The following is a 246,393-nucleotide window of genomic DNA, read 5'->3' on the forward strand; positions in this document are numbered from 1 at the left end:
GAATAGAATGCACCGACTCCGTCAAGCTAAAGTTGGTATTTATGTAAAAATTTGCTGCAAAAAAAAACAAAGTAAATAAAATAAAATTATTTATTTGCCACAACACGGGTACAAATATCTGTCAATTTTTCTGTTGGCCAAAGTACACACTCACAGTGTAACTTTTTATCAATGTATTAGTTAACAACATTCTATTTGCTTTTTTAGCGTCAGTTCTCATGGATTAAAATTACTTCTAGCAAGCGGAGAAGATATTTTGTATATTTCTAATCAAACGACCACCAACCTTAATTCTCTTCCGGAGAGTTGCAAAGCTCCAGCAAATAATCCAGTTTTTCATTTCGATCTCAACGAATGTTCTCCAACGAAAAAGGTGTCTGTTTAGATTTTACTAACAGGTATTGCCCACCCAGGTTATGTTCAACAAAATTGCCATAAACTTCCCCTTTAGAAACTTTCTTCTTGACAGATTTTCGTTAACACATAGGGAATTGATTATGGAAAATTGTAGAATTGATGTTTCTCTTTTAGAAAACAAGTGGCACGTTCAGATTGGTTTACAAAGTTCGCAACTTCAAGTACAACAGCCAAGCAGTAAGTAGGATATCCTACCGATCTTACTGGGAGATATCTTGTGACTACTACGAGTCGGAAATGTTGAACAGAAATATTAAAGTGGATGCTGGATCTGTTTTAACTGAATTAGTGTAAGTGAGTGGGTTTTTACTCTCAAACCCCTACTTCTACATAACGCCAGCAAGCGGCCACAGAAATCACATTTGACATTGCTGTGACCTTGTGTCGTTTACGACTGAGTCAGCCTCTATTTTAAATGGGATGAAAATTACACAGATAGAAAAGGAGCCCAACAAAAAGTTACACGGTCCTCGGGTCTTTTAAATGTGAACCCTTCCTCTAATTCTCTGTTTCCACTTTTTATTTCAATAAAACTTAACATTACAACTCTCTGTGCAGAAAGGAAAGCTTTGTCGCTTCACGACGTGCAATACACCTCTTACATCAGAATCGATCGTCAGTGTTCCCGAATACGTCTACGGAAAGCTGAACCTATCGGCTCACAAAGAGTTAGATCTCCAGGTAATTTATCGCATTTCATCACATTTTCTTTAGTTGAAAAATATGTGCATTGATTATTTCCGAACTATTTGGCCAAATTGCAGATAAAAAGTTGCTGGGTTACAAACAGCAGCGGTGTTAAAAGTGAAGGCTACAGTCTCATTACAGAAAGGTAAGATATCTTGAAGTTTTCTGTAAAGCATGGAAAGTTTTTGCAAGGTATCTTTTACCTAGTGCACTACATTAGGTATATGGTATCTTGCAAAAATTTCACATAAAATCAAAAGGTGGGAATCACCCTGGAACTGAAAGACAAACCCAAGCTGAAAACCATTAATTCGCGCTTGCTTGTGTCGTTAAAACTCACATCAAAACCAAACATAAATCATAAGTAATGCACTAATTTTACACACCGAATCTTGATTACAAATCCTACATTAATATTTCAACCAAATCAACAGTAATATTTTATGCAATGGCATGACTAGCAGGATCGCCCCACTGCGCATGTCCTTGCTTGGCGATCACATCTAACGTATCGCGATCATGAGGTATGGGCTAGGCAGCGATGTCTGGGCTGCCAAGCCTGCAAACCTCATGATCGCAATCACGACATTGCATGAAATATTACTGCGTTATCTGATGCCGTGGTAAAGATCCCTTACGTATATGTGAAGGTTGCCAGGCAAGTAGTTTGCTCACGCACCTGTGTACCTTGCCCGAACTTACGAGATTGACCGGTGAGACACTTACAGTCTCCTGTGTATACTTTTTCCTACCTTCAACACCAGACAAATCTACCCTTGTCCAACTGGAACTTATTTTTATTGATGGATGACGTCATTTTTTGCCTCGTGGTCTTGACTGTAGTTCAGAAGGTGTAGCCTTTTGCCCCAAATACTTTATATGTGTTCAGTGAATAATTATCTGTTGTGACCAATGCACGAAATTCTTACCGAAAGTTTTGGCTTTCAGTAAAAGTATTTAAATTTCAGTTTGTTTCCTTACGTTTAGTTGCAAAGTTGTGCGCGAGGCAGAGGCGGAAGATGCAATCGTGATAATGAGGAATTATCAGCCGACTTTCGCAACCTTTAAATTTCGCTCATTCGTGTGGGTGAATAAGGATGTAAACCAACATTCCCTGTACGCTCACTGCTACTTGCAACTCTGTGACAATATTAATAATGATTGTCAAAAACCGGTAAGATTTGAAATTAGCTTCTCCCAGTATTAAATGACATTAGGTGAAGTCCCGATAAAATTGTTGTTTAGAATTGCAGAAAAAAACGTCAACGGAGATCCACGCGAGAAAGCTTGAATGAAGTTATCTCTGTTGGGCCTTTCCATGTTTCCACCCAAGACTTGTGTGAAAAGGTAGAAAAAAATCTTTTCCATTGAAATTTAACAATTTAAACCAGTGGTTTTCAAACTTTTCTGCGCCCTGAAAAAAAGTGATGCGAACAAACAGTCAACGTTCTCCGACTGAAAATTATGAACATAGAAATCACTCGTTGTCGTTGTGATTAATTTATCGTTGTTTTTTCGCAAATGCGACGAATATTTCCAAGTGCGTCACCCGCGAATAATATTGAGAAGCTCTGATTTAAACGTTTACATACTGCTAAGTGGTCCTGATTCCACCCTTGTTGTGTTTAATGACAGATATCTGACTCTATATCTCGTTTCCTTCTTAAAAACATATTTGTTTTGTTCAGAACAATGGGGAATGCTCAGATTTTTGCAACGTCATGAACGGGAAAGTCCATTGCTTTTGCTTCGAAGGTCGCTACCTTGGCAAAAACAAGAAAACATGCATTGGTAATTATGCTGCACTGTTAAATCGAGTCGTATAGTAACTTTGAAATTGTTTGTGGTTTCACAAAAGATGCGTCCTTGAGTCATTATAATAATACTCTTGGGTTACCATGGTAACATAATCCCTCACAGGCTTGTATCAGCTTTTTTATATACTCATGGAACCTGATAGCTATGACGAAAATGAAAGACACTTTTCACTATTGACATACGCGCTTGTATCGCGGAGACGATTTTGAACTCCAATATGATTTGGAACATTTTTCAAAGCAACGCCACAATGTATTTAAGAACAGAACTGACTATGATTTCTGTGAGTTTGCTTGGTGCATTCATGCGTGAAAACTTTTCTCATGTTTGGGTTGTGCGAGCTTGTAACGTTGTGAAAGTGTCCATCCATTGTAATCTGGTTAATCTTACGCTAGTTTAATGCCTTCTTGGCTGTAATAAGTTTATTCTATTTGAATAAGGTGGATCCGTGAAGGCATTTATTTTTGAATCGTGTCTGTTCTAGTTTATTCATCTGTTTGCTGTAAAACTGTTCACCAACTGCAAATTGGAATAAAAGGTTGTAGAATTGCACGCATACAAAACGTACACGGCAATTAAGGATCTGTATCCTACAATTTATTTGTGTTGTTGTTATTTTCACCACGGCGAGCATAACAATGTCGCCAGTGCGGAGTAAATTCTTATAATACAAAACACATTTAACTTTACATGCAGATGTAGAAGAAGCGTTGCAAAGCGAAGGTTTCCAGAGTTTGGAAGGTGTTTACATTGCAGTTGGATTCATCGTTCTTCTACTCATTGTTGTGTTGGGATTCACCGTTAGATATTTGAGACGTCGTTTCAACAAGAACGAATAATATGCTCACTATAACATCCAAAAATACTAACTGCATGTTTGCTTGAAACTTTAACAAAGTCACAGTGGTCCTATTTGTACATAAAAATACCCGTAACCCTTTTGTTGATTTCAATCTGGGATCGGCAACCTACAGTCCGCGACAACATCCGGCCAGCCCAGCAAAATCAACCAGCCCGCAGCCACTTTACAAATTGTAGTAGGCTGACTCGCCCAGTGCTAAGTTAGGTTACAGTTCAAAATTAAGAAACCTGTGTACAATGGTCTTAATTCGCATCGAAACAACATTAAATTGGAGGGAATGGAATAATTGGTGGGAAATGTTTGCCGACCTCAGATTGAAATCCACTGCAAACTTAATTTGTTCTGGTTACGGACATGAAGGTGCAAATATTGATCGTGAATGCGGAAATAATGTCGGAATACTTAAAGCGAACTGAATTATGCGACTCCACTTATAACTAACATTTATAACTAAACCTTCCATTTATAACTAACAAAAATTTCCGTGCATATCATGTAAGCTATAAAAACGAAATAAAAAATGCAGCAACATATTCATCCATACTGTACTGGGATTATTTTTAGCTGCAGTGGAAATCAAACACAGAGTTTGGCAATCATTGTTAGCATTAACGTTAACTCTGGATGGTCTATGATTTAGCCTTCTTTGGTAATTGCCTGGAGTTTTATTTTTCCACTCTGTAGCCGCCACTACTTATTGATTATAGAGTATAACTTGTCTGTAAACAGGTTTTGTAGTTGTTTGGTGTTCGTCAACCACACAATGTGACAAGAAACAGAACGAAAACAATGTAAAAGTTGACATCAAATTTTGCAAATCATTGAAAAGCTGCGTTAGCGTCGATGTATTCTAGAAACGAGGCTGCGTAAAAGCTTAATTGCTTGAGGCTACTCTTCAGGCGATTTTGTGTCTTTGTTTACGAGGTTGAATTGCTGCAAACTCAGCAAGAAATTTCCATCGTTGTTGGTCTGTGTAATGACGTCACACCACCAATAAAAAGGTTTCATTAATTAAGAAAAAATAACAAACTGTTTTTTTTTGTAATTCAGCAGCTGAATACTTATGCAAATGCGTAAATTTAGATACCCAGCAAATCCTCAACCACTATTTTACAACGGAAATAATTTTTAATCCTTTGGCCAAGGTCCAAACTCTCAAATAAACCTTACGGTTTTTCCATGGAATGAGTATTTAGCGTTTTCAAATAGTTTAAGTTAAAATTAAGTCCTGCAAAAGCTGCAAGAAGCCCAGCAATGACTAAGAAATGCGGTCTGACTTGAAACTTGTTTTTCTACATTTTTGTGGCTGTGACGCCAAATAAAGTTCTGTGTGTCTGAGTTTTTCAGCTCACTTCAGAAGCTGTTTGACGCTGCAGGTCGTGGTTGCATAAAAGCTGTTTTGCAAAAAAGCAATGTCTAAACGTTTATGTGTTATTCGCATAGATATGAACTGCATGTTAACATGTCTTGGCAAGGATGAAGGTTGATAGTAGATTGTGAGGCGCAGAAAGCAGATATTTGTTTGCAGAAAGGAAGTTTAAATCGGTTTGTTCTGTTTAATTCGAAGCAAAATTGTTGCTACAATGAAGTGGTTCAACAACATAGATCAATTTGTCGGTTTGATCTGCAAATTAAAACAAGATAACTTTAGCCTTCGGAACACGATATTTGGTGAAAAAGAGCACTAAAATATCAACGCGTCGTTGCCAAGGACAACGTAACGAATACTGCCCTCTTGCGCCATAACGTGGTGTTTTTACACCAAAGCGAGATTTGTAATTGAGTCAATAAAGTAAGTGATGCAGGGGCATGGCGAAGGTTGGTTACAGGTTGGTCATAAAATTTAAGAAAAACCAAACACAGATGTTTTTAAATTGGCCAATGCACAACCATAGGAAACCAGTTAAAATGTTCGCATATTTTAATCCCTAAATGCGTGGAAATATATTTAATTTCATAGGAAATATTAAACAGATATTTAAATCGGATTTGTGTGTTTTTTTGTCTGTTTGCACCATAGGATTGCGCAAAAAATATTTTTTATAATCACCAATTGCATTGCCAACAAGTCTCTGGTTTAGAATGTGTCGGCTATGTATATAGGTCGCACTTTTTGAAACAGAAATTTTATTGTTTTGTTAAACTTCACTTTGTCCCGGCATGAATTGGAAGTTTTACAGATCGGCCAATTCCATCCTGTCACCACTATAAATAAAACTAATTGTAAAACATCAAGTTGTGTTTCTCCTGCTTTAAACGAAAGGCTCTTTTGAAGAAATGCGAAACCGCAAGATGCAAATCGTCCTTCTACTTTGTATGTGGCTTCAAGTTTTGCCAGGTGACTACATAGATACCGAGTAATACACTGACATGATTTGTGTTCGTTGGATGAACCCAACTTCACTGAAATAATATTTTATGAACATTCACAGACTTCGTTCGTCGTATTTTGTGCAGGTGGAGGATCTTCCACGTGTCGACCTTCGGCTTATAGTGGAACCAGAATAAATTTTGGAATCCCCTCCTCATGTGAAAGTTATATAAGGGCGTACAGTACTGGAAGTTCTGGAACTGCTGCAATACACTTGTATTACAACTCACTCGGCAACAACATTTGTTCGGTAAAAATGTCTTACTTCTTTTGTTGACAACATTGACACTTTTGCGTTGTCAACGCCGATTACGGTGGTGCGTCATCCTCTACATTTATGTGGAGGTCGCATGGCAAGTTGTGCGCTTGCCCACCAGTGTACCTTGACCACAATATACCCCGTGAAACCACTGAGCTCCTGAAGCTCAGTTGGTAGAGCGTTGGGCCTGGTGAGCCCAGAGTCGCGAGTTCAAACCTCACTGGGAGCTTGATTTTCAGATCTCGCTCGGATTTGTTGGGAAAATGGCTGATCCAGCAAGGCCGCGATGCCAGTGAAGCTTTTGATTCTTTTGTAACAATAATGATTTTTGTGCTCTATTACTCTCATTGCAAACATTCAACTAATCATTGCAAACATTCAACTAATCATTGAAAGCATTTAAATGGAAAGGAAATTCAATGCAAAGAGAAACAAAATCCAATTTGCAATAATTACTTTTCAATTTTCTTCTTAAAGGGATCAAGAATTTGCTGACGAGTCACAAGTCGAACGTTTCCCAAGATGTTTCGCTTCACGCGAACTTTTTTTGTTCGATATGTTTCTGTGTTCATTTAATTATGTGATAGGTTTACCAAGGAAGCAACAAAAACGGAGTCTTGCTGGGGACTTTCGTTGGCAATGGAAGTGCGACAGGAATTGTGAAATCAAATACCGGTTCCTTGTATTTGAGTTGCCCCACGTTACGAGGCATTACTAACTATCCTCGCTTCGCGTTTATAAAAGGTAAATTACTCTGTCTACTGATTTCTGTGTAAATTTAATATTACTGATGAACTAAAATCACTCGTTATGACGAAACAAACATTTTTGTTCGACAATTAGGCGATTTTAGTTTATCAAGTTGAGTGATATTTCAAGCAGATTTTCTCTGTCGGCGTATACTTAGCTTGCATGGTTTACACTGACTTTGTAATTTAACTGTTAATAAAGCTACCGCACAGGGTGTTTCAACCGTGCATTGTAAAACCTATTTAAAAACACGCCAAGAATTGCTGCTGATTGACGACGAACGTCACTATATGTTGTTTAGTCACTGAGGAAGCCTCGTGTAACTTGGAGTTGGACGTGGAAGATCTTCCAACAACTCTCGTTCTCCCGACAAGTAATGGGAAGTTGTTGCAATACCTTGCTTGTAATTACACGGTATCAAGTCCAGTGAGGTGCAACTTTACAGTTACTGTGTCGTCAGGACTAACTTATAGCATATTGGAAAACATATTCGTAAGTTCGTATGAATAGTTCTAACGAATTTTGACATAAAAACTCCTAAATTAGCATTGAAATTGCCAGATCATGTCAATGTTGCATTTAAAATCACACCGCAGGCAGTATTTTGACATTTCAATGTATTTGGATTTGGTCTAGAATTAATTTCACTTTCTCAAGCAGATAAATAAATGGCAAAAATAATGAATACAAAAATTACCATGGCAGTGGTTGAGGCAAGTATTGGGGATTTCAAGTCACGAGCTTAGATGCAAAGTTGTTTCCATATGTAGGAGCACGCAAAGGGTAGGAGACATACGCAAACTTAAATGTGATTGGTTACAAATGTAATGTTTCTCAGATAATTAATTCCATTTCGTTACAGCGAAGTTCAACCTAAGTAACAATAAAGTGAAAATTAAACCTGCCGATAAGTTTCACGTGTCCTTTCATCGCAATTAAAGAATAACTAAAATAAATACAACGACTCTTTCAACATATGCTGAATTGTAAAATAATGTGGACCAAAGAGAGGCTTTGCCTATTTAAGAAAATATTTATTACATCACAGAAGTTGTTCAGAGCGAAGTTCGCATGAAAATTACCACAAGTTGTAACTTAAAAACTCAATAGCTTTCAACATTACCTAATGTCTGGATATGTTAAACTTGCATTTCAATTCGCACATCAGGTTGTATCTTGACTTTTCAAAGTATTTGGATTTGGACTAAAAATGAAATCACTTTCTTGAAAAAAAATACAGCAAAGAATAATGAATGCAAAAAATTACAACAACAGTACAAAAAAAGCAAAACATGAGTATTTAAGGAAAAATTAATCGTGTAAAAAGTCGTTCAGAGCGAAGTAGAGTAATTTAAATCACGAAACGTTTGTGTTTGGCTTTCTTTAGGAAGTATTATAGCGACCGTTTAAAGAAGAAATTTCCTTTAGATTTTATCAGACGATCCTTCCCATCCAGGAATCAGAATAATTTACTCTCAAAGAGATGAAATAGTCACAACGGTTCAAGCCCGAAGAGTCAACGTTCAAATATTTACATATTCTGCTCATTCACCTTCCCCAACCATTCACATTTCAGGTTTAATACATAACTGTTTGTCAACAAATTACCGCAATATTTCAAACCATGGAAAACGAAAAATTTAAGCTTGTTACTACAACAAACATAAACACAGAAACTAAACAAACTGCTTGATCTTAATCCCGCTCATAGAATAGGTAATAGTAGATAAACTAAAGACTTAACTCACATGCAAAAATAAAAAGTTACGCCAAACTACTCTTCAAAAAATTATCTCTTTCTAATTGAGACCACTTTACGCAGACTGCAAGTTGTTTGATGGAATAGAATGCACCGACTCCGTCAAGCTAAGGTTGGTATTTATGTAAAAATTTGCTGCAAAAAAAACAAGTAAATAAAATTAAATTATTGATTTGCCACAACACGCGTACAAATTTCTGTCAATTTTTCCCTAGGCCAAAGTAAAAACTTACAGTGTAACATTGTAACATTATTATGGGTATCAACATTCTTTTTGGTTTTTTAGCGTTAGTTCTCATGGATTACACTTACTTCTAGCAAGCGGAGAAGATATTTTGTATATTTCTAATCAAACGACCACCAACCTTAATTCTCTTCCGGAGAGTTGCAAAGCTCCAGCAAATAATCCAGTTTTTCATTTCGATCTCAACGAATGTTCTCCAACTAAAAAGGTGTCTGTTTAGATTTTACTAACAGGATTTTCGTTAACACATAGCGAACTAAATTACGGAAAATTGTAGAATTGATGTTTCTCTTTTAGAAAACAAGTGGCATGTTCAGATTGGTTTACAAAGTTCGCAACTTCAAGTACAACAGCCAAGCAGTAAGTAGGATGTCCTACCGACCTTACTGGGAGATATCTTGTGACTACAACGAGTCGGAAATGTTGAACAGAAATATTAAAGTGGACGCTGGATCTGTTTTAACTGAATTAGTGTAAGTGAGTGGGTTTTTACTCTCCAACCCCTACTTCTACATAACGCAGGCAAGCGGCCACAGAAATCACATTTGACATTGCTGTGACCTTGTGTTGTTTACGACTGTGTCAGCCTCTATTTTAGATGGGATGAAAATTATACTGCTAGAAAAGGAGCCCAACAAAAAGTTACACGGTCCTCGGGTCTTTTAAATGTGAACCCTTCCTCTTATTCTCTGTTTCCACTTTTTATTTCAATAAAACTTAACATTACAACTCTCTGTGCAGAAAGGAAAGCTTTGTCGCTTCACAACGTGGAATTGGAAACTTCACGATTAGCTTTGGGTTGTTTGGTGACGAGCAAATGCAAACACCTCTTACATCAGAATCGATCGTCAGTGTTCCCGAATACGTCTACGGAAAGCTAAACATTTCAGCTCACAAAGAGTTAGATCTCCAGGTAATTTATCGCATTTCATCACATTTTCTTTAGTTGAAAAATATGTGCATTGATTATTTCCGAACTATTTGGCCAAATTGCAGATAAAAAGTTGCTGGGTTACAAACAGCAGCGGTGTTAAAAGTGAAGGCTACAGTCTCATTACAGAAAGGTAAGATTTCTTGAACTTTTCTGTAAAGCATGGAAAGTTTTTGGAAGGCATCTTTTACCTAGTGCACTACATTAGGTATATGGTATCTTGCAAAAACTTTACATAAAATCAAAAGGTGGGAATCACCCTGGAACTGTAAGACAAACCCAAGCTGAAAACCATTAATTTGCGCTTGCTTATATTGTTCAAACTCACATCAAAAGCAAACACAAATCAGAAGTAATGCACTAATTTCACACACCGAATCTCGATTACAAAGCCTACATTAATATTTCAACCAAATCAACAGTAATATTTTATGCAATGGCATGACTGGCAGGATCGCCCCACTGCGCAGGTCCTTGCTTGGCGATCACATCTAACGTATCGCGATCATGAGGTATGGGCTAGGCAGCGATGTCTGGGCTGCCAAGCCTGCAAACCTCATGATCGCAATCACGACATTGCATGAAATAGTACTGCGTTATCTGATGCCGTGGTAAAGATCCCTTACGTATATGTGAAGGTTGCCAGGCAAGTTGTTTGCTTACGCACCAGTGTACCTTGGCCACAATATACCCCTTGAAACCACTGAGCTAGCTCACCCGTAGCTCAGTTGGTAGAGCGTTGGGCCTGGTTAACCCAGGTTCGTGGGTTCAAACCTCACCAGGAGCTTCATTTTTTACATCTTGCTTCGGCTTGTCAGGAAAAAATGGCTGATCCAGCCAAGCTTGACCGCATAAACCAAATCAAAGTTTTTTTGCGAATTTGCCCAAACTTACGAGATTGACAGGTGAGACACTTGCAGTCTCCTGTTTATACTTTTTCTTACCTTGAACAACAGTCAAATCTACCCTTGTCCAACTGGAACTTATCTGATTGATGGATGACGTCATTTTTTGCCTCGTGGTCTGGACTGTAGTTCAGAAAGTGTAGCTTTTTGCCCCGAATACTTTATTTGTGTCCAGTGAATAATTAATAGTTGTGACCAATGCACGAATTTCTTACCGAAAGTTTTGGCTTTCAGTAAAAGTATTTAAATTTAAGTTTGTTTCCTTACGTTTAGTTGCAAAGTTGTGCGCGAGGCAGAGGCGGAAGATGCAATCGTGATAATGAGGAATTACCAGCCGACTTTCGCAACCTTTAAATTTCGCTCATTCGTGTGGGTGAATAAGGATGTAAACCAACATTCCCTGTACGCTCACTGCTACTTGCAACTCTGTGACAATATTAATAATGATTGTCAAAAACCGGTAAGATTTGAAATTAGCTTCTCTTAGTATTAAATGACATTAGATGAAGTCCCGATAAAATTGTTGTTTAGAATTGCATAAAAAAACGTCAACGGAGATCCACGCGAGTAAGCCTAAATGAAGTTATCTCTGTTGGGCCTTTCCATGTTTCCACCCAAGACTTGTGTGAAAAGGTAGAAAAAAATCTTTTTGACATGAATTTAACAATTTGAACCAGTGGTTTTCAAACTTTGCTGCGCTCTGAAGAAAATGATGCAAACAAACAGTCAACGTTCTCCGACTGAAAATTATGAACATAGAAATCACTCGTTGTCGTTGTGATTAATTTATCGTTGTTTTTTCGCAAATGCGACGAATATTTCCAAGTGCGTCACCCGCGAATAATATTGAGAAGCTCTGGTTTAAACGTTTACATACTGCTAAGTGGTCCTGATTCCACCCTTGTTATGCTTAATGAAAGATATCTGACTCTATATCTCGTTTCCTTCTTAAAAACGTATTTGTTTTGTTCAGAACAATGGGGAATGCTCAGATTTTTGCAACGTCATGAACGGGAAAGTCCATTGCTTTTGCTTCGAAGGTCGCTACCTTGGCAAAAACAAGAAAACATGCATTGGTAATTATGCTGCACTGTCAAATCGAGTCGTATAGTAACTTTGAAATTGTTTGTGGTTTCACAAAAGATGCGTCCTTGAGTCATTATAATAATATTCTTGGGTTACCATGGTAACATAATCCCTCACAGGCTTGTATCAGCTTTTTTATATACTCATGGAACCGGATAGCTATGACGAAAATGAAAGACACTTTTCACTATTGACATACGCGCTTGTATCGCGGAGACGATTTTGCACACCATAATATTATTTGCAACATTTTTTAAAGCAACGTCACAATTTATTTAAGAACAGAACTGACTATGATTTCTGTGAGTTTGCTTGGTGCATTCATGCGTGAAAACTTGTCTCATGTTTGGGTTGTGCGAGCTTGTAATGTTGTGAAAGTGTTCATCCATTGTAATCTGGTTAATCTTACGCTATTTTAATGCCTTCTTGGCTGTAATAAGTTTATTCTATTTGAACAAGGTGGATCCGTGTAGGCATTTAGTTTTGAATCGTGTCTGTTCTAGTTTATTCATCTGTTTGCTGTAAAACTGTTCACCAACTGCAAATTGGAATAAAAGGTTGTAGAATTGCATGCATACAAAACGTACACGGCAATTAAGGATCTGTATCCTACAATTTATTTGTGTTGTTGTTATTTTCACCACGGCGAGCATAACAATGTCGCCAGTGCGGAGTAAATTCTTATAATACAAAACACATTTAACTTTACATGCAGATGTAGAAGAAGCGTTGCAAAGCGAAGGTTTCCAGAGTTTGGAAGGTGTTTACATTGCAGTTGGATTCATCGTTCTTCTACTCATTGTTGTGTTGGGATTCACCGTTAGATATTTGAGACGTCGTTTCAACAAGAACGAATAATATGCTCACTATAACATCCAAAAATACTAACTGCATGTTTGCTTGAAACTTTAACAAAGTCACAGTGGTCCTATTTGTACATAAAAATACCCGTTACCCTTTTGTTGATTTCAATCTGGGATCGGCCACATGCAGTCCGCGACAACATCCGGCCAGCCTAGCAAAATCAACCCGCAGCCACTTTACAAATTGTTGTAGGCTGGCTCGCCCAGTGCTAAGTTAGGTTACCGTTCAAAATTAAGAAACTTGTGTACAATGCCCTTAATTCGCATAGAAACAACATTGAAGTGGAGGGAATGGAATAATTGGTGGGAAATGTTTGCCGACCTCAGATTGAAATCCACTGTAAACTTAATTTGTTCTGGTTACGGACATAAAGGTGCAAATATTGATTGTGTATGCGGAAATAGTGGCGGAACACTTAAAGCGAACTGAATTATGCGACTCCACTTATAACTATCATTTATAACTAAACCTTCCATTTATAACTAACAAAAATTTCCGTGCATATCATGTAAGCTATAAAAACGAAATAAAAAATGCAGCAACATATTCATCCATACTGTACTGGTATTATATTTAACTGCAGTGGAAATCAAACACAGAGTATGGCAATCATTGTTAGCATTAACGTTAACTCTGGATGGTCTATGATTTTGCCTTCTTTGGTAATTGCCTGGAGTTTTATTTTTCCACTCTGTAGCTGCTACTATTTGTAGATTATAGAGTATAATTTGTCTGTAAGAGGTTTTGTAGTTGTTTGGTGTTCGTCAACCACACAATGTGTTTATTAATAATTCTACATTTCAACATTACAAGCTTTAAAACCTTTGCCTTTATGGATAATTTTTCCAAACAACAAACGGGGAAGGAATTTTTCGACAAAAACAGAACGAAATCAATTTAAAAATTGACATCAAATTTTGCAAATCATTGAAAAGCTGCGTTAGCGTCGATGTATTCTAGAAACGAGGCTGCGGAAAAGCTAAATTGCTTGAGGCTACTCTTCAGGCGATTTTGTGTCTGTGTTTACGATGTTGAATTGCTGCAAACTCAGCAAGAATTTCCATCGTTGTTGGTCTGTGTAATGACGTCACACCACCAATAAAAAGGTTTCATTAATTAACAAAAAAATAACAAACTGTTTTTTTTTTAATTCAACAGCTGAATACTTATGCAAGTGCGTAAATTTAGATACCCAACAAGTCTTCAACCACTATTTTACAAAGGGAATAATTTTTAATCCTTTGGCCAAGGTTCAAACCCTAAAAAAAACCTTACAGTTTTTCCATGGAATGAGTGTTTAGCGTTTTCAAATAGTTTAAGTTAAAATTAAGCCCTGCAAAAGCTGCAAGAAGCCTAGCAATGACTAAGAAATGTGGTCTGACCTGAAACTTGTTTTTCTACATTTTTGTAGCTGTGACGCCAAGTTCTGTGTGTCTGAGTTTTTCAGCTCACTTCAGAAGCTGTTTCAAGCTGCAGGTCGTGGTTGCATAAAAGCTGTTTTGCAACAAAGCAATGTCTAAAACTTTATGTGTTATTCGCATAGATATGAGCTGCATGTTAACATTTCTTGCCAAGGATGAAGGTTGATAGTAGATTGTGAGGCGCAGAAAGCAGATATTTGTTTGCAGAAAAGACCAAGTTTAAATCGGTTTGTTCTGTTTAATTCGAAGCAAAATTGTTGCTACAATGAAGTGGTTCAACAACATAGATCAATTTGTCGGTTTGATCTGCAAATTAAAACAAGATAACTTTAGCCTTCGGAACACGATATTTGTTAAAAAAGAGCACCAAAATATCAACGCGTCGTTGCCAAGGACAACGTAACGAATACTGCCCTCTTGCGCATTTTGCGCATTTTCTTACACAATCAGGCGCATAAAATCAAAGAGAAAAACAAACGTCATACCTTATTATTGTTCGAAATGTTTGTTTCGAGCTTTGTCCTTGATGGAGAACATCGAGAAATGTCTGAAAAACTTGTTTGACATGGTTAAAAATCAAAAGGTTTAAATGTCCGTTCAAATATCACGTCGGGGTCACCAAATTTATGTAGGGCGTTATTTAAAACGTCTACACAAAATACTAACACTGCCGTATATCTGACTCCTGATAAAAAGGCTACTATCTAACCCAAAGTTAATCTGTCGGTTTAATGCATAAATAACAGTCGCACGAATATTACAATAAAACGTTACAAACCACGCGTACTAAAATGTATGTCTGTTTGGCTTGAAAATTATCGACTTAATGTCTTGTCTTCAATGACTCTATGCGACTCTCCGTGACTCTATATTTCTCTATGTGACTCTTTATATCTCTCTCCCCCTATTACCCAAAAAATGTGTGGCTTATATAGAAAATGCATACAGGGTCGTTTGGGTTCGGACTGATACGTGACTCATTTAAAAAGACAGCTGTGTTGATGGAAGGGTCACGTAATTTGAATAGCCGGATATTTAGCTGTCTTCCGTGCATACAATAAACATCGCGTTATCCGCCGTATGTTGAAATGGGTTCGTGGCGTATTACTCGACGTTAATAAAAATACAGATGCCACGTAAACATAACATAACATACGAGAAATGTGACGTCAGATACACGCCATAACGTGGTGTTTTTACACCAAAGCGAGATTTGTAATTGAGTCAATAAAGTAAGTGATGCAGGGGCATGGCGAAGGTTGGTTACAGGTTGGTCATAAAAATTTAAGAAAAACCAAACACAGATGTTTTTAAATTGGCCAATGCACAACCATAGGACAACCAGTTAAAAATGTTCGCATATTTTTATCCCTAAATGCATGGAAATATATTTTATTTCACAGGAAATATTAAACAGATATTTAAATCGGATTTGTGTGTTTTTTGTCTGTTTGCACCATAAGATTGCGCATCATTTTTTTTTTAATCACCAATTGCATTGCCGACAAGTCTCTGGTTTAGAATGTGTCGGCTATGTATATAAGTTGCACTTTTTGAAACAGAAATTTTATTGTTTTGTTAAACTTCACTTTGTCCAGGCATGAATTGAAAGTTTTACAGATCGGCCAATTCCATCCTGTCACAGCTATAAATAATATTAATTGTAAAACATCAAGTTGTGTTTCTCCTGCTTTAACGAAAGACTCTTGTAAAGAAATGCGAAACCCCAAGATGCAAATCGTCCTTCTACTCTGTATGTGGCTTCAAGTTTTGCCAGGTGACTACATAGATACCGAGTAATGAACTGACATAATTTGTGTGCGTTGGATGAACCCAACTTCACTGAAATAATATTTCATGAACATTCACAGACTTCGTTTGTCGTATTTTGTTCAGGTGGAGGATCGTCCACGTGTCGACCTTCGGCTTATAGAGGAACCAGAAACTATGTCCAAATTCCCTTCTCATGTGAAAGTTATATATGGGCGTTGAGTACTGGAAGTTCTGGAACTGCTGCAATACACTTGTATTTCCACACACTTGGCAACAACATTTGTTCGGTAAAAATGTCTTACTTCTTTTGTTGACACCATTGACAATTTTGCGTTGTCAACGCTGATTACGGTGGTGCGAAATCCCCTACATATATGTGGAGGTCACATGGCAAGTTGTGCGCTTGCGCACCATTGTACCTTGACCACATATACCCCGTGAAACCGCCGAGCTCCTGAAGCTCAGTTGGTAGAGCGTTGGGCCTGGTTAGCCCAGGGTCGTAAATTCAAACCTCACCGGGAGATTAATTTTCAGATCTCGCTCCGATTTGTTGGGAAAATGGCTGATCCAGCAAGGCGGTTGTTCTTTTGCAACAATAATGATTTTCGTGCTCTATTACTCTCATTGCAAACATTTAATTGGGAAAACATTCAACACAAAAAAAATCCACTTTGCAATTAATACTTCAATTTTCTTCTTGAAGGGATCACAACACTGCTGGCGAGTCACAAGTCGAACGTTTCTCAAGATGTTTCGCTTCACGCGAACTTTTTTATGTTCGATATGTTTCTGTGTTCATTTAATTATGTGATAGGTTTACCAAGGAAGCAACAAAAACGGAGTCTTGCTGGGGACTTTCGTTGGTAATGGAAGTGCGACAGGAATTGTGAAATCAAATACCGGTTCCTTGTATTTGAGTTGCCCCACGTTACGGGCCAACTATCCTGCCTTCGCGTTTATAAAAGGTAAATTATTCTGTCCACTGGTTTCTGTGTAAATTTCATTTTACTGATGAACTAAAATCACTCGTTATGACGAAACAAACATTTTTGTTTGACAATTAGGCGGTTTTAGTTTATCAAGACGAGTGATATTTCAAGCAGATTTTCTCTGTCGGTGTATACTTAGCTTGCATGGTTTACACTGACTTTGTAATTTAACTGTTAATAAAGCTACCGCACAGGGATTTTCCACCGTGCATTGTGAAACCTATTTAAAAACACGCCAAGAATTGCTGCTGATTGACGACGAACGTCACTACATGTTCTTTAGTCACCGAGGAAGCCTCGTGCAACTTGGAGTTGAACGTGGAAGATCTTCCAACAACTCTCGTTCTCCCGACAAGTAATGGAAAGTTATTGGGAAAGCTTGCTTGTAATTACACGGTGTCAAGTCCATTGAGGTGCAACTTTACAGTTACCGTGTCGTCAGGACTAACGGCTAACATAGCAGACAACATATTCGTAAGTTCATACGAATAGTTCCAACAAATTTTGATATAAAAACTCCTAAATTAGCATTCAAAAAAACTGAAATAACAAACTACAAAATAACATTGAAATTACCTGATCATGTCAATGTTGCATTTAAAATAACTCCGCAGGCTGTATTTTGACTTTTCAATGTATTTGGATTTGGTCTAGAATTAATTTCACTTTCTCAAGCAAATTAATAAATAATAATGAATACAAAAATTACCATTGGGAGTGGTTGAGGCAAATATAGAGGATTTCAAGTCACGGGCTTAGATGCAAAGTAGTTTCCATATGTAGGAGCACGCAAAGGATAGGAGACATACGCACTTAATGTGATTGGTTACAAATGTAATGTTTATCAGATAATTAATTCCATTTCGTTACAGCGAAGTTCAACATAAGTAACAATAAAGTGTAAATTAAACCTGCCGATAAGTTTCACGTGTCCTTTCATCGCAATTAAAGAATAACTAAAATAATTACAACGACTCTTTCAACATATGCTGAATTCTAAAATAATGTGGACCAAAGAGAGGCTTTGCCTATTTAAGGAAATATATAATACATCGCACAAGTCGTTTAAAGCGAAGTTTGCATGAAAATTACCACAAGTTGTGACTTAAAAACTCAATAGCCTTCAACATTACCTAATGCCTGATTTTGTTAAACTTGCATTTGAATTCCCACATCAGGTTGTATCTTGACTTTTCAAAGTATTTGGATTTGGACTGAAAATGAAATCACTTTCTTGAAAAAAAATACAGCAAAGAATAATGAATGCAAAAAATTACAACAACAGTGTAAAAAAAGAAAACATGATTATTTAAGGGAAAATTATTCGTGTAGAAAGTCGTTCGAGCGAAGTTAAGTAATTTAAATCACGAAACGTTTGTGTTTTGCTTTCTTTAGGAATTATTATAGCGACCGTTTAAAGAAGAAATTTCCTTTAGATTTTATCAGACGATCTTTCCCATCCAGGAATCAGAATAAATTCCACTCAAAGAGATGAAATAGTCACAACGGTTCAAGCCCGAAGAGTCAACGTTCAAATATTTACTTATTATGCTTCATCACCTTCTCCAACCATTCACATCGATTCAGGTTTAATACATAATTTTTGTATTAACAAATTACCGCAATATTTCAAACCATGGAAAACAAAAAAATTGAAGGTTGTTACAAAACAAGCATTCACTCACAAACTAAACAAACTACTTGATCTTAATCCCTCTCATAGAATGGGTACTTGTAGATAAACTTTCACAAGAAATTTCGAATCAAAATCAATGCTGCAACCATTAGGCTATTTTATATAGTGGTGCAAGTAAGCTGAAATTGCTGTTTCTGTAAGATTACGACGGCTGGTGTGTTCCAAATAGTTACAAGAAATTAAATTCAGTAAATTTTTTACTTATTTTAAACATCTCGGCTAGTCGATGCAAAAGCGAAAGTTTATGTCTTTGTGAAAATTTGATCATTTCGGTTCGAATTTTCTATCACCACTGCTGTATTTTGATGTAAAGATTTAACTTACATGCAAAGTAGAAAGTTACGCAAAAAAATATCTCTTTCTGATTAAGACCCAAATTGCAAGTTGTTTGATGGAATGGAATGCACCGATTCCGTCAAGTTAAAGTGAGTATTTATAAAAAAAATTGCTGCAAAAACCCAAAAAACTTATCAAAATATTTTTTTGAATCAGAATACTTATTTGCCAAAAACACTTTTGTGTAAATTTTTTGGTGGCCAAACTAAACGCAGCAGTGTAACCACATTGTATCAATATATTGGGTAACAACATTCTACTTGTTAATTTGAAAACAAAAATGCCTTTTAGCGTCAGTTCAAGTGGATTAAACTTACTTCGAGCAAACGGAGAAGATATTTTGTATATTTCTAATCAAACGACCACCAACCTTAATTCTCTCCCGGAGAGTTGCAAAGCTCCAGCAAATAATCCAGTTTTTCAATTCGATCTCAGCGAATGTTCTCCAACTAAAAAGGTTTCAGTTCAATTCGTTGTTTTAGAGTTTGTTGCCAATATTCGTTCTGTCTGTCACTTAGTCTACCACTTATCACAAAAACAAATTGTTGTTAGTAAATTATGGCTGCTAATAATATTTATTTACTGAAATATTCAACAAACCAGTGTGACATGGACTCTGCTTCTGACAGACTAAACATTGACCAAAGAATAGGAAGCAAACACATACCAATTGTACTTAAATTAAAACCAAAGTTTTAAACGCTATTGGGTTGTTTCGTTTAAGTGTAGGCTACGTGTGTCTGTATGCTGGTGTGGTTCCTGTTCTACTTGCGTCAACGAGAAAGGGGTGTTTCTTTTAAAATCCACTGAATCAGATTATTTGTTTCTTTCCTTTCAGAAAACAAGCGGCATGTTCAGATTGGTTTACAAAGTTCGCAACTTCAAGTACAACAGCCAAGCAGTGAGTAGGATGTCCTACCGACCTTACTGGGAGATATCTTGTGACTACAACGAGTCGGAAATGTTGAACAGAAATATTAAAGTAGACGCTGGATCTGTTTTAACCAAATTAGTGTAAGTGAGTGGGTTTTTACTCTCCAACCCCTATTTCTACATAACGCAGGCAAGCGGCCACAGAAATCACATTTGACATTGCTGTGACCTTGTGTTGTTTACGACTGAGTCAGTCTCTATTTTAAATGGGATGAAAATTATACTGCTAGAAAAGGAGCTCAACAAAAAGTTACACGGTCCTCGGGTCTTTTAAATGTGAACCCTTCCTCTTGTTCTCTGTTTCCACTTTTTATTTCAATAAAAGTTAACATTACAACTCTCTGTGCAGAAAGGAAAGCTTTGTCGCTTCACAAAGTGCACTTGGAAACTTCACGATTAGCTTTGGGTTGTTTGGTGACGAGCAAATGCAAACACCTCTTACATCAGAATCGATCGTCAGTGTTCCCGAATACGTCTACGGAAAGCTGAATATATCAGCTCACAAAGAGTTAGATCTCCAGGTAATTTATCGCATTTCATCACATTTTCTTTAGTTGAAAAATATCTGCATTGATTATTTCCGAACTATTTGGCCAAATTGCAGATAAAAAGTTGCTGGGTCACAAACAGCAGCGGTGTTAAAAGTGAAGGCTACAGTCTCATTACAGAAAGGTAAGATTTCTTGGAATTTTCTGTAAAGCATGGAAAGTTTTTGCAAGGTATCTTTTACCTAGTGTACTACATTAGGTATATGGTATCTTTCAAAAACTTCACATAAAATTAAAAGGTGGGAATCACCCTGGAACTGTAAGACAAACCCAAGCTGAAAACCATTAATTCGCGCTTGCTTATATTGTTCAAACTCACATCAAAAGCAAAAACAAATTATTAGTAATGCACTATTTTCACACACCGAATCTCGATTACAAATCCTACATTAATATTTCAACCAAATCAACAGTAATATTTTATGCAATGGCATGACTGGCAGGATCGCCCCACTGCGCAGGTCCTTGCTTGGCGATCACATCTAACGTATCGCTATCGTGAGGTATGGGCTAGGCAGCGATGTCTGGGCTGCCAAGCCTGCAAACCTCATGATCGCAATCACGACATTGCATGAAATATTACTGCGTTATCTGATGCCGTGGTAAAGATATCTTACGTATATGTGAAGGTTGCCAGGCAAGTTGTTTGCTTACGCACCAGTGTACCTTGGCCACAATAGACACCTTGAAGCCACTGAGCTATCTCACCCATAGCTCAGTTGGTAGAGCGTTGGGCCTGGTTAACCCAGGTTCGTGAGTTCAAACCTCACCGGGAGCTTCATTTTTCACATCTTGCTTCGGCTTGTCAGGAAAAAATGACTGATCCAGCCAAGCTTGACCGCATCAACCAAATCAAAGTTTTTTTTGCAAATTTGCCCAAACTTAGGAGATTGACAGGTGAGACACTTGCAGTCTCCTGTTTATACTTTTTCTTACCTTGAACACCAGACAAATCTACCCTTTTCCAACTGGAACTTATCTGATTGATGGATGACGTCATTTTTTGCCTCGTGGTCTGGACTGTAGTTCAGAAAATGTCGCCTTTTGCCCCGGATACTTTATATGTGTCCAGTGAATAATTAATAGTTGTGACCAATGCACGAATTTCTTACCGAAAGTTTTGGCTTTCAGTAAAAGTATTTAAATTTCAGTTTGTTTCCTTACGTTTAGTTGCAAAGTTGTGCGCGAGGCAGAGGCGGAAGATGCAATCGTGATAATGAGGAATTACCAGCCGACTTTCGCAACCTTTAAATTTCGCTCATTCGTGTGGGTGAATAAGGATGTAAACCAACATTCCCTGTACGCTCACTGCTACTTGCAACTCTGTGACAATATTAATAATGATTGTCAAAAACCGGTAAGATTTGAAATTAGCTTCTCTCAGTATTAAATGACATTAGGTGAAGTCCTGGTAAAATTGTTGTTTAGAATTGCACAAAAAAACGTCAACGGAGATCCACGCGAGAAAGCCTAAATGAAGTTATCTCTGTTGGGCCTTTCCGTGTTTCCACCCAAGAATTGTGTGAAAAGGTAGAAAAAATCTTTTCGAATGAAATTTAACAATTTGAACCAGCGGTTTTCAAACTTTGCTGCGCCCTAAAAAAAATGATGAAAACAAACAGTCAACGTTCTCCGACTGGCAATTATGAACATAGAAATCATTCGTTGTCGTTGTGATTAATTTATCGTTGTTTTTTCGCAAATGCGACGAATATTTCTAAGTGCGTCACCCGCGAATAATATTGAGAAGCTCTGGTTTAAACGTTTACATACTGCTAAGTGGTCCTGATTCCACCCTTGTTGTGCTTAATGACAGATATCTGACTCTATATCTCGTTTCCTTCTTGAAAACGTATTTGTTTTGTTCAGAACAATGGGGAATGCTCCGATTTTTGCAACGTCATGAACGGGAAAGTCCATTGCTTTTGCTTCGAAGGTCGCTACCTTGGCAAAAACAAGAAAACATGCATTGGTAATTATGCTGCACTGTTAAATCGAGTCGTATAGTAACTTTGAAATTGTTTGTGGTTTCACAAAAGATGCGTCCTTGAGTCATTATAATAATACTCTTGGGTTACCATGGTAACATAATCCCTCACAGGCTTGTATCAGCTTTTTTATATACTCATGGAACCTGATAGCTATGACGAAAATGAAAGACACTTTTCACTGTTGACATACGCGCTTGTATCGCGGAGACGATTTTGAACTCCAATATTATTTGCAACATTTTTTAAAGCAACACCACAATTTATTTAAGAACAGAACTGAGTATGATTTCTGTGAGTTTGCTTGGTGCATTCATGCGTGAAAACTTGTCTCATGTTTGGGTTGTGCGAGCTTGTAATGTTGTGAAAGTGTTCATCCATTGTAATCTGGTTAATCTTACGCTATTTTAATGCCTTCTTGGCTGTAATAAGTTTATTCTATTTGAACAAGGTGGATCCGTGTAGGCATTTATTTTTGAATCGTGTCTGTTCTAGTTTATTCATCTGTTTGCTGTAAAACTGTTCACCAACTGCAAATTGGAATAAAAGGTTGTAGAATTGCACGCATACAAAACGTACACGGCAATTAAGGATCTGTATCCTACAATTTATTTGTGTTGTTGTTATTTTCACCACGGCGAGCATAACAATGTCGCCAGTGCGGAGTAAATTCTTATAATACAAAACACATTTAACTTTACATGCAGATGTAGAAGAAGCGTTGCAAAGCGAAGGTTTCCAGAGTTTGGAAGGTGTTTACATTGCAGTTGGATTCATCGTTCTTCTTCTCATTGTTGTGTTGGGATTCACCGTTAGACATTTGAGACGTCGTTTCAACAAGAACGAATAATATGCTCACTATAACATCCAAATATACTAACTGCATGTTTGCTTGAAACTTTAACAAAGTCACAGTAGTCGTATTTGTACATAAAAATACCCTTAACCCTTTTGTTGATTTCAATCTGGGATCGGCAACCTACAGTCCGCGACAACATCCGGCCAGCCCAGCAAAATCAACCAGCCCGCAGCCATTTTACAAATTATAGTAGGCTGGCTCGCCCAGTGCTAAGTTAGGTTACAGTTCAAAATTAAGAAACCTGTGTACAATACCCTTAATTCGCATAGAAACAACATTAAATTGGAGGGAATGGAATAATTGGTGGGAAATGTTTGCCGACCTCAGATTGAAATCCACTGTAAACTTAATTTGTTCTGGTTACGGACATAAAGGTGCAAATATTGTTCGTCAATGCGGAAATAGTGGCGGAACACTTAAAGCGAACTGAATTATGCGACTCCACTAATAACTAACATTTATAACTAAACCTTCCATTTATAACTAACAAAAATTTCCGTGCATATCGTGTAAGCTATAAAAACGAAATAAAAAATGCAGCAACATATTCATCCATACTGTACTGGGATTATATTTAGCTGCAGTGGAAATCAAACACAGAGTTTGGCAATCATTGTTAGCATTAACGTTAACTCTGCATGGTCTATGATTTTGCCTTCTTTGGTAATTGCCTGGAGATTTATGTTTCCACTCTGTAGCCGCCACTACTTATTGATTATAGAGTATAACTTGTCTGTAAACAGGTTTTGTAGTTGTTTGGTGTTCGTCAACCACACAATGTGACAAGAAACAGAACGAAAACAATTTAAAAATTGACATCAAATTTTGTAAATCATTGAAAAGTTGCGTTAGCGTTGATGTATTCCAGAAACGAGGCTGCGTAAAAGCTTAATTGCTTGAGGCTACTCTTCAGGCGATTTTGTGTCTTTGTTTACGAGGTTGAATTGCTGCAAACTCAGCAAGAATTTCCCATCGTTGTTGGTTTGTGTAATGACGTCACACCTCCAATAAAGGTTTCATTAATTAAGAAAAAATAACAAACTGCTTTTTTTTTAATTCAGCAGCTGAATACTTATGCAAGTGCGTAAATTTAGATACCCAGCAAATCCTCAACCACTATTTTACAACGGAAATAATTTTTAATCCTTTGGCCAAGGTCCAAACCCTAAAATAAACCTTACAGTATTTCCACGGAATGAGTGTTTAGCGTTTTCAAATAGTTTAAATTAAAATTAAGTCCTGCAAAAGCTGCAAGAATCCCAGCAATGACTAAGAAATGCGGTCTGACTTGAAACTTGTTTTTCTGCATTTTTGTGGCTGTGACGCCAAATAAAATTCTGTGTGTCTGAGTTTTTCAGCTCACTTCAGAAGCAATTTGACGCTGCAGGTCGTGGTTGCATAAAAGCTGTTTTGCAACAAAGCAATGTCTAAAAGTTTATGTGTTATTCGCATAGATATGAGCTGCATGTTAACATTTCTTGGCAAGGATGAAGGATGAAGGATGAAGGTTGATAGTAGATTGTTAGGCGCAGAAAGCAGATATTTGTTTGCAGAAAGGAAGTTTAAATCGGTTTGTTCTGTTTAATTCAAAGCAAAATTGTCGCTACAATGAAGTGGTTCAACAACATAGATCAATTTGTCGGTTTGATCTGCAAATTAAAACAAGATAATTTCAGCCTTCGGAACACGATATTTGGTAATAAAGAGCACTAAAATATTAACGCGTCGTTGCCAAGGACAACGTAACGAATACTGCTCTCTTGCGCCATAACGTGGAGTTTTTACACCAAAGCGAGATTTGTAATTGAGTCAATAAAGTAAGTGATGCAGGGGCAAGGCGAAGGTTGGTTACAGGTTGGTCATAAAAATTCAAGAAAAAACAAACACAGATGATTTTAAATTGGCCAGTGCACAACCATAAGTTGTTCAGTCAAAATGTTCGCATATTTTAATCCCTAAATGCGTGGAAATATATTTTATTTCATAGGAAATATTAAACAGATATTTAAATCGGATTTGTTTGTTTTTTGTTTGTTTGCACCATAAGATTGCATTTTTTTTATAATCACCAATTGCATTGCCGACAAGTCTCTGGTTTTAGAATGTGTTGGCTATGTATAGGTCGCACTTTTTTAAACAGAAATTTTATTGTTTTGTTAAACTTCACTTTGTCCCGGCATGAAATGAAAGTTTTACAGATCGGCCAATTCCATCCTGTCACCGCAATAAATAAAACTAATTGTAAAACATCAAGTTGTGTTTCTCCTGCTTTAAAGCTCTTTTGAAGAAATGCGAAACCCCAAGATGCAAATCGTCCTTCTACTTTGTATGTGGCTTCAAGTTTTGCCAGGTGACTACATAGATACCGAGTAATGCACTGACATAATTTGTCTGCGTTGGATGAACCCAACTTCACTGAAATAATATTTCATGAACATTCACAGACTTCGTTCGTTATATTTTGTGCAGTTGGAGGATCGTCCACTTGCCGACAGGCTTATAGTGGAACCAGAAACGTTTACGGAATCCCCTCCTCATGTGAAAGTTATGAATTCGCGTACAGTACTGGAAGTGCTGGAACTGCTGCAATACATTTGTATTACCACACACTCGGCAACAACATTTGTTCGGTAAAAATGTCTTACTTCTTTTGTTGACAACATTGACACTTTTGCGTTCTCAACGCTGATTACGGTGGTGCGACATCCTCTACGTATATGTGGTCGAATGGCAAGTTGTGCGCTTGCGAACCAATGTACCTTGACCACAATATACCCCGTGAAACCACTGAGCTCCTGAAGCTCAGTTGGTAGAGCGTGGGGCCTGGTTAGCCCAGAGTCGCGAGTTCAAACCTCACCGGGAGCTTGACTTTCAGATCTCGCTCCGATTTGTTGGGAAAATGGCTGATCCAGCAAGGCCGCGATGCCAGTGAAGCTTTTGATTCTTCTGTAACAATAATGATTTTCGTGCTCTATTACTCTGATTGCAAACATTCAACTAATGGAAAAAAAGAAATTCAATACAACGAGAAACAAAATCCAATTTGCAATAATTACTTTTCAATTTTCTTCTTAAAGGGATCAGGAATTTGCTGGCGAGTCACAAGTCGAACGTTTCTCAAGATGTTTCGCTTCACGCGAACTTTTGTTCGATATGTTTCTGTGTTCATTTACTTATGTGATAGGTTTACCAAGGAAGCAACAAAAACGGAGTCTTGCTGGGGACTTTCGTTGGTAATGGAAGTGCGACAGGAATTGTGAAATCAAATACCGGTTCCTTGTATTTGAGTTGTCCCACGTTACGAGGCATTACTAACTTTCCTATCTTCGCGTTTATAAAAGGTAAATTACTCTGTCTACTGATTTCTGTGTAAATTTCATATTACTGATGAACTAAAATCACTCGTTACGACGAAACAAACATTTTTGTTTGACAATTAGGCGATTTTAGTTTATCAAGTTGAGTGATATTTCAAGCAGATTTTCTCTGTCGGCGTATACTTAGCTTGCATGGTTTACACGACTTTGTAATTTAACTGTTAATAAAGCTACCGCACAGGGTTTTTCCACCGTGCGTTGTGAAACCTATTTGAAAACACGCCAAGAATTGCTGCTGATTGACGACGAACGTCACTATATGTTGTTTAGTCACTGAGGAAGCCTCGTGCAACTTGGAGTTGGACGTGGAAGATCTTCCAACAACACTCGTTCTGCCGACAAGTAATGGAAAGTTGTTGCAAGACCTTGCTTGTAATTACACGGTGTCAACTCCAGCGAGGTGCAACTTTACAGTTACTGTGTCGTCAGGACTAACTGCTTCCTCAGCAGACAACATATTCGTAAGTTCGTATGAATAATTCCAACGAATTTTAATATAAAAACTCCTAAATCATTGAAATTGCCTGATAATGTCAACGTTGCATTCAAATTCACACTGCAGGCTGTATTTTGACATTTCAATGTATTTGGATTTGGTCTAGAATTAATTGGACTTTCTCAAGCAAATAAATAAATAATAATGAATACAAAGATTACCCATGGCAGTGGTTGAGGCAAATATAGAGGATTTTCACGGGCTTAGATGCAAAGTTGTTTCCATATGTAGGAGCACGCAAAGGGTAGGAGACATACGCACTTAATGTGATTGGTTACAAATGTAATGTTTATCAGATAATTAATTCCATTTCGTTACAGCGAAGTTCAACATAAGTAACAATAAAGTGTAAATTAAACCTGCCGATAAGTTTCACGTGTCCTTAATGTGGACCAAAGAGAGGCATTGCCTATTTAGGAAAATATTTATTACATCACAGAAGTTGTTCAGAGCGAAGTTCGCATGAAAATTACCACAAGTTGTGACTTAAAAACTCAATGGCTTTTAACATTTTCTAATGCCTGATTTTGTTAAACTTGCATTTGAATTCGCACATCAGGTTGTATCTTGACTTTTCAAAGTATTTGGATTTGGACCAAAAATGAAATCACTTTCTTGAAAAAAAATACAGCAAAGAATAACGAATGCAAAAAATTAGAGCAATAGCGTAAAAAAAGTAAACATGATTATTTAAGGGAAAATTAATCGTGTAAAAAGTCGTTCGAGCGAAGTAGAGTAATTTAAATCACGAAACGTTTGTGTTTTGCTTTCTTTAGGAAGTATTATAGCGACCGTTTAAAGAAGAAATTTCCTTTAGATTTTATCAGACGATCCTTCCCATCCAGGAATTAGAATAAATTCCACTCAAACTGACGAAATAGTCATAACGGTTCAAGCCCGAAGAGTCAACGTTCAAATATTCACTTATACTGCTTCATCACCTTCTCCAACCATTCACATCGATTCAGGTTTAATACACACCTGGTTGTCAACAAATTACCGCAATATTTTAAACCATGGAAAATCGAAGAATTTGAAGTTTGTTACTACAACAAACATAAACACACAAACTAAACAAACTGCTTGATCTTAATCCCGCTCATAGAATAGGTAATAGTAGATAAACTAAAGACTTAACTCACATGCGAAAATTAAAAGTTACGCCAAACTACTCTTCAAAAAATTATCTCTTTCTAATTGAGACCACTTTACGCAGACTGCAAGTTGTTTGATGGAATAGAATGCACCGACTCCGTCAAGCTAAAGTTGGTATTTATGTAAAAATTTGCTGAAAAAAAAAACAAAGTAAATAAAATAAAATTATTTATTTGCCACAACACGGGTACAAATTTCTGTCAAAAAAAGTAAACACTTACAGTGTAACATTGTAACATTATTATGGGTATCAACATTCTACTTGCTTTTTTAGCGTCAGTTCTCATGGATTAAACTTACTTCTAGCAAGCAGAGAAGATATTTTGTATATTTCTAATCAAACGACCACCAACCTTAATTCTCTTCCGGAGAGTTGCAAAGCTCCAGCAAATAATCCAGTTTTTCATTTCGATCTCAACGAATGTTCTCCAACTAAAAAGGTGTCTGTTTACATTTTCCTAACAGATTTTGCCAACCCAGGTTATGTTCATCAAAATTGTCATAAACTTCCCCATTAGAAACTTTCTTCTTGACAGATTTTCGTTAACACATAGCGAATTAATTATAGAAAATTATAAAATTGATGTTTGTCTCTTAGAAAACAAGTGGCATGTTCAGATTGGTTTACAAAGTTCGCAACTTCAAGTACAACAGCCAAGTAGTAAGTAGGATGTCCTACCGACCTTACTGGGAGATATCTTGTGACTACAACGAGTCGAAAATATTAAACAGAAATATTAAAGTGGACGCTGGTTCTGTTTTAACCAAATTAGCGTAAGTATGGGTGCGTTTTGGAAAGCTGCAGACAGGGTGTGTACACGCACTGTTTCGACCTGTAAGTTCTTATCAGTGCAGCTGTTGTCTGTGGCACTGTGCTAGCTTTTGCACTAGCGGGCACACTAATTTCCACTTTGTGGTACCTTTCCGGTCAACGTCGATCCGTTGGGTACCTATACGGAGTGGGTTTTAAATAACATTTTTTACAACCACGAGTTTAAGTTAACCTCAAAACTGTTTGAACAGAAAAGAAAACATTGTCGCTTCACAAAGTACGGTTGGTAACATTACGGTCAGGTTTTCGTTGTTTGGTGACGAGCAAATGCGAAACCCACTTACATCAAATTCGATCGTCAGTGTTCCTGAATATATCTACGCAAAACTGGATATTTCGGCCTACAAAAAAATAGATTTATTGGTGAGTAATCATTCAAGTGTTTCTTGTGGGCGATGGCTGATAGCGTTTCTGTTTCTTCATCTTTCAATTTAGTTGAAAAGTTGTTGGATCACAAGAGACGTTGGAGGAAATAAAAGATATGAACTCATCAGAGAAAGGTGATTACCACGAGCAAATATTCAAACGATCCTTCTTCATTAGTTTGCAAACATTCATTTGTTTCTGATTTGTTTTGGATTTTTGTACAGACTTATTGCCGTGAATGTAGTCTATGAAGGTTACAAATTTACAAAAAAAAGCGTTCAAAAAACGTTGTTGGGGCTAATTTTTGCTTTTTTAGCTGCAAAGTTGAGCACGAAACTGAAACTGAAGACACGATTGTGGTGACGAGAAATTATCAACCGATTTACGCCACCTTCAAGTTTCGTTCATTTGTTTGGATCAACATGTCTGAAAACCAACAATCCCTGTACGCTCACTGCTACGTGCAATTATGTGACAACACCAACACCGTCTGTGCACAACCGGTAAGATAATATATTTTTCAATGAAAACCATGCATTAATAATTCTGCAAGTGCAAATACCTAGTACAACCGGTAAGATATCCATATTCTGTTATTTATCGCATTGTTCATGACCACAAATATTAGCTTAGATAACAACAATGCATGTTTTGCTTTCTTCCCACAGGATTGCTCACGTGGACGCAAACGTCGATCTGTGGTTCCGGGTTTAAAGGAAGTCATATCAGTTGGACCTTTCTATGTTTCGGTTCCGGATCTGTGTGAAAAGGCGAGTTTTATCCGTGCGACAACTTTACTGGAGAGACTAAACCGTATAAGTAGTCTTGAGTCGTGCAAGTTTATCATTGTATCTCGATATACAAAACTATGAAGCCATCAAGGAACCCCTTTTTCGATTTGTTTTGGGAACAGAAATATTTGGACACACAAATCGACTATTTCCGAATCCTTGCTCTTACAATATTGCTTACAGTTAATGCTTGTTTAGGAAAATGGAGGTTGCACTGACTCTTGCAACGTCATAAACGGAATCATAAAATGTTCATGTTTTGAAGGTCACGTCCTTGACGAGGACAAGAAAACGTGCATAGGTAAATGTGGAGGAAACTTAAGCTAATGAAAGATAAGATTGTCGTTGCGTTAATGGGCGAATTAAGAAAATATTGTTGCGCATCTGAAGTGTTGGTTGAATATTAGATAACAACCAAATAACTTTGATTCAACGCAATAACGATGTGAATAAAGAAGAACTGCAGAAAATCATAATGCTACTTGCTCTTAATTTATTGTAGGAGTGGAGCAAGCATTTGAAAGCAAAGGATTCCAGAAAATGGAAATCCTTTACATTGCTGTTGGAGCCATCGTTATTTTACTTGTTGTGGTTGTGGGGTTGATAATAATGCGTTTGAAACCACGTTCCGGTAATGGAGGGTTTACCCAGGGAGTACTTGTGCGTGGAAAGTAACAGACTGATTGCCTCCAGGTTTAAGATCTCAGCACAGCAATCGTTCACAACAGCTTATATTGAATGATTGCGAGTTAAACCTAATTGTACATACAGCTAACAAATTGCTTGCTTTTCTTGATTTGAAAGAATGTTCTAGGAAGTAAAATGTTTACAAACTTTGCATATTTTGCATTTATGTTAAAAATTAGGTTGGATTGAAATTCACTCCTTTGCGATGTAATTTGTGACCATAGTTGTAATCTCATCTCAGAAACGAACCCACCGTATTTGTTTGTGTATAATATATGCTATGCCAATTTCAAATAACAAATAAAAAAATGCAGCAACAAACTTTTACACACAAGATTTATGTTAAACTGAGGAAGTTAGAAGCAGTTATATTATGCGTATTGCATATGAAAGCTTCGGTTTCTATTGTAGTTTAGCTTGGTGAGCAGGAAATCATTAACAGAATTATAATGCTTAACATGATTGCCATGCTATGTGTGATCGAGTACCACTGCATTTAATTATAATCCCACACTTTTTTCGTTTATACAGCTTACGTATAACATACACGATATTTTTGTTAGTTATGAATGGAAGATTTAGATCAGGCGTATTGACAATCAATATTTGCATTTTTATGTCGTCAAACAAAACAACTTGGGCTTACAGAGGATTCATATAAGACATATTCCTGCTCGCAAACTCTGCCCTAACGAACCACGCTATTTTTCCATTAACAATTCCGCTCCCTTCAGTGTTTATGTTGCTTAGAGGAATTGTCGCGGCCGGATGATTTTGCTGGACGGGCCGGATGTGGCTGTGGTCTGTTGGTTGCTCACCCAAATTTAAATCAACAAGAAAAATCGGTTACAAGGGTGTTTATTTGTGCAAGTAAGACTATACTGTGACTTTGGTATAGTTACAAAAAATCAAACAGAAGTGAATCGGTGACAAGTGAGATCTGAGCTGAAAGCTGAGCGTGGCTTGGGCACGCAAGACAGAAAATTTACACAAAAAAAGGTAGATTGGCGCCTTAAATTTTATTGAATATTTGTCCGCGTAATTATCCAAGCGATTTTTTGTCAGTGATTACTTCAAAAGTGAGACCGTAACACAGATTTTTGACTCTCGTTGGAATTCCTATTTGTCATCGTCTTTATTTTGTTTTGGAGTTCAATAAATGCTTCCAACCAATTCTTTTCAGGGGCAACTGATGTTGCCGTTATATCATGAAAAATGGTGATATTTTTATAAATTCATTCAGGATATTGCACCAACGCTAATCATCAGTTTCTCTAAGATTTGGTCTTGAACAAAAGACGTTGTTACAAATATTTAGCTTCACCCCAAAAACAACCTTGTTATTTATATAAAGGACAAAGGTGTCCCATACCACAGTGGTAGAATGCTAAACAAATTACGTGGAAGGTCGCTACCTTGACAAAAACGAAAAAAACATGCATTGGTAGTTATGCTGCACATTTAAATCCAGTCGTACTGTGTCATGTAGTTGTTTGTGGTTTCAAAAAGACGCGTCCTTGAGTGATTATAGTTGGTTGCCATGATAACACGATCCCTAACAGACTTATGCCAGTTTTTTCTCATGGAACCAGATAGCCATATGACAAAAAGAAAAGACACTTTTCACTTTTGACATTCACACTTACATCGCGGAGACAATATAGCACTGTAGTAATATTTGCAATGTTTTTCAAAGCACTACTACAGTTTATTGCTGGCGTTGTTGCTGTAATTTGCACAACGGCGAGCTGGTACTCAACGATTACACTCATGTAGACCTTCCAGTGTCTATTGAAATTTCGAGTTAGTAGGGCAGGATTTTTGAATTCAAAATTGCAATTGTTTGAATCATAACGATGTCCCAAGTACGGAAAAACTTTTCATGAGTTTGTGACGTGCATCCTAGACTTAAATCTGAGCAGGTTCAAAATTTTCCAAAAAACAAAGGGTCCACGACTACTCTGACGTCATCAAAGTGGATTGGTCAGCACCAAAAGTTGGAGAACTGCTGCTTTCGTTTTGACAGAATCGTTATTGCATTTCTATGTTGAAGGCACAACCTTCACGCATGAGTGGTTCACGTGATTGGCAAATAGTTGCAATGTTTACAAATCAATGAACATGCAACAAAGGTCGAAAAGCGACATCACTTTGCAGTTTTAAACCACAAAGGTTACCTTGGCATGTTTTCCTTTGAGGTGGTTGTAATGCATCTGGATTTGGTGTTGCAACGATCTTGTAATAGTTTTTGGGTTTTCTTCGCAGAATGTGCTTGATATGAATTGAAGAATGTCAAAACGAATTTGTATCATTGGTGGTGGTGCAAGCGGACTGACAGCAATTAAATGCTGTCTGGACGAAGATTTGGAACCAGTATGTTTTGAAATGTCCAACGATATTGGAGGTAAACATGATGAAAAACAACAACATGATTTAAAAAATTAGTCAACCTTATTATATATATTAAATTCTCTTGTGCTGGACTGAAAGATTGCAATCAGTATAATCCAGAACAAGCAGATTTTTAATCCAAGAAAAGACTCTCAGTCACAGGGGGTTTTTGGGTACACGTATTTTATTGCTTTTTTTACTACTACTACGTAATTTTTGCTGAAACTGACGATGCTTACATAAGCGAAATCGATTTTTTACAATAAAATCTGCTGACTTCAATTCAAGGCTTGTTGCTTTATTATATATGCGAACCAAAGTGATTTGCTGTCGCAGATAATAAAACAATGCCTAACCGAGGGCTACATCAGATAACTTTTACCGGATTATATTTGAGGCTGGCCAACAGAATACGGAGAAAAATAAAAATAATCTATTTGTACACCATGTTTCTTTCCTTTTTGCACCACACGTTGGTGGACTGGAATATACATTATCTTAGAAAAAGTTGCTGATTCAGCTAGGTTGCGATGCTAGGAAACCACGTTATCACAGATATTGCAATAATTGTAAATGTAATAGAAGCACATTATTTTCTTCACAGGTTTATGGAAATATGTTGAGGAAAAAACAAATCGAGCATGTGTGTACAGATCAACAATAATCAACACCAGCAAGGAGATGATGTGTTTTTCAGACTTTCCGATTCCCAAACACTTTCCCAACTTCATGCATAATACTAAAATTATTGAATACTTCCAAATGTATGCAAAAGAGTAAGTAAAGCTTTTTGAAATGTAAAAAAAAATCGTTTAAGTTAAATTTTCCATGTTTTCAAAAATATTTTTATATGATGACAAATTTCATAGACAAATTGATTTAATTTCTAGGATATATCAAACTGAATTGTACCAATACTTCACAACGCCAGTAATGTTTTCGTATTCTGTTATAACATTTCAATTACACACATGAAAAAATTTAGGTTTAGTCTTGAAAAATACATTCAACTTCAAACTAAAGTCCTGTCTTGCAAATTTGCAAAGGATTATGAAACCACTGGAAAATGGTGAGTTGGTTTTCTATGGGTGAGACGAGCCATGTACTTGAATTTGCATGATTTTATGGCTCTTTTGCATCTTCATACATGATTTTTGTCATCAACAAAAACAGTAAATGTTTAATGAAAAAATTGTATATACCATAATGCAAAAATATGTTGTTGTTTTCAACAGTGATGTTTAGTAATGAGCGCCTGACTTGATAACCTTTATGGTTTTATCGGTGCCCATGCCATTTCATTTCCTTGTATATTGTTCTTGTATCACAATGCAAAAATATGTTGTTGTTTCAGACATATGTTGCAAAACATTGTTTGAATGTCATGCCACGTATTAGCTAAGATGCTCCTTAATTTTGTGTGTGTGTGCAATGTTAAGTCAGGCTGCCTGACTCAGGCATGATAACCTTTATATAGACATATAACAACTCTGGTTTGTATTGCACTGTTCATAACTGACTTGATGACATCATCTTGATGACAATAATGTTCTGCTATTTTGCAGGTGTGTTAAGCATAAAAATATAGAAACTGACCATGAGTCTGAATCTACATTTGATGGTGTTATTGTTGCTGTTGGACATCATGCTCTGCCATACTTTCCTTTGGAATCTTTTCAAGGTAGTTAATGGTCTTGGAATATTTAATGTCGACCACAACAAAACAAGAAATAAAACTAATAGTACACATTTTTGTTGTGAAAAAAATGAATTTCTTTTCAACAGATTTCAAGAAATTTAAAGGTGGATACATCCACAGCCATGATTATAGAAATCATGATGGGTTTGAAAAAAAACGTGTTTTAGTGGTTGGAATCGGAAATTCTGGTGGAGACATCTCTGTTGAACTGAGCAGAGTAGCAAACCAGGTATGCAGAAATCTGTATGTTAGGGCATAGTTTTACTTTCAAGCATGATTATTTTAAGATATGCAAATCTTTAGGGCCTGACGGCACTATTGGTTGAGCTTTACTTGGCCATAGTGTTTCCACCTTGTTTTCTCCGTAAAGTTGCACCTAGTTTGGTGCCCAACGGATGCCGGTGATTGTATAGTCACCACAAAGTGGAAGTCTTTGCTTGGCCGTTTGGTCAGCAAAGTCGCCTAAAAGTCACACCAGTTGCACTGGTGAGACCTTTTTGGTTGAAACAGTGGTCATCTGTATGCACCTTGCACAATGATTATTTTATCCTAACAAGTGAGGATTAACCTAGGTCGTTGCAATATCGCCCATGACACCTAGTTGTAAGAATATATATATTTTGCCCATAGCCAAAAATCATCAGTTTTCTTAAATCAACAGAGGAAATATTAAAGTTTAACATTCAGATTTTTGTTTTCTAGGTATATTTAAGTACTCGCAGTGGTTCGTGGGTTCTAAACAGAGTGAATGACAATGGCCTTCCACTTGACATTGTGAAAGTTAACAGGTCAGTACGATACAAGTTAATTTGGCTTGTTAATTGTGGGAGATTATTATTACCGACAGATGGATTGTTATATTGTAGGACATTCTCCGAGTGAACTGACTTGTTAACATAATGTATGCATGCACTTTTGTGGAATGGCATCCAAACTAGGAATGTTAATGCTTGTGTGAGCTCCAAAATTATACGTGTTTTCTCACTAAAATAAAGTTTGTTTTGCCATCCAAATTTTTAATGTATAAGGACTGCTTATTCACAATAGGTCAGAGCTCTTCCTCAAGATTTTGTTATGCTTGCATTATAGAGCATTGTATTGTGATTTTGTGTCTACTCTGTAACACTTTTTCTGGAAATTTTATTTATGTTAGCTGCAGAAAGATGGCCACTGTTTCGACCTATTAGTACATCTTGGTGTAACTATTGTAGACGATCTTGCCAGTCAAACAACCAGCCAAAATGCCTAATTTTCTACTTGTAATTTGCATTAGGTTGACCCAATTCATGTTGGACAAATTACCAGCATCTGTCACAAATGGTGTTGGTGAATGGTTGCTTAACAAAAGGTTTGATCATGAGTTATATGGACTTCGACCAAAACACAGAGTGTTTGGTCAGGTAAAATATTTTTATTGTCCACTTTAGTACAGATGTAGTTTTTGTGAACAAAATAAAACCTATCTAGTGTGTAAAAGTAAAATTTTGTGCTGAAATTGTTTTGTCTAAACATTTTACAAAAATGAAAACGTATTTATCATTCAAAGTAATATTTTTGAAGAATGATTGCCAAAATGACAAAAAGTACAATGTTTTTTGTTTAACAGCACCCCATGGTCAATGACGACATCCCAAATCGAATTTTAAGTGGAACTTTAATCATCAAAGGAAACATTCGAAACTTCACTGAAAATGGAGTTTATTTTGAGGACGGTGAATTCCAGGAAATAGATTTTGTGATTTTCGCCACTGGTTACAACTTTTCCTATCCATTTCTTGATGAGTCTATTGTTAATGTAAGTCTAAATAACCTTAAAATTTAATCATGGACAAATAAATTAGGCATGTATATATAAAGGTACATTTACCAATTATTGCAATCTGCTTCCTGTTAAAACTGTTTGCCGTCAATGCATGTAACTTAATTAATAGAAATTAGTTGTGATATGACTGTACTTAAAATTAATTTGTAAGCTTAGGATATCATGTATTGTAGGTTAAGAAGAACCAGGCTCCTTTGTACAAGTTTATGTGGCCTCCAAATGTAGAAAAGGGTACTCTCGCAATTATTGGTGGTATCCAGCCAATGGGTGCCATCAATCCCATATCAGAACTTCAGTGCCGATGGATTACAAGAGTGTTCAAAGGTATACTTGATATTAAAAGCAATGTAGTTTTGCACACAGTTTGTAATCAACTGCTCTTGTATCCCCTTATACAGTGGTTCTTAATTTCATGCATCCCTTTTAATCAATCTTTAAAGCCAAAATCACCCCTTTAGAAATTTAGTTTATGAAATTTTTAACTCCAAGTAATGAATTTGTGCAATTGCATTTTAAACAAAATTCCCCCTGCAAAACAAATTCACCTCGATTGATGACTCCTTCTCTGATTCTGTAAACTGCTTTTTGTAATTTGTAAAAAAAAATTTCATAAACCGCAAATTTGTTTCAAGAGCATTTTATCAGTTGTGATTTATGTATGCCAGTCATTTGTAAACCTGTTATCGGTTACATTGCAGGACTTGCAAAACTTCCAACCAAGGCAGAAATGAATGCTCACTTAATTAGAACTGCAGAAGCTATGAAAAAGAGATATTATTCAACACAACGACATACTGTCCAAGTATTACAACGCGTTTTTAATTTAGGGGGAAAATGTGGACAATTGTTTAAAAAATTAGTAATGTTTTTCAGGTGGATTATGTAAAATACATGGATGACTTAGCTGTGGAAATTGGTGTCAAGCCAAATCTTTTGAGGTTGGCGTTTACTGATCCAACACTCGCTCTCAAGGTGAATGAAAAAGAAATAAAATTGAAGAACTTCTTGCTTTTAATAGAGCAATGGATTCGAAAACTCTACAGTTGCAACATTGGGTATAACATCAGTAATTTTTGAGCAGCCCTTTTTTTCACTTGATGTTAAAATGACACTGGTTAACAGCGACAGCTATAGTGTGTATTGTTACATTTCTGATTCTTCTCGGTTGTTGATGGTTTAGAATTGTGACATTAACAATACCATATAGTGTTAGACTGTTTAATGTCTAGGTTTTGAAATCATTCCAATGTGTAGGTTTTGAAGTCATTCAGTATTCACATCAAATTTGTATTCTATGTGTACTAATATTTGTTGTACTTTCTGCAGGTGATATTTGGCCATGTACACCATACCAATTTAGACTGGAAGGCCCAGGAAAATGGTCCCAGGCTCGAGAAATGATTATGACACAGCAGGACAGGGTTCTTCATCCACTTAGAACAAGACCTAGTGTTGCTACCAGAAAGCCTGGCAAACTAGTGCAAATTGCATTAATTTTTAATTAATTATTGTTAAATAAATAATTGCAATAATTAATTCATTAAGTAAAATAAAATTATTAATTTGCCACAACACGGGTACAAATTTCTTTTTCCCTACGCCAAAGTACACACTTACATTGTAACATTATTATGGGTATCAACATTCTACTTGCTTTTTTAGAGTCAGTTCTTATGGATTTAACTTACTTCGAGCAAGCGGAGAAGATATTTTGTATATTTCTAATCAAACGACCACCAACCTTAATTCTCTTCCGGAGAGTTGCAAAGCTCCAGCAAATAATCCAGTTTTTCATTTCGATCTCAACGAATGTTCTCCAACTAAAAAGGTGTCTGTGTAGATTTTCCTGACAGGTTTTGCCCACATAGGTCATGTTCAACAAAATTGTCATAAACTTCCACTTTAGAAACTTTCTTCTTGACAGATTTTCGTTAACACATAGCAAATTATGGAACCTTGTAGAATTGATGTTTCTCTCTTAGAAAACAAGTGGCATGTTCAGATTGGCTTACAAAGTTCGCAACTTCAAGTACAACAGCCAAGCAGTAAGTAGGATGTCCTACCGACCTTACTGGGAGATATCGTGTGACTACAACGGTCAGAAATGTTTAACAGAAATATTAAAGTGGACGCTGGATCTGTTTTAACCAAATTAGTGTAAGTGAGTGGGTTTTTACTCTCAAACCCCTACTTCTACATAACGCCAGTAAGCGGCCACAAAAATCACATTTGACATTGCTGTGACCTTGTGTTGTTTACGACCGAGTCAGCCTCAATTTTGAATGGGATGAAAATTACACAGCTAAAAAAGGAGCTCAACAAAAAGTTACACGGTCCTCGGGTCTTTTAAATGTGAACCCTTCCTCTAATTCTCTGTTTCCACTTTTTATTTCAATAAAACTTAACATTACAACTCTCTGTGCAGAAAGGAAAGCTTTGTCGCTTCACAACGTGCAATTGGAAACTTCACGATTAGCTTTGGGTTGTTTGGTGACGAGCAAATGCAAACACCTCTTACATCAGAATCGATCGTCAGTGTTTCCGAATACGTCTACGGAAAGCTGAACCTATCAGCTCACAAAGAGTTAGATCTCCAGGTAATTTATCGCATTTCATCACATTTTCTTTAGTTGAAAATATCTGCATTGATTATTTCCAAACTATTTGGCCAAATTGCAGATAAAAAGTTGCTGGGTCACAAACAGCAGCGGTGTTAAAAGTGAAGGCTACAGTCTCATTACAGAAAGGTAAGATTTCTTGAACTTTTCTGTAAAGCATGGAATGTTTTTGCAAGGTATCTTTTACCTAGTGCACTGCATTAGGTATATGGTATCTTTCAAAAACTTCACATAAAATTAAAAGGTGGGAATCACCCTGGAACTGTAAGACAAACCCAAGCTGAAAACCATTAATTCGCGCTTGCTTATATTGTTCAAACTCACATCAAAAGCAAAAACAAATTATTAGTAATGCACTATTTTCACACACCGAATCTCGATTACAAATCCTACATTAATATTTCAACCAAATCAACAGTAATATTTTATGCAATGGCATGACTGGCAGGATCGCCCCACTGCGCAGGTCTTTGCTTGGCGATCACATCTAACGTATCGCTATCGTGAGGTATGGGCTAGGCAGCGATGTCTGGGCTGCCAAGCCTGCAAACCTCATGATCGCAATCACGACATTGCATGAAATATTACTGCGTTATCTGATGCCGTGGTAAAGATCCCTTACGTATATGTGAAGGTTGCCAGGCAAGTTGTTTGCTTACGCACCAGTGTACCTTGGCCACAATATACACCTTGAAGCCACTGAGCAATCTCACCCATAGCTCAGTTGGTAGAGCGTTGGGCCTGGTTAACCCAGGTTCGTGAGTTCAAACCTCACCGGGAGCTTCATTCTTCACATCTTGCTTCGGCTTGTCAGGAAAAAATGGCTGATCCAGCCAAGCTTGACCGCATCAACCAAATCAAAGTTTTTTTTGCAAATTTGCCCAAACTTACGAGATTGACAGGTGAGACACTTGCAGTCTCCTGTTTATACTTTTTCTTACCTTGAACACCAGTCAAATCTACCCTTTTCCAACTGGAACTTATCTGATTGATGGATGACGTCATTTTTTGCCTCGTGGTCTGGACTGTAGTTCAGAAAATGTCGCCTTTTGCCCCGGATACTTTATGTGTCCAGTGAATAATTAATAGTTGTGACCAATGCACGAATTTCTTCCCGAAAGTTTTGGCTTTCAGTAAAAGTATTTAAATTTCAGTTTGTTTCCTTACGTTTAGTTGCAAAGTTGTGCGCGAGGCAGAGGCGGAAGATGCAATCGTGATAATGAGGAATTACCAGTCGACTTTCGCAACCTTTAAATTTCGCGCATTCGTGTGGGTGAATAAGGATGTAAACCAACATTCCCTGTACGCTCACTGCTACTTGCAACTCTGTGACAATATTAATAATGATTGTCAAAAACCGGTAAGATTTGAAATTAGCTTCTCCCTGTATTAAATGACATTAGGTGAAGTCCCGATAAAATTGTTGTTTAGAATTGCACAAAAAAACGTCAACGGAGATCCACGCGAGAAAGCTTGAATGAAGTTATCTCTGTTGGGCCTTTCCATGTTTCCACCCAAGACTTGTGTGAAAAGGTAGAAAAAAAATTTTTCCAATGAAATTTAACAATTTAAACCAGTGGTTTTCAAACTTTGCTGCGCCCTGAGAAAAAATGATGCGAACAAACAGTCAACGTTCTCCGACTGAAAATTGTGAACATAGAAATCACTCGTTGTCGTTTTGATTAATTTATCGTTGTTTTTTCGCAAATGCGACGAATATTTCCAAGTGCGTCACCCGCGAATAATATTGACAAGCTCTGGTTTAAACGTTTACATACTGCTAAGTGGTCCTTATTCCACCCTTGTTGTGTTTAATTACAGATATCTGACTCTATATCTCGTTTCCTTCTTAAAAACGTATTTGTTGTGTTCAGAACAATGGGGAATGCTCAGATTTTTGCAACGTCATGAACGGGAAAGTCCATTGCTTTTGCTTCGAAGGTCGCTATCTTGACAAAAACAAGAAAACATGCATTGGTAATTATGCTGCACTGTTAAATCGAGTCGTATAGTAACTTTGAAATTGTTTGTGGTTTCACAAAAGATGCGTCCTTGAGTCATTATAATAATACTCTTGGGTTACCATGGTAACATAATCCCTCACAGGCTTGTATCAGCTTTTTATATACTCATGGAACCGGATAGCTATGACGAAAATGAAAGACACTTTTCACTATTGACATACGCGCTTGTATCGCGGAGACGATTTTGCACACCATAATAATATTTGCAACATTTTTTAAAGCAACACCACAATTTATTTAAGAACAGAACTGAGTATGATTTCTGTGAGTTTGCTTGGTGCATTCATGCGTGAAAACTTGTCTCATGTTTGGGTTGTGCGAGCTTGTAATGTTGTGAAAGTGTTCATCCATTGTAATCTGGTTAATCTTACGCTGTTTTAATGCCTTCTTGGCTGTAATAAGTTTATTTTATTTGAATAAGGTGGAGCCGTGTAGGCATTTAGTTTTAAATCGTGTTTGTTCTAGTTTATTCATCTGTTTGCTGTAAAACTGTTCACCAACTGCAAATTGGAATAAAAGGTTGTAGAATTGCACGCATACAAAACGTACACGGCAATTAAGGATCTGTATCCTACAATTTATTTGTGTTGTTGTTATTTTCACCACGGCGAGCATAACAATGTCGCCAGTGCGGAGTAAATTCTTATAATACAAAACACATTTAACTTTACATGCAGATGTAGAAGAAGCGTTGCAAAGCGAAGGTTTCCAGAGTTTGGAAGGTGTTTACATTGCAGTTGGATTCATCGTTCTTCTGCTCATTGTTGTGTTGGGATTCACCGTTAGATATTTGAGACGTCGTTTCAACAAGAACGAATAATATGCTCACTATAACATCCAAAAATACTAACTGCATGTTTGCTTGTTTGCTTGAAACTTCAACAAAGTCACAGTAGTCGTATTTGTACATAAAAATACCCGTAACCCTTTTGTTGATTTCAATCTGGGATCGGCAACCTACAGTCCGCGACAACATCTGGCCAGCCCAGCAAAATCAACCAGCCAGCAGCCACTTTACAAATTGTAGTAGGCTGGCTCGCCCAGTGCTAAGATAGGTTACAGTTCAAAATTAAGAAACCTGTGTACAATGCCCTTAATTGGCATAGAAACAACATTGAAGTGGAGGGAATGGAATAATTGGTGGAAATGTTTGCCGACCTCAGATTGAAATCCACTGTAAACTTAATTTGTTTTGGTTACGGACATAAAGGTGCAAATATTGTTCGTCAATGCGGAAATAGTGGCGGAATACTTAAAGCGAACTGAATTATGCTACTCCGTAACTAAACCTTTCATTTATAACTAACAAAAATTTCCGTGCATATCATGTAAGCTATTGCAAATCATTGAAAAGTTGCGTTAGCGTCGATGTATTCTAGAAACGAGGCTGCGTAAAAGCTTAATTGCTTGAGGCTACTCTTCAGGCGATGTTGTGTCTGTGTTTACGAGGTTGAATTGCTGCAAACTCAGCAAGAATTTCCCATCGTTGTTGGTCTGTGTAATGACGTCACACCACCAATAAAAAGGTTTCTTTAATTAAGAAAAAGTAACAAACTGGTTTTTTTTAAATTCAGCAGCTGAATACTTATGCAAATGCGTAAATTTAGATACCCAGCAAATCCTCAACCACTATTTTACAACGGAAATAATTTTTAATCCTTTGGCCAAGGGCAGTCCAAACCCTAAAATAAACCTTACAGTTTTTCCATGGAATGAGTATTTAGCGTTTTCAAATAGTTTAAGTTAAAATTAAGTCCTGCAAAAGCTGCAAGAATCCCAGCAATGACTAAGAAATGCGGTCTGACTTGAAACTTGTTTTTCTACATTTTTGTGGCTGTGACGCCAAATAAAGTTCTGTGTGTCTGAGTTTTTCAGCTCACTTCAGAAGCTGTTTGACTCTGCAGGTCGTGGTTGCATAAAAGCTGTTTTGCAAAAAAGCAATGTCTAAAACTTTATGTGTTATTCGCATAGATATGAGCTGCATGTTAACATTTCTTGGCAAGGATGAAGGTTGATAGTAGATTGTGAGGCGCAGAAAGCAGATATTTGTTTGCAGAAAGGAAGTTTAAATCGGTATGTTCTGTTTATTTTAAAGCAAAATTGTTGCTACAATGAAGTGGTTCAACAACATAGATCATTTTTTCGGTTTGATCTGCAAATTAAAACAAAATATCTTCAGCTTTCGGAACAAGATATTTGGTAAAAATGAGCACTAAACTATCAACGCGTCGTTGCCAAGGACAACGTAACGAATACTGCTCTCTTGCGCCATAAAGTTGCGTGTTTACACCAAAGCGAGATTTGTAATTGAGTCAATAAAGTAAATGATGCAGGGGCAAGGCGAAGGTTGGTTACAGGTTGGTCATAAAAATTTAAGAAAAACCAAACACAGATGTTTTTACATTGGCCAATGCACAACCATAGGACAACCAGTTAAAAATGTTCGCATATTTTAATCCCTAAATGCATGGAAATATATTTTATTTCATAGGAAATATTAAACAGATATTTAAATCGGATTTGTGTGTTTTTTGTCTGTTTGCACCATAAGATTGCGCATCATTATTTTTTTTTTAATCACCAATTGCATTGCCGACAAGTCTCTGGTTTAGAATGTGTCGGCTATGTTTAATGGTCGCACTTTTTGAAACAGAAATTTTATTGTTTTGTTAAACTTCACTTTGTCCCGGCATGAATTGAAAGTTTTACAGATCGGCCAATTCCATCCTGTCACCGCTATAAATAAAACTAATTGTAAAACATCAAGTTGTGTTTCTCCTGCTTTAAACGAAAGGCTTTTTTGAAGAAATGCGAAACCCCAAGATGCAAATCGTCCTTCTACTCTGTATGTGCCTTCAAGTTTTGCCAGGTGACTACATAGATACCGAGTAATACACTGACATAATTTGTGTGCGTTGGATGAACCCAACTTCACTGAAATAATATTTTATGAACATTCACAGACTTCGTTCGTTATATTTTGTGCAGGTGGAGGATCGTCCACGTGCCGACCTTCGGCTTATAGTGGAACCATAATAAGTTTCCATATCCCCACCTCATGTGAAAGTTATATAAGGGCGTTGAGTACTGGAAGTGCGGGAACTGCAGCAATACACTTGTCTTACCGCACACTCGGCAACAACGTTTGTTCGGTAAAAATGTCTTACTTTTTTTGTTGACAACATTGACACTTTTGCGTTCTCAACGCTGATTAAGGTGGTGCGACATCCTCTACGCATATGTGGAGGTCACATGGCAAGTTGTGCGCTTGCGCACCAGTGTACCTTGACCACATATACCCGTGAAGCCACTGAGCTCCTGAAGTTTAGTTGGTAGAGCGTTGGGCCTGGTTAGCCCAGGGTCGCGAGTTCAAACCTCACTGGGAACTTAATTTTCAGATCTCGTTCGGATTTGTTGGGAAAATGGCTGATCCAGCAAGGCCGCGATGCCAGTGAAGCTTTTGATTCTTTTGTAACAATAATGATTTTTGTGCTCCATTACTCTGATTGCAAACATTCAACTAATCATTGAAAGCATTTAAATGGAAAAGAAATTCAATACAAAGAGAAACAAAATCCAATTTGCAATAATTACTTTTCAATTTTCTTCTTAAAAGGATCAAGAATTTGCTGGCGAGTCGCAAGTCGAACGTTTCTCAAGATGTTTCGCTTCACGCGAACTTTTTTTTGTTTGATATGTTTCTGTGTTCATTTAATTATGACGTAGGTTTACCAAGGAAGCAACAAAAACGGAGTCTTGCTGGGGACTTTCGTTGGTAATGGAAGTGCGACAGGAATTGTGAAATCAAATACCGGTTCCTTGTATTTGAGTTGCCCCACGTTACGAGCCACTACCAACTATCCTGCCTTTGCTTTTATAAAAGGTAAATTACTCTATCCACTGATTTCTGTGTAAATTTCATATTACTGATGAACTAAAATCACTCGTTATGACGAAACAAACATTTTTGTTTGACAATTAGGCGGTTTTAGTTTATCAAATTGAGTGATATTTCAAGCAGATTTTCTCTGTCGGCGTATACTTAGCTTGCATGGTTTACACTGACTTTGTAATTTAACTGTTAATAAAGCTACCGCACAGGGTGTTTCCACCGTGCATTGTGAAACCTATTTGAAAACACGCCAAGAATTGCTGCTGATTGACGACGAACGTCACTATATGTTGTTTAGTCACCGAGGAAGCCTCGTGCAACTTGGAGTTGAACGTGGAAGATCTTCCAACAACTCTCGTTCTCCCGACAAGTAATGGAAAGTTATTGCAAGGCCTTGCTTGTAATTACACGGTGTCAAGTCCAGTGAGGTGCAACTTTACAGTTACCGTGTCGTCAGGACTAGCGACTAACGCAGCAAACAACATATTCGTAAGTTCGTATGAATAGTTCCAACGAATTTTGACACAAAAACTCCTAAATTAGCATTGAAATTGCCTGATCATGTCAATGTTGCATTTAAAATCACACCGCAGGCAGTGTTTTGACATTTCAATGTATTTGGATTTGGTCTAGAATCAATTGCACTTTCTCAAGCAAATAAATAAATAATAATGAATACAAAAATTACAATGGCAGTGGTTGAGGCAAACGTTGAGGATTTCAAGACACGATCTTAGATGCAAAGTAGTTTCCATATGTAGGAGCACGCAAAGGGTAGGAGACATACGCACTAAAATGTGATTGGTTACAAATGTAATGTTTATCAGATAATTAATTCCATTTCGTTACAGCGAAGTTCAACCTAAGTAACAATAATGTGTAAATTAAACCTGCCGATAAGTTTCACGTGTCCTTTCATCGCAATTAAAGAATAACTAAAATAAATACAACGACTCTTTCAACATATGCTGAAATGTAAAATAATGTGGTCCAAAGAGAGGCATTGCCTATTTAGGAAAATATTTATTACATCACAGAAGTTGTTCAGAGCGAAGTTCGCATGAAAATTACCACAAGTTGTGACTTAAAAACTCAATAGCTTTTAACATTTTCTAATGTCTGATTTTGTTAAACTTGCATTTGAATTCGCACATCAGGTTGTATCTTGACTTTTCAAAGTATTTGGATTTGGACCAAAAATGAAATCACTTTCTTGAAAAAAAATACAGCAAAGAATAATGAATGCAAAAAATTACAACAAAAGCGCAAAAACAGTAAACATGATTATTTAAGGGAAAATTAATCGTGTAAAAAGTCGTTCAGAGCGAAGTAGAGTAATTTAAATCACGAAACGTTTGTGTTTTGCTTTCTTTAGGAAGTATTATAGCGACCGTTTAAAGAAGAAATTTCCTTTAGATTTTATCAGACGATCCTTCCCATCCAGGAATTAGAATAAGTCGCTCTCAAACAGATGAAATAGTCACAACGGTTCAAGCCCGAAGAGTCAACGTTCAAATATTTACTTTATCTGCTTCATCACCTTCTCCAACCATTCACATCGATTCAGGTTTAATACATAACTGTTTGTCAACAAATTACCGCAATATTTTAAACCATGGAAAACGAAAAATTTTAAGCTTGTTACTACAACAAACATAAACACACAAACTAAACAAACTGCTTGATCTTAATCCCGCTCATAGAATAGGTAATAGTAGATAAACTAAAGACTTAACTCACATGCAAAAATAGAAAGTTACGCCAAACTACTCTTCAAAAAATTATCTCTTTCTAATTGAGACCACTTTACGCAGACTGCAAGTTGTTTGATGGAATAGAATGCACCGACTCCGTCAAGCTAAAGTAGGTATTTATGTAAAAATTTGCTGCAAAAAAAACAAAGTAAATAAAATAAAATTATTTATTTGCCACAAAGCGGGTACAAATTTCTGTCAAAAAAAGTAAACACTTACAGTGGAACATTGTAACATTATTATGGGTATCAACATTCTATTTGCTTTTTTAGCGTCAGTTCTCATGGATTAAAATTACTTCTAGCAAGCGGAGAAGATATTTTGTATATTTCTAATCAAACGACCACCAACCTTAATTCTCTTCCGGAGAGTTGCAAAGCTCCAGCAAATAATCCAGTTTTTCATTTCGATCTCAACGAATGTTCTCCAACTAAAGAGGTGTCTGTTTAGATTTTCCTCATAGGTTTTGCCCACCCAGGTTATGTTCAACAAAATTGTCATAAACTTCCCCTTTAGAAACTTTATTCGTGACAGATTTTCGTTAACACATAGCGAATTAATTATGGAAAATTGTAGAATTGATGTTTGTCTCTTAGAAAACAAGTGGCATGTTCAGATTGGTTTACAAAGTTCGCAACTTCAAGTACAACAGCCAAGCAGTGAGTAGGATGTCCTACCGACCTTACTGGGAGATATTTTGTGACTACAACGAGTCAGAAATGTTGAACAGAAATATTAAAGTGGACGCTGGATCTGTTTTAACCAAATTAGTGTAAGTGAGTGGGTTTTTACTCTCCAACCCCTACTTCTACATAACGCCAGCAAGCGGCCACAGAAATCACATTTGACATTGCTGTGGCCTTGTGTTGTTTACGACTGTGTCAGCCTCTATTTTGAATGGGATGAAAATTATACTGCTAGAAAAGGAGTCCAACAAAAAGTTACAAGGTCCTCGGGTCTTTTAAATGTGAACCCTTCCTCTAATTCTCTGTTTCCACTTTTTATTTCAATAAAACTTAACATTACAACTCTCTGTGCAGAAAGGAAAGCTTTGTCGCTTCACAAAGTGCACTTGGAAACTTCACGATTAGCTTTGGGTTGTTTGGTGACGAGCAAATGCAAACACCTCTTACATCAGAATCGATCATCAGTGTTCCCGAATACGTCTACGGAAAGCTGAACCTATCAGCTCACAAAGAGTTAGATCTCCAGGTAATTTATCGCATTTCATCACATTTTCTTTAGTTGAAAAATATCTGCATTGATTATTTCCGAACTATTTGGCCAAATTGCAGATAAAAAGTTGCTGGGTCACAAACAGCAGCGGTGTTAAAAGTGAAGGCTACAGTCTCATTACAGAAAGGTAAGATTTCTTGAACTTTTCTGTAAAGCATGGAAAGTTTTTGCAATGTATCTTTTACCTAGTGCACTACATTAGATATATGGCATATTGCAAAAACTTCACATCAAATCAAAAGTTTGGGAATCACCCTGGAACTGTAAGACAAACCCAAGCTGAAAACCATCAATTCGCGCTTGCTTATATTGTTCAAACTCACATCAAAAGCAAAAACAAATCATAAGTAATGCACTAATTTCACACACCGAATCTCGATTACAAATCCTACTTTAATATTTCAACCAAATCAACAGTAATATTTTATGCAATGGCATGACTGGCAGGATCGCCCCACTGCGCAGGTCCTTGCTTGGCGATCACATCTAACGTATCGCGATCATGAGGTATGGGCTAGGCAGCGATGTCTGGGCTGCCAAGCCTGCAAACCTCATGATCGCAATCACGACATTGCATGAAATAGTACTGCGTTATCTTATGCCGTGGTAAATATCCCTTACGTATATGTGAAGGTTGCCAGGCAAGTTGTTTGCTTACGCACCAGTGTACCTTGGCCACAATATACCCCTTGAAACCACTGAGCTAGCTCACCCATAGCTCAGTTGGTAGAGCGTTGGGCCTGGTTAACCCAGGTTCGTGGGTTCAAACCTCACCGGGAGCTTCATTTTTCACATCTTGCTTCGTCATGTCAGGAAAAAATGGCTGATCCAGCCAAGCTTCACCGCATTTTGGCACCACATTTTGGCTTTCAGTAAAAGTATTTAAATTTCAGTTTGTTTCCTTACGTTTAGTTGCAAAGTTGTGCGCGAGGCAGAGGCGGAAGATGCAATCGTGATAATGAGGAATTACCAGCCGACTTTCGCAAACTAACAAAAATTTCCGTGCATATCATGTAAGCTATAAAAACGAAATAAAAAATGCAGCAACATATTCATCCATACTGTACTGGGATTATTTTTAGCTGCAGTGGAAATCAAACACAGAGTATATGGCAATAATTGTTAGCATTAACGTTAACTCTGCATGGTCTATGATTTAGCCTTCTTTGGTAATTGCCTGGAGTTTTATTTTTCCACTCTGTATCTGGTACTATTAGTAGATTACGGAGTATAACTTGCCTGTAAAGAGGTTTTGCAGTTGTTTGGTGTTCGTCAACCACACAATGTGTTTATTAATAATTTCGCACTCTATATATCAATATTACAAGCTTTAAAACCGTTGCCTTTATGCATAAATTTCCGAACAACAAACGGGGAAGAACTTTTTCGACAAGAAACAGAACGAAAACAATTTAAAAGTTGACATCAAATTTTGCAAATCATTGAAAAGCTGCGTTAGCGTCGATGTATTCTAGAAACGAGGCTGCGGAAAAGCTTAATTGCTTGAGGCTACTCTTCAGGCGATGTTGTGTCTGTGTTTACGAGGTTGAATTGCTGCAAACTCAACAAGAATTTCCCATCGTTGTTGGTCTGTGTAATGACGTCACAACTCCAATAAAGGTTTCATTAATTAAGAAAAAATAACAAACTGTTTTTTTTTTAAATTCAGCAGCTGAATACTTATGCAAATGCGTAAATTTAGATACCCAGCAAATCTTCAACCACTATTTTACAACGGAAATAATTTTTAATCCTTTGGCCAAGGTCCAAACCCCAAAATAAACCTTACAGTTTTTCCATGGAATGAGTATTTAGCGTTTTCAAATAGTTTAAGTTAAAATTAAGTCCTGCAAAAGCTGCAAGAAGCCTAGCAATGACTAAGAAATGCGGTCTGACTTGAAACTTGTTTTTCTACATTTTTGTGGCTATGACGCCAAGTTCTGTGTGTCTGAGTTTTTCAGCTCACTTCAGAAGCTATTTGAAGCTGCAGGCCGTGGTTGCATAAAAGCTGTTTTGCAACAAAGCAATGTCTAAAACTTTATGTGTTATTCGCATATATATGAGCTGCATGTTAACATTTCTTGGCAAGGATGAAGGATGAAGGTTGATAGTAGATTGTGAGGCGCAGAAAGCAGATATTTGTTTGCAGAAAAGACCAAGTTTAAATCGGTTTGTTCAGTTTAATTCGAAGCAAAATTGTTGCTACAATGAAGTGGTTCAACAACATAGATCAATTTGTCGGTTTGATCTGCAAATTAAAACAAGATAACTTTAGCCTTCGGAACACGATATTTGGTAAAAAAGAGCACTAAAATATCAACGCGTCGTTGCCAAGGACAACGTAACGAACACTGCTCTCTTGCGCCATAACGTTGCGTGTTTACACCAAAGCGAGATTTGTAATTGAGTCAATAAAGTAAGTGATGCAGGGGCAAGGCGAAGTTTGGTTACAGGTTGGCCATAAAAATTCAAAAAAAAAAACAACACAGATGTTTTTAAATTGGCCAATGCACAACCATAAGTTGTTCAGTAAAAATGTTCGCATATTTTAATCCCTAAATGCGTGGAAATATATTTTGTTTCATAGGAAATATTAAAAAGATATTTAAATCGGATTTGTGTGTTTGTTGTCTGTTTGCACCATAAGATTGCGCATAAAATATTTTTTATAATCACCAATTGCAATGCCGACAAGTCTCTGGTTTAGAATGTGTCGGCTATGTGTATAGTCGCACTTTTTGGAACAGAAATTTTATTGTTTTGTAAACTTCACTTTGTCCCGGCATGAATTGAAATTTTTTACAGATCGGCCAATTCCATCCTGTCACCGCTATAAATAAAACTAATTGTAAAACATCAAGTTGTGTTTCTCCTGCTTTTAACGAAAGACTCTTTTGAAGAAATGCGAAACCCCAAGATGCAAATCGTCCTTTTACTCTGTATGTGGCTTCAAGTTTTGCCAGGTGACTACATAGATACCGAGTAATGCACTGACATGATTTGTGTTCGTTGGATGAATCCAACTTCACTGAAATAATATTTTGTGAACATTCACAGACTTCGTTCGTTATATTTTGTTCAGGTGGAGGATCGTCCACGTGTCGACCTTCGGCTTATAGTGGAACCAGAAAGTATTTTCAAATTCCCTCCTCATGTGAAAGTTCAAGTTTTACAAGGGCTTACAGTACTGGAAGTTCTGGAACTGCTGCAATACACTTGTATTACTACACACTCGGCAACAATACTTGTTCGGTAAAAATGTCTTACTTCTTTTGTTGACAACATTGACAATTTTGCGTTGTCAACACTGATTACGGTGATGCAAATCCTCTACGCATATGTGGAGGTCGAATGACAAGTTGTGCTATTGCGTATCAGTGTACCTTGACCACAATATACCCCGTGAAACCACCGAGCTTCTGTAGCTCAGTTGGTAGAGCGTTGGGTCTGGTTAGCCCAGGGTCGTGAGTTCAAACCTCACCGGAAGCTTGATTTTCAGATCTCGCTCCGATTTGTTGGGAAAATGGCTGATCCAGCAAGGCCGCGATACCAGTAAAGCTTTTGATTCATTTGTAACAATAATGATTTTTGTGCTCCATTACTCTGATTGCAAACATTCAACTAATCATTGAAAGCACTTAACTGAAAAATAAATTCAATACAACGAGAAACAAAATCCAATTTGCAATAATTACTTTTCAATTTTCTTCTTAAAGGGATCAAGAATTTGCTGGCGAGTCACAAGTCGAACGTTTCTCAAGATGTTCCGCTTCACGCGAACTTTTTTTTGTTCGATATGTTTCTGTGTTCATTTAATTATGTGATAGGTTTACCAAGGAAGCAACAAAAACGGAGTCTTGCTGGGGACTTTCGTTGGTAATGGAAGTGCGACAGGAATTGTGAAATCAAATACCGGTTCCTTGTATTTGAGTTGCCCCACGTTACGAGCCATTACCAACTATCCTGCCTTTGCTTTTATAAAAGGTAAATTACTCTATCTACTGATTTCTGTGTAAATGTAATGTTACTGATGAACTAAAATCACTCGATATGACGAAACAAACATTTTTGTTTGACAATTAGGCGATTTTAGTTTATCAAGTTGAGTGATATTTCAAGCAGATTTTCTCTGTCGACGTATACTTAGCTTGCATGGTTTACACTGACTTTGTAATTTAACTGTTAATAAAGCTACCGCACAGGGTTTTTCCACCGTGCATTGTGAAACCTATTTGAAAACACGCCAAGAATTGCTGCTGATTGACGACGAACGTCACTATATGTTGTTTAGTCACCGAGGAAGCCTCGTGCAACTTGGAGTTGGACGTGGAAGATCTTCCAACAACTCTCGTTCTCCCGACAAGTAATGGAAAGTTATTGGGAAAGCTTGCTTGTAATTACACGATGTCAACTCCAGTGAGGTGCAACTTTACAGTTACCGTGTCGTCAGGACTAACTGCTTCCGTGAACAACATATTCGTAAGTTCATACGAATAGTTTCAACGAATTTTAATATAAAACTCCTAAATCATTGAAATTGCCTGATAATGTCAACGTTGCATTCAAATTCAGACTGCAGGCTGTATTTTGACAATTAATTGCACTTTCTCAAGCAAATAAATAAATAATAATGAATACAAAGATTACCACGGCAGTGGTTGAGGAAAATATAGAGGATTTCAAGTCACGGGCTTAGATGCAAAGTTGTTTCCATATGTAGGAGCACGCAAAGGGTAGGAGGCATACGCACTAAAATGTGATGGGTTACAAATGTAATGTTTATCAGATAATTAATTCCATTTCGTTACAGCGAAGTTCAACCTAAGTAACAATAAAGTGTAAATTAAACCTGCCGATAAGTTTCACGTGTCCTTTCATCGCAATTAAAGAATAACTAAAATAAATACAACGACTCTTTCAACATATGCTGAATTCTAAAATAATGTGGACCAAAGAAAGGCTTTGCCTATTTAAGGAAATATATAATACATCGCACAAGTCGTTTAAAGCGAAGTTCGCATGAAAATTACCACAAGTTGTGACTTAAAAACTCAATAGCTTTCAACATTACCTAATGTCTGGTTATGTTAAACTTGCATTTGAATTCGCACATCAGGCTGTATCATGACTTTTCAAAGTATTTGGATTCGGACTAAACATGAAATTACTTTCTTGAAAAAAAATACAGCAAAGAATAATGAATGCAAAAAATTACAACAATAGTTTAAAAAAAGTAAACATGGTTATTTAAGGGAAAGTTATTCGTGTAAAAAGTCGTTCAGAGCGAAGTAGAGTAATCCAAATCACGAAACTTTTGTGTTTTGCTTTCTTTAGGAAGTATTATAGCGACCTTTTAAAGAAGAAATTTCCTTTAGATTTTATCAGACGATCCTTCCCATCCAGGAATCAGAATAAATTCCACTCAAAGAGATGAAATAGTCACAACGGTTCAAGCCCGAAGAGTCAACGTTCAAATAATCACTTATACTGGTTCATCACCTTCTCCAACCATTCACATCGATTCAGGTTTAATACATAACTGTTTGTCAACAAATTACCGCAATATTTTAAACCATGGAAAACGAAAAATTTTAAGCTTGTTACTACAACAAACATAAACACACAAACTAAACAAACTGCTTGATCTTAATCCCGCTGATAGAATAGGTAATAGTAGATAAACTAAAGACTTAACTCACATGCAAAAATAAAAAGTTACGCCAAACTACTCTTCAAAAAATTATCTCTTTCTAATTGGGACCACTTTACGCAGACTGCAAGTTGTTTGATGGAATAGAATGCACCGACTCCGTCAAGCTAAGGTTGGTATTTATGTAAAAATTTGCTGCAAAAAAAACAAGTAAATAAAATTAAATTATTTATTTGCCACAACACGGGTACAAATTTCTGTCAAAAAAAGTAAACACTTACAGTGTAACATTGTAACATTATTATGGGTATCAACATTCTATTTGCTTTTTTAGCGTCAGTTCTCATGGATTAAACTTACTTCTAGCAAGCGGAGAAGATATTTTGTATATTTCTAATCAAACGACCACCAACCTTAATTCTCTTCCGGAGAGTTGCAAAGCTCCAGCAAATAATCCAGTTTTTCATTTCGATCTCAACGAATGTTCTCCAACAAAAAAGGTGTCTGTTTAGATTTTCTTAACAGATTTTGCCAACCCAGGTTATGTTCAACAAAATTGCCATAAACTTCCCCTTTAGAAACTTTCTTCTTGACAGATTTTCGTTAACACATAGCGAATTAATTGTGGAAAATTGTAGAATTGATGTTTCTCTCTTAGAAAACAAGCGACATGTTCAGATTGGTTTACAAAGTTCGCAACTTCAAGTACAACAGCCAAGTAGTAAGTAGGATGTCCTACCGACCTTACTGGGAGATATCTTGTGACTACAACGAGTCGAAAATATTGAACAGAAATATTAAAGTGGACGCTGGTTCTGTTTTAACCAAATTAGCGTAAGTATGGGTGCGTTTTGGAAAGCTGCAGACATGGTGTGTACACGCACTGTTTCGACGTGTAAGGTCGTATCAGTGCAGCTGTTGTCTGTGGCACTGTGCTAGCTTTTGCACTAGCGGGCACACTAATTTCCACTTTGTGGTACCTTTCCGGTCAACGTCGATCTGTTGGGTACCCTATACGGAGTGGGTTTTAAATAACACTTTTACAACCACGAGTTTAAGTTAACCTCAAAACTTTTTGAACAGAAAAGAAAACATTGTCGCTTCATACAGTACGGTTGGCAACATTACGGTCAGGTTTGCGTTGTTTGGTGACGAGCAAATGCGAAACCCACTTACATCTAATTCGATCGTTAGTGTTCCAGAATATATCTACGCAAAACTGGATATTTCGGCCTACAAAAAAATAGATTTATTGGTGAGTAATCATTCAAGTGTTTCTTGTGGGCGATGGCTGATAGCGTTTCTGTTTCTTCATCTTTCAATTTAGTTGAAAAGTTGTTGGATCACAAGAGACGTTGGAGGAAATAAAAGATATGAACTCATCAGAGAAAGGTGATTACCACGAGCAAATATTTAAACCATCCTTCTTCATTAGTTTGCAAACATTCGTTTGTTTCTGATTTGTTTTGGGTTTTTGTGCAGACTTATTACCATAAATCTATAGTCTATGAAGGTTACAAATTTGCAAAAAAAAAACGTTTAAAATAAGTTGTTGGGGGCTAATTTTTGCTTTTTTAGCTGCAAAGTTGAGCACGAAACTGAAACTGAAGACACGATTGTGGTGACGAGAAATTATCAACCGATCTACGCCACCTTCAAGTTTCGTTCATTCGTTTGGATGAACGTGTCTGAAAACCAACAATCCCTGTACGCTCACTGCTACGTGCAATTATGTGACAACACCAACACCGTCTGTGCACAACCGGTAAGATAATATATTTTTCAATGAAAATCATATATTAATAATTCTGCAAGTGCAAATACCTAGTACAACCGGTAAGATATCCATATCCTGTTATTTATCGCATTGTTCATGACCACAAATATTAGCTTAGATAACAACAATGCATGTTTTGCTTTCTTCCCACAGGATTGCTCACGTGGACGTAAACGTCGATCTGTGGTTCCGGGTTTAAAGGAAGTCATATCAGTTGGACCTTTCTATGTTTCGGTTCCGGATCTGTGTGAAAAGGCGAGTTTTATCCGTGCGACAACTTTACTGGAGAGACTAAACCGTATAAGTAGTCTTGAGTCGTGCGACTCATGCAAGTTTATCATTGTACCTTGAAATACAAAACTATGAACGGTCGGGGAACCTCTTTTTCGATTTGACCACACAAATCGACCATTTCCGAATCCTTGCTCTTAGAATACGGCTTACAGTTAATGCTTGTTTAGGAAAATGGAGGTTGTACGGACTCTTGCAGCGTCATAAACGGAATCGTGAAATGTTCATGTTTTGAAGGTCACGTCCTTGACGAGGACAAGAAAACGTGCATGGGTAAATGTGGAGGAAACTTAAGCTAATGAAAGATAAGATTGTCGTTGCGTTAATGGGCGAATTAAGAAAATATTGTTGCGCATCTGAAGTGTTGCATGGTTGAATATTAGATAACAACCAAATAACTTTGATTCAACGCAATAACGATGTGAATAAACAAGAACTGCAGAAAATCATAATGCTACTTGCTCTTAATTTATTGTAGGAGTGGAGCAAGCATTTGAAAGCAAAGGATTCCAGAGAATGGAAATCCTTTACATTGCTGTTGGAGCCATCGTTATTTTACTTGTTGTGGTTGTGGGGTTGATAATAATGCGTTTGAAACCACGTTCCGGTAATGGAGGGTTTACCCAGGGAGTACTTGTGCGTGGAAAGTAACTGACTGATTGCCTCCAGGTTTAGGACCTCAGCACAGCAATCGTTCACAACAGCTTTTATTGAATGATTGCGAGTTAAACCTAATTGTACATACAACTAACAAATTGCTTGCTTTTCTTGATTTGAAAGAATATTCTAGGAAGTAAAATGTTTACAAACTTTGCATATTTTGCATTTATGTTAAAAAATAAGTTGGATTGATAATCACTCCTTTGCGATGTAATTTGTGACAATAGTTGTAATCTCATCTCAGAAACGAACCCACCGTATTTGTTTGTGTATAATATATGCTATGCCAGTTTCAAATAACAAATAAAAAAATGCAGCAACAAACTTTTACACACAAGATTTATGTTAAACTGAGGAAGTTAGAAGCAGTTATATTATGCGTATTGCATATGAAAGCTTCGGTTTCTATTGTAGTTTAGCTTGGTGAGCAGGAAATCATTAACAGAATTATAATGCTTAACATGATTGCCATGCTATGTGTGATCGAGTACCACTGCATTTAATTATAATCCCATACTTTTTTCGTTTATACAGCTTACGTAACATACACGATATTTTTGTTAGTTATGAATGGAAGATTTAGATCAGGCGTATTGACAATCAATATTTGCATTTTTATGTCGTCAAACAAAACAACTTGGGCTTACAGAGGATTCATATAAGACATATTCCTGCTCGCAAACTCTGCCCTAACAAACCATGCTATATTTCCATTAACAATTCCGCTCCCTTCAGTGTTTATGTTGTTAAGATGAATTGTCGCAGCCGGATGATTTTGCTGGACGGGCCGGATGTGGCTGTGGGCTGTTGGTTGCTCACCCCAGATTTAAATCAACAAAAAATCGGTTACAAGGGTGTTTATTTGTGCAAGTAAGACTACTGTGACTTTGGTATAGTTTTATACACGAAATCAAACAGAAGTGAATCGGTGACCAAGTGAGATCTGAGCTGAAAGCTGAGCGTGGCTCGGGCACGCAAGACAGAAAATTTACACAAAAAGAGGTAGATTGGCGCCTTAAATTTTATTGAGTATTTGTCCTCATAATTATCCAAGTGATGTTTTGTCAGTGGTTACTTCAGAAGTGAGACCTTAACACAGGTTTTTGACTCTCGTTGGAATTCCTATTTGTCATCGTCTTTATTTTGTTTTGGAGTTCAATAAATGCTGTCAAGCAATGCTTCTCAGGAGCAACTAATGTTGCCGTTTTATCAGGAAAAAAGGTGATATTTTTATAAATTCATTCAGGATATTGCACCAACGCTAATCATGAGTTTCTCTAAGATTTGGTCTTGAACAAAAAGACGTTGTTACAAATATTTAGCTTCACCCCAAAAACAACCTTGGTTATTTGTATAAAGGACAAAGGTGTCCCATACCACAGTGGTAGAATGCTAAACAAATTACGTGGAAGGTCGCTACCTTGACAAAATCTAAAAAACATGCATTTGTAATTATGCTGCACATTTTAATCCAGTCGTACTGTGTCATGTAGTTGTTTGTGGTTTCAAAAAGACGCGTCCTTGAGTGATTATAGTTGGTTGCCATGATAACACGATCCCTAACAGACTTATGCCAGTTTTTTCTCATGGAACCAGATAGCCATATGACAAAAAGAAAGACACTTTTCACTTTTGACATTCACACTTACATCGCGGAGACGATATAGCACTGTATTAATATTTGCAACATTTTTCAACGCTACAATTTATTGGCGTTGTTGCTGTTATTTCACAACGGCGAGCTGGTACCCAACGATTACACTCATGTAAACCTTCCAGTGTCAATTGAAATTTCGAGTTGGTAAGGCAGCATTTTTGATCTCAAAATTGCAATTGTTTGAATCATAACGATGTCCCAAGTACGGAAAAACTTCTCATAATTTTGTGACGTGCATCCTAGACTTAAATCTGAGCAGGTTCAAAATATTCCAAAAAACAAAGGGACCACGACTACTCTGACGTCATCAAAGTGGATTGGTCAGCACCAAAAGTTGGAGAACTGCTGCTTTCGTTTTTTAACAGATTCGTTATTGGATTTCTATGTTGAAGGCACAACCTTCACGCATGAGTGGTTCACGTGATTGGCAAATAGTAGCAATGTTTACAAATCAATGAACATGCAACAAATGTCGAAAAGCGACATCACTTTGCAGTTTTAAACCACAAAGGTTACCTTGGCATGTTTTCCTTTGAGGTGGTTGTAATGCATCTGGATTTGGTGTGGCAACGATCTTGTAATAGTTTTGGGTTTTCTTCGCAGAATGTGCTTGATATGAGTTAAAGTTAAAGAATGTCAAAACGAATTTGTATCATTGGTGGGGGTGCAAGCGGACTGACAGCAATTAAATGCTGTCTGGACGAAGATTTGGAACCAGTATGTTTTGAAATGTCCAACGATATTGGAGGTAAACATGATGAAAAACAACAACATGATTTAAAAAATTAGTCAACCTTATTATATATATTAAATTCTCTTGTGCTGGACTGAAAGATTGCAATCAGTATAATCCAGAACAAGCAGATTTTTAATCCAAGAAAAGACTCTCAGTCACAGGGGGTTTTTGGGTACACGTATTTTATTGCTTTTTTTACTACTACTACGTAATTTTTGCTGAAACTGACGATGCTTACATAAGCGAAATCGATTTTTTACAATAAAATCTGCTGACTTCAATTCAAGGCTTGTTGCTTTATTATATATGCGAACCAAAGTGATTTGCTGTCGCAGATAATAAAACAATGCCTAACCGAGGGCTACATCAGATAACTTTTACCGGATTATATTTGAGGCTGGCCAACAGAATACGGAGAAAAATAAAAATAATCTATTTGTACACCATGTTTCTTTCCTTTTTGCACCACACGTTGGTGGACTGGAATATACATTATCTTAGAAAAAGTTGCTGATTCAGCTAGGTTGCGATGCTAGGAAACCACGTTATCACAGATATTGCAATAATTGTAAATGTAATAGAAGCACATTATTTTCTTCACAGGTTTATGGAAATATGTTGAGAAAAAATCAAATCGAGCATGTGTGTACAGATCAACAATAATCAACACCAGCAAGGAGATGATGTGTTTTTCAGACTTTCCGATTCCCAAACACTTTCCCAACTTCATGCATAATACTAAAATTATTGAATACTTCCAAATGTATGCAAAAGAGTAAGTAAAGCTTTTTGAAATGTAAAAAAAAATCGTTCAAGTTAAATTTTCCATGTTTTCAAAAATATTTTTATATGATGACAAATTTCATAGACAAATTGATTTAATTTCTAGGATATATCAAACTGAATTGTACCAATACTTCACAACGCCAGTAATGTTTTCGTATTCTGTTATAACATTTCAATTACACACATGAAAAAATTTAGGTTTAGTCTTGAAAAATACATTCAACTTCAAACTAAAGTCCTGTCTTGCAAATTTGCAAAGGATTATGAAACCACTGGAAAATGGTGAGTTGGTTTTCTATGGGTGAGACGAGCCATGTACTTGAATTTGCATGATTTTATGGCTCTTTTGCATCTTCATACATGATTTTTGTCATCAACAAAAACAGTAAATGTTTAATGAAAAAATTGTATATACCATAATGCAAAAATATGTTGTTGTTTTCAACAGTGATGTTTAGTAATGAGCGCCTGACTTGATAACCTTTATGGTTTTATCGGTGCCCATGCCATTTCATTTCCTTGTATATTGTTCTTGTATCACAATGCAAAAATATGTTGTTGTTTCAGACATATGTTGCAAAACATTGTTTGAATGTCATGCCACGTATTAGCTAAGATGCTCCTTAATTTTGTGTGTGTGCAATGTTAAGTCAGGCTGCCTGACTCAGGCATGATAACCTTTATATAGACATATAACAACTCTGGTTTGTATTGCACTGTTCATAACTGACTTGATGACATCATCTTGATGACAATAATGTTCTGCTATTTTGCAGGTGTGTTAAGCATAAAAATATAGAAACTGACCATGAGTCTGAATCTACATTTGATGGTGTTATTGTTGCTGTTGGACATCATGCTCTGCCATACTTTCCTTTGGAATCTTTTCAAGGTAGTTAATGGTCTTGGAATATTTAATGTCGACCACAACAAAACAAGAAATAAAACTAATAGTACACATTTTTGTTGTGAAAAAAATGAATTTCTTTTCAACAGATTTCAAGAAATTTAAAGGTGGATACATCCACAGCCATGATTATAGAAATCATGATGGGTTTGAAAAAAAACGTGTTTTAGTGGTTGGAATCGGAAATTCTGGTGGAGACATCTCTGTTGAACTGAGCAGAGTAGCAAACCAGGTATGCAGAAATCTGTATGTTAGGGCATAGTTTTACTTTCAAGCATGATTATTTTAAGATATGCAAATCTTTAGGGCCTGACAGCACTATTGGTTGAGCTTTACTTGCCATAGTGTTTCCACCTTGTTTTCTCCGTAGAGTTGCACCTAGTTTGGTGCCCAACGGATGCCGGTGATTGTATAGTCACCACAAAGTGGAAGTCTTTGCTTGGCCGTTTGGTCAGCAAAGTCGCCTAAAAGTCACACCAGTTGCACTGGTGAGACCTTTTTGGTTGAAACAGTGGTCATCTGTATGCATCTTGCACAATGATTATTTTATCCTAACAAGTGAGGATTAACCTAGGTCGTTGCAATATCGCCCATGACACCTAGTTGTAAGAATATATATATTTTGCCCATAGCCAAAAATCATCAGTTTTCTTAAATCAACAGAGGAAATATTAAAGTTTAACATTCAGATTTTTGTTTTCTAGGTATATTTAAGTACTCGCAGTGGTTCGTGGGTTCTAAACAGAGTGAATGACAATGGCCTTCCACTTGACATTGTGAAAGTTAACAGGTCAGTACGATACAAGTTAATTTGGCTTGTTAATTGTGGGAGATTATTATTACCGACAGATGGATTGTTGTATTGTAGGACATTCTCCGAGTGAACTGACTTGTTAACATAATGTATGCATGCACTTTTGTGGAATGGCATCCAAACTAGGAATGTTAATGCTTGTGTGGGCTCCAAAATTATACGTGTTTTCTCACTAAAATAAAGTTTGTTTTGCCATCCAAATTTTTAATGTATAAGGACTGCTTATTCACAATAGGTCAGAGCTCTTCCTCAAGATTTTGTTATGCTTGCATTATAGAGCATTGTATTGTGATTTTGTGTCTACTGTAACACTTTTTCTGGAAATTTTAATTATGTTAGCTGCAGAAAGATGGCCACTGTTTCGACCTATTAGTACATCTTGGTGTAACTATTGTAGACGATCTTGCCAGTCAAACAACCAGCGCCAAAATGCCTAATTTTCTACTTGTAATTTGCATTAGGTTGACCCAATTCATGTTGGACAAATTACCAGCATCTGTCACAAATGGTGTTGGTGAATGGTTGCTTAACAAAAGGTTTGATCATGAGTTATATGGACTTCGACCAAAACACAGAGTGTTTGGTCAGGTAAAATATTTTTATTGTCCACTTTAGTACAGATGTAGTTTTTGTGAACAAAATAGAACCTATCTAGTGTGTAAAAGTAAAATTTTGTGCTGAAATTGTTTTGTCTAAACATTTTACATAAATGAAAACGTATTTATCATTCAAAGTAATATTTTTGAAGAATGATTGCCAAAATGACAAAAAGTACAATGTTTTTTGTTTAAAAGCACCCCATGGTCAATGACGACATCCCAAATCGAATTTTAAGTGGAACTTTGATCATCAAAGGAAACATTCGAAACTTCACTGAAAATGGAGTTTATTTTGAGGACGGCGAATTCCAGGAAATAGATTATGTGATTTTCGCCACTGGTTACAACTTTTCCTATCCATTTCTTGATGAGTCTATTGTTAATGTAAGTCTAAATAACCTTAAAATTTGATCATTGACAAATAAATTAGGCATGTATATACATACGTACATTTACCAACTATTGCAATCTGCTTCTTGTTGAAACTGTTTGCCGTCAATGCATGTAACTCGATTAATAGAAATTAGTTGTGTGGAGACTGTACGTAAAATTAATTTGTAAGCTTAGGATATCATGTATTGTAGGTTAAGAAGAACCAGGCTCCTTTGTACAAGTTTATGTGGCCTCCAAATGTAGAAAAGGGTACTCTCGCAATTATTGGTGGTATCCAGCCAATGGGTGCCATCAATCCCATATCAGAACTTCAGTGCCGATGGATTACAAGAGTGTTCAAAGGTATACTTGATATTAAAGGCAATGTAGTTTTGCACACAGTTTGTAATCAACTGCTCTTGAATCCCCTAATACAGTGGTTCTTAATTTCATGCACCCCTTTTAATCAATCTTTAAAGCCAAAATCACCCCTTTAGAAATTTAGTTTGTGAACTTTTTAACTCCAAGTAATGAATTTGTGCAATTGCATTTTTAACAAAATTCCCCCCTGTTGCAAAACAAATTCACCTCGATTGATGACTCCTTCTCTGATTCTGTAAACTGCTTTTTTGTAATTTGTTGAAAGAATTTTCATAAACCGAAATTTGTTTTAAGAGCATTTTATCAGTTGTGATTTATGTATGCCAGTCATTTGTAAACCTGTTATCGGTTACATTGCAGGACTTGCAAAACTTCCAACCAAGGCAGAAATGAATGCTCACTTAATTAGAACTGCAGAAGTTATGAAAAAGAGATATTATTCAACACAACGGCATACTGTCCAAGTATTACGACGCGTTTTTAATTTAAGTACACAGTGTGGACAATTGTTTAAAAAATTAGTAATGTTTTTCAGGTGGATTATGTAAAATACATGGATGACTTAGCTGTGGAAATTGGTGTCAAGCCAAATCTTTTGAGGTTGGCGTTCACTGATCCAACTCTCGCAAAGAAACAAAATTGAAGAACTTCTTGCTTTTAATAGAGCAATGGATTCCAAAACTCTACAGTTGCAACATTGGGTATAACATCAGTAATTTTTGAGCAGTCCTTTTTTTTCACTTGATGTTTGAGTGACACTGGTTAACAGCGACAGCTATAGTGCGTATTGTTACATTTCTGATTCTTCTCGGTTGTTGATGGTTTAGAATTGTGACATAAACAATACCATATAGTGTTAGACTGTTTAATGTCTAGGTTTTGAAATCATTCCAATGTCTAGGTTTTGAAAACATTCAGTATTCACATCAAATTTGTATTCTATGTGTAGTAATATTTGTTGTACTTTCTGCAGGTGATATTTGGGCCATGTACACCATACCAATTTAGACTGGAAGGCCCAGGAAAATGGTCCCAGGCTCGAAAAATGATTATGACACAGCAGGAAAGGGTTCTTCATCCACTTAAAACAAGACCTAGTGTGGCTACCAGAAAGCCTGGCAAACTAGTGCAAATTGCATTAATTTTTAATTAATTATTATTAAATAAATAATTGCAATAATTAATTAATTAAATAAAATAAAATTATTAATTTGCCACAACACGGGTACAAATTTCTTTTTCCCTACGCCAAAGTACACACTCACAGTGTAACACTTTATCAATGTATTAGTTAACAACATTCTGTTGCGTTTTTAGAGTCAGTTCTTATGGATTTAACTTACTTCTAGCAAGCGGAGAAGATATTTTGTATATTTCTAATCAAACGACCACCAACCTTAATTCTCTTCCGGAGAGTTGCAAAGCTCCAGCAAATAATCCAGTTTTTCATTTCGATCTCAACGAATGTTCTCCAACTAAAAAGGTGTCTGTTTAGATTTTCCTAACAGGTTTTGCCCACCCAGGTTATGTTCAACAAAATTGCCATAAACTTCCCCTTTAGAAACTTTATTCGTGACAGATTTTCGTTAACACATAGCGAATTAATTATGGAAAATTGTAGAATTGATGTTTGTCTCTTAGAAAACAAGTGGCACGTTCAGATTGGTTTACAAAGTTCGCAACTTCAAGTACAACAGCCAAGCAGTGAGTAGGATGTCCTACCGACCTTACTGGGAGATATCTTGTGACTACAACGAGTCGGAAATATTGAACAGAAATATTAAAGTGGACGCTGGATCTGTTTTAACCAAATTAGTGTAAGTGAGTGGGTTTTTACTCTCCAACCCCTACTTCTACATAACACCAGCAAGCGGCCACAGAAATCACATTTGACATTGCTGTGACCTTGTGTTGTTTACGACCGAGTCAGCCTCTATTTTAGATGGGATGAAAATTACACAGCTAGAAAAGGAGCCCAACAAAATGTTACACGGTCCTCGGGTCTTTTAAATGTGAACCCTTCCTCTTATTCTCTGTTTCCACTTTTTATTTCAATGAAACTTAACATTACAACTCTCTGTGCAGAAAGGAAAGCTTTGTCGCTTCACGACGTGCACTTGGAAACTTCACGATTAGCTTTGGGTTATTTGGTGACGAGCAAATGCAAACACCTCTTACATCAGAATCGATCGTCAGTGTTCCCGAATACGTCTACGGAAAGCTGAATATATCAGCTCACAAAGAGTTAGATCTCCAGGTAATTTATCGCATTTCATCACATTTTCTTTAGTTGAAAAATATCTGCATTGATTATTTCCGAACTATTTAGCCAAATTGCAGATAAAAAGTTGCTGGGTCACAAACAGCAGCGGTGTTAAAAGTGAAGGCTACAGTCTCATTACAGAAAGGTACGATTTCTTGAACTTTTCTGTAAAGCATGGAAAGTTTTTACAAGGTATATTTTACCTAGTGCACTACATTAGGTATATGGCATATTGCAAAAACTTTACATAAAATCAAAAGGTGGGAATCACCCTGGAACTGTAAGACAAACCCAAGCTGAAAACCATTAATTCGCGCTTGCTTATATTGTTCAAACTCACATCAAAAGCAAAAACAAATTATTAGTAATGCACTATTTTCACACACCGAATCTCGATTACAAAGCCTACATTAATATTTCAACCAAATCAACAGTAATATTTTATGCAATGGCATGACTGGCAGGATCGCCCCACTGCGCAGGTCCTTGCTAGGCGATCACATCTAACGTATCGCTATCGTGAGGTATGGGCTAGGCAGCGATGTCTGGGCTGCCAAGCCTGCAAACCTCATGATCGCAATCACGACATTGCATGAAATATTACTGCGTTATCTGATGCCATGGTAAAGATCCCTTACGTATATGTGAAGGTTGCCAGGCAAGTTGTTTGCTTACGCACCAGTGTACCTTGGCCACAATAGACACCTTGAAGCCACTGAGCTATCTCACCCATAGCTCAGTTGGTAGAGCGTTGGGCCTGGTTAACCCAGGTTCGTGAGTTCAAACCTCACCGGGAGCTTCATTTTTCACATCTTGCTTCGGCTTGTCAGGAAAAAATGGCTGATCCAGCCAAGCTTGACCGCATCAACCAAATCAAAGTTTTTTTTGCAAATTTGCCCAAACTTACGAGATTGACAGGTGAGACACTTGCAGTCTCCTGTTTATATTTTTTCTTACCTTGAACACCAGACAAATCTACCCTTTTCCAACTGGAACTTATCTGATTGATGGATGACGTCATTTATTGACTCGTGGTCTGGACTCTAGTTCAGAAAATGTCGCCTTTTGCCCCGGATACTTTATATGTGCCCAGTGAATAATTAATAGTTGTGACCAATGCACGAATTTCTTCCCGAAAGTTTTGGCTTTCAGTAAAAGTATTTAAATTTCAGTTTGTTTCCTTACGTTTAGTTGCAAAGTTGTGCGCGAGGCAGAGGCGGAAGATGCAATCGTGATAATGAGGAATTACCAGCCGACTTTCGCAACCTTTAAATTTCGCTCATTCGTGTGGGTGAATAAGGATGTAAACCAACATTCCCTGTACGCTCACTGCTACTTGCAACTCTGTGACAATATTAATAATGATTGTCAAAAACCGGTAAGATTTGAAAATAGCTTCTCCCAGTATTAAATGACATTAGGTGAAGTCCCGATAAAATTGTTGTTTAGAATTGCACAAAAAAACGTGAACGGAGATCCACGCAAGAAAGCTTAAATGAAGTTATCTCTGTTGGGCCTTTCCATGTTTCCACCCAAGACTTGTGTGAAAAGGTAGAAAATTCTTTTTTACAAGAATTTAACGATTTGAACCAGTGGTTTTCAAACTTTGCTGCGCCCTGAAAAGAAATGATGAAAACAAACAGTCAACGTTCTGCAACTGAAAATTATGAACATAGAAATCACTCGTTGTCGTTTTGATCAATTTATCGTTGTTTTTTCGCAAATGCGACGAATATTTCCAAGTGCGTCACCCACGAATAATATTGAGAAGGTCTGATTTAAACGTTTACATACTGCTAAGTGGTCCTTATTCCACCCTTGTTATGTTTAATGACAGATATCTGACTCTATATCTCGTTTCCTTCTTAAAAACGTATTTGTTTTGTTCAGAACAATGGGGAATGCTCAGATTTTTGCAACGTCATGAACGGGAAAGTCCATTGCTTTTGCTTCGAAGGTCGCTATCTTGGCAAAAACAAGAAAACATGCATTGGTAATTATGCTGCACTGTTAAATCGAGTCGTATAGTAACTTTGAAATTGTTTGTTGTTTCACAAAAGATGCGTCCTTGAGTCATTATAATAATACTCTTGGGTTACCATGGTAACATAATCCCCCACTGGCTTATATCAGTTTTTTTTTCATGAAACCAGATAGCTATGACGAAAATGAAAGACACTTTTCACTATTGACATACGCGCTTGTATCGCGGAGACGATTTTGCACTCCATAATATTATTTGCAACATTTTTCAAAACAACGCCTCAATTTATTTAAGAACAGAACTGACTATGATTTCTGTGAGTTTGCTTGGTGCATTCATGCGTGAAAACTTGTCTCATGTTTGGGTTGTGCGAGCTTGTAATGTTGTGAAAGTGTTCATCCATTGTAATCTGGTTAATCTTACGCTGTTTTAATGCCTTCTTGGCTGTGATAAGTTTATTCTATTTGAATAAGGTGGAGCCGTGCAGGCATTTAGTTTTGAATCGTGTCTGTTCTAGTTTATTCATCTGTTTGCTGTAAAACTGTTCACCAACTGCAAATTGGAATAAAAGGTTGTAGAATTGCACGCATACAAAACGTACACGGCAATTAAGGATCTGTATCCTACAATTTATTTGTGTTGTTGTTATTTTCACCACGGCGAGCATAACAATGTCGCCAGTGCGGAGTAAATTCTTATAATACAAAACACATTTAACTTTACATGCAGATGTAGAAGAAGCGTTGCAAAGCGAAGGTTTCCAGAGTTTGGAAGGTGTTTACATTGCAGTTGGATTCATCGTTCTTCTTCTCATTGTTGTGTTGGGATTCACCGTTAGATATTTGAAACGTCGTTTCAACAAGAACGAATAATATGCTCACTATAACATCCAAAAATACTAACTGCATGTTTGCATATTTGCTTTAACAAAGTCACAGTAGTCCTATTTGTACATAAAAATACCCGTAACCCTTTTGTTGATTTCAATCTGGGATCGGCAACCTACAGTCCGCGACAACATCCGGCCAGCCCAGCAAAATCAACCAGCCCGCAGCCACTTTACAAATTATAGTAGGCTGGCTCGCCCAGTGCTAAGTTAGGTTACAGTTCAAAATTAAGAAACCTGTTTACAATGCTCTTAATTCGCATAGAAACAACATTAAACTGGAGGGAATGGAATAATTGGTGGGAAATGTTTGCCGACCTCAGATTGAAATCCACTGTAAACTTAATTTGTTCTGGTTACGGACATAAAGGTGCAAATATTGATCGTGAATGCGGAAATAATGTCGGAATACTTAAAGCGAACTGAATTATGCGACTCCACTTATAACTATCATTTATAACTAAACCTTCCATTTATAACTAACAAAAATTTCCGTGCATATCATGTAAGCTATAAAAACGAAATAAAAAATGCAGCAACATATTCATCCATACTGTACTGGGATTATTTTTAGCTGCAGTGGAAATCAAACACAGAGTTTGGCAATCATTGTTAGCATTAACCTTAACTCTGCATGGTCTATGATTTTGCCTTCTTTGGTAATGGCCTGGAGTTTTATTTTTCCACTCTGTAGCCGCCACTACTTTTGATTATAGAGTATAACTTGTCTGTAAACAGGTTTTGTAGTTGTTTGGTGTTCGTCAACCACACAATGTGACAAGAAACAGAAGGAGAACAATTTAACAATTGACATCAAATTTTGCAAATCATTGAAAAGTTGCAATAACGTCCATGTATTCTAGAAACGAGGCTGCGTAAAAGCTTAATTGCTTGAGGCTACTCTTCAGGCGATTTTGTGTCTTTGTTTGCGAGGTTGAATTGCTGCAAACTCAGCAAGAAATTTCCATCGTTGTTGGTCTGTGTAATGACGTCACATCACCAATAAAAAGGTTTCATTGATTAAGAAAAAATAACAAACTGTTTTTTTTTTGTAATTCAGCAGCTGAATACTTATGCAAGTGCGTAAATTTAGATACCCAACAAGTCTTCAACCACTATTTTATAAAGGGAATAATTTTTAATCCTTTGGCCAAGGTTCAAACCCTAAAATAAACCTTACAGTTTTTCCATGGAATGAGTATTTAGCGTTTTCAAATAGTTTGAGTTAAAATTAAGCCCTGCAAAAGCTGCAAGAAGCCTAGCAATGACTAAGAAATGTGGTCTGACTTGAAACTTGTTTTTCTACATTTTTGTAGCTGTGACGCCAAGTTCTGTGTGTCTGAGTTTTTCAGCTCACTTCAGAAGCTATTTGAAGCTACAGGTCGTGGTTGCATAAAAGCTGTTTTGCAACAAAGCAATGTCTAAAACTTTATGTGTTATTCGCATAGATATGAGCTGCATGTTAACATTTCTTGGCAAAGATGAAGGTTGATAGTAGATTGTGAGGCGCAGAAAGCAGATATTTGTTTGCAGAAAAGACCAAGTTTAAATCGGTTTGTTCTGTTTAATTCAAAGCAAAATTGTCGCTACCATGAAGTGGTTCAACAACATAGATCAATTTTTCGGTTTGATCTGCAAATTAAAACAAAATAACTTTAGCCTTCGGAACACGATATTTGGTAAAAAAGAGCACTAAAATATCAACGCGTCGTTGCCAAGGACAACGTAACGAACACTGCTCTCTTGCGTCACAACGTGGTGTTTTTACACCAAAGCGAGATTTGTAATTGAGTCAATAAAGCAAGTGATGCAGGGGCAAGGCGAAGTTTGGTTACAGGTTGGCCATAAAAATTCAAAAAAAAAACACAGATGTTTTTAAATTGGTCAATGCACAACCATAAGTTGTTCAGTTAAAATGTTCGCATATTTTAATCCCTAAATGCGTGGAAATATATTTTATTTCATAGGAAATATTAAACAGATATTTAAATCGATCTGTGTGTTTTTTGTCTGTTTGCACCATAAGATTGCGCATAAAATATTTTTTATAATCACCAATTGCAATGCCGACAAGTCTCTGGTTTAGAATGTGTCGGCTATGTGTATAGGTCGCACTTTTTGGAAAAGAAATTTTATTGTTTTGTAAACTTCACTTTGTCCCGGCGTGAATTGAAATTTTTTACAGATCGGCCAATTCCATCCTGTCACCGCTATAAATAAAACTAATTGTAAAACATCAAGTTGTGTTTCTCCTGCTTTAAGGCTTTTTTGAAGAAATGCGAAACCGCAAGATGCAAATCGTCCTTCTACTTTGTATGTGGCTTCAAGTTTTGCCAGGTGACTACATAGATACCGAGTAATGCACTGACATAATTTGTGTGCGGTGGATGAACCCAACTTCACTGAAATAATATTTTATGAACATTCACAGACTTCGTTCGTCGTATTTTGTTCAGGTGGAGGATCGTCCACGTGTCGACCTTCGGCTTATAGTACAACCGGATACGCTTTTTATATCCCCTCCTCATGTAAAAGTTATATAAGGGCGTTAAGTACTGGAAGTTCTGGAACTGCTGCAATACATTTGTATCGAAACTCACTCGGCAACAACATTTGTTCGGTAAAAATGTCTTACTTCTTTTGTTGACAACATTGACACTTTTGCGTTGTCAACACTGATTACGGTGGTGCGACATCCTCTACGTATATGTGGAGGTCGCATGACAAGTTGTGGTATTGCGCATCAGTGTACCTTGACCACATATACCCTGTGAAACCGCCGAGCTCCTGAAGCTCAGTTGGTAGAGCGTTGGGCCTGGTTAGCCCAGGGTCGTAAGTTCAAACCTCACTGGGAGCTTAATTTTCTGATCTCGCTCGGATTTGTTGGGAAAATGGCTGATCCAGCAAGGCCGCGATGCCAGTGAAGCTTTTGATTCTTTTGTAACAATAATAATTTTTGTGCTCCATTACTCTGATTGCAAACATTCAACTAATCATTGAAAGCATTTAACTGGAAAAAAAATTCAATACAAAGAGAAACAAAATCCAATTTGCAATAATTACTTTTCAATTTTCTTCTTAAAGGGATCAAGAATTTGCTGGCGAGTCACAAGTCGAACGTTTCTCAAGATGTTTCGCTTCACGCGAACTTTTTTTTGTTCGATATGTTTCTGTGTTCATTTAATTATGTGATAGGTTTACCAAGGAAGCAACAAAAACGGAGTCTTGCTGGGGACTTTCGTTGGTAATGGAAGTGCGACAGGAATTGTGAAATCAAATACCGGTTCCTTGTATTTGAGTTGCCCCACGTTACGAGCCATTACCAACTTTCCTCGCTTCGCGTTTATAAAAGGTAAATTACTCTGTCTACTGATTTCTGTGTAAATTTCATATTACTGATGAACTAAAATCACTCGTTATGACGGAACAAACATTTTTGTTTGACAATTAGGTGATTTTAGTTTGTCAAGTTTAGTGATATTTCAAGCAGATTTTCTCTGTCGGCGTATACTTAGCTTGCATGGTTTACACTGACTTTGTAATTTAACTGTTAATAAAGCTACCGCACAGGGTGTTTCCACCGTGCATTGTGAAACCTATTTGAAAACACGCCAAGAATTGCTGCTGATTGACGACGAACGTCACTATATGTTGTTTAGCCACCGAGGAAGCCTCGTGCAACTTGGAGTTGGACGTGGAAGATCTTCCAACAACTCTCGTTCTCCCGACAAGTAATGGAAAGTTATTGGGAAACCTTGCTTGTAACTACACGGTGTCAAGTCCAGTGAGGTGCAACTTTACAGTTACTACGTCGTCAGGACTAACCGCCTACGTAGCAGACAACATATTCGTAAGTTCGTATGAATAGTTCCAACGAATTTTGATATACCAAACTACAAAATAACATTGATATTCCCAGATCATGTCAATGTTGCATTGAAAATCACACCGCAGGCAGTATTTTGACTTTTCAATGTATTTGGATTTGGTCTAGAATTAATTTCACTTTCTCAAGCAAATAAATAAATAATAATGAATACAAAAATTACCATGGCAGTGGTTGAGGCAAGTATTGGGGATTTCAAGTCACGGGCTTAGATACAAAGTTGTTTCCATATGTAGGAGCACGCAAAGGGTAGGAGACATACGCACTTAATGTGATTGGTTACAAATGTAATGTTTATCAGATAATCAATTCCATTTCGTTACAGCGAAGTTCAACCTAAGTAACAATAAAGTGTAAATTAAACCTGCCGATAAGTTTCACGTGTCCTTTCATCGCAATTAAAGAATAACTAAAATAAATACAACGACTCTTTCAACATATGCTGAAATGTAAAATAATGTGGACCAAAGAGAGGCTTTGCCTATTTAAGCAAATATTTATTACATCACAGAAGTTGTTCAGAGCGAAGTTCGCATGAAAATTACCACAAGTTGTGACTTAAAAACTAAATAACTTTTAACATTTTCTAATGCCTGATTTTGTTAAACTTGCATTTGAATTCGCACATCAGGTTGTATCTTGACTTTTCAAAGTATTTGGATTTGGACCAAAAATGAAATCACTTTCTTGAAAAAAATACAGCAAACAACAATGAATGCAAAAAATTACAACAAAAGCGCAAAAACAGTAAACATGATTATCTAAGGGAAAATTAATCGTGTAAAAAGTCGTTCGAGCGAAGTAGAGTAATTTAAATCACGAAACGTTTGTGTTTTGCTTTCTTTAGGAAGTATTATAGCGACCTTTTAAAGAAGAAATTTCCTTTAGATTTTATCAGACGATCCTTCCCATCCAGGAATCAGAATAAGTCGCACTCAAACAGATGAAATAGTCACAACGGTTCAAGCCCGAAGAGTCAACGTTCAAATATTCACTTATTCTGCTTCATCACCTTCTCCAACCATTCACATCGATTCAGGTTTAATACACACCTGTTTGTCAACAAATTACCGCAATATTTTAAACCATGGAAAACGGAAAATTTTAAGCTTGTTACTACAACAAACATAAACACACAAACTAAACAAACTGCTTGATCTTAATCCCGCTGATAGAATAGGTAATAGTAGATGAACTAAAGACTTAACTGATATGCAAAGATAAAAAGTTACGCCAAACTACTCTTGAAAAAATTATCTCTTTCTAATTGAGACCACTTTACGCAGACTGCAAGTTGTTTGATGGAATAGAATGCACCGACTCCGTCAAGCTAAAGTTGGTATTTATGTAAAAATTTGCTGCAAACAAAAACAAAGTAAACAAAATAAAATTATTTATTTCCCACAACACGGGTACAAATTTCTGTTGATTTATCTGTTGGCCAAAGTACACACTCACAGTGTAACACTTTATCAATGCATTAGTTAACAACATTCTACTTGCTTTTTTAGCGTCAGTTCACGTGGATTAAACTTACTTCTAGCAAGCGGAGAAGATATTTTGTATATTTCTAATCAAACGACCACCAACCTTAGTTCCCTTCCGGAGAGTTGCAAAGCTCCAGCAAATAATCCAGTTTTTCATTTCGATCTCAACGAATGTTCTCCAACTAAAAAGGTGTCTGTTTAGATTTTCCTAACAGATTTTGCCCACCCAGACAATGTTCAACAAAATTGACATAAACTTCCCCTTTAGAAACTTTCTTCTTGACAGATTTTCGTTAACACATAGCGAATTAATTATGGAAAATTGTAGAATTGATGTTTCTCTTTTAGAAAACAAGTGGCATGTTCAGATTGGTTTACAAAGTTCGCAACTTCAAGTACAACAGCCAAGCAGTAAGTAGGATGTCCTACCGACCTTACTGGGAGATATCTTGTGACTACAACGAGTCGGAAATGTTGAACAGAAATATTAAAGTGGACGCTGGATCTGTTTTAACCAAATTAGTGTAAGTGAGTGGGTTTTTACTCTCAAACCCCTATTTCTACATAACGCCAGCAAGCGGCCACAGAAATCACATTTGACATTGCTGTGACCTTGTGTTGTTTGCGACTGTGTCAGCCTCTATTTTAAATGGGATGAAAATTACACAGCTAGAAAAGGAGCCCAACAAAAAGTTACACGGTCCTCGGGTCTTTTAAATGTGAACTCTTCCTCTAATTCTCTGTTTCCACTTTTTATTTCAATAAAAGTTAACATTACAACTCTCTGTGCAGAAAGGAAAGCTTTGTCGCTTCACAGCGTGGAATTGGAAACTTCACGATTAGCTTTGGGTTGTTTGGTGACGAGCAAATGCAAACACCTCTTACATCAGAATCGATCGTCAGTGTTCCCGAATACGTCTACGGAAAGCTGAACATATCGGCTCACAAAGAGTTAGATCTCCAGGTAATTTATCGCATTTCATCATATTTTCTTTAGTTGAAAATATCTGCATTGATTATTTCCGAACTATTTGGCCAAATTGCAGATAAAAAGTTGCTGGGTCACAAACAGCAGCGGTGTTAAAAGTGAAGGCTACAGTCTCATTACAGAAAGGTAAGATTTCTTGAACTTTTCTGTAAAGCATGGAAAGTTTTTGCAAGGTATCTTTAATCTAGTGCACTACATTAGGTATATGGTATCTTGCAAAAACTTCACATAAAATCAAAAGTTTGGGAATCACCCTGGAACTGTAAGACAAACCCAAGTTGAAAACCATTAATTCGCGCTTGCTTATGTCTTTAAAACTCACATCAAAAGCAAACATATATCAAAAGTAACGCACTAATTTTACACACCGAATCACGATTACTAATCCTACATTAATATTTCAACCAAATCAAAGTTTTTTTTGCAAATTTGCCCAAAATTACGAGATTGACAGGTGAGACACTTGCAGTCTCCTGTTTATACTTTTTCTTACCTTGAACAGCAGTCAAATCTACCCTTGTCCAACTGGAACTTATCTGATTGATGGATGACGTCATTTTTTGCCTCGTGGTCTGGACTGTAGTTCAGAAAATGTAGCTTTTTGCCCCGAATACTTTATATGTGTCCAGTGAATAATTAATAGTTGTGACCAAGTAATATTTCATGCAATGGCATGATAGGCAGGATCGCCCCACTGCGCAGGTCCTTGCTTGGCGATCACAGCTAACGTATCGCGATCATGAGGTTTTCAGGCTTGGCAGCCCAGGCAATGCAGCCCAGCTGGATCAGCCACTTTTTTTTGTGAAGGTTGCCTGGCAAGTTGTGCGCTTGCGCACCAGTGTACCTTGGCCACAATATACCCCGTGAAACCACTGAGCTCCTGTAGCTCAGTTGGTAGAGCGTTGGGCCTGGTTAGCCCAGGGTCGTGAGTTCAAACCTCACCGGGAGCTTGATTTTTCAAATCTTGCTTCGACTTGTCAGGAAAAAGTGGCTGATCCAGCTGGTGCTGCATTGCCTGGGCTGCCAAGCCTGAAAACCTCATGATAGTTGTGACCAATGCACGAATTTCTTCCCGAAAGTTTTGGCTTTCAGTAAAAGTATTTAAATTTAAGTTTGTTTCCTTACGTTTAGTTGCAAAGTTGTGCGCGAGGCAGAGGCGGAAGATGCAATCGTGATAATGAGGAATTACCAGCCGACTTTCGCAACCTTTAAATTTCGCTCATTCGTGTGGGTGAATAAGGATGTAAACCAACATTCCCTGTACGCTCACTGCTACTTGCAACTCTGTGACAATATTAATAATGATTGTCAAAAACCGGTAAGATTTGAAATTAGCTTCTACCAATATTAAATGACATTAGGTGAAGTCCTGGTAAAATTGTTGTTTAGAATTGCATAAAAAAACGTGAACGGAGATCCACGCGAGAAAGCTTGAATGAAGTTATCTCTGTTGGGCCTTTCCATGTTTCCACCCAAGACTTGTGTGAAAAGGTAGAAAAAAATCTTTTCCTATGAAATTTAACAATTTGAACCAGTGGTTTTCAAACTTTGCTGCGCCCTGAAAAAAATTATGCAAACAAACAGTCAACGTTCTCCGACTGAAAATTATGAACATAGAAATCACTCGTTGTCGTTGTGATTAATTTATCGTTGTTTTTTCGCAAATGCGACGAATATTTCCAAATGTGTCACCCGCGAATAATATTGACAAGCTCTGGTTTAAACGTTTACATACTGCTAAGTGGTCCTGATTCCACCCTTGTTATGTTTAATGACAGATATCTGACTCTATATCTCGTTTCCTTCTTAAAAACGTATTTATTTTGTTCAGAACAACGGGGAATGCTCAGATTTTTGCAACGTCATGAACGGGAAAGTCCATTGCTTTTGCTTCGAAGGTCGCTATCTTGGCAAAAACAAGAAAACATGCATTGGTAATTATGCTGCACTGTTAAATCGAGTCGTATAGTAACTTTGAAATTGTTTGTGGTTTCACAAAAGATGCGTCCTTGAGTCATTATGATAATACTCTTGGGTTACCATGGTAACATAATCCCTCACAGGCTTGTATCAGCTTTTTTATATACTCATGGAACCTGATAGCTATGACGAAAATGAAAGACACTTTTCACTAATGACATACGCGCTTGCATCGCGGAGACGATTTTGAACTCCAATATTATTTGCAACATTTTTCAAAGCAACGCCACAATTTGTTTAAGAACAGAACTGACTGTGGTTTCTGTGAGTTTGCTTGGTGCATTCATGCGTGAAAACTTGTCTCACGTTTGGGTTGTGCGAGCTGGTAATGTTGTGAAAGTGTTCATCCATTGTAATCTGGTTAATCTTACGCTCTTTTAATGCCTTCTTGGCTGTGATAAGTTTATTCTATTTGAATAAGGTGGATCCGTGTAGGCATTTGGTTTCTAGTTTATTCATCTGTTTGCTGTAAAACTGTTCACCAACTGCAAATTGAAATAAAAGGATGTAGAATTGCATGCATACAAAACGTACACGGCAATTAAGGATCTGTATCCTACAATTTATTTGTGTTGTTGTTATTTTCACCACGGCGAGCATAACAATGTCGCCAGTGCGGAGTAAATTCTTATAATACAAAACACATTTAACTTTACATGCAGATGTAGAAGAAGCGTTGCAAAGCGAAGGTTTCCAGAGTTTGGAAGGTGTTTACATTGCAGTTGGATTCATCGTTCTTCTACTCATTGCTGTGTTGGGATTCACCGTTAGATATTTGAGACGTCGTTTCAACAAGAACGAATAATATGCTCACTATAACATCCGAAAATACTAACAGCATGTTTGCTTGAAACTTTAACAAAGTCACAGTAGTCCTATTTGTACATAAAAATACCCGTAGCCCTTTTGTTGATTTCAATCTGGGATCGGCAACCTACAGTCCGTGACAACATCCGGCCAGCCCAGCAAAATCAACCAGCCCGCAGCCATTTTACAAATTGTAGTAGGCTGGCTCGCGCAGTGCTAAGTTAGGTTACAGTTCAAAATTAAGAAACCTGTGTACAATGGTCTTAATTCGCATAGAAACAACATTAAACTGGAGGGAATGGAATAATTGGTGGGAAATGTTTGCCGACCTCAGATTGAAATCCACTGTAAACTTAATTTGTTCTGGTTACGGACATAAAGGTGCAAATATTGATCGTGTATGCGGAAATAATGTCGGAATACTTAAAGCGAACTGAATTATGCGACTCCACTTATAACTATCATTTATAACTAAACCTTCCATTTATAACTAACAAAAATTTCCGTGCATATCATGTAAGCTATAAAAACGAAATAAAAAATGCAGCAACATATTCATCCATACTGTACTGGGATTATATTTAACTGCAGTGGAAATCAAACACAGAGTTTGGCAATCATTGTTAGCATTAACGTTAACTCTGCATGGTCTATGATTTTGCCTTATTTGGTAATTGCTTGGAGTTTTATTTTTCCACTCTGTAGCTGCTACTATTTGTAGATTACGGAGTATAATTTGTCTGTAAGAGGTTTTGTAGTTGTTTGGTGTTCGTCAAACACACAATGTGTTGATTAATAACTCCACACTCTACATTTCAACATGACAAGCTTTAAATCCCTTGCCTTTATGCATAAATTTCCGAACAATAAACGGGGAAGGAATTTTTCGACAAGAAACAGAACGAAAAAAATTTAAAAGTTGACATCAAATTTTGCAAATCATTGAAAAGCTGCGTTAGCGTCGATGTATTCTAGAAACGAGGCTGCGGAAAAGCTTAATTGCTTGAGGCTACTCTTCAGGCGATGTTGTGTCTGTGTTTACGAGGTTGAATTGCTGCAAACTCAGCAAGAATTTTCCATCGTTGTTGGTCTGTGTAATGACGTCACACCACCAATAAAAAGGTTTCATTAATTAACAAAAAAATTACAAACTGTCTTTTTTTGCAATTCAGCAGCTGAATACTTATGCAAATGCGTAAATTTAGATACCCAACAAATCTTCAACCACTATTTTACAACTGAAATAATTTTTAATCCTTCGGCCAAGGTCCAAACCCTAAAATAAACCTCACAGTTTTCCCATGGAATGAGTATTTAGCGTTTTCAAATAGTTTAAGTTAAAATTAAGCCCTGCAAAAGCTGCAAGAATCCCAGCAATGACTAAAAAATGCGGTCTGACTTGAAACTTGTTTTTCTGCATTTTTGTGGCTGTGACGCCAAATAAAGTTCTGTGTGTCTGAGTTTTTCAGCTCACTTCAGAAGCTGTTTTACTCTGCAGGTCGTGGTTGCATAAAAGCTGTTTTGCAACAAAGCAATGTCTAAAAGTTTATGTGTTATTCGCATAGATATGAGCTGCATGTTAACATTTCTTGGCAAGGATGAAGGGTTGAAAGTAGATTGTGAGGCGCAGAAAGCAGATATTTGTTTGCAGAAAGGAAGTTTAAATCGGTTTGTTCTGTTTAATTCAAAGCAAAATTGTTGCTACAATGAAGTGGTTCAACAACATAGATCAATTTGTCGGTTTGATCTGCAAATTAAAACAAACTAACCTTAGCCTTCGGAACAAGATATTTGGTAAAAAAGAGCACTAAAATATCAACGCGTCGTTGCCAAGGACAACGTAACGAATACTGCCCTCTTGCGCCATAACGTGGTGTTTTTACACAAAAGCGAGATTTGTAATTGAGTCAATAAAGTAAGTGATGCAGGGGCAAAGCGAAGGTTGGTTACAGGTTGGTCATAAAAATTTAAGGAAAACCAAACACAGATGTTTTCAAATTGGCCAATGTACAACCATAAGTTGTTCAGTCAAAAATGTTCGCATATTTTAATCCCTAAATGCATGCAAATATATTTTATTTCACAGGAAATATTAAACAGATATTTAAATCGGATATGTTCGTTTTTTGCTTGTTTGCACCATAAGATTGCGCATAAAATATTTTTTTTTAATCCCCAATTGCGTTGCCGACAAGTCTCTGGTTTTAGAATGTGTCGGATATGTATAATGGTCGCACTTTTTGAAACAGAAATTTTATTGTTTTGTTAAACTTCACTTTGTCCCTGCATAAATTGGAAGTTTTACAGATCGGCCAATTCCATCCTGTCACCTCTATAAATAAAACTAATTGTAAAACATCAAGTTGTGTTTCTCCTACTTTAAGGCTCTTTTGAAGAAATGCGAAACCGCAAGATGCAAATCGTCCTTCTACTCTGTATGTGGCTTCAAGTTTTGTCAGGTGACTACATAGATACCGAGTAATGCACTGACATGATTTGTGTTCGTTGGATGAACCCAACTTCACTGAAATAAAATTTCATGAACATTCACAGACTTCGTTCGTTATATTTTGTTCAGGTGGAGGATCGTCCACGTGCCGACCTTCGGCTTATAGTGGAATCAGAACGGCTTTCCATATCCCCACCTCATGTGAAAGTTATATAAGAGCGTACAGTACTGGAAGTGCTGGAACTGCTGCAATACACTTGTGGTACTACACACTCGGCAACAACATTTGTTCGGTAAAAATGTCTTACTTCTTTTGTTGAAAACATTGACACTTTTGTGTTGTCAACGCTGATTACGGTGATGCGAAATCCTCTACGCATATGTGGTCGAATGACAAGTTGTGCTATTGCGCACCAGTGTACCTTGACCACAATATACCCCGTGAAACCACTGAGCTTCTGTAGCTCAGTTGGTAGAGCGTTGGGCCTGGTTAGCCCAGCGTCGTGAGTTCAAACCTCACCGGGAGCTTGATTTTCAGATCTCGCTCCGATTTGTTGGGAAAATGGCTGATCCAGCAAGGCCGCGATGCCAGTGAAGCTTTTGATTCTTTTGTAACAATAATGATTTTCATGCTCTATTACTCTGATTGCAAACATTTAACTAATCATTGAAAGCATTTAACTGGAAAAGAAATTCAATACAACGAGAAATAAAAACCAATTTGCAATAATTACTTTTCAATTTTCTTCTTAAAGGGATCAAGAATTTGCTGGCGAGTTTATTTACGTTCGATATGTTTCTGTGTTCATTTAATTATGTGATAGGTTTACCAAGGAAGCAACAAAAACGGAGTCTTGCTGGGGACTTTCGTTGGCAATGGAAGTGCGACAGGAATTGTGAAATCAAATACCGGTTCCTTGTATTTGAGTTGCCCCACGTTACGAGGCATTACTAACTATCCAAGCTTTGCGTTTATAAAAGGTAAATTACTCTGTCCACTGATTTCTGTGTAAATTTCATATTACTGATGAACTAAAATCACTCGTTATGACGAAACAAACATTTTTGTTTGACAATTAGGCGATTTTAGTTTATCAAGTTGAGTGATATTTCAAGCAGATTTTCTCTGTCGGCGTATACTTAGCTTGCATGGTTTACACTGACTTTGTAATTTAACTGTTAATAAAGCTACCGCACATGGTTTTTCCACCGTGCATTGTGAAACCTATTTAAAAAACGCCAAGAATTGCTGCTGATTGACGACGAACGTCACTATATGTTGTTTAGTCACCGAGGAATCCTCGTGCAACTTGGAGTTGAACGTGGAAGATCTTCCAACAACACTCGTTCTCCCGACAAGTAATAGAAAGTTGTTGCAATACCTTGCTTGTAACTACACGGTGTCAAGTCCAGTGAGGTGCAACTTTACAGTTACTGTGTCGTCAGGACTAACCGCTTCCTCAGCAGACAACATATTCGTAAGTTCGTATGAATAGATCCAACGAATTTTGATATAAAAACTCCTAAATTAGCATTGAAATTGCCTGATCATGTCAATGTTGCATTTAAAATCACACCACAGGGTGTATTTTGACTTTTTAATGTATTTGGATTTGGTCTAGAATTAAATTCACTTTCTCAAGCAAATAAATAAATGGCAAAAAAACTATGGATACAAAAATTACTATGGCAGTGGTTGAGGCAAGTATTGGGGATTTTAAGTCACGAGCTTAGATACAAAGTTGTTTCCATATGTAGGAGCACGCAAAGGGTAGGAGACATACGCACTAAAATGTGATTGGTTACAAATGTAATGTTTATCAGATAATTAATTCCATTTCGTTACAGCGAAGTTCAACCTAAGTAACAATAAAGTGTAAATTAAACCTGCCGATAAGTTTCACGTGTCCTTTCATCGCAATTAAAGAATAACTAAAATAAATACAACGACTCTTTCAACATATGCTGAATTCTAAAATAATGTGGACCAAAGAAAGGCTTTGCCTATTTAAGGAAATATATAATACATCGCACAAGTCGTTTAAAGCGAAGTTCGCATGAAAATTACCACAAGTTGTGACTTAAAAACCCTTTACCTAATGCCTGATTTTGTTAAACTTGCATTTGAATTCGCACATCAGGCTGTATCATGACTTTTCAAAGTATTTGGATTCGGACTAAAAATGAAATTACTTTCTTGAAAAAAAATACAGCAAAGAATAATGAATGCAAAAAATTACAACAATAGTGTAAAAAAGAAAACATGATTATTTAAGTGCTTGTGAATTGATTCTGGGAATCATTTCCCATTCTGTTGCAAGTGGCCCTGACGATTTCCACCTTATTTTAAATATAAACTATCTAAGAAACTTTCGTTTCAGGCTGAAATCTGTCAGTCTTGTGAAATTAGACAAATATATTTCGCTTTGTTAAAAGCATCATCAGTGTCTTAAGATAGTGTATATGATTGTCTAAGGTTATCATTATCATTAGGGGAAAAAATAATCTTGTAAGTCGTTCAGAGCGAAGTAGAGTAATTTAAATCACAAAACGTTTGTGTTTTGCTTTCTTTAGGAATTATTATAGCGACCGTTTAAAGAAGAAATTTCCTTTAGATTTTATCAGACGATCCTTCCCATCCAGGAATCAGAATAGATTACTCTCAAACTGACGAAATAGTCACAACGGTTCAAGCCCGAAGAGTCAACGTTCAAATATTTACTTATTCTGCTTCATCACCTTCTCCAACCATTCACATCGATTCAGGTTTAATACATAACTGTTTGTCAACAAGTTACCGCAATATTTCAAACCATGGAAAACAAAAAAATTGAAGGTTGTTACTACAACAAACATAAACACACAATCTAAACAAACTGTTTGATCTTAATCCCTCTCATAGAATAGGTAATAGTAGATTAACTTGCTCAAGAAATTTCGAATCAAAATCAATGCTGCAACCATTAGGGTATTTTATATAGTGGTGCAAGTAAGCTGAAATTGCTGTTTCTGTAAGATTACGGCGGCTGGTGTGTCCCAAATAGTTACAAGAAATTAAATTCAGTAAATTTTTTACTTATTTTAAACATCTCGGCTAGTCGATGCAAAAGCGAAAGTTTATTTCTTCCTCATAATTTGATCATTTCGGTTAGAATTCTCTATCACCACTGCTTGAAACTGTGATAAACTTTGTTGATGGATTATTTCATTCAATTACGTATTTTGATGTAAAAACTTAACTTACATACAAGTTAGAAAGTTACGCAAAAATACTTTTCACTAAATTACCTCTTTCTAATTGAGACCACTTTACGCAGACTGCAAGTTGTTTGATGGAATGGAATGCACCGACTCCGTCAAGCTAAAGTAGGTATTTATGTAAAAATTTGCTGCAAAAACCCAAAGCAAAAAATCGAATTATTTATTTGCCACAACACGGGTGCAAATTTCTGTCAATTTTTCTGTTGTGTAACATTTTATCAATGTATTAGTTAACAACATTCTACTTGCTTTTTTAGCGTCAGTTCACGTGGATTAAACTTACTTCGAGCAAGCGGAGAAGATATTTTGTATATTTCTAATCAAACGACCACCAACCTTAATTCTTTTCCGGAGAGTTGCAAAGCTCCAGCAAATAATCCAGTTTTTCATTTCGATCTCAACGAATGTTCTCCAACTAAAAAGGTGTCTGTTTAGATTTTCCTAACAGATTTTGCCCACCCAGGTTATATTCAACAAAATTGTCATAAACTTCCACTTTAAAAACTTTCTTCTTGACAGATTTTCGTTAACACATAGCGAACTAAATTATGGAAAATTATAGAATTGATGTTTGTCTCTTAGAAAACAAGTGGCATGTTCAGATTGGTTTACAAAGTTCGCAACTTCAAGTACAACAGCCAAGCAGTAAGTAGGATGTACTACCGTCCTTACTGGGAGATATCTTGTGACTACAACGAGTCGAAAATATTGAACAGAAATATTAAAGTGGACGCTGGTTCTGTTTTAACCAAATTAGCGTAAGTATGGGTGCGTTTCGGAAAGCTGCAGACAGGGTGTGTACACGCACTGTTTCGACCTGTAAGGACTTATCAGTGCAGCTGTTGTCTGTGGCACTGTGCTAGCTTTTGCACTAGCGGGCACACTAATTTCCACTTTGTGGTACCTTTCCGGTCAACGTCGATCCGTTGGGTACCCTATACGGAGTGGGTTTTAAATAACACTTTTACAACCACGAGTTCAAGTTAACCCAAAAACTTTTTGAACAGAAAAGAAAACATTGTCGCTTCATACAGTACGGTTGGCAACATTACGGTCAGGTTTGCGTTGTTTGGTGACGAGCAAATGCGAAACCCACTTACATCTAATTCGATCGTTAGTGTTCCAGAATATATCTACGCAAAACTGGATATTTCGGCCTACAAAAAAATAGATTTATTGGTGAGTAATCATTCAAGTGTTTCTTGTGGGCGATGGCTGATAGCGTTTCTGTTTCTTCATCTTTCAATTTAGTTGAAAAGTTGTTGGATCACAAGAGACGTTGGAGGAAATAAAAGATATGAACTCATCAGAGAAAGGTGATTACCACGAGCAAATATTTAAACCATCCTTCTTCATTAGTTTGCAAACATTCGTTTGTTTCTGATTTGTTTTGGGTTTTTGTGCAGACTTATTACCATAAATCTATAGTCTATGAAGGTTACAAATTTGCAAAAAAAAAACGTTTAAAATAAGTTGTTGGGGGCTAATTTTTGCTTTTTTAGCTGCAAAGTTGAGCACGAAACTGAAACTGAAGACACGATTGTGGTGACGAGAAATTATCAACCGATCTACGCCACCTTCAAGTTTCGTTCATTCGTTTGGATGAACGTGTCTGAAAACCAACAATCCCTGTACGCTCACTGCTACGTGCAATTATGTGACAACACCAACACCGTCTGTGCACAACCGGTAAGATAATATATTTTTCAATGAAAATCATATATTAATAATTCTGCAAGTGCAAATACCTAGTACAACCGGTAAGATATCCATATCCTGTTATTTATCGCATTGTTCATGACCACAAATATTAGCTTAGATAACAACAATGCATGTTTTGCTTTCTTCCCACAGGATTGCTCACGTGGACGTAAACGTCGATCTGTGGTTCCGGGTTTAAAGGAAGTCATATCAGTTGGACCTTTCTATGTTTCGGTTCCGGATCTGTGTGAAAAGGCGAGTTTTATCCGTGCGACAACTTTACTGGAGAGACTAAACCGTATAAGTAGTCTTGAGTCGTGCGACTCATGCAAGTTTATCATTGTACCTTGAAATACAAAACTATGAACGGTCGGGGAACCTCTTTTTCGATTTGACCACACAAATCGACCATTTCCGAATCCTTGCTCTTAGAATACGGCTTACAGTTAATGCTTGTTTAGGAAAATGGAGGTTGTACGGACTCTTGCAGCGTCATAAACGGAATCGTGAAATGTTCATGTTTTGAAGGTCACGTCCTTGACGAGGACAAGAAAACGTGCATGGGTAAATGTGGAGGAAACTTAAGCTAATGAAAGATAAGATTGTCGTTGCGTTAATGGGCGAATTAAGAAAATATTGTTGCGCATCTGAAGTGTTGCATGGTTGAATATTAGATAACAACCAAATAACTTTGATTCAACGCAATAACGATGTGAATAAACAAGAACTGCAGAAAATCATAATGCTACTTGCTCTTAATTTATTGTAGGAGTGGAGCAAGCATTTGAAAGCAAAGGATTCCAGAGAATGGAAATCCTTTACATTGCTGTTGGAGCCATCGTTATTTTACTTGTTGTGGTTGTGGGGTTGATAATAATGCGTTTGAAACCACGTTCCGGTAATGGAGGGTTTACCCAGGGAGTACTTGTGCGTGGAAAGTAACTGACTGATTGCCTCCAGGTTTAGGACCTCAGCACAGCAATCGTTCACAACAGCTTTTATTGAATGATTGCGAGTTAAACCTAATTGTACATACAACTAACAAATTGCTTGCTTTTCTTGATTTGAAAGAATATTCTAGGAAGTAAAATGTTTACAAACTTTGCATATTTTGCATTTATGTTAAAAAATAAGTTGGATTGATAATCACTCCTTTGCGATGTAATTTGTGACAATAGTTGTAATCTCATCTCAGAAACGAACCCACCGTATTTGTTTGTGTATAATATATGCTATGCCAGTTTCAAATAACAAATAAAAAAATGCAGCAACAAACTTTTACACACAAGATTTATGTTAAACTGAGGAAGTTAGAAGCAGTTATATTATGCGTATTGCATATGAAAGCTTCGGTTTCTATTGTAGTTTAGCTTGGTGAGCAGGAAATCATTAACAGAATTATAATGCTTAACATGATTGCCATGCTATGTGTGATCGAGTACCACTGCATTTAATTATAATCCCATACTTTTTTCGTTTATACAGCTTACGTAACATACACGATATTTTTGTTAGTTATGAATGGAAGATTTAGATCAGGCGTATTGACAATCAATATTTGCATTTTTATGTCGTCAAACAAAACAACTTGGGCTTACAGAGGATTCATATAAGACATATTCCTGCTCGCAAACTCTGCCCTAACAAACCATGCTATATTTCCATTAACTATTCCGCTCCCTTCATTGTTTATGTTGTTAAGATGAATTGTCGCAGCCGGATGATTTTGCTGGACGGGCCGGATGTGGCTGTGGGCTGTTGGTTGCTCACCCCAGATTTAAATCAACAAAAAATCGGTTACAAGGGTGTTTATTTGTGCAAGTAAGACTACTGTGACTTTGGTATAGTTTTATACACGAAATCAAACAGAAGTGAATCGGTGACAAGTGAGATCTGAGCTGAAAGCTGAGCGTGGCTCGGGCACGCAAGACAGAAAATTTACACAAAAAGAGGTAGATTGGCGCCTTAAATTTTATTGAGTATTTGTCCTCATAATTATCCAAGTGATGTTTTTTCAGTGGTTACTTCAGTAGTGAGACCGTAACACGGATTTTTGGCTCTCGTTGGAATTCCTATTTGTCATCGTCTTTATTTTGTTTTGGAGTTCAAAAAACGCTTTTAAGCAATTCTTCTCAGGAGCAACTGATGTTGCCGTTTTATCAGGAAAAATGGTGATATTTTTATAAATTCATTCAGGATATCGTACCAACGCTAATCATCAGTTTCTCTAAGATTTGGTCTTATGGACAAAAGACGTTGTTACAAATATTTAGCTTCACCTCAAAAACAACCTTGGTTATTTATATAAAGGACAAAAGATGTCCCATACCACAGTGGTAGAATGCTAAACAAATTACGTGGAAGGTCGCTACCTTGACAAAATCTAAAAAACATGCATTGGTAGTTATGCTGCACATTTAAATCCAGTCGTACTGTGTCATGTAGTTGTTTGTGGTTTCAAAAAGACGCGTCCTTGAGTGATTATAGTTGGTTGCCATGATAACACGATCCCTAACAGACTTATGCCAGTTTTTTCTCATGGAGCCAGATAGCCATATGACAAAAAGAAAGACACTTTTCACTCTTGACATTCGCACTTACATCGCGGAGACGATATAGCACTGTAGTAATATTTGCAATATTTCTCAAAGCACTACTACAGTTTATTGGCGTTGTTGCTGTAATTTGCACAACGGCGAGCTGGTACTCAACGATTACACTCATGTAGACCTTCCAGTGTCTATTGAAATTTCGAGTTAGTAGGGCAGGATTTTTGAATTCAAAATTGCAATTGTTTGAATCATAACGATGTCCCAAGTACGGAAAAACTTTTCATAAGTTTGTGACGTGCATCCTAGACTTAAATCTGAGCAGGTTCAAAATTTTCCAAAAAACAAAGGGTCCACGACTACTCTGACGTCATCAAAGTGGATTGGTCAGCACCAAAAGTTGGAGAACCGCTGCTTTCGTTTTGACAGAATCGTTATTGGATTTCTATGTTGAAGGCACAACCTTCACGCATGAGTGGTTCACGTGATTGGCAAATAGTTGCAATGTTTACAAATCAATGAACATGCAACAAAGGTCGAAAAGCGACATCACTTTGCAGTTTTAAACCACAAAGGTTACCTTGGCATGTTTTCCTTTGAGGTGGTTGTAATGCATCTGGATTTGGTGTGGCAACGATCTTGTAATAGTTTTGGGTTTTCTTCGCAGAATGTGCTTGATATGAATTGAAGAATGTCAAAACGAATTTGTATCATTGGTGGTGGTGCAAGCGGACTGACAGCAATTAAATGCTGTCTGGACGAAGATTTGGAACCAGTATGTTTTGAAATGTCCAACGATATTGGAGGTAAACATGATGAAAAACAACAACATGATTTAAAAAATTAGTCAACCTTATTATATATATTAAATTCTCTTGTGCTGGACTGAAAGATTGCAATCAATATAATCCAGAACAAGCAGATTTTTAATCCAAGAAAAGACTCTCAGTTACAGGGGGTTTTTGGGTACACGTATTTTATTGCTTTTTTTACTACTACTACGTAATTTTTGCTGAAACTGACGATGCTTACATAAGCGAAATCGATTTTTTACAATAAAATATGCTGACTTCAATTCAAGGCTTGTTGCTTTATTATATATGCGAACCAAAGTGATTTGCTGTCGCAGATAATAAAACAATGCCTAACCGAGGGCTACATCAGATAACTTTTACCGGATTATATTTGAGGCTGGCCAACAGAATACGGAGAAAAATAAAAATAATCTATTTGTACACCATGTTTCTTTCCTTTTTGCACCACACGTTGGTGGACTGGAATATACATTATCTTAGAAAAAGTTGCTGATTCAGCTAGGTTGCGATGCTAGGAAACCACGTTATCACAGATATTGCAATAATTGTAAATGTAATAGAAGCACATTATTTCTTCACAGGTTTATGGAAATATGTTGAGGAAAAAACAAATCGAGCATGTGTGTACAGATCAACAATAATCAACACCAGCAAGGAGATGATGTGTTTTTCAGACTTTCCGATTCCCAAACACTTTCCCAACTTCATGCATAATACTAAAATTATTGAATACTTCCAAATGTATGCAAAAGAGTAAGTAAAGCTTTTTGAAATGTAAAAAAAAATCGTTCAAGTTAAATTTTCCATGTTTTCAAAAATATTTTTATATGATGACAAATTTCATAGACAAATTGATTTAATTTCTAGGATATATCAAACTGAATTGTACCAATACTTCACAACGCCAGTAATGTTTTCGTATTCTGTTATAACATTTCAATTACACACATGAAAAAATTTAGGTTTAGTCTTGAAAAATACATTCAACTTCAAACTAAAGTCCTGTCTTGCAAATTTGCAAAGGATTATGAAACCACTGGAAAATGGTGAGTTGGTTTTCTATGGGTGAGACGAGCCATGTACTTGAATTTGCATGATTTTATGGCTCTTTTGCATCTTCATACATGATTTTTGTCATCAACAAAAACAGTAAATGTTTAATGAAAAAATTGTATGTACCATAATGCAAAAATATGTTGTTGTTTTCAACAGTGATGTTTAGTAATGAGCGCCTGACTCGATAACCTTTATGGTTTTATCGGTGCCCATGCCATTTCATTTCCTTGTATATTGTTCTTGTATCACAATGCAAAAATATGTTGTTGTTTCAGACATATGTTGCAAAACATTGTTTGAATGTCATGCCACGTATTAGCTAAGATGCTCCTTAATTTTGTGTGTGTGCAATGTTAAGTCAGGCTGCCTGACTCAGGCATGATAACCTTTATATAGACATATAACAACTCTGGTTTGTATTGCACTGTTCATAACTGACTTGATGACATCATCTTGATGACAATAATGTTCTGCTATTTTGCAGGTGTGTTAAGCATAAAAATATAGAAACTGGACATGAGTCAGAATCTACATTTGACGGTGTTATTGTTGCTGTTGGACATCATGCTCTGCCATACTTTCCTTTGGAATCTTTTCAAGGTAGTTAATGGTCTTGGAATATTTAATGTCGACCACAACAAAACAAGAAATAAAACTAATAGTACACATTTTTGTTGTGAAAAAAATGAATTTCTTTTCAACAGATTTCAAGAAATTTAAAGGTGGATACATCCACAGCCATGATTATAGAAATCATGATGGGTTTGAAAAAAAACGTGTTTTAGTGGTTGGAATCGGAAATTCTGGTGGAGACATCTCTGTTGAACTGAGCAGAGTAGCAAACCAGGTATGTATTTTAGGGCATATTTTTACTTTCAAGCATGATTTAAGATATGCAAATCTTTAGGGCCTGACGGCACTATTGGTTGAGCTTTACTTGGCCATAGTGTTTCCACCTTGTTTTCTCCGTAAAGTTGCACCTAGTTTGGTGCCCAACGGATGCCGGTGATTGTATAGTCACCACAAAGTGGAAGTCTTTGCTTGGCCGTTTGGTCAGCAAAGTCACCTGAAAGTCACACCAACTGCACTGGTGAGACCTTTTTGGTCGAAACAGTGGTCATCTGTATGCATCTTACACAATGATTATTTTATCCTAACAAGTGAGGATTAACCTAGGTCGTTGCAATATCGCCCATGACACCTAGTTGTAAGAATATATATATTTTGCCCATAGCCAAAAATCATCAGTTTTCTTAAAACAATAGAGGAAATATTAAAGTTTAACATTCAGATTTTTGTTTTCTAGGTATATTTAAGTACTCGCAGTGGTTCGTGGGTTCTAAACAGAGTGAATGACAATGGCCTTCCACTTGACATTGTGAAAGTTAACAGGTCAGTACGATACAAGTTAATTTGGCTTGTTAATTGTGGGAGATTATTATTACCGACAGATGGATTGTTATATTGTAGGACATTCTCCGAGTGAACTGACGTGTTAACATAATGAATGCATGCACTTTTGTGGAATGGCATCCAAACTAGGAATGTTAATGCTTGTGTGGGCTCCAAAATTATACATGTTTTCTCACTAAAATAAAATTTGTTTCATCCAAATTTTTTTTCAAAAAAAAAAAAAAAAAAAAGAGAAACAAAATCCAATTTGCAATAATTACTTTTCAATTTTCTTCTTAAAGGGGTCAAGAATTTGCTGGCGCGTCACAAGTCGAACGTTTCTCAAGATGTTTCGCTTCACGCGAACTTTATATATGTTAGATATGTTTCTGTGTTCATTTAATTATGTGATAGGTTTACCAAGGAAGCAACAAAAACGGAGTCTTGCTGGGGACTTTCGTTGGTAATGGAAGTGCGACAGGAATTGTGAAATCAAATACCGGTTCCTTGTATTTGAGTTGCCCCACGTTACGAGCCATTACCAACTATCCTGTCTTTGCGTTTATAAGGTAAATTACTCTGTCCACTGACTTCTGTGTAAATTTCATATTATTGATGAACTAAAATCACTCGTTATGACGAAACAAACATTTTTGTTCGACAATTAGGCGGTTTTAGTTTATCAAATTGAGTGATATTTCAAGCAGATTTTCTCTGTCGGCGTATACTTAGCTTGCATGGTTTACACTGACTTTGTAATTTAACTGTTAATGAAGCTACCGCACAGGGTGTTTCCACCGTGCATTGTGAAACCTATTTGAAAACACGCCAAGAATTGCTGCTGATTGACGGCGAACGTCACTATATGTTGTTTAGTCACCGAGGAAGCCTCGTGCAACTTGGAGTTGGACGTGGAAGATCTTCCAACAACTCTCGTTCTCCCGACAAGTAATGGAAAGTTATTGGGAAACCTTGCTTGTAATTACACGGTGTCAAGTCCAGTGAGGTGCAACTTTACAGTTACCGTGTCGTCAGGACTAAATGATTACGGGGACAACATATTCGTAAGTTCGTATGAATAGTTCCAACGAATTTTGTCATAAAACCCCTAAATTAGCATTGAAATTGCCAGATCATGTCAATGTTGCATTTAAAATCACAACACTGGCTGTATTTTGACTTTTCAATGTATTTGGATTTGGTCTAGAATTAATTTCACTTTCTCAGGCAAATAAATAAATATTAATGAATACAAAAATTACAAAGACAGTTGACGAGGCAAATATAGAGGATTTCAAGTCACGGGCTTAGATGCAAAGTTGTTTCCATATGTAGGAGCACGCAAAGGGTAGGAGACATACGCACTTAAATGTGATTGGTTACAAATGTAATGTTTATCAGATAATTAATTCCATTTCGTTACAGCAAAGTTCAACATAAGTAACAATAAAGTGTAAATTAAACCAGTCGATAAGTTTTACGAGTCCTTTCATCGCAATTAAAGAATAACTAAAATAAATACAACGACTCTTTCAACATATGCTGAAATGTAAAATAATGTGGACCAAAGAGAGGCTTTGCCTATTTAAGAAAATATTTATTACATCACAGAAGTTGTTCAGAGCGAAGTTCGCATGAAAATTACCACAAGTTGTGACTTAAAAACTCAATAGCTTTTAACATTTTCTAATGCCTGATTTTGTTAAACTTGCATTTGAATTCGCACATCAGGTTCTTGACTTTTCAAAGTATTTGGATTTGGACCAAAAATGAAATCAATTTCTTGAAAAAAAATACAGCAAAGAATAATGAATGCAAAAAATTACAGCAATAGTGTAAAAAAAGTAAACATGATTATTTAAGGGAAATTATTCGTGTAAAAAGTCGTTCAGAGCGAAGTAGAGTAATTCAAATCACGAAACTTTTGTGTTTTGCTTTCTTTAGGAAGTATTCTAGCGACCGTTTAAAGACGAAATTTCCTTTAGATTTTATCAGACGATCCTTCCCATCCAGGAATCAGAATAAATTCCACTCGAACTGACGAAATAGTCACAACGGTTCAAGCCCGAAGAGTCAACGTTCAAATAATCACTTATTCAGCCTCATCACCTTCTCCAACCATTCACATCGATTCAGGTTTAATACACACCTGTTTGTCAACAAATTACCGCAATATTTTAAACCATGAAAAACGAAAAATTTTGAGCTTGTTACTACAACAAACATAAACACACAAACTAAACAAACTGCTTGATCTTAATCCCGCTCATGGAATAGGTAATAGTAGATAAACTAAAGACTTAACTCACATGCAAAAATAAAAAGTTGCGCTAAACTACTCTTTAAAAAATTATCTCTTTCTAATTGAGACCACTTACGCAGACTGCAAGTTGTTTGATGGAATAGAATGCACCGACTCCGTCAAGCTAAGGTTGGTATTTATGTAAAAATTTGCTGCAAAAAAAACAAGTAAATAAAATAAAATTATTTATTTGCCACAACACGGGAACAAATTTCTGTCAATTTTTCCCTACGCCAAAGTAAACACTCACAGTGTAACACTTTATCAATGTATTAGTTAACAACATTCTGTTGCTTTTTTAGCGTCAGTTCACGTGGATTAAAGTTACTTCTAGCAAGCGGAGAAGATATTTTGTATATTTCTAATCAAACGACCACCAACCTTAATTCTCTTCCGGAGAGTTGCAAAGCTCCAGCAAATAATCCAGTTTTTCAATTCGATCTCAACGAATGTTCTCCAACTAAAAAGGTGTCTGTTTACATTTTCCTAGCAGATTTTGCCAACCCAGGTTATGTTCAACAAAATTGACATAAACTTCCCCTTTAGAAACTTTCTTCTTGACAGATTTTCGTTAACACACAGCAAATTATGGAACCTTGTAAAATTGATGTTTGTCTCTTAGAAAACAAGTGGCATGTTCAGATTGGTTTACAAAGTTCGCAACTTCAAGTACAACAGCCAAGCAGTGAGTAGGATGTCCTACCGACCTTACTGGGAGATATCTTGTGACTACAACGAGTCGGAAATGTTGAACAGAAATATTAAAGTGGACGCTGGATCTGTTTTAACCAAATTAGTGTAAGTGAGTGGGTTTTTACTCTCCTACCCCTACTTCTACATAACGCCAGCAAGCGGCCACAGAAATCACATTTGACATTGCTGTGACCTTGTGTTGTTTACGACTGAGTCAGGCTCTATTTTAAATTGGATGAAAATTATACTGCTAGAAAAGGAGCCTAACAAAAAGTTACACGGTCCTCGGGTCTTTTAAATGTGAACCCTTCCTCTAATTCTCTGTTTCCACATTTTATTTCAATAAAACTTAACATTACAACTCTCTGTGCAGAAAGGAAAGCTTTGTCGCTTCACAACGTGGAATTGGAAACTTCACGATTAGCTTTGGGTTGTTTGGTGACGAGCAAATGCAAACACCTCTTACATCAGAATCGATCGTCAGTGTTCCCGAATACGTCTACGGAAAGCTGAACCTATCGGCTCACAAAGAGTTAGATCTCCAGGTAATTTATCGCATTTCATCACATTTTCTTTAGTTGAAAAATATCTGCATTGATTATTTCCGAACTATTTGGCCAAATTGCAGATAAAAAGTTGCTGGGTTACAAACAGCAGCGGTGTTAAAAGTGAAGGCTACAGTCTCATTACAGAAAGGTAAGATTTCTTGAACTTTTCTGTAAAGCATGGAAAGTTTTTGCAAGGTATCTTTTACCTAGTGCACTACATTAGGTATATGGTATCTTGCAAAAATTTCACATAAAATCAAAAGATGGGAATCACCCTGGAACTGTAAGACAAACCCAAGCTGAAAACCATTAATTTGCGCTTGCTTATATTGTTCAAACTCACATGAAAAGCAAAAACAAATCATAAGTAATGCACTAATTTTACACACCGAATCTCGATTACAAATCCTACATTAATATTTCAACCAAATCAACAGTAATATTTTATGCAATGGCATGACTGGCAGGATCGCCCCACTGCGCAGGTCCTTGCTTGGCGATCACATCTAACGTATCGCGATCATGAGGTATGGGCTAGGCAGCGATGTCTGGGCTGCCAAGCCTGCAAACCTCATGATCGCAATCACGACATTGCATGAAATAGTACTGCGTTATCTTATGCCGTGGTAAAGATCCCTTACGTATATGTGAAGGTTGCCAGGCAAGTTGTTTGCTTACGCACCAGTGTACCTTGGCCACAATATACCCCTTGAAACCACTGAGCTAGCTCACCCATAGCTCAGTTGGTAGAGCGTTGGGCCTGGTTAACCCAGGTTCGTGGGTTCAAACCTCACCGGGAGCTTCATTTTTCACATCTTGCTTCGTCATGTCAGGAAAAAATGGCTGATCCAGCCAAGCTTCACCGCATTTTGGCACCACATTTTGGCTTTCAGTAAAAGTATTTAAATTTCAGTTTGTTTCCTTACGTTTAGTTGCAAAGTTGTGCGCGAGGCAGAGGCGGAAGATGCAATCGTGATAATGAGGAATTACCAGCCGACTTTCGCAACCTTTAAATTTCGCTCATTCGTGTGGGTGAATAAGGATGTAAACCAACATTCCCTGTACGCTCACTGCTACTTGCAACTCTGTGACAATATTAATAATGATTGTCAAAAACCGGTAAGATTTGAAATTAGCTTCTCTCAGTATTAAATGACATTAGGTGAAGTCCCGATAAAATTGTTGTTTAGAATTGCATAAAAAAACGTCAACGGAGATCCACGCGAGTAAGCCTAAATGAAGTTATCTCTGTTGGGCCTTTCCATGTTTCCACCCAAGACTTGTGTGAAAAGGTAGAAAAAAATCCCCGACTGGCAATTATAAACATAGAAATCACTCGTTGTCGTTTTGATTAATTTATCGTTGTTTTTTCGCAAATGCGACGAATATTTCCAAGTGCGTCACCCGCGAATAATATTGACAAGCTCTGGTTTAAACGTTTACATACTGCTAAGTGGTCCTTATTCCACCCTTGTTATGCTTAATGAAAGATATCTGACTCTATATCTCGTTTCCTTCTTAAAAACGTATTTGTTTTGTTCAGAACAATGGGGAATGCTCAGATTTTTGCAACGTCATGAACGGGAAAGTACATTGCTCGTGCTTCGAAGGTCGCTACCTTGACAAAAACAAGAAAACATGCATTGGTAATTATGCTGCACTGTTAAATCGAGTCGTATAGTAACTTTGAAATTGTTTGTGGTTTCACAAAAGATGCGTCCTTGAGTCATTATAATAATACTCTTGGGTTACCATGGTAACATAATCCCTCACAGGCTTATATCATTTTTTTCTCATGGAACCGGATAGCTATGACGAAAATGAAAGACACTTTTCACCTTTGACATACGCGCTTGTATCGCGGAGACGATTTTGCACTCTCTAATATTATTTGCAACATTTTTCAAAGCAACGCCACAATTTATTTAAGAACAGAACTGACTATGATTTCTGTGAGTTTGCTTGGTGCATTCATGCGTGAAAACTTGTCTCATGTTTGGGTTGTGCGAGCTTGTAATGTTGTGAAAGTGTTCATCCATTGTAATCTGGTTAATCTTACGCTATTTTAATGCCTTCTTGGCTGTAATAAGTTTATTCTATTTGAATAAGGTGGAGCCGTGTAGGCATTTAGTTTTGAATCGTGTCTGTTCTAGTTTATTCATCTGTTTGCTGTAAAACTGCTCACCAACTGCAAATTGGAATAAAAGGTTGTAGAATTGCACGCATACAAAACGTACGCGGCAATTAAGGATCTGTATCCTACAATTTATTTGTGTTGTTGTTATTTTCACCACGGCGAGCATAACAATGTCGCCAGTGCGGAGTAAATTCTTATAAAACAAAACACATTTAACTTTACATGCAGATGTAGAAGAAGCGTTGCAAAGCGAAGGTTTCCAGAGTTTGGAAGGTGTTTACATTGCAGTTGGATTCATCGTTCTTCTACTCATTGTTGTGTTGGGATTCACCGTTAGATATTTGAGACGTCGTTTCAACAAGAACGAATAATATGCTCACTATAACATCCAAAAATACTAACTGCGTGTTTGCATGTTTGCTTGAAACTTTAACAAAGTCACAGTAGTCGTATTTGTACATAAAAATACCCGTAACCCTTTTGTTGATTTAAATCTGGGATCGGCAACCTACAGTCCGCGACAACATCCGGCCAGCCCAGCAAAATCAACCAGCCCGCAGCCATTTTACAAATTGTAGTAGGCTGGCTCGCCCAGTGCTAAGTTAGGTTACAGTTCAAAATTAAGAAACCTGTGTACAATACCCTTAATTCGCATAGAAACAACATTGAAGTGGAGGGAATGGAATAATTGGTGGGAAATGTTTGCCGACCTCAGATTGAAATCCACTGTAAACTTAATTTGTTCTGGTTACGGACATAAAGGTGCAAATATTGTTCGTGAATACGGAAATAGTGGCGGAACACTTAAAGCGAACTGAATTATGCGACTCCACTTGTAACTAACATTTATAACTAAACCTTCCATTTATAACTAACAAAAATTTCCGTGCATATCGTGTAAGCTATAAAAACGAAATAAAAAATGCAGCAACATATTCATCCATACTGTACTGGGATTATTTTTAGCTGCAGTGGAAATCAAACACAGAGTATATGGCAATCATTGTTAGCATTAACGTTAACTCTGCATGGTCTATGATTTTGCCTTCTTTGGTAATGGCCTGGAGTTTTATTTTTCCACTCTGTAGCTGCTACTATTTGTAGATTACGGAGTATAATTTGTCTGTAAGAGGTTTTGTAGTTGTTTGGTGTTCGTCAACCACACAATGTGTTTATTAATAATTCCACAATCTACATTTCAACATTAGAAGCTTTAAAACCGTTGCCTTTATGCATAAATTTCCGAACAATAAACGGGGAAGAACTTTTTCGACAAGAAACAGAACGAAAACAATGTAAAAGTTGACATCAAATTTTGCAAATCATTGAAAAGCTGCGTTAGCGTCGATGTATTCTAGAAACGAGGCTGCGTAAAAGCTTAATTGCTTGAGGCTACTCTTCAGGCGATGTTGTGTCTTTGTTTACGAGGTTGAATTGCTGCAAACTCAGCTAGAATTTTCCATCGTTGTTGGTTTGTGTAATGACGTCACACCACCAATAAAAAGGTTTCATTAATTAACAAAAAATAACAAACTGTTTTTTTTTAAATTCAGCAGCTGAATACTTATGCAAATGCGTAAATTTAGATACCCAGCAAATCTTCAACCACTATTTTACAACTAAAATAATTTTTAAACCTTTGGCCAAGGTCCAAACCCTAAAATAAACCTTACAGTTTTTCCACGGAATGAGTGTTTAGCGTTTTCAAATAGTTCAAGTTAAAATTAAGTCCTGCAAAAGCTGCAAGAATCCCAGCAATGACTAAGAAATGCGGTCTAACTTGAAACTTGTTTTTCTGCATTTTTGTGGCTGTGACGCCAAATAAAGTTCTGTGTGTCTGAGTTTTTCAGCTCACTTCAGAAGCAATTTGACGCTGCAGGTCGTGGTTGCATAAAAGCTGTTTTGCAACAAAGCAATGTCTAAAAGTTTATGTGTTATTCGCATAGATATGAGCTGCATGTTAACATTTCTTGGCAAGGATGAAGGTTGATAGTAGATTGTGAGGCGCAGAAAGCAGATATTTGTTTGCAGAAAAGACCAAGTTTAAATCGGTTTGTTCTGTTTAATTCAAAGCAAAATTATTGCTACAATGAAGTGGTTCAACAACATAGATCAATTCGTCGGTTTGATCTGCAAATTAAAACAAAATAACCTTAGACTTCGGAACACGATATTTGTTAAAAAAGAGCACTAAAATATCAACGCGTCGTTGCCAAGAACAACGTAACGTATACTGCCCTCTTGCGCCATAACGTGGTGTTTTTACACCAAAGCGAGATTTGTAATTGAGTCAATAAAGTAAGTGATGCAGGGGCAAGGCGAAGGTTGGTTACAAGTTGGTCATAAAAATTCAAGAAAAAACAAACACAGATGTTTTTAAATTGGCCAATGCACAACCATAAGTTGTTCAGTTAAAATGTTCGCATATTTTAATCCCTAAATGCGTGGAAATATATTTTATTTCATAGGAAATATTACAAAGATATTTAAATCGAATTTGTGTGTTTTTTGTCTGTTTGCACCATAAGATTGCGCATAAAATATTTTTTTATAATCACCAATTGCATTGCCGACAAGTCTCTGGTTTAGAATGTGTCGGCTATGTATATAGGTCGCACTTTTTGAAACAGAAATTTTATTGTTTTGTTAAACTTCACTTTGTCCCGGCATAATTTGGAAGTTTTACAGATCGGCCAATTCCATCCTGTCACCGCTATAAATAAAATTAATTGTAAAACATCAAGTTGTGTTTCTCCTGCTTTAAGGCTCTTTTGAAGAAATGCGAAACCGCAAGATGCAAATCGTCCTTCTACTTTGTATGTGGCTTCAAGTTTTGTCAGGTGATTAAACAAGAAACCGTGTAATGCACTGACATAATTTGTGTTGGTTGGATGAACCCAACTTCACTGAAATAATATTTAATGAACATTCACAAACTTCGTTCGTCGTATTTTGTTCAGGTGGAGGATCGTCCACGTGTCGACCTTCGGCTTATAGTGGAACCAGAATCTATGTCCATACCCCCTCCTCATGTGAAAGTTATATAAGGGCGTACAGTACTGGAAGTTCTGGAACTGCTGCAATACACTTGTATCGAAACACACTCGGCAACAACATTTGTTCGGTAAAAATGTCTTACTTCTTTTGTTGGCAACATTGACACTTTTGCGTTGTCAACGCTGATCACGGTGGTGCGAAATCCTCTACGCACATGTGGAGGTCGAATGACAAGTTGTGCTATTGCGCATCAGTGTACCTTGACCACAATATACCCCGTGAAACCACTGAGCTTCTGTAGCTCAGTTGGTAGAGCGTTGGGCCTGGTTAGCCCATGGGTCGTGAGTTCAAACCTCACTGGGAGCTTAATTTTCTGATCTCGCTCCGATTTGTTGGGAAAATGGCTGATCCAGCAAGGCCGCGATACCAGTGAAGCTTTTGATTCTTTTGTAACAATAATGATTTTCGTGCTCCATTACTCTGATTGCAAACATTCAACTAATCATTGAAAGCATTTAACTGGAAAAGAAATTCAATACAACGAGAAACAAAATCCAATTTGAAATATTTACTTTTCAATTTTCTTCTTAAAGGGATCAAGAATTTGCTGGCGAGTCACAAGTCGAACGTTTCTCAAGATGTTTCGCTTCACGCGAACTTTTTTTTGTTCGATATGTTTCTGTGTTCATTTAATTATGTGATAGGTTTACCAAGGAAGCAACAAAAACGGAGTCTTGCTGGGGACTTTCGTTGGTAATGGAAGTGCGACAGGAATTGTGAAATCAAATACCGGTTCCTTGTATTTGAGTTGCCCCACGTTACGAGCCATTACCAACTATCCTGCCTTTGCTTTCATAAAAGGTAAATTACTCTATCTACTGATTTCTGTGTAAATTTAATGTTACTGATGAACTAAAATCACTCGTTATGACGAAACAAACATTTTTGTTTGACAATTAGGCGATTTTAGTTTATCAAGTTGAGTGATATTTCAAGCAGATTTTCTCTGTCGGCGTATACTTAGCTTGCATGGTTTACACTGACTTTGTAATTTAATTGTTAATAAAGCTACCGCACAGGGTTTTTCCACCGTGCATTGTGAAACCTATTTGAAAACACGCCAAGAATTGCTGCTGATTGACGACGAACGTCACTATATGTTGTTTAGTCACCGAGGAAGCCTCGTGCAACTTGGAGTTGGACGTGGAAGATCTTCCAACAACTCTCGTTCTCCCGACAAGTAATGGAAAGTTGTTGGGAAAGCTTGCTTGCAATTACACGATGTCAACTCCAGCGAGGTGCAACTTTACACTTACCGTGTCCTCAGGACTAACTGCTTCCGTGAACAACATATTCGTAAGTTCATACGAATAGTTTCAACGAATTTTAATATAAAAACTCCTAAATCATTGAAATTGCCTGATAATGTCAACGTTGCATTCAAATTCACACTGCAGGCTGTATTTTGACATTTCAATGTATTTGGATTTGGTCTAGAATTAATTGCACTTTCTCAAGCAAATAAATAAATAATAATGAATACAAAGATTACCCATGGCAGTGGTTGAGGCAAATATAGAGGATTTCAAGTCACGAGCTTAGATACAAAGTTATTTCCATATGTAGGAGCACGCAAAGGATAGGAGACATACGCACTTAAATGTGATGGGTTACAAATGTAATGTTTATCAGATAATTAATTCCATTTCGTTACAGCGAAGTTCAACCTAAGTAACAATAATGTGTAAATTAAACCTGCCGATAAGTTTCACGTGTCCTTTCATCGCAATTAAAGAATAACTAAAATAAATACAACGACTCTTTCAACATATGCTGAATTCTAAAATAATGTGGACCAAAGAAAGGCTTTGCCTATTTAAGGAAATATATAATACATCGCACAAGTCGTTTAAAGCGAAGTTCGCATGAAAATTACCACAAGTTGTGACTTAAAAACCCTTTACCTAATGCCTGATTTTGTTAAACTTGCATTTTAATTCGCACATCAGGCTGTATCATGACTTTTCAAAGTATTTGGATTCGGACTAAAAATGAAATTACTTTCTTGAAAAAAAATACAGCAAAGAATAATGAATGCAAAAAATTACAGCAATAGTGTAAAAAAAGAAAACATGATTATTTAAGGGAAATTATTCGTGTAGAAAGTCGTTCAGAGCGAAGTAGAGTAATTTAAATCACGAAACGTTTGTGTTTTGCTTCCTTTAGGAAGTATTATAACGACCGTTTAAAGAAGAAATTTCCTTTAGATTTTATCAGACGATCCTTCCCATCCAGGAATCAGAATAAGTTTCAATCAAAGAGATGAAATAGTCACAACAGTTCAAGCCCGAAGAGTCAACGTTCAAATATTCACTTATTCTGCTTCATCACCTTCTCCAACCATTCACATTGATTCAGGTTTAATACATAACTGTTTGTCAACAAATTACCGCAATATTTTAAAACATGAAAAACGAAAAATTTTATGCTTGTTACTAAATTATTTCTTTCCAATTGAGACCACTTTACGCAGACTGCAAGTTGATTGGTGGAATAGAATGTACCGACTCCGTCAAGCTAAAGTTGGTATTTATGTAAAAATTTGCTGCAAAAAAAACAAAGTAAATAAAATAAAATTATTTATTTGCCACAGCACGGGTACAAATTTCTGTTAATTTTTCTGTTGGCCAAAGTACACACTCACAGTGTAACATTTTATCAATGTATTAGTTAACAACATTCTACTTGCTTTTTTAGCGTCAGTTCTTATGGATTAAACTTACTTCGAGCAAGCGGAGAAGATATTTTGTATATTTCTAATCAAACGAACACCAACCTTAATTCCCTTCCGGAGAGTTGCAAAGCTCCAGCAAATAATCCAGTTTTTCATTTCGATCTCAACGAATGTTCTCCAACTAAAAAGGTGTCTGTTTAGATTTTCCTAACAAATTTTGCCCACCCAGGCTATGTTCAACAAAATTGCCATAAACTTCCCCTTTAGAAACTTTCTTTTTGACAGATTTTCGTTAACACATAGCAAATTATGGAACCTTGTAAAATTGATGTTTGTCTCTTAGAAAACAAGTGGCACGTTCAGATTGGTTTACAAAGTTCGCAACTTCAAGTACAACAGCCAAGTAGTAAGTAGGATGTCCTACCGGCCTTACTGGGAGATATCTTGTGACTACAACGAGTCGGAAATGTTGAACAGAAATATTAAAGTGGACGCTGGATCTGTTTTAACCAAATTAGTGTAAGTGAGTGGGTTTTTACGCTCAAACCCCTACTTCTACATAACACCAGCAAGCGGCCACAGAAATCACATTTGACATTGCTGTGACCTTGTGTTGTTTACGACTGAGTCAGTCTCTATTTTAAATGGGATGAAAATTATACTGCTAGAAGAGGAGCCCAACAAAAAGTTACACGGTCCTCGGGTCTTTTAAATGTGAACCCTTCCTCTAATTCTCTGTTTCCACTTTTTATTTCAATAAAACTTAACATTACAACTCTCTGTGCAGAAAGGAAAGCTTTGTCGCTTCACAACGTGCACTTGGAAACTTCACGATTAGCTTTGGGTTGTTTGGTGACGAGCAAATGCAAACACCTCTTACATCAGAATCGATCGTCAGTGTTCCCGAATACGTCTACGGAAAGCTGAACCTATCGGCTCACAAAGAGTTAGATCTCCAGGTAATTTATCGCATTTCATCACATTTTCTTTAGTTGAAAAATATCTGCATTGATTATTTCCGAACTATTTGGCCAAATTGCAGATAAAAAGTTGCTGGGTCACAAACAGCAGCGGTGTTAAAAGTGAAGGCTACAGTCTCATTACAGAAAGGTAAGATTTCTTAAACTTTTCTGTAAAGTATGGAAAGTTTTTGGAAGGTATCTTTTACCTAGTGCACTACATTAGGTATATGGTATCTTTCAAAAACTTCACATAAAATTAAAAGGTGGGAATCACCCTGGGACTGTAAGACAAACCCAAGCTGAAAACCATTAATTCGCGCTTGCTTATATTGTTGAAACTCACATCAAAAGCAAAAGCAAATTATTAGTAATGCACTATTTTCACACACCGAATCTCGATTACAAATCCTACATTAATATTTCAACCAAATCAACAGTAATATTTTATGCAATGGCATGACTGGCAGGATCGCCCCACTGCGCAGGTCCTTGCTTGGCGATCACATCTAACGTATCGCTATCGTGAGGTATGGGCTAGGCAGCGATGTCTGGGCTGCCAAGCCTGCAAACCTCATGATCGCAATCACGACATTGCATGAAATATTACTGCGTTATCTGATGCCGTGTTTAAGATCCCTTACGTATATGTGAAGGTTGCCAGGCAAGTTGTTTGCTTACGCACCAGTGTACCTTGGCCACAATATACACCTTGAAGCCACTGAGCTATCTCACCCATAGCTCAGTTGGTAGAGCGTTGGGCCTGGTTAACCCAGGTTCGTGAGTTCAAACCTCACCGGGAGCTTCATTTTTCACATCTTGCTTCGGCTTGTCAGGAAAAAATGGCTGATCCAGCCAAAGTTTTTTTGCGAATTTGCCCAAACTTACGAGATTGACAGGTGAGACACTTGCAGTCTCCTGTTTATACTTTTTCTTAACTTGAACACCAGTCAAATCTACCCTTGTCCAACTGGAACTTATCTGATTGATGGATGACGTCATTTTTTGCCTCGTGGTCTGGACTGTAGTTCAGAAAATGTCGCCTTTTGCCCCAAATGCTTTATATGTGTCCAGTGAATAATTAATAGTTGTGACCAATGCACGAATTTCTTACCGAAAGTTTTGGCTTTTAGTAAAAGTATTTAAATTTCAGTTTGTTTCCTTACGTTTAGTTGCAAAGTTGTGCTCGAGGCAGAGGCGGAAGATGCAATCGTGATAATGAGGAATTACCAGCCGACTTTCGCAACCTTTAAATTTCGCTCATTCGTGTGGGTGAATAAGGATGTAAACCAACATTCCCTGTACGCTCACTGCTACTTGCAACTCTGTGACAATATTAATAATGATTGTCAAAAACCGGTAAGATTTGAAATTAGCTTCTCCCAGTATTAAATGACATTAGATGAAGTCCCGATAAAATTGTTGTTTAGAATTGCACAAAAAAACGTCAACGGAGATCCACGCGAGTAAGCTTAAATGAAGTTATCTCTGTTGGGCCTTTCCATGTTTCCACCCAAGACTTGTGTGAAAAGGTAGAAAAAAATCTTTTCAACATGAATTTAACAATTTGAACCAGTGGTTTTCAAACTTTGCTGCGCTCTGAAGAAAATGATGCAAACAAACAGTCAACGTTCTCCGACTGGCAATTATAAACATAGAAATCACTCGTTGTCGTTGTGATTAATTTATCGTTGTTTTTTCGCAAATGCGACGGATATTTCCAAGTGCGTCACCCGCGAATAATATTGAGAAGCTCTGATTTAAACGTTTACATACTGCTAAGTGGTCCTGATTCCACCCTTGTTATGCTTAATGAAAGATATCTGACTCTATATCTCGTTTCCTTCTTAAAAACGTATTTATTTTGTTCAGAACAATGGGGAATGCTCAGATTTTTGCAACGTCATGAACGGGAAAGTCCATTGCTTTTGCTTCGAAGGTCGCTACCTTGGCAAAAACAAGAAAACATGCATTGGTAATTATGCTGCACTGTTAAATCGAGTCGTATAGTAACTTTGAAATTGTTTGTGGTTTCACAAAAGATGCGTCCTTGAGTCATTATAATAATACTCTTGGGTTACCATGGTAACATAATCCCTCACAGGCTTATATCAGTTTTTTCTCATGGAACCTGATAGCTATGACGAAAATGAAAGACACTTTTCACTATTGACATACGCGCTTGTATCGCGGAGACGATTTTGCACTCCATAATATTATTTGCAACATTTTTCAAAGCAACTCCACAATTTATTTAAGAACAGAACTGACTATGATTTCTGTGAGTTTGCTTGGTGCATTCATGCGTGAAAACTTGTCTCATGTTTGGGTTGTGCGAGATTGTAATGTTGTGAAAGTGTTCATCCATTGTAATCTGGTTAATCTTACGCTATTTTAATGCCTTCTTGGCTGTGATAAGTTTATTCTATTTGAATAAGGTGGATCCGTGTAGGCATTTAGTTTTGAATCGTGTTTGTTCTAGTTTATTCATCTGTTTGCTGTAAAACTGTTCACCAACTGCAAATTGGAATAAAAGGTTGTAGAATTGCACGCATACAAAACGTACACGGCAAATAAGGATCTGTATCCTACAATTTATTTGTGTTGTTGTTATTTTCACCACGGCGAGCATAACAATGTCGCCAGTGCGGAGTAAATTCTTATAATACAAAACACATTTAACTTTACATGCAGATGTAGAAGAAGCGTTGCAAAGCGAAGGTTTCCAGAGTTTGGAAGGTGTTTACATTGCAGTTGGATTCATCGTTCTTCTACTCATTGTTGTGTTGGGATTCACCGTTAGATATTTGAGACGTCGTTTCAACAAGAACGAATAATATGCTCACTATAACATCCAAATATACTAACTGCATGTTTGCATGTTTGCTTTAACAAAGTCACAGTAGTCGTATTTGTACATAAAAATACCCGTAACCCGTTTGTTGATTTCAATCTGGGATCGGCAACCTACAGTCCGCGACAACATCCGGCCAGCCCAGCAAAATCAACCAGCCCGCAGCCACTTTACAAATTATAGTAGGCTGGCTCGCGCAGTGCTAAGTTAGGTTACAGTTCATAATTAAGAAACCTGTGTACAATGGTCTTAATTCGCATCTAAACAACATTGAAGTGGAGGGAATGGAATAATTGGTGGGAAATGTTTGCCGACCTCAGATTGAAATCCACTGTAAACTTAATTTGTTCTGGTTACGGACATAAAGGTGCAAATATTGTTCGTCAATTCGGAAATAGTGGCGGAACACTTAAAGCGAACTGAATTATGCGACTCCACTTATAACTAACATTTATAACTAAACCTTCCATTTATAACTAACAAAAATTTCCGTGCGTATCATGTAAGCTATAAAAACGAAATAAAAAATGCAGCAACATATTCATCCATACTGTACTGGGATTATTTTTAGCTGCAGTGGAAATCAAACACAGAGTTTGGCAATCATTGTTAGCATTAACGTTAACTCTGGATGGTCTATGGTTTTGCCTTCTTTGGTAATTGCTTGGAGTTTTATTTTTCCACTCTGTAGCTGCTACTATTTGCAGATTACGGAGTATAATTTGTCTGTAAGAGGTTTTGTAGTTGTTTGGTGTTCGTCAAACACACAATGTGTTGATTAATAATTTCACACTCTACATTTCAACATGACAAGCTTTAAAACCGTTGCCTTTGTGCATAAATTTCCGAACAATAAACGGGGAAGGAATTTTTCGACAAGAAACAGAACGAAAACAATGTAAAAGTTGACATCAAATTTTGCAAATCATTGAAAAGCTGCGTTAGCGTCGATGTATTCTAGAAACGAGGCTGCGGAAAAGCTTAATTGCTTGAGGCTACTCTTCAGGCGATGTTGTGTCTGTGTTTACGAGGTTGAATTGCTGCAAACTCAGCAAGAATTTTCCATCGTTGTTGGTCTGTGTAATGACGTCACACCACCAATAAAAAGGTTTCATTAATTAACAAAAAAAATACAAACTGTCTTTTTTTGTAATTCAGCAGCTGAATACTTATGCAAATGCGTAAATTTAGATACCCAACAAATCTTCAACCACTATTTTACAACTGAAATAATTTTTAATCCTTCGGCCAAGGTCCAAACCCTAAAATAAACCTCACAGTTTTCCCATGGAATGAGTGTTTAGCGTTTTCAAATAGTTTAAGTTAAAATTAAGCCCTGCAAAAGCTGCAAGAATCCCAGCAATGACTAAGAAATGCGGTCTGACTTGAAACTTGTTTTTCTGCATTTTTGTGGCTGTGACGCCAAATAAAGTTCTGTGTGTCTGAGTTTTTCAGCTCACTTCAGAAGCTATTTGAAGCTGCAGGTCGTGGTTGCATAAAAGCTGTTTTGCAACAAAGCAATGTCTAAAAGTTTATGTGTTATTCGCATAGATATGAGCTGCATGTTAACATTTCTTGGCAAGGATGAAGGTTGATAGTAGATTGTGAGGCGCAGAAAGCAGATATTTGTTTGCAGAAAGGAAGTTTAAATCGGTTTGTTCTGTTTAATTCAAAGCAAAATTGTTGCTACAATGAAGTGGTTCAACAACGTAGATCAATTTGTCGGTTTGATCTGCAAATTAAAACAAAATATCTTCAGCTTTCGGAACACGATATTTGGTAGAAAAGAGCACTAAACTATCAACGCGTCGTTGCCAAGGACAACGTAACGAATACTGCTCTCTTGCGCCATAATGTGGTGTTTTTACACAAAAGCGAGATTTGTAATTGAGTCAATAAAGTAAGTGATGCAGGGGCATGGCGAAGGTTGGTTACAGGTTGGTCATAAAAATTTAGGAAAAAACAAACACGGATGTTTTTAAATTGTCCAATGCACAACCATAAGTTGTTGAGTTAAAATGTTCGCATATTTTAATCCCTAAATGCGTGGAAATTTATTTTGTTTCATAGGAAATATTAAACAGATATTTAAATCGAATTTGTGTGTTTTTTTGCTTGTTTGCACCATAAGATTGCGCATAAAATATTTTTTATAATCACCAATTGCAATGCCGACAAGTCTCTGGTTTAGAATGTGTCGGCTATGTGTATAGGTCGCACTTTTTGGAACAGAAATTATATTGTTTTGTAAACTTCACTTTGTCGCGGCATGAATTGGAAGTTTTACAGATCGGCCAATTCCATCCTGTCACCGCTATAAACAAAACTAATTGCAAAACATTAAGTTGTGTTTCTCCTGCTTTAAAACGAAAGGCTCTGTTGAAGAAATGCGAAACCCCAAGATGCAAATCGTCCTTCTACTCTGTATGTGGCTTCAAGTTTTGCCAGGTGACTACATAGATACCGAGTAATACACTGACATAATTTGTGTGCGTTGGATTAACCCAACTTCACTGAAATAATATTTTATGAACATTCACAGACTTCGTTCTTCGTATTTTGTTCAGGTGGAGTGTCGTCCACGTGCCGACCTTCGGCTTATAGTGGAATCAGAACGGCTTTCCATATCCCCACCTCATGTGAAAGTTATGAATTTGCGTACAGTACTGGAAGTTCTGGAACTGCTGCAATACACTTGTATTTCAACTCACTCGGCAACAATACTTGTTCGGTAAAAATGTCTTACTTCTTTTGTTGAAAACATTGACACTTTTGCGTTGTCAACGCTGATTGCGTGATGCAAATCCTCTACGTATATGTGGAGGTCGCATGGCAAGTTGTGCTATTGCGCATCAGTGTACCTTGACCACATATACCCTGTGAAACCGCCGAGCTTCTGTAGCTCAGTTGGTAGAGCGTTGGGCCTGGTTAACCCAGGGTCGTGAGTTCAAACCTCACCGGGAGCTTGATTTTCCGATCTCGCTCCGATTTGTTGGGAAAATGGCTGATCCAGCAAGGCCGCGATGCCAGTGAAGCTTTTCATTCTTTTGTAACAATAATGATTTTCGTGCTCTATTACTCTGATTGCAAACATTCAACTAATCATTGCAAACATTTAACTGGAAAATAAATTCAATACAAAGAGAAACAAAATCCAATTTGAAATAATTACTTTTCAATTTTCTTCTTGAAGGGATCAAGAATTTGCTGGCGAGTCACAAGTCGAACGTTTCTCAAGATGTTTCGCTTCACGCAAACTTTTTTTTGTTCGATATGTTTCTGTGTTCATTTAATTATGTGATAGGTTTACCAAGGAAGCAACAAAAACGGAGTCTTGCTGGGGACTTTCGTTGGTAATGGAAGTGCGACAGGAATTGTGAAATCAAATACCGGTTCCTTGTATTTGAGTTGCCCCACGTTACGAGGCATTACTAACTATCCTGTATTCGCGTTTATAAAAGGTAAATTACTCTGTCCACTGATTTCTGTGTAAATTTCATATAACTGATGAACTAAAATCACTCGTTATGACGAAACAAACATTTTTGTTTGACAATTAGGCGATTTTAGTTTATCAAGTTGAGTGATATTTCAAGCAGATTTTGTCTGTCGGCGTATACTTAGCTTGCATGGTTTACACTGACTTTGTAATTTAACTGTTAATAAAGCTACCGCACAGGGTGTTTCAACCGTGCATTGTGAAACCTATTTAAAAACACGCCGAGAATTGCTGCTGATTGACGACGAACGTCACTATATGTTGTTTAGTCACCGAGGAAGCCTCGTGCAACTTGGAGTTGGACGTGGAAGATCTTCCAACAACACTCGTTCTCCCGACAAGTAATGGAAAGTTATTGGGAATGCTTGCTTGTAATTACACGGTGTCAAGTCCAGTGAGGTGCAACTTTACAGTTACTGTGTCGTCAGGACTAAATGATTACAAGGACAACATATTCGTAAGTTCGTATGAATAGTTCCAACGAATTTTGATATAAAAACTCCTAAATCAGCCATGAAATTGCCAGATCATGTCAATGTTGCATTTAAAATCACACCGCAGGCAGTATTTTGACTTTTCAATGTATTCGGATTTGGTCTAGAATTAATTTCAGTTTCTCAAGCAAACAAAAAAAAGGCAGAAAAACTATGGATACAAAAATTACAATGGCAGTGGTTGAGGCAAATATAGAGGATTTCAAGTCACGGGCTTAGATGCAAAGTTATTTCCATATGTAGGAGCACGCAAAGGGTAGGAGACATACGCACTTAATGTGATTGGTTACAAATGTAATGTTTCTCAGATAATTAATTCCATTTCGTTACAGCGAAGTTCAACATAAGTAACAATAAAGTGAAAATTAAACCTGCCGATAAGTTTCACGTGTCCTTTCATCGCAATTAAAGAATAACTAAAATAAATACAACGACTCTTTCAACATATGCTGAAATGTAAAATAATGTGGACCAAAGAAAGGCTTTGCCTATTTAAGAAAATATTTAATACATCGCACAAGTCGTTTAAAGCGAAGTTCGCATGAAAATTACCACAAGTTGTGACTTAAAAACTCAATTGCTTTCAACATTACCTAATGCCTGAATATGTTAAACTTGCATTTGAATTCGCACATCCGGTTGTATCTTGACTTTTCAAAGTATTTGGATTTGGACCAAAAATTTAATCGCTTTCTAGAAAAAAAATACAGCAAAGAATAATGAATGCAAAAAATTACAACAAAAGCGCAAAAACAGTAAACATGATTATTTAAGGGAAAATTAATCGTGTAAAAAGTCGTTCGAGCGAAGTAGAGTAATTTAGATCACGAAACTTTTGTGTTTTGCTTTCTTTAGGAAGTATTATAGCGATCGTTTAAAGAAGAAATTTCCTTTAGATTTTATCAGACGATCCTTCCCATCCAGGAATCAGAATAACTACCACTCAAAGAGATGAAATAGTCACAACAGTTCAAGCCCGAAGAGTCAACGTTCAAATATTTACTTATGCTGCTTATTCACCTTCTCCAACCATTCACATCGATTCAGGTTTAATACATAACTGTTTGTCAACAAATTACCGCAATATTTTAAACCATGAAAAACGGAAAATTATAAGCTTGTTACTACAACAAACATAAACACACAAACTAAACAAACTGCTTGATCTTAATCCCGCTCATAGAATAGGTAATAGTAGATAAACTAAAGACTTAACTCACATGCGAAAATTAAAAGTTACGCCAAACTACTAAAAAATTATCTCTTTCTAATTGAGACCACTTTACGCAGACTGCAAGTTGTTTGATGGAATAGAATGCACCGACTCCGTCAAGCTAAAGTTGGTATTTATGTAAAAATTTGCTGCAAAAAAAACAAACTAAATAAAATAAAATTATTTATTTGCCACAACACGGGAACAAATTTCTGCTAATTTTTCCCTACGCCAAAGTAAACACTTACAGTGTAACATTGTAACATTATTATGGGTATCAACATTCTATTTGCTTTTTTAGCGTCAGTTCTCATGGATTAAAATTACTTCTAGCAAGCGGAGAAGATATTTTGTATATTTCTAATCAAACGACCACCAACCTTAATTCCCTTCCGGAGAGTTGCAAAGCTCCAGCAAATAATCCAGTTTTTCATTTCGATCTCAACGAATGTTCTCCAACTAAAAAGGTGTCTGTTTAGATTTTCCTAACAGATTTTGCCCACCCAGGTTATGTTCAACAAAATTGTCATAAACTTCCCCTTTAGAAACTTTCTTCTTGACAGATTTTCGTTAATACATAGCGAATTAATTATAGAAAATTGTAGAATTGATGTTTCACTCTTAGAAAACAAGTGGCATGTTCAGATTGGTTTACAAAGTTCGCAACTTCAAGTACAACAGCCAAGTAGTAAGTAGGATGTCCTACCGACCTTACTGGGAGATATCTTGTGACTACAACGAGTCGAAAATATTGAACAGAAATATTAAAGTGGACGCTGGATCTGTTTTAACCAAATTAGCGTAAGTATGGGTGCGTTTTGGAAAGCTGCAGACATGGTGTGTACACGCACTGTTTCGACCTGTAAGGTCGTATCAGTGCAGCTGTTGTCTGTGGCACTGTGCTAGCTTTTGCACTAGCGGGCACACTAATTTCCACTTTGTGGTACCTTTCCGGTCAACGTCGATCTGTTGGGTACCCTATACGGAGTGGGTTTTAAATAACACTTTTTACAACCACGAGTTTAAGTTAACCTCAAAACTTTTTGAACAGAAAAGAAAACATTGTCGCTTCATACAGTACGGTTGGCAACATTACGGTCAGGTTTGCGTTGTTTGGTGACGAGCAAATGCGAAACCCACTTACATCTAATTCGATCGTTAGTGTTCCAGAATATATCTACGCAAAACTGGATATTTCGGCATACAAAAAAATAGATTTATTGGTGAGTAATCATTCAAGTGTTTCTTGTGGGCGATGGCTGATAGCGTTTCTGTTTCTTCATTTATTCAATTTAGTTGAAAAGTTGTTGGATCACAAGAGACGTTGGAGGAAATAAAAGATATGAACTCATCAGAGAAAGGTGATTTACCCCGAGCAAATATTCAAACGATCCTTCTTCATTAGTTTGCAAACATTCATTTGTTTCTGATTTGTTTTGGATTTTTGTACAGACTTATTACCGTAAATGTAGTCTATGAAGGTTACAAATTTACAAAAAAAAGCGTTCAAAAAACGTTGTTGGGGCTAATTTTCGCTTTTTTAGCTGCAAAGTTGAGCACGAAACTGAAACTGAAGACACGATTGTGGTGACGAGAAATTATCAACCGATCTACGCCACCTTCAAGTTTCGTTCATTCGTTTGGATCAACGAGTCTGAAAACCAACAATCCCTGTACGCTCACTGCTACGTGCAATTATGTGACAACACCAACACCGTATGTGCACAACCGGTAAGATAATATATTTATCAATGAAAATCATATATTAATAATTCTGCAAGTGCAAATACCTAGTACAACCGGTAAGATATCCATATCCTGTTATTTATCGCATTGTTCATGACCACAAATATTAGCTTAGATAACAACAATGCATGTTTTGCTTTCTTCCCACAGGATTGCTCACGTGGACGCAAACGTCGATCTGTGGTTCCGGGTTTAAAGGAAGTCATATCAGTTGGACCTTTCTATGTTTCGGTTCCGGATCTGTGTGAAAAGGCGAGTTTTATCCGTGCGACAACTTTACTGGAGAGACTAAACCGAATATGTAGTCTTGACTCATGCAAGTTTATCATTGTACATTAATATACAAAACTATGAAGCCATCAAGGAACCCCTTTTTCGATTTGTTTTGGGAACAGAAATATTTGGACACACAAATTGACTATTTCCGGATCCTTGCTCTTACCATATTGCTTACAGTTAATGTTTGTTTAGGAAAATGGAGGTTGCACTGACTCTTGCAACATCATAAACGGAATCATAAAATGTTCATGTTTTGAAGGTCACGTCCTTGACGAGGACAAGAAAACGTGCATAGGTAAATGTGGAGGAAACTTAAGCTAATGAAAGATAAGATTGTCGTTGCGTTAATGGGCGAATTAAGAAAATATTGTTGCGCATCTGAAGTGTTGGTTGAATATTAGATAACAACCAAATAACTTTGATTCAACGCAATAACGATGTGAATAAAGAAGAACTGCAGAAAATCATAATGCTACTTGCTCTTAATTTATTGTAGGAGTGGAGCAAGCATTTGAAAGCAAAGGATTCCAGAAAATGGAAATCCTTTACATTGCTGTTGGAGCCATCGTTATTTTGCTTGTTGTGGTTGTGGGGTTGATAATAATGCGTTTCAAACCACGTTCCGGTAATGGAGGGTTTACCCAGGGCGTGCTTGTGCGTGGAAAGTAACTGACTGATTGCCTCCAGGTTTAAGATCTCAGCACAGCAATCGTTCATAACAGCTTTTATTGAATGATTGCGAGTTAAACCTAATTGTACATACAGTTAACCAATTGCTTGCTTTTCTTGGTTTGAAAGAATATTCTAGGAAGTAAAATGTTTACAAACTTTGCATATTTTGCATTTATGTTAAAATAGGTTGGATTGATAATCACTCCTTTGCGATGTAATTTGTGACCATAGTTGTAATCTCATCTCAGAAACGAACCCACCGTATTTGTTTGTGTATAATATATGCTATGCCAATTTCAAATAACAAATAAAAAAATGCAGCAACAAACTTTTACACACAAGATTTATGTTAAACTGAGGAAGTTAGAAGCAGTTATATTATGCGTATTGCATATGAAAGCTTCGGTTTCTATTGTAGTTTAGCTTGGTGAGCAGGAAATCATTAACAGAATTATAATGCTTAACATGATTGCCATGCTATGTGTGATCGAGTACCACTGCATTTAATTATAATCCCACACTTTTTTCGTTTATACAGCTTACGTATAACATACACGATATTTTTGTTAGTTATGAATGGAAGATTTAGATCAGGCGTATTGACAATCAATATTTGCATTTTTATGTCGTCAAACAAAACAACTTGGGCTTACAGAGGATTCATATAAGACATATTCCTGCTCGCAAACTCTGCCCTAACGAACCACGCTATTTTTCCATTAACAATTCCGCTCCCTTCAGTGTTTATGTTGCTTAGAGGAATTGTCGCGGCCGGATGATTTTGCTGGACGGGCCGGATGTGGCTGTGGTCTGTTGGTTGCTCACCCAAATTTAAATCAACAAGAAAAATCGGTTACAAGGGTGTTTATTTGTGCAAGTAAGACTATACTGTGACTTTGGTATAGTTACAAAAAATCAAACAGAAGTGAATCGGTGACCAAGTGAGATCTGAGCTGAAAGCTGAGCGTGGCTTGGGCACGCAAGACAGAAAATTTACACAAAAAAAGGTAGATTGGCGCCTTAAATTTTATTGTATATTTGTCCGCGTAATTATCCAAGCGATTTTTTGTCAGTGATTACTTCAAAAGTGAGACCGTAACACAGATTTTTGACTCTCGTTGGAATTCCTATTTGTCATCGTCTTTATTTTGTTTTGGAGTTCAATAAATGCTTCCAAGCAATTCTTCTCAGGGGCAACTGATGTTGCCGTTATATCATGAAAAATGGTGATATTTTTATAAATTCATTCAGGATATTGCACCAACGCTAATCAGCAGTTTCTCTAAGATTTGGTCTTGAACAAAAGACGTTGTTACAAATATTTAGCTTCACCCCAAAAACAACCTTGTTATTTATATAAAGGACAAAGGTGTCCCATACCACAGTGGTAGAATGCTAAACAAATTACGTGGAAGGTCGCTACCTTGACAAAAACGAAAAAAACATGCATTGGTAGTTATGCTGCACATTTAAATCCAGTCGTACTGTGTCATGTAGTTGTTTGTGGTTTCAAAAAGACGCGTCCTTGAGTGATTATAGTTGGTTGCCATGATAACACGATCCCTCACAGACTTATGCCAGTTTTTTCTCATGGAACCAGATAGCCATATGACAAAAAGAAAAGACACTTTTCACTTTTGACATTCACACTTACATCGCGGAGACAATATAGCACTGTAGTAGGCTAATATTTGCAATGTTTTTCAAAGCACTACTACAGTTTATTGCTGGCGTTGTTGCTGTAATTTGCACAACGGCGAGCTGGTACTCAACGATTACACTCATGTAGACCTTCCAGTGTCTATTGAAATTTCGAGTTAGTAGGGCAGGATTTTTGAATTCAAAATTGCAATTGTTTGAATCATAACGATGTCCCAAGTACGGAAAAACTTTTCATAAGTTTGTGACGTGCATCCTAGACTTAAATCTGAGCAGGTTCAAAATTTTCCAAAAAACAAAGGGTCCACGACTACTCTGACGTCATCAAAGTGGATTGGTCAGCACCAAAAGTTGGAGAACTGCTGCTTTCGTTTTGACAGAATCGTTATTGCATTTCTATGTTGAAGGCACAACCTTCACGCATGAGTGGTTCACGTGATTGGCAAAAAGTTGCAATGTTTACAAATCAATGAACATGCAACAAAGGTCGAAAAGCGACATCACTTTGCAGTTTTAAACCACAAAGGTTACCTTGGCATGTTTTCCTTTGAGGTGGTTGTAATGCATCTGGATTTGGTGTGGCAACGATCTTGTAATAGTTTTGGGTTTTCTTCGCAGAATGTGCTTGATATGAATTGAAGAATGTCAAAACGAATTTGTATCATTGGTGGTGGTGCAAGCGGACTGACAGCAATTAAATGCTGTCTGGACGAAGATTTGGAACCAGTATGTTTTGAAATGTCCAACGATATTGGAGGTAAACATGATGAAAAACAACAACGTGATTTAAAAAATTAGTCAACCTTATTATATATATTAAATTCTCTTGTGCTGGACTGAAAGATTGCAATCAGTATAATCCAGAACAAGCAGATTTTTAATCCAAGAAAAGACTCTCAGTCACAAGGGTGATTTTTGTGTACACGTATTTTATTGCTTTTTTTAATACTACTACGTAATTTTTGCAGAAACTGACGATGCTTACATAAGCGAAATCGATTTTTTACAATAAAATCTGCTGTCTTCAATTCAAGGCTTGTTGCTTTATTATATATGCGAACCAAAGTGATTTGCTGTCGTAGATAATAAAACAATGCCTAACCGAGGGCTACATCAGATAACTTTTACCGGATTATATTCGAGGCTGGCCAACAGAATACGGAGAAAAATAAATATAATCTATTTGTACACCATGTTTCTTTCCTTTTTGCACCACACGTTGGTGGACTGGAATATACATTATCTTAGAAAAAGTTGCTGATTCAGCTAGGTTGCGATGCTAGGAAACCACGTTATCACAGATATTGCAATAATTGTAAATGTAATAAATGCACATTATTTTTTTCACAGGTTTATGGAAATATGTTGAGGAAAAAACAAATCGAGCATGTGTGTACAGATCAACAATAATCAACACCAGCAAGGAGATGATGTGTTTTTCAGACTTTCCGATTCCCAAACACTTTCCCAACTTCATGCATAATACTAAAATTATTGAATACTTCCAAATGTATGCAAAAGAGTAAGTGAAGCTTTTTGAAATCTAAAAAAAATTGGTCAAGTTAAATTTTCCATGTTTTCAAAAATATTTCTTTATGATGACAAATTTTGTAGATAAATTGAAAGGATATATCAAACTGAATTGTGCCAATACTTCACAACGCCAGTAATGTTTTTGTATTCTGTTATAACATTTCAATTACACACATGAAAAAATTTAGGTTTAGTCTTGAAAAATACATTCAACTTCAAACTAAAGTCCTGTCTTGCAAATTTGCAAAGGATTATGAAACCACTGGAAAATGGTGAGTTGGTTTTCTATGGGTGAGATGAGCCATGTACTTATACATGACTTTGCATGATTTTATGGCTCTTTTGCTTCTTTATGCATGATTTTTGTCATCAACAAAATCAGTAAATGTTTAGTGAAAAAATTGTATCATAAAACTCTATTTTTATAAATTCATTCAGGATATTGCACCAACGCTAATCAGCAGTTTCTCTAAGATTTGGTCTTGAACAAAAGACGTTGTTACAAATATTTAGCTTCACCCCCAAAACAACCTTGTTATTTATATAAAGGACAAAGGTGTCCCATACCACAGTGGTAGAATGCTAAACAAATTACGTGGAAGGTCGCTACCTTGACAAAAACGAAAATAACATGCATTGGTAGTTATGCTGCACATTTGAATCCAGTCGTACTGTGTCATGTAGTTGTTTGTGGTTTCAAAAAGACGCGTCCTTGAGTGATTATAGTTGGTTACCATGGTAACACGATCCCTCACAGACTTACGTCAGTTTTTTCTCATGGAACCAGATAGCCATATGACAAAAAGAAAGACACTTTTCACTTTTGACGTTCGCACTTACATCGCGGAGACGATATAGCACTGTATTAATATTTGCAACATTTTTCAACGCTACAATTTATTGGCGTTGTTGCTGTTATTTTCACAACGGCGAGCTGGTACCAAACGATTACACTCATGTAAACCTTCCAGTGTCAATTGAAATTTCGAGTTGGTAAGGCAGCATTTTTGATCTCAAAATTGCAATTGTTTGAATCATAACGATGTCCCAAGTACGGAAAAACTTCTCATAATTTTGTGACGTGCATCCTAGACTTAAATCTGAGCAGGTTCAAAATTTTCCAAAAAACAAAGGGTCCACGACTACTCTGACGTCATCAAAGTGGATTGGTCAGCACCAAAAGTTGGAGAACTGCTGCTTTCGTTTGTTGACAGATTCGTTATTGGATTTCTATGTTGAAGGCACAACCTTCACGCATGAGTGGTTCACGTGATTGGCAAATAGTTGCAATAGCAATGTTTACAAATCAATGAACATGCAACAAATGTCGAAAAGCGACATCACTTTGCAGTTTCAAACCACAAAGGTTACCTTGGCATGTTTTCCTTTGAGGTGGTTGTAATGCATCTGGATTTGGTGTTGCAACGATCTTGTAATAGTTTTTGGGTTTTCTTACCAGAATGTGCTTGATATGAGTCAAAGAATGTCAAAACGAATTTGTATCATTGGTGGTGGTGCAAGCGGACTGACAGCAATTAAATGCTGTCTGGACGAAGATTTGGAACCAGTATGTTTTGAAATGTCCAACGATATTGGAGGTAAACATGATGAAAAACAACAACTTGATTTAAAAAATTAGTCAACCTTATTTCCTAAATTCTCTTGTGCTGGGCTGAAAGATTGCAATCAGTATAATCCTGAACAAGCAGTTTTTTAATCTAGGCTCATGCAAAAAGATCCCAAGCATAACATGCAAATCTCTGTAAAAACAAATATGCAATATCAGATAACTTTTACCGGATTATATTTGAGACTGATCAATGCACACTGGCCAACAAAATACGGGAAACAGTAATTAATCTTTTTGTACCACACATTGGTGGCCAGATTGGAAAGTTTGTTTTTTTGCGCGGAGGATTTTGTTTCGGCGATCGATATATCCTCCGCGCACGACATTTTTTCCAATCTGGATTGGTGGACTGGAATATACATTATCTCAGTAAAAGTTGCCTATTCAACTACGTTGCTATGCTAGCAAACCACATTATCACAGATTTTGCATTAATTGTAAATGTAATAAAAGCACATTATTTTCTTCACAGGTTTATGGAAATATGTTGAGGAAAAAACAAATCGAGCATGTGTGTACAGATCAACAATAATCAACACCAGCAAGGAGATGATGTGTTTTTCAGACTTTCCGATTCCCAAACACTTTCCCAACTTCATGCATAATACTAAAATTATTGAATACTTCCAAATGTATGCAAAAGAGTAAGTGAAGCTTTTTGAAATCTAAAAAAAATTGGTCAAGTTAAATTTTCCATGTTTTCAAAAATATTTCTTTATGATGACAAATTTTGTAGATAAATTGAAAGGATATATCAAACTGAATTGTGCCAATACTTCACAACGCCAGTAATGTTTTTGTATTCTGTTATAACATTTCAATTACACACATGAAAAAATTTAGGTTTAGTCTTGAAAAATACATTCAACTTCAAACTAAAGTCCTGTCTTGCAAATTTGCAAAGGATTATGAAACCACTGGAAAATGGTGAGTTGGTTTTCTATGGGTGAGATGAGCCATGTACTTATACATGACTTTGCATGATTTTATGGCTCTTTTGCTTCTTTATGCATGATTTTTGTCATCAACAAAATCAGTAAATGTTTAGTGAAAAAATTGTATCATAAAACTCTATTTTTATAAATTCATTCAGGATATTGCACCAACGCTAATCAGCAGTTTCTCTAAGATTTGGTCTTGAACAAAAGACGTTGTTACAAATATTTAGCTTCACCCCCAAAACAACCTTGTTATTTATATAAAGGACAAAGGTGTCCCATACCACAGTGGTAGAATGCTAAACAAATTACGTGGAAGGTCGCTACCTTGACAAAAACGAAAATAACATGCATTGGTAGTTATGCTGCACATTTGAATCCAGTCGTACTGTGTCATGTAGTTGTTTGTGGTTTCAAAAAGACGCGTCCTTGAGTGATTATAGTTGGTTACCATGGTAACACGATCCCTCACAGACTTACGTCAGTTTTTTCTCATGGAACCAGATAGCCATATGACAAAAAGAAAGACACTTTTCACTTTTGACGTTCGCACTTACATCGCGGAGACGATATAGCACTGTATTAATATTTGCAACATTTTTCAACGCTACAATTTATTGGCGTTGTTGCTGTTATTTTCACAACGGCGAGCTGGTACCAAACGATTACACTCATGTAAACCTTCCAGTGTCAATTGAAATTTCGAGTTGGTAAGGCAGCATTTTTGATCTCAAAATTGCAATTGTTTGAATCATAACGATGTCCCAAGTACGGAAAAACTTCTCATAATTTTGTGACGTGCATCCTAGACTTAAATCTGAGCAGGTTCAAAATTTTCCAAAAAACAAAGGGTCCACGACTACTCTGACGTCATCAAAGTGGATTGGTCAGCACCAAAAGTTGGAGAACTGCTGCTTTCGTTTGTTGACAGATTCGTTATTGGATTTCTATGTTGAAGGCACAACCTTCACGCATGAGTGGTTCACGTGATTGGCAAATAGTTGCAATAGCAATGTTTACAAATCAATGAACATGCAACAAATGTCGAAAAGCGACATCACTTTGCAGTTTCAAACCACAAAGGTTACCTTGGCATGTTTTCCTTTGAGGTGGTTGTAATGCATCTGGATTTGGTGTTGCAACGATCTTGTAATAGTTTTTGGGTTTTCTTACCAGAATGTGCTTGATATGAGTCAAAGAATGTCAAAACGAATTTGTATCATTGGTGGTGGTGCAAGCGGACTGACAGCAATTAAATGCTGTCTGGACGAAGATTTGGAACCAGTATGTTTTGAAATGTCCAACGATATTGGAGGTAAACATGATGAAAAACAACAACGTGATTTAAAAAATTAGTCAACCTTATTTCCTAAATTCTCTTGTGCTGGGCTGAAAGATTGCAATCAGTATAATCCTGAACAAGCAGTTTTTTAATCTAGGCTCATGCAAAAAGATCCCAAGCATAACATGCAAATCTCTGTAAAAACAAATATGCAATATCAGATAACTTTTACCGGATTATATTTGAGACTGATCAATGCACACTGGCCAACAAAATACGGGAAACAGTAATTAATCTTTTTGTACCACACATTGGTGGCCAGATTGGAAAGTTTGTTTTTTTGCGCGGAGGATTTTGTTTCGGCGATCGATATATCCTCCGCGCACGACATTTTTTCCAATCTGGATTGGTGGACTGGAATATACATTATCTCAGTAAAAGTTGCCTATTCAACTACGTTGCTATGCTAGCAAACCACATTATCACAGATTTTGCATTAATTGTAAATGTAATAAAAGCACATTATTTTCTTCACAGGTTTATGGAAATATGTTGAGGAAAAAACAAATCGAGCATGTGTGTACAGATCAACAATAATCAACACCAGCAAGGAGATGATGTGTTTTTCAGACTTTCCGATTCCCAAACACTTTCCCAACTTCATGCATAATACTAAAATTATTGAATACTTCCAAATGTATGCAAAAGAGTAAGTAAAGCTTTTTGAAATCTAAAAAAAATTGGTCAAGTTAAATTTTCCATGTTTTCAAAAATATTTCTATATGATGACAAATTTCATAGAAAAATTGATTTTTAGGATATATCAAACTAAATTGTACCAATACAACGCCAGTAATGTTTTCGTATTCTGTAATAACATTTCAATTACACACATGAAAAAATTTAGGTTTAGTCTTGAAAAATACATTCAGCTTCAAACTAAAGTCCTGTCTTGCAAATTTGCAAAGGATTATGAAACCTCTGGAAAATGTTGAGTTGGTTTTCTATGGGTGAGATGAGCCATGTACTTATACATGACTTTGCATGATTTTATGGCTCTTTTGCTTCTTTATACATGATTTTTGTCATCAACAAAATCAGTAAATGTTTAGTGAAAAAATTTTATATACCATAATGCAAAAATATGTTGTTGTTTTCAACAGTGATGTTTAGTAAAAAAATTGTATCATAATGCAAAAATATGTTGTTGTTTTAGACATATGTTGCAAAACATTGTTTGAATGTCATGCCACGTATTAGCTAAGATGCTCCTTAATTTTGTGTGTGTGCATTGTTAAGTCAGGCATGATAACCTTTACCCTTTATATATACGTATAACAACTCTGGTTTGTATTGCACTGTTCATAACCGACTTGATGACATGGGCGTGTCCAGGGTTTTTCAGTGGCCACATTGTAATGACAAGCGGTTTACTTGCATGAAAGTCAATTAGTTTAGTTGTTAAACTCTCCATAGCATTACACAATTGCGCAAGCCAGAAAGCCACCGTTGATGTGACGAATGGCGCGAATACCGGCGTTCGTATTTTGCAATTCTCGCCCACAATTAACCTTAGTTTATCCCTAAAAATCGGGGAATTCCGTAAAAAATTTTGACCCCCCCTTTAAAAATTCCTGAATACGCCCCTGTTTGATAACATCATCTTGTTGACAATAATGTTCTGCTATTTTGCAGGTGTGTTAAGCATAAAAATATAGAAACTGGACATGAGTCTGAATCTACATTTGACGGTGTTATTGTTGCTGTTGGACATCATGCTCTGCCATACTTTCCTTTGGAATCTTTTCAAGGTAGTTAATGGTCTTGGAATATTTAATGTCGACCACCACAAAACAAGAAATAAAACTAATAGTACACATTTTTGTTGTGAAAAAAATGAATTTCTTTTCAACAGATTTCAAGAAATTTAAAGGTGGATACATCCACAGCCATGATTATAGAAATCATCATGGGTTTGAAAAAAAACGTGTTTTAGTGGTTGGAATCGGAAATTCTGGTGGAGACATCTCTGTTGAACTGAGCAGAGTAGCAAACCAGGTATGTATTTTAGGGCATATTTTTACTTTCAAGCATGATTATTTTAAGATATGCAAATCTTTAGGGCCTGACGGCACTATTGGTTGAGCTTTACTTGCTGTAGTGTTTCCACCTTGTTTTCTCCGTAAGGTTGCACCTAGTTTGGTGCCCAACAGATGCCTGTGATTGTATAGTCACTACAAAGTGGAAGTCTTTGCTTGGCAGTTTATTCAGCAAAGTCGCCTGAAAGTCACACCAACTGCACTGGTGAGACCGTTTTGGTCGAAACAGTGGTCATCTGTATGCATCTTACACAATGATTATTTTATCCTAACAAGTGAGGATTAACCTAGGTCATTGCAATATCACCCATGACACCTAGTTGTAAGAATATATATATTTTGCCCATAGCCAAAAATCATCAGTTTTCTTAAATTAACAGAGCAAATATTAAAGTTTAACATTCAGATTTTTGTTTTCTAGGTATATTTAAGTACTCGCAGTGGTTCGTGGGTTCTAAACAGAGTGAATGACAATGGCCTTCCGCTTGACATTGTGAAAGTTAACAGGTCAGTACGATACAAGTTAATTTGGCTTGTTAATTGTGGGAGATTATTATTACCGACAGATGGATTGTTATATTGTAGGACATTCTCAGAGTGAACTGACTTGTTAACATAATGTATGCATGCACTTTTGTGGAATGGCATCCAAACTAGGAATATTAATACTTAAGTGGGCTCCAAAATTTGTTTTGCCATCCAAATTTTTTTTCAAAAAAAAAAAAAAAAGAGAAACAAAATCCAATTTGCAATAATTACTTTTCAATTTTCTTCTTAAAGGGATCAAGAATTTGCTGGCGCGTCACAAGTCGAACGTTTCCCAAGATGTTTCGCTTTACGCAAACTTTTTTATTCGATATGTTTCTCTGTTCATTTAATTATGTGATAGGTTTACCAAGGAAGCAACAAAAACGGGGTCTTGCTGGGGACTTTCGTTGGTAATGGAAGTGCGACAGGAATTGTGAAATCAAATACCGGTTCCTTGTATTTGAGTTGCCCCACGTTACGAGGCATTACTAACCATTTAAGTTTTGCGTTTATAAAAGGTAAATTACTCTGTCCACTTATTTCTGTGTAAATTTCATATTACTGATGAACTAAAATCACTCATTATGACGAAACAAACATTTTTGTTTGACAATTAGGCGATTTTAGTTTATCAAGTTGAATGATATCAGATTTTCTCTGTCGGCGTATACTTAGCTTGCATGGTTTACACTGACTTTGTAATTTAGCTGTTAATAAAGCTACCGCACAGGGTTTTTCAACCGTGCATTGTGAAACCTATTTAAAAACACGCCAAGAATTGCTGCTGATTGACGACGAACGTCACTATATGTTGTTTAGTCACCGAGGAAGCCTCGTGCAACATGGAGTTGGACATGGAAGATCTTCCAACAACTCTCGTTCTCCCGACAAGTAATGGGAAGTTATTGCAATACCTTGCTTGTAATTACACGGTGTCAAGCCAGTGAGGTGCATCTTTACAGTTACTGTGTCGTCAGGACTAACCGCCAGCATAGCAGACAACATATTCGTAAGTTCATATGAATAGTTCCAACGAATTTTGATATAAAAACTCCTAAATTAGCATTGAAATTGCCTGATCATGTCAACATTGCATTTAAAATCACACCGCAGGCAGTATTTTGACTTTTCAAAGTATTTGGATTTGGTCTAGAATTAATTTCACTTTCTCAAGCAAATAATAAAATGGCAGAAAAACTATGGATACAAAAATTACAATGACAGTTGACGAGGCAAATACAGAGGATTTCAAGTCACGGGCTTAGATGCAAAGTTGTTTCCATATGTAGGAGCACGCAAAGGGTAGGAGACATACGCACTTAAATGTGATGGGTTACAAATGTAATGTTTATCAGATAATTAATTCCATTTCGTTACAGCGAAGTTCAACCTAAGTAACAATAAAGTGTAAATTAAACCTGCCGATAAGTTTCACGTGTCCTTTCATCGCAATTAAAGAATAACTAAAATAAATACAACGACTCTTTCAACATATGCTGAAATGTAAAATAATGTGGACCAGAGAGAGGCTTTGTCTATTTAAGGAAATATTTATTACATCACAGAAGTTGTTCAGAGCGAAGTTCGCATGAAAATTACCACAAGTTGTGACTTAAAAACTCAATGGCTTTTAACATTTTCTAATGCCTGATTTTGTTAAACTTGCATTTGAATTTGCACATCAGGTTGTATGTTGACTTTTCAAAGTATTTGGATTTGGACCAAAAATGAAATCACTTTCTTGAAAAAAAATACAGCAAAGAATAATGAATGCAAAAAATTACAGCAATAGCGTAAAAAAAGTAATCATGATTATTTAAGGGAAAATTAATCGTGTAAAAAGTCGTTCGAGCGAAGTAGAGTAATTTAAATCACGAAACGTTTGTGTTTTGCTTTCTTTAGGAAGTATTATAGCGACCGTTTAAAGAAGAAATTTCCTTTAGATTTTATCAGACGATCCTTCCCATCCAGGAATCAGAATAAATTCCACTCAAACTGACGAAATAGTCACAACGGTTCAGGCCCGAAGAGTCAACGTTCAAATATTTACTTATTATGCTCCATCACCTTCTCCAACCATTCACATCGATTCAGGTTTAATACATAACTGTTTGTCAACAAATTAACGCAATATTTTGAACCAAGAAAAACGGAAAATTATAAGCTTGTTACTACAACAAACATAAACACACAAACTAAACAAACTGCTTGATCTTAATCCCGCTCATGGAATAGGTAATAGTAGATAAACTAGAGACTTAACTCACATGCAAAAATAAAAAGTTACGCCAAACTACTCTTCAAAAAATTATCTCTTTCCAATTGAGACCACTTTACGCAGACTGCAAGTTGTTTGATGGAATAGAATGCACCGACTCCGTCAAGCTAAAGTTGGTATTTATGTAAAAATTTGCTGCAAAAAAAACAAAGTAAATAAAATAAAATTATTTATTTGCCACAAAGCGGGTACAAATTTCTGTTAATTTTTCTGTTGGCCAAAGTACACACTCACAGTGTAACATTGTAACATTATTATTAGTTAACAACATTCTACTTGCTTTTTTAGCGTCAGTTCACGTGGATTAAACTTACTTCTAGCAAGCGGAGAAGATATTTTGTATATTTCTAATCAAACGACCACCAACCTTAATTCCCTTCCGGAGAGTTGCAAAGCTCCAGCAAATAATCCAGTTTTTCATTTCGATCTCAACGAATGTTCTCCAACTAAAAAGGTGTCTGTTTAGATTTTCCTAACAGATTTTGCCCACCCAGGTTATGTTCAACAAAATTGTCATAAACTTCCACTTTAGAAACTTTCTTCTTGACAGATTTTCGTTAACACATAGCGAATGAATTATGGAAAATTGTAGAATTGATGTTTGTCTCTTAGAAAACAAGTGGCACGTTCAGATTGGTTTACAAAGTTCGCAACTTCAAGTACAACAGCCAAGCAGTAAGTAGGATGTCCTACCGACCTTACTGGGAGATATCTTGTGACTACAACGAGTCGGAAATGTTGAACAGAAATATTAAAGTGGACGCTGGATCTGTTTTAACCAAATTAGTGTAAGTGAGTGGGTTTTTACTCTCCAATCCCTAATTCTACATAACGCAGGCAAGCGGCCACAGAAATTACATTTGACATTGCTGTGGCCTTGTGTTGTTTACGACTGTGTCAGCCTCTATTTTAAATGGGATGAAAATTATACTGCTAGAAAAGGAGCCCAACAAAAAGTTACACGGTCCTCGGGTCTTTTAAATGTGAACCCTTCCTCTTATTCTCTGTTTCCACTTTTTATTTCTATGAAAGTTAACATTACAACTCTCTGTGCAGAAAGGAAAGCTTTGTCGCTTCACGACGTGCACTTGGAAACTTCACGATTAGCTTTGGGTTGTTTGGTGACGAGCAAATGCAAACACCTCTTACATCAGAATCGATCGTCAGTGTTCCCGAATACGTCTACGGAAAGCTGAATATATCGGCTCACAAAGAGTTAGATCTCCAAGTAATTTATCGCATTTCATCACATTTTCTTTAGTTGAAAAATATGTGCATTGATTATTTCCGAACTATTTGGCCAAATTGCAGATAAAAAGTTGCTGGGTCACAAACAGCAGCGGTGTTAAAAGTGAAGGCTACAGTCTCATTACAGAAAGGTAAGATTTCTTGGAATTTTCTGTAAAGCATGGAAAGTTTTTGCAAGGTATCTTTTACCTAGTGCACTACATTAGGTATATGGTATCTTTCAAAAACTTCACATAAAATGAAAAGGTGGGAATCACCCTGGAACTGTAAGACAAACCCAAGCTGAAAACCATTAATTCGCGCTTGCTTATATTGTTCAAACTTACATCAAAAGCAAAAACAAATTATTAGTAATGCACTATTTTCACACACCGAATCTCGATTACAAATCCTACATTAATATTTCAACCAAATCAACAGTAATATTTTATGCAATGGCATGACTGGCAGGATCGCAACACTGCGCAGGTCCTTGCTTGGCGATCACATCTAACGTATCGCTATCGTGAGGTATGGGCTAGGCAGCGATGTCTGGGCTGCCAAGCCTGCAAACCTCATGATCGCAATCACGACATTGCATGAAATATTACTGCGTTATCTGATGCCGTGGTAAAGATCCCTTACGTATATGTGAAGGTTGCCAGGCAAGTAGTTTGCTCACGCACCAGTGTACCTTGCCCGAACTTACGAGATTGACAGGTGAGACACTTACAGTCTCCTGTGTATACTTTTTCCTACCTTCAACACCAGACAAATCTACCCTTGTCCAACTGGAACTTATCTGATTGCCTCGTGGTCTTGACTGTAGTTCAGAAGGTGTAGCCTTTTGCCCCAAATACTTTATATGTGTCCAGTGAATAATTAATAGTTGTGACCAATGCACGAATTTCTTCCCGAAAGTTTTGGCTTTCAGTAAAAGTATTTAAATTTCAGTTTGTTTCCTTACGTTTAGTTGCAAAGTTGTGCGCGAGGCAGAGGCGGAAGATGCAATCGTGATAATGAGGAATTACCAGCCGACTTTCGCAACCTTTAAATTTCGCTCATTCGTGTGGGTGAATAAGGATGTAAACCAACATTCCCTGTACGCTCACTGCTACTTGCAACTCTGTGACAATATTAATAATGATTGTCAAAAACCGGTAAGATTTGAAATTAGCTTCTCTCAGTATTAAATGACATTAGGTGAAGTCCCGGTAAAATTGTTGTTTAGAATTGCATAAAAAAACGTCAACGGAGATCCACGCGAGAAAGCTTAAATGAAGTTATCTCTGTTGGGCCTTTCCGTGTTTCCACCCAAGACTTGTGTGAAAAGGTAGAAAAAAATCTTTTCCATTGAAATTTAACAATTTAAACCAGTGGTTTTCAAACTTTTCTGCGCCCTGAAAAAAAATGATGAAAACAAACAGTCAACGTTCTCCGACTGGCAATTATGAACATAGAAATCACTCGTTGTCGTTTTGATCAATTTATCGTTGTTTTTTCGCAAATGCGACGAATATTTCCAAATGTGTCACCCGCGAAAAATATTGACAAGCTCTGGTTTAAACGTTTACATACTGCTAAGTGGTCCTGATTCCACCCTTGTTGTGTTTAATTACAGATATTTGACTCTATATCTCGTTTCCTTCTTAAAAACGTATTTGTTTTGTTCAGAACAATGGGGAATGCTCAGATTTTTGCAACGTCATGAACGGGAAAGTCCATTGCTTTTGCTTCGAAGGTCGCTATCTTGGCAAAAACAAGAAAACATGCATTGGTAATTATGCTGCACTGTTAAATCGAGTCGTATAGTAACTTTGAAATTGTTTGTGGTTTTACAAAAGATGCGTCCTTGAGTCATTATAATAATACTCTTGGGTTACCATGGTAACATAATCCCTCACAGGCTTATATCATTTTTTTTCTCATGGAACCGGATAGCTATGACGAAAAATTCACCTTTGACATACGCGCTTGTATCGCGGAGACGATTTTGCACTATTATTTGCTACATATTTCAAAGCAACTCCACAATTTATTTAAGAGCAGAACTGACTATGATTTCTGTGAGTTTGCTTGGTGCATTCATGCGTGAAATCTTGTCTCATGTTTGGGTTGTGCGAGCTTGTAATGTTGTGAAAGTGTTCATCCATTGTAATCTGGTTAATCTTACGCTATTTTAATGCCTTCTTGGCTGTGATAAGTTTATTCTATTTGAATAAGGTGTAGCCGTGTAGGCATTTAGTTTTGAATCGTGTCTGTTCTAGTTTATTCATCTGTTTGCTGTAAAACTGTTCACCAACTGCAAATTGGAATAAAAGGTTGTAGAATTGCACGCATACAAAACGTACACGGCGATTAAGGATCTGTATCCTACAATTTATTTGTGTTGTTGTTATTTTCACCACGGCGAGCATAACAATGTCGCCAGTGCGGAGTAAATTCTTATGATACAAAACACATTTAACTTTACATGCAGATGTAGAAGAAGCGTTGCAAAGCGAAGGTTTCCAGAGTTTGGAAGGTGTTTACATTGCAGTTGGATTCATCGTTCTTCTGCTCATTATTGTGTTGGGATTCACCGTTAGATATTTGAGACGTCGTTTCAACAAGAACGAATAATATGCTCACTATAACATCCAAATATACTAACTGCATGTTTGCATGTTTGCTTGAAACTTTAACAAAGTCACAGTAGTCGTATTTGTACATAAAAATACCCGTAACCCTTTTGTTGATTTAAATCTGGGATCGGCAACCTACAGTCCGCGACAACATCCGGCCAGCCCAGCAAAATCAACCAGCCCGCAGCCACTTTACAAATTGTAGCATAGGCTCGCTCGCCCAGTGCTAAGTTAGGTTACAGTTCAAAATTAAGAAACCTGTGTACAATACCCTTAATTCGCATAGAAACAACATTAAACTGGAGGGAATGGAATAATTGGTGGGAAATGTTTGCCGACCTCAGATTGAAATCCACTGTAAACTTAATTTGTTGTTACGGACATAAAGGTGCAAATATTGTTCGTCAATACGGAAATAGTGGCGGAACACTTAAAGCGAACTGAATTATGCGACTCCACTTATAACTAAACCTTCCATTTATAACTAACAAAAATTTCCGTGCATATCGTGTAAGCTATAAAAACGAAATAAAAAAGTTCAACGTATTCATACATACTGTACTGGGATTATTTTTAGCTGCAGTGGAAATCAAACACAGAGTTTGGCAATCATTGTTAGCATTAACGTTAACTCTGGATGGTCTATGATTTTGCCTTCTTTGGTAATTGCTTGGAGTTTTATTTTTCCACTCTGTAGCTGCTACTATTTGTAGATTACGGAGTATAACTTGTCTGTAAAGAGGTTTTGTAGTTGTTTGGTGTTCGTCAAACACACAATGTGTTGATTAATAATTTCACACTCTACATTTCAACATGACAAGCTTCAAAACCGTTGCCTTTATGCATAAATTTCCGAACAATAAACGGGGAAGGAATTTTTCGACAAGAAACAGAACGAAAACAATTTAAAAGTTGACATCAAATTTTGCAAATCATTGAAAAGCTGCGTTAGCGTCGATGTATTCTAGAAACGAGGCTGCGCAAAAAACTTAATTGCTTGAGGCTACTCTTCAGGCGATTTTGTGTCTGTGTTTACGAGGTTGAATTGCTGCAAACTCAGCAAGAATTTCCCATCGTTGTTGGTTTGTGTAATGACGTCACACCACCAATAAAGGTTTCATTAATTAAGATAAAATAACAAACTGCTTTTTTTTGCAATTCAGCAGCTGAATACTTATGCAAGTGCGTAAATTTAGATACCCAGCAAATCCTCAACCACTATTTTACAACGGAAATAATTTTTAATCCTTTGGCCAAGGTCCAAACTCTCAAATAAACCTTACAGTTTTCCCATGGAATGAGTATTTAGCGTTTTCAAATAGTTTAAGTCAAAATTAAGTCCTGCAAAAGCTGCTCCCAGCAATGACTAAGAAATGCGGTCTGACTTGAAACTTGTTTTTCTGCATTTTTGTGGCTGTGACGCCAAATAAAGTTCTGTGTGTCTGAGTTTTTCAGCTCACTTCAGAAGCAATTTGACGCTGCAGGTCGTGGTTGCATAAAAGCTGTTTTGCAACAAAGCAATGTCTAAAAGTTTATGTGTTATTCGCATAGATATGAGCTGCATGTTAACATTTCTTGGCAAGGATGAAGGTTGATAGTAGATTGTGAGGTGCAGAAAGCAGATATTTGTTTGCAGAAAAGACCAAGTTTAAATCGGTTTGTTCTGTTTAATTCGAAGCAAAATTGTTGCTACAATGAAGTGGTTCAACAACATAGATCAATTTTTCGGTTTGATCTGCAAATTAAAACAAGATAACTTTAGCCTTCGGAACACGATATTTGGTAAAAAAAGAGCACTAAAATATCAACGAGGCGTTGCCAAAGACAACGTAACGAATACTGCTCTCTTGCGCCATAACGTGGTGTTTTTACACCAAAGCGAGATTTGTAATTGAGTCAATAAAGTAAATGATGCAGGGGCAAGGCGAAGGTTGGTTACGGGTTGGTCATAAAAATTTAAGAAATAACAAACACAGATGTTTTTAAATTGGCCAATGCACAACCATAAGTTGTTCAGTTAAAATGTTCGCATATTTTAATCCCTAAATGCGTGCAAATATATTTTATTTCATAGGAAATATTAAACAGATATATAAATCGAATTTGTGTGTTTTTTGTCTGTTTGCACCATAAGATTGCGCATAAAATATTTTTTTATATTCACCAATTGCATTGCCGACAAGTCACTGGTTTAGAATGTGTGGGCTATGTTTAATGGTCGCACTTTTTGAAACAGAAATTTTATTGTTTTGTTAAACTTCACTTTGTCCCGGCATGAATTGAAAGTTTTACAGATCGGCCAATTCCATCCTGTCACCTCTATAAATAAAACTAATTGTAAAACATCAAGTTGTGTTTCTCCTGCTTTAAACGAAAGGCTCTTTTGAAGAAATGCGAAACCCCAAGATGCAAATCGTCCTTCTACTCTGTATGTGCCTTCAAGTTTTGCCAGGTGACTACATAGATACCGAGTAATACACTGACATAATTTGTGTGCGTTGGATGAACCCAACTTCACTGAAATAATATTTTATGAACATTCACAGACTTCGTTCGTCGTATTTTGTTCAGGTGGAGGATCGTCCACGTGCCGACCTTCGGCTTATAGTGGAACCAGAACCGACATCTATATCCCCACCTCATGTGAAAGTTATATAAGAGCGTACAGTACTGGAAGTGCGGGAACTGCTGCAATACATTTGTCTTACCGCACACTCGGCAACAACATTTGTTCGGTAAAAATGTCTTACTTTTTTTGTTGACAACATTGACACTTTTGCGTTCTCAACGCTGATTAAGGTGGTGCGACATCCTCTACGCATATGTGGAGGTCACATGGCAAGTTGTGCGCTTGCGCACCAGTGTACCTTGACCACATATACCCGTGAAGCCACTGAGCTCCTGAAGTTTAGTTGGTAGAGCGTTGGGCCTGGTTAGCCCAGGGTCGCGAGTTCAAACCTCACTGGGAACTTAATTTTCAGATCTCGCTCGGATTTGTTGGGAAAATGGCTGATCCAGCAAGGCCGCGATGCCAGTGAAGCTTTTGATTCTTTTGTAACAATAATGATTTTTGTGCTCCATTACTCTGATTGCAAACATTCAACTAATCATTGAAAGCATTTAAATGGAAAAGAAATTCAATACAAAGAGAAACAAAATCCAATTTGCAATAATTACTTTTCAATTTTCTTCTTAAAAGGATCAAGAATTTGCTGGCGAGTCGCAAGTCGAACGTTTCTCAAGATGTTTCGCTTCACGCGAACTTTTTTTTGTTTGATATGTTTCTGTGTTCATTTAATTATGACGTAGGTTTACCAAGGAAGCAACAAAAACGGAGTCTTGCTGGGGACTTTCGTTGGTAATGGAAGTGCGACAGGAATTGTGAAATCAAATACCGGTTCCTTGTATTTGAGTTGCCCCACGTTACGAGGCATTACCAACAATCCAAACTTTGCGTTTATAAAAGGTAAATTACTCTGTCCACTGATTTCTGTGTAAATTTCATATTACTGATGAACTAAAATCACTCGTTATGACGAAACAAACATTTTTGTTTGACAATTAGGCGATTTTAGTTTATCAAGTTGAGTGATATTTCAAGCAGATTTTCTCTGTCGGCGTATACTTCGCTTGCATGGTTTACACTGACTTTGTAATTTAACTGTTAATAAAGCTACCGCACAGGGTTTTTCCACCGTGCATTGTGAAACCTATTTGAAAACACGCCAAGAATTGCTGCTGATTGACGACGAACGTCACTATATGTTGTTTAGTCACCGAGGAAGCCTCGTGCAACTTGGAGTTGAACGTGGAAGATCTTCCAACAACTCTCGTTCTCCCGACAAGTAATGGGAAGTTATTGGGAAAGCTTGCTTGTAACTACACGGTGTCAAGTCCAGCGAGGTGCAACTTTACAGTTACCGTGTCCTCAGGACTAACTTATACCGCAGCGGACAACATATTCGTAAGTTCATACGAATAGTTTCAACGAATTTTAATATAAAACTCCTAAATCATTGAAATTGCCTGATAATGTCAACGTTGCATTCAAATTCACACTGCCGGATGTATTTTGACATTTCAATGTATTTGGATTTGGTCTAGAATTAATTGCACTTTCTCAAGCAAATTAATAAATAATAATGAACACAAAGATTACCATGGCAGTGGTTGAGGCAAATATAGAGGATTTCAAGTCACGGGCTTAGATGCTAAGCTGTTTCCATATGTAGGAGCACGCAAAGGGTAGGAGACATACGCACTTAATGTGATTGGTTACAAATGTAATGTTTATCAGATGATTAATTCCATTTCGTTACAGCGAAGTTCAACCTAATAACAATAAAGTGTAAATTAAACCTGCCGATAAGTTTCACGTGTCCTTTCATCGCAATTAAAGAATAACTAAAATAAATACAACGACTCTTTCAACATATGCTGAATACTAAAATAATGTGGACCAAAGAAAGGCTTTGCCTATTTAAGGAAATATATAATACATCGCACAAGTCGTTAAAAGCGAAGTTCGCATGAAAATTACCACAAGTTGTGACTTAAAAACTCAATAGCTTTCAACATTACCTAATGTCTGGTTATGTTAAACTTGCATTTGAATTCGCACATCAGGCTTTATCATGACTTTTCAAAGTATTTGGATTCGGACTAAAAATGAAATCACTTTCTTGAAAAAAAATACAGCAAAAATAATAAATGCAAAAAATTACAACAATAGTACAAAAAAAGAAAACATGATTATTTAAGTGCTTGTGAATTGATTCTGGGAATCATTTCCCATTCTGTTGCAAGTGGCCCTGACGATTTCCACCTTATTTTAAATATATACACTATCTAAGAAACTTTCGTTTCAAGCTGAAATCTGTCAGTCTTGTAAAATTAGACAAATAATCATCATCTGTGTCTTAAGATGGTGTATATGTTTGTCTAATGTTGTCATTATCATTAGGGGAAAAATTAATCTTGTAAGTCGTTCAGAGCGAAGTAGAGTAATTTAGATCACAAAACGTTTGTGTTTTGCTTTCTTTAGGAAGTATTATAGCGATCGTTTAAAGAAGAAATTTCCTTTAGATTTTATCAGACGATCCTTCCCATCCAGGAATCAGAATAACTACCACTCAAAGAGAAATAGTCACAACGGTTCAAGCCCGAAGAGTCAACGTTCAAATATTTACTTGGTCCGCCTCATCACCTTCTCCAACCATTCACATCGATTCAGGTTTAATACATAATTTTTGTATTGACAAGTTACCGCAGTATTTTTAAACATGGAAAACAAAAAAATTGAAGGTTGTTACTACAACAAACATAAACACACAAACTAAACAAACTGTTTGATCTTAATCTTGCTCATAGAATAGGTACTTGTAGATAAACTTTCACAAGAAATTTCGAATCAAAATTAATGCTGCAACCATCAGGCTATTTTATATAGTGGTGCAAGTAAGCCGAAATTGCTGTTTCTGTAAGATTACGACGGCTGGTGTGTTCCAAATAGTTACAAGAAATTAAATTCAGTAAATTTTTTACTTATTTTAAACATCTCGCCGAAAGTTTATGTCTTTGTGAAAATTTGATCATTTCGGTTCGAATTTTCTATTACCACTGCTGTATTTTGATGTAAAGACTTAACTTACATGCAAAGTAGAAAGTTACGCAAAAAAAATATCTCTTTCTAATTAAGACTACCCAAATTGCAAGTTGTTTGATGGAATGGAATGCACCGATTCCGTCAAGTTAAAGTGAGTATTCATAAAAAAAATTGCTGCGAAAACCCAAAAAACTTATCAAAATATTTTTTTGAATCAGAATACTTATTTGCCAAAATCACTTTTGTGTAAATTTTTTGGTGGCCAAACTAAACGCAGCAGTGTAACCACATTGTATCAATATATTGGGTAACAACATTCTACTTGTTAATTTGAAAACAAAAATGCCTTTTAGCGTCAGTTCAAGTGGATTAAACTTACTTCGAGCAAGCGGAGAAGATATTTTGTATATTTCTAATCAAACGACCACCAACCTTAATTCTCTTTCGGAGAGTTGCAAAGCTCCAGCAAATAATCCAGTTTTTCAATTCGATCTCAACGAATGTTCTCCGAATAAAAAGGTTTCTGTTCAATTCGTTGTTTTAGAGTTGGTTGCCAATATTCGTTCTGTCAGTCACTTAGTTTACCACTTATCACAAAAACAAATTGTTGTTGGTAAATTATGGCTGCTAATACCATTTATTACTTTTAATTTGGGTTGTTTCGTTTAAGTGTATAGGCTACGTGTGTCTGTATGCTAGTGTGGTTCCTGTTCTACTTGCGTCAGCGAGAAAGGGGTGTTTGTTTCAAAATCCACTGAATCAGGTTATTTGTTTCCTTCCTTTCAGAAAACAAGCGGCATGTTCAGATTGGTTTACAAAGTTCGCAACTTCAAGTACAACAGCCAAGTAGTAAGTAGGATGTCCTACCGACCTTACTGGGAGATATCTTGTGACTACAACGAGTCGAAAATATTGAACAGAAATATTAAAGTGGATGCTGGTTCTGTTTTAACCAAATTAGCGTAAGTATGGGTGCGTTTTGGAAAGCTGCAGACAGGGTGTGTACACGCACTGTTTCGACCTGTAAGGTCTTATCAGTGCAGCTGTTTTCTGTGGCACTGTGCTAGCTTTTGCACTAGCGGGCACACTAATTTCCACTTTGTGGTACCTTTCCGGTCAACGTCGATCCGTTGGGTACCCTATACGGAGTGGGTTTTAAATAACACTTTTACAACCACGAGTTCAAGTTAACCCAAAAACTTTTTGAACAGAAAAGAAAACATTGTCGCTTCACAAAGTACGGTTGGCAACATTACGGTCAGGTTTGCGTTGTTTGGTGACGAGCAAATGCGAAACCCACTTACATCTAATTCGATCGTTAGTGTTCCGGAATATATCTACGCAAAACTGGATATTTCGGCATACAAAAAAATAGATTTATTGGTGAGTAATCATTCAAGTGTTTCTTGTGGGCGATGGCTGATATGGCGTTGTACTGTTTCTTCATCTTTCAATTTAGTTGAAAAGTTGTTGGATCACAAGAGACGTTGGAGGAAATAAAAGATATGAACTCATCAGAGAAAGGTGATTACCCCGAGCAAATATTCAAACGATCCTTCTTCATTAGTTTGCAAACATTCGTTTGTTTCTGATTTGTTTTGGATTTTTGTACAGACTTATTACCGTAAATCTAGTCTATGAAGGTTACAAATTTACAAAAAAAAGCGTTCAAAAAACGTTGTTTGGGGGCTAATTTTCGCTTTTTTAGCTGCAAAGTTGAGCACGAAACTGAAACTGAAGACACGATTGTGGTGACGAGAAATTATCAACCGATTTACGCCACCTTCAAGTTTCGTTCATTCGTTTGGATGAACGTGTCTGAAAACCAACAATCCCTGTACGCTCACTGCTACGTGCAATTATGTGACAACACCAACACCGTCTGTGCACAACCGGTAAGATAATATATTTTTCAATGAAAACCATACATTAATAATTCTGCAAGTGCAAATACCTAGTACAACCGGTAAGATATCCATATCCTGTTATTTATCGCATTGTTCATGATCACAAATATTAGCTTAGATAACAACAATGCATGTTTTGCTTTCTTCCCACAGGATTGCTCACGTGGACGTAAACGTCGATCTGTGGTTCCGGGTTTAAAGGAAGTCATATCAGTTGGACCTTTCTATGTTTCGGTTCCGGATCTGTGTGAAAAGGTGAGTTTTATCCGTGCGTCAACTTTACTGGAGAGACTAAACCAAATAAGTAGTCTTGAGTCGTGCAAGTTTATCATTGTACATTAATATACAAAACTATGAACGGTCGGGGAACGTCTTTTTCGATTTGTCGGCCGCACAAATCGACCATTTCCGAATCCTTGCTCTTAGAATACGGCTTACAGTTAATGCTTGTTTAGGAAAATGGAGGTTGCACTGACTCTTGCAACGTCATAAACGGAATCATAAAATGTTCATGTTTTGAAGGTCACGTCCTTGACAAAGACAAGAAAACGTGCATGGGTAAATGTGGAGGAAACTTAAGCTAATGAAAGATAAGATTGTCGTTGCGTTAATGGGCGAATTAAGAAAATATTGTTGCGCATCTGAAGTGTTGATTGAATATTAGATAACAACCAAATAACTTTGATTCAACGCAATAACGATGTGAATAAAGAAGAACTGCAGAAATTCATAATGCTACTTGCTCTTAATTTATTGTAGGAGTGGAGCAAGCATTTGAAAGCAAAGGATTCCAGAAAATGGAAATCCTTTACATTGCTGTTGGAGCCATCGTTATTTTACTTGTTGTGGTTGTGGGGTTGATAATAATGCGTTTGAAACCACGTTCTGGTAATGGAGGGTTTACCCAGGGAGTACTTGTGCGTGGAAAGTAACTGACTGATTGCCTCCAGGTTTAGGACCTCAGCACAGCAATCGTTCACAACAGCTTATATTGAATGATTGCGAGTTAAACCTAATTGTACATACAACTAACCAATTGCTTGCTTTTCTTGGTTTGAAAGAATGTTCTAGGAAGTAAAATGTTTACAAACTTTGCATATTTTGCATTTATGTTAAAAAATAGGTTGGATTGAAAATCACTCCTTTGCGATGTAATTTGTGACAATAGTTGTAATCTCATCTCAGAAACGAACCCACCGTATTTGTTTGTGTATAATGTATGCTATGCCAGTTTCAAATAACAAATAAAAAAATGCCGCATCAAACTTTACACACAAGATTTATGTTAAACTGAGGAAGTTAGAAGCAGTTATATTATGCGTATTGCATATGAAAGCTTCGGTTTCTATTGTAGTTTAGCTTGGTGAGCAGGAAATCATTAACAGAATTATAATGCTTAACATGATTGCCATGCTATGTGTGATCGAGTACCACTGCATTTAGTTATAATCCCACACTTTTTTCGTTTATACAGCTTACGTAACATACACGATATTTTTGTTAGTTATGAATGGAAGATTTAGATCAGGCGTATTGACAATCAATATTTGCATTTTTATGTCGTGAAACAAAACAACTTGGGCTTACAGAGGATTCATATAAGACCTATTCCTGCTCGCAAACTCTGCCCTAACGAACCACGCTATTTTTCCATTAACAATTCCGCTCCCTTCAGTGTTTATGTTGTTAAGAGGAATTGTCGCGGCCGGATGATTTTGCTGGACGGGCCGGATGTGGCTGTGGTCTGTTGGTTGCTCACCCAAATTTAAATCAACAAGAAAAATCGGTTACAAGGGTGTTTATTTGTGCAAGTAAGACTATACTGTGACTTTGGTATAGTTACACAAAATCAAACAGAAGTGAATCGGTGACCAAGTGAGATCTGAGCTGAAAGCTGAGCGTGGCTTGGGCACGCAAGACAGAAAATTTACACAAAAAAAGGTAGATTGGCGCCTTAAATTTTATTGAATATTTGTCCGCGTAATTATCCAAGCGATTTTTTGTCAGTGATTACTTCAAAAGTGAGACCGTAACACAGATTTTTGACTCTCGTTGGAATTCCTATTTGTCATCGTCTTTATTTTGTTTTGGAGTTCAATAAATGCTTCCAAGCAATTCTTTTCAGGGGCAACTGATGTTGCCGTTATATCATGAAAAATGGTGATATTTTTATAAATTCATTCAGGATATTGCACCAACGCTAATCATCAGTTTCTCTAAGATTTGGTCTTGAACAAAAGACGTTGTTACAAATATTTAGCTTCACCCCAAAAACAACCTTGTTATTTATATAAAGGACAAAGGTGTCCCATACCACAGTGGTAGAATGCTAAACAAATTACGTAGAAGGTCGCTACCTTGACAAAAACGAAAAAAACATGCATTGGTAACTATGCTTCACATTTAAATCCAGTCGTACTGTGTCATGTAGTTGTTTGTGGTTTCAAAAAGACGCGTCCTTGAGTGATTATAGTTGGTTGCCATGATAACACGATCCCTAACAGACTTATGCCAGTTTTTTCTCATGGAACCAGATAGCCATATGACAAAAAGAAAGACACTTTTCACTCTTGACATTCGCACTTACATCGCGGAGACGATATAGCACTGTAGTAATATTTGCAATATTTCTCAAAGCACTACTACAGTTTATTGGCGTTGTTGCTGTAATTTGCACAACGGCGAGCTGGTACTCAACGATTACACTCATGTAGACCTTCCAGTGTCAATTGAAATTTCGAGTTAGTAAGGCAGCATTTTTGAACTCAAAATTGCAATTGTTTGAATCATAACGATGTCCCAAGTACGGAAAAACTTTTCAGAAGTTTGTGACGTGCATCCTAGACTTAAATCTGAGCAGGTTCAAAATTTTCCAAAAAACAAAGGGTCCACGACTACTCTGACGTCATCAAAGTGGATTGGTCAGCACCAAAAGTTGGAGAACTGCTGCTTTCGTTTTGACAGAATCGTTATTGGATTTCTATGTTGAAGGCACAACCTTCACGCATGAGTGGTTCACGTGATTGGCAAATAGTAGCAATGTTTACAAATCAATGAACATGCAACAAATGTCGAAAAGCGACATCACTTTGCAGTTTTAAACCACAAAGGTTACCTTGGCATGTTTTCCTTTGAGGTGGTTGTAATGCATTTGGATTTGGTGTTGCAACGATCTTGTAATAGTTTTTGGGTTTTCTTCGCAGAATGTGCTTGATATGAGTTAAAGTTAAAGAATGTCAAAACGAATTTGTATCATTGGTGGTGGTGCAAGCGGACTGACAGCAATTAAATGCTGTCTGGTCGAAGATTTGGAACCAGTATGTTTTGAAATGTCCAACGATATTGGAGGTAAACATGATGAAAAACAACAACGTGATTTAAAAATTAGCCAACCTTATTATATATAACCTATTAAATTCTCTTGTGCTGGGCTGAAAGATTGCTATCAGTATAATCCTGAACAAGCAGATTTTTAATCTAAGAAAAGACTCTCAGTCACAAGGGTATTTTTTGTGTACACGTATTTTATTGCTTTTTTTACTACTACTACGTAATTTTTGCAGGAACTGACGATGCTTACATTTACAATAAAATCTGCTGACTTCAATTCAAGGCTTGTTGCATTATTATATATGCGAACCAAAGTAATTTGCTGTCGCAGATAATAAAACAATGCCTAACCGAGGGCTACATTCCTCTACAGCTACTAAGCAATATCAGATAACTTTTACTGGATTATATTCGAGACTGGTCAATGCACACTGGCCAACAGAATACGGAGAAAAATAAAAATAATCTATTTGTACACCATGTCTCTTTCCTTTTTGCACCACACGTTTGTGGACTGGAATATACATTATCTTAGAAAAAGTTGCTGATTCAGCTAGGTTGCGATGCTAGGAAACCACATTATCACAGATATTGCAATAATTGTAAATGTAATAGAAGCACATTATTTTCTTCACAGGTTTATGGAAATATGTTGAGGAAAAAACAAATCGAGCATGTGTGTACAGATCAACAATAATCAACACCAGCAAGGAGATGATGTGTTTTTCAGACTTTCCGATTCCCAAACACTTTCCCAACTTCATGCATAATACTAAAATTATTGAATACTTCCAAATGTATGCAAAAGAGTAAGTAAAGCTTTTTGAAATGTAAAAAAAAATCGTTCAAGTTAAATTTTCCATGTTTTCAAAAATATTTTTATATGATGACAAATTTCATAGAAAAATTGATTTAATTTCTAGGATATATCAAACTGAATTGTACCAATACTTCACAACGCCAGTAATGTTTTCGTATTCTGTAATAACATTTCAATTACACACATGAAAAAATTTAGGTTTAGTCTTGAAAAATACATTCAACTTCAAACTAAAGTCCTGTCTTGCAAATTTGCAAAGGATTATGAAACCACTGGAAAATGGTGAGTTGGTTTTCTATGGGTGAGACTTTTATGGCTCTTTTGCATCTATGGCTCTTTTGCATCTTCATACATGATTTTTGTCATCAACAAAAACAGTAAATGTTTAATGAAAAAATTGTATATACCATAATGCAAAAATATGTTGTTGTTTTCAACAGTGATGTTTAGTAAAAAAATTGTATCACAAGGCAAAAATATGTTGTTGTTTCAGACATATGTTGCAAAACATTGTTTGAATGTCATGTCACGTATTAGCTAAGATGCTCCTTAATTTTGTGTGTGTGCAATGTTAAGTCAGGCTGCCTGACTCAGGCATGATAACCTTTATATAGACATATAACAACTCTGGTTTGTATTGCACTGTTCATAACTGACTTGATGACATCATCTTGATGACAATAATGTTCTGCTATTTTGCAGGTGTGTTAAGCATAAAAATATAGAAACTGACCATGAGTCTGAATCTACATTTGATGGTGTTATTGTTGCTGTTGGACATCATGCTCTGCCATACTTTCCTTTGGAATCTTTTCAAGGTAGTTAATGGTCTTGGAATATTTAATGTCGACCACAACAAAACAAGAAATAAAACTAATAGTACACATTTTTGTTGTGAAAAAAATGAATTTCTTTTTAACAGATTTCAAGAAATTTAAAGGTGGATACATCCACAGCCATGATTATAGAAATCATGATGGGTTTGAAAAAAAACGTGTTTTAGTGGTTGGAATCGGAAATTCTGGTGGAGACACCTCTGTTGAACTGAGCAGAGTAGCAAACCAGGTATGCAGAAATCTGTATGTTAGGGCATAGTTTTACTTTCAAGCATGATTATTTTAAGATATGCAAATCTTTAGGGCCTGACGGCACTATTGGTTGAGCTTTACTTGGCCATAGTGTTTCCACCTTGTTTTCTCCGTAAAGTTGCACCTAGTTTGGTGCCCAACGGATGCCGGTGATTGTATAGTCACCACAAAGTGGAAGTCTTTGCTTGGCCGTTTGGTCAGCAAAGTCGCCTAAAAGTCACACCAGTTGCACTGGTGAGACCTTTTTTGTTGAAACAGTGGTCATCTGTATGCATCTTGCACAATGATTATTTTATCCTAACAAGTGAGGATTAACCTAGGTCGTTGCAATATCGCCCATGACACCTAGTTGTAAGAATATATATATTTTGCCCATAGCCAAAAATCATCAGTTTTCTTAAATCAACAGAGGAAATATTAAAGTTTAACATTCAGATTTTTGTTTTCTAGGTATATTTAAGTACTCGCAGTGGTTCGTGGGTTCTAAACAGAGTGAATGACAATGGCCTTCCACTTGACATTGTGAAAGTTAACAGGTCAGTACGATACAAGTTAATTTGGCTTGTTAATTGTGGGAGATTATTATTGCCGACAGATGGATTGTTATATTGTAGGACATTCTCCGAGTGAACTGACTTGTTAACATAATGTATGCATGCACTTTTGTGGAATGGCATCCAAACTAGGAATGTTAATGCTTGTGTGGGCTCCAAAATCATACGTGTTTTCTCACTAAAATAAAATTTGTTTTGCTATCCAAATTTGTTTAAAAAAAAAAAAAAAAAAAAAGAGAAACAAAATCCAATTTGCAATAATTACTTTTCAATTTTCTTCTTAAAGGGATCAAGAATTTGCTGGCGCGTCACAAGTCGAACGTTTCCCAAGATGTTTCGCTTCACGCAAACGTTTTTTTGTTCGATATGTTTCTGTGTTCATTTAATTATGTGATAGTTTTACCAAGGAAGCAACAAAAACGGAGTCTTGCTGGGGACTTTCGTTGGTAATGGAAGTGCGACAGGAATTGTGAAATCAAATACCGGTTCCTTGTATTTGAGTTGCCCCACGTTACGAGCCATTACCAACTATCCTGCCTTTGCGTTTATAAGGTAAATTACTCTGTCCACTGACTTCTGTGTAAATTTCATATTACTGATGAACTAAAATCACTCGTTATGACGAAACAAACATTTTTGTTCGACAATTAGGCGGTTTTAGTTTATCAAGTTGAGTGATATTTCAAGCAGATTTTCTCTGTCGGCGTATACTTAGCTTGCATGGTTTACACTGACTTTGTAATTTAACTGTTAATGAAGCTACCGCACAGGGTGTTTCCACCGTGCATTGTGAAACCTATTTGAAAACACGCCAAGAATTGCTGCTGATTGACGGCGAACGTCACTATATGTTGTTTAGTCACCAAGGAAGCCTCGTGCAACTTGGAGTTGGACGTGGAAGATCTTCCAACAACTCTCGTTCTCCCGACAAGTAATGGAAAGTTATTGGGAAACCTTGCTTGTAATTACACGGTGTCAAGTCCAGTGAGGTGCAACTTTACAGTTACCGTGTCGTCAGGACTAAATGATTACGGGGACAACATATTCGCAAGTTCGTATGAATAGTTCCAACGAATTTTGTCATAAAACCCCTAAATTAGCATTGAAATTGCCAGATCATGTCAATGTTGCATTTAAAATCACAACACTGGCTGTATTTTGACATTTCAATGTATTTGGATTTGGTCTAGAATTAATTTCTCTTTCTCAGGCAAATAAATAAATATTAATGAATACAAAAATTACAATGACAGTTGACGAGGCAAATATAGAGGATTTCAAGTCACGGGCTTAGATGCAAAGTTGTTTCCATAGCGACCGTTTAAAGAAGAAATTCCTTTAGATTTTATCAGACGATCCTTCCCATCCAGGAATCAGAATAAATTCCACTCGAACTGACGAAATAGTCACAACGGTTCAAGCCCGAAGAGTCAACGTTCAAATAATCACTTATTCAGCCTCATCACCTTCTCCAACCATTCACATCGATTCAGGTTTAATACATAACTCTTTGTCAACAAATTAACGCAAAATTTTAAACCATGGAAAACGAAAAATTTTAAGCTTGTTACTACAACAAACATAAACACACAATCCCGCTCATAGAATAGGTAATAGTAGATAAACTAAAGACTTAACTCACATGCAAAAATAAAAAGTTGCGCTAAACTACTCTTTAAAAAATTATCTCTTTCTAATTGAGACCACTTACGCAGACTGCAAGTTGTTTGATGGAATAGAATGCACCGACTCCGTCAAGCTAAGGTTGGTATTTATGTAAAAATTTGCTGCAAAAAAAACAAGTAAATAAAATAAAATTATTTATTTGCCACAACACGGGTACAAATTTCTGTCAATTTTTCCCTAGGCCAAAGTAAACACTTACAGTGTAACATTGTAACATTATTATGGGTATCAACATTCTACTTGCTTTTTTAGCGTCAGTTCTCATGGATTAAAATTACTTCTAGCAAGCGGAGAAGATATTTTGTATATTTCTAATCAAACGACCACCAACCTTAATTCTCTTCCGGAGAGTTGCAAAGCTCCAGCAAATAATCCAGTTTTTCATTTCAATCTCAACGAATGTTCTTCAAATAAAAAGGTGTCTGTTTACATTTTCCTAACAGGTTTTGCCCACCCAGGTTATGTTCAACAAAATTGACATGAACTTCCCCTTTAGAAACTTTCTTCTTGACAGATTTTCGTTAACACATAGCGAATTAATTATGGAAAATTGTAGAATTGATGTTTGTCTCTTAGAAAACAAGCGGCATGTTCAGATTGGTTTACAAAGTTCGCAACTTCAAGTACAACAGCCAAGCAGTGAGTAGGATGTCCTACCGACCTTACTGGGAGATATCTTGTGACTACAACGAGTCGGAAATGTTGAACAGAAATATTAAAGTGGACGCTGGATCTGTTTTAACCAAATTAGTGTAAGTGAGTGGGTTTTTACTCTCAAACCCCTACTTCTACATAACGCCAGCAAGCGGCCAAAGAAATCACATTTGACATTGCTGTGACCTTGTGTTGTTTACGACTGTGTCAGCTTCTATTTTAGATGGGATGAAAATTATACAGCTAGAAAAGGAGCTCAACAAAAAGTTACACGGTCCTCGGGTCTTTTAAATGTGAACCCTTCCTCTTATTCTCTGTTTCCACTTTTTATTTCAATAAAAGTTAACATTACAACTCTCTGTGCAGAAAGGAAAGCTTTGTCGCTTCACGACGTGCACTTGGAAACTTCACGATTAGCTTTGGGTTGTTTGGTGACGAGCAAATGCAAACACCTCTTACATCAGAATCGATCGTCAGTGTTCCCGAATACGTCTACGGAAAGCTGAACATATCGGCTCACAAAGAGTTAGATCTCCAGGTAATTTATCGCATTTCATCACATTTTCTTTAGTTGAAAAATATCTGCATTGATTATTTCCGAACTATTTGGCCAAATTGCAGATAAAAAGTTGCTGGGTCACAAACAGCAGCGGTGTTAAAAGTGAAGGCTACAGTCTCATTACAGAAAGGTAAGATTTCTTGAACTTTTCTGTAAAGCATGGAAAGTTTTTACAAGGTATATTTTACCTAGTGCACTACATTAGGTATATGGCATATTGCAAAAACTTTAGATAAAATCAAAAGGTGGGAATCACCCTGGAACTGTAAGACAAACCCAAGCTGAAAACCATTAATTCGCGCTTGCTTGTGTCGTTAAAACTCACATCAAAAGCAAAAACAAATTATTAGTAATGCACTATTTTCACACACCGAATCTCGATTACAAAGCCTACATTAATATTTCAACCAAATCAACAGTAATATTTTATGCAATGGCATGACTGGCAGGATCGCCCCACTGCGCAGGTCCTTGCTAGGCGATCACATCTAACGTATCGCTATCGTGAGGTATGGGCTAGGCAGCGATGTCTGGGCTGCCAAGCCTGCAAACCTCATGATCGCAATCACGACATTGCATGAAATATTACTGCGTTATCTGATGCCGTGGTAAAGATCCCTTACGTATATGTGAAGGTTGCCAGGCAAGTTGTTTGCTTACGCACCAGTGTACCTTGGCCACAATAGACACCTTGAAGCCACTGAGCTATCTCACCCATAGCTCAGTTGGTAGAGCGTTGGGCCTGGTTAACCCAGGTTCGTGAGTTCAAACCTCACCGGGAGCTTCATTTTTCACATCTTGCTTCGGCTTGTCAGGAAAAAATGTCTGATCCAGCCAAGCTTGACCGCATCAACCAAATCAAAGTTTTTTTTGCAAATTTGCCCAAACTTACGAGATTGACAGGTGAGACACTTGCAGTCTCCTGTTTATACTTTTTCTTACCTTGAACACCAGACAAATCTACCCTTGTCCAACTGGAACTTATCTGATTGATGGATGACGTAATTTTTTGCCTCGTGGTCTGGACTCTAGTTCAGAAAATGTCGCCTTTTGCCCCGGATACTTTATATGTGTCCAGTGAATAATTAATAGTTGTGACCAATGCACGAATTTCTTCCCGAAAGTTTTGGCTTTCAGTAAAAGTATTTAAATTTCAGTTTGTTTCCTTACGTTTAGTTGCAAAGTTGTGCGCGAGGCAGAGGCGGAAGATGCAATCGTGATAATGAGGAATTACCAGCCGACTTTCGCAACCTTTAAATTTCGCTCATTCGTGTGGGTGAATAAGGATGTAAACCAACATTCCCTGTACGCTCACTGCTACTTGCAACTCTGTGACAATATTAATAATGATTGTCAAAAACCGGTAAGATTTGAAATTAGCTTCTCTCAGTATTAAATGACATTAGGTGAAGTCCCGATAAAATTGTTGTTTAGAATTGCACAAAAAGTCGTCAACGGAGATCCACGCGAGTAAGCTTAAATGTTATCTCTTATCTCTGTTGGGCCTTTCCATGTTTCCACCCAAGACTTGTGTGAAAAGGTAGAAAAAAATCTTTTTGACAAGAATTCAACAATTTGAACCAGTGGTTTTCAAACTTTGCTGCGCTCTGAAGAAAATGATGCAAACAAACAGTCAACGTTCTCCGACTGGCAATTATGAACATAGAAATCACTCGTCGTTTTGATTAATTTATCGTTGTTTTTTCGCAAATGCGACGAATATTTCCAAGTGCGTCACCCGCGAATAATATTGACAAGCTCTGGTTTAAACGTTTACATACTGCTAAGTGGTCCTTATTCCACCCTTGTTATGCTTAATGAAAGATATCTGACTCTATATCTCGTTTCCTTCTTAAAAACGTATTTGTTTTGTTCAGAACAATGGGGAATGCTCAGATTTTGCAACGTCATGAACGGGAAAGTCCATTGCTTTTGCTTCGAAGGTCGCTACCTTGGCAAAAACAAGAAAACATGCGTTGGTAATTATGCTGCATTGTTAAATCGAGTCGTATAGTAACTTTGAAATTGTTTGTGGTTTCACAAAAGATGCGTCCTTGAGTCACTATAATAATACTCTTGGGTTACCATGGTAACATAATCCCTCACAGGCTTGTATCAGCTTTTTTATATACTCATGGAACCGGATAGCTATGACGAAAATGAAAGACACTTTTCACTATTGACATACGCGCTTGCATCGCGGAGACGATTTTGCACTCCATAATATTATTTGGAACATTTTTCAAAGCAACTCCACAATTTATTTAAGAACAGAACTGACTGTGGTTTCTGTGAGTTTGCTTGGTGCATTCATGCGTGAAAACTTGTCTCATGTTTGGGTTGTGCGAGCTTGTAATGTTGTGAAAGTGTTCATCCATTGTAATCTGGTTAATCTTACGCTATTTTAATGCCTTCTTGGCTGTAATAAGTTTATTCTATTTGAATAAGGTGGATCCGTGTAGGCATTTAGTTTTGAATCGTGTCTGTTCTAGTTTATTCATCTGTTTGCTGTAAAACTGCTCACCAACTGCAAATTGGAATAAAAGGTTGTAGAATTGCACGCATACAAAACGTACACGGCAATTAAGGATCTGTATCCTACAATTTATTTGTGTTGTTGTTATTTTCACCACGGCGAGCATAACAATGTCGCCAGTGCGGAGTAAATTCTTATAATACAAAACACATTTAACTTTACATGCAGATGTAGAAGAAGCGTTGCAAAGCGAAGGTTTCCAGAGTTTGGAAGGTGTTTACATTGCAGTTGGATTCATCGTTCTTCTACTCATTGTTGTGTTGGGATTCACCGTTAGATATTTGAGACGTCGTTTCAACAAGAACGAATAATATGCTCACTATAACATCCAAAAATACTAACTGCATGTTTGCATGTTTGCTTGAAACTTTAACAAAGTCACAGTAGTCGTATTTGTACATAAAAATACCCGTTACCCTTTTGTTGATTTCAATCTGGGATCGGCCACATGCAGTCCGCGACAACATCCGGCCAGCCCAGCAAAATCAACCAGCCCGCAGCCACTTTACAAATTATAGTAGGCTGGCTCGCCCAGTGCTAAGTTAGGTTACAGTTCAAAATTAAGAAACCTGTGTACAATGGTCTTAATTCGCATAGAAACAACATTGAAGTGGAGGGAATGGAATAATTGGTGGGAAATGTTTGCCGACCTCAGATTGAAATCCACTGTAAACTTAATTTGTTCTGGTTACGGACATAAAGGTGCAAATATTGTTCGTCAATGCGGAAATAGTGGCGGAACACTTAAAGCGAACTGAATTATGCGACTCCACTTATAACTATCATTTATAACTAAACCTTCCATTTATAACTAACAAAAATTTCCGTGCATATCATGTAAGCTATAAAAACGAAATAAAAATGGCAGAAATGTATTCATACATACTGTACTGGGATTATATTTAACTGCAGTGGAAATCAAACAAGGAGTTTGGCAATCATTGTTAGCATTAACGTTAACTTTGCATGGTCTATGATTTTGCCTTCTTTGGTAATTGCCTGGAGTTTTATTTTTCCACTCTGTAGCTGCTACTATTTGTAGATTATAGTGCATAAACTTGTCTGTAAAGAGGTTTTGTAGTTGTTTGGTGTTCGTCAACCACACAATGTGTTTATTAATAATTCCACACTCTACATTTCAACATTAGAAGCTTTAAAACCGTTGCCTTTATGCATAAATTTCCGAACAATAAACGGGGAAGAACGTTTTCGACAAGAAACAGAACGAAAACAATTTAAAAGTTGACATCAAATTTTGCAAATCATTGAAAAGCTGCGTTAGCGTCGATGTATTCTGGAAACGAGGCTGCGAAAAAGCTTAATTGCTTGAGGCTACTCTTCAGGCGATTTTGTGTCTGTGTTTACGAGGTTGAATTGCTGCAAACTCAGCAAGAATTTCCCATCGTTGTTGGTTTGTGTAATGACGTCACACCTCCAATAAAGGTTTCATTAATTAAGAAAAAATAACAAACTGTTTTTTTTGCAATTCAGCAGCTGAATACTTACGCAAATGCGTAAATTTAGATACCCAGCAAATCCTCAACCACTATTTTACAACGGAAATAATTTTTAATCCTTTGGCCAAGGTCCAAACCCTAAAATAAACCTTACAATTTTTCCACGGAATGAGTGTTTAGCGTTTTCAAATAGTTTAAGTTAAAATTAAGTCCTGCAAAAGCTGCAAGAATCCCAGCAATGACTAAGAAATGCGGTCTGACTTGAAACTTGTTTTTCTACATTTTTGTGGCTGTGACGCCAAATAAAGTTCTGTGTGTCTGAGTTTTTCAGCTCACTTCAGAAGCTGTTTGACTCTGCAGGTCGTGGTTGCATAAAAGCTGTTTTGCAACAAAGCAATGTCTAAAACTTTATCTGTTATTCGCATAGATATGAGCTGCATGTTAACATTTCTTGGCAAGGATGAAGGTTAATAGTAGATTGTGAGGCGCAGAAAGCAGATATTTGTTTGCAGAAAGGAAGTTTAAATCGGTTTGTTCTGTTTATTTTAAAGCAAAATTGTTGCTACAATGAAGTGGTTCAACAACATAGATCAATTTTTCGGTTTGATCTGCAAATTAAAACAAGATAACTTTAGCCTTCGGAACACGATATTTGGTAAAAAAGAGCACTAAAATATCAACGCGTCGTTGCCAAGGACAACGTAACGAATACTGCTCTCTTGCGCCATAACGTGGTGTTTTTACACCAAAGCGAGATTTGTAGTTGAGTCAATAAAGTAAGTGATGCATGGGCAAGGCGAAGGTTGGTTACAGGTTGGTCATAAAAATTCAAGAAAAAAAAACACAGATGTTTTTAAATTGTCCAATGCACAACCATAAGTTGTTCAGTTAAAATGTTCGCATATTTTAATCCCTAAATGCATGGAAATATATTTTATTTCATAGGAAATATTAAACAGATATTTAAATCCGATTTGTTTGTTTTTTTGCTTGTTTGCACCATAAGATTGCGCATAAAATATTTTTCTATAATCCCCAATTGCAATGCCGACAAGTCTCTGGTTTTAGAATGTGTCGGTTATGTGTATAGGTCGCACTTTTTGAAACAGAAATTTTATTGTTTTGTTAAACTTCACTTTGTCCCGGCATGAATTGGAAGTTTTACAGATCGGCCAATTCCATCCTGTCACCTCTATAAATAAAACTAATTGTAAAACATCAAGTTGTGTTTCTCCTGCTTTAAACGAAAGGCTCTTTTGAAGAAATGCGAAACCGCAAGATGCAAATCGTCCTCCTACTTTGTATGTGGCTTCAAGTTTTGCCAGGTGACTACATAGATACCGAGTAATGCACTGACATGATTTGTGTTCGTTGGATGAATCCAACTTCACTGAAATAATATTTTGTGAACATTCACAGACTTCGTTCGTTATATTTTGTTCAGGTGGAGGATCGTCCACGTGTCGACCTTCGGCTTATAGTGGAACCATAAAATATTTTAGAATCCCCTCCTCATGTGAAAGTTATATATGGGCGTTAAGTACTGGAAGTTCTGGAACTGCTGCAATACACTTGTATTACTACACACTCGGCAACAATACTTGTTCGGTAAAAATGTCTTACTTCTTTTGTTGACAAAATTGACACTTTTGCGTTGTCAACGCTGAATAAGGTGGTGCGACATCCTCTACGTATATGTGGAGGTCGCATGGCAAGTTGTGCGCTTGCGCACCAGTGTACCTTGACCACAATATACCCCGTGAAACCGCCGAGCTCCTGAAGCTCAGTTGGTAGAGCGTTGGGCCTGGTTAGCCCAGGGTCGCGAATTCAAACATCACCGGGAGCTTGATTTTCAGATCTCGCTCGGATTTGTTGGGAAAATGGCTGATCCAGCAAAGGCCGCGATGCCAGTGAAGCTTTTGATTCTTTTGTAACAATAATAATTTTCGTGCTCTATTACTCTCATTGCAAACATTCAACTAATCATTGCAAACATTTAACTGGAAAATAAATTCAATACAAAAAGAAACAAAATCCAATTTGCAATAATTACTTTTCAATTTTCTTCTTAAAGGGATCAGGAATTTGCTGGCGAGTCACAAGTCGAACGTTTCTCAAGATGTTTCGCTTCACACGAACTTTATATATGTTCGATATGTTTCTGTGTTCATTTAATTATGTGATAGGTTTACCAAGGAAGCAACAAAAACGGAGTCTTGTTGGGGACTTTCGTTGGTAATGGAAGTGCGACAGGAATTGTGAAATCAAATACCGGTTCCTTGTATTTGAGTTGCCTCACGTTACGAGCCATTACCAACTATCCTGCCTTTGCGTTTATAAAAGGTAAATTACTCTATCTACTGATTTCTGTGTAAATTTCATATTACTGATGAACTAAAATCACCCGTTATGACGAAACAAACATTTTTGTTTGACAATTAGGCGGTTTTAGTTTATCAAGTTGAGTGATATTTCAAGCAGATTTTCTCTGTCGGCGTAGACTTAGCTTGCATGGTTTACACTGACTTTGTAATTTAACTGTTAATAAAGCTACCGCACAGGGTTTTTCCACCGTGCATTGTAAAACCTATTTGAAAACACGCCAAGAATTGCTGCTGATTGACGACGAACGTCACTATATGTTGTTTAGTCACCGAGGAAGCCTCGTGCAACTTGGAGTTGGACGTGGAAGATCTTCCAACAACACTCGTTCTGCCGACAAGTCATGGCAAGTTGTTGCAATACCTTGCTTGCAATTACATGGTGTCAAGTCCAGTGAGGTGCAACTTTACAGTTACTGTGTCGTCAGGACTCACTTATTCCTCAGCAGACAACATATTCGTAAGTTCATACGAATAGTTCCAACAAATTTTGATATAAAAACTCCTAAATTAGCATTGAAATTGCCTGATCATGTCAACGTTGCATTTAAATTCACAACACTGGCAGTATTTTCACATTTCAATATATTTGAATTTGGTCTAGAATTAATTTCACTTTCTCAAGCAAATAAATAAATAATAATGAATACAAAAATTACAATGACAGTTGACGAGGCAAATATAGAGGATTTCAAGTCACGGGCTTAGATACAAAGTAGTTTCCATAGGTAGGAGCACGCAGTGTAGGAGACATACGCACTTGAATGTGATTGGTTACAAATGTAATGTTTATCTGATAATCAATTCCATTTCGTTACAGCGAAGTTCAACCTAAGTAACAATAAAGTGTAAATTAAACCTGCCGATAAGTTTTACGTGTCCTTTCATCGCAATTAAAGAATAACTAAAATAATTACAACGACTCTTTCAACATATGCTGAATTGTAAAATAATGTGGACCAATGAGAGGCTTTGTCTATTTAAGAATATATTTATTACATCGCACAAGTCGTTCAGATCGAAGTTCGCATGAAAATCACCACAAGTTGTGACTTAAAAACTCAATAGCTTTCAACATTACCTAATGCCTGATTTTGTTAAACTTGCATTTGAATTCGCACATCAAGTTGTATCTTGACTTTTCAAAGTATTTGGATTTGGACTAAAAATGAAATCACTTTCTTGAAAACAAATACAGCAAAGAATAATGAATGCAAAAAATTACAACAATAGTACAAAAAAAGAAAACATGATTATTTAAGTGCTTGTGAATTGATTCTGGGAATCATTTCCCATTCTGTTGCAAGTGGCCCTGACGATTTCCACCTTATTTTAAATATATACACTATCTAAGAAACTTTCGTTTCAGGCTGTCAGTCTTGTTAAATTAGACAAATATATTTCGCTTTGTTAAAAGCATCATCAGTGTCTTAACGTAGTGTATATGAGTGTCTAAGGTTATCATTATCATTAGGCGAAAAATTAATCTTGTAAGTCGTTCAGAGCAAAGTAGAGTAATTTAAATCACGAAACGTTTGTGTTTTGCTTTCTTTAGGAAGTATTATAGCGACCTTTTAAAGAAGAAATTTCCTTTAGATTTTATCAGACGATCCTTCCCATCCAGGAATCAGAATAAATTCCACTCGAACTGATGAAATAGTCACAACGGTTCAAGCCCGAAGAGTCAACGTTCAAATATTTACTTTTACTGCTTCATCACCTTCTCCAACCATTCACATCGATTCAGGTTTCTTACATAATTTTTGTATTAACAAGTTGCCGCAATATTTCAAACCATGGAAAACAAAAAAATTGAAGGTTGTTACAAAACAAGCATTAACTCACAAACTAAACAAACTGTTTGATCTTAATCCCTCTCGTAGAATAGGTACTTGTAGATAAACTTTCACAAGAAATTTCGAATCAAAATCAATGCTGCAACCATTAGGATATAGTGGTGCAAGTAAGCCGAAATTACTGTTTCTGTAAGATTACGGTGGCTGGTGTGTCCCAAATAGTTACAAGAAATTAAATTCAGTAAATTTTTTACTTATTTTAAACATCTCGGCTAGTCGATGCAAAAGCGAAAGTTTATGTCTTCGTGAAAATTTGATCATTTCGGTTCGAATTTTCTATTATCACTGCTTGAAACTGTGATAAACTTTGTTGATGGATTCTTTCATTCAATCAAGTGCTTATACACGTATTTTGATGAAAGACTTAACTCACATGCAAATTAGAAAGTTACGCAAAAATACTTTTCAATAAATTATCTCTTTCTAATTGAGACCACTTTACGCAGACTGCAAGTTGTTTGATGGAATAGAATGCACCGACTCCGTCAAGCTAAAGTAGGTATTTATGTAAAAATTTGCTGCAAAAACACCAAGGCAAAAAATCAAATTATTTATTTGTCACAACACGGGTACAAATTTCTGTCAATTTTTCCCTACGCCAAAGTAAACACTTACAGTGTAACATTGTAACATTATTATGGGTATCAACATTCTATTTGCTTTTTTAGCGTCAGTTCTCATGGATTAAAATTACTTCTAGCAAGCGGAGAAGATATTTTGTATATTTCTAATCAAACGACCACCAACCTTAATTCTCTTCCGGAGAGTTGCAAAGCTCCAGCAAATAATCCAGTTTTTCATTTCGATCTCAACGAATGTTCTCCAACTAAAAAGGTGTCTGTTTAGATTTTCCTAATAGGTTTTGCCCACCTAGGTTATGTTCAACAAAATTGCCATAAACTTCCCCTTTTGAAACTTTCTTCTTGACAGATTTTCGTTAACACATAGCGAATCAATTATGGAAAATTGTAGAATTGATGTTTCTCTCTTAGAAAACAAGTGGCATGTTCAGATTGGTTTACAAAGTTCGCAACTTCAAGTACAACAGCCAAGCAGTAAGTAGGATGTCCTACCGTCCTTACTGGGAGATATCTTGTGACTACAACGAGTCGGAAATGTTGAACAGAAATATTAAAGTGGACGCTGGATCTGTTTTAACCAAATTAGTGTGAGTGGGTGCGTTTTGAATAACACTTTTTACAACCACGAGTTCAAGTTAACCTCAAAACTTTTTGAACAGAAAAGAAAACTTTGTCTCTTCACAAAGTTCGGTTGGTAACATTACAGTCAGTTTTGTGTTGTTTGGTGACGAGCAAATGCGAATCCCTCTTACATCAAATTCGATCGTCAGTGTTCCTGATTATATCTACGCAAAACTGGATATTTCGGCATACAAAAAAATAGATTTATTGGTTAGTAATCATTCAAGTGTTTCTTATGCCATTACACCTTGCATTTATGTCAAGGATAACGTTTCGTAAAACAAACAAAGTAAGGTAGCCAAAAACATCTATTATCTGATTAACCCGGATAAAGCTATTTGTATTCGTGCTGTCTGATATCGCGTTGTACTGTTTCTTATTATATTTATATGCAAAACTGGATATTTCGGCCTACAAAAAAATAGATTTATTGGTGAGTAATCATTCAAGTGTTTCTTGTGGGCGATGGCTGATAGCGTTTCTGTTTCTTCATTTATTCAATTTAGTTGAAAAGTTGTTGGGTCACAAGAGACGTTGGAGGAAATGAAAGATATGAACTCATCAGAGAAAGGTGATTACCCCGAGCAAATATTCAAACCATCCTTCTTCATTAGTTTGCAAACATTCGTTTGTTTCTGATTTTGTTTTGGATTTTTGTACAGACTTATTGCCGTGAATGTAGTCTATGAAGGTTACAAATTTACAAAAAAAAGCGTTCAAAAAACGTTGTTGGGGACTAATTTTCGCTGTTTTAGCTGCAAAGTTGAGCACGAAACTGAAACTGAAGACACGATTGTGGTGACGAGAAATTATCAACCGATCTACGCCACCTTCAAGTTTCGTTCATTCGTTTGGATCAACATGTCTAAAAACCAACAATCCCTGTACGCTCACTGCTACGTGCAATTATGTGACAACACCAACACCGTCTGTGCACAACCGGTAAGATAATATATTTTTCAATGAAAACCATACATTAATAATTCTGCAAGTGCAAATACCTAGTACAACCGGTAAGATATCCACATCCTGTTATTTATCGCATTGTTCATGACCACAAATATTAGCTTAGATAACAACAATGCATGTTTTGCTTTCTTCCCATAGGATTGCTCACGTGGACGCAAACGTCGATCTGTGGTTCCGGGTTTAAAGGAAGTCATATCAGTTGGACCTTTCTATGTTTCGGTTCCGGATCTGTGTGAAAAGGCGAGTTTTATCCGTGCGACAACTTTACTGGAGAGACTAAACCGTATAAGTAGTCTAGAGTCGTGCAACTCATGCAAGTTTATCATTGTATCTTGATATACAAAACTATGAAGCCATCAAGAAACCCCTTTTTCGATTTGTTTTGGGAACAGAAATATTTGGACACACAAATTGACTATTTCCGGATCCTTGATCTTACAATATTGCTTACAGTTAATGCTTGTTTAGGAAAATGGTGGTTGTACGGATTCTTGCAACGTCATAAACGGAATCATAAAATGTTCATGTTTTGAAGGTCACGTCCTTGACGAGGACAAGAAAACGTGCATAGGTAAATGTGGAGGAAACTTAAGCTAATGAAAGATAAGATTGTCGTTGCGTTAATGGGCGAATTAAGAAAATATTGTTGCGCATCTGAAGTGTTGGTTGAATATTAGATAACAACCAAATAACTTTGATTCAACGCAATAACGATGTGAATAAAGAAGAACTGCAGAAAATCATAATGCTACTTGCTCTTAATTTATTGTAGGAGTGGAGCAAGCATTTGAAAGCAAAGGATTCCAGAAAATGGAAATCCTTTACATTGCTGTTGGAGCCATCGTTATTTTACTTATTGTGGTTGTGGGGTTGATAATAATGCGTTTCAAACCACGTTCCGGTAATGGAGGGTTTACCCAGGGAGTACTTGTGCGTGGAAAGTAACTGACTGATTGCCTCCAGGTTTAGGACCTCAGCACAGCAATCGTTCACAACAGCTTATATTGAATGATTGCGAGTTAAACCTAATTGTACATACAACTAACAAATTGCTTGCTTTTCTTGGTTTGAAAGAATATTCTAGGAAGTAAAATGTTTACAAACTTTGCATATTTTGCATTTATGTTAAAAAATAGGTTGGATTGATAATCACTCCTTTGCGATGTAATTTGTGACAATAGTTGTAATCTCATCTCAGAAACGAACCCACCGTATTTGTTTGTGTATAATGTATGCTATGCCAGTTTCAAATAACAAATAAAAAAATGCAGCAACCAACTTTTACACACAAGATTTATGTTAAACTGAGGAAGTTAGAAGCAGTTATATTATGCGTATTGCATATGAAAGCTTCGGTTGCTATTGTAGTTTAACTTGGTGAGCAGGAAATCATGAACAGAATTATAATGCCCAACATGATTGCCATGCTATGTGTGATCGAGTACCACTGCGTTTAATTATAATCCCATACTTTTTTCGTTTATACAGCTTACGTAACATACACGATAAGTGTTGTTGGTTATGAATGGAAGATTTAGATCAGGCGTATTGACAATCAATATTTGCATTTTATGTCGTCAAACAAAACAACTTGAGCTTACAGAGGATATATATCAGACATATTCCTGCTCGCAAACTCTGCCCTAACGAACCATGCTATTTTTCCATTGACAATTCCGATCCCTTCAGTGTTTATGTTGTTTAGAGGAATTGTCGCGGCCGGATGATTTTGCTGGACGGGCCGGATGTGGCTGTGGGCTGTTGGTTGCTCACCCCAGATTTAAATCAACAAAAAATCGGTTACAAGGGTGTTTATTTGTGCAAGTAAGACTACTGTGACTTTGGTATAGTTTTATACACGAAATCAAACAAAAGTGAATCGGTGACAAGTGAGATCTGAGCTGAAAGCTGAGCGTGGCTCGGGCACGCAAGACAGAAAATTTACACAAAAAGAGGTAGATTGGCGCCTTAAATTTTATTGAGTATTTGTCCTCATAATTATCCAAGTGATGTTTTGTCAGTGGTTACTTCAGAAGTGAGACAGTAACACAGATTTTTGACTCTCGTTGGAATTCCTATTTGTCATCGTCTTTATTTTGTTTTGGAGTTCAATAAATGCTGTCAAGCAATGCTTCTCAGGAGCAACTAATGTTGCCGTTTCATCAGGAAAAAAGGTGATATTTTTATAAATTCATTCAGGATATCGTACCAACGCTAATGAGTTTCTCTAAGATTTGGTCTTGAACAAAAAGACGTTGTTACAAATCTTTAGCTTCACCCCATAAACAACCTTGGTTATTTATATAAAGATCAAAGATGTCCCATACCACAGTGGTAGAATGCTAAACAAATTACGTGGAAGGTCGCTACCATGACAAAATCTAAAAAACATGCATTGGTAATTATGCTGCACATTTTAATCCAGTCGTACTGTGTCATGTAGTTGTTTGTGGTTTCAAAAAGACGCGTCCTTACCATGGTAACACGATCCCTCACAGACTTACGTCAGTTTTTTCTCATGGAACCAGATAGCCATATGATTTGGCGTTGTTGCTGTAATTAGCACAACGGCGAGCTGGTACCCAACGATTACACTCATGTAAACCTTCCAGTGTCAATTGAAATTTCGAGTTGGTAAGGCAGCATTTTTGATCTCAAAATTGCAATTGTTTGAATCATAACGATGTCCCAAGTACGGAAAAACTTCTCATAATTTTGTGACGTGCATCCTAGACTTAAATCTGAGCAGGTTCAAAATTTTCCAAAAAACAAAGGGTCCACGACTACTCTGACGTCATCAAAGTGGATTGGTCAGCACCAAAAGTTGGAGAACTGCTGCTTTCGTTTGTTGACAGATTCGTTATTGGATTTCTATGTTGAAGGCACAACCTTCACGCATGAGTGGTTCACGTGATTGGCAAAAAGTTGCAATGTTTACAAATCAATGAACATGCAACAAATGTCGAAAAGCGACATCACTTTGCAGTTTTAAACCACAAAGGTTACCTTGGCATGTTTTCCTTTGAGGTGGTTGTAATGCATCTGGATTTGGTGTGGCAACAATCTTGTAATAGTTTTGGGTTTTCTTCGCAGAATGTGCTTGATATGAATTGAAGAATGTCAAAACGAATTTGTATCATTGGTGGTGGTGCAAGCGGACTGACAGCAATTAAATGCTGTCTGGACGAAGATTTGGAACCAGTATGTTTTGAAATGTCCAACGATATTGGAGGTAAACATGATGAAAAACAACAACATGATTTAAAAAATTAGTCAACCTTATTATATATATTAAATTCTCTTGTGCTGGACTGAAAGATTGCAATCAGTATAATCCAGAACAAGCAGATTTTTAATCCAAGAAAAGACTCTCACTCACAGGGGGTTTTTGGGTACACGTATTTTATTGCTTTTTTTACTACTACTACGTAATTTTTGCTGAAACTGACGATGCTTACATAAGCGAAATCGATTTTTTACAATAAAATCTGCTGACTTCAATTCAAGGCTTGTTGCTTTATTATATATGCGAACCAAAGTGATTTGCTGTCGCAGATAATAAAACAATGCCTAACCGAGGGCTACATCAGATAACTTTTACCGGATTATATTTGAGGCTGGCCAACAGAATACGGAGAAAAATAAAAATAATCTATTTGTACACCATGTTTCTTTCCTTTTTGCACCACACGTTGGTGGACTGGAATATACATTATCTTAGAAAAAGTTGCTGATTCAGCTAGGTTGCGATGCTAGGAAACCACGTTATCACAGATATTGCAATAATTGTAAATGTAATAGAAGCACATTATTTTCTTCACAGGTTTATGGAAATATGTTGAGGAAAAAACAAATCGAGCATGTGTGTACAGATCAACAATAATCAACACCAGCAAGGAGATGATGTGTTTTTCAGACTTTCCGATTCCCAAACACTTTCCCAACTTCATGCATAATACTAAAATTATTGAATACTTCCAAATGTATGCAAAAGAGTAAGTAAAGCTTTTTGAAATGTAAAAAAAAATCGTTCAAGTTAAATTTTCCATGTTTTCAAAAATATTTTTATATGATGACAAATTTCATAGACAAATTGATTTAATTTCTAGGATATATCAAACTGAATTGTACCAATACTTCACAACGCCAGTAATGTTTTCGTATTCTGTTATAACATTTCAATTACACACATGAAAAAATTTAGGTTTAGTCTTGAAAAATACATTCAACTTCAAACTAAAGTCCTGTCTTGCAAATTTGCAAAGGATTATGAAACCACTGGAAAATGGTGAGTTGGTTTTCTATGGGTGAGACGAGCCATGTACTTGAATTTGCATGATTTTATGGCTCTTTTGCATCTTCATACATGATTTTTGTCATCAACAAAAACAGTAAATGTTTAATGAAAAAATTGTATATACCATAATGCAAAAATATGTTGTTGTTTTCAACAGTGATGTTTAGTAATGAGCGCCTGACTTGATAACCTTTATGGTTTTATCGGTGCCCATGCCATTTCATTTCCTTGTATATTGTTCTTGTATCACAATGCAAAAATATGTTGTTGTTTCAGACATATGTTGCAAAACATTGTTTGAATGTCATGCCACGTATTAGCTAAGATGCTCCTTAATTTTGTGTGTGTGCAATGTTAAGTCAGGCTGCCTGACTCAGGCATGATAACCTTTATATAGACATATAACAACTCTGGTTTGTATTGCACTGTTCATAACTGACTTGATGACATCATCTTGATGACAATAATGTTCTGCTATTTTGCAGGTGTGTTAAGCATAAAAATATAGAAACTGACCATGAGTCTGAATCTACATTTGACGGTGTTATTGTTGCTGTTGGACATCATGCTCTGCCATACTTTCCTTTGGAATCTTTTCAAGGTAGTTAATGGTCTTGGAATATTTAATGTCGACCACAACAAAACAAGAAATAAAACTAATAGTACACATTTTTGTTGTGAAAAAAATGAATTTCTTTTCAACAGATTTCAAGAAATTTAAAGGTGGATACATCCACAGCCATGATTATAGAAATCATGATGGGTTTGAAAAAAAACGTGTTTTAGTGGTTGGAATCGGAAATTCTGGTGGAGACATCTCTGTTGAACTGAGCAGAGTAGCAAACCAGGTATGCAGAAATCTGTATGTTAGGGCATAGTTTTACTTTCAAGCATGATTATTTTAAGATATGCAAATCTTTAGGGCCTGACGGCACTATTGGTTGAGCTTTACTTGGCCATAGTGTTTCCACCTTGTTTTCTCCGTAAAGTTGCACCTAGTTTGGTGCCCAACGGATGCCGGTGATTGTATAGTCACCACAAAGTGGAAGTCTTTGCTTGGCCGTTTGGTCAGCAAAGTCGCCTAAAAGTCACACCAGTTGCACTGGTGAGACCTTTTTGGTTGAAACAGTGGTCATCTGTATGCATCTTGCACAATGATTATTTTATCCTAACAAGTGAGGATTAACCTAGGTCGTTGCAATATCGCCCATGACACCTAGTTGTAAGAATATATATATTTTGCCCATAGCCAAAAATCATCAGTTTTCTTAAATCAACAGAGGAAATATTAAAGTTTAACATTCAGATTTTTGTTTTCTAGGTATATTTAAGTACTCGCAGTGGTTCGTGGGTTCTAAACAGAGTGAATGACAATGGCCTTCCACTTGACATTGTGAAAGTTAACAGGTCAGTACGATACAAGTTAATTTGGCTTGTTAATTGTGGGAGATTATTATTACCGACAGATGGATTGTTGTATTGTAGGACATTCTCCGAGTGAACTGACTTGTTAACATAATGTATGCATGCACTTTTGTGGAATGGCATCCAAACTAGGAATGTTAATGCTTGTGTGGGCTCCAAAATTATACGTGTTTTCTCACTAAAATAAAGTTTGTTTTGCCATCCAAATTTTTAATGTATAAGGACTGCTTATTCACAATAGGTCAGAGCTCTTCCTCAAGATTTTGTTATGCTTGCATTATAGAGCATTGTATTGTGATTTTGTGTCTACTGTAACACTTTTTCTGGAAATTTTAATTATGTTAGCTGCAGAAAGATGGCCACTGTTTCGACCTATTAGTACATCTTGGTGTAACTATTGTAGACGATCTTGCCAGTCAAACAACCAGCCAAAATGCCTAATTTTCTACTTGTAATTTGCATTAGGTTGACCCAATTCATGTTGGACAAATTACCAGCATCTGTCACAAATGGTGTTGGTGAATGGTTGCTTAACAAAAGGTTTGATCATGAGTTATATGGACTTCGACCAAAACACAGAGTGTTTGGTCAGGTAAAATATTTTTATTGTCCACTTTAGTACTGATGTAGTTTTTGTGAACAAAATAGAACCTATCTAGTGTGTAAAAGTAAAATTTTGTGCTGAAATTGTTTTGTCTAAACATTTTACAAAAATGAAAACGTATTTATCATTCAAAGTAATATTTTTGAAGAATGATTGCCAAAATGACAAAAAGTACAATGTTTTTTGTTTAACAGCACCCCATGGTCAATGACGACATCCCAAATCGAATTTTAAGTGGAACTTTAATCATCAAAGGAAACATTCGAAACTTCACTGAAAATGGAGTTTATTTTGAGGACGGTGAATTCCAGGAAATAGATTATGTGATTTTCGCCACTGGTTACAACTTTTCCTATCCATTTCTTGATGAGTCTATTGTTAATGTAAGTCTAAATAACCTTAAAATTTTATCATTGACAAATAAATTAGGCATGTATATATAAAGGTACATTTACCAACTATTGCAATCTGCTTCCTGTTAAAACTGTTTGCCGTCAATGCATGTAACTTGATTAGTAGAAATTAGTTGTGATATGACTGTACTTAAAATTAATTTGTAAGCTTAGGATATCATGTATTGTAGGTTAAGAAGAACCAGGCTCCTTTGTACAAGTTTATGTGGCCTCCAAATGTAGAAAAGGGTACTCTCGCAATTATTGGTGGTATCCAGCCAATGGGTGCCATCAATCCCATATCAGAACTTCAGTGCCGATGGATTACAAGAGTGTTCAAAGGTTTACTTGATATTAAAGGCAATGTAACTTTGCACTCTGTTTGTAATCAACTGCTCTTGGATCCCTAATACAGTGGTTCTTAATTTCATGCACCCCTGTTAATCAATCTTTAAAGCCAAAATCACCCCTTTGGAAATTTAGTTTGTGAACTTTTTAACTCCAAGTAATGAATTTGTGCAATTGCATTTTTAACAAAATTCCCCCTGTTGCAAAACAAATTCACCTCGATTGATGACTCCTTCTCTGATTCCGTAAACTGCTTTTTGTAATTTGTTGAAAGAATTTTCATAAACCGCAAATTTGTTTTAAGAGCATTTTATCGGTTGTGATTATGTATGCCATTCATTTGTAAACCTGTTATCGGTTACATTGCAGGACTTGCAAAACTTCCAACCAAGGCAGAAATGAATGCTCACTTAATTAGAACTGCAGAAGCTATGAAAAAGAGATATTATTCAACACAACGGCATACTGTCCAAGTATTACAACACGTTTTTAATGTAAGTGCACAGTGTGGACAATTGTTTAAAAAATTAGTAATGTTTTTCAGGTGGATTATGTAAAATACATGGATGACTTAGCTGAGGAAATTGGTGTCAAGCCAAATCTTTTGAGGTTGGCGTTCACTGATCCAACTCTCGCTCTCAAGGTAAATGAAAAAGAAATAAAATTGAAGAACTTCTTGCTTTTAATAGAGCAATGGATTCCAAAACTCTACAGTTGCAACATTGGGTATAACGTCAGTAATTTTTGAGCAGTCCTTTTTTTTCACTTGATGTTTAAGTGACACTGGTTAACAGCGACAGCTATAGTGCGTATTGTTACATTTCTGATTCTTCTCGGTTGTTGATGGTTTAGAATTGTGACGTTAACAATACCATATAGTGTTAGACTGTTTAATGTCTAGGTTTTGAAGTCATTCAGTATTCACATAAAAATTTTATTCTATGTGTACTAATATTTGTTGCAATTTCTGCAGGTGATATTTGGGCCATGTACACCATACCAATTTAGACTGGAAGGCCCAGGAAAATGGTCCCAGGCTCGAAAAATGATTATGACACAGCAGGAAAGGGTTCTTCATCCACTTAAAACAAGACCTAGTGTTGCTACCAGAAAGCCTGGCAAACTAGTGCAAATTGTGTTAATTTTGGTAGTGGCTTTGATTGTGTATGTTTTAATTTGAAGAGGTATATTGTCCCTTTGTTTAATGCCAATGCTTTTTAATTTATTTAAAATATTCTTTGCAAACTTCGTATGCAAGACTCTAAATGGAAATTCTATGATGTCTGCATAAATAATGAAGCTTTTTTCTATTTTTTTTGAGCTGTAACATCTACAAGTGAATGCATTTTTATTGAATGTCTCTTTGTTGTCATGTGCAAGCATAATGTACTCTAGTGTTTCATGAACTTATTTAAATTTTTTCTTATCTAGAACCTATGCAATTTTAGTCGATATGCAATTAAAAATGCTTGTTTAATTATTTTATTGTTTTAGCAGAAATTTTACGTTTTTGTTTTAAAATTAAATTTGGTAGTGTGCCAAGTTGTATGTCAGTGTAGGTTAAAACGTTTGTAACACTTCAATTTTTGGACGGGAAAGCTTGCATCTTGCATTCTTTACATATAGCTAGTTGTTTGTCGCAAAGCTGGGGCAATTTTTTTCCGTACTCGTATTTGTGCCATTGAAAAGAACTATCTTGACACCGAGTGGACGTACGGACCAGGCTAGACGCCTTATATTTCCAGCAAGATGTATCAGCTTTTCAAAAGCTGCAACCAGATGGGAGAGTGTACAAGCCTGTTGGTTTGATAAGGTTACAGTGAAATGTGTACTGAAAGGAGGCTATTGGTAGTCAGTAGTAAGTTTACGAAGCAAAGTATAATATGGCCTTCTTTGGTTCTGTATTTTTCTCCTGGTATTGTCTTTTGCCTGTTTGCTTGTTAAAATGTAATGCCATGTTTGTTTAAATAGCACCTGTTGTGAATTGGCAAATTGCTTCCCCCGGGGTCGTTCTTTCTAGTTCTGATTGAGCAGACTTTACAGACCCCAGTCAATGTATGACGAAACGCTTGGGTAATCTGAACTAGGCAAGTTCCTCTTTTGGTGGTTTAGGGGCATTTGAAACCCATTCGCATTTGACGGTCGTAAAAAGAGTTTTTTTGTCCGTAGGTTTTGCGTTCAGGTTGGTCTAGTCAGTCTTCTAATGTCAAGGGAGTTAACATACATAGCCAAGCCAACGTTTGGTAAAAAGTACCTGAGAAATAAATAATATTCTGCCTTTGTTTAGTGCAAACAACGTTTGATTGCATCATAATGTGCTTGTTTTTAGGAAGCTGTGACGTATCAATTACGCACAACAAAGAATTTGTCAGGTGACTGTGCCTTTGGTGTGATAGTCTGCATACAGAATGGTGAAATACCACCCACCTTTACTGGCAATACTTAGTTTGCATGTCGTAGTGAAAATTGATGTTACCTTTACGCCAGTAGGCAATGACATACCGGATGTATTTTTGTAGATTTGCCGACAGAGCAGATTTTGGAAAGAAATAATAGGCCCATGCCCAGCTCGGTTACCGTGTGCCGATTAGTTTACAGTAAATAATATAATGTAACACTGCTGCATTTACAGAATTTGTATTCGGCAATTTTAAGTGAATGTCGAGTTTATATATGTAGTTTTCCAAATAAGTTTTCTTCATACACAATCTCTTGACGATGGATGAGAATAGCCTTAAGCTTGCTTTGCTGGCCACTGGCACCAAACGTAAAGAAATGGACGCAAACAGCAGTGTTGATATAGTGCCAACATGTAAGTACTGTTGTCCTCAACCATTATTTTATTATTTACCTAAATTACAAGCTGTAGCCTATATATAGTAATACGCAACACAACATTATTTGTAATACTGTCATTAAATTCTCGATAACCCGTATAACGAGGCAAAATAGGTATTGCATTTTAAAACCAAACAAGAAGTAGGGTGTTCAATCAATTACAGAGAGAGTTTTTTGGCAAATTAATTAGTCATGGACATAGCGCTTATGCATGGTATGCCTCCACCGTTTTATTGTTCCATGGTTCGCAAACAAGCACCAAATAGTCCAAAAATTGTCATAAAACTATTACAAATTTAAGTATAAAGTATGTTTGTGTGTATGAACTGGCTGCAGGGAATTTCGTTTGTTGAAAGGAAACATAAAATAGTCCATGTATACGTTTCACAATATATTTTTGGTGCGTACACAAAAACAATCACTTGCTTGTCAAATTAATGCTTCAAATCAATATGAAGGGGAGTACTTAAGTGCCACTATGTATAGTTTGTCGAAAATGCTAAAATCCGTAGCATTATTAGTTCTTTGATAATACGGCTATTAAAAACATTGGAAAAATCCACGTGATCTCTTTCACGGTTAATAATTAACTTGTAAATCCAAGCAGCAGCGGCGAGACATAGCTTTAGAACTTAATGACTGCTTGACTGTTATGTAGGTCCAGCAAAGAAACTTCGTGGTACATCAGATCTAACTCAAGTAATTAACAATGCGGAAGCCAAAATTGAAAATTCCATTGTTGGAGTGGGGACGATAAATATAACACATAACGGTAAGTATCTACGAGAATTGACAGCAAAAAAGTAGCTATATGAGGTTTAATGTGGATCAACAACTTGCTCATTTGTAACTCATAGTCATCTACAACTTTATTGTGTTATACTTACAGCAAAGATGGAGAGAAGTGGTCCGCCAAGGTCAGTGGACAATGTCACACAGTCAACCCCAAACTTTATGCAAACCTCCAAATACCACGAAGCTGAAAATCTTGTTCAAAAATCGCCGATTGTCATTCTGCACGTTCATGGCTTCCCAGGCACTGGCAAGTCAGAAATCGTACGACGACTCGCTATCCACTTTCCATACAAAGATGCAGACGTCTGTGTCAAGTGGCACATTGAATGCAATGACCAAAGCCACGCTGTGGACCAAGAGTTAGCTGGAATACTAAAACATCTGAAAGAGAGTAATTTTGACGTACAGGGTACCCAAGGTGTTCGTGACGAACTTGAAAAGGGCAAGACAAATCCCTTTGTGAGTTGTTTAAGGACTTTAAATGTCCCTGTGTTGATTATTATCGAGGATCCAAAACGCAGTGACTACAGAGTTTTACGAGACTTCTTGACTAAAGTTAATGGTTTGAAATCAGGTTCCGGTGAATGTTTTCACGTCTACGTAACGTCGCGGAAAAACGCGGTTTCGGCGCCTGGCAACGACTTACGTGCAGGCCTGGAACGTTACACCCCCCTTCATGTAGAAGGATTCACTCAAGACGAAGGATTAAAGTTATTGTTTGGCTCGGAAGTCGCTTCAGAAGCGGAAAGGAAAGCCGCTCTTCGCATTATCGAAGTCCAAGCCGGCACTCCGCTAGGTTTAACTACAGTGAAAACCTATTGTGAGAAGTCGCTAATTTCCTACGAAGAATATTTGGAAGTATCACAGAACGATAAAATGGAAATCGAAATGCAGCAGAAGGAGACAGGACAGCTAAGGGAAGAATACGGCAACCACTTTGAACACCTTTTCCGTTCCATAGTGCGGCTGCTGAAGCCGAAAAAAGACGAAGATAGGTTTTATCACGAAATTTGGGAAGTAATGTCTGCCCTTAGCTTTTTGCACCACGGTCAAGTGCCGAGGCAACTTGTTGGGAAAATAACGCAAAACATTCATGGAACAACTGACGATATTGTTTCAACTTCGCATCAAAACCTCACTACTTCGGGCAGCGTGATTTCGTTCTTGAAGGACCGCAGTCTATGCAGAATGGATGGCAAAGGTTACAGGGGCGTCACTCTTTCTTTTCACGAGGTTATATTTCGTGCTGTGAGAGTATTGTTAAAGGCGGACAGCGGTCATGAGGTTTACGTGCGACATTTGCAACGTGCTCTATTCGCACTAAGCTCCGTCGTCCACAAAGACCTTCGCAAGACGGAAGACAACGTTTATATGAACAAGATTGCGCCGCAGATTGAGACTGCCGTAAACCGCGCCCAAGAAAACTTCACGTTTGAAAATTTCGGCGAAGTCACCGAAGAAAACTTTCAATTGTGGATGTGTCTTTGTCACCTCGGAGAGGTAATTGGCATTGTTAAAAGTCTTGGTGTTCTATCTCTGAAGGAATACGCCGAGTCTTGCCTTGAATTTTCCGCCAAGGTTGTTTTGAAAACGGTCGAGGTATTGACAGGGTCAGAACTTCGCCCTTCCATGTTACAACTTGGCGAAAATTTGGACAAAACCGCAGCTGATATCACAGAAAAGTGTGTAGAAGCGGGGACGCGGTTGTTTACTTTGCTTCCGGAAGATTCCCTGGACCGTTATATGTCCGTGGTATTGCAGATGAAAACCAAAGAATTAACTTTTTTGGAAAAGCGCGCAAACGATAAAACCGCGATTTTGTCAGCAAAACTTGCAACAGAGAAAGCCGTTGGCCTGACATACAAAAGTATGGAAAATCTACGCAGTTGCAGGGAACTCTTTCTTAGCAGACAAGAACACTGCTCTGTATTTTTCTCTGAGCGCTTGGCGTCTATTTTGCACACTTGGGGGCGTTGTCTGCTGTATTACAACATTCCGATAGACAACCGTATGCGCCAGAAGTACATGTGGTTCTCCAAACTCTCTAACAAGATATCAACGCAATGTCACAGACTCACTGGTGTCCACATATTGTTTGAAAATCTTACCAGCATCAGTTTAAACCCAATTATGCTGAAAGGGTTGAGTTCACGCACTGTAGAAGAAAAAAAAGCGACCCTTTCTGAGGCGCATACGTCTCTTGCAAGCTTACTAAGATGCAATTACGAAGGTGTTACATTTTACGAACATGGGCATATCAAGGAAGTGGACGGAACGGTCTACACAAAAATGATCCTCTACCGTTTCCTTATCAGAGTCAATGCAAAATATCTGGCCCTTCCAGAACTCACGGAACGGGAAGATTTCGTCGCAAGCGCAGACCAGGATTATGAGAGCTTGTACGATTTATCCAGAGACAACATTACCTGGATCATGGCTCCGAAATGTTTGGTTTATTGTGGAAAATATCAAGCCAGCAAAGGTGGGTGTATAGACTACATCCTTTTTTTTGTCAAAACCGTATACCAAGAAACTAAATATTGTATGAAACTTGCACAAAAGCTATTGAACCCTTCTGTAAACCTACGGTCTATAACTTTTATTTAATCCACTTCTGTCCTCGCTGAATGGCAGACGAAACGTTGTAAAAACAAATTAAGTTAATTTTATGCCAGAAGAGCAGTATATTTAGAATTGCAACATGCCTGGCTGCAACAGCAGTGTTTCACACTTCTGTTCTATGTAAAAAATATTTGCCAACCCCCTTGTTTCATTGAAATGCATGTTCCATATTATAAAACTGAAATCATTGGATTTATACAAATATACATCACTCTTTTTGTCAAGGCAACTACAAGCTTGCAGTAAAGTGCTTTTGCGAGGCGATAGAGGCTGGCATCAAGCAGTCGAACAACCTGTTCGCTTGGGCTTGTTACAACTTGGCGCGTGCAGTTGTGAGTGGACAAATCGAAGAGAAAAAACTCTACGCTCTCGAAAAATGCCGGGAAGCCCTCAAAAAAGAAGATGACACCGACAGAGATCTGGTGGAAAAAATTATTGATTACAAAAACCAATTGATGGAGATGTGATGCAATGACCTGAAATTGTAATTATCTTTTGGTTGGACTCTTTGGTCAGATGTTTTCCTATTTTTGCGAGTGGGTGAAATTCGCAAACATTGTGTAACTGCTGTATGCAAATGTATTTACTGTATTTTCACTGTATTTGTTTCATTTTTCATTGCACAATACTCACAATTTTTATTTTTAAATGCTTCCTTTTCGTAGATGGAGGCTTTGCCATTTACCCTTCGTTAGCGAACTGTTGTACAGACCGCCTTCGGTTCAGCTTTTTGTGGTTTAGCACGACGTGAATGGTTTATGCAGCAGAATAAATGCATCAGTTTACCAGTGTGGTATAAAGGATATTTTACCCTAAACAGTACGGCACAACAACCATGCCGTTACTGCATGTTGTGTTAGGAATTTGCGAAAACCACACGCCATCGTTTTAAAATGTACAACACGTTGAAACAAAAAACAAACAAAAAAAAATGTTTTTAGAAGAACACTTCAAAATAATAAACGTAAATCAACGCAGTAGTAAACAGTAAAACATATACACAGTAAAGGTTATCATTGAACAACTGAAATCAGCTGATCCATTGATCGCCAATGACGTCACAAACTCATTTGTTGTCACAATCGCAGTATCTTGGTTACTACTTACAGCAGCCTGGGACTGTTTACTTTACCTTCTGTGTACTGATTACAGTAAGCAGCATGAATACTTTGCGGATGCAAAATATCTCTTTCGTGGCTTTCGCGTGCCTGCTCTTTGGTGCAGCGCACGCCCCCAATCTCTGTCGACCCGGAACAAAGTGTTTCGGAGACTCAGAGGCCAATCAGGCTTGGGAAATTCCCAAAATCTTTCGAGGCGAAGGCTTAGGCGCCTGTGGAGGCATAGAACGGCATGTACTCGACCCGGTGCTGTTGGACGACCAATCTCTGAATGATAAAATGCATTCTTGTGGCGATGTGGATGGAATACAGAGCTTTCCCCTTGGTTGTGTTCATACGAGTGGTCGGAAGTCTATGGCAGTGGCTCTGAAGTACAGTGTAGAGTTTGAAGACTTCTTTGAAGACTTCTACTTCTTCAACTGCAATGGAAAGATTGTCAGCTATTCCCAACTGGTTATAAAATCGCAATCTTTTCTGGAAAAGGACTTTGGTATTGGAATCAACGTGTCTAAAGTGCCACTGAAGCCTTCACACCAAAAAATTCCAGACATTGGCTTCCACAACAAACGTAACGATGAATCTGATAAGTTTTTGGAAGACAGTTTTGATACTTTCAGTGTGGAAGCCATGGAAACTGGTTTCAAACGCGGGAACCGAGAGGTTTTTGGTTCTGATATTGACGACTATCTGGTGTACGATGAAGATTTGCGTGAAAAAATCCAGACAGGACATTGGGTGGTCATGGATGACTGCACCCTGGCTCTCTGTATTCTTTTACTCGTCAATATCGTTGTCTATCTCAACGTAGAGCATAGATGCAAGGTATCTATTATACTGTTTTATTGACAAATATAATACAAAGTAGGCTTTACTGCTTGTTTTTATGAGTTAATGAACTATTTCTTTGATGTATGTATGGCTTTATGCTGGAGTCGGTCACAGATTTCAGAAATTTACTTATGAAGCAGGAATAGTTAACTTTTTCATGCATTAGGAAACCATGTTTGCAGTAATGTGGGTAGCATAAGACACATAACATGTCATATCCACGGGTGCAGTGCAGTCGTTACGCCGCACACGTGACTAGAAGTTCATTGGGCAATGAATATGTATACACGAGGGGCTTTAATAATATGGTTGCCTTAAAACTAAAATGGATTTCAATTGCTCCAAGCAACCTATGGTTATGTGGGTCGGAGGACCATAAAAACGCCCCGCACCGGCACATCTCCAAGCATGGGCCTTGACCTTCCAAGCACACGTGTTTACGTTATTTCAACGCCAAACCTTGTATTTTTGTAGGTTCCCTTTCCAATCCAACTCTCTCCGGGATTTCAAAAATGGATGAGGGCAACTTACAAAACCTTGCGTTTCGCGTGCTCAGATTCAAACACGGCCAAGCTCCATTTCCATTTTCTTTTCAATTACGCCCTAAGGTATTACCATTAAATTCAAATAACCTATGTTAGAAACTCGCATACAACCAGTATTTATTTGTTTACAGTTTGGTTTATAGGAAAGTGGTAGGAACCTTCGATTCTTACGATGTAGAAGAGCTTCTACGTTCAATGTATGACAAGTTGCTCGGAAGTGACGCCACTGCTTGGGTTTACGAAAGTGACGATTTGGTCAACGTGATGACGTCAATCCAAACGTCCATGTTTGCACCCCAGAAATTAATGAAAAGCAAACGTCGCCAACGTCGAAAGCCTCAGAAAAAAATTAAGCCTAGTATTGCTCCCCCCAGCAGCGTGACGTCATCAGATGACGATGAAAACCCGGCCGAACAAACTTTCGTCATGCACAGAGGGGACGATCCCAGCTTCAGGCCAACATTTTGTAGCAGTAACAGGGTGTATGAGAGTAGCTTATCCACGCACAGCAGTAGTAGGCGTCAGTCTGCTCATAACTATACTTTGTTGGACCTTGAACCCTCACCTCGACCTTCTTCCAGGGGTTCAGCTTTGGGTGACGATGCGTTAACAGACTCCATGTCGGACTGGAGTATTGAATTTGTGACTGATTCTGAGAGTTCGGATGACGATCAGCCCCCAGCTGTTAGTTGGCGACTGGGGAGAATTGGTAACGACGGAGAGTCACAACCGAGGCAGGAGTGTTACACCGACCGCTCTTCGTCGCCCTCATTCATCGTTTTATCGCATTCCGAAACGTCGTCAGATGGCAGTGTTGCACACACGACAGTCTTCCCCCAACCAGACTCAAAACATTTAAATATTTTTATGCATTCAGCCGCCAATGCTGAAAGCGCAAAGGAAACCTGTTCCGATGGGTCACAACCAATACAGGAGTGCTGCACCGACCGCTCTTCGTCGCCCTCATTCATAGTTTTATCGCATTCCGAAACGTCGTCAGATGGCAGTGCTGAGAGCTTGAGGGGAAGTTGCTCACACGGGCCACAAATGAGCAGAAATATCAACCCAGAGTGCGGTATAACATTGAACAATATACCAGAAATCTCCGGTTCTAAACATTTGAACATATTTCTGCCCTCCGCTGCAACAGCAGGCGATATGTCGGAATCTTCGTCATCTATATTAAGTGAGATCGATGAGTTTCCGGCAGGTGGCAGCAGTGCGCAACAAATCAAACCCGCGGAAAAAAAGCTCAACATATTTCTGCCCTCAACAAATCGATGGAACTCTTCAGAAATGGACACGTCATCCGTGGAAAGTGACGAATCAACAGACGGGAGTGGGGCAGAACAAAGACATACAAGTTCTGGGTATAGAAACTGTGACGTTTTCCAACCCTCGTGTGGCGCAAACATCTCCCTGGAAGCTAACAATTTTTCCAATGAGGTGCCTTGGTCGAACGGGGATGATAATTTCAATGCTTGGGTGGGTAAAGCACAGTACGACATAGCAGAGCAGAAGGCAACGGACGCAGTGTTCGACTACAATGAATATTATATGCAAAACTACTCGGACAATGAATGCGCGGGTCAGGTTAGCGACAATTGTCCGCTTGTACGTCACGACGTCGAACGCCCCGACCGTAATTTTACCCCTCCGAGGTGGGGGGAACCCTCCCAAGAAGATTTCATCCCTGGTTTCCCATTGGACGATCCATCGTCATGGCAACCACGCAAAAATGTAATAGATCAAGTCTCGGACAATTCCTTATCGTACATGCATGCACCTCGAGATAACAGAGGGAAATTAGAAGGAAATTTCCAACAGCTCCTTGACACATTCAAGCTTCACAGGGAAGAGAATGACGAGCTGAGAATTCAAATCGCTTGCTGCTCTTTGCTTGTTGAAACGTACGAGCAAGTGGTTGATTTGCTCCAAGAACAAAACCGCCAGATGGCGCAAGAACTGACTCGACGGGATGAAATAATTCGGAGGGAAAAACAAGAGGCTGAAGCCAAAAACTTGGATGAATTAGAGGAGGTTGAACTCGAAAAACTGTGTGAATTGACACAGAAACGAGACGAGCTAAGGTTACGCGAACTGAGGTTGGAAAACAATCGGTAGCGCCCACCTTTCGGCAAGACAATGCGCTTTGTATAGCGCGAAAATATCTCGTCTCGGGCACTTTTGCAAATTAGAAATTAAAGCGAAAAAACATAATTCGCTTGATTACCAAAACGTTACAAAATTACACGTAAATTAGCGAAATAGTAAACAGTGAAACACATACACAATGAAGATTACCATTAAACTTCACTGAAATCAGCTGATCCATTGATCGCCAATGACGTCACAAAACCGTTTGTTGTCACAATCGCAGTATCTTGGTTACTACTTACAGCAGCCTGGGACTGTTTGCTTTACCTTCTGTGTACTGATTACAGTAAGCAGCATGAATACTTTGCGGATGCAAAATATCTCTTTCGTGGCTTTCGCGTGCCTGCTCTTTGGTGCAGCGCACGCCCCCAGTCTCTGTCGACCCGGAACAAAGTGTTTCGGCGACTCAGAAGCCAATCAGGCTTGGGAAATTCCCAAAATCTTTCGAGGCGAAGGCTTGGGCGCCTGTGGAGGCATAGAACGGCATGTACTCGACCCGGTGCTGTTGGACGACCAATCTCTGAATGATAAAATGCATTCTTGTGGCGATGTGGATGGAATGCAGAGCTTTCCCCTTGGTTGTGTTCATACGAGTGGTCGGAATGCTATGGCAGTGGCTCTGAAGTACAGTGTAGAGTTTGAAGACTTCTTTGAAGACTTCTACTTCTTCAACTGCAATGGAAAGATTGTCAGCTATTCCCAACTGGTTATAAAATCGCAATCTTTTCTGGAAAAGGACTTCGGTATTGGAATCAACTTGTCTAAAGTGCCACTGAAGCCTTCACACCAAAAAATTCCAGACATTGGCCTTCGCAACAAACGTAACGATGAATCTGATCAGTTTTTGGAAGACACTTTTGATACTTTGGGTGTGGAAGCCATGGAAACTGGATTTAAACGCGGGAACCGAGAGGTTTTTGGTTCTGATATTGACGACTATCTGGTGTACGATGAAGAATTGAGTGAACAAATTCAGACAGGGCATAGGGTGGTCATGGATGACTGCACCCTGGCTCTCTGTATTCTTTTATTCGTCAATATCGTTGTCTATCTCAACGTAAAGCATGGATGCAAGGTATATATCACACATTTTTATGAATAAATATAATACAAAGTAGGCTTTACCGCTTGTTTTTATGAGTTAATGAACTATTTCTTTGATGTATGTATGGCTTTATGCTGGAGTCCGTCACAGATTTAAGAAATTTACTTATGAAGCAGGAATAGTAATCTTGTGTTTCATGCATTACGAAAACATGTTTGCAGTAATGTGGTTAGCATAAGACACATAACATGTCATATCCACGGGTGCAGTGCAGTCGTTACGCCGCACACGTGGCTAGAAGTTCATTGGGCAATGAATATTTATACACGAGGGGCTTTAATAACATGGTTGCCTTAAAGCTAAAATGGATTTCAATTGCTCCGAGCAACCCATGGTTATGTGGGTCGGAGGACCATAAAAAGGCCCCGCACCGGCACATAACCACAAGCATGGGCCTTGACCTTCCAAGCACACGTGTTTACGTTAATTTAACGCCAAACCTTGTATTTTTGTAGGTTCCCTTTCCAATCCAACTCTCTCCGGGATTTCAAAAATGGATGAGGGCAACTTACAAAACCTTGCGTTTCGCGTGCTCAGATTCAAACACGGCCAAGCTCCATTTCCATTTCCTTTTCAATTACGCCCTAAGGTATCACCATAAAATTCAAATAACCTATGTCAGAAACTCGCATACAACCAGTATTTATTTGTTTACAGTATGGTTTATAGGAAAGTGGTAGGAACCTTTGATTCTTACGATGTAGAAGAGCTTCTACGCTCAGTGTATGACAAGTTCCTCGGTAGTGACGTCACCGCTTGGGTTTACGAAAGTGACGATTTGGTCAACGTGGTGACGTCAATCCAAACGTCCATGTTTGCACCCCAGAAATTCATGAAAAGCAAACGTCGCCAACGTCGCCAACGTCGCCAACGTCGAAAGCCTCAGAAAAAAATTAAGCCTAGTATTGCTCCCCCCAGCAGCGTGACGTCATCAGATGACGATGAAAACCCGACCGAACAAACTTTCGTCATGCACAGAGGGGACGATCCCAGCTTCAGGCCAACATTTTGTAGCAGTAAGAGGGTGTATGAGAGTAGCTTATCCACGCACAGCAGTAGTAGGCGTCAGTCTGCTCATAACTATACTTTGTTGGACCTTAAACCTTCACCTCGATCTTCATCCAGGGGTTCGGCTTTGGGTGACGATGCGTTGACAGACTCCATGTCGGACTGGAGTATTGAATTTGTGACTGATTCTGAGAGTTCGGATGACGATCAGCCCCCAGCTGTTAGTGGGCGACTGGGGAGAATCGATAACGACGGAGAGTCACAACCGAGGCAGGAGTGTTGCACCGACCGCTCTTCGTCGCCCTCATTCATCGTTTTATCGCATTCCGAAACGTCGTCAGATGGCAGTGTTGCACACACGACAGTCTTCCCCCAACCAGACTCAAAACATTTAAATATTTTTATGCATTCAGCCGCCAATGCTGAAAGCGGAAAGGAAAGCTGTTCCGATGGGTCACAACCAATGCAGAAGTGCTGCACCGACCGCTCTTCGTCGCCCTCATTCATAGTTTTGTCGCATTCCGAAACGTCGTCAGATGGCAGTGCTGAGAGCTTGAGGGGAAGTTGCTCACACGGGCCACAAATGAGCAGAAATATCAACCCAGAGTGCGGTATAACATTGAACAATATACCAGAAATCTCCGGTTCTAAACATTTGAACATATTTCTGCCCTCCGCTGCAACAGCAGGCGATATGTCGGAATCTTCGTCATCTATATTAAGTGAGATCGATGAGTTTCCGGCAGGTGGCAGCAGTGCGCAACAAATCAAACCCGCGGAAAAAAAGCTCAACATATTTCTGCCCTCCACAAATCGATGGAACTCTTCAGAAATGGACACGTCATCCGTGAAAAGTGACGAATCAACAGACGGGAGTGGGGCAGAACAAAGACATACAAGTTCTGGGTATAGAAACTGTGACGTTTTCCAACCCTCGTGTGGCGCAAACATCTCCCTGGAAGCTAACAATTTTTCCAATGAGGTGCCTTGGTCGAACGGGGATGATAATTTCAATGCTTGGGTGGGCAAAGCACAGTACGACATAGCAGAGCAGAAGGAAACGGACGCAGTGTTCGACTACAATGAATATTATGTGCAAAACTACTCGGACAATGAATGCGCGGGTCAGGTTTGCGACAATTGTCCGCTTGTACGTCACGACGTCGAACGCCCCGACCGTAATTTTACCCCTCCGAGGTGGGGGGAACCCTCCCAAGAAGATTTCATCCCTGGTTTCCCATTGGACGATCCATCATCATGGCAACCACGCAAAAAGGAAATAGAGCAAGTCTCGGACAATTCCTTATCGTACATGCATGCACCTCGAGATAACAGAGGGAAATTAGAAGGACATTTCCAACAGCTCCTTGACACATTCAAGCTTCACAGGGAAGAGAATGACGAGCTGAGAATTCAAATCGCTTGCTGCTCTTTGCTTGTTGAAACGTACGAGCAAGTGGTTGATTTGCTCCAAGAACAAAACCGCCAGATGTCGCAAGAACTGTCTCGACGGGATGAAATAATTCGGAGGAAAAAACAAGAGGCTGCAACAAAAAAGTTGGATGAATTAGAGGAGGTTGAACTCGAAAATCTGTGTGAGTTGACACAGAAACGAGACGAGCTGAGGTTACGCGAATTGAGGTTGGAAAACAATCGGTAGCGCCGACCTTTCGGCAAGACAATGCGCTTTGTATAGCGCGAAAATATCTCGTCTCGGGCGTTTTTTACCGCAATATTTGTTTATCATTTTCAATATATATTTCTTTTTTTGTTATTAATAGTATTTATATTTATAATAAAATAAATTATAAAAAATAATCTCTTCTTGGCCGGCATTGATGTTTTTGATGTCTATGCAGAATGTTTAGATTAGATTAGAAGGAAAAGCATTTGCCGACTGGGACTGAAAAATGAAGCTGTTTGTTAAAGAGATAGTGTTTTTTACTGGAAATTTTATTTAATATTAATCTCAAATGAACTTAAAGTTAACCCATTTAGACGTTGGAGGTAAATTTGCCCTAAGTGCAATTTTTGGTGGATAGATTGGATGATAATTTAAAATTGTAAATGGCTGCTATCAAGCACTCTTTGCAACGAGATGTGTTTACCAAAAACCAAGAAAGGCTACTTGGAGTTGTTCATGTTGGAAAGTCTGGTGGGAAAAAGAAGAAATCATCTTTTCTTTGTGCTTCAGGTAATAAAGCGTTTAATAATAATGTAGTCAGACTCGACCTGTTTCTACAGAGTCCATATGTGATTGTACAGATGTAAGTAATGCATTAACCCTCATCAAACTGAAACCGTTTTTCTGGAACTTCCATTTCTTTTCAATACAATTGCCTTTTGCAGTAACCATTGAACGCCCTGTAGAGGTTTCCATTTGTAAAATCAAGCGACAAGAGAAAGGTGAAACATACAAGAAACAGAAGACATGGCAGTTAAAGGAATTAAAGAGTGTTAATGGAAAAGAATCTGACAAGGTATCACATATGTGTATTTTGATGTTGGGGTAAACTGTAAAATATTTTTTTCAATTTTGTTTTTGACACAAATACATGAAACAATTTGCAGCAAACAACAGAATTTGATCTGCAGTTTGAGAAAAATTTCAAGTGGTCTGCAAGTAGTGTTGCTGAAAAACACGCTTTCCTGCAGTGCTTGTTCAAAGTAAGTTTGTTTTAAATACATGTAATGTGAAGTGCAAACGACAAAAAGGTATTTTTTTGTTTCGTGCATGTTTTCATTCTGGTAATGTCTTTTTAAGCTTTGTCACCGATACCTGCCAAGACAGTCACGACCAATTTTTGAAAACATTCCCCAAAGTTTATTAGAAGGTGAAGTATGTTGCCACATTATCTCTTGTAACAACAAACCTATTAGTAATTAAATTCAAACTTAATTTTTATCAAAAGTTGCAGTATCTGGTACGGAAACTGGAAGAGGTGTGAGCAACTTACCTGGCCAAGATGAAGAAGCACTGGAAGATTACCAGGTAGAACATGTTTGAATGAATTAAAGCTGTTGTTTCTGGATAAAAATTACTTCTTTTGGTGTTTATTTATATGCTGCTTGGTTTTAGGCACTCACTGACCAGGAAGAGGCTGATTTGGAGCGAATGATATCAGAATGTGAATATGCAATCAGCGATGCTGAAGCTTTCTCTAACTCCCTGTCTCGAGACTTATCTGTTCTTGATGGACAAAATATACATTCCATTATGGGGTCGGAGGCACAGGTATAACAAGATTTGTGTCACCATGCAACTATTTGTGTGTTTAATATTCGCCACGATTGCCAGCACCGAATAGTAACATATAAAAGCATAGCATGGACTTGTAGCAGTGGTAAGAAATAATAATTTCCAGAACGGTTGAATTTACATAAAAAAACTAAAGCAGTGTGTTTTTGTATACAAAGTGAGATTCCTTAAATAAGTGAATAAATTGATGTTTCTCATGATCTTGCTGGAATTTTGGTCCCGACCATACCATCTTACTTTTACCGCTGGTGAGTAGCGCTTGTGATTTTATTGGTTGTATCATTCTCAGGTGAATTCACTCATGTTGTTGTTGGACAATGCCTTAACCGAAGTGTCAACAATCGAGTCACGCTTGGACGAGTATGACCTGATGGTTGGGGCGATTGCATCTCAGATGGGACAAATGAAAAACCAAGAATCCTTCATCCAGATCACAAACAAAAACCACACGAGACTCCTAGAAGAACTTGACAAATTAGTGGTATGTATCTATGGTATCATACATAAAGTTGCATTTGATGGGAAAATTCATTTATGAGCCTTGTGAAGAGACAAAGTTGCGCCTATTGATGACAATCTGTATTGTCCAATGTTAAGTAAACCCGTTCGTCCGAAAGTTTTAGTGCAGTATATGTTGTGTTACAGTCAGTTACTCCACTTCTTACCTGCTATCCTGACTATTAAATTTGCTTACCACACAGTTGTGGTTGTTCAAAAATGTTATGTTACTGTTATTTTTACTTTCTTTGGCAAGAAGTTTAACGATATATACACTGTCAGATGCAACTTGATCTGTCCAAAGGCCATGTTAAAGCTCTGAGGGAGGCTAATTTAAAGCAGGACAGTGGAATTGAAGCTTGTACAAGTGCTGCTGAGGCACTGCAACAAGCCATGGAAGTGGAATTACCAAAAGGTGTTTAAATTTTTCCATTGTTCTGCAATAGTGGTGGTTTGTTTTGTCTAAACATAAAATTCAAAGGCACTTTAGTCACTGGGTGGGCATTTTTTTATTTTTATAGTTTTGTGCAAAATTTTCAGTAATGCTGCCAGTTCTATTTGCATGGACACTAATTCAAAGTTAAATGTAATGATTTTGTATTTTCAACATGTTACATTGTGTTTCTATATTCATTAAACATTATATATTTCTGTGGTTTAAGGTCTTTCCAAACTGCAAGCAGTAACTGAGCAGCAGAAGTTGTTTGACGGTCTGCGTCAAATGTTTGCAAAGAGACTTTATGAACATTTAATCACAGTGTTTACAAAACAGGTAAATTACTGAATTTAAGGGCAAAAAAATTTGCACAAACGTTATGTATTCCTAAAACACAGCCCTGGTTATTCACAAAAATGGCAACTCTATATGACTGGGCACTGTGATCTACTTTTTAAATTAGCGTTAAATGGTTCATTATACAAAATAGTTTTTTGTGGTTTTTCCAGGGAAATGAACACCCTTCAGGCTTGTCAAAACACAAGGATGAACTAAAACTTCCCAAACACTTTCCGTATCATCGTGACCTGCTTCCATACAAACAACTTATCCTATGGTTGAAAGTTGCAGACAAGACCAAGTACACCCAACTCTGCACTGTAAGTGTAAATCTGTTTATTCGACCGCTCCCTGTTGTCACCAAATTTGAATAAAACGCACACCACCACAAAAACCTCGCGACTCACATGGAAAACTTTGCGCTCATCTTTTTAAATAGGAATAATACCAAGTTAACAGTAAGATCTTTAACTTTTTAAATGTCAGGCAAAAGAAAATGTATAAGGTACAATAACACAGATAATGAAAGGGTTATGGAGGTATCTGTGTGCTGTATGTGTTTATGATTATTGGTAAATATATTGTGAGTATGCAGAAAAGGTGATTCTTGCCGTTTCTTCACAACTTTTAAATACATCAGGTGATAATGTCCACTTTCCAGGTTTACACCCAAAATCTTAACAAGTTGTACTCTCAAGAAATCCAGGACTTTTTATCAGTTGCCAAGCAACGGTTTATCCACCAAGGTAACCAAAATATTGAATGTTTTCCTGGAATAATCAACTATTTTTGTTCTGTTTTGTTTTTTGCTTGTGTGTTTTTGTGCAAGGGCAAGATTGCAGGAAAGTTGTTCATTAACTTAAATGACAAACACTTTTATTTAAAAATTTGAAAATGCTACTTACATTTTGAAGTGTTAATCAAGATTAACCTGACAAAAGCCCCTGTAATTTTGCTTTATGATTACATTTACTTTGTGCTGACCAGCTAACATTGACGAAGAAATAGGCAGCGCGGCATTGAGGGCAACGTCTCGTTCCACTTTGGCTCTCAATTCAGCTGGTCTTGATCCACAGTCCCGCCGACTTACGTTAAGCAAAAGTAGATTACTGTAGTGGTGCTTGGTGTAGACTGTAAACTTTGCTTAGCTTCTTGTTGGTTGATGCTCTGTAGCTTTCTATATCGGACCAGATTGTTCACCATCACTGTTTAAATTGGTCTTTTGCAAGGTTAATTATTGGTATCTTGAAAAAAATGTAGTAATTTGTGTAAATGTGGCACTTGTTTTCTTGAGGGATGATAATCTAGACTTATCACAAATTGTCTTTCAAGAAAGCGCATGTTTTTTTTTGTTTTTGTTTTCTAAATTACTAATTTGTTTGATTTTCTAAACACATCTTACTTTTCTTGGTAACAATTTCATTCAGAAACTTCATCACTTTCAAAGGTTTACAGTTTTTGCATGTATTGGACAAACATTGCATGGAACGTAGTTGGTGACAAGTTACTATTTTCACTCCCTCAAAACTAATTATTGCTCGATACTGGGTTGGGCAGAATAGCTGGCATGTTTGCATGCAGCTAATAGTTTAACACCTGGCATGTATAAACTTCTAAGGTGGTGTAGTTAACATATTTCTGTAGTTATGACATTTCATGCATTGTTTTTAACATTACAAGATAGTGTTATTTTTGAATAACAGTTTGTTTGACTAACAACAAAACAATGTGGTTACAGTGAAATTTGTTTTAATATTTACTGTGTAACATATATAAATGGTAGTTTCAATTGCCATATTTCTAACAGAATATATTGGGGCCAGTTTCAATACTTTTTGAAATAATTTTTTTCTTGTAGACTTCAGTTGTTTAAATAAACAAAATTGTGTTTTTTTTTAGAACTCAGTTCAAGCATTAAGAACTTGTCAGGGTCGTCACAAAATCTTGCCGTTAAGGAAAAAAAGAAAATTTTTGGTTCCACGCAAAGTTTGGCTTTAAAACGTAATCAATGTTTGACAAACTTTAAAATTCTGTTTACACCAATTTTGTTGTTTAGATTTTTCAATTAACTATTCGAGATGCCAAGTATTTCAATGTTCCAGGTGTAAGCCGTACCACAATGCTTTTGCATTTTATTAAAATTATAGAGTTTTTCACTAAGAGTTTTAGTCTGAAACAAGTTTATAAAATTACCAATAGGCATTTTACTTTTTTTCAGCAAAAACCAAAAAGCTTCGTATAGGTATAAAAAAGCGTGGGCTAGGTGGTAGCAGAGAGTCACTTGCTACATCTGACTTTGAATTATCAGATCGTGAAAAATTCAGTTCCGTGAGTAAATTGGTTTAATATAAAAAGTTGCGACATCATTAGTAAACTCTGACTTTATGCAGACCTTCCGCGAGGTGCTCAGTGAACTGGAACCAACTTGTCAGGACGAAGAGAGGTTTTTAACCAAGTTTTTTCATCTCAATGTAGAAAGTGCCGATACCATGATGCCTGTGAGTTTAGAAATGTATCCAGATTTTTTAATTACAATATATTGATACAACTTCAATGTTTTAAATTGTTTGAAATAAGATGTTTCAGCAAGTTAATTGCAAAAAGAAATCAATTTCGTCTTCATGGGTGTCATCAGTTTCATTTTCAAATAGCCTTCAATGTATATACAATGATATCCACTATTAAAAAATGATACTTGTGATGATACCACTATTAAAAAAATTTGGTTTAAAATCTCAGGTAACTGAACACTGTGTTGCTTTTTAAGTATCTGAATTTTTGACATTAATCGCATTGAATTGTGTAATCTTTGGTGAAATTTTAATAGGGAGGATCTGATGATGAAGAAGACGACACAGAACAAGGAGTTGCAAGCAGAAAAAAATATCAAGAGTAAGTGAGACTAAGTATTATGTCGGTTTAGAAAATAACATATAAAGTTACAGTAACACAGCATAAATTGTGTGCATAGGCGCCTAGTCCAGGCGACCCCGCAGGTTTTTCAAAAAAAAAAGAGTGGCTCTAACGCACGTCTGTCCGCACCATGTAACTCGTCGCATTCCTAACGTTCTAAGAAAAAACACCTAAAAACAATGTGTTTCTTATGCGACGCACACAAAATATGGTGACCTAGTTTCGCTTACGTAACTGACATCGGTTGTTGCAACGTCAGTCTCGCAGTATGATATGCCAACTGGTACTTATTGGTTGTGTCGTAGACCGATCTCGTGTGTTCATCGTTAACGCCGCCCTTTTGGCTAATACGCCTCATGTATTGAAATTCAAACACAGTTTTTCGATCCTTGATGACGTCATAGTAACAAATATGACGTCATAACATAGCCGCCCCCCCCCTACAAAAATGAAAACTAGGCGCCTATGATTGTGTGTTTGTCTTGGTTCATAATTTGTTTCCATTCTTGTGAGTTAAACCAGTTTTGATAGAAAAGTTGTGATGGTGGATTTTGTGTTTGTTGTCTCAAGATTTTGTTGCCATTCTAATACGTTAGTGGAAGAGATTAAATAAAACCAATTCGTAATTTAATTTTGTATTTGAATATTTCATTTTTTTTATTGAACAATTTTTGCTTTACAGGGTTCAAGTTACCAAAGACATCAGGTAAGTTTATTTTGGTCACACAGTTTATTTCAGATAGTATTTAAAATACTGTTTCTTTGTTTCTTTTAGATGTAAATTTTAGTGTGTCACTGTTGTGTGTGTAGTAATTTGTATTGTAGCACAGTTTCAGTCAGTAGATTTTTGTGCAATAAATGAGTGAGTGTTTAAATTAAATTAACCTCGTCACAGCAAAATTAGTTTTAAGATATACACTTTTACTTTGTATTTAAAAACTACTTTTAAAAATAAGTGTAAAGATTTTGAATGTTGGTTACTCATGTATAACATACCATCATTTTTGCCCTGTTTCTTTAAAAACTGTTTCCACTAGATTTGCATAAAAAGGTTTGTTTGTTAAAAATTTACTGGAATTACCCAAGTTTATGAAGATAGCTGCCAATGATTTGATTAATTGTGTACTTTGTACTGATGATTCAGTTTGTATAAGCAAATATAAGTCTATTTAGGACAAACTCTACCCTGCAAGGTTATCTTCTCAATCAAATCATTGGAATATAATTGCAATCGAAATGTATTTTTAAATATTTAACAAAATAACTGTTAGGTAGAAATGTGTGCTAAAATCGTGCAAACGGGTGGCAAATATTAACCATACCATTGCTGCCTTGTACAAAGTGTAATAACAAATGTCCAACATTATTCGTGACAATGTAGACACTCTTTTCTGGCATCCGTGATTAGCACGGCTTTCCTCCAACCTGTGAAACAGTTAAGCGGTCGTATGAGAAAATTGTGAGTAACGTCTCCACCAGTTGAATGGTTTATTTTCGAGGAAACTTTGATTGTTTTGACTCCAGTGGTTGGAGCGTCAAACCTCGCATGGGAAAACTGTAACTAAGTCCTTGGCCTTGACATTGTATGTTGGCATCAGGGGTCAAGCACTTTGTTTGACTGATTTTGGTATTTTACAAACCCCTGGCACTTGTTATGTACACACTAATGGTTGTCATGCTTTATTAACAATGGATAAACTAAAAATAAATTATTTGTATTCATGCCTAATTTAAAACAAACATGGTTGTGAATATACTAAAGTCCAGTCAAAAAAGTATCTAACTTGGGTCTGCCAAACAATGTATAGGCCAATGACCCAGTACAATGAACATTGATCATTGTTGCCATGACAATGCATCTGTGAATCTCTGTTGGTCTCTGTAGTTTGAGTTCAAACCCTCTGAGACTTCTGTCTATTTAATGTGTTTATGATTTTGAAGGCTAAAGGAAGGGGCATGGTAAGTTGTCGAGTCTGCTGACTCCCTTTCAGGCAATCGATTGCACGAAAATCTTTTCCAGAAATTGCGCTTGAATTTTCTCCTTGTTTGATCTTTTTACTTCCTTAAGTTTCAGGTTTCGTGGCTTTTGTCTTAATTTGATTTTTAATTACTGGTTTTCACGGAATTTTTCAGCATGTGTGTGAAATTTTCTTTTCAATCTCCATGTGTGTGAGATGCAATTGCTTATGTATAATTTGGTCACTTTTCATCTACTTGGCCAATAAAAAATAATATTACTATCTTTCACACTAATTGACTTCAAATATATTTCTTTAACAACTGCTTCAAATAATAAAATAATTAATTCAAATTCAACATTTTGTAGCAAGTTTGGTGCTATGCTAGAATAAAAAAAAAATTTCTTCCCAATTTTTTGAAAAAACCTCCATCTGTACTTGAAATAACTGATTTATGTTAATTGTAAAATACATTCACTGGGAAAAAACAAGTAATATAAGTACTTTTTGTTTAAAGGGTAGTAAAATTAAAAAATATGCTGCTCTTTAGCAAAATCAGATCGACCAAAAATAAATAAATTGTGAAAACAAATTTAGTGGACTGTTGTAAGTCAAACATTATGTACAAGGTTAAACACATTTAAATCTTGTTTTTCACAACAAAAGGCGAATGATGACTGAAATATTTTCTATTGTGGAATCTGAATTATCACAATTGGTTGCGTTTGGTGAAGAACTTGATCCACTCAATTCTCTTAACATGCTTGTAGTCATCGGACAACGTGTAGCACAAGCACATCAGGTTAGTAATTTTATTTTTTGAAATCTCTTTAGTGCAAATGCCCTTAACCTAATGCACTTTTCTTGAATGAGAAACAATACATTACAAAACGCGAGAACATGGCTATAAGATATAGTAATTACAAAAACAAACTATTTTTGATCCTTTTTTCGTCACCTTTACCCCAATTTCATCTTTGTAGGACAACGATGGCTCATTCTTGGCCAAGATGTTGGGGAACTGTCTCATCGAAGTCAAGAGGAATTTCGACAACTTTGTGGTACTTCAATATATCTTCTAGTGAAATTCCGAGTAGTAGTTCTCACATTACAACTTTAAGCGTGTAGGAACGTGTGTGTATTGGAGTAGATCGTGTGTATTAAGGCATCATGGCACACGATTTTTCGGTAATCGCATTTGCGCAAGGAGATCAGACATAAAAGTGTGCGACATAACCAATCTCGAGCTTTTTTATGAATGAAAAGTCTGTTGTTGCATATAAAGTAAAGTAGTGGTTCTCATACGGCAGTAGCGCACTTACAACGCACCGAGTCATAGATTTGTTTCAATCCAATTCCAATGACTTAACTTGTTAGTTGTCTTCATTTTCTCTCCACAAAACTCCAGTTTTCAGGAGTGCGTCGCGATACATACATTGCTTATTGTTACGCAACAGTTTACGCAGAATGACCCAGCATTGAAAGACCTTTTTATTGTTTGGTTTCCGATAGTCAGCAAAATATTTGCAAATTTTAAGGCCTTGATTTTTTTTCACAGAGACACAAAGTGGAAGTAGTGGAGGACGCTCACCTTGGAAAGAACAAGAAATGCGGAATTCTTCCCTTCGTGCAAGAGTTTGAGGATTTTGTCGAACTTGCCGAGAGCATTTTCCGTGAAAGTGAGAGACGGAATGATATCGACAAAGCTTACAAGACCCTCATCAAAGCCGTATTCGAAGCGAGTAAGTAAAAGCACCGACTGGTAATTTCCCTTTATCATGTGATTTTAAGACGTATGAAATTTTATCATAGATTTTGTTAAAAACATTTTACCTGTAAAAGCTGAATAACCATGTATACCATCGCCTGACTACTGATGAATAATGCATTAAAATTATGGACGTCGACTGCAAAGTGGAATGAATGGCCAGTTGGCCGAGACAACCGTAGTTAGTCATTAGCTGCACTTATGCACGTCGAGACCTGATATCTCGATACTGTGCGCACTGTTTGCAGCTTACTGATCATTGGCCCATTTGCTACATAATAATAAAAATCAGAGTGTCGCAGCGGCAAATCAAAGTGTCATTTTGTATTTTTTTATCGAAAAACCTAGTTTGTATTTTACTAAAACATTGGTTTTTCTTCCACCTGACTCACAGTAAGGCACTTATAGACATTTTTGCTCATGGAATCGTAAGATTTTAATTCATAAATTTACCCCCAGTCGAACGGGTTGCGGGCGAGAGCCATAAGACGCCACCGGAAGTTGTGATGTTCATGAATTATCACCACCTTCTTAATTGTCTGTCGAGCCTCAAAATCGCGTCACTCGACCAGGAGAAGAAAGATGTTAAAACAAGATACAACACCTACCTACAGAACTACGTCAACAGCATGCTGGGAAGGCCTCTTGAGAAATTAAGTGTGCGTACTTTTATTTTCTATATATCAGTTGCCATACGATATAGGCCGGTAATGGATACACTGTGTAGGAATCGACTAAACATTGCTTATTTGTACAGTGATATCAATTCCCAGCGATTTAAATGCGTTATTTTTTCAGGATTATAATGTTGTTTTTAAATCGGGATGTTATATCAAAAATGTTCACTAGGTTTGTATTTATTTATATATGAACCACTGAAATGCCACATCGCTTAGTGCACACATTGCTTCATTTAAATTGATAAAGATTTAATTTTCATTTTTCTGTGATATTTTATCAGTTGCTCTTTTCTTTCTTGCAGAATTTCTTCGAAGGTGTTGAACAAGTAATAGAGACAGGTGTGCGACCCGAGGAAGTCGGATTTCAACTCAAGTTCAGCAAGCAAGAATTGCGTAAAAGCATCAAGGAATACAGTGGGAAGGATGTTAAGAAGGGGTTGGAATCGTTGCACCACAAAATCGTCAAACACACGGCTGAGAATGAGAACCGATTACTCAGGGTAAAAAGTAGTTGTTTGCTGATCCAAGGTATATGGCAGAGGTCGGTCGCATCCAGCCCGCCCAGCAAAAATATCAGGCTCTTGGCCTATTACGAATTGCAGCTGCTGTATGACCCTACCATTGGTGTTGCAGTATATAGTACATAGTAATATAATCCGTTATTAACAGTCATGAAAACGACATTGTCTGAGGACAGAATATATCGACCCGCTGATACATTGCAGAGTATCGTTGGTTTTTTGAAATACGATTCTCATGAAAAAAGTTGTTGGTTAATAATCTTTTGTGTAATTTGTAATTAGTTGTATTTAATTAAACTGAAAGATTTGTGTACAATTTTTACACTGAAACGAATTGCTGTTGGATTCTACAAATTCAAACTCTAACTTTTACCATCGTTGTACAGTAAAAATATTCGCTACAGAGGAAAAGACAAATTAGATTAAATACATTTGCACAGATTAGAAAAAGCCCAAAACCAACTTGTGTTTTACGATAAACTGCTTTAATTACTGAACCGTGTTGCATATGCATGACTGACTCCACTGTCTACTTAACCGTGCGTCCATTGTTTCTTGCAGGTTGTTTGGCAACACATGCAGGAGGAATTCATCCGACAATACAAGAGGTTTGAGGATCTCATTTCCAAATGCTATCCAGACTCCAACATTAAACTCGAATTCACGATTGAGAACGTCCTCGATTACTTCTCAGAAATCGCATACAGCCAGTAAAGGGTATTTAACAGGAAAATACCTCCATCGAAAGTGCTTTACTGATGATCTTTCATTTTCACTTCTGGAATGTTGTTTGAATCGGGTGTTAAAAAACACTCCAGTGTCGGTGTTTTTTTGAAGAAAATTTCGCTTGGAGTATAACTTCTAACATATAGATGTCGCGTTATAGTTTATATGCGGCCAAGACCGCACGGTAGCGGATTATTTATATTATTGTGCTCTGTTGCTTCGTATTATCTCCACTGATCTTCGTGCAATCACTTGACGCCAGATTTGCTTCCTTCAATATTCTGACGAAATATACACGCGAATATCACAGGTTTTTCGCATGAAAAAGCCGAAGCACAGAAGAGAGACCGCAACGTGGAAAACCTGACTCGGCAGTAAATTGGGTGGCAATGTTACGGTTGACCTGTTTCGGTTACGCTGCGTCATGTTGGTGAGTTGCAAGAAACGCACCGCGCTCTGAGTGTAGATGCCTCCCACGGTAACTCACCATGTCTTGTGTTAATTCACAGCAAAATGTTCAAATTTTGTATTTGAACTCACTGGGACCATGTGATCAGACACGAGCTTTGCAAGCGCTTGTGTTAATTACGTAACTGGACAAAGATTTGCTACTAGGGCAGTAATTCCCAACCTTTTTGTGGTTGCGTACCAATTGGAGGTAAAACAATTTCGACGCGTTTCACCTAGTTGAGTGTTATAAAGTAACATAGGGGATGAAGTACATACATTTTAAGATTACCTACGATGTTTTAAATTCCAACTATATCTGAAAAGTACGGAATGGTGCTCGCGGATAACACTGTACTATAGGGTATCCTTTATTATCAGTTGTTTATTTGTAAATACATAATACTACGTTCTGCATATACGCAGCCGTTAGCTGAAGCAAAGAACGCCCGCAGCGATCGGCTGGTTACAGTTGGTCGGTTTTACGTTTTCAGCGTTTACCGTTGCAGCAAAAAAATGCCAGTCAAAATTCCTCGTCGCCAACACGCAAGGAATCGGGCGAGTCAGCAAGTTTGGTTCAGGGCGTTTCGCTTCTCTCGCCAACAACACGGCGAGAAGTTGTACGGACGAGCTGAAAGACGGGAAATCGCCTGGTTTGGGTGTAGGGATTGCATAGTGTTGTTACTTAACTTGCCATCATGTTAAACAGAGCAGGAAAAAAATAAAGCTTTCTTCTTGAACAGGTTACAAATTAAGGACCGAGGGAGGCGAATTAAACATGTTTTTGCGGTTTGGGCAATTTGTTAACCGTGCTTGTTGGTACTCGTCAAAGACTTTGTGCAGCGAAAGGTTTTATAGTTGCGAAAGCTTACGTTTTTTTGCAACGACTTTGATATCACTCAGAATGTTTACAATATTTTGGGAGAATGTTTCCAATGGTCTGTACTGTTTCATTATCACTATGGTTGACTGTAGTTTTGTAGCAATAAACACATACTGAACTATGTGGTCACATGTTGTTGTGGGACAAGTTCGTACAAAAACATCTGGTTTTCCACAAGCAACAGATAATTGAACGCCAGATAATTTCCGTTAGAAGCGTTCTTTAGTTTTAGTTCGACATATTTGGTAAACAGAAGAGATTTTTGTGATCATGGATTCTTTCTAATTGCTGTTGCTAAATATATTTTTCTTTTTTTGAAATGTCCAGATCATTGTTTTCAAATAAAAACAGGTTGTTTGTCTAGTTGTAAAAGTGTGCAACTCGACGCCCAATAAAGACATAACATGGTCTCCACGTCGCTCATCATCTACATCGGGCACTTCCTATCATCATGGGGAGACCGGATGTGGTATTTCGCAATTCCGCTTTTCCTCCTGGATCTTGATCCTTCTTCCCTCTTCCTTACCGCGGCGTACGGCCTCACGCTTGCAGCGAGCGTCTTACTCTTTGCTCCTCTGGTGGGCGACTGGATCGACAAACGACCTCGCTTGTATGCAGTCACTGTAACACTTGTCATCCAGAACTTTGCAGTGGCCAGCAGCGCCATTATACTCATTATAAACCGGGAGTTAGGCGACCGTGAAGCAAGTTACGCTTGGGCTGTGCAGACCAGTGCCATTTTACTCGGAGCTATAGGACTTTTGGCCAGCACAGGGACGGGTATCATCTTACAGAAGGACTGGATCGTGGTTGTGTCCGCCGGAAAGACTGACTTCCTCGCTGATCTCAATGCAATGGTGAGAAGAATAGATTTGGTCACCAAGATCCTCTCTCCGCTTGCCTGCGGTCAAATCATGGCATTGACGTCGTTGACAGGAGGAGCTTACTTTATTGTGGCCTGGAACATGTGCTCAATGGTGACTGAATACTGGCTTCTGAGAATTGTTTATAAACGCACCCCTGCACTCAAAACTAAGGGCGATCCAGACGAGGATGACGAGGAAGCGGTGGAGATGCTTAAGAACGGCAATGGGGAGAACGACGAGAAACCGAAAAAGAAAAAGAAAAAGAAGGAAAAGAAAGAAGAGCCGGTTTGGCGTAAGATGTTCGGCTTCATAATTGTCATTAAGGATGGCTGGAAGTTGTACATGGCACAGAGTATCACCAAAGCTGGGGTCGGGCTGGCCTTGCTCTTTCTTACCGTTCTCAACTTTGGCTACGTCACCACGTCTTACGCATACAATCAGTGCTTCAGCGAATTTATGGTTGGAATTCTTCTTGCCGCCTCCGCTGTTGCCGGGATAGGCGGTACGTACGCATTTCCTGTCATGAGAACCAAACTGGGACTGGTAAAAACGGGTGTGTGGTCTGGGGTGTTTCAAACACTCACACTTGTGCCTTGTCTGATATCTCTCTTCGTGCCGGGAAGTCCGTTCTTTATCTACACTGGAGAATCTGCCTTAACATTAGAGGAAACCTTGTATGAGGTGCTCGAGAAGGAATTACAAATAGCCACAACCCCAGCCCTTGACTTTGTTCCGTTAAACGCGACCAACAACATGTCGATGCCAACGATGCCGAGTATCACAGAGATGGCTGAGGCATTTGCTACAACACCAGCAGAGATGGAAAATAATCACGGTCTGACGCCAAAGATCTTCTTTAAGTGTCTTAAGGGCATCACTCCTCCACCCTCTTTCCTCTCACTCTCGCTCCTCCTCAGTGGAATCATCATCGCCCGAGCCGGACTCTGGGGATTCGATCTCACGGTGACGCAGCTCATCCAGGAGAATGTCCTGGAAAAGGAGCGCGGGATTGTTAACGGTGTTCAGACCTCCCTCAGTATGTCCATGGATATGATTGGTTACATTCTGGTCCTTTTCCTGCCACGGCCAAAACAATTTGGTATTCTGGTAGTTGTGTCTTCTTTGGCAGTTGTGTTAGGGCATGCACTTTACGCTGTTTTCGCCTCCAAAGCCGAGCTTGCTGTTTTTGATAAGGGTGGCGTCATCAACGCCAAGAAAAAGAACAAACCTTCCGCAGCCGAAACTTCTGCTGAGAACGGGGGAGACGTTGTGGAAGAGGTTGCAGCCTAGGAATTGAAATACCACGTGCATTTGGCACGGCGCACTGGTGTTTTTGCAACAGTTACAGCAAAGGATTTGTTCCTCGAACAGTTACTTTAAATAAACAAGCGTTAATCTGGGTTTCAACGAAACCTAAACGAAATTAGACCATTTTATTTTTGTTTACCAAATCGTGCATTTTTTGGAAAGAGTTCAACTGTACAAAATATTTTCTTTTGTCAAACACTGCTGATCAACTGTTTAGCACAAAAACTGTCAACGTAGGCCTATTTCTGTAACTAATTTTCTTGACTTTCTTCTTTGATGTGTTACTGCCAATAACAGAGTGTTGTTTTGTGGTTTCGCTGTTGATATAGTAAAACAGACTACTAGCAACATATCAGTTTCTGGTTGTGGAATTAATGACATTTTAAAGCGCAGACCACGTATCAATTACCAAACTGTTTACTAACAACACACAGGGAATTTTCATAACTAAATCATGAAATAAGAAGGATTTTCCTTTGAAAACCAATTTGTTCCACGATTAAGGGTCACGACCTATTGTTTGAAAAACTCTAAAATGTAGTACTTTATAGGGGGTGTCCCTCTAGGTGATTTTTTGTTTGAACCTAATTTGTCGAAATGAAAGTGAAACGATACCCTGTACTTAAAACGTTATTTGTATTAACAAAAAGGAAATGTGAACTACAATGTAAGAAATTCCATACTCCTATGAACAAGAGTGGAACGTGATTTAAATAAAACATTTCTTTAATGTTGGCCGCATGAGCGCACAGTTATTTGTAGTGTTCGCGCCAAAATGATAATCAAAACAACGATGAGGTTTTGTTTATAAACTGATTCGAATGTTACATATTTGTTAGCACAGACTTTGCGACTAATGTGAAAATGAACTACATAGCACCGGTAACAATGTGTGTTTGATTATCGGTGTGTTTGGGTATTACGTGGAATGCATTAAATATATGCAAGGTGTGGTGGATAAAAATGTAGTCAAAATGTTTCAAACCGCAGCATCCGTTTTACAAAGCGAACTTTCCACCAAGAAACCCAAATACATTGTTACCTTTTGTCGTGAGTTAGATGGAATTTTGGGTGGCGGGATTCGAATTGGAAGTGTTACAGAGATTTCTGGAGAGAGCAGTTGTGGAAAGACTCAACTAGCTTTCCAGTTAAGCATCAATGTACAAATGAAACCACCTATTGGTGGTGTTGCTGGGGAGGCAGTATTTATTGATACAGAAAACACCTTCTCCACCACCAGATTGGTAGAAATAGCAGACTCTGTCGTACAACATTGCAGGGATATTGGTGAAGATGAAGAGGGCAAATGTACAGTCGAACAACTTTTATCCAGCATTTACATGTTCAAATGCCTGAACATGGTGGAGCTTGTAGCTACCATTCACCAGATGAGAGACTTTCTTAAAGTCCACTCTAGAGTGAAGCTAATTGTTGTGGACAGCATTGCACATTGTGTCCGTGCTGAAGAGAATATTAAAACTAGAAACAAAATACTGAATGATTTTGCACAAATGTTTAGAGCTTTTGCAGAAGAAAATAACGTTGCTGTTGTTTTGATAAATCAGGTGACAACACGTTTTTCATCATGCACTTCAAGTGGGATTATGGTCCCTGCTCTAGGCGCCGCTTGGAGCCATGTTGCAGACACAAAAATCATGCTGGTCAAGCAGAACAAAGTACGCTTGGCTTTATTATTTAAATCCTCAAGCCAGCCTAGAGGTGTTGCAAATTATGTCATTGTTAGAGATGGATTTCGTGATCCAGAAACTAAGCAGACAGGAAGTTCAAACTTTACAGAAGGTGTTGATGAAAAATGCAAAGAATCCAATTCAATTCCCAAACAGGTTATCAGTGATGAGTTTTTGCATCTTTCACAAAAGCTGCTGGAGGAATTTTGCCAAAACTTTGAAAATGAAAATTTAACATATGCTTACCAGAATACAATTGATAAACACGATGGTGAAACTAGTCAACAGATTATTTCAGAAAATAAACCTGTATTCACTGAGAATTACGTATTATGTGATCCATTTGGAAATTCCTCACAGAAAAGTGATGATGTATCGTTAACCCAAGTTAAGAAGTCGGACTCTTTCGCAGAAAAAAACAAATGTTTAGACCAAGGAAATACCAGCATGAAGCGCAAGAGTAACGACCTACAAGAACACGACGGTCAGTGTATACAACAGGCTACCAACATTGAAAACAAAATTGCTGAACCTGCGAGAGTATCTGTTAAATCTCCATCATCGCCTGTTCTCAAAATTGGAAATAATAGAAAGAGAAGAAAAACCAAGCTGTAATGTTATTACTTTGTCTGAAAATTAACCACATTGCATATTTCTACTCTGTACATTTTAATACCACTCGAGGGGCTTGGAGTGCAGGAAACAAAAAAAATTGAAATAATTTTGAAACATGAGCGTTAGGAAATTGAAAAAAGAATATGCTGCACCAATAAAAGTTATGAAAAGTTGAAAAAACAATAGCACATAGTGAGAATAATAGCAATACTGATGAGCGTGATAATACTAAATAATTATTATTTTGACAATATAACACTGCAATAATAATATACACAATACAAAAAAATGAAAATGCAGCATCATGTTATGTGAAAGAAGCCTGTTTAACTGTTAACGTCCATTATCTGGATTGAGTATTCTGCCCATGAACAAAGGCATTCGTGTCAATTTTTCTCGCAAAATAATGTAAAATGGATGATTTACATTGATAACATAGGGAATTGTTCTTGTCTGAGCTTGTCCAAATGATGCACCAGCAGTTGTACCTTTCTGATCAACCTAAGAACAAAATATATTCTTTCATAAAAAGCATCTAATGCAGACTTTGTAAGCGAGCAAAGAATGTTTTTATAATCAATTTTTTGGCTAAATTTACACTTAACTTGATTGTGCAGCACAATTTGTGCTAATGTTACGGAAACAATCATGGCCTTTCCACTAAGTTAAATATGCATCAGGGACAACCATGCACACCCATACCTTGAGAAATGTTTTGTGTTCAGCTGATTGAAGAAACAAGTTGTCGTTTCCATTCATTCCAGAAAGATTGGATTGACCGGCAACAAATAAATCTTTGATTCCCATGTTAAATAAATTGTCCTTTAAGTCCATACCAAACTCCAGTTGAAACTTAGGCATTGATAAATCAACCTGTTGAATTTTATATACTGGGTATTTCTCCACTAGATAAAGTATTCTTTTGTAATATTACAAAATTTGTAAAAGAATGTGCCACTAACATTCCAAATCTCTTTTTTATGGGTTTCCTTGTAGTAATTGTTTTCAGTTAGTTGCTGCTCAATTCTTTTCCTGGCTTGTACAGTGTTGCGATGTGGAATTATCAGCTCCATCGTCATTTGATATTCTAATGAGGCTGCCAAAAGCACAACGTTATTGAATATTTCCTTTTATGAACTGTATGGCACAAATTATTTAAGAGATTAAAGTAATTGTGGTTATTGACTTCCCCTGGTATTGTGGTTTAGCTTAATTCTTGCAAATAGTTTAAGACCAGGTTTCTCTGAATACACTGGACAAGGCCCACATTTTTGCCCAAACATGATAATTAAGTGGAACATTTAAATATTAACCACATGTTGCTTTTTTACACTGGTGATAAGCTCATTTAGCAACACAACCATACTGTAAATACACAAGAAATTTGAAAAGTTTTGGTGCACTTGGCAGTTCCTATAAGTTTACCAGTGACAGTTAATTAGGTTCCTGTGTGTTACTAGGTCAAAACAATTCCTGCCAACTTAAGTTTTCTGCATTCAAGTATATTTTAGTTTGGAACTCACTTGTTTTGTAGGGCATCTCTATCATCAAAAACTTTAAAACTTTTGCACGGGCGCAGGGCAACAAAAACTGGCCTCTCATAAAATCTATGTTTATTTGTCTGCCACTGGATGTCGTAAAAATTGAGCTAAGTAAAGTTGGAAATGGCTTTACCCACTGTCCCTGTAAAAAATTCACGGTAAATTAGGCATTAATCTACAGTGCAATAAATTGTTTTACTACATGAAATCTACCTAACCAGCAGCACTCCTTTCATGTGACACAAGTTAACCACCAATTCGATTTTAAATGTTACCAGAACATTCTAGTAACATTTAAAATTTAATCTACAGTGTTTATGACAAGCTGATTTTACCTTAAAATATATTGTTGACATGAGAACAAGTTTTGTGCCTGCGCTGACCGCATTTCTAGACAATGCTTCCTGAATTGTGTAATTGGTTTTTTGTGCTGCCCAGCTATTAATTATGTCTCTAGAGCCTGCAGGATCATCCTGAAAGTTAACCTAAAATTGCAAAGAAATGAACAATTATAATGGAAGTTATACTGGGTATAATAGTAGATATTTTTGGTGGATTTGACACGAACAGCCAAATTTTGATAATTAAATCCAATTTCATTTTACTAATTTTCCCTATTTATGATTCAAAAGCAAAGAACCGACAAAAAAATTACCCACTTTTTATGCATCCCGAATATACTGTATGTTTAGTTACCTCTTGTAGTGGTGCACCATAGAAGTACTCGGTGCCATTGAGAAATTCATGATCAAAAACTTCTGTTTCTTCGCCAAACAATTTATTTGCGGATGTGAGTGTGAAGCCATGATCTTTGTCAAAAAGTTGATCAACTAACTTCTTATACAATTTCGGGATTTGGTCATTTTGAAATAATTCAACACTGAAAACACAGAACATCATGTTAATAGTTTTGCTTATGTAAGAGAGGATACTTGCATTCCAGCGGAACCAAAAAACAAAAATGTCAATATGGTTGAACATGCAGATCTTACTGGTGGAATTCACTGTATCCAAGTGTGTTTCGTATTTGATGTGCAGTTCTTTCCCTGGATCCAAACAATGTCATAGAAAGTCCAGCACTGACTGCATATGGTGAGATTAGAAAGTTTTGGTGTTGGTTAACTGTGCGTGAAACAGATTGGAAAAGTCGATGAGCAAATAACTTGTTAGCAATGGCTGCCAATCTCCACGGATGGACTTTCCTTCTGTTGCTGGCACTGAAAATAAAAAATGATGTAGTTTTTATAATTTAATGAGTTTACATACTCATGTTTTCACATGAATATGAATTTTTAAATGCTTGCTATGGACAAATATGAGATGTTATGGATGATATGTAAGCGAAACTTATTCGTGTTTTTTTCTAACACATAACTAAAGGAATATTTGTTCCTCACTTACAGTTGTTCGGATATAAATAAATCATATAAAAAACTCAATTATAACTATAGGTGCCAATTTTTAAAACAATAAAAATTAAAAAATTCTGCCAGGCAATTTACAAGGGAATTAAATGTACCTGGATTGTCCTTGATAATTTAAGCCATAATTGGAAGCACAGCAATTGATAATCAAAAACAAAACTACAAACAAATCAATTATATTTCTAGCCATTGCAACATCAAAATCTGAACACAAGAAAAGTTTTTCTGAATTCGAATATTTAGTTTTCGTATCATCGGAAAAATGAAAACAAGGGTATTCACCCAATAAGTTCTGAATAGGATCATAGCGCCATCCATAACGTTATGACACAAAGTTACTAACAATTTGGAAATATTGATCATTTCCCGAATCCGAAAAAACGGAAAGGGGTTAGCCTTGGTGTTTTTTCGAAAATCGACCGAAAATTTCATGTCTCGGATTCCGGTTTCAACCGGTTTGGAGGTTCGAGAGGCTGCTGAAACCGGCCCCAACCGGTTTGAAACCGGAATATTCCGGTCAATTCGGCCTGGACCCGGACATTTCTGTTTTGGCTCAAATCCGAAAAAACGGAAAGGGGTTAGCCTTGGTGTTTTTTCGAAAATCGACCGAAAATTTCATGTCTCGGATTCCGGTTTAAACCGGTTTGGAGGTTCGATAGGCTGCTGAAACCGGCCCCAACCGGTTTGAAACCGGAATATTCCGGTCAATTCGGCCTGGAACCGGACATTTCTGTTTTGGCTCAAATCCGAAATAACGGAAAAGTGTTAGCCTTGGTGTTTTTTCGAAAATCGACCGAAAATTTCATGTCTCGGATTCCGGTTTAAACCGGTTTGGAGGTTCGAGAGGCTGCTGAAACCGGCCCAACCGGTTTGAAACCGGAATATTCCGGTCAATTCGGCCTGGAACCGGGCATTTCTGTTTTGGCTCAAATCCGAAAAAACGGAAAGGGGTTAGCCTTGGTGTTTTTTCGAAAATCGACCGAAAATTTCATGTCTCGGATTCCGGTTTAAACCGGTTTGGAGGTTCGAGAGGCTGCTGCAACCGGCCACAACCGGTTTGAAACCGGAATATTCCGGTCAATTCGGCCTGGAACCGGACATTTCTGTTTTGGCTCAAATCCGAAAAAACGGAAAGGGGTTAGCCTTGGTGTTTTTTCGAAAATCGACCGAAAATTTCATGTCTCGGATTCCGGTTTAAACCGGTTTGGAGGTTCGATAGGCTGCTGAAACCGGCCCCAACCGGTTTGAAACCGGAATATTCCGGTCAATTCGGCCTGGAACCGGGCATTTCTGTTTTGGCTCAAATCCGAAAAAACGGAAAGGGGTTAGCCTTGGTGTTTTTTCGAAAATCGACCGAAAATTTCATGTCTCGGATTCCGGTTTAAACCGGTTTGGAGGTTCGAGAGGCTGCTGAAACCGGCCCCAACCGGTTTGAAACCGGAATATTCCGGTCAATTCGGCCTGGAACCGGACATTTCTGTTTTGGCTCAAATCCGAAAAAACGGAAAGGGGTTAGCCTTGGTGTTTTTTCGAAAATCGACCGAAAATTTCATGTCTCGGATTCCGGTTTAAACCGGTTTGGAGGTTCGAGAGGCTGCTGAAACCGGCCCCAACCGGTTTGAAACCGGAATATTCCGGTCAATTCGGCCTGGAACCGGACATTTCTGTTTTGGCTCAAATCCGAAAAAACGGAAAGGGGTTAGCCTTGGTGTTTTTTCGAAAATCGACCGAAAATTTCATGTCTCGGATTCCGGTTTAAACCGGTTTGGAGGTTCGATAGGCTGCTGAAACCGGCCCCAACCGGTTTGAAACCGGAATATTCCGGTCAATTCGGCCTGGAACCGGGCATTTCTGTTTTGGCTCAAATCCGAAAAAACGGAAAGGGGTTAGCCTTGGTGTTTTTTCGAAAATCGACCGAAAATTTCATGTCTCGGATTCCGGTTTAAACCGGTTTGGAGGTTCGAGAGGCTGCTGAAACCGGCCCCAACCGGTTTGAAACCGGAATATTCCGGTCAATTCGGCCTGGAACCGGACATTTCTGTTTTGGCTCAAATCCGAAAAAACGGAAAGGGGTTAGCCTTGGTGTTTTTTCGAAAATCGACCGAAAATTTCATGTCTCGGATTCCGGTTTAAACCGGTTTGGAGGTTCGATAGGCTGCTGAAACCGGCCCCAACCGGTTTGAAACCGGAATATTCCGGTCAATTCGGCCTGGAACCGGACATTTCTGTTTTGGCTCAAATCCGAAAAAACGGAAAGGGGTTAGCCTTGGTGTTTTTTCGAAAATCGACCGAAAATTTCATGTCTCGGATTCCGGTTTAAACCGGTTTGGAGGTTCGATAGGCTGCTGAAACCGGCCCCAACCGGTTTGAAACCGGAATATTCCGGTCAATTCGGCCTGGAACCGGACATTTCTGTTTTGGCTCAAATCCGAAAAAACGGAAAGGGGTTAGCCTTGGTGTTTTTTCGAAAATCGACCGAAAATTTCATGTCTCGGATTCCGGTTTAAACCGGTTTGGAGGTTCGAGAGGCTGCTGAAACCGGCCCCAACCGGTTTGAAACCGGAATATTCCGGTCAATTCGGCCTGGAACCGGACATTTCTGTTTTGGCTCAAATCCGAAAAAACGGAAAGGGGTTAGCCTTGGTGTTTTTTCGAAAATCGACCGAAAATTTCATGTCTCGGATTCCGGTTTAAACCGGTTTGGAGGTTCGATAGGCTGCTGAAACCGGCCCCAACCGGTTTGAAACCGGAATATTCCGGTCAATTCGGCCTGGAACCGGACATTTCTGTTTTGGCTCAAATCCGAAAAAACGGAAAGGGGTTAGCCTTGGTGTTTTTTCGAAAATCGACCGAAAATTTCATGTCTCGGATTCCGGTTTAAACCGGTTTGGAGGTTCGATAGGCTGCTGAAACCGGCCCCAACCGGTTTGAAACCGGAATATTCCGGTCAATTCGGCCTGGAACCGGACATTTCTGTTTTGGCTCAAATCCGAAAAAACGGAAAGGGGGTTAGCCTTGGTGTTTTTTCGAAAATCGACCGAAAATTTCATGTCTCGGATTCCGGTTTAAACCGGTTTGGAGGTTCGATAGGCTGCTGAAACCGGCCCCAACCGGTTTGAAACCGGAATATTCCGGTCAATTCGGCCTGGAACCGGGCATTTCTGTTTTGGCTCAAATCCGAAAAAACGGAAAGGGGTTAGCCTTGGTGTTTTTTCCAAAATCGACCGAAAATTTCATGTCTCGGATTCCGGTTTAAACCGGTTTGGAGGTTCGAGAGGCTGCTGAAACCGGCCCCAACCGGTTTGAAACCGGAATATTCCGGTCAATTCGGCCTGGAACCGGACATTTCTGTTTTGGCTCAAATCCGAAAAAACGGAAAGGGGTTAGCCTTGGTGTTTTTTCGAAAATCGACCGAAAATTTCATGTCTCGGATTCCGGTTTAAACCGGTTTGGAGGTTCGATAGGCTGCTGAAACCGGCCCCAACCGGTTTGAAACCGGAATGTTCCGGTCAATTCGGCCTGGAACCGGACATTTCTGTTTTGGCTCAAATCCGAAAAAACGGAAAGGGGTTAGCCTTGGTGTTTTTTCGAAAATCGACCGAAAATTTCATGTCTCGGATTCCGGTTTAAACCGGTTTGGAGGTTCGATAGGCTGCTGAAACCGGCCCCAACCGGTTTGAAACCGGAATATTCCGGTCAATTCGGCCTGGAACCGGACATTTCTGTTTTGGCTCAAATCCGAAAAAACGGAAAGGGGTTAGCCTTGGTGTTTTTTCGAAAATCGACCGAAAATTTCATGTCTCGGATTCCGGTTTAAACCGGTTTGGAGGTTCGATAGGCTGCTGAAACCGGCCCCAACCGGTTTGAAACCGGAATATTCCGGTCAATTCGGCCTGGAACCGGACATTTCTGTTTTGGCTCAAATCCGAAAAAACGGAAAGGGGTTAGCCTTGGTGTTTTTTCGAAAATCGACCGAAAATTTCATGTCTCGGATTCCGGTTTAAACCGGTTTGGAGGTTCGATAGGCTGCTGAAACCGGCCCCAACCGGTTTGAAACCGGAATATTCCGGTCAATTCGGCCTGGAACCGGGCATTTCTGTTTTGGCTCAAATCCGAAAAAACGGAAAGGGGTTAGCCTTGGTGTTTTTTCGAAAATCGACCGAAAATTTCATGTCTCGGATTCCGGTTTAAACCGGTTTGGAGGTTCGAGAGGCTGCTGCAACCGGCCACAACCGGTTTGAAACCGGAATATTCCGGTCAATTCGGCCTGGAACCGGACATTTCTGTTTTGGCTCAAATCCGAAAAAACGGAAAGGGGTTAGCCTTGGTGTTTTTTCGAAAATCGACCGAAAATTTCATGTCTCGGATTCCGGTTTAAACCGGTTTGGAGGTTCGATAGGCTGCTGAAACCGGCCCCAACCGGTTTGAAACCGGAATATTCCGGTCAATTCGGCCTGGAACCGGACATTTCTGTTTTGGCTCAAATCCGAAAAAACGGAAAGGGGTTAGCCTTGGTGTTTTTTCGAAAATCGACCGAAAATTTCATGTCTCGGATTCCGGTTTAAACCGGTTTGGAGGTTCGATAGGCTGCTGAAACCGGCCCCAACCGGTTTGAAACCGGAATATTCCGGTCAATTCGGCCTGGAACCGGGCATTTCTGTTTTGGCTCAAATCCGAAAAAACGGAAAGGGGTTAGCCTTGGTGTTTTTTCGAAAATCGACCGAAAATTTCATGTCTCGGATTCCGGTTTAAACCGGTTTGGAGGTTCGAGAGGCTGCTGAAACCGGCCCCAACCGGTTTGAAACCGGAATATTCCGGTCAATTCGGCCTGGAACCGGACATTTCTGTTTTGGCTCAAATCCGAAAAAACGGAAAGGGGTTAGCCTTGGTGTTTTTTCGAAAATCGACCGAAAATTTCATGTCTCGGATTCCGGTTTAAACCGGTTTGGAGGTTCGATAGGCTGCTGAAACCGGCCCCAACCGGTTTGAAACCGGAATATTCCGGTCAATTCGGCCTGGAACCGGGCATTTCTGTTTTGGCTCAAATCCGAAAAAACGGAAAGGGGTTAGCCTTGGTGTTTTTTCGAAAATCGACCGAAAATTTCATGTCTCGGATTCCGGTTTAAACCGGTTTGGAGGTTCGAGAGGCTGCTGCAACCGGCAACAACCGGTTTGAAACCGGAATATTCCGGTCAATTCGGCCTGGAACCGGACATTTCTGTTTTGGCTCAAATCCGAAAAAACGGAAAGGGGTTAGCCTTGGTGTTTTTTCGAAAATCGACCGAAAATTTCATGTCTCGGATTCCGGTTTAAACCGGTTTGGAGGTTCGATAGGCTGCTGAAACCGGCCCCAACCGGTTTGAAACCGGAATATTCCGGTCAATTCGGCCTGGAACCGGACATTTCTGTTTTGGCTCAAATCCGAAAAAACGGAAAGGGGTTAGCCTTGGTGTTTTTTCGAAAATCGACCGAAAATTTCATGTCTCGGATTCCGGTTTAAACCGGTTTGGAGGTTCGATAGGCTGCTGAAACCGGCCCCAACCGGTTTGAAACCGGAATATTCCGGTCAATTCGGCCTGGAACCGGGCATTTCTGTTTTGGCTCAAATCCGAAAAAACGGAAAGGGGTTAGCCTTGGTGTTTTTTCGAAAATCGACCGAAAATTTCATGTCTCGGATTCCGGTTTAAACCGGTTTGGAGGTTCGAGAGGCTGCTGAAACCGGCCCCAACCGGTTTGAAACCGGAATATTCCGGTCAATTCGGCCTGGAACCGGGCATTTCTGTTTTGGCTCAAATCCGAAAAAACGGAAAGGGGTTAGCCTTGGTGTTTTTTCGAAAATCGACCGAAAATTTCATGTCTCGGATTCCGGTTTAAACCGGTTTGGAGGTTCGAGAGGCTGCTGAAACCGGCCCCAACCGGTTTGAAACCGGAATATTCCGGTCAATTCGGCCTGGAACCGGACATTTCTGTTTTGGCTCAAATCCGAAAAAACGGAAAGGGGTTAGCCTTGGTGTTTTTTCGAAAATCGACCGAAAATTTCATGTCTCGGATTCCGGTTTAAACCGGTTTGGAGGTTCGATAGGCTGCTGAAACCGGCCCCAACCGGTTTGAAACCGGAATATTCCGGTCAATTCGGCCTGGAACCGGGCATTTCTGTTTTGGCTCAAATCCGAAAAAACGGAAAGGGGTTAGCCTTGGTGTTTTTTCGAAAATCGACCGAAAATTTCATGTCTCGGATTCCGGTTTAAACCGGTTTGGAGGTTCGAGAGGCTGCTGAAACCGGCCCCAACCGGTTTGAAACCGGAATATTCCGGTCAATTCGGCCTGGAACCGGACATTTCTGTTTTGGCTCAAATCCGAAAAAACGGAAAGGGGTTAGCCTTGGTGTTTTTTCGAAAATCGACCGAAAATTTCATGTCTCGGATTCCGGTTTAAACCGGTTTGGAGGTTCGAGAGGCTGCTGAAACCGGCCCCAACCGGTTTGAAACCGGAATATTCCGGTCAATTCGGCCTGGAACCGGGCATTTCTGTTTTGGCTCAAATCCGAAAAAACGGAAAGGGGTTAGCCTTGGTGTTTTTTCGAAAATCGACCGAAAATTTCATGTCTCGGATTCCGGTTTAAACCGGTTTGGAGGTTCGAGAGGCTGCTGAAACCGGCCCCAACCGGTTTGAAACCGGAATATTCCGGTCAATTCGGCCTGGAACCGGGCATTTCTGTTTTGGCTCAAATCCGAAAAAACGGAAAGGGGTTAGCCTTGGTGTTTTTTCGAAAATCGACCGAAAATTTCATGTCTCGGATTCCGGTTTAAACCGGTTTGGAGGTTCGAGAGGCTGCTGAAACCGGCCCCAACCGGTTTGAAACCGGAATATTCCGGTCAATTCGGCCTGGAACCGGACATTTCTGTTTTGGCTCAAATCCGAAAAAACGGAAAGGGGTGTTTTTTCGAAAATCGATCGAAAATTTCATGTCTCGGATTCCGGTTTAAACCGGTTTGGAGGTTCGAGAGGCTGCTGAAACCGGCCCCAACCGGTTTGAAACCGGAATATTTCGGTCAATTCGGCCTGGACCCGGACATTTCTGTTTTGGCTTAAATCCGAAAAAACGGAAAGGGGTTAGCCTTGGTGTTTTTTCGAAAATCGACCGAAAATTTCATGTCTCGGATTCCGGTTTAAACCGGTTTGGAGGTTCGAGAGACTGCTGAAACCGGCCCCAACCGGTTTGAAACCGGAATATTCCGGTCAATTCGGCCTGGAACCGGACATTTCTGTTTTGGCTCAAATCCGAAATAACGGAAAAGTGTTAGCCTTGGTGTTTTTTCGAAAATCGACCGAAAATTTCATGTCTCGGATTCCGGTTTAAACCGGTTTGGAGGTTCGAGAGGCTGCTGAAACCGGCCCCAACCGGTTTGAAACCGGAATATTCCGGTCAATTCGGCCTGGACCCGGACATTTCTGTTTTGGCTCAAATCCGAAAAAACGGAAAGGGGTTAGCCTTGGTGTTTTTTCGAAAATCGACCGAAAATTTCATGTCTCGGATTCCGGTTTAAACCGGTTTGGAGGTTCGATAGGCTGCTGAAACCGGCCCCAACCGGTTTGAAACCGGAATATTCCGGTCAATTCGGCCTGGAACCGGACATTTCTGTTTTGGCTCAAATCCGAAATAACGGAAAAGTGTTAGCCTTGGTGTTTTTTCGAAAATCGACCGAAAATTTCATGTCTCGGATTCCGGTTTAAACCGGTTTGGAGGTTCGAGAGGCTGCTGAAACCGGCCCCAACCGGTTTGAAACCGGAATATTCCGGTCAATTCGGCCTGGAACCGGACATTTCTGTTTTGGCTCAAATCCGAAAAAACGGAAAGGGGTTAGCCTTGGTGTTTTTTCGAAAATCGACCAAAAATTTCATGTCTCGGATTCCGGTACAAACCGGTTTGGAGGTTCGAGAGGCTGCTGCAACCGGCCACAACCGGTTTGAAACCGGAATATTCCGGTCAATTCGGCCTGGAACCGGGCATTTCTGTTTTGGCTCAAATCCGAAAAAACGGAAAGGGGTTAGCCTTGGTGTTTTTTCGAAAATCGACCAAAAATTTCATGTCTCGGATTCCGGTACAAACCGGTTTGGAGGTTCGAGAGGCTGCTGAAACCGGCCCCAACCGGTTTGAAACCGGAATATTCCGGTCAATTCGGCCTGGAACCGGGCATTTCTGTTTTGGCTCAAATCCGAAAAAACGGAAAGGGGTTAGCCTTGGTGTTTTTTCGAAAATCGACCGAAAATTTCATGTCTCGGATTCCGGTTTAAACCGGTTTGGAGGTTCGAGAGGCTGCTGAAACCGGCCCCAACCGGTTTGAAACCGGAATATTCCGGTCAATTCGGCCTGGAACCGGACATTTCTGTTTTGGCTCAAATCCGAAAAAACGGAAAGGGGTTAGCCTTGGTGTTTTTTCGAAAATCGACCGAAAATTTCATGTCTCGGATTCCGGTTTAAACCGGTTTGGAGGTTCGATAGGCTGCTGAAACCGGCCCCAACCGGTTTGAAACCGGAATATTCCGGTCAATTCGGCCTGGAACCGGGCATTTCTGTTTTGGCTCAAATCCGAAAAAACGGAAAGGGGTTAGCCTTGGTGTTTTTTCGAAAATCGACCGAAAATTTCATGTCTCGGATTCCGGTTTAAACCGGTTTGGAGGTTCGAGAGGCTGCTGAAACCGGCCCCAACCGGTTTGAAACCGGAATATTCCGGTCAATTCGGCCTGGAACCGGACATTTCTGTTTTGGCTCAAATCCGAAAAAACGGAAAGGGGTTAGCCTTGGTGTTTTTTCGAAAATCGACCGAAAATTTCATGTCTCGGATTCCGGTTTAAACCGGTTTGGAGGTTCGAGAGGCTGCTGAAACCGGCCCCAACCGGTTTGAAACCGGAATATTCCGGTCAATTCGGCCTGGAACCGGGCATTTCTGTTTTGGCTCAAATCCGAAAAAACGGAAAGGGGTTAGCCTTGGTGTTTTTTCGAAAATCGACCGAAAATTTCATGTCTCGGATTCCGGTTTAAACCGGTTTGGAGGTTCGAGAGGCTGCTGAAACCGGCCCCAACCGGTTTGAAACCGGAATATTCCGGTCAATTCGGCCTGGAACCGGGCATTTCTGTTTTGGCTCAAATCCGAAAAAACGGAAAGGGGTTAGCCTTGGTGTTTTTTCGAAAATCGACCGAAAATTTCATGTCTCGGATTCCGGTTTAAACCGGTTTGGAGGTTCGAGAGGCTGCTGAAACCGGCCCCAACCGGTTTGAAACCGGAATATTCCGGTCAATTCGGCCTGGAACCGGACATTTCTGTTTTGGCTCAAATCCGAAAAAACGGAAAGGGGTGTTTTTTCGAAAATCGATCGAAAATTTCATGTCTCGGATTCCGGTTTAAACCGGTTTGGAGGTTCGAGAGGCTGCTGAAACCGGCCCCAACCGGTTTGAAACCGGAATATTTCGGTCAATTCGGCCTGGAACCGGACATTTCTGTTTTGGCTTAAATCCGAAAAAACGGAAAGGGGTTAGCCTTGGTGTTTTTTCGAAAATCGACCGAAAATTTCATGTCTCGGATTCCGGTTTAAACCGGTTTGGAGGTTCGAGAGACTGCTGAAACCGGCCCCAACCGGTTTGAAACCGGAATATTCCGGTCAATTCGGCCTGGAACCGGACATTTCTGTTTTGGCTCAAATCCGAAATAACGGAAAAGTGTTAGCCTTGGTGTTTTTTCGAAAATCGACCGAAAATTTCATGTCTCGGATTCCGGTTTAAACCGGTTTGGAGGTTCGAGAGGCTGCTGAAACCGGCCCCAACCGGTTTGAAACCGGAATATTCCGGTCAATTCGGCCTGGACCCGGACATTTCTGTTTTGGCTCAAATCCGAAAAAACGGAAAGGGGTTAGCCTTGGTGTTTTTTCGAAAATCGACCGAAAATTTCATGTCTCGGATTCCGGTTTAAACCGGTTTGGAGGTTCGATAGGCTGCTGAAACCGGCCCCAACCGGTTTGAAACCGGAATATTCCGGTCAATTCGGCCTGGAACCGGACATTTCTGTTTTGGCTCAAATCCGAAATAACGGAAAAGTGTTAGCCTTGGTGTTTTTTCGAAAATCGACCGAAAATTTCATGTCTCGGATTCCGGTTTAAACCGGTTTGGAGGTTCGAGAGGCTGCTGAAACCGGCCCCAACCGGTTTGAAACCGGAATATTCCGGTCAATTCGGCCTGGAACCGGACATTTCTGTTTTGGCTCAAATCCGAAAAAACGGAAAGGGGTTAGCCTTGGTGTTTTTTCGAAAATCGACCAAAAATTTCATGTCTCGGATTCCGGTACAAACCGGTTTGGAGGTTCGAGAGGCTGCTGCAACCGGCCACAACCGGTTTGAAACCGGAATATTCCGGTCAATTCGGCCTGGAACCGGACATTTCTGTTTTGGCTCAAATCCGAAAAAACGGAAAGGGGTTAGCCTTGGTGTTTTTTCGAAAATCGACCGAAAATTTCATGTCTCGGATTCCGGTTTAAACCGGTTTGGAGGTTCGATAGGCTGCTGAAACCGGCCCCAACCGGTTTGAAACCGGAATATTCCGGTCAATTCGGCCTGGAACCGGGCATTTCTGTTTTGGCTCAAATCCGAAAAAACGGAAAGGGGTTAGCCTTGGTGTTTTTTCGAAAATCGACCGAAAATTTCATGTCTCGGATTCCGGTTTAAACCGGTTTGGAGGTTCGAGAGGCTGCTGAAACCGGCCCCAACCGGTTTGAAACCGGAATATTCCGGTCAATTCGGCCTGGAACCGGACATTTCTGTTTTGGCTCAAATCCGAAAAAACGGAAAGGGGTTAGCCTTGGTGTTTTTTCGAAAATCGACCGAAAATTTCATGTCTCGGATTCCGGTTTAAACCGGTTTGGAGGTTCGATAGGCTGCTGAAACCGGCCCCAACCGGTTTGAAACCGGAATATTCCGGTCAATTCGGCCTGGAACCGGACATTTCTGTTTTGGCTCAAATCCGAAAAAACGGAAAGGGGTTAGCCTTGGTGTTTTTTCGAAAATCGACCGAAAATTTCATGTCTCGGATTCCGGTTTAAACCGGTTTGGAGGTTCGATAGGCTGCTGAAACCGGCCCCAACCGGTTTGAAACCGGAATATTCCGGTCAATTCGGCCTGGAACCGGGCATTTCTGTTTTGGCTCAAATCCGAAAAAACGGAAAGGGGTTAGCCTTGGTGTTTTTTCGAAAATCGACCGAAAATTTCATGTCTCGGATTCCGGTTTAAACCGGTTTGGAGGTTCGAGAGGCTGCTGAAACCGGCCCCAACCGGTTTGAAACCGGAATATTCCGGTCAATTCGGCCTGGAACCGGGCATTTCTGTTTTGGCTCAAATCCGAAAAAACGGAAAGGGGTTAGCCTTGGTGTTTTTTCGAAAATCGACCGAAAATTTCATGTCTCGGATTCCGGTTTAAACCGGTTTGGAGGTTCGAGAGGCTGCTGAAACCGGCCCCAACCGGTTTGAAACCGGAATATTCCGGTCAATTCGGCCTGGAACCGGACATTTCTGTTTTGGCTCAAATCCGAAAAAACGGAAAGGGGTTAGCCTTGGTGTTTTTTCGAAAATCGACCGAAAATTTCATGTCTCGGATTCCGGTTTAAACCGGTTTGGAGGTTCGAGAGGCTGCTGAAACCGGCCCCAACCGGTTTGAAACCGGAATATTCCGGTCAATTCGGCCTGGAACCGGGCATTTCTGTTTTGGCTCAAATCCGAAAAAACGGAAAGGGGTTAGCCTTGGTGTTTTTTCGAAAATCGACCGAAAATTTCATGTCTCGGATTCCGGTTTAAACCGGTTTGGAGGTTCGAGAGGCTGCTGAAACCGGCCCCAACCGGTTTGAAACCGGAATATTCCGGTCAATTCGGCCTGGAACCGGGCATTTCTGTTTTGGCTCAAATCCGAAAAAACGGAAAGGGGTTAGCCTTGGTGTTTTTTCGAAAATCGACCGAAAATTTCATGTCTCGGATTCCGGTTTAAACCGGTTTGGAGGTTCGAGAGGCTGCTGAAACCGGCCCCAACCGGTTTGAAACCGGAATATTCCGGTCAATTCGGCCTGGAACCGGACATTTCTGTTTTGGCTCAAATCCGAAAAAACGGAAAGGGGTGTTTTTTCGAAAATCGATCGAAAATTTCATGTCTCGGATTCCGGTTTAAACCGGTTTGGAGGTTCGAGAGGCTGCTGAAACCGGCCCCAACCGGTTTGAAACCGGAATATTCCGGTCAATTCGGCCTGGAACCGGACATTTCTGTTTTGGCTTAAATCCGAAAAAACGGAAAGGGGTTAGCCTTGGTGTTTTTTCGAAAATCGACCGAAAATTTCATGTCTCGGATTCCGGTTTAAACCGGTTTGGAGGTTCGAGAGACTGCTGAAACCGGCCCCAACCGGTTTGAAACCGGAATATTCCGGTCAATTCGGCCTGGAACCGGACATTTCTGTTTTGGCTCAAATCCGAAATAACGGAAAAGTGTTAGCCTTGGTGTTTTTTCGAAAATCGACCGAAAATTTCATGTCTCGGATTCCGGTTTAAACCGGTTTGGAGGTTCGAGAGGCTGCTGAAACCGGCCCCAACCGGTTTGAAACCGGAATATTCCGGTCAATTCGGCCTGGACCCGGACATTTCTGTTTTGGCTCAAATCCGAAAAAACGGAAAGGGGTTAGCCTTGGTGTTTTTTCGAAAATCGACCGAAAATTTCATGTCTCGGATTCCGGTTTAAACCGGTTTGGAGGTTCGATAGGCTGCTGAAACCGGCCCCAACCGGTTTGAAACCGGAATATTCCGGTCAATTCGGCCTGGAACCGGACATTTCTGTTTTGGCTCAAATCCGAAATAACGGAAAAGTGTTAGCCTTGGTGTTTTTTCGAAAATCGACCGAAAATTTCATGTCTCGGATTCCGGTTTAAACCGGTTTGGAGGTTCGAGAGGCTGCTGAAACCGGCCCCAACCGGTTTGAAACCGGAATATTCCGGTCAATTCGGCCTGGAACCGGACATTTCTGTTTTGGCTCAAATCCGAAAAAACGGAAAGGGGTTAGCCTTGGTGTTTTTTCGAAAATCGACCGAAAATTTCATGTCTCGGATTCCGGTTTAAACCGGTTTGGAGGTTCGATAGGCTGCTGAAACCGGCCCCAACCGGTTTGAAACCGGAATATTCCGGTCAATTCGGCCTGGAACCGGGCATTTCTGTTTTGGCTCAAATCCGAAAAAACGGAAAGGGGTTAGCCTTGGTGTTTTTTCGAAAATCGACCGAAAATTTCATGTCTCGGATTCCGGTTTAAACCGGTTTGGAGGTTCGAGAGGCTGCTGAAACCGGCCCCAACCGGTTTGAAACCGGAATATTCCGGTCAATTCGGCCTGGAACCGGACATTTCTGTTTTGGCTCAAATCCGAAAAAACGGAAAGGGGTTAGCCTTGGTGTTTTTTCGAAAATCGACCGAAAATTTCATGTCTCGGATTCCGGTTTAAACCGGTTTGGAGGTTCGATAGGCTGCTGAAACCGGCCCCAACCGGTTTGAAACCGGAATATTCCGGTCAATTCGGCCTGGAACCGGACATTTCTGTTTTGGCTCAAATCCGAAAAAACGGAAAGGGGTTAGCCTTGGTGTTTTTTCGAAAATCGACCGAAAATTTCATGTCTCGGATTCCGGTTTAAACCGGTTTGGAGGTTCGATAGGCTGCTGAAACCGGCCCCAACCGGTTTGAAACCGGAATATTCCGGTCAATTCGGCCTGGAACCGGGCATTTCTGTTTTGGCTCAAATCCGAAAAAACGGAAAGGGGTTAGCCTTGGTGTTTTTTCGAAAATCGACCGAAAATTTCATGTCTCGGATTCCGGTTTAAACCGGTTTGGAGGTTCGATAGGCTGCTGAAACCGGCCCCAACCGGTTTGAAACCGGAATATTCCGGTCAATTCGGCCTGGAACCGGACATTTCTGTTTTGGCTCAAATCCGAAAAAACGGAAAGGGGTGTTTTTTCGAAAATCGATCGAAAATTTCATGTCTCGGATTCCGGTTTAAACCGGTTTGGAGGTTCGAGAGGCTGCTGAAACCGGCCCCAACCGGTTTGAAACCGGAATATTCCGGTCAATTCGGCCTGGAACCGGACATTTCTGTTTTGGCTTAAATCCGAAAAAACGGAAAGGGGTTAGCCTTGGTGTTTTTTCGAAAATCGACCGAAAATTTCATGTCTCGGATTCCGGTTTAAACCGGTTTGGAGGTTCGAGAGACTGCTGAAACCGGCCCCAACCGGTTTGAAACCGGAATATTCCGGTCAATTCGGCCTGGAACCGGGCATTTCTGTTTTGGCTCAAATCCGAAAAAACGGAAAGGGGTTAGCCTTGGTGTTTTTTCGAAAATCGACCGAAAATTTCATGTCTCGGATTCCGGTTTAAACCGGTTTGGAGGTTGGAGAGGCTGCTGAAACCGGCCCCAACCGGTTTGAAACCGGAATATTCCGGTCAATTCGGCCTGGACCCGGACATTTCTGTTTTGGCTCAAATCCGAAAAAACGGAAAGGGGTTAGCCTTGGTGTTTTTTCGAAAATCGACCGAAAATTTCATGTCTCGGATTCCGGTTTAAACCGGTTTGGAGGTTCGAGAGGCTGCTGAAACCGGCCCCAACCGGTTTGAAACCGGAATATTCCGGTCAATTCGGCCTGGAACCGGGCATTTCTGTTTTGGCTCAAATCCGAAAAAACGGAAAGGGGTTAGCCTTGGTGTTTTTTCGAAAATCGACCGAAAATTTCATGTCTCGGATTCCGGTTTAAACCGGTTTGGAGGTTCGAGAGGCTGCTGAAACCGGCCCCAACCGGTTTGAAACCGGAATATTCCGGTCAATTCGGCCTGGAACCGGGCATTTCTGTTTTGGCTCAAATCCGAAAAAACGGAAAGGGGTTAGCCTTGGTGTTTTTTCGAAAATCGACCGAAAATTTCATGTCTCGGATTCCGGTTTAAACCGGTTTGGAGGTTCGAGAGGCTGCTGAAACCGGCCCCAACCGGTTTGAAACCGGAATATTCCGGTCAATTCGGCCTGGAACCGGACATTTCTGTTTTGGCTCAAATCCGAAAAAACGGAAAGGGGTGTTTTTTCGAAAATCGATCGAAAATTTCATGTCTCGGATTCCGGTTTAAACCGGTTTGGAGGTTCGAGAGGCTGCTGAAACCGGCCCCAACCGGTTTGAAACCGGAATATTCCGGTCAATTCGGCCTGGAACCGGACATTTCTGTTTTGGCTTAAATCCGAAAAAACGGAAAGGGGTTAGCCTTGGTGTTTTTTCGAAAATCGACCGAAAATTTCATGTCTCGGATTCCGGTTTAAACCGGTTTGGAGGTTCGAGAGACTGCTGAAACCGGCCCCAACCGGTTTGAAACCGGAATATTCCGGTCAATTCGGCCTGGAACCGGGCATTTCTGTTTTGGCTCAAATCCGAAAAAACGGAAAGGGGTTAGCCTTGGTGTTTTTTCGAAAATCGACCGAAAATTTCATGTCTCGGATTCCGGTTTAAACCGGTTTGGAGGTTGGAGAGGCTGCTGAAACCGGCCCCAACCGGTTTGAAACCGGAATATTCCGGTCAATTCGGCCTGGACCCGGACATTTCTGTTTTGGCTCAAATCCGAAAAAACGGAAAGGGGTTAGCCTTGGTGTTTTTTCGAAAATCGACCGAAAATTTCATGTCTCGGATTCCGGTTTAAACCGGTTTGGAGGTTCGAGAGGCTGCTGAAACCGGCCCCAACCGGTTTGAAACCGGAATATTCCGGTCAATTCGGCCTGGAACCGGACATTTCTGTTTTGGCTCAAATCCGAAATAACGGAAAAGTGTTAGCCTTGGTGTTTTTTCGAAAATCGACCGAAAATTTCATGTCTCGGATTCCGGTTTAAACCGGTTTGGAGGTTCGATAGGCTGCTGAAACCGGCCCCAACCGGTTTGAAACCGGAATATTCCGGTCAATTCGGCCTGGAACCGGACATTTCTGTTTTGGCTCAAATCCGAAATAACGGAAAAGTGTTAGCCTTGGTGTTTTTTCGAAAATCGACCAAAAATTTCATGTCTCGGATTCCGGTTTAAACCGGTTTGGAGGTTCGAGAGGCTGCTGAAACCGGCCCCAACCGGTTTGAAACCGGAATATTCCGGTCAATTCGGCCTGGAACCGGACATTTCTGTTTTGGCTCAAATCCGAAAAAACGGAAAGGGGTTAGCCTTGGTGTTTTTTCGAAAATCGACCGAAAATTTCATGTCTCGGATTCCGGTTTAAACCGGTTTGGAGGTTCGATAGGCTGCTGAAACCGGCCCCAACCGGTTTGAAACCGGAATATTCCGGTCAATTCGGCCTGGAACCGGGCATTTCTGTTTTGGCTCAAATCCGAAAAAACGGAAAGGGGTTAGCCTTGGTGTTTTTTCGAAAATCGACCGAAAATTTCATGTCTCGGATTCCGGTTTAAACCGGTTTGGAGGTTCGAGAGGCTGCTGAAACCGGCCCCAACCGGTTTGAAACCGGAATATTCCGGTCAATTCGGCCTGGAACCGGACATTTCTGTTTTGGCTCAAATCCGAAAAAACGGAAAGGGGTTAGCCTTGGTGTTTTTTCGAAAATCGACCGAAAATTTCATGTCTCGGATTCCGGTTTAAACCGGTTTGGAGGTTCGATAGGCTGCTGAAACCGGCCCCAACCGGTTTGAAACCGGAATATTCCGGTCAATTCGGCCTGGAACCGGACATTTCTGTTTTGGCTCAAATCCGAAAAAACGGAAAGGGGTTAGCCTTGGTGTTTTTTCGAAAATCGACCGAAAATTTCATGTCTCGGATTCCGGTTTAAACCGGTTTGGAGGTTCGATAGGCTGCTGAAACCGGCCCCAACCGGTTTGAAACCGGAATATTCCGGTCAATTCGGCCTGGAACCGGGCATTTCTGTTTTGGCTCAAATCCGAAAAAACGGAAAGGGGTTAGCCTTGGTGTTTTTTCGAAAATCGACCGAAAATTTCATGTCTCGGATTCCGGTTTAAACCGGTTTGGAGGTTCGAGAGGCTGCTGAAACCGGCCCCAACCGGTTTGAAACCGGAATATTCCGGTCAATTCGGCCTGGAACCGGACATTTCTGTTTTGGCTCAAATCCGAAAAAACGGAAAGGGGTTAGCCTTGGTGTTTTTTCGAAAATCGACCGAAAATTTCATGTCTCGGATTCCGGTTTAAACCGGTTTGGAGGTTCGATAGGCTGCTGAAACCGGCCCCAACCGGTTTGAAACCGGAATATTCCGGTCAATTCGGCCTGGAACCGGGCATTTCTGTTTTGGCTCAAATCCGAAAAAACGGAAAGGGGTTAGCCTTGGTGTTTTTTCGAAAATCGACCGAAAATTTCATGTCTCGGATTCCGGTTTAAACCGGTTTGGAGGTTCGAGAGGCTGCTGAAACCGGCCCCAACCGGTTTGAAACCGGAATATTCCGGTCAATTCGGCCTGGAACCGGGCATTTCTGTTTTGGCTCAAATCCGAAAAAACGGAAAGGGGTTAGCCTTGGTGTTTTTTCGAAAATCGACCGAAAATTTCATGTCTCGGATTCCGGTTTAAACCGGTTTGGAGGTTCGAGAGGCTGCTGAAACCGGCCCCAACCGGTTTGAAACCGGAATATTCCGGTCAATTCGGCCTGGAACCGGACATTTCTGTTTTGGCTCAAATCCGAAAAAACGGAAAGGGGTGTTTTTTCGAAAATCGATCGAAAATTTCATGTCTCGGATTCCGGTTTAAACCGGTTTGGAGGTTCGAGAGGCTGCTGAAACCGGCCCCAACCGGTTTGAAACCGGAATATTCCGGTCAATTCGGCCTGGAACCGGGCATTTCTGTTTTGGCTCAAATCCGAAAAAACGGAAAGGGGTGTTTTTTCGAAAATCGATCGAAAATTTCATGTCTCGGATTCCGGTTTAAACCGGTTTGGAGGTTCGAGAGACTGCTGAAACCGGCCCCAACCGGTTTGAAACCGGAATATTCCGGTCAATTCGGCCTGGAACCGGGCATTTCTGTTTTGGCTCAAATCCGAAAAAACGGAAAGGGGTTAGCCTTGGTGTTTTTTCGAAAATCGACCGAAAATTTCATGTCTCGGATTCCGGTTTAAACCGGTTTGGAGGTTGGAGAGGCTGCTGAAACCGGCCCCAACCGGTTTGAAACCGGAATATTCCGGTCAATTCGGCCTGGACCCGGACATTTCTGTTTTGGCTCAAATCCGAAAAAACGGAAAGGGGTTAGCCTTGGTGTTTTTTCGAAAATCGACCGAAAATTTCATGTCTCGGATTCCGGTTTAAACCGGTTTGGAGGTTCGATAGGCTGCTGAAACCGGCCCCAACCGGTTTGAAACCGGAATATTCCGGTCAATTCGGCCTGGAACCGGACATTTCTGTTTTGGCTCAAATCCGAAATAACGGAAAAGTGTTAGCCTTGGTGTTTTTTCGAAAATCGACCGAAAATTTCATGTCTCGGATTCCGGTTTAAACCGGTTTGGAGGTTCGAGAGGCTGCTGAAACCGGCCCCAACCGGTTTGAAACCGGAATATTCCGGTCAATTCGGCCTGGAACCGGACATTTCTGTTTTGGCTCAAATCCGAAAAAACGGAAAGGGGTTAGCCTTGGTGTTTTTTCGAAAATCGATCGAAGATTTCATGTCTCGGATTCCGGTTTAAACCGGTTTGGAGGTTCGAGAGACTGCTGGAACCGGCCCCAACCGGTTTGAAACCTGAATATTCCGGTCAATTCGGCCTGGAACCGGGCATTTCTGTTTTGGCTCAAATCCGAAAAAACGGAAAGGGGTTAGCCTTGGTGTTTTTTCGAAAATCGACCGAAAATTTCATGTCTCGGATTCCGGTTTAAACCGGTTTGGAGGTTCGAGAGGCTGCTGCAACCGGCCACAACCGGTTTGAAACCGGAATATTCCGGTCAATTCGGCCTGGAACCGGACATTTCTGTTTTGGCTCAAATCCGAAAAAACGGTAGCCTTGGTGTTTTTTCGAAAATCGACCAAAAATTTCATGTCTCGGATTCCGGTATAAACCGGTTTGGAGGTTCGATAGGCTGCTGAAACCGGCCCCAACCGGTTTGAAACCGGAATATTCCGGTCAATTCGGCCTGGAACCGGGCATTTCTGTTTTGGCTCAAATCCGAAAAAACGGAAAGGGGTTAGCCTTGGTGTTTTTTCGAAAATCGACCGAAAATTTCATGTCTCGGATTCCGGTTTAAACCGGTTTGGAGGTTCGAGAGGCTGCTGAAACCGGCCCCAACCGGTTTGAAACCGGAATATTCCGGTCAATTCGGCCTGGAACCGGGCATTTCTGTTTTGGCTCAAATCCGAAAAAACGGAAAGGGGTTAGCCTTGGTGTTTTTTCGAAAATCGACCGAAAATTTCATGTCTCGGATTCCGGTTTAAACCGGTTTGGAGGTTCGAGAGGCTGCTGAAACCGGCCCCAACCGGTTTGAAACCGGAATATTCCGGTCAATTCGGCCTGGAACCGGACATTTCTGTTTTGGCTCAAATCCGAAAAAACGGAAAGGGGTTAGCCTTGGTGTTTTTTCGAAAATCGACCGAAAATTTCATGTCTCGGATTCCGGTTTAAACCGGTTTGGAGGTTCGAGAGGCTGCTGCAACCGGCCACAACCGGTTTGAAACCGGAATATTCCGGTCAATTCGGCCTGGAACCGGACATTTCTGTTTTGGCTCAAATCCGAAAAAACGGAGAGGGGTTAGCCTTGGTGTTTTTTCGAAAATCGACCGAAAATTTCATGTCTCGGATTCCGGTTTAAACCGGTTTGGAGGTTCGAGAGGCTGCTGAAACCGGCCCCAACCGGTTTGAAACCGGAATATTCCGGTCAATTCGGCCTGGAACCGGACATTTCTGTTTTGGCTCAAATCCGAAAAAACGGAAAGGGGTTAGCCTTGGTGTTTTTTCGAAAATCGACCGAAAATTTCATGTCTCGGATTTCGGTTTAAACCGGTTTGGAGGTTCGAGAGGCTGCTGAAACCGGCCCCAACCGGTTTGAAACCGGAATATTCCGGTCAATTCGGCCTGGAACCGGACATTTCTGTTTTGGCTCAAATCCGAAAAAACGGAGAGGGGTTAGCCTTGGTGTTTTTTCGAAAATCGACCGAAAATTTCATGTCTCGGATTCCGGTTTAAACCGGTTTGGAGGTTCGAGAGACTGCTGAAACCGGCCCCAACCGGTTTGAAACCTGAATATTCCGGTCAATTCGGCCTGGAACCGGGCATTTCTGTTTTGGCTCAAATCCGAAAAAACGGTAGCCTTGGTGTTTTTTCGAAAATCGACCGAAAATTTCATGTCTCGGATTCCGGTTTAAACCGGTTTGGAGGTTCGATAGGCTGCTGAAACCGGCCCCAACCGATTTGAAACCGGAATATTCCGGTCAATTCGGCCTGGAACCGGGCATTTCTGTTTTGGCTCAAATCCGAAAAAACGGAAAGGGGTTAGCCTTGGTGTTTTTTCGAAAATCGACCGAAAATTTCATGTCTCAAAAAAAAAACGGAAAGGGGTTAGCCTTGGTGTTTTTTCGAAAATCGACCGAAAATTTCATGTCTCGGATTCCGGTTTGAACCGGTTTGGAGGTTCGAGAGGCTGCTGAAACCGGAATATTCTTTTGATCAGTTCGTATTGCTTTCAGTTATTTATAGAAAATGGTTCCCATACTTTTATGTGATTCATGTTTATTGAGAACTACGCAGAAACTGAGTTTGTCTCAAGAACATCGGAAAAAACGCCAATATAACACTAAAAGCATCACAAGAATTTGGTTTTTGTGTTTGGCACAATGGATCCACTGTCTACACACACTAAGAGCATGCGGTTTGATAACTTGGTGTGACTTTACATAACAGACGTTAAATTAAGGGACAGTCTTTCGGGTAATTTGCACATTTACAAGTCAATTCATATCAGATTGCTCAAGAAACTGATGCTAATAATGTTTGGTAATACTCTGTGGTTGGAAACTCCGTGTTTGGAAAAGTTGCGGTGAAACACTGGTAAATGAAACGTGCGATTGGGAACTTGACAGAAACAGCGAAACGAAAAAAAAACGTAAAAGAGAAATGGAACCGGCAGAACGAACACAGTGGCCATAATGTAGCAAACCAGTGTTGCTTGGTGGTAAAATTCGTCAACACTCATAATACTTTAACTGGCAGTGGGTTTGTTTAGATTAAACCAAGGTAATTACGTCACAAACAAGAAAATTACCCTCGCATTATGAAATTATTAATGTTTACGTCACAAGCGAAAGTCAGCTAACATTCGGTGGCGGGATTGACGTCATAACCGGAATCGCTGTTCGATTGTTTAACGGTGCGGTGGGGAGGAGACCTCTGTTGATGCAATGGGGGGTAACGGGGGTGAGGAGCCCGCCCGGACGACGCCCCCGACGAATTGGTCGATGACATCACGGATGATACGTCACTGTTGGTGACGTGGCGTGTGCGCGTCACTAAGTCAGGCAGCTGCTGGTTCTCGTTGTTCGTTTTTTGTGATCTGTTGTTGAGGAAGTTGCGCAAGAGTTAGAAACATTTGTAGAATAAGTTTAAAATAACAAAATTTTTCAATAAAATAACGGGAAAATATAATCGGGGGAAGGGAACATAAAAAATATGTCTCCAGTATTTTTGCTGCAATCGGAAATGGATATTTTGAACATAACTGCGGCGCTATATTTAAAAACATTCGATCCCCATGGATTGACACAATAAATAAATCAACGCAGTTTTCCAGGGTAGATTTAAAACCAACTTATATAGAAACGCTACTTCGGTATCCAGAAATCAAAGGAAATTTCTGCATTGTATTCTTGTACGGAATGCATATATTTCATCCCTACCTCCGTGGCATTTTGTAATATGAGATTGATGAGTTGGTGTCGACTGAACAACCGGAATCTTTCCGTTTTCCCGAATGCTGTTTGCCAGGGAGCCACGGGGATTTCCCGTCAGAAGGACTGGGTAATTCGGGTGTTACAACATCTGCGCAAAACAGGAATTCGTTTTTAAATATTAGGTTTGTGTCATTGACGCCATATGGTCGTCGGATGAAGCAAAATCGTCGGTATTTTTTAAACGTAGAAAATACATTTTGAAATTGTTTACTAAAACATAAATAAATGACCTCTTATGCTATTGGACGCCACGGATGAAGACAATTAAATGCAACGAAAACAATCACATTTGCGTGTGCACCTTTATTCTAATACAAATACATTCAGAACAATGATATTTAGTTCAATTTACCGGTGTTAGGCATCCAGCAGGTGTCGCTGTGACCGTACAGTTTGCAGAGTTCCGTACATTTTCCCCCCATGCTTTGACCTCCCAAACTTGCCAAATCCAAACTCGGGACCGAATGGTGGTTATTAACGGGAATAGCAGTGGCATTATGGAGGGGAACTGCAAACAATTTAATGCATAAAGAATTTGAATTTGAAAAACCACCACCAAATGGTTCATTAGCCTCGCGACCAAAAGTCACTTTCTCCTCAATTCTTGTTTACTGGCGTATTTGACTTGTTAAGAGATAGTGGATTTGATGCTGCTTAGTCGCGAATCTTATGATACAACAGTTAGAATCGCCCACTTTGCATTTGAGCCTTGTCATGTATTGTCCCTGTGTGGCACTATCACTTATCAAATTACAAATCGATATTTTTTTGATAAAATTAAACTTTGACAAACCTTAAAAATTTACTTGAAAAGTTATAAAAGCTGGTAATTATCTGGTAAATTTGCTGAAACCCAACAAGTCAGTGGCAAAATTTACTCAATTTATTAATTTTCACTACCTCTTTCCTGCGAGCTCATCCTTCGTTTAGGTGACATGTTTCCAATTCTACGTGGAGATTTGTTCTGTAATAACATTTATAACTTTACCTGTTGTTGTGTTTACAATGGTTACATGATGTATTCATTAGGAGTGCTGTATTTTGCAATGTTTTTTATTAGGTATAATTATTGCTTTCCATATATATATTATATATATGTACAAACATATGTTTTAGTTTAAAAGCCCACACAAGTCGTTAAAAATAAGATCCAACAGTCAAAATAAATATATTACTTTTATTTAACTTTGTCAGATCAATGGTGACATCAACAAACACAATAGAACTAAATGCTAATCTGCACCTGGCGATTCCCAATAAGTGCTTGCTGTTCGTCGATATATCTCTGCATTCCGCCCGGTGAATTAGGGGCGTCGCAAAGTTGGCAAGAAAGGTCAGTGGTTGGATTCGCGCTCGCCCTTCTCACCCTTGGCTGGTTGTGGAGGCTAATCAAGAAAGTAACATTTTCAGGGGTTAGCTGGTAACTGGAGATCAGGGATCAGGAATGTTTTCGCAGGTTGGGGTAGGTGTTATTGAAGGAACGAAGACGACGGTTGCCAGACACCGGATGGTGCGACAGACATTCTTTGGCAGTTTTGTGTTTTTTTATGCGTGTGCCAGACGGCTTACGTGCAACTCGAAACTTGTCCGTGGAGAATTTATTTTTCACAGTTTTCTCTTTGGAACGGACTTTTTCGTTGCAGTTCGTGTTTAATCTTTTAAACGCATTATTAGTTTGATCTTTTGCAAATTTCCGCACTTGAATCGTCGGCAACACGTTTTTACTCATTACGAACGCTCGTCGCACATACGGTAAACCTCGAAAAAAGGAACCAGACGAAAAAGGAATATTGATGGTTGCTATGTTTCACATCAACCCGATCAAAACCAATAATGTACAGTCTATTCCTCAGTCGTGAGTTTACGCTAACGGAAAATTACAATTCTTTGTTCATCCAATATGATTTTTTTGTGACGGTTACCAGATTCTTACCAGATATTATTATTTCGGGAATCTCGGGTTATGACGTTGGGCGAACTAAACGAAGCGGAACGAGCAGATGGCGATTTTGTCCGAACCGACAGAGGTTGTTGTTCGTCGTCACTTTTTGCACTCTCAGCATTCTGTGACGTAAAATATGTCACAGTTCACAATAAAATGTTTATGTTTAAATGTTACGACAAAACGTATACCAAATTGTTTTGAACTGTATTCCCAAAATATACGAAACTTGTTTGAAACTGTACTGAAACAAACGTTTCATTGACGTTAACGAAAGCAAGGAGAATGAAAAAGGGTTCATTCAGGGCGTTTAATTTGTTCAAACAGAGCTGTGGAACATCTACGAACCTCAGCAAGCTTGTACTCCTTTTTCGAACCCTTCTTTTTCCGTCTCTTGCTACGGACCACCAGAGCAACGATTGTAACGCATAGGATTAATAGCACCACAGCGCCACCTAGCGCACAAGCTATGATCATCGTCATATCGTCGTTGTTGTCATCTGTACTGCTCAGATCACGTGTAAGGCCCGAGGGTGGTTTGCCATCAATCACTTCGATGTACAACGTCATCGATGACGTCATTGGGGGTATTCCGGAGTCAGCAGCCTTTTGACAGGAAGATATTTTAACTGTTCATGGTTTAATTGAAGTTTGCAGTCTTTTGAAATTCGTTTACAGGAGATAAAGTATCACTAAAATATAATAAATTGCGCTGGACTTTGTTTTTTAATGTATGTCACCCATATCCAGTTTATGCACCGTAAATTAATTCTCATTTGAGTAAAACGTTTTATACCTTAACCACTGTTTCATATCTTCCCCTTTCATCCGCTCCAATACTTCCTCGTAACCTTAACTGACCGCTCATGGAATCAAGACGGAATATCCGACTATGTTTCTTGTGACGTAATCGTTGCCCATCCTTCCTCAAAACTTTGATTGAATATTTGAGATGAGTTTCCGCTTGATCGTCCAAGTCACGACCCTAGAATTTATTGAGCGAAAATTAATAAAGTGGTTCAGGCGAAAAAAACGCAAAAATCTAAATTTGTTGCATTTGATTGTCATCTAACGAATACGAAAGTAGTGTCGCTAAGTAAGTAAGATATAATTATCGTCAAAAACAACATTATATGACTCCGGGTCATGTAAGTGTTCGTTCGTTTCTCTCAACTATTTTAACGCATTTGTTAATACAAGAAAACACGTGTTCAAAAAAAATCCAATTTACAGCGGAAAATTCTCACCTCCAGCGTGTAGAACACATTCCCTCCATTCATTGTGCTGGCGTGGATTGTCATGTTGTCTTTAGGGGGTTTCGAAAATATAGGTCGAATATCGTTGACGTCAGTCACGTGAATAACCAGGGTACGGCGACTCTCTAGCGCCACCGGTAGACCGCCATCGCGAGCCGAAATAGTGAACTAAAAAAATGTGTATTGTATTGTATTGTATTGCCACCACACCAAGTGGAAGTCTGTGCTTGGCCGTTTGGCCTGGCAAGATCGTCAATAGTCACAGCAAGCTGATGAGACTTAATAGGCCAATACAGTGGCCATCCGTATGTAGCTCACAAAAATGTGCATTGTTTTGTACAAAACCACTGCATTTCGGAGTAAAACTCATTTTTGAACCCCCCAAAAACTCCCCTACGACTTAATTTTCACCCACCTTCCACGTGTTGCATTCTTCGTAATCTAAACGACGAATGAGGGTAATTTTTCCAGTGACAGGATCTATCATGATCGGCGGGGAACCCCCTTTGCACGAACCGTCCACTATGGCCAAGGTTAAACTGTACGTGACGTCACCATTAGTTGAAACTTCGACCCCGTCTTTCTGTAAATCGGGTGAGAGAAAGGTTTTAATTCCGTGATTTTTTAACATTAGTTCGCATGTAACAGGAAATGGCTATGAACACTAACTTCGCTAATAACTGAGTACTTTTAAATTAACACTTATATAATAAAAATAGGTCTTTTCGAGTCCAAATTGACAATTTAAGGCGGGCACATTCACAGCGAATATAAAGTGCTTTGCTTTCGAAAAAACCTTGGCTTAAAACTCTATTAAGCATTCCCACAATACCGTTTTCCTCCATGCCGGGGAATTTTCCGAATCACCGTCCGTTGCCTGGGCAACAGCGATCACTGATCCGACTTCCGTGTCCTCCGCAAGCTCCCGGTTAAAGTCGAGATGATGAAAGATCGGTTCGAACTCATTTTCATCCAGGATGACGATCCTCACTCCAGACTCGCTGCATCTAAAAAAGTAGGCGGACAAATTTTAATACGGCGTCATTGACATAGAATATCAGTTTTTTCAACCAAATTTCAGTTAACGTCGCTACTAGGTAACGTCGCTACAAAATAATCTTTGCTGATAATATTCTGCAAAACAAGGCGGCGCAGTTGATGGTTTACAACCAAAATCGTTAGGTAATAATCTGGGAATCGATTTCATATTTTCCTCATAGTTTAACTCACTTTACACATGGACAAACACTTTAGATAGGGTTTTATAAGTTTTTACAACGTAATACAATTAGAAAGGGACTGAGACAGTCTGGGCTGCAGTAACCACAAATATTTAAATACATTCGATATAAAAAAAAACACTATACTTACTTAGGGGGAGTCCCGTTATCGCAAGCTGAAATAACCACGTCATAACTTCCTCTTTTCTCGCGGTTAAAGGTGACGTCGGTTGCAAGGAGATTGTTCTCAATGTGGAAATATCCACCTTCTGTCGTCACAAAAACGTATATTGTAGTATTTTTACCTCTATACAATTACTAACGTTGCAATCTTTTAGAGAGGAAAATTCCACAGAACACCAGACTCAGATCAACAAAATCACCAACACAATAAAAACATAGCACTTTCGGCTCTATCTGAAACTGGTTTGTTATTTTATATTATTTTAGCGGATACTTGCGAAATGCCTACTATTGACCAATACCTGTCAAGTTTCCCAGTTCCTCTGTACCCGGTACGACAGTGGCAACTGTAATTGTGACGTCACCATTAACTCCCTGGTCACCGTCCGTTGCACTCACGTGAGCAAGATAAGTGGATTTTGGGGCAGATTCGCTGACGTAAGCTGAAATAGTTTTACATTTAACACAAACTTCGGAGATAATGTCGCCGATTTCCCTATTTTAATTATTCCGACATTTAGCATAAAAATAATGCGCGATAATTTAAAAAAAGAGAGTGCTTACAATGAAAACCAGGTAACTTAACGAATACAAAAATATTTTATTAATATTATTATTGTAATATTGAAACTCAATTTCAAGCAACTTTTCAAACAAAACCTTTTGAAACATCTTCAACTTTACCAGAAATATTACACGGTCCGGTTTACATTTTGAAATACAATGAGGTTTAAAAACTTGTTAGGATCGAGCGTACCTGTGTTTCCATCGTTGTAAATGATGAAATTAATTGAGATTGACGGTTTGTTGTCGTTAACATCGGTAACAGTGAGTAACAACATCACCTTCGATCTCTTCGGTTTCACTGGGTCCTCATCACTAGCTTCGATCATTATACGGAGTCTGTGGGAGGACGGTTTTTACTAGTTTTTCTATGTGTGAGCCCAGATAAGTTACAAGAATTGGGACAAAATCGCACATGGTTACCAACAAGTACTCGATAAAATAGTGAATATTTTGCACAATATTTTAAGGAACTTACCCGTTGTGACGTTTATGATCCAGTCTCTGACGTAACGTCACGAATCCAGTCCGCTCATCCACCGTCACAGGCCACGACCGCTTGGTGTCCATGACGTCATCGCTACTTCCTGCTATCGAATACCGAATGACGTCACTTTCTTGGTCATTGGCGACCACACGTTCTATAATCGTCCCTGGAGTCGCGTCCTCTTTCAGAGTGACGTCGTATTCCTGTTGAGAATTCAAAAATATTTTTTACGTTTTGTGCGGACAATTACGATAGTCATACGATATTCTCCTTTTGACCAAATTTACATTGAATTTCCTACCATTTGTAAATATAACTAAAAAAGGAAAAGTCGATATGAACAATATTCACTGGATTGTTTTAGGTACCTATAATAGAAACTAAAATATCCACTGTCAATGTACACTGTTCAGATCTAATGTAAGGGAGTCTGTTTAAAAGCCATGGAAATGTACAGTAATGCACACTGCACAGTTTTAATTAAACTTACCGCCTTCTCAAAGCGTGGAGCGTTGTCATTGACATTAATGACGCTGATTTTGAGTCGAACACTTGACGATCGTGACGTCACACCTGCGTCATGCGCCGTCAACGTGTAACGGTGGACGCGAACCTCTTCATAATCTAAAAGTTGTTTTCAACTTAAATTAAAGAAAGACTAAACGCGTTTTTTGACTAATTGTAGAAAAAGCAAAAAAAGGGAAAAGTATTTACGCAAATAGCTTTTTATTTTAAGAAACAAACAAACAAGGGTTTTCATCTCACCAAGTTGCTTGACGAGCACCAGCTGCAAGTGGGAGAGTCCCGAACCCGAAACCACGTGACGCAAGGCGAAGTTACCGTTGCTAGGCGACAGCGTGTAGCTCAGTAACGAGTTGTTGCCTAGTAGTAACGTAGAATTTGTGTAATAACTGGAATATTTTTTATTATATCTATATTATCCACATGTATGACAAAAAAATCGCCTTAAAAACAGTAAATAACAGAATACCCAATTTCTGTTTAATTTCCAGAGGAATTCGTATTTATTTAAATTGAACCCATTGAATTTATTTTGATGCTAAAAGCCTTGTCACGAATCCTGTTCAACTTGATCCGCTTTGGGGTGTTTACAAAATACTCTAAATATTCAAACCGCTTGTGTTTAACCCGCGAGCTATGAAGTTTTGCGAAAGTTACGTGATTGCCACAAAACGTGCAAGATTGTGATCTTATCATGGGATTGTGGTCTTATCATATGATCTTATCATATGACTGTGATCTTATCATTCGATCTTGTTAACAAGAGTAGCCTCCATAACATGGAGTTTGCATATACATATGATACTGATTTGGTTTAAGCAACTCAACAAATACAACTTTATATCAGTAAAGTTAATGAACTGCATTATTTGTATGTTTAACGGTTCTGAGTTCACTGTATTAAACGCGCTTGGGTTGAACCACTTTAAGTAAATAAAACTAGATGAACCAAATAAACGTGTTATGGAGGACACTGCAACACACCATTCCATTAAAAATAAAACAGTTAAAACTGTCCTTAGTTAAAATAATTAGGTTTGTCATGAACAAGTTGCGAAGAGCAGAAACACTTTTTCAACACAAAACTGACCAAAGAAAACTCTTTTTAAACAAACTACAACACCCGATATATACGATAGATCTATACGCGATAAAAAAACACGATTTCCAAATTCCATTAAACACACACTAACCGATATCGTCATCGGTTGCCTGGTAACGGTCCAGATTTATCTCGTAATTGATCGGGGCGGTCTCCGGCAACTCGAGGTCAATAACGGATGAGCGAAACACAGGATCGTGATCGTTGACGTCATTGATGTAGATCTTTAGCTCCACCCAGCGGAGATCGTGCTTCTGGGGTTGCATAATCGCCTACAACAGTCGATTGCTTTACTTTTAAAGACATTCAAAATTATGTTGTTGTCATGACTACAATGTAAACATAAATTAATTTCGGCATTTATTTGGCCAAAGCAGGCTCAATCAATTTATCTGCGAAGAAAACAATCCACTATCCATACCCTGGCTTTGATATAGCACTCTTGTATTTTTCCACACAGCTCGTCACGGTCCAGTTGTTCGTTCTGCTTTACCACCCCCGATGACGTCACATAGAGGAACTCGCGCTGTTTGGATTTGGGAGGTGGGGGTCGGTTTGGGGGATATTTCAGTTCTTGTTCGAGAATTTGAAACTTCGCGTGTGGATATTGTTCGATCGGGGAAGAAAGGACATCGCGAAGGTTTATGATTATCGATCCTACGACAATGAATGTAGCTTAAATAATGATATGAGTGCGCTCTGAGTTGCTGAAACGGGGTGACAGGATTACTAGTAAGTTGTATTAAAGCAAGAAAGGTAAAAACTGATTGTCTGAATAAAACAAAATTAAACGCTCGATGTTTGGCAAAAGGGAAGAATTTCAAACGTAACAACTATCATGATGTTGTTGTTTTTCACACATAAAATCATTATCGGCTGTCGAATTGAATCGTTTTTTAGAATCAAGGGCAAATACTGTAAATACAGCAGCTATGGATCGAATGCAAAATCCGAAAACTTACCGACAGGTCTTTCTTCGGACACAATAATCCTCCTACTCTCGTTTCCTTCTGCCGGTGTCACGTTATTGATGACGTAAATCGCGAGCAGTGACGTCACAAATAATTCCCACTGAAGATTCATGTTTTACTGATGGACGGTTTGGATATCGCTACACTTAGATGTTTTCAGTTTTCATTCCCCTAATTTTATAATGCTTACATGTACCTGTGAAAACTATTGATTAGCAAACATATAAAAGTCCAACTTGATAGTGTGTTACGAGTTCACTACCAGAAACAAACATATTTTAATGCTCCGTTATCACATATACACAAACACTAAAAAAAAAAATGTAAATCTGTTGCAGTTTGCACTTGCAAATACCAGTAATACCTTTAACGTCTGTCTAAGTGCAATGTTACCGCGGAATACGGGAAAAAAATCCGCAAATATGCGCCCGAGCGAAACGCTACTGATGCCCTTTGTTCGAAACCACAACAAGCACAACTTTCCTTCCAATGCGCCACACACAGTGGGGTAAGTTACCAACAAACAGTAGCCGAAACAGCATGGGGTGACCTCCAGCACCCACCGGTGTCCTTTGGGGCCCGTTTCACACAGCCCCAACGTGTGTGGGGATTATGGGGTGCCGTTGTCCCCAACAGTTATTTTTGTGTTTTTTACTTTGAAAGTCATGGGTTGCGTTGTGGTTTTAATCGCGTTGTTTGTTGAGCAAAGACGCTGATGTGCCGGAAATAATGCGTGTTAGAGCGGGGTCGACTGTCTCCTGTCTGGTTGGGCAAAGGACTGCATATATTTGAGATATATTCAGTTTCGTGAGGTCATACACATCACAAGGGTAATTTAAAAGTTATGCATACGAAACAATGTTATCGGAACACGAAAATATCTCATTTATTGAACATAAACGTTTTCCTAATAGTTTGAAACCAAATACCAAAGCAACCAAGTTGCACCGAATATGCGAAATATGACTTGAGTGAGGTTGTGTTTAACTAATGCTCCCAATTTGCTGAAAGTTTACACCAAAGTCGGAAACCTTGACCAACTACTTATGCGTGTTAAGAGTTAAGCATTCTCTAAACAAATGCTTTGTGCTTACGTTACGACGCGGAACGCAGGGGCTTTTGTACTGAGCATGAGGATGGCTTCTGATTCAATTACAAGCTTTTGTCGTAACACTTAAATCGTGGCGCAAACCAAATCTACACTTCCGAAAGCACTCTGTGATCAATCTAATCCTATTCGGCCTCGAGTTTACAGAGTAAATGGCGTTAATTCAGTGCTGAGTGCCCATTGGAGGTGGCAAGTCTGATTTGTCGACTGTGTTATTTGGTTAAGGAATTGCGATCCATCGAATAAGGTGGACGTGTATAAGAGGTTCAAAATGTTGCATTAAGTTTAGGCCGAGCTTGGGTTGCTGTTGGGGAAAATCAAACACAATTGCTAAATGATCAGAATGAGTATATAAAAGTAATATAACTATAGCGCATCATTTCTATCTGCATACGTGTTTAAATTTCTTTTCACATACTTTATATATTCATCCAGTTGTTGCATCAATTTTGCAATTCTACACAAAATTTTAGACAATGTTTTGCAAGAGAAATCAAATACACCAATTAAACAACCGCGGTACTAATAGTTTTAGTCCTATATTTGACCGACAAAGTTTAACGTGAATCTCTCCACATAACAACCCGATTTCCCAAAACAATCCAATTTTTACTTTAGATTCTGTCGTTTCAACCAACTGGAACCATGAAGTCGGGGTTCCTTATATGGGTTTTGAAGATAAGACCTCAGTTTTCACGGTGCAGTGCAAGAGCGAGTGGAAGAGACGTACCGAGTTACACTCCACCACATGGAATCTACCTGCCAGACGCACGCAATCTCGTCTCTGTCTATGGCGTGAAAACAAGTTATCTGCGCTTTGGAGTTTAAATATAAACTGTCTTTCGCTTTTCACCAACGAAAATAACTAAATTAAAAACAGTTTGTTGCTGATGTTGCCAGACATTTTACTGATGAAGGTCAGTTGAATAACGACCGAAACGTCGTCCGAACAAGTTTTTCCTTTTTGCTAGAAGAGCCTTACATTACAAAGAAAATAACGAAATAACGCACAAAAAACTAATTAAAAAAGTTTCACAAAAAAAACATTAAAAAGTTGCGATCTTACAAGCAAAAATGATTTAGTTGGTAAAAAAAATACTTTTCACAGATTGGATTTTGGTTCATTCCACTTTGAATGAACTTGGAGCGCCATTTGCGTTTCGCGGGGGTATGTGAACCGGTCCGCGGTTCGCTTGCGTCCGCAATCGAAAGGTTCGTAACCGAATCCACGCGGGGGAGTCTCCAGGATTCGGTTCAACGCAGAAAGAAAATAGAGATATCGTGCTTTTGTGCCTGTTTTGCCACATGAGGGCTCGGTTGCTTTGCAACGAACACAAAACAAACAAAATGCTCGGATGCTTGTGTATAGAACGAGTGGTGGTATAACGGGAAATAGTTATTGTTAAACAACGCACAAAGCATGAATACGTGTTATTTTATTGGTATTTAAACGAGTTTCCGAACTCCTGGGAAAATAGTCAAATTAATAACGCGGTATCAACTCATCTAATATAAGCAAGACACATCCAAACCCACTTAAATGAAATATTTTACACATAACAACACAAAAAAGAGCGTTACTACTGCTGCTACTGGTTTCGCCAAATATCTTATTACAAATAACATTTATACAAAGCAGGAACAAACAGCACTTGAAGGTAAGACACCTGCATTGAACAACACAGATATTTGAGCCCAATGCATGAGCATTTGTGGGAGAGCAAGAACGCACTCCGGGAGCGACACTAAAATAGACCTTTCGTCACCCCCCTATACCACCATGATATGAGGTAATCCAGTCCAGGTTGCGCAAATTGAGTGCCGATTGGATAATCTATGCGAGTTAGAACGTTTGTCCAAGTGGAACAAAAACCTCTGGCGGTTTATGCATGGTTGGTTCACTCACAACAAACAGCTTGATAAATACGGGGGGGTCTTGCTGCCCCCCCAGCAACTATTGCCACCGATCTGTCAATTTAAGTATAAGCGATACTGATTGCAAACCTTGTATTATTGAATATATCTGCTACTAAGTCTTTGTTGGCCACAAATTAATCAGAAATTGCAAATTCATGAAGTTTCACCGATCTGTTGGTCATGGAAATTTTGAGTCTCCGGTTTATAACAAACCCAATTAACACCGGTGTAAACAAGTTACATTTCATTAAGTCGTTGTTTTTGTCGGGTTTGTCTGTTCAGATATGAGGGGTGACACAGAAAGAACATTTCGGAAATGAGGTCGTGGAACATAAAGGTTCTCAAGCCCTGATCAGGACAACTTTTTAACAGTTTATTAGAATTTTATCATGAAAATATTAAACACTACTGATACGGAATATTAGTCGACGCCACACTGTAATTATTATTTTACGAAAAAGAATTTTAAGTCAAGAGGTACATTAGCCTAGTTATTGTGTGCACCGAGTGGTGAGGCAGAATGTGGGTTACCTCAGCAACTTAACATTAACAAAATTCCATGATAATCGCAAGCCAACAACTCATTACAAGTAACAGATTCGCGTGGGGTCCAGGTTTCTAACATCCACCACCTGAGGTCGACCTTGGCAAAGTGCCCCCAGGAATAGAAATAGACGAACAAGTGGAAGGGGCCGCAAAGGACAAAATGGTCCCACGGTCCCGGCCACCCGATACCTTCCAACACCTCCCAGGACCCTCGACCGTTTCCTCGGAACCGAAACCCGAACATGGACTTTACGGGGCCCGGTGCAAAAGTGAGAGGCGGCAAATGGAGGTCATTTATTTTCACTACAACGGCGCTTCAATGAAAACAATTGCTGACCTGAAGTGGCGGGAGTGCGAACTGACAGCTGGTTGCGGAAATGGCGCAAAGGAAAGCGAACATAAACCCATACATTTGTGAGGGAGAAATAACCTTTCCTGACACAAGTAGAAATTAAAACAAACTTTGTAATTTTAAAATAAACAATTACGGCTCCAAAGTACATCAAGTCATAACATTTAAACGGGGTTTGTTTCAAACGCTTCTACTTTTTCCAAGTTTTTTGCCACTAACAACACAACGTTTGTGTATTACTCTACAGATGTTAGTAAGTGTAATTCGGTATTATATCTATTTTTAATCGACTTTTGCGTTAACTCAACCCTTCTCCTTGTTCTCGTACACACAGCTTTTAATAGAAAAACTCATGAATATATTTTTCCAATAAAACAAAATTTACAGAGCTGACTGATCGCTGTTCGAACTTTTGTCAAGAATACTGTATTACTTTACTGTTGTATTTCTTTTCACAAATGGAAAGTTATTCTCTTGTCTTAAGTTCTATAGAAGACTACCTTCGCGTACACCACGAAAATTCTATTTTACAATGACAAAACTTCGCTGCATACTCTTTTGATTGTAAAACATTCCTTCACCAGGCAACTCAATGTAAGATCACATTTTCAACTCAAAACCATTACCAACTTTATCAAAACTTTTGTAAAACGATGTAATCTCTAATCTACGAGGTACGAGATTTCAGGCGCTGTCACCGTCCCGGCGCCTTTCCTATAAAAACTGCATGGTAGTGGAACCTTTTTCAGCAAAACGCAGAAGCCAGAAGTCACGGGAAACGATCGACAAGGGCTGGAAGAGAGACGGGTCTTGCACACTCAAAGGTAGACAGTTAGTCATACTGGGGGTAACACAACACTTGCCTTCCAGTGGACCGTGTTTGACTCACAACAATCTAAAACGCGAGCGCCAGCCCGCAAGCTGCATCTGGAAAAACAAGACCAGTGCATGCGCACGACTTGCCACTGTTCGTGCAATTATAACTTGTTGTGTCAACTACCAGAGCTTTCCTTTCAAAAATTTGTTCTCTCTCTTAATTAAGGTAAACTTCATTCCGAAAATGGAAATGGATTTTAGGAATGCGGCGCCACTTGTTAAAAATAACCAGTAACCATTCTTTACCCTATACCAATTTATAATTAAAGAAGTATCGGGTAAAGAATGGACATGGTTTAATACCAAAATTTAACCATGGAAAATCTCCTGTTAAAGTTTCCTTGAAACTACCCATGAAAAAGGCCTTCATGATTTGATCGTTGAGAGTTTGGCAACCGACAACAAACTGAAAATAACGCGTGACAAAAATTACTTTTTCAATCACTCATCAAACAGTAAACGACCTTGCAAATTCATCAAACTGGTGGCGCCGACACAAAACGCACACTTCAAGTTGGTTGAAACAGCTTAATTGTCGTTAATCCCGCGTGTCGCCATTAGCGTGGACCCACATTTAGCTAAACCCCCTTCAAATATGAGTGCACACAAGCACAGCTGCAGGTATGCAAGGCACTTTTTTGGCTCGAAGCCAACTCACGACAAGATGGAAAGTGCGAACGTCTGCGAGATTTCTGAATAAAATAAAACAAAACACAGATTTAAACTTACTATGTAAAATTACCTCGCGTGTCGAAACGCAGTTCCATTTTAACGCACAACAAGTGGCGTTGGAAAAGGTGGATTTCGGAAAGTCATTATCAAATTTTGAAAAAAACAGCGTTTCAATGAACAACAATTACAACAATTTTCGGTGAACTAGTTGGTCTTGATATTTCATTTTTTGGCATAATGCTCGAATACCCAACCCTCGCAACTCAACTGTAAAAACTAATTGCTTAATTTTCACTTAAATTCGCAAACTCACAGACAAACTGCTTTTTTCGACGCTTTAGAGAAAATTAAAATACCAAACTCCAATTAACCTTAAAAAATCCCCACCGCCAATGACGTCACGATCTGTGGTCGGTGCTCAGTCGGGCGTGAAGCATGCTACAGAAACCCTTCCCCGTACTTTACCTCCGGGAGTGAAGGATGCATCGTTGGCTACATGAAAGGGCGATTAAGTCGGTAGCACTGAAGGGAGCTATCGGCAATATAACGGTCGTATCATTGCTCCCTGTGGATCACCACGCGTATGTAAGGGAATTTTGCAGACGCCTTACTAAAGTCACGCCACGTTATTTAAATTAAGCGGTGCAATCACAAACGGGAATTACAACCGCATAAGTTGTAACAATTCGTTTTTGCCATTAGGTAATTTGGAAATCTTAGACGACAGAAGTTTCTTAATACATGTTTGAAATGTTTTATAAACCAATCTAAACTAACCGATAACCAATAATAAAATAAAAATACCATGAGGTTTGTAACAGCAAAAGCGCACACAACTAAACACAGTATAAACGTATGTTCAAAGTTTTCAGACGTTTTGGAAGAGCCCCAGTACTACATTAACAAACCTCAGCACAGGAATATTGAAGCATGAATATTTAAACACTGCTTATAAAAGCTTATAAAACAACTTGCCGGTCAAATAGTTTTAACAACTTGCAGATATGTTACTAGTGGCATCCTTCACTATTTAAAATTCATTCTTTCAAACACACGATAAATAAATTGGTTGCTTTCAAACGTCTGATCTATAAACATCACCGGTCTCCTGTAGCCCAATGACAAAACTCAACATCTGAAAATAGTTGAAAAAGCGACGACGAACACGAAATTAATCGGAATGCAGCAACTTTTCATTCGAACGTACGCAGTTTCTCAACTGGCGGCAACTCTTAGTCGCCTCCAGTAATCCGCTTAAGAGACGTAAACAAACCGATCCTCGGCTTGGACGCCGCAAGATGGCACGAACTTCGCGATAACAACAATTCCAAAGAAGGCGAATAACTCACAGCAAAGCTTTGACCATTTTGACAAGTCGCTGATGGCTGCAGTGCGATTGGTGAAGTGTTCAAGGCAACATAACCCATTCTTACCTGAAAGTTTGGTTTAACGCAATAAAACACGATGGCTGTCGATACAAATAAACAATTCGTGAGGACGTCTTTTAATTTATCTTCGACAACAACACTTGGTAAAAACATTTGCAAATGTTTACTGAACAAATTTTAATCAACAACAAGCATAGCTTTAACAAAAAGTTAGTTCAAGATTCTAAAAATAAGGTGAACAAATCTCATGAAACATATCTACTTTCATGCAATCACGTCGCATCTATTTTCCAAAAATACGGGACGACTTGACTTAACGTAACTTTAACGAGCAAGCAGTAATTTCTCCATTACACAAAAGGCTTTAGCATAAATCTACGAATAACTCCCGACACAGGAGCCAAGACACAAAGGGCCATTAGCGAGCCGCACTACAAGTCAATATCAAGCTGAAAAAGTCGAAACCAATCCGGGAATCACACGTGTCCCTAGGGTGCGGGGCCAGCAATAAAACGCGGTCAAAAATCAATTTTTATGATACGTCCCTTAATCTCCAGCCATAGTTCACTAATTAATACCGATACCTCGGACAGTTCAGCGGTGGAGCAGATGGTCGGTTAGAGGCGCAGTGACCGGGTTCACACGACACTGAATCTGTTAGCGCTAATGTCGAATGAATAAGAAATTAACGTGGTCAGAAGTTAAGTGTTGAGATTAAATGCAGTAATTGATAATGTAAATGATGAAATATTTCTTCCCAACGCTTGAAAACATTACACTTTCAACGTAACTGCTGGAATCACGCAATTCTTCTCTGAAAAAGGCAAAGGAAAAATATCACGACAATCGTTCCTGAGTACAAAATGCAAACACATGGAACACACCTTTTATAAAGATACCCCTGTGTAAAATTTGAAACCAAGTATATTTGTACCTGTTTTTTTGATTAGGAAACACTCCTTTTCCAAAAGCTGGTACTCTTCACAAAACGTCAACAACTTATTGGACAAACTTTGAACCTTTCATAATCCAATTAATGTTCAAGTCACGTTTTTCATGAGAAATCGACTCAACGGTCGACAGGGCTTTCCGAAAAAGGAGGCAGCCATTCCAGTAACTCTTTAGAGGTCAAACCACAACGCTTTTGGTTGGGTTTGTTGTTGTAATCGGTTGTAACACACACAACATGGGCCTTGCGCCAAACCTTTCATTAGTTTATGTGAAAGTCGCAGAACCACAATTCTCAACACTGGACATGTCTTGTGTTATTTGCCATCCATAACAGCCTTGTATGGAAAGCATCACCTAAATGTTCCAACGCACAATACCATCAGCACATCATCACAATGTATTACCACCATCCTTGCACTTTGCTGCTGCAATGCTGATCATCAGGTAATACTTCAGGAAACAGCTATCAAAAATCATTTCCACAATCGACTACAAACAGTATTCACAGCTCATTCCACCAAAAAGCCACCAGTAAATAAGCCCAGGTATCTAATCCAAGCATGACATGTGTTGTAGGTGGATATTTTTAGCACTCCACCTCGGGTTTTGGTTAAGCAAAACAACGGAAGATTAACACCAAATTTGGTTGAAACACGCCAGGTATGTACCCTCAAGTTGAAAATGATTGAATCAACCACACGGCTGAGGAATTTAGAACACGAACGCGACTCGTTCCACAAGGTACATGTTTGCATTCCCACGAAGGCAAATGTTTCTGTTACGATATCACTAAGGTGGGACGAGAATAGGTACAAGCCTTACACATAGTTGTCGTTGGTTGAACAAACTTTCCACTATAGCTCGTCCAAACTTCTCGATACATTGCGGGTTATTTTGTTTTTTTAAATTACGGAGTTCGGTGAAAGTTACACAAGCAGAATTTGGTGTATTTTAGTGCAAAGAGTAATTAAGTGTAACGGGCAGCGTTTATATATAAAAATGTTTCAAAAATAACGATGACATTCCTCGGCAACCAGTGTAAGTATTTAATATTATCAATGTAATAAATATTATCAATTGTTAGCTACAAAACAATGGCCAACGTTGACTTCGCGCGTACACTGATGTCATTGTGACCATTCGCGGTGCCCAGTCTTTAATGGTCCACCATCTGTTTGCAATGCAGCAAACAGGCAAGTAACACAATACGATCTGGCTGCTTTGATCGTCCGATTGACTTCTCTCCGGCCCGGTCAACGGACAGTGCTTGACAAGTTAATCTCACAGATCGTAATGCGCAAATAACGCGGGTGGCCAATTTCACGCATGTCCACTCGCAAAGCGAACTTCGGAGCCCGAATATCGATTCACGCGCTGGCCGTTCATGCGTAACGCGACACGCTTTGTCGCACAAACAATCATGTTGTGCTCTCTGGTTGAAACTCCGTTGAATGAAAGAGGCTGTTTGGTTGCAGGTTGGCAAAATGGAACTAGTGCGAAAATAACTATAAGAAAAACCCTATCTATCTACTCGATGTCTGGCTCATTGTTCTTATTATACCACCTTCCGATATTTGTAAACAGTAAAGAACCCTACGCCTGTTGTTAGTGAAAAAACACGCGAAAAATCTCCACTTAAATTGGCTCAAAATTAAGTTTAGGGATTCAAGTCGTCCATGTCCCAGTCCTTCACCCAAAATATTTTGCCGAAACGGAAATTAAAATCATGCGCAATTGCAGAACATTAGTGCAGTTTACAAACAATTCTAAATAGTTCACGGACTTCATTTCCTCATACGATGAATTATGAAACCGCTCAAAACACGACTTGTATAACAAAATACTTGGTCGGAATAACGTGAAGGTCAGAAATATTCCGGAAACTGCAACATTGGCTTACAAACTACATCCAAGTAGAAACAGTTTTCCGGCTCACCATCCACACATAAAAACTGCCATCAATGTTGTCCTGGATTAAAATGCCTTCAAGGATTTCTCAGCGAATTCAGCGTATTTTGCCAGCGCGCTAACAAAGCTAAACTACTCCCAAATTAGCGTCAGACAACAAGTTTCCCGAGGAAGACGGTCTGGCGACGACAACCTTTTCACAACTCCGACAACATCGCACAAATACTGTAGTGATGGTGTCGTATTGCATGTACGATTCCACCCCTTTACACAAACTGTTGCCAGATGACGCACCTATGCGCGTGTCTGCTGTCTCCAGATTACACAAACTATATTTAGATAGGTCGGTTGGTGCTTGGAATGTTTATCTACGAGTGCGTGTCGTCATCAACATACAGGCACAAATCTGAGCGGATATGTTGTATTGCTATGTTGGGGGGTAAGTACACTCAGTGTGGGTCTGACAAGGACAAACCGGTGATCAAGTTCTCTATAACCCTTAGTTAGTTTAAGTGAACTTGTGAATCTGATTAAAACAGTGGAATATTGCATAAATCGGAACCCACGAAGGTTGTATAGATAACAGCGATTGATAAGGTGGTGTCCCATAATGTCCAATAGAGTATTTAGCGTGTGCATTCTAACCCCCACCTGTCAGACTTACAAACGGACGAACAACACGCAACTAAGAAAAACTCACAATTTGAGGGACTTTGTTTCAAATCCACGTAATAAAATTTTGAACAAAAAAGCGTGACGGTGACAACACAAACTATATGAGGAACCAAAAAACGTTTGCGATACAAAACTCGCCTTTTCCAGGAAACCTATACAAGCAAAAAAAACTCCACCCACACTGTAAAGAACTTGATGCTGCAGAGGAACGAGTCAAAAGCGTGACTTGTAGCAAAACAAACTGCCCCAAAATCGACAGTGTTGTCTACAGGGGGCAATGTACTTCCTCTGTGCTTATTCAGACGGAACGCCCAGTCATGTTCAAGGTAAACCGAAGCTTAAATTGGATCTTTGTTTGCTGAACGCCTGTCATCGTGCGTCTGACTTGGGATTGTAAAGGTTTATGGATTCCCATTACTGCTTTTGCACGAGGGAGAATGCAATATATATTGCTGCGTTTTACGTAATTCCAAAATCCAAAGCAAACGTGTAGAAGGTTAGAATACCAGACGTGCGTGTTTACTTTCGTGCAAGGAAGACAACACTTTCAACCGGATTCGAAATAAATGCAATGAAAACATTCGACACATATTTGTATAGTCATATTGCATTGGCAATGGTCACACTATGTCCTCATATTTAAATCTACACTTTCACCTGACAAAAACGAGAAACTGTTTTTGGAAATCTGCAACTATAGTTCAAATAAACGCAGTTCTATAGCAACCAAAATCGTTTGAGAAAAAACCCAAACCTTAACATTCTATCCACAGCGTGCAGATCTACACTACGTGAAAAACAAGTGTTTGTGTCAACGGGTGTTAATATCGCTTTCCACACACATTGAAGAGAAATGACGTTTCCAAGTCAAACCATATAGCGCCGGACAGGCGAGGTCAAAAGTCGTCGCGGAAATTATCGGAGAACATCAGCTTAATGGATGCCTTTGTAGCGCAACAACAAAACAGAACCTTGAATCTTAAACCGGCGCCGCTTGCAGAGAAACAGATACGTTGGGAACATTTAGTGTTACTGAGGATTGTCTTCAAAGGCGCATTCCCGACCAAACGGGGTGATCTGCATAGTGGGACTACAGACGAAAACTAACTTCATCGGTGCAATGTTACAAGAAAATTGTTAGTAACGTATGTATTCAAACCGATGACCCCCACAAAATTATCAAATCACCATTATGTGTGATCCGTTTCAAGCAAGATGTAAATGCTTTGTTATATTTAATATCAAGCAAGTGTTTTGAAAATTTATGCGCAGAAAACCATTCTCTTCTCCATCAAAAATCTCAACGAAGTCCGCAACAAAAACAAGTTCTGCCAAAGTTCAAATTCCTGCCTTTACTTATTGTGAAGTCCGACAGAGCTTAAATATTTACTATCAAAACTACTGCGGAGATTTTCACCTTTAAAGAGAGCTATTGTTCACCTAATCGCTCTTGGCTTTTGGCTTCTGAGCATGAACGCCAAATCTCAATCAAGTCGCCAGCCATAAACATCATCCACGCTACGATGAGCGCTAGGCATTCCTACGGCCAACGAACGTTACGTGTACGACGCGCGACTGGTGCCAGAGTTCCCGATGTAATGCTTGCAAGCAGTGGATGATCACATTAATCCGTCGACCCGTTGCAAATACCGGCGCAAAGCCGTCTGGCCCTAACCAGCATAATAGGTGATCCAACGTAACCCCAGCTTGGGGTCACTGCGGGTCAAGCGTGATGTATCGCAGTATTACCCAGAACTTCGTTTTGATGTTTGGCTTTGTGGCGGAGAAAACCAAGTTCAGCCCCTGCAGAGAAGAGAAGGTATTTCCTGCACGCTTACAAGTGAAAGCCGATCCACTTCTATCAATTTTGACGGCGTCTGAAGTCCGCCTTCGATGACCGCGAAAATCTGCTTGAAAGCATCCTCAATGGCAAGCATCCAAAAAGCATAAGCGTGCAAACTAAATGCGATAAGCGCAATCCGAAGTTGTTAAAGGGGGTTCGCTTCTTGTTATGACTCACAGCGCGTCCGTTGTCAGATAACCACACCAACATTTTGCCTTCTTACACTCAAATCTTCTAATTTTTCACGGCAATCCATACAAAGCATATCTGTTTCTATTTTCTGTAGTCACATTGCGTTTTACAACCAGCGCAAGGCGACAAACCTACATATGAAAGCATTTGACAACTACGTATTTTGCAATAGCAGCCATGATGACCCTCATACATATTTCCACCGCTGAAACACATACTAAAGCTCGTGATTAATGCTATCTGTGACATTTTTATTGAAAACTCACCAACGTCATACTCCCACATTCGTTTCTCAACCAAACCCACGACAGCCAACACACACCCAGACATACACCAACCCATTAAAACAGGACCGTAATCGCCTTACCTTGGGTGTGAATCCCGCTTCGTCGCCGAAAATGTAACTGTAATAACTCATGACACTTTTCACCACGACAGAAAACTTGCCAAATTCGATACAACGCAAACAAAGAGACCAAATTCCTAAACACCTGCACCTTGCCATCGCTAATCAGTAAATGCGCCGCGCTGCCGGCACCGCGTATCTGCGCGTGCAACGGTGCGTGACGTAGAATGTCGCCGCTCGGTCCTTCTTTGTTTTAGCTCCGGTCGCCGTGGAGGCTCTGGGGGTTGGAAGACGAGAAGTTTAACGAAAGACGAGAAATGGAAACGCAATTAGTGCGACTGCAATGCGGAACAAAGCTGGCTGACGCGATTATCGCTTTATTGCAGTACAATATGTTGCGCAATCGAGGAAAATGCAAGATTTGTTTCGTCACAATTGATTAGTATTTCCGATCGTGGTTCTTTTTTGGGTGCATGTCATAATATTCCTGTTTTGTAACATGTTTTATTGAGGTCACGATTTCACCATAAGCTTGTATGAAGAATATTACGCCTGACTAACCGCCATTATTGCTGTGCGCAAGACGTAACAATCAATTCGCTTCACAGTTAGAAAAGAACACTTTTTGATATCTCAGGGTTACAAAGACCCGGACATATTTCCTGAGTTTCGAAATTGTATCTCCATGAAACTTGGCGTAGCCAATGAACTAACATATCGCGCATAAGTAAGCGTTTTTTTATCGTGGCCTCTAAACTACCTCTCCGATATTGATGATCTTTGACTTGTGTAAATCGTGCCCGTCCCATAAACAGACAAATTGGTTAAAACACCAAATGAAAACAGGTGCGGAGTGGAAGGTTGGACGCACGCGAAATGTTTCCTTATTCACAACTTGGGTGTTGATAGTTTACGTTGGACACTTCCCTATTTCAATTCCTGTCCGTTCATCGTACACAGACCATGTCTGTCGAGTTCCTTATCGTAACAATAGCTGGTGGAAAATCAAGTTCCACTGCCAACAAACGCATTTGAGATTGGGACAGTTTGTAAACCTTGAACCAATATGTCTAATATACTAAGCATTGAGCACCAGCATCCGAACGTGAACGTTTTCTCCGGCACTACCAAAGTTTTTCTGCACCCGTTTACAAAAAACTGAGAGGTAGGTTTTTGGATGATTATCAAATATCACGAATTCAAACATAAACTATATCGATTTGAAGCAAATAGTTTACAAACAACTTTCAAACTTGACCAAAGCTTAGCAAACGTTTTTACAAATATTTACATCGTCAAAGACGACAAACACAAAAACACAACATAACGCGATGCCCTTCCTTAAAACCACAAATATGCGCCTTAATTCCCGTTATTTACGCGTTGTTAACGAAGTGCAATCAACTGTACACCGTGCTAACCGGTGCGTGATAAACTGTGGCCTCCGTAGTTTATTGCCAAACTAAATAGCCTGCAGCCGACATACGCACCAACATAGGATAATATTCCTCGCTTTCGAGAACAAATATTTTCTGTAATTGATACTCCACCTAATTGCTAAATAAATAGTGAAGCGCAAAGATGAACAACTAAAACTTGGAGGAAACCATAATAGTTTGCAACAAACAGCTACGGTCATCAACGAACTAGCAACATAAACAAATCATGAGTTCACACCTGAAGCAAATATATTGACAGTGATTTAAAAAAGAATTTTCATTCAACTAAAACTACAACAGTAAGAAATGCCACAACAACTCATTAAATTTGTCGTAAAAGTTTCTGGTCTTGCATTCGTTGTAAATAATAAACACCTAAAATTATTGAACACCATTGAACAGAGGGAACTAATTGCTTTAACGCACGTTTTGTAACACTGTTTATGGGTTACAGAGTTTATGTTTACGGGCGAAATCACTGAAAACCCACTGACGTCACCTGACGTCACCTGACGTCATCGGTCAGTGACCCTCTATGGATGGTTGAAAATTTGACAGGAGGTCAAGTTGCTTCAGGAAGATGTAGAGGCGTGTTGGTGGAGTTTTGTGTGTATATACGCCTGCATTGTGTCGAGGGAGAATTTACCAGCAACGTTTCACAACAAAATGGTTTCTTGAGGTTAATTTTTACTTCAAGTGTAGCTGGACGGTTTGCGGGCACACCCTTTGCGGTAAGCGAGTGTACAAGCACAACATTTTCGAACCAAGCTAAAACAAGTCAATACAAACTAACTTGCAAACACCCATGTGCAGATTCAAGGAAAATTCGAAGCACAGCAGATTAAACTGTTCGTTCGACGAACTTCAGCAACTTGCACAGCACAATTGCAATGTCGCTTTATTTTCGCACAGAATCGCACACAAAATCATGCAGGAAGAACTGGAATCGTGGAAGAGACCGTGACGAACGAACCACAAACCTTTAAACAGATCTGATGGCGTAAATTTGTTTCTGACCGCACTCACTCTTTTCGAAGATTGCAATAAAATAAATTGAAAATGTATTATTTATTAACTTGTATGGGCTTATTGTCGTTTACTGCCTTGCTAAATTAAACCTGTGCACGTCACTCTCGGCGATCGCACATAACCCCTGTAACCCAACCTTACCAGGGCTATGGGAAATATGTAGTGTTTTGTGTTTACGGTTTCTACGTATTTTAGCACCAACAAATATTCAAGTACGGGTGGCAACCGTCTTGCTTTTGGTAAAACGGATAATAAAGGACAATTCCTGTTCGTTGGTGCTCCAATGTGCAGTCACTAATTCACCTAATTTGTGTGTCAATAAATTTTAACCGGCAGGTATTAGAGAGGCGGTTTTCTAATAAGCTAAAATTGCACACCAGGTGCTGCCCAGATGTGCGCCGAAAACACATTAATCTTCGACAGAATGACATTCAAAATCGGATTAAATTTGCAGGATGGTTTGGGATTGATATACGATATAACGTCTCGTTAAACAAATAAAAGCAGCTCAGGCGCTTGTTTTAAAAAGTTTTATGTGACTGATTCTATTTTTGTCATATCGTTATAAATTCTTACGTATTTTATATGCAACGGCATTGACTGATTAAAAAGTTTGGAGACACCAAAACAATTTTGATGTCAAATTTCCAATTGTTTTAAAAAATCATCGTCGATTTTTGTAGCGTGCCAATGAACAGCACGACCGCATCATATCGCCAACTGCGGGATCCTTTCTTCCGCAGTGCTGACCACCTTATATCCGTGGGCCGGACCTTAAAGACAAGCTTCAGTTTCCTGTTATTCCCCAAAGGAATTTGGGGGCCGCAGGATTAGAAAGATTAATGGCTCAGTGGGGTAGGAGGGACACGAAGCAGACTCGCTGGCGTTGTTCTGTAAACTTGATCCTTTTTAGGGAAACTAGGGAGTTTTTTTCCAACCAATGCATGCGGAAAATTGGACAAATCTAACTGCGTGGGTGGATTTAAATAGAATACCCACTGTCTACATGAGGATTCTGTGTAATGTATTCAGCATAGAAGCGCACACATTTAGATACTAAACGAAAGATTGAGCAATAAAACATGCAATGTTACATTTATATCGAAGTAAGTGTTTCAATTTTGTTCACAACAATTAAATTCCTATTTTAAATAGGTTTGTGTCGCTGATATTAAAACAATGCCCAATCGAACGCTAAATTCTGCCCCAATTGTAGGTGCTAATGTTATACAGTATAATGCCCATAATTTTGCGTGTGGGTTTCCAATGTCATGCCTATAACAGCAAACCCCAACAAACTTAGTTCATATCTCCGATGTTCCCATTGGTCAAAGGCGAGCAAAAACCCCAGCAACTTGTGCACTGCAGTTATTTTGACTTGGGGTACTCGCCACCGTTAACAGATTCAATCGTGCGGCAAGATTTTAAACAACTTGCGGCTTACATCAAGGTGGGTTTACATTCGTCACGCACAAGCGATTTCAACGCTTGATTGCCAACTTGCTCCTTCTTTAAAGCAAAGTAGACAAGTTCAGTTGAGTCGTTTAAACTTTTTTCGCATAAACAACGCCTATTATGGCAACTTTGGCGAAGAGTTTGACGACTGGATTCAACAAAAAAACTAATATCAGTTCACAACGTTTGTGTTACTTCCAACCTTTTTTGTTGTTATTCTGATACAACATAAACACGTAACTTACATTAAACTAGCATTTACGTAAAACATATCGGCAATGCTGCAATTATCATTCTCTTCGTTGTAATGGTAATTATTGCTACATGCTTGGATTGTTCCAGTTAGGGTATTTGCATAAAGCTTTAAAAAAGAAGTGCTTGTTGACATGATAAATTAGTTGCATACCTTGCATGACAAGCTTGACAAATCCCTTTCTCCAAAATGTAACCAGTCCGTCAATAATTACCAAACTCAACTAACTTATTTCCCCTTCAAATTTCTGTCTGCAAAACACCGTGCAACCGCTAACTACAACCAAAAAATTTTCCACAAGGCGAGCCAGATAATGACCATTGTTACGAAACATAGGAGTCAATCAATTTCCCGCCAAGCGAAAACTTGCCGTGGGATTGATTGCAAGCTTTGCTGCTGTAAAGTGCATTGCTTTGACTGTAAACAGTTGAATTAACTGAAAACAAGCGAAGGTTTCCCCTAACTTCAACAGGTGAAGCGGCCCGTGTCAGTGAGTCATATATTTTGGCTTCTCGGGGTCTACTTTCTACAATTTTAGGGTGCTGTAGACCTATAAGCTGGTGTTGTTTTTTTTGGAAGGTTTGTCCTGTCTCGACAAGAATCCAACGTGTTTCAAAACAATGCGGCACTTTGGCAACAAACAGACTACACCGCTCATTTTGTGTTTACTCTAATATATTTTAGTTTAAATCAACAAAATTGTGTGCACATGAAATTCCAAAACTCGAATTTAAACTGCATTGCAGTTACCCTCAAATGCTGTATAGTTACATGTATAAAGGGTTGTATGTTTGATCACAGTGTAATATGCTTTGTCTTTAACCATAAACTCTCCCCATGTTAGTCACTTTTGATTTGCATTGCAGTATGTTACTTGTAGCATTTGTTCACAAACTTTAAGGCTTAAGTTCGAAATTTGACGTAAAAACATGCCCTGGTAACCTTCGTGAGCGAGACTGCAAAAGTTCGCAGAAACCGCTGCAAAAAATC

At 38.3% G+C, this 246,393-nt stretch overlaps 25 protein-coding genes and 2 pseudogenes across 30 annotated transcripts; 25 read left to right on the forward strand and 2 right to left on the reverse strand.

The window, feature by feature from the left end:
- The first annotated feature begins 5,997 nt into the window (after positions 1-5,997).
- On the forward strand, positions 5,998-10,396 carry LOC145914645 (uncharacterized). Its single transcript, XM_083002463.1, has 10 exons — positions 5,998-6,122; positions 6,242-6,405; positions 7,002-7,158; positions 7,466-7,656; positions 8,593-8,740; positions 8,987-9,035; positions 9,210-9,375; positions 9,465-9,640; positions 9,909-10,080; positions 10,307-10,396. The coding sequence occupies exons 1-10, from the start codon at positions 6,062-6,064 to the stop codon at positions 10,394-10,396; spliced, it is 1,374 nt and encodes a 457-aa protein (XP_082858589.1). The 5' UTR covers positions 5,998-6,061.
- An 884-nt stretch (positions 10,397-11,280) lies between these two features.
- On the forward strand, positions 11,281-13,156 carry LOC145914277 (alpha-tectorin-like). The gene is made up of 4 exons (XM_083002083.1): positions 11,281-11,463; positions 11,535-11,636; positions 11,977-12,079; positions 12,805-13,156. Exons 1-4 carry the CDS (start codon positions 11,323-11,325, stop codon positions 12,945-12,947), a joined length of 489 nt encoding a protein of 162 aa, XP_082858209.1. The 5' UTR covers positions 11,281-11,322; the 3' UTR covers positions 12,948-13,156.
- Positions 13,157-21,823: 8,667 nt separating this feature from the next.
- Positions 21,824-23,888, forward strand: LOC145914263 (alpha-tectorin-like). The gene is made up of 4 exons (XM_083002067.1): positions 21,824-22,006; positions 22,078-22,179; positions 22,519-22,621; positions 23,345-23,888. Exons 1-4 carry the CDS (start codon positions 21,866-21,868, stop codon positions 23,485-23,487), a joined length of 489 nt encoding a protein of 162 aa, XP_082858193.1. The 5' UTR covers positions 21,824-21,865; the 3' UTR covers positions 23,488-23,888.
- A 6,702-nt stretch (positions 23,889-30,590) lies between these two features.
- LOC145914646 (uncharacterized) lies at positions 30,591-31,272 on the forward strand. The gene is made up of 3 exons (XM_083002464.1): positions 30,591-30,674; positions 30,712-30,814; positions 31,016-31,272. Exons 1-3 carry the CDS (start codon positions 30,591-30,593, stop codon positions 31,186-31,188), a joined length of 360 nt encoding a protein of 119 aa, XP_082858590.1. The 3' UTR covers positions 31,189-31,272.
- Positions 31,273-33,265: 1,993 nt separating this feature from the next.
- Positions 33,266-38,940, forward strand: LOC145914279 (flavin-containing monooxygenase 5-like; annotated as a pseudogene). The gene is made up of 14 exons (XR_014403371.1): positions 33,266-33,398; positions 33,466-33,604; positions 34,196-34,367; positions 34,577-34,660; positions 35,157-35,272; positions 35,377-35,519; positions 35,993-36,078; positions 36,564-36,690; positions 36,897-37,085; positions 37,286-37,436; positions 37,811-37,914; positions 37,986-38,084; positions 38,439-38,590; positions 38,775-38,940. The product of XR_014403371.1 is annotated as a flavin-containing monooxygenase 5-like (transcript).
- A 207-nt stretch (positions 38,941-39,147) lies between these two features.
- On the forward strand, positions 39,148-43,308 carry LOC145914280 (pancreatic secretory granule membrane major glycoprotein GP2-like). Its single transcript, XM_083002085.1, has 7 exons — positions 39,148-39,269; positions 39,538-39,709; positions 39,792-39,859; positions 40,904-41,090; positions 41,162-41,263; positions 41,605-41,707; positions 42,432-43,308. The coding sequence occupies exons 1-7, from the start codon at positions 39,217-39,219 to the stop codon at positions 42,572-42,574; spliced, it is 828 nt and encodes a 275-aa protein (XP_082858211.1). The 5' UTR covers positions 39,148-39,216; the 3' UTR covers positions 42,575-43,308.
- Positions 43,309-44,501: 1,193 nt separating this feature from the next.
- Positions 44,502-57,296, forward strand: LOC145914647 (uncharacterized). The gene is made up of 22 exons (XM_083002466.1): positions 44,502-44,623; positions 44,743-44,906; positions 45,481-45,637; positions 45,945-46,135; positions 47,063-47,213; positions 47,461-47,509; positions 47,673-47,838; positions 47,997-48,172; positions 48,441-48,612; positions 51,694-51,888; positions 52,464-52,620; positions 52,928-53,115; positions 54,012-54,162; positions 54,410-54,458; positions 54,621-54,786; positions 54,945-55,120; positions 55,370-55,541; positions 55,614-55,678; positions 55,865-56,051; positions 56,217-56,318; positions 56,525-56,627; positions 56,833-57,296. The coding sequence occupies exons 1-22, from the start codon at positions 44,563-44,565 to the stop codon at positions 57,003-57,005; spliced, it is 3,171 nt and encodes a 1,056-aa protein (XP_082858592.1). The 5' UTR covers positions 44,502-44,562; the 3' UTR covers positions 57,006-57,296.
- A 1,982-nt stretch (positions 57,297-59,278) lies between these two features.
- LOC145914243 (flavin-containing monooxygenase 5-like) lies at positions 59,279-64,749 on the forward strand. 2 transcript variants are annotated; one of them, XM_083002045.1, is made up of 13 exons: positions 59,279-59,419; positions 60,011-60,182; positions 60,392-60,475; positions 60,970-61,085; positions 61,190-61,332; positions 61,805-61,890; positions 62,376-62,502; positions 62,709-62,897; positions 63,098-63,248; positions 63,627-63,730; positions 63,802-63,898; positions 64,238-64,392; positions 64,584-64,749. In XM_083002045.1, the coding sequence occupies exons 1-13, from the start codon at positions 59,305-59,307 to the stop codon at positions 64,602-64,604; spliced, it is 1,560 nt and encodes a 519-aa protein (XP_082858171.1). In that variant the 5' UTR covers positions 59,279-59,304; the 3' UTR covers positions 64,605-64,749. The 2 variants fall into 2 exon arrangements, 1 of the variants encoding a protein (XP_082858171.1); XR_014403368.1 differs by lacking the exon at positions 64,584-64,749 and having other exon boundaries at positions 63,802-63,967; positions 64,240-64,380.
- On the forward strand, positions 64,617-68,930 carry LOC145914245 (pancreatic secretory granule membrane major glycoprotein GP2-like). Its single transcript, XM_083002046.1, has 8 exons — positions 64,617-64,749; positions 64,908-65,083; positions 65,352-65,523; positions 65,607-65,674; positions 66,721-66,907; positions 66,979-67,080; positions 67,420-67,522; positions 68,243-68,930. The coding sequence occupies exons 2-8, from the start codon at positions 64,980-64,982 to the stop codon at positions 68,383-68,385; spliced, it is 879 nt and encodes a 292-aa protein (XP_082858172.1). The 5' UTR covers positions 64,617-64,749; positions 64,908-64,979; the 3' UTR covers positions 68,386-68,930.
- Positions 68,931-75,895: 6,965 nt separating this feature from the next.
- On the forward strand, positions 75,896-77,714 carry LOC145914092 (alpha-tectorin-like). Its single transcript, XM_083001869.1, has 4 exons — positions 75,896-76,078; positions 76,150-76,251; positions 76,592-76,694; positions 77,403-77,714. The coding sequence occupies exons 1-4, from the start codon at positions 75,938-75,940 to the stop codon at positions 77,543-77,545; spliced, it is 489 nt and encodes a 162-aa protein (XP_082857995.1). The 5' UTR covers positions 75,896-75,937; the 3' UTR covers positions 77,546-77,714.
- A 10,261-nt stretch (positions 77,715-87,975) lies between these two features.
- Positions 87,976-92,889, forward strand: LOC145914102 (flavin-containing monooxygenase 5-like). Its single transcript, XM_083001880.1, has 10 exons — positions 87,976-88,108; positions 88,175-88,313; positions 88,904-89,075; positions 89,285-89,368; positions 89,863-89,978; positions 90,083-90,225; positions 90,685-90,770; positions 91,185-91,339; positions 91,647-91,834; positions 92,756-92,889. The coding sequence occupies exons 2-8, from the start codon at positions 88,199-88,201 to the stop codon at positions 91,258-91,260; spliced, it is 792 nt and encodes a 263-aa protein (XP_082858006.1). The 5' UTR covers positions 87,976-88,108; positions 88,175-88,198; the 3' UTR covers positions 91,261-91,339; positions 91,647-91,834; positions 92,756-92,889.
- An 858-nt stretch (positions 92,890-93,747) lies between these two features.
- LOC145914091 (alpha-tectorin-like) lies at positions 93,748-97,277 on the forward strand. The gene is made up of 6 exons (XM_083001868.1): positions 93,748-93,870; positions 94,139-94,461; positions 95,246-95,432; positions 95,504-95,605; positions 95,857-95,959; positions 96,679-97,277. Exons 3-6 carry the CDS (start codon positions 95,292-95,294, stop codon positions 96,819-96,821), a joined length of 489 nt encoding a protein of 162 aa, XP_082857994.1. The 5' UTR covers positions 93,748-93,870; positions 94,139-94,461; positions 95,246-95,291; the 3' UTR covers positions 96,822-97,277.
- A 1,896-nt stretch (positions 97,278-99,173) lies between these two features.
- On the forward strand, positions 99,174-103,456 carry LOC145914648 (uncharacterized). The gene is made up of 10 exons (XM_083002467.1): positions 99,174-99,290; positions 99,411-99,574; positions 100,152-100,308; positions 100,616-100,803; positions 101,715-101,865; positions 101,981-102,029; positions 102,205-102,370; positions 102,525-102,700; positions 102,969-103,140; positions 103,367-103,456. The coding sequence occupies exons 1-10, from the start codon at positions 99,230-99,232 to the stop codon at positions 103,454-103,456; spliced, it is 1,374 nt and encodes a 457-aa protein (XP_082858593.1). The 5' UTR covers positions 99,174-99,229.
- An 887-nt stretch (positions 103,457-104,343) lies between these two features.
- Positions 104,344-106,431, forward strand: LOC145914234 (alpha-tectorin-like). Its single transcript, XM_083002030.1, has 4 exons — positions 104,344-104,499; positions 104,571-104,672; positions 105,013-105,115; positions 105,835-106,431. The coding sequence occupies exons 1-4, from the start codon at positions 104,359-104,361 to the stop codon at positions 105,975-105,977; spliced, it is 489 nt and encodes a 162-aa protein (XP_082858156.1). The 5' UTR covers positions 104,344-104,358; the 3' UTR covers positions 105,978-106,431.
- Positions 106,432-117,012: 10,581 nt separating this feature from the next.
- Positions 117,013-126,298, forward strand: LOC145914040 (flavin-containing monooxygenase 5-like; annotated as a pseudogene). Its single transcript, XR_014403353.1, has 13 exons — positions 117,013-117,078; positions 117,278-118,481; positions 118,549-118,687; positions 119,192-119,363; positions 119,563-119,654; positions 122,658-122,750; positions 122,855-122,997; positions 123,460-123,545; positions 123,928-124,084; positions 124,386-124,575; positions 125,510-125,660; positions 125,908-125,956; positions 126,133-126,298. The product of XR_014403353.1 is annotated as a flavin-containing monooxygenase 5-like (transcript).
- LOC145914039 (pancreatic secretory granule membrane major glycoprotein GP2-like) lies at positions 126,212-130,239 on the forward strand. Its single transcript, XM_083001819.1, has 8 exons — positions 126,212-126,298; positions 126,457-126,632; positions 126,901-127,072; positions 127,156-127,223; positions 128,045-128,231; positions 128,303-128,404; positions 128,746-128,848; positions 129,551-130,239. Exons 2-8 carry the CDS (start codon positions 126,529-126,531, stop codon positions 129,691-129,693), a joined length of 879 nt encoding a protein of 292 aa, XP_082857945.1. The 5' UTR covers positions 126,212-126,298; positions 126,457-126,528; the 3' UTR covers positions 129,694-130,239.
- A 5,403-nt stretch (positions 130,240-135,642) lies between these two features.
- On the forward strand, positions 135,643-138,399 carry LOC145914649 (uncharacterized). Its single transcript, XM_083002468.1, has 8 exons — positions 135,643-135,819; positions 136,087-136,262; positions 136,512-136,683; positions 136,760-136,824; positions 137,009-137,195; positions 137,361-137,462; positions 137,663-137,765; positions 137,967-138,399. The coding sequence occupies exons 1-8, from the start codon at positions 135,643-135,645 to the stop codon at positions 138,137-138,139; spliced, it is 1,155 nt and encodes a 384-aa protein (XP_082858594.1). The 3' UTR covers positions 138,140-138,399.
- Positions 138,400-140,440: 2,041 nt separating this feature from the next.
- Positions 140,441-144,473, forward strand: LOC145914650 (flavin-containing monooxygenase 5-like). The gene is made up of 10 exons (XM_083002469.1): positions 140,441-140,555; positions 141,175-141,346; positions 141,556-141,639; positions 142,060-142,175; positions 142,280-142,422; positions 142,497-142,679; positions 142,896-142,981; positions 143,286-143,551; positions 143,859-144,050; positions 144,342-144,473. The coding sequence occupies exons 1-6, from the start codon at positions 140,441-140,443 to the stop codon at positions 142,596-142,598; spliced, it is 732 nt and encodes a 243-aa protein (XP_082858595.1). The 3' UTR covers positions 142,599-142,679; positions 142,896-142,981; positions 143,286-143,551; positions 143,859-144,050; positions 144,342-144,473.
- A 266-nt stretch (positions 144,474-144,739) lies between these two features.
- Positions 144,740-146,193, forward strand: LOC145914651 (uncharacterized). The gene is made up of 4 exons (XM_083002470.1): positions 144,740-144,763; positions 145,262-145,437; positions 145,706-145,877; positions 146,131-146,193. The coding sequence occupies exons 1-4, from the start codon at positions 144,740-144,742 to the stop codon at positions 146,191-146,193; spliced, it is 435 nt and encodes a 144-aa protein (XP_082858596.1).
- A 7,900-nt stretch (positions 146,194-154,093) lies between these two features.
- Positions 154,094-157,569, forward strand: LOC145914038 (uncharacterized). The gene is made up of 10 exons (XM_083001818.1): positions 154,094-154,235; positions 154,575-154,623; positions 154,797-154,962; positions 155,121-155,296; positions 155,369-155,540; positions 155,837-155,901; positions 156,086-156,272; positions 156,438-156,539; positions 156,768-156,870; positions 157,072-157,569. The coding sequence occupies exons 1-10, from the start codon at positions 154,205-154,207 to the stop codon at positions 157,242-157,244; spliced, it is 1,224 nt and encodes a 407-aa protein (XP_082857944.1). The 5' UTR covers positions 154,094-154,204; the 3' UTR covers positions 157,245-157,569.
- Positions 157,570-158,918: 1,349 nt separating this feature from the next.
- LOC145914037 (flavin-containing monooxygenase 5-like) lies at positions 158,919-164,776 on the forward strand. The gene is made up of 13 exons (XM_083001817.1): positions 158,919-159,326; positions 159,393-159,531; positions 160,123-160,294; positions 160,504-160,587; positions 161,082-161,197; positions 161,302-161,444; positions 161,918-162,003; positions 162,487-162,613; positions 162,820-163,008; positions 163,209-163,359; positions 163,735-163,838; positions 163,910-164,008; positions 164,339-164,776. Exons 2-13 carry the CDS (start codon positions 159,417-159,419, stop codon positions 164,543-164,545), a joined length of 1,593 nt encoding a protein of 530 aa, XP_082857943.1. The 5' UTR covers positions 158,919-159,326; positions 159,393-159,416; the 3' UTR covers positions 164,546-164,776.
- Positions 164,777-166,001: 1,225 nt separating this feature from the next.
- Positions 166,002-170,196, forward strand: LOC145913642 (uncharacterized). The gene is made up of 4 exons (XM_083001373.1): positions 166,002-166,177; positions 166,862-166,975; positions 167,093-169,480; positions 169,846-170,196. The coding sequence occupies exons 1-4, from the start codon at positions 166,084-166,086 to the stop codon at positions 170,085-170,087; spliced, it is 2,838 nt and encodes a 945-aa protein (XP_082857499.1). The 5' UTR covers positions 166,002-166,083; the 3' UTR covers positions 170,088-170,196.
- An 8,187-nt stretch (positions 170,197-178,383) lies between these two features.
- Positions 178,384-189,788, forward strand: LOC145914748 (exocyst complex component 1-like). 3 transcript variants are annotated; one of them, XM_083002582.1, is made up of 24 exons: positions 178,384-178,575; positions 178,731-178,861; positions 178,953-179,048; positions 179,146-179,215; positions 179,294-179,373; positions 179,461-179,616; positions 179,930-180,121; positions 180,421-180,553; positions 180,801-180,910; positions 181,084-181,233; positions 181,575-181,659; positions 181,901-182,014; positions 182,813-182,914; positions 183,132-183,241; positions 183,304-183,411; positions 183,741-183,805; positions 184,509-184,532; positions 185,768-185,785; positions 186,451-186,586; positions 186,768-186,845; positions 187,343-187,526; positions 188,012-188,211; positions 188,535-188,732; positions 189,315-189,788. In XM_083002582.1, exons 1-24 carry the CDS (start codon positions 178,449-178,451, stop codon positions 189,465-189,467), a joined length of 2,820 nt encoding a protein of 939 aa, XP_082858708.1. In that variant the 5' UTR covers positions 178,384-178,448; the 3' UTR covers positions 189,468-189,788. The 3 variants fall into 3 exon arrangements, with proteins under 3 accessions (XP_082858708.1, XP_082858709.1, XP_082858710.1); XM_083002583.1 differs by lacking the exon at positions 185,768-185,785; XM_083002584.1 differs by lacking the exon at positions 181,901-182,014.
- A 1,352-nt stretch (positions 189,789-191,140) lies between these two features.
- On the forward strand, positions 191,141-193,333 carry LOC145913636 (ferroportin-like). The gene is made up of 2 exons (XM_083001361.1): positions 191,141-192,322; positions 192,386-193,333. The coding sequence occupies exons 1-2, from the start codon at positions 191,214-191,216 to the stop codon at positions 192,963-192,965; spliced, it is 1,689 nt and encodes a 562-aa protein (XP_082857487.1). The 5' UTR covers positions 191,141-191,213; the 3' UTR covers positions 192,966-193,333.
- A 540-nt stretch (positions 193,334-193,873) lies between these two features.
- Positions 193,874-195,406, forward strand: LOC145913322 (DNA repair protein RAD51 homolog 3-like). Its single transcript, XM_083000940.1, has one exon. The coding sequence runs from the start codon at positions 193,925-193,927 to the stop codon at positions 195,284-195,286; it is 1,362 nt and encodes a 453-aa protein (XP_082857066.1). The 5' UTR covers positions 193,874-193,924; the 3' UTR covers positions 195,287-195,406.
- Positions 195,344-198,482, reverse strand: LOC145913323 (leukocyte elastase inhibitor A-like). Its single transcript, XM_083000942.1, has 8 exons — positions 198,347-198,482; positions 197,820-198,044; positions 197,524-197,707; positions 197,163-197,312; positions 196,810-196,969; positions 196,249-196,382; positions 195,989-196,159; positions 195,344-195,787 (listed from the first exon to the last, which is right to left on the reverse strand). The coding sequence occupies exons 1-8, from the start codon at positions 198,439-198,441 to the stop codon at positions 195,620-195,622; spliced, it is 1,287 nt and encodes a 428-aa protein (XP_082857068.1). The 5' UTR covers positions 198,442-198,482; the 3' UTR covers positions 195,344-195,619.
- Positions 198,483-218,984: 20,502 nt separating this feature from the next.
- Positions 218,985-228,646, reverse strand: LOC145913512 (protocadherin beta-11-like). The gene is made up of 20 exons (XM_083001208.1): positions 228,445-228,646; positions 227,904-228,139; positions 227,574-227,754; positions 226,624-226,740; positions 226,349-226,482; positions 225,850-226,061; positions 225,565-225,710; positions 225,110-225,250; positions 224,776-224,893; positions 224,237-224,411; positions 223,820-223,987; positions 223,396-223,572; positions 222,945-223,133; positions 222,497-222,754; positions 222,140-222,270; positions 221,450-221,591; positions 221,107-221,170; positions 220,559-220,714; positions 220,153-220,294; positions 218,985-219,809 (listed from the first exon to the last, which is right to left on the reverse strand). Exons 1-20 carry the CDS (start codon positions 228,563-228,565, stop codon positions 219,569-219,571), a joined length of 3,249 nt encoding a protein of 1,082 aa, XP_082857334.1. The 5' UTR covers positions 228,566-228,646; the 3' UTR covers positions 218,985-219,568.
- Positions 228,647-246,393: the final 17,747 nt, after the last annotated feature.

Source organism: Ascidia mentula, chromosome 9 (assembly GCF_947561715.1).
Source record: "Ascidia mentula chromosome 9, kaAscMent1.1, whole genome shotgun sequence".
NCBI lineage: Eukaryota > Metazoa > Chordata > Ascidiacea > Phlebobranchia > Ascidiidae > Ascidia > Ascidia mentula.

Bases quoted from the DNA above. Each gene is read 5' to 3' on its own strand.
- LOC145914102 (XM_083001880.1), top strand. From the start codon at position 88,199: ATGTCAAAACGAATTTGTATCATTGGTGGTGGTGCAAGCGGACTGACA. The intron at 89,369-89,862 runs GTGAGTTGGTTT...GCTATTTTGCAG, and splicing joins TATGAAACCACTGGAAAATG to GTGTGTTAAGCATAAAAATA. The intron at 90,771-91,184 runs GTCAGTACGATA...ATTATGTGATAG, and splicing joins GACATTGTGAAAGTTAACAG to GTTTACCAAGGAAGCAACAA.
- LOC145914280 (XM_083002085.1), top strand. From the start codon at position 39,217: ATGTTTAACAGAAATATTAAAGTGGACGCTGGATCTGTTTTAACCAAA. The intron at 39,270-39,537 runs GTAAGTGAGTGG...CTCTCTGTGCAG, and splicing joins TCTGTTTTAACCAAATTAGT to AAAGGAAAGCTTTGTCGCTT. The intron at 41,264-41,604 runs GTAGAAAAAAAA...TGTTGTGTTCAG, and splicing joins CCCAAGACTTGTGTGAAAAG to AACAATGGGGAATGCTCAGA.
- LOC145914648 (XM_083002467.1), top strand. From the start codon at position 99,230: ATGCGAAACCGCAAGATGCAAATCGTCCTTCTACTTTGTATGTGGCTT. The intron at 100,309-100,615 runs GTAAATTACTCT...TATGTTGTTTAG, and splicing joins TGCCTTTGCTTTCATAAAAG to TCACCGAGGAAGCCTCGTGC. The intron at 102,701-102,968 runs GTAAGTGAGTGG...CTCTCTGTGCAG, and splicing joins TCTGTTTTAACCAAATTAGT to AAAGGAAAGCTTTGTCGCTT.
- LOC145913322 (XM_083000940.1), top strand. From the start codon at position 193,925: ATGCAAGGTGTGGTGGATAAAAATGTAGTCAAAATGTTTCAAACCGCA.
- LOC145914234 (XM_083002030.1), top strand. From the start codon at position 104,359: ATGAGGAATTACCAGCCGACTTTCGCAACCTTTAAATTTCGCTCATTC. The intron at 104,500-104,570 runs GTAAGATTTGAA...ATTGTTGTTTAG, and splicing joins ATAATGATTGTCAAAAACCG to AATTGCACAAAAAAACGTCA. The intron at 105,116-105,834 runs GTAATTATGCTG...CTTTACATGCAG, and splicing joins AAACAAGAAAACATGCATTG to ATGTAGAAGAAGCGTTGCAA.
- LOC145913636 (XM_083001361.1), top strand. From the start codon at position 191,214: ATGGTCTCCACGTCGCTCATCATCTACATCGGGCACTTCCTATCATCA. The intron at 192,323-192,385 runs ATCTGCCTTAAC...ACAAATAGCCAC, and splicing joins TTCTTTATCTACACTGGAGA to AACCCCAGCCCTTGACTTTG.
- LOC145914039 (XM_083001819.1), top strand. From the start codon at position 126,529: ATGTCCTACCGACCTTACTGGGAGATATCTTGTGACTACAACGAGTCG. The intron at 126,633-126,900 runs GTAAGTGAGTGG...CTCTCTGTGCAG, and splicing joins TCTGTTTTAACCAAATTAGT to AAAGGAAAGCTTTGTCGCTT. The intron at 128,849-129,550 runs GTAATTATGCTG...CTTTACATGCAG, and splicing joins AAACAAGAAAACATGCATTG to ATGTAGAAGAAGCGTTGCAA.
- LOC145914650 (XM_083002469.1), top strand. From the start codon at position 140,441: ATGTCAAAACGAATTTGTATCATTGGTGGTGGTGCAAGCGGACTGACA. The intron at 141,347-141,555 runs GTAAGTAAAGCT...GAAAAAATTTAG, and splicing joins TTCCAAATGTATGCAAAAGA to GTTTAGTCTTGAAAAATACA. The intron at 142,176-142,279 runs GTAGTTAATGGT...TCTTTTTAACAG, and splicing joins TCCTTTGGAATCTTTTCAAG to ATTTCAAGAAATTTAAAGGT.
- LOC145913512 (XM_083001208.1), bottom strand. From the start codon at position 228,565: ATGAATCTTCAGTGGGAATTATTTGTGACGTCACTGCTCGCGATTTAC. The intron at 227,755-227,903 runs GTATGGATAGTG...CGACTGTTGTAG, and splicing joins AGTGCTATATCAAAGCCAGG to GCGATTATGCAACCCCAGAA. The intron at 222,271-222,496 runs GTTCGTAGATGT...TTTACGTCACAG, and splicing joins AGGAGTACAAGCTTGCTGAG to AATGCTGAGAGTGCAAAAAG.
- LOC145914092 (XM_083001869.1), top strand. From the start codon at position 75,938: ATGAGGAATTACCAGCCGACTTTCGCAACCTTTAAATTTCGCTCATTC. The intron at 76,079-76,149 runs GTAAGATTTGAA...ATTGTTGTTTAG, and splicing joins ATAATGATTGTCAAAAACCG to AATTGCATAAAAAAACGTGA. The intron at 76,252-76,591 runs GTAGAAAAAAAT...TATTTTGTTCAG, and splicing joins CCCAAGACTTGTGTGAAAAG to AACAACGGGGAATGCTCAGA.
- LOC145914277 (XM_083002083.1), top strand. From the start codon at position 11,323: ATGAGGAATTACCAGCCGACTTTCGCAACCTTTAAATTTCGCTCATTC. The intron at 11,637-11,976 runs GTAGAAAAAAAT...TGTTTTGTTCAG, and splicing joins CCCAAGACTTGTGTGAAAAG to AACAATGGGGAATGCTCAGA. The intron at 12,080-12,804 runs GTAATTATGCTG...CTTTACATGCAG, and splicing joins AAACAAGAAAACATGCATTG to ATGTAGAAGAAGCGTTGCAA.
- LOC145913642 (XM_083001373.1), top strand. From the start codon at position 166,084: ATGGATGAGAATAGCCTTAAGCTTGCTTTGCTGGCCACTGGCACCAAA. The intron at 166,178-166,861 runs GTAAGTACTGTT...ACTGTTATGTAG, and splicing joins TGTTGATATAGTGCCAACAT to GTCCAGCAAAGAAACTTCGT. The intron at 169,481-169,845 runs GTGGGTGTATAG...CTTTTTGTCAAG, and splicing joins AAAATATCAAGCCAGCAAAG to GCAACTACAAGCTTGCAGTA.
- LOC145914651 (XM_083002470.1), top strand. From the start codon at position 144,740: ATGCACCGACTCCGTCAAGCTAAG. The intron at 145,438-145,705 runs GTAAGTGAGTGG...CTCTCTGTGCAG, and splicing joins TCTGTTTTAACCAAATTAGT to AAAGGAAAGCTTTGTCGCTT. The intron at 145,878-146,130 runs GTAATTTATCGC...CAAAAACTTTAG, and splicing joins ACAAAGAGTTAGATCTCCAG to ATAAAATCAAAAGGTGGGAA.
- LOC145914645 (XM_083002463.1), top strand. From the start codon at position 6,062: ATGCGAAACCGCAAGATGCAAATCGTCCTTCTACTTTGTATGTGGCTT. The intron at 6,123-6,241 runs GTGACTACATAG...TATTTTGTGCAG, and splicing joins GTGGCTTCAAGTTTTGCCAG to GTGGAGGATCTTCCACGTGT. The intron at 8,741-8,986 runs GTTTAATACATA...CACTTTACGCAG, and splicing joins CCCAACCATTCACATTTCAG to ACTGCAAGTTGTTTGATGGA.
- LOC145914646 (XM_083002464.1), top strand. From the start codon at position 30,591: ATGAAGCCATCAAGGAACCCCTTTTTCGATTTGTTTTGGGAACAGAAA. The intron at 30,675-30,711 runs GCTCTTACAATA...ATGCTTGTTTAG, and splicing joins TCGACTATTTCCGAATCCTT to GAAAATGGAGGTTGCACTGA. The intron at 30,815-31,015 runs GTAAATGTGGAG...AATTTATTGTAG, and splicing joins GGACAAGAAAACGTGCATAG to GAGTGGAGCAAGCATTTGAA.
- LOC145914091 (XM_083001868.1), top strand. From the start codon at position 95,292: ATGAGGAATTACCAGCCGACTTTCGCAACCTTTAAATTTCGCTCATTC. The intron at 95,433-95,503 runs GTAAGATTTGAA...ATTGTTGTTTAG, and splicing joins ATAATGATTGTCAAAAACCG to AATTGCATAAAAAAACGTCA. The intron at 95,606-95,856 runs GTAGAAAAAAAT...TGTTTTGTTCAG, and splicing joins CCCAAGACTTGTGTGAAAAG to AACAATGGGGAATGCTCAGA.
- LOC145914243 (XM_083002045.1), top strand. From the start codon at position 59,305: ATGTCAAAACGAATTTGTATCATTGGTGGGGGTGCAAGCGGACTGACA. The intron at 62,503-62,708 runs GTAAAATATTTT...TTTGTTTAAAAG, and splicing joins AACACAGAGTGTTTGGTCAG to CACCCCATGGTCAATGACGA. The intron at 63,899-64,237 runs AACAAAATTGAA...TGTACTTTCTGC, and splicing joins TGATCCAACTCTCGCAAAGA to AGGTGATATTTGGGCCATGT.
- LOC145914037 (XM_083001817.1), top strand. From the start codon at position 159,417: ATGTCAAAACGAATTTGTATCATTGGTGGTGGTGCAAGCGGACTGACA. The intron at 161,445-161,917 runs GTATGCAGAAAT...TTTGTTTTCTAG, and splicing joins TGAGCAGAGTAGCAAACCAG to GTATATTTAAGTACTCGCAG. The intron at 163,839-163,909 runs GTATTACAACAC...AATGTTTTTCAG, and splicing joins CACAACGGCATACTGTCCAA to GTGGATTATGTAAAATACAT.
- LOC145914748 (XM_083002582.1), top strand. From the start codon at position 178,449: ATGGCTGCTATCAAGCACTCTTTGCAACGAGATGTGTTTACCAAAAAC. The intron at 179,049-179,145 runs GTAAGTTTGTTT...TGTCTTTTTAAG, and splicing joins TCCTGCAGTGCTTGTTCAAA to CTTTGTCACCGATACCTGCC. The intron at 186,587-186,767 runs GTTAGTAATTTT...TCATCTTTGTAG, and splicing joins GTGTAGCACAAGCACATCAG to GACAACGATGGCTCATTCTT.
- LOC145914245 (XM_083002046.1), top strand. From the start codon at position 64,980: ATGTCCTACCGACCTTACTGGGAGATATCTTGTGACTACAACGAGTCG. The intron at 65,084-65,351 runs GTAAGTGAGTGG...CTCTCTGTGCAG, and splicing joins TCTGTTTTAACCAAATTAGT to AAAGGAAAGCTTTGTCGCTT. The intron at 65,675-66,720 runs GTACGATTTCTT...CCTTACGTTTAG, and splicing joins TACAGTCTCATTACAGAAAG to TTGCAAAGTTGTGCGCGAGG.
- LOC145914038 (XM_083001818.1), top strand. From the start codon at position 154,205: ATGCTGCAACCATTAGGATATAGTGGTGCAA. The intron at 154,624-154,796 runs GTAGGTATTTAT...TTGCTTTTTTAG, and splicing joins ACCGACTCCGTCAAGCTAAA to CGTCAGTTCTCATGGATTAA. The intron at 154,963-155,120 runs GTGTCTGTTTAG...TTTCTCTCTTAG, and splicing joins AATGTTCTCCAACTAAAAAG to AAAACAAGTGGCATGTTCAG.
- LOC145914647 (XM_083002466.1), top strand. From the start codon at position 44,563: ATGCGAAACCCCAAGATGCAAATCGTCCTTCTACTCTGTATGTGCCTT. The intron at 55,121-55,369 runs GTAAGTATGGGT...CTTTTTGAACAG, and splicing joins TCTGTTTTAACCAAATTAGC to AAAAGAAAACATTGTCGCTT. The intron at 56,319-56,524 runs GCGAGTTTTATC...ATGCTTGTTTAG, and splicing joins TTCCGGATCTGTGTGAAAAG to GAAAATGGAGGTTGTACGGA.
- LOC145914263 (XM_083002067.1), top strand. From the start codon at position 21,866: ATGAGGAATTACCAGCCGACTTTCGCAACCTTTAAATTTCGCTCATTC. The intron at 22,180-22,518 runs GTAGAAAAAATC...TGTTTTGTTCAG, and splicing joins CCCAAGAATTGTGTGAAAAG to AACAATGGGGAATGCTCCGA. The intron at 22,622-23,344 runs GTAATTATGCTG...CTTTACATGCAG, and splicing joins AAACAAGAAAACATGCATTG to ATGTAGAAGAAGCGTTGCAA.
- LOC145914649 (XM_083002468.1), top strand. From the start codon at position 135,643: ATGCCTTTTAGCGTCAGTTCAAGTGGATTAAACTTACTTCGAGCAAGC. The intron at 135,820-136,086 runs GTTTCTGTTCAA...CCTTCCTTTCAG, and splicing joins AATGTTCTCCGAATAAAAAG to AAAACAAGCGGCATGTTCAG. The intron at 136,825-137,008 runs GTGATTACCCCG...TCGCTTTTTTAG, and splicing joins TATGAACTCATCAGAGAAAG to CTGCAAAGTTGAGCACGAAA.
- LOC145913323 (XM_083000942.1), bottom strand. From the start codon at position 198,441: ATGGCTAGAAATATAATTGATTTGTTTGTAGTTTTGTTTTTGATTATC. The intron at 198,045-198,346 runs GTACATTTAATT...TTTTATTTTCAG, and splicing joins AATTATCAAGGACAATCCAG to TGCCAGCAACAGAAGGAAAG. The intron at 196,160-196,248 runs GTTAGTGGCACA...AAAATTCAACAG, and splicing joins ATAAAAAAGAGATTTGGAAT to GTTGATTTATCAATGCCTAA.